At 37.9% G+C, this 274,360-nt stretch overlaps 40 protein-coding genes and 2 long non-coding RNA genes across 82 annotated transcripts in view; 18 read left to right on the plus strand and 24 right to left on the minus strand.

The window, feature by feature from the left end:
- The first annotated feature begins 12,368 nt into the window (after window positions 1-12,368).
- On the plus strand, window positions 12,369-20,543 carry Exu (maternal protein exuperantia). 5 transcript variants are annotated; one of them, XM_078178610.1, is made up of 6 exons: window positions 12,369-13,036; window positions 18,255-18,559; window positions 18,640-18,927; window positions 19,072-19,264; window positions 19,356-19,498; window positions 19,589-20,543. In XM_078178610.1, exons 2-6 carry the CDS (start codon window positions 18,272-18,274, stop codon window positions 19,898-19,900), a joined length of 1,224 nt encoding a protein of 407 aa, XP_078034736.1. In that variant the 5' UTR covers window positions 12,369-13,036; window positions 18,255-18,271; the 3' UTR covers window positions 19,901-20,543. The 5 variants fall into 5 exon arrangements, with proteins under 5 accessions (XP_078034736.1, XP_078034737.1, XP_078034739.1 ...); XM_078178611.1 differs by lacking the exon at window positions 12,369-13,036 and adding an exon at window positions 16,926-17,071; XM_078178613.1 differs by lacking the exon at window positions 12,369-13,036 and adding an exon at window positions 16,934-17,151.
- On the minus strand, window positions 13,417-16,753 carry LOC144468850 (uncharacterized). Its single transcript, XR_013493879.1, has 3 exons — window positions 16,646-16,753; window positions 15,662-15,861; window positions 13,417-15,582 (listed from the first exon to the last, which is right to left on the minus strand). It is a non-coding gene; the product is annotated as an uncharacterized LOC144468850 (long non-coding RNA).
- A 4,621-nt stretch (window positions 20,544-25,164) lies between the features above and the next one.
- On the plus strand, window positions 25,165-34,455 carry LOC144468873 (uncharacterized). The gene is given in 7 exon segments (XM_078178654.1): window positions 25,165-25,334; window positions 25,336-25,459; window positions 30,507-30,764; window positions 32,005-32,141; window positions 32,426-32,876; window positions 33,280-33,457; window positions 33,917-34,455. Coding segments are annotated over 7 exon segments (1,560 nt in total). The 3' UTR covers window positions 34,159-34,455.
- A 623-nt stretch (window positions 34,456-35,078) lies between these two features.
- On the minus strand, window positions 35,079-40,229 carry Pect (phosphoethanolamine cytidylyltransferase). 2 transcript variants are annotated; one of them, XM_078178657.1, is made up of 6 exons: window positions 40,081-40,229; window positions 39,513-39,650; window positions 39,169-39,348; window positions 38,647-39,073; window positions 38,337-38,557; window positions 35,079-37,197 (listed from the first exon to the last, which is right to left on the minus strand). In XM_078178657.1, the coding sequence occupies exons 1-6, from the start codon at window positions 40,122-40,124 to the stop codon at window positions 37,101-37,103; spliced, it is 1,107 nt and encodes a 368-aa protein (XP_078034783.1). In that variant the 5' UTR covers window positions 40,125-40,229; the 3' UTR covers window positions 35,079-37,100. The 2 variants fall into 2 exon arrangements, with proteins under 2 accessions (XP_078034783.1, XP_078034782.1); XM_078178656.1 differs by having other exon boundaries at window positions 35,079-37,210; window positions 40,081-40,226.
- A 505-nt stretch (window positions 40,230-40,734) lies between these two features.
- On the minus strand, window positions 40,735-47,678 carry LOC144468771 (putative ATP-dependent RNA helicase DDX5). 2 transcript variants are annotated; one of them, XM_078178474.1, is made up of 6 exons: window positions 47,548-47,678; window positions 45,865-47,066; window positions 45,721-45,780; window positions 42,965-43,195; window positions 42,698-42,877; window positions 40,735-42,610 (listed from the first exon to the last, which is right to left on the minus strand). In XM_078178474.1, coding segments are annotated over exons 1-6 (1,845 nt in total). In that variant the 5' UTR covers window positions 47,550-47,678; the 3' UTR covers window positions 40,735-42,440. The 2 variants fall into 2 exon arrangements, with proteins under 2 accessions (XP_078034600.1, XP_078034601.1); XM_078178475.1 differs by lacking the exons at window positions 40,735-42,610; window positions 42,698-42,877; window positions 42,965-43,195 and adding an exon at window positions 43,580-44,188.
- A 479-nt stretch (window positions 47,679-48,157) lies between these two features.
- Window positions 48,158-53,072, minus strand: LOC144469285 (uncharacterized). Its single transcript, XM_078179356.1, has 8 exons — window positions 53,022-53,072; window positions 52,792-52,958; window positions 51,972-52,229; window positions 51,665-51,902; window positions 51,217-51,497; window positions 50,662-51,155; window positions 49,243-49,485; window positions 48,158-49,178 (listed from the first exon to the last, which is right to left on the minus strand). Coding segments are annotated over exons 2-8 (1,833 nt in total). The 5' UTR covers window positions 52,794-52,958; window positions 53,022-53,072; the 3' UTR covers window positions 48,158-48,861.
- Window positions 53,073-53,486: 414 nt separating this feature from the next.
- On the plus strand, window positions 53,487-55,583 carry LOC144469286 (RNA-binding region-containing protein 3). The gene is made up of 6 exons (XM_078179357.1): window positions 53,487-53,591; window positions 53,806-54,285; window positions 54,344-54,485; window positions 54,554-54,997; window positions 55,076-55,226; window positions 55,298-55,583. The coding sequence occupies exons 1-6, from the start codon at window positions 53,571-53,573 to the stop codon at window positions 55,455-55,457; spliced, it is 1,398 nt and encodes a 465-aa protein (XP_078035483.1). The 5' UTR covers window positions 53,487-53,570; the 3' UTR covers window positions 55,458-55,583.
- A 353-nt stretch (window positions 55,584-55,936) lies between these two features.
- LOC144469287 (uncharacterized) lies at window positions 55,937-59,792 on the plus strand. Of its 2 annotated transcripts, none has more exons than XM_078179358.1 (5): window positions 55,937-56,324; window positions 56,647-56,923; window positions 56,998-57,287; window positions 57,365-57,599; window positions 57,690-59,792. In XM_078179358.1, the coding sequence occupies exons 1-5, from the start codon at window positions 56,115-56,117 to the stop codon at window positions 57,749-57,751; spliced, it is 1,074 nt and encodes a 357-aa protein (XP_078035484.1). In that variant the 5' UTR covers window positions 55,937-56,114; the 3' UTR covers window positions 57,752-59,792. The 2 variants fall into 2 exon arrangements, with proteins under 2 accessions (XP_078035484.1, XP_078035485.1); XM_078179359.1 differs by having other exon boundaries at window positions 55,941-56,306.
- Window positions 59,793-64,782: 4,990 nt separating this feature from the next.
- On the minus strand, window positions 64,783-66,824 carry LOC144469288 (uncharacterized). Its single transcript, XM_078179361.1, has 3 exons — window positions 66,665-66,824; window positions 66,363-66,584; window positions 64,783-66,259 (listed from the first exon to the last, which is right to left on the minus strand). The coding sequence occupies exons 1-3, from the start codon at window positions 66,809-66,811 to the stop codon at window positions 65,777-65,779; spliced, it is 852 nt and encodes a 283-aa protein (XP_078035487.1). The 5' UTR covers window positions 66,812-66,824; the 3' UTR covers window positions 64,783-65,776.
- Window positions 66,825-66,928: 104 nt separating this feature from the next.
- LOC144469284 (uncharacterized) lies at window positions 66,929-74,046 on the minus strand. 2 transcript variants are annotated; one of them, XM_078179355.1, is made up of 12 exons: window positions 73,871-74,046; window positions 73,663-73,721; window positions 73,269-73,338; window positions 71,806-72,082; window positions 70,379-70,571; window positions 69,937-70,163; window positions 69,367-69,656; window positions 68,526-69,296; window positions 67,778-67,870; window positions 67,607-67,708; window positions 67,179-67,488; window positions 66,929-67,068 (listed from the first exon to the last, which is right to left on the minus strand). In XM_078179355.1, exons 2-12 carry the CDS (start codon window positions 73,718-73,720, stop codon window positions 66,994-66,996), a joined length of 2,466 nt encoding a protein of 821 aa, XP_078035481.1. In that variant the 5' UTR covers window position 73,721; window positions 73,871-74,046; the 3' UTR covers window positions 66,929-66,993. The 2 variants fall into 2 exon arrangements, with proteins under 2 accessions (XP_078035481.1, XP_078035480.1); XM_078179354.1 differs by having other exon boundaries at window positions 73,832-74,045.
- A 666-nt stretch (window positions 74,047-74,712) lies between these two features.
- LOC144468297 (diphthine methyltransferase) lies at window positions 74,713-78,650 on the minus strand. The gene is made up of 4 exons (XM_078177664.1): window positions 78,492-78,650; window positions 76,228-76,837; window positions 76,031-76,166; window positions 74,713-75,957 (listed from the first exon to the last, which is right to left on the minus strand). Exons 2-4 carry the CDS (start codon window positions 76,820-76,822, stop codon window positions 75,594-75,596), a joined length of 1,095 nt encoding a protein of 364 aa, XP_078033790.1. The 5' UTR covers window positions 76,823-76,837; window positions 78,492-78,650; the 3' UTR covers window positions 74,713-75,593.
- On the minus strand, window positions 76,869-83,854 carry LOC144468463 (uncharacterized). The gene is made up of 3 exons (XM_078177938.1): window positions 83,021-83,854; window positions 78,334-78,361; window positions 76,869-78,229 (listed from the first exon to the last, which is right to left on the minus strand). Exons 1-3 carry the CDS (start codon window positions 83,551-83,553, stop codon window positions 77,948-77,950), a joined length of 843 nt encoding a protein of 280 aa, XP_078034064.1. The 5' UTR covers window positions 83,554-83,854; the 3' UTR covers window positions 76,869-77,947.
- LOC144468296 (uncharacterized) lies at window positions 78,787-81,586 on the minus strand. Of its 2 annotated transcripts, none has more exons than XM_078177663.1 (3): window positions 81,182-81,394; window positions 80,861-80,976; window positions 78,787-80,750 (listed from the first exon to the last, which is right to left on the minus strand). In XM_078177663.1, the coding sequence occupies exons 2-3, from the start codon at window positions 80,918-80,920 to the stop codon at window positions 79,494-79,496; spliced, it is 1,317 nt and encodes a 438-aa protein (XP_078033789.1). In that variant the 5' UTR covers window positions 80,921-80,976; window positions 81,182-81,394; the 3' UTR covers window positions 78,787-79,493. The 2 variants fall into 2 exon arrangements, with proteins under 2 accessions (XP_078033789.1, XP_078033788.1); XM_078177662.1 differs by lacking the exon at window positions 81,182-81,394 and adding an exon at window positions 81,446-81,586 and having other exon boundaries at window positions 78,825-80,750.
- Window positions 81,917-82,699, plus strand: LOC144468298 (uncharacterized). Its single transcript, XR_013493794.1, has 2 exons — window positions 81,917-82,088; window positions 82,452-82,699. It is a non-coding gene; the product is annotated as an uncharacterized LOC144468298 (long non-coding RNA).
- A 367-nt stretch (window positions 83,855-84,221) lies between the features above and the next one.
- On the minus strand, window positions 84,222-88,484 carry Clc-b (chloride channel protein 7). Of its 2 annotated transcripts, XR_013493793.1 has the most exons (13): window positions 88,147-88,484; window positions 87,780-87,908; window positions 87,390-87,588; window positions 87,057-87,310; window positions 86,801-86,978; window positions 86,214-86,738; window positions 85,977-86,146; window positions 85,664-85,843; window positions 85,368-85,577; window positions 85,040-85,285; window positions 84,888-84,968; window positions 84,486-84,818; window positions 84,222-84,410 (listed from the first exon to the last, which is right to left on the minus strand). XR_013493793.1 is itself a non-coding variant. In XM_078177660.1 (12 exons), the coding sequence occupies exons 1-12, from the start codon at window positions 88,306-88,308 to the stop codon at window positions 84,717-84,719; spliced, it is 2,436 nt and encodes an 811-aa protein (XP_078033786.1). In that variant the 5' UTR covers window positions 88,309-88,484; the 3' UTR covers window positions 84,222-84,716. The 2 variants fall into 2 exon arrangements, 1 of the variants encoding a protein (XP_078033786.1); XM_078177660.1 differs by having other exon boundaries at window positions 84,222-84,818.
- A 239-nt stretch (window positions 88,485-88,723) lies between these two features.
- Ift46 (intraflagellar transport 46) lies at window positions 88,724-90,549 on the minus strand. Its single transcript, XM_078179289.1, has 3 exons — window positions 90,246-90,549; window positions 89,993-90,184; window positions 88,724-89,928 (listed from the first exon to the last, which is right to left on the minus strand). Exons 1-3 carry the CDS (start codon window positions 90,452-90,454, stop codon window positions 89,352-89,354), a joined length of 978 nt encoding a protein of 325 aa, XP_078035415.1. The 5' UTR covers window positions 90,455-90,549; the 3' UTR covers window positions 88,724-89,351.
- Window positions 90,550-91,539: 990 nt separating this feature from the next.
- LOC144469122 (uncharacterized) lies at window positions 91,540-92,451 on the minus strand. The gene is made up of 3 exons (XM_078179053.1): window positions 92,338-92,451; window positions 92,033-92,244; window positions 91,540-91,888 (listed from the first exon to the last, which is right to left on the minus strand). Exons 1-3 carry the CDS (start codon window positions 92,407-92,409, stop codon window positions 91,540-91,542), a joined length of 633 nt encoding a protein of 210 aa, XP_078035179.1. The 5' UTR covers window positions 92,410-92,451.
- A 1,490-nt stretch (window positions 92,452-93,941) lies between these two features.
- LOC144468881 (sodium-dependent nutrient amino acid transporter 1) lies at window positions 93,942-96,954 on the plus strand. Its single transcript, XM_078178672.1, has 9 exons — window positions 93,942-94,371; window positions 94,440-94,571; window positions 94,639-94,879; window positions 94,934-95,159; window positions 95,233-95,607; window positions 95,662-96,028; window positions 96,108-96,384; window positions 96,457-96,551; window positions 96,640-96,954. The coding sequence occupies exons 1-9, from the start codon at window positions 94,345-94,347 to the stop codon at window positions 96,775-96,777; spliced, it is 1,878 nt and encodes a 625-aa protein (XP_078034798.1). The 5' UTR covers window positions 93,942-94,344; the 3' UTR covers window positions 96,778-96,954.
- Window positions 96,955-97,410: 456 nt separating this feature from the next.
- Window positions 97,411-100,987, plus strand: LOC144468880 (sodium-dependent nutrient amino acid transporter 1). Of its 2 annotated transcripts, none has more exons than XM_078178671.1 (10): window positions 97,411-97,657; window positions 98,404-98,490; window positions 98,562-98,865; window positions 98,944-99,139; window positions 99,235-99,606; window positions 99,700-100,066; window positions 100,262-100,361; window positions 100,435-100,611; window positions 100,678-100,772; window positions 100,840-100,987. In XM_078178671.1, the coding sequence occupies exons 1-10, from the start codon at window positions 97,643-97,645 to the stop codon at window positions 100,984-100,986; spliced, it is 1,860 nt and encodes a 619-aa protein (XP_078034797.1). In that variant the 5' UTR covers window positions 97,411-97,642; the 3' UTR covers window position 100,987. The 2 variants fall into 2 exon arrangements, with proteins under 2 accessions (XP_078034797.1, XP_078034796.1); XM_078178670.1 differs by having other exon boundaries at window positions 97,415-97,657; window positions 98,926-99,139.
- A 225-nt stretch (window positions 100,988-101,212) lies between these two features.
- LOC144468879 (sodium-dependent nutrient amino acid transporter 1) lies at window positions 101,213-104,765 on the minus strand. 2 transcript variants are annotated; one of them, XM_078178669.1, is made up of 9 exons: window positions 104,671-104,765; window positions 103,841-104,210; window positions 103,180-103,435; window positions 102,744-103,118; window positions 102,485-102,674; window positions 102,194-102,370; window positions 101,780-101,879; window positions 101,451-101,722; window positions 101,213-101,382 (listed from the first exon to the last, which is right to left on the minus strand). In XM_078178669.1, exons 1-9 carry the CDS (start codon window positions 104,671-104,673, stop codon window positions 101,215-101,217), a joined length of 1,911 nt encoding a protein of 636 aa, XP_078034795.1. In that variant the 5' UTR covers window positions 104,674-104,765; the 3' UTR covers window positions 101,213-101,214. The 2 variants fall into 2 exon arrangements, with proteins under 2 accessions (XP_078034795.1, XP_078034794.1); XM_078178668.1 differs by having other exon boundaries at window positions 104,662-104,752.
- A 527-nt stretch (window positions 104,766-105,292) lies between these two features.
- LOC144468464 (uncharacterized) lies at window positions 105,293-106,403 on the plus strand. The gene is made up of 3 exons (XM_078177939.1): window positions 105,293-105,462; window positions 105,562-105,817; window positions 106,146-106,403. Exons 1-3 carry the CDS (start codon window positions 105,293-105,295, stop codon window positions 106,401-106,403), a joined length of 684 nt encoding a protein of 227 aa, XP_078034065.1.
- Window positions 106,404-106,406: 3 nt separating this feature from the next.
- LOC144469013 (sodium-dependent nutrient amino acid transporter 1) lies at window positions 106,407-112,444 on the minus strand. The gene is made up of 11 exons (XM_078178860.1): window positions 112,251-112,444; window positions 110,048-110,137; window positions 109,893-109,982; window positions 109,297-109,546; window positions 108,957-109,194; window positions 108,504-108,878; window positions 108,155-108,344; window positions 107,704-107,880; window positions 107,271-107,547; window positions 107,005-107,099; window positions 106,407-106,895 (listed from the first exon to the last, which is right to left on the minus strand). The coding sequence occupies exons 1-11, from the start codon at window positions 112,257-112,259 to the stop codon at window positions 106,722-106,724; spliced, it is 1,965 nt and encodes a 654-aa protein (XP_078034986.1). The 5' UTR covers window positions 112,260-112,444; the 3' UTR covers window positions 106,407-106,721.
- Window positions 112,445-114,717: 2,273 nt separating this feature from the next.
- On the minus strand, window positions 114,718-117,389 carry Sqor (Sulfide quinone oxidoreductase). The gene is made up of 9 exons (XM_078178163.1): window positions 117,130-117,389; window positions 116,781-116,894; window positions 116,604-116,712; window positions 116,280-116,504; window positions 116,006-116,206; window positions 115,724-115,933; window positions 115,458-115,644; window positions 115,119-115,365; window positions 114,718-115,048 (listed from the first exon to the last, which is right to left on the minus strand). The coding sequence occupies exons 2-9, from the start codon at window positions 116,891-116,893 to the stop codon at window positions 114,973-114,975; spliced, it is 1,368 nt and encodes a 455-aa protein (XP_078034289.1). The 5' UTR covers window position 116,894; window positions 117,130-117,389; the 3' UTR covers window positions 114,718-114,972.
- A 1,473-nt stretch (window positions 117,390-118,862) lies between these two features.
- Window positions 118,863-141,776, minus strand: LOC144469103 (uncharacterized). 5 transcript variants are annotated; one of them, XM_078179026.1, is made up of 8 exons: window positions 140,008-141,124; window positions 137,604-137,814; window positions 137,401-137,524; window positions 137,203-137,248; window positions 135,663-135,753; window positions 135,370-135,567; window positions 132,321-135,263; window positions 118,863-123,804 (listed from the first exon to the last, which is right to left on the minus strand). In XM_078179026.1, the coding sequence occupies exons 1-8, from the start codon at window positions 140,151-140,153 to the stop codon at window positions 123,733-123,735; spliced, it is 3,831 nt and encodes a 1,276-aa protein (XP_078035152.1). In that variant the 5' UTR covers window positions 140,154-141,124; the 3' UTR covers window positions 118,863-123,732. The 5 variants fall into 5 exon arrangements, with proteins under 5 accessions (XP_078035152.1, XP_078035150.1, XP_078035151.1 ...); XM_078179024.1 differs by lacking the exon at window positions 118,863-123,804 and adding an exon at window positions 141,732-141,776 and having other exon boundaries at window positions 125,555-135,263; window positions 140,008-140,988; XM_078179025.1 differs by lacking the exon at window positions 118,863-123,804 and adding an exon at window positions 141,732-141,766 and having other exon boundaries at window positions 125,555-135,263; window positions 140,008-140,571.
- Window positions 141,391-144,659, plus strand: Dgt1 (KAT8 regulatory NSL complex subunit dim gamma-tubulin 1). Of its 5 annotated transcripts, none has more exons than XM_078179033.1 (9): window positions 141,391-141,530; window positions 141,788-141,871; window positions 142,360-142,608; window positions 142,688-142,869; window positions 142,941-143,109; window positions 143,339-143,654; window positions 143,732-143,854; window positions 143,924-144,064; window positions 144,133-144,659. In XM_078179033.1, the coding sequence occupies exons 3-9, from the start codon at window positions 142,367-142,369 to the stop codon at window positions 144,379-144,381; spliced, it is 1,422 nt and encodes a 473-aa protein (XP_078035159.1). In that variant the 5' UTR covers window positions 141,391-141,530; window positions 141,788-141,871; window positions 142,360-142,366; the 3' UTR covers window positions 144,382-144,659. The 5 variants fall into 5 exon arrangements, with proteins under 5 accessions (XP_078035159.1, XP_078035157.1, XP_078035158.1 ...); XM_078179031.1 differs by having other exon boundaries at window positions 141,788-141,858; XM_078179032.1 differs by lacking the exon at window positions 141,391-141,530 and adding an exon at window positions 141,575-141,693.
- A 199-nt stretch (window positions 144,660-144,858) lies between these two features.
- On the minus strand, window positions 144,859-152,811 carry LOC144469105 (zinc transporter foi). 5 transcript variants are annotated; one of them, XR_013493913.1, is made up of 13 exons: window positions 152,614-152,811; window positions 150,008-150,748; window positions 149,419-149,483; window positions 149,069-149,309; window positions 148,828-148,997; window positions 148,538-148,735; window positions 148,349-148,478; window positions 147,961-148,230; window positions 147,702-147,878; window positions 147,434-147,621; window positions 147,075-147,249; window positions 146,620-146,936; window positions 144,859-146,293 (listed from the first exon to the last, which is right to left on the minus strand). XR_013493913.1 is itself a non-coding variant. In XM_078179029.1 (12 exons), exons 2-11 carry the CDS (start codon window positions 150,729-150,731, stop codon window positions 147,103-147,105), a joined length of 2,310 nt encoding a protein of 769 aa, XP_078035155.1. In that variant the 5' UTR covers window positions 150,732-150,748; window positions 152,614-152,811; the 3' UTR covers window positions 144,859-146,936; window positions 147,075-147,102. The 5 variants fall into 5 exon arrangements, 1 of the variants encoding a protein (XP_078035155.1); XR_013493915.1 differs by having other exon boundaries at window positions 152,600-152,811; XR_013493917.1 differs by lacking the exon at window positions 152,614-152,811 and adding an exon at window positions 152,490-152,508.
- A 1,057-nt stretch (window positions 152,812-153,868) lies between these two features.
- Mon2 (Mon2 homolog, regulator of endosome-to-Golgi trafficking) lies at window positions 153,869-162,645 on the plus strand. Of its 2 annotated transcripts, none has more exons than XM_078179809.1 (25): window positions 153,869-154,349; window positions 154,547-154,678; window positions 154,768-154,950; window positions 155,026-155,262; window positions 155,328-155,453; window positions 155,513-155,710; window positions 155,798-156,050; window positions 156,119-156,272; window positions 156,342-156,584; window positions 156,668-156,954; window positions 157,034-157,404; window positions 157,476-157,688; window positions 157,788-157,963; window positions 158,040-158,202; window positions 158,609-158,756; window positions 158,839-159,092; window positions 159,230-159,364; window positions 159,436-159,686; window positions 159,767-159,929; window positions 160,000-160,146; window positions 160,219-160,532; window positions 160,602-160,786; window positions 160,868-161,111; window positions 161,246-161,328; window positions 161,593-162,645. In XM_078179809.1, exons 1-25 carry the CDS (start codon window positions 154,230-154,232, stop codon window positions 161,760-161,762), a joined length of 4,950 nt encoding a protein of 1,649 aa, XP_078035935.1. In that variant the 5' UTR covers window positions 153,869-154,229; the 3' UTR covers window positions 161,763-162,645. The 2 variants fall into 2 exon arrangements, with proteins under 2 accessions (XP_078035935.1, XP_078035936.1); XM_078179810.1 differs by having other exon boundaries at window positions 161,252-161,328.
- Window positions 162,646-162,848: 203 nt separating this feature from the next.
- LOC144469473 (uncharacterized) lies at window positions 162,849-170,284 on the plus strand. 4 transcript variants are annotated; one of them, XM_078179811.1, is made up of 8 exons: window positions 162,849-163,545; window positions 164,781-165,015; window positions 165,332-165,472; window positions 165,563-165,809; window positions 165,885-166,441; window positions 166,549-166,905; window positions 166,972-167,067; window positions 167,143-170,284. In XM_078179811.1, exons 2-8 carry the CDS (start codon window positions 164,803-164,805, stop codon window positions 167,206-167,208), a joined length of 1,677 nt encoding a protein of 558 aa, XP_078035937.1. In that variant the 5' UTR covers window positions 162,849-163,545; window positions 164,781-164,802; the 3' UTR covers window positions 167,209-170,284. The 4 variants fall into 4 exon arrangements, with proteins under 4 accessions (XP_078035937.1, XP_078035941.1, XP_078035940.1 ...); XM_078179815.1 differs by lacking the exon at window positions 162,849-163,545 and adding an exon at window positions 165,133-165,240 and having other exon boundaries at window positions 164,880-165,015; window positions 165,316-165,472; XM_078179814.1 differs by lacking the exon at window positions 162,849-163,545 and adding an exon at window positions 165,133-165,240 and having other exon boundaries at window positions 164,880-165,015.
- Window positions 169,834-173,113, minus strand: LOC144469474 (metaxin-2). Of its 3 annotated transcripts, XM_078179818.1 has the most exons (4): window positions 172,953-173,112; window positions 172,090-172,669; window positions 171,348-171,548; window positions 169,834-170,564 (listed from the first exon to the last, which is right to left on the minus strand). In XM_078179818.1, exons 1-3 carry the CDS (start codon window positions 172,996-172,998, stop codon window positions 171,386-171,388), a joined length of 789 nt encoding a protein of 262 aa, XP_078035944.1. In that variant the 5' UTR covers window positions 172,999-173,112; the 3' UTR covers window positions 169,834-170,564; window positions 171,348-171,385. The 3 variants fall into 3 exon arrangements, with proteins under 3 accessions (XP_078035944.1, XP_078035943.1, XP_078035942.1); XM_078179817.1 differs by having other exon boundaries at window positions 169,834-171,548; XM_078179816.1 differs by lacking the exons at window positions 169,834-170,564; window positions 171,348-171,548 and adding an exon at window positions 171,555-171,966 and having other exon boundaries at window positions 172,953-173,113.
- Window positions 173,114-173,431: 318 nt separating this feature from the next.
- Rpl23 (ribosomal protein L23) lies at window positions 173,432-174,703 on the plus strand. The gene is made up of 4 exons (XM_078179819.1): window positions 173,432-173,528; window positions 173,763-173,846; window positions 174,193-174,321; window positions 174,450-174,703. Exons 1-4 carry the CDS (start codon window positions 173,516-173,518, stop codon window positions 174,644-174,646), a joined length of 423 nt encoding a protein of 140 aa, XP_078035945.1. The 5' UTR covers window positions 173,432-173,515; the 3' UTR covers window positions 174,647-174,703.
- A 21,501-nt stretch (window positions 174,704-196,204) lies between these two features.
- Arms (Ankyrin repeat-rich membrane spanning) lies at window positions 196,205-213,575 on the plus strand. 3 transcript variants are annotated; one of them, XR_013493960.1, is made up of 21 exons: window positions 196,206-199,864; window positions 203,848-203,979; window positions 204,093-204,191; window positions 204,261-204,359; window positions 204,514-204,711; window positions 205,009-205,107; window positions 205,217-205,513; window positions 205,954-206,329; window positions 206,437-206,601; window positions 206,661-206,868; window positions 206,943-207,365; window positions 207,440-207,662; window positions 207,746-207,925; window positions 208,054-208,513; window positions 208,719-208,884; window positions 208,956-209,424; window positions 209,500-209,673; window positions 209,741-209,888; window positions 209,978-210,099; window positions 210,330-210,882; window positions 210,969-211,442. XR_013493960.1 is itself a non-coding variant. In XM_078179509.1 (21 exons), the coding sequence occupies exons 1-21, from the start codon at window positions 197,243-197,245 to the stop codon at window positions 212,451-212,453; spliced, it is 7,539 nt and encodes a 2,512-aa protein (XP_078035635.1). In that variant the 5' UTR covers window positions 196,206-197,242; the 3' UTR covers window positions 212,454-213,575. The 3 variants fall into 3 exon arrangements, 2 of the variants coding, with proteins under 2 accessions (XP_078035636.1, XP_078035635.1); XM_078179509.1 differs by lacking the exon at window positions 210,969-211,442 and adding an exon at window positions 211,690-213,575 and having other exon boundaries at window positions 210,330-210,444; XM_078179510.1 differs by lacking the exons at window positions 210,330-210,882; window positions 210,969-211,442 and adding an exon at window positions 211,690-211,867 and having other exon boundaries at window positions 196,205-199,864.
- Window positions 213,576-213,700: 125 nt separating this feature from the next.
- Window positions 213,701-218,996, minus strand: Yrt (erythrocyte membrane protein band 4.1-like yurt). Of its 3 annotated transcripts, XM_078179512.1 has the most exons (8): window positions 218,832-218,996; window positions 218,572-218,719; window positions 218,306-218,482; window positions 217,532-218,230; window positions 216,988-217,421; window positions 216,254-216,679; window positions 215,724-215,902; window positions 213,701-213,782 (listed from the first exon to the last, which is right to left on the minus strand). In XM_078179512.1, the coding sequence occupies exons 1-7, from the start codon at window positions 218,994-218,996 to the stop codon at window positions 215,771-215,773; spliced, it is 2,181 nt and encodes a 726-aa protein (XP_078035638.1). In that variant the 3' UTR covers window positions 213,701-213,782; window positions 215,724-215,770. The 3 variants fall into 3 exon arrangements, with proteins under 3 accessions (XP_078035638.1, XP_078035637.1, XP_078035639.1); XM_078179511.1 differs by lacking the exon at window positions 213,701-213,782 and having other exon boundaries at window positions 214,268-215,902; XM_078179513.1 differs by lacking the exons at window positions 213,701-213,782; window positions 216,254-216,679 and having other exon boundaries at window positions 214,268-215,902.
- A 200-nt stretch (window positions 218,997-219,196) lies between these two features.
- On the plus strand, window positions 219,197-221,224 carry Zetacop (COPI coat complex subunit zeta). 2 transcript variants are annotated; one of them, XM_078179515.1, is made up of 7 exons: window positions 219,197-219,294; window positions 219,664-219,733; window positions 219,819-219,939; window positions 220,161-220,406; window positions 220,490-220,623; window positions 220,696-220,786; window positions 221,015-221,224. In XM_078179515.1, the coding sequence occupies exons 3-7, from the start codon at window positions 219,853-219,855 to the stop codon at window positions 221,060-221,062; spliced, it is 606 nt and encodes a 201-aa protein (XP_078035641.1). In that variant the 5' UTR covers window positions 219,197-219,294; window positions 219,664-219,733; window positions 219,819-219,852; the 3' UTR covers window positions 221,063-221,224. The 2 variants fall into 2 exon arrangements, with proteins under 2 accessions (XP_078035641.1, XP_078035640.1); XM_078179514.1 differs by lacking the exon at window positions 219,197-219,294 and having other exon boundaries at window positions 219,539-219,733.
- Window positions 221,225-221,451: 227 nt separating this feature from the next.
- On the plus strand, window positions 221,452-223,240 carry LOC144469581 (tRNA (guanine-N(7)-)-methyltransferase). The gene is made up of 6 exons (XM_078180019.1): window positions 221,452-221,590; window positions 221,682-221,824; window positions 221,903-222,087; window positions 222,163-222,276; window positions 222,373-222,474; window positions 222,564-223,240. The coding sequence occupies exons 1-6, from the start codon at window positions 221,505-221,507 to the stop codon at window positions 222,693-222,695; spliced, it is 762 nt and encodes a 253-aa protein (XP_078036145.1). The 5' UTR covers window positions 221,452-221,504; the 3' UTR covers window positions 222,696-223,240.
- Window positions 222,731-228,578, minus strand: LOC144468465 (cilia- and flagella-associated protein 65). The gene is made up of 19 exons (XM_078177940.1): window positions 228,457-228,578; window positions 228,118-228,337; window positions 227,497-227,762; window positions 227,152-227,431; window positions 226,886-227,074; window positions 226,582-226,786; window positions 226,092-226,337; window positions 225,789-226,017; window positions 225,344-225,700; window positions 225,168-225,256; window positions 224,847-225,114; window positions 224,558-224,773; window positions 224,306-224,494; window positions 223,981-224,234; window positions 223,651-223,903; window positions 223,357-223,583; window positions 223,097-223,265; window positions 222,894-223,017; window positions 222,731-222,810 (listed from the first exon to the last, which is right to left on the minus strand). Exons 1-19 carry the CDS (start codon window positions 228,562-228,564, stop codon window positions 222,731-222,733), a joined length of 3,969 nt encoding a protein of 1,322 aa, XP_078034066.1. The 5' UTR covers window positions 228,565-228,578.
- Window positions 228,579-228,908: 330 nt separating this feature from the next.
- On the plus strand, window positions 228,909-230,921 carry LOC144469580 (uncharacterized). Its single transcript, XM_078180018.1, has 5 exons — window positions 228,909-229,043; window positions 229,123-229,352; window positions 229,485-229,743; window positions 229,853-230,326; window positions 230,609-230,921. Exons 1-4 carry the CDS (start codon window positions 228,941-228,943, stop codon window positions 230,311-230,313), a joined length of 1,053 nt encoding a protein of 350 aa, XP_078036144.1. The 5' UTR covers window positions 228,909-228,940; the 3' UTR covers window positions 230,314-230,326; window positions 230,609-230,921.
- Window positions 230,128-235,042, minus strand: LOC144469578 (acylamino-acid-releasing enzyme). 5 transcript variants are annotated; one of them, XM_078180014.1, is made up of 16 exons: window positions 234,881-235,042; window positions 234,462-234,530; window positions 234,132-234,349; window positions 233,898-234,061; window positions 233,669-233,817; window positions 233,317-233,581; window positions 233,092-233,240; window positions 232,861-233,029; window positions 232,528-232,782; window positions 232,318-232,455; window positions 232,033-232,253; window positions 231,889-231,968; window positions 231,777-231,824; window positions 231,408-231,629; window positions 231,141-231,303; window positions 230,128-230,276 (listed from the first exon to the last, which is right to left on the minus strand). In XM_078180014.1, the coding sequence occupies exons 2-15, from the start codon at window positions 234,474-234,476 to the stop codon at window positions 231,171-231,173; spliced, it is 2,226 nt and encodes a 741-aa protein (XP_078036140.1). In that variant the 5' UTR covers window positions 234,477-234,530; window positions 234,881-235,042; the 3' UTR covers window positions 230,128-230,276; window positions 231,141-231,170. The 5 variants fall into 5 exon arrangements, with proteins under 5 accessions (XP_078036140.1, XP_078036139.1, XP_078036142.1 ...); XM_078180013.1 differs by lacking the exon at window positions 230,128-230,276 and having other exon boundaries at window positions 231,053-231,303; XM_078180016.1 differs by lacking the exon at window positions 230,128-230,276 and having other exon boundaries at window positions 231,053-231,303; window positions 234,890-235,038.
- Window positions 235,043-235,152: 110 nt separating this feature from the next.
- On the minus strand, window positions 235,153-255,171 carry Swip-1 (EF-hand domain-containing protein D2 homolog Swip-1). The gene is made up of 4 exons (XM_078180020.1): window positions 254,764-255,171; window positions 241,276-241,423; window positions 238,613-238,747; window positions 235,153-237,618 (listed from the first exon to the last, which is right to left on the minus strand). Exons 1-4 carry the CDS (start codon window positions 254,931-254,933, stop codon window positions 237,484-237,486), a joined length of 588 nt encoding a protein of 195 aa, XP_078036146.1. The 5' UTR covers window positions 254,934-255,171; the 3' UTR covers window positions 235,153-237,483.
- Window positions 255,172-256,507: 1,336 nt separating this feature from the next.
- Window positions 256,508-258,224, plus strand: LOC144469052 (uncharacterized). The gene is made up of 3 exons (XM_078178940.1): window positions 256,508-257,081; window positions 257,187-257,426; window positions 257,509-258,224. The coding sequence occupies exons 1-3, from the start codon at window positions 256,508-256,510 to the stop codon at window positions 257,943-257,945; spliced, it is 1,251 nt and encodes a 416-aa protein (XP_078035066.1). The 3' UTR covers window positions 257,946-258,224.
- Window positions 258,225-258,505: 281 nt separating this feature from the next.
- On the plus strand, window positions 258,506-261,049 carry Park (E3 ubiquitin-protein ligase parkin). The gene is made up of 8 exons (XM_078179147.1): window positions 258,506-258,990; window positions 259,138-259,339; window positions 259,453-259,813; window positions 259,882-260,083; window positions 260,163-260,318; window positions 260,416-260,541; window positions 260,615-260,699; window positions 260,775-261,049. The coding sequence occupies exons 1-8, from the start codon at window positions 258,733-258,735 to the stop codon at window positions 260,882-260,884; spliced, it is 1,500 nt and encodes a 499-aa protein (XP_078035273.1). The 5' UTR covers window positions 258,506-258,732; the 3' UTR covers window positions 260,885-261,049.
- Window positions 261,050-261,071: 22 nt separating this feature from the next.
- On the minus strand, window positions 261,072-266,350 carry Byn (T-domain transcriptional activator brachyenteron). The gene is made up of 6 exons (XM_078179146.1): window positions 265,211-266,350; window positions 263,627-263,722; window positions 263,076-263,319; window positions 262,860-263,013; window positions 262,582-262,779; window positions 261,072-262,519 (listed from the first exon to the last, which is right to left on the minus strand). Exons 1-6 carry the CDS (start codon window positions 265,510-265,512, stop codon window positions 261,696-261,698), a joined length of 1,818 nt encoding a protein of 605 aa, XP_078035272.1. The 5' UTR covers window positions 265,513-266,350; the 3' UTR covers window positions 261,072-261,695.
- Window positions 266,351-271,271: 4,921 nt separating this feature from the next.
- Window positions 271,272-274,360, minus strand: part of LOC144469015 (uncharacterized) — a 13,338-nt gene continuing 10,249 nt past the window's right edge. For both annotated transcript variants that reach the window (XM_078178862.1, XM_078178861.1), the window contains one exon: window positions 271,272-274,360. This exon is cut by the window's right edge and continues 2,826 nt beyond it. The gene's annotated coding sequence lies outside the window, so the exon portion shown is untranslated.

The raw sequence follows: 274,360 nt of genomic DNA on the forward strand, positions 1-274,360 counted from the left end.
GCTGGGAAACTTGCCCACTTGATCGACATTATTTATAACGAAGCCGTAAGATAACGAACCCACCCGGACATTATGTCACAGAAATGAAATTCTTTCGAGAAACGTGGAAACTGAAACGCGGCGACCATGACTATAACCACGTTGACGCAGCGATACCGATGCGAACGATATTTTCGCATTTCAACGAATTTCCGTCCCGTCGAGAGCTTCGGTTTTTGTTAATAGCACGCCACGGCTTAACGAACTTTCGTAAAAATTGGTCAATATTAATCGGTGTTTTATAATCTCTCGCCTCTAGCGTGTCGTTATTTTGCACTCGTGTCGCATAGCTGCGAGCGCGTCGCATTTTCCAGCGGCGCGTCATTATTTCGAAATTGCACGATTAAGCTAATTTTATGACGCTCTAATGAACTCTTATGATACGGAAGAAAATACGACCGTAATAAAACATCGGCAGGCGTGAAATAATATCGATAATTATCAATTAATGCGACACGTTAAGAGATTAAACGTAACAGGAGTGAACGGCGATAACGAGTGCTTTTACAACGAAAATAACGAACATGTTTTGCAGAGACGAATATTACGGTGGAAGGTAACTAAAAATTCTCCTTTCGGCATGACACCGCGGCATTTCGATTCATCGATTCGACAATTGTTTACCGCGTTCGTTTAAACGATTATCGGGATACGTGCAATTGTAAATAATGTAGAAAATTCCTTTCATTCGTAGAGGATGCTAACGCGATTATAATTCGCATCGCGTCCTGTTTCGTTCGTGTAAATTTCACTTCTATAAAACGCTCGAAATGATTGCGCGATGATCAAAGGTACGGTGATGTCACCGGTGAGAATATCTATGATACCATCGCTGCAGAATAATTGTAGAATAAATCATTCCGCGTTCGCTATGGTAATGACGTTTAGCCTGTTATTTCCATGTAACATTTAATAACGAGAATAGACACGATGCGATTAACCTTATTCATTAATAGATCAGTAAACAATGCGTACATAAATTACCATTTCTTAAGCACGGTTATTCAGCGTTTTCTCCATGGAGATAACATTTACGACCTATTAATTATCTCGTGCATTTGGAATTTTAGGCGAGCGATTTTTAAAAATGAAAAAATGTAAAAACATAGAAATACAAAAATATAGAAACATAGAAATATAGCAAATATAAAAATATAAAAATATTACAAACAATATACGTGACGGAAGTTTCCATGTTTGAAGTTTGCAATAAAAGTCGGAAAACAAAAATTTGTCAAACTACTCTCGTGAACATTTCACGCTCCTACAATGTTACAAAGTCTTCCTTACGAAATCTTCGTCACAAAATCGCCGGCGAACAGAATTCCAACCGGTTATTATGCAATTTAATATTCGTCACAAATCTGCATTAAGTAACGGCACGAACATCAAAGTAGCATTCCTATTTTCGCCCTCCTACTTAATTAAATTTCTCCGTTCTATTCCTGTTCGATCGCTTTGAACCTATCGCCCGACACTTAAGAACCGGCGCGCGACGTCGGGGAATCATGAATTTTCTCGGACATAAATTGTTCTTCGCGCGCCGTTCCATTTCCTTATACATTTCAGTTCCACGTCCATAATATTCATACATCATAATTGCGATAGTTGAACGGGATGTTCCGGGTGAACGAGGATACCTAATGCCCCATTTCTTCTCGCTGTACGAAAAATCATTCAAGCGCGAAAACTTCGAACTTAATAATCGAACTTAATACGTTCCACAACGTATATATATATATATAAACAATAAAACATCGAAATATAGTACCTGAAGAAAATGAATACCATGAAATGAATAAAATAAAATTAACTCTGATCTAAGGTAAATCAAATTTAATTCAAAGTCGATGTTCCAATGAAACGAAATTCAATGAAAGTTCCGATGTTCTAAAAATTCGGTGCAAAAGCGCATTCGTCGGACTTTATGTTTCATTTAACGTCAGCATCGAGAATGCGCGACACGCGTTAATTAATTGATTAAAATAATAATATCTCTCTTCGTTCCACCTGCGAGTTTCGAAGAACAAATAGGTTGCAGTGGGTGTATTCCCGAGGCTAAGATTTCTCTCGATCGAGAAAACTGCCGATTTTCAGCGGAATGTATGAGAGGCCATTTCTGTTGTCGATCGATTCGACCGGAAAATGTCAAGCTCGCGGCAGCTAATGAGACTCGTTTTTTCTCTCTGCTTCTCTCTCTCTCTCTCTCTCTCTCTCTCGTTCTGTCTCTCTCCTCCCCCCCTCTCTTTACTCCGCTCGCGAGTCCACGAAACCGAGCAAACCATGTCGACGATGTCTGAGCTTCATCGAGTCATTTGCTTCGACGAGGCGCAAACGAAGAACAACTGGCGCGTTAGATAAAAGACGGCGCGCGGCGGAGAAGTGGCTTTGCACACGCGATAATATGTGCGCGGCGCGCGAGAGCGCGGTTTCTTTTGTTGTAAATCGGATCGGTTGAACTTGGCCGCTGAAACGGACCGCGTCGAAACGGGTCGCCTTGAAAATCATGTCGACCGTTTCCACTGAATCGAACTCCCTTGAAAGTTCCTCTCGATTAAATGTTCGCTACGCTTCTTCGCATTGCCGAGTAATCCATTAATTCCGTAATATGACGACTGTATAAAATAACAACGGACACCGTCGTATCGTATCTGCCGCGGAAGACACGGTTTAAAGAACGAACACCGCCTCGTCGCAATTCTCGTCCCTGTTGCGATGGTTGGAATACGGCGGGACTGCCGTGAATGGGACACTTTGTTTAAGACAAAGATAGCAAAAAGGCGAGTTGTCTAATTCTATTTATTTTAAAGGACATTTTAGTACTGTTAGCCTTTCAATAAACAGATACCGAGAAAAGAAATCTCAATTGAAAAATTAAAGACTCAGAAATATGTTTAAAAGTAAGACTATATCAACGATGCCTTTTTTTATAATCAAAAAAATAATTCAATCATCGACTAAATGCAATGCCAAACAAACGAAACAGATTTCATCAGCGAAGCATCGAAACGGGAACGGCGCGCGGGAACGTCGATTATAACCTCTGGCCAAAAAATCAAATTAAGTTATCAACGCGGCAAGACGGACGCTCGCCGGGGGTCTAAAAATCTACGGGTATCGTTCTATTTTCAAGGTATCGATATTCGATGGCGGAATGCCGAAGGTTATCCGCCCACGAGAAGTTTACCGGAGCATTCCCCCGGTCTGGTTTCCAGTAGAAAAGCATTAGGCACGCGTGGGTCTTTGGGAGAACCGAAAGGATAACTGTACCCGGTAAACTTGGTGCCTGCTATCGGTCGAATGATTACGAACGGTACCGGGAACACAATAGCGACGGCGGCGGCGGTACGAAAGCGGAAACGGCTGGGGGGGTGGGGGTGGGGGGTGGGAGGGGAGGAAAAAAAATGTGCAGAGTCAATTATGCGGACAAGTGGTCGCCCCGGACCTAACGATCGGCCACCGCCGGTAATCGCAGATTTCTGGCGCGCGGTAATCGCGCGAGCAAAGTCACATAAAATCCACGTGCCGGCAACCGGCGAGCGAATTAACGGCATGTAGACAATGCGCGCGGGCACAGGCTGCCGAGATGGCCGGCCTGCGTGGAGGAGACCGGTCGCTGTTCGAAATCGGCCGCAAAGTTAACCGAGAGGATCACGCCGCTTCCTAGTTATTGGAATACATGCAGCGCAAACAAGTGCGGAGTAGTCCGTAAAACTATTCGCACGCCTCTTAAAACAATTTAACTTCTCTCACAATCGATTAAATCGTTTGAAGCGTTTTTAGATGACAGAGGGACTGGCCTATTAAACAATCGATAAAACGCTCCGTTTTAACTTGTTAAAAAGGAGCTATTACTTGTAACGAGAAAAGAGATTAAGAAAACTGACATATTGATCTGATAAATGATAATATAATAATTTGATCTGTGTGATATAATTGTCACAACTTGCTTGTGTATTTAAATATAATTTCATCGACAGTATTTACGCGTGTAATTAAACGGTAAATTTTGGAAAACAGAGCACCCTCAAATAATTATGTAGCCTGCTACGGTATCTCTGTTCCCATTATACGTAATAGACACTTTAATTTCATGGTGACAAGACGCCAAGTATCGTATCCTAGATGGTTGTCCGGCGCAACCGCCGGGTCAAAATGAACCAATATCGGCGCGCAAGGGGTTAAATATCCGGGAGCGGTGCCTATAAAACGAGCTCGGCTGCGGGGCTAGTTGCCTAATCAGAGATTTGAGGCTTCCGCGTGCCGGTATCACGCAGTTCCCGCAGTCGAGGATTTCGTGTGTAAACCTGTCCTTTTATCAGGTCGCCAATTAAAATCTCTAGTGGGTGACCATTGATCCGGAACCTGAACAGGGTCCGCTTTAACAATTAAACACCGCGCGGCGCGCAACGGTATCGGCGGCCTGTTATTCAATCCCTTCGTGAAGCTGCACCGCGCTGGCGAAACGTTGGCATAATTTTTGCGAAAGAACGCGCTCACGCTCGAAAACCTCGTCCACGGAACAATAACGCACGGGATGTTTAAACATTGAGCGGCTCGTCGTGTTTATTCGAAACAACGAAACTGCGTTAAAATAATATTTCGTGAAGCGCGCCAATATGCTTTATTTAATAGCTTGACAAATTTGCCGTTCGTTTCTATCGTTTGTTATTCCGATGCATTTATTCGAAAAGCTAGCGGTGGCGATCTCAAAAGTAGCGGAATTTAAATAGTCAAAAGTGCTATTTTTGATTAAGTTATTAAAGGAGTTGCTATTATTAAAGAAATTCCTAAATGGCTCCTTTTATTGCAACAGTGAAAATTATTAAGAAAATTCTCGAAAAATTAGATTCTTTAAATCTCGCTCTACGAGATTTTTATCTGTGAAACTGTATAGTATTCGACGAGTTTCTAGATAAAAAATATATTGCGGCAACTGAAAAAAAGGCACCGATAGCCGCGAAACCAGTAGCAAATGAAGCATAAAGCGATTTCTTGTTTTATCGTCGAATAAATTCTTTTTTTAGATAACTTAAATCCGTCCGAAACACGTGCGCGGCCCGGCTATACACGAAGCACCGAAAGCATCTGTCCGGTCAATTACAATATTATCTGTCACGTCCATCGCGGATCGTTATCTAGCCCCCGTCGTTTTGAATATTTCTGTGGGCAAGCGAAATCTATAGAGATTTTCGCGAATTTTCAGCTGCGAGTTTCCCATTCCGATCTCTTTCAATGAAATTCGATACAATCTTCGTACATCGAAAAATGTAACAGGGAAACGAAACAAAAGGGACAGCCGTCATAATAGAAAACGCGCGCTGTATTCCCAGGCAGATCAATATTTCGAGATCGACAAAAAATCAAATTCCAGCACAACGAATTGCCGAACATCCTACAATAACCGTAAATAACATTTCTATCGTTCCCACCTCTTTTTTTTTTTGTACAAATTTCACAAACATGGAGACGTTTCCCTCATGCATTCCTCAAAATGAAAAATCGCCCATTTTTTTTCTTTTTATTCTTGCGTTTTGGACGCCGCGGAACGCCATTTGTCGATTTTACAATTCTGTTCGCAGAATTGATTCGAAATATTTTTTTCCGATACGATTTTAGTCGAAGAATACATTTTATAAATATTTTTCGAATACAATTCTATTCGCAGAATTGATTCGAAATACAGTTCTCGAATGAAATCGTAATTGGAGAAATAATTTAAGATATTCATAATTCGAAACAAAATTAAAGATATATTTATTATACAGTCGCTGTCCTATAACCCTTCCACCATCTAGAAAAGATTCAAGTCATCCGGCTCAGAAAAAGTTGCAAGCGCATGCCTCTCTTGTTTTGCAGAGTGTATTAGGAGAGCGTCATCCGTAGGATCTATGGCCTTTCTATGCGACGTATCTTTCAGGTTTCGCAAAGGGCATACGTTGCGTTTAATGAAATAGCATCCGGGCAGCTCTGCGGAGCCTGTTAGCGAAACAAACGGTGAACGTGGAACGTGTGAAATAATTTCTCAGGAAACGGTGGCAGTGCTTAGAGGGCGCGATACGAGCGAGTTACCGAAACGAGTAATTACGCGTTCAAAGGAAATTTACGAGCAACCGGACGGTCTACTCAAAAAATTAACAAAGCCGCCGGCCGTATTAGCATGCGAAAAGTAAGATGAGAGAGCCGGGGAGTGGTGGACGTGGTAACATTTCCACCTGGCACGATATTGCCCGGTCGCAATGTTCGCCCCGCGCGCCGGTACACACGCCGCGATGCACACCATCCCTCCGAGCTGGAAAATGTACAGCACCGCGTGCTAATTATACCGTAACGAGATACACGTTGCATCTCTTGTACAAGTCGATAATACAAGCGCGTTTTGTCTTCGCGCGATTAAGAAGAGACCCAACCAATTTCCGGCTGTTACACGGCGAAACGCTGCCAAACGTTGCAACCCGGCCAACACACCAACGCACGCTCGGGCTGATAACCCGTTTTACCCTGTCAAAAGTGAAATTGAATTCATCAAGTTTCGCATTTCGACCAAGTTCTTTGTCCACATCAATGTACCAATGAATCAATTTCTTTAAGTACTAAACTTATGAAATTGTTATTGATCTACCAGCATTCAGTCGCAGAAGAAAAACTCGTTAAAAACTAAAGCTAGAACAATATAAAGAAAGCCACGAAATTTTATACGAATTAAATGTTTACTTTTTATCCTGCTGTCGCTTTGAAGCACGATAAATCTTCGAACGCGTCGTAGTAGATAATTTCAATACATCGCGTAGAGGGAAGTCCGTGGACGAAAATGATTCTCTCGGCTATAATGGCATTTAGATCACTGCGCGACGCCGAGAGGAAGGTGTAAGTGACGAAACGGAACTTTTCCCGTGGATTGATCAAAGATCGCAACTTTCTTTCCGTGTCCACGTAGTCGCGAAGTGATTAAAGTTTCTGTTTGAATTGACTCAAGCGTTCCCGGTAACGACTTTTAATTAAACCAGTGGCAAATGCTCCGACCGTCGCGCCGAGCGAACGAAAGAATAGTTTTTGCTGTTGCAGATTGATCGCATTTAAATGCAGAGCCGACGGCCGCCACTCGCCTCCGGATAGTCGACAAATAAATAGTGATTAAAGGACTTTCATAGGACCCGTGTTACCACTGTCTCTGCGGGCGAAGCACGCTCGTAAAATGTGACGAAAAACCGACGAAAAACTGGCGAGAAGCCACATTTCCGATTCGAGAAATAAATCGTGGAAAGTAATTGTCTGCCGCGAGACGGTTAATTTCTGGTCTTGACTGAAAATTGTGATTGTTAATGTCGGACACTTTGCTAATTAACGTTCCGTTTGCTTCTGAAGTGCGAGATCGATTGTTCGGCGTTTTTCATAACATATACGATAATTATCGAGATTATTTCAGATATGGCACAATTACTGTTATTATGTTTGATAAATAGAGTGTCGAGCTTGTCGAATGAATTGTTCAATAGAATTGATTTGATTTATTAGAATTGTTTAGTTTGATTGCTAGAGCACACATGTGTCACTACTATTTAACCGATATACGTAAATAAATAATTTAATTTCAATAGAGATTCATGAACGAACATCGGATAGGATGTCTAAACGTAACATACGACGCGAATAACAAGTATCCGCGGTTAACACTGTGTAAAGTATAGCGAACGATGACAACGTTGTTGACGCAGAGAAAATAGATAAATGTCCATGCATGCGTGTAAGCAAACACACATTTTCTTATCACTGGACGGGGAATTTACTGCAATTGCAGGAAATTGCAGAAGTCTTACCAAGATTTACTTGTTGGTGTATCAGCAGTTCTTTGAATATTTATATCAGTCAATTTATTCGAAATAAGTTACTAAATTTATTTAAAAAGGAAATATATTTATATTTAATTTCTCTGTCATCAACGCAGACAATTTTGATTGTGAATATTAACCCACGGTCAAGTCATTAATGTTACGTTCATTGATAGATTTTAATATTTTATTTTTATTAAATATCGCGTGTTTTATACTTGAATACCTTTAATACCTTTAATACTTTCGCTGGAACGGAAACCTTCGCGGAACGATGGGGTGAAATTTATTTCGTCATTCTCAACAGGGCACAATAATTCACATTGTAAATTGCGCGGCGTTTCTTCGGCGCAAACGTAAATTTATATATCTGTGTGTCATTACTATGCAAGCCCGGGCACATGAAATATATCAAGTATACAATTAATGGGACCATTTTAATGTCGCTAAAAGCACCAATTTGTATCCGGAATTAGGATGCATTTACAAAGGAAACGCGATTCAACGTTATTTACCTCGTAGCTGCGTTATACAATGCGCCTTGGAATCGTGTTACGGTATCGTCTTGTAACTACAGTTGCTTGTTTCTACGATTTCGACGATCATTTTACAGACGCGATTTACATTTTTTAATTGCGTTTAATCGCGCGACGACTCTAATCTACGCGAACACTAATCAACGCAGCGTTATTATTAACACCTCCGGACATTGTCATCAGACACGTGAATTATTCTGCAAGGAAAATCACTAATAACGTAATAATATTATCGTATAGTTAGCGCATTAATCGTTTTCTTTGATAATCGTTAATTAATAACAAGGTTACATATATCGTAGCGTGTACTTTGCACGTCTATCTATATTTATGTTGACGACGAGCCATGTGAATAATATTTATGCGAAGCTTAGAAAATCCACTTGCTGTCGACGTGTTAATGAACGTGCGGCGATGATAAATCAATGAATATGTACTATCCCTAATTGCGTTCAGCCGAACTGTCATCAATCATTGTTGAACCGCAATTTGGGTACAAGCGTACTTGTTTCTACAACTTTACTATTCAATTCCACGAATCTTTCTAACAAGAAATTACGTTCTTCCCACGTGTACAACTAATTGCACGCTGGCGAACGCGCGCGATAAAACAATAGCTCATTCGGCAAAGACCCTAACGCAAGATGGAGATACGACCGCAGGAAACATGAATAAGTTCGCGTAATTTGTTTTATTATCGTATGGAGCGTATACATAAATAGTCGAGATTTATCATTCGTAATTGCGAAACACCGACTCATTATGCAAACATTATTATCGCGCGGCTTTGATAAATTGCCGGCGATGAGTAGGAATTAGAATAGAAAACGGGATTACGAATCTAGACAGCCGCCTGACGTGCGAGCAATTTTATGACACGAGCCCCGATTTCTCGACGTCCCGCGAGAGAAACATTTATTTTCGCGGCGCAGGTCGAAGTGTAACCGACCCTTATCGCCAACGGAGCTCCGACAAATCATGCTCTTATCGAACCTACACACCAGAAATGCACACGTGATTCGGCCCTGCGACTGCATACTGTGTCGCAGAAATTAATAGAGGCTCGTTAACCGGGCGCTTTGATAGCCGATCGGAGATGTAAGACTAGTTTTCCGGAGAACGAGTATACGAACGTCTTTTTTATTTGCATTTATATTCACCTAGAAAGATTAACTTTTTTGTTTAGTAATTACCAGACTGTGGATTTTTATGCAGAATGAAAATTGTCTGCATCGATTGCAAGAAATAGTTACTTCACTCTTAAATCATTCTAAAAGATCGACGATAATTTGTTGGCGTTTCTTGTTTTTTTTAATAGTTTTATTCTATCTCAAATTGCAACTACACGCAAGTTTAGTTCGTTAGGTTCGTTAGTTCTAATCAGAGTTGAACAATTCGCATTCGGATGACCGATTAAAGATAAAGACCGACGAATACAATTTGATTCGAAACTATAAAAATTTAGAGATTCGTACAAAAAGTAATTGAATTAATTAAACACGATATAAAATATTGTGTTCCATAGTTTGTCGATTTATTGCTTCCATAATACTTTCTCGAATTATTCGAACGAACAATTTCGACAGACCTCTTCATAATCAATTTAAATATCAATTTTGCTCCGACCGAAATATTAATTCACTAAGTATTTATAGTTGCACATTTTCCTCGATCGAAGAATATCACAAATAATTTTGGTATATCAAAACGATTCTAAGGAACCGGCAGCATCAAACAGAAAGCGAATTCTTACGTCACTACAGGTGCTCAAAGTGGTGCATTTATTTGCATAACGTAGCGTTGCACTCTTTGAAGTGCTGAAGCCTTCTTATGAAATAAGAATCTTTGCCTCCGCTCACTTGATGAAGCCTTTGACGACGGCGAACGCGAAGTAATTGTACCGTTTATTTCGTAGTATTCCGAAAACAGTGGTAAACTATACGTCTATAGATCGTTTATGGGCCGAAAAAGTTTGATTATTTAACATTACATTTAATCTGAATGAAATTTCGTTCCAACGAATTTTATCCAATATCACAGAGATATTTTCTAATGCATAGTTCTAACACCAATGGAATTCATTCGGAAGCTCGTTATTTCTAGATAATAACAAGGTAAATCCTTGGACGTTTCTGGTTTATTTATATGCGTCGTTATCACGTTACCAATTCGAGCAACGTGTTACTTCATACTTCGTATCGAGAAGATAAATGTTTGACGAATTAGGTTTCGGTAAACTCTACACAATAATAGTGAGGGATAAGCTTTATCTTTCCGGTTTCAATTAAAAACGCGAGCAACAATCGCAGTCCCTGAATCACCTTTCTAGCGAAATCCTAGTTGACTCATTGCACGTTGCAGTTTAACAATAAATAATTCTATTGATTCGAGATCACTTCAATCCGCGATAAATACTATTCGAAAATGACTCTACAATCTCCGAGAGAGAACAATTGATTAAAAATATTTATTTTCTTCGAACACAGCGGTCTCGTATCTATTGTTATAACTCTGTTGTCGCACGAGTATACATATAGACTTTCATCGCGCATTCAGAACTCGAGAATTCCCCCTTGATCGACACGAGTGTTTTCTATGGTGCTACGAGATCGGATGAATAAAAAAAAAAAAGAATATATCGAAGTCCTATATGCCGGAAAAAGGGAAAACAACGATACTGCACATTCTTTTATTCATCGGTCCCGCTTTATCCGCGGCACAATGCGACCTTGCATATATTAAAAAATGTGCAGTGAAAAGCAGCCTCGTTGCATGTAATCCGAAGAGAAAGCATCGCGGGCCCGTGAACAGAACTATCGGGATCCGTAATTTTCGTTAGTAGAAAATTCCGCCGATACCCTACAATCCCCCCCCCCCCCCCCCCTCCCCTCGGTGGTTACATGTGAACTTCGGAATCGATACGTTCACAATCTTGCCGTATCATTGATAATTTTTACCAGCAAAACTCAATGAATTGCGTGGCGCGCATGCAAATGCCGTAGCACGATCCGCGTTATTGGACACGATAATAGAATTTGTGAACGATTTCATGTATTGTGTGATAAGCGCGCGACTTCCAGAATTGCAATGAAGCGATAAGATCGCGTCGCTGCCACGCCGCGTGTATTTTTCGATTCGCAATACACCGTGTAAATTCTGTCACGATATTATGTATCGGCAGGCTTTATAATATTCTGCGCGCGTATTTTTTTTTTTGTTTTGGAAACGTTGATACCGAAAACTACGATGAATAGTTAACATGCTTTCTTCGCTGGTTAGTAGACAATTGCGGCAAAAATCATTCATTTAATGAACGTTTGCGGCAAAAATGGATAACAGTAACGCGGAACAATGACAGTCGTTGCAAAGAATTTCAAAGCATTTTTACATTGTTTTCAGTTCACCGAAACCATTGAAAGAAGAAATACATTTTTATTTTATTCTAGTTTCATGCAAAACGACGCGAATGGTTGTACTTTAGATCGGAGGATACTGAACATTCATCTTTCACGAATGCGGCTATTCTCCGTCCTTGGTGCGCAAATAATAAAAAGAAACATACAACTGCACGTATGTTAATGTCTACATCATCAATCTTTCATGAATGCCTTCATTCGTTGTAAGTAATCTATTAACCATAACAAGTGTTTCTCGGAACAGAAATAGAAATTGTATAATACAAATAGTTCGAAACCCTTACGATGACGAACCATTTAATTTATAACCATCTCGTAGGTCGCGTTTAATACGTCTCAGTTAATAAATCTTACAATGTTTTAATCACAGAATAGCCGCTAACAACCTACAACGCTATTATGGATTTTAATTAAAGACACACAAAAGGAAGCAGGAAAAGAATAAAACCATCGACAGTATCTAATCTAATCGGAAAAATCGCAGCGACTATTGAGAAAAACCCCCTCATTTCGCAATTACGCGTAATCGTAACATGATCGGAGATCCTATGGAGACGGCAGATATCGTCGGAACACGGAGCGTTCGTTATCTCTGTTTTCGACGTGTCTTCGTGGAAAGCCCAGAAAGACCGGATTCGTCGAATAATTAGGGAGCGAAGTGTCGCGGCGCGAGAAGCGTATCGCGCGCGCGGCCACCAGACGATGCAACATTATCTCGCCGCGCTGCATATCGCTCGAGTATCAGACACGTTGCGTGTACGTGCGAATCTCGCGGTATCTGGGTGCATTGTTATCAGTGGGGTGCGTCCGATCTGAACGTGGTTGAGGTTGAAGTCGATCGCAGCTGACAACGAGAGGGCCACCATCGAAAAGAGGCAGGTCGAGGTACAGGCGAACGCGACGAGAAAGAACAAAAGCGAATCGTGGGATTCGAGCGGGAAGGAGATGAAGATAATGCGTGACGATCGGTAGAGGACCGGAAACGAACGGAAAACAATAGACTGCCGAATATCCGTGACAAAGTCGCTAGGCCACGTTACACGGGGCATCCACGACAGTTGCGAGTGTAAAGTAATCAAGACTACGAGTGCGGAATCTTTGGCTCGTGCTGCTAAGATTTTCGGACATTCTGTTGTAAATGATCTTGAAGATCCAAGGCGAAGAAAGTGATCGAACGGTTTCTGTGAAACGATCCCGGCGTTGTTACGTATTTAGCGTGAGTATCTTCTATTCCTCTAGCTTCTGATTACCGCCATTGCGCAATTCTTTGGTGGAAATTGTTTATTCTCGTAACAGTTCCTGAAACATTTCACAGTTACAATAGATTATCGAGAGACTTACATATTTGGATTGTTTAATAATTTAGAAGAAATTATTTCGAAATGACAAATAAGTGATTCTTTAATGGCATATGTTTTTCAATATTTTCGTACATTTTATTAATTTGTACACTTTGCATCGCGAGTCTGTTTAGAAATGTTACATTAATGAAAATCTCTTTACAAATGTCTCGTGCGTGAATAATTTTATTTTAATTTGAAAACTAAAAGTATAGAAATAACACTTGAGAATTGATAAGAAAGTGCGAAATATGAATATTAGAGAATCACTTTTTAATTTTAATATATATAAATACATATAATTCTGTTAAAGTACAACTTGAGTTTTGGAAAGTTGAGTTTTGAACAGTTTTGGCTAAAGTATCAATAAATCAATCCCATATCTCTCATAATTATCAATCTCTGGAAGCAAACTTGTGTTTCACAATTTATTTAGTATTTTTTGCCACTTGAAATCAAAAATGCTACACCAAAGATATCGAGCGATTTCATCATACTTATCGCAGTTAGCGAACATTTAAGGTCTGTTCGTTATTTTCGCACACTCATGCGCCTTTCTCTTCACCGTAATAGAATTTGACATTTAACAGTTTGCAAACAGGGAACGAAACAACCGTGCAACATCAATTATACCGCGCCTCGACCCCGCCAAATGCATTTGTTTCAATAGAATTTCTTTGCGTCAACATTTCCTATCAGAATACAGATATGAAACTGTTGGACACGTGGGCAAATAGCAAAACCAAGCCTGAATATTAACCAAGCGGTGAACGCGGAATGTTGCAAACGGATTTTAATATTTTTTTCATCACGAGATTTCTGGTTTTCTGGCTAGTCCGAAAAAAAAACGGATGTTACAACAGAAAATAACTTCCAACATATTCGTAGCTTCAGATTATTATTGTTATATCGCAAGCACATTTACATGCTTCGCAATTTTTATCGATGATCCATGTATCGTTATCCGGCGATTATTTAACAATTCTTCAGAATCTATGCTCCACAACTAAAGATATCTGAATAAATTTGTCAGTAACAATAATAATTTTAATAACGTAATTTAATCATTTCTATTCAAACAATTAATTAAAAGAAGATATTTATGTTCGCTTTTGATATATCACAGTAATTAAGATATCAACATAATTACGTTCCATTTAAAGAATCACTAATCTTCTCGTACTTACAAGCATTGGTACAATTATCGAGTGATAAACAGACACTATATAAAGTGAAACTCTTCTAATTGTTGAAAGTTCTGTATTAATTTATCATAAGACAACGAATACCATGCGAGCAATTTTATGAAGCGTGACATTCTTCGCTTAGAGTATCAGAATTTATAAATGGGAATGCTTTCAATCGAAATAAAGTTTTTCGATGTTACACTTCATCTTCGTGCCGCAACAGTATCTTGAGAACGTCTAAAAAAAGATGGTATTTATTATATATGCAACAGAGTATGAAGTTAATAACGGCAATTACAGCTCTACACGCGGAAACGCGCATCGTAACGTTTCAACCAGAGACAGAAAAAGACCGTTCACTACGCTGAACGGTCGACTGCACAGTTGATTTTTCAATTTTCTTCTTGTTTAAAACTACGGGAGAGTCCGATAAATTCGGGACCACTTTTGCGGCGGGAATGCCGTCTAAACGGCAAGACAAAAAAGAGTTATGACGAACGTATGACCCAGTTGAAACAATTTATCAGTACTACAAAGCGTGTGCCGCGTTCTAAAAAAGGATAAACAACAGATAACGGGAGATAAGCGGCGCGGGCCAATTTATCACTACCGTCAACAATTTTGCACATTGCAACGTGCAAATGGAACTTCGCGCAGACAGCCGAAATAATACCTGACTAGGGAACATCGGTAAAATTCGGATTCTTTATGTTGACCATTATATTACGGCACTTTCGTGATAGTACTGCATATGGAGTAGATATAAACCGTTTCCTCTCGCTTCTAGAGTGCAAAGAGCAAAAACGCACCTTAACCATGTGTGAGGTACGATAAACTTATAAAAATTTAGATAAGCGATAGTTAATACTCGAACGGCGGACTTTTTCGACAGAAACATGACTTGGGTATGCTTACTATTATTCATAATTTCACCTATTAAGTGCTCTTCCTAGACACGCTAATATTTCTATAGACGTTAATAAACGTGTGAAAACCCATAGACACACGAAGGTCGTTCTACTAGATCGTTGAATTCGTCTTTACCTTGGTAACATACTATTACCTATACAAACTTCTATCGATTTCTGCCAAAACTTCGTTCTTTCACATAGAATTATTTTTTCCTTGGACATTTTCCTGTTAATATAAAAATATATTTTCCTATATATAAAAAATTGTCCAAGGTTCTTTGTACTTCGAAAATTTAGTTAATATAACTAATAAGTTATTGTAACCTGAAAAAAAGTATTTAATAATCTCATTAGGTATTAAAAACCTTGATTTTTGTTGGTAAAGTATTCGAGTTGCACTTACCAAATTTCAATGGTTGCGAAACTTGAATTTGTAGAATCTTTCCTCTGATCCCTCAGGAACCACTGATTTCATATAAATATTTCCTTGAGATGTTGTACAACCTCACAATCACTACACAATACGTGGGAATGATACACAGGTGATTCAATGGATAGTTGGTGCCTCAATGTTGAACGTGTGCAAAGAAACTGAAAAATAAACTATTATCGCTCATTTCAAACAAACTTACTCATTTCTTTCAACATATGTCGGCTAACTTCGCGATATATCGAACACCATAAACCAAGCAGCTCTAAACAGATTCAACAAGTTCTGATGTTTTGTTTTTTGGTGCAGGTGGCACTAATTAAAAACACGTAAAAACGTGTTAACCTGCATTACCGACAGCACTGCGGGCAACGGCGATAATTACAAACATTTTGTTCCTAATCAGTGATACAATCTACTAGAAACTAATTAATCATTTTCATAATTTACAAAAAGTTCGTAACATAGTCACAAAGTGACGAAATGCTTCCTGTATTTGCTTTCCTTCGTCCTATTCACCAAAAGCGACGCCTAATTTGAAATGATACAAGCAAATTAAAACGAAATAGATCCAGAAGCGATTCAATCTAGTCGCAACTGCATCAGCAAATATACTGTCTACTAAACCGACAATCATAAAACTACGTTCACACAGTTGCTGGTGATGAACCGGTGATCGTCAATTTTTGTAATAAATAATGACATCGAAAATTCCACGCATATATCGTGACGTTTTCATCGCCGCCATTAATTAAGAATTTCAACGTAAGAACCAAACTTTCTTTACTAATAATCTACATCTTCAATTGGTCTGTTTCTATACTTTAGTCGCGACTTACATTCCTCAATGTATAAGCATCAGAACATTCGTTACCACATTCTGTACCACTTCAATTAGATATTGGTAACGAGATTCGATAACAAATGTAGACACCTTGAAAAAGCTCTTTTGCTTACCATTGTCATCTTCGTTGTCTTTCATATTCATTAAGTTACGAAGAATCGGGATAAAGGAGTGTAGTAACGTGCACCAGATTCACATAGATCCTGCCATGATCACCTCGCAGAAACTAGATGATATTTTGCGTTTCTGCCTCCAATTGTACATACGGTAGCGCAGTCTTCCGGTTGTTTGTGGACACCGCTTTAGCGCCTTTCCTTCATTCTGTAGTGACATTCAAGCCACGTGACCAAAGAATCAAGAACGCACGCGCAGGTTCGCGAGCGGGCGATTTACTGGCAATCTTGCACGTGCGTTCAAATGACTCTAGTCGCGTTCCAGTGATTTCCAGTATCTGGTAAGGATTGTTAGTGTTGTCGGTTCGTGACGAGTGTCATAGGAAGAAATCTGTAGAGAAACAAGTCAGCGACGAACACAAAGCGGTGAGTAATCGTTGCCAATGCCGCGAGTCAATCGAAGCGCTGAAATCGAAGCAACGCGAATGGCGAACGACCCACGTGCGGTGAGAATATCTGCTTTACATACATACGTGACACTATTCAAGAAGCACGTCGTCTTACAACAACCGCGTCGTGTGAACGTTACGGAATCGAAAGGCATCGTACGGATTAGATATACTTATTAAATAGTCGTGTACGGTTGATGAAAAAACAACAGGGTGCGTGTTCCAGTTGTTAAGCGAATTGACTTTTTTCTTATCGTTAGTGCTGTACGATTTTTCCTCTCTCTCGCGCGCGCGTTCTCGAGGACTTTTTCATTCCTACGGCTGATGTTGATTGCCTCCAAACAACGTGGGTCTGATTGGTATTTCCTCGTTTCCGGTAAATATTTTTATCACTTTATCCTCGTCACCGTTTTAAATAGGTCTACAATGTGCATCTCCTAGATACTGGCGTAGAATCTCGACGATACTCGCGAATGTGTGTGCAACCATGAATTGTTGCTATTGCTTTTGGCGAACGATAATTTTCTTAATTATGCGCGATGAGAGAGTCGATATTATTAGATGTATCTTTAGCTATCAGTTTCTTTGTTCAAGAGTATTTGTGTACTGTATCGTATTTCAAGGTCAAGTTTGCTCTGCCTGTGTTTGTGATCTTCTGTTCTACGCACGTACCAAAATATCTTGCCCTTGTGCAAAAACCACGTGGAAGTTCAAAATATTTTCCTACGGCAAATTCAAATTAGAAACGTATGATTTAATATCGGAATTCCGGAATCATGTCTTCATCGCATTACGTGTGCATTTAGTTCAAGAACATGCGCGTTCGAACATTTGTTTCATCGGGAAATATAAAATCTATAATTTTGCATTTCCTGTACACGCTATTACATTTCATAACATTTGCTTTTTATTTATGATGATAAATATTAAAATTTTCTTGCTGAAATATTATTAATTATCATAAACTGTTTGTTTTTGGCATTTTACCAATTACATATGTTTGTTAATGATTTAATTTCGGTGATTGTTTTAAACATTCTTTTTTATCATTTCACTATCTAAATATCTTCTACTAAAATTAATATAAAACAAACTTAATAATTTTTGCAGATACAAGCGATATAAATAATTTTCATAATTTAATTATGTTTTATTTACAGATTAGTAACTGTACAAAATGGTGTCGACAACAGTAATGGAAAATGGAAAATCCAGTCCTACTAGGAAGTCCTGCACAGTTGGTATCAATCCAGGAAAATACCAAATAGTTGGATGGGACATGGATACTACAGGCAAAAAAGTTATAGACGAAATATGCCAAATAGCTTGTTATGCTCCTCGTGACTCTTACTCTCAGTATGTAATGCCATATAAAAACCTTGACCCTCCTGCTACGAAAAGGCACAACATGAAAGTTGTGACCATTGGAAAGTTCCGTGTTCTCAGAAATACCAAAACTAATAAAGTAACTATAAAATTGTAGAATGAACTTTAAAATTATTACGTGTATATTTCATAATATTGAGCTGAATATTACTTTTACAGGTAGTAAAAGCTAAAAGTGAGATATCTGCATTGACAGAATTTCTAACTTGGTTGGAATCTATTACTAAAATAGGCTCTAAAACAGATGGAGTGATATTAGTTTATCACGAACCGCGTAAAGTTATTCCTGCTATGTTGCTTGAATCCTTGAAAAGGTATAATCTTCTGGAAAGATTTAAAAAGTCAGTTAAAGGATTTGCAAATGGCTATGATATTGCTGCAGCAAAGTATACAAGCACGGTCCGCGCACATACTCTTAGAGCGTTATCAAAAACCTTGTTTAATCAAGTAAGATATTTTAGTTTTGTACACTTTAAAATTATAATTTGTTAAATTTAATGTATTTTAAATTGATGAATTAAATGCTCTTCGTGGAACCTAAAATGCATATCGTATTAAAAGATAACTTTAACATTATCTTTTTTGTTCAAGGAAAGAGAATTAGATAATGCAAAAGATAGAGCTTGTTTAGCTCTTCAAATAGTACAGCATTTAAGTTCTCTAGAACATAAAAGTGAAAATGAAACAAATGGTAACAGTAATGTTGACAGTACTGTAGATCAAACTGTAGAATTTGTTAGGGAATTTGTTCAACCAATAGAAATTGAAGAACAAGAGTATGCAGGTATACATATAAATTAGATTCTATAAAATATATAAATGAAAATATGTAATCACACGGAACTTGTATGCATAACGCGATGGCCTTGTTTCAGAACAGAAAATAGTGTTTGAACGTCAAAATACTCTAAAACCTATTTTTGGAGTTTTGTTCCGCATGAATCGTCGTGAACGACAACATGCTAGTCCCTTGCGGAGACTACTCGCCGAAGCGGGAATCGACTATGCCCAGCTAGAAGTTAGTATAGTATCTGAACAAATTAATTATTAATTAAAGTGATGAAAATAGTAATCCAAAATTGATCAATTCTTCAATCTCCTTTTACAGACAGCTTGGAATAGCGGAAAGAAAGAAGGCTTGGAGAAGTTAATTAAGGAAAGACGAACAACGACCGACGAGAAGAAGATAGAAGATTTATTGATCATTCTTGAAAGTCATTTCGATCCCGATAAGGAACCTAGGACAAGAGTTTCCCAAGAGCAGCCAAGAATCAAGACGAAAAATTCGAAAAGTTATGACGACCGAGAAAACAATAATAAAGTTCATTCTGGCTATGAAAGTCCGGACACTACCACTCCCAATTCACCGCTTCAATTAAAAGTGGAATCCGGGAATGGAGCATTTATACCTGAAGAATAATAACTTAGCAATTCGGTAGTTATTCTTATCATATTTTTATATAATTATAAGATGAAAATATTGTTTTTTCAGTAACAGAGGTTAAAGAAATCATTCCGTTTATTCGTATGATAACGTTATTCGAGCGTGATAAATATGTGAGTGTTACTTGTTGCAGTATTGTATTTAAGTTTTATTTTCGTTAGATCGAAGTATACACATATCGTATCCGGATCGGATATAAAAACGCTTTACTTATTTAACGAAAACAAGTATGTACAAATAACACATGTTAATTATTTTTTAGTTTTGTGATAGGAATATTATATTCGTTTTGTTTAACGTTTCATTTTATGATTACCGTTTATTTTTTGGTTTAATCAGACTAACGAGTGATGTTTAGAGACCGCTCGACGTAATGAAACAAATTCTAATACTGACAAAACTTTTCTTTTCTTCTTAATTCTGAGATTAGTCTACAATGTTATTTTCTACTATTCGAATAGTAGCATGTTCGTGTACAAAGGACATTATTATATTGAAGAATGTATATTTTTGTACTATGAGATTTATTGAAAACTAATAAGCGCGCATATGTTGCATTTACACAGTAAATTTCGTCGTACTGAGTAACCACAATAAATAAAAAGACTTGGAACTGCAACCGGGGCTTTAATATCTCTCGTACGAATCGTTCCCGCCTAATTCCGTTTCACAAAATTACTTGATTTAATTCGCGAACAGTTAAATCAATCCCGTAACTCGAATCCTTTTTTTATGGAAACCATGATAACTGCACGCAATAAAGGGAAAAAAGAATAACAAGAGAAGACTTCAGCGTGATTTCTTTGTGTAATAAAACGCATCTGGAATAAGCGCAGCCATCGAGATAAAGCCAGAAATGAATTAAATATATGAATGCCTATGCAGTGGACCGTTGTATCCGCTTATATGGGCTTCCATAAAGCATGCCAAACGCCGCAGAGCGTAAACAGGATAGTGCACCGCGTTAGAAGATTAAAGAAGTATTTACTGTTTAAGGAGACTATTGACATAGGACGCTTTTAAAATTAGGCGAGACTTAAACATTAAATCGAACTAGAATCAGCAGAAACAGTGTTGCTAATAATTTAATAATGAACTACTGAGTCTGTATTCTCAGTCATTATTTGAAATATTGATAGAATTTATTTGTTTTACGATCACGAATATCGTTATTGTTTATTAAGCGTCAGAAAAGTTATTGTATAAGAATATTTGTTTCAATCTATACTTTTGCATTAAAATTTTTGATGTTTTTACAGATATTTAATCTCTACTGTTACACTGTTCACTATTTTTTTTAAATACAACAGTATATACATGTAACGAAAAGAGAAACTAGTTAGCTTTTATCATTATACTTTTCTTGTTAGAAAAACTATTTTATTACACATAAATTCAGCGATAAATAAATCTTCGCGATCGTGTTTGTAATAAAAATTGTACAAGACGAAACGATAGAATTCGGCCAATAGTTTCGCACGAATATTTGAATTTTATACGCGAGAAATGCAACGTTGTAAACTATATAATGTTAAACAATCCGTGGATCTTTCTTCGGAGAAGAGTGATTCCGTGAAGCGATTCGCATGAACAATGCGACGCGGTTGGAGGTGTTCACGGACAAGCACGGTGGCGTAATAGAAGCAAAAATAAACCGCGTTTCTGCAATTTTATTACACGCGTTATCCGTCACATTTCGCAGGTCTCGGATTTCTGCGTCCGTGGAATTCTTCACGACTTCCGAATACCTATCACCCGTTCAGCATAAGTTCAGGATTGATGAACGCGAACGTTCCCCGGACGACTACATAGTGTACCGGAAGCTATGTACGTGCCACTGAAAATATTTACTGCCACCACGTAAATTCACTTATCGTTAGTGTCCACTGGTTTCTTACAAGCGAAGATAAATTCCCCTCGGAGCTCGAATTCTTTTCGGATTTTAACTACTCATTCCATCATAATGTATACTCGCATCTACCGTGAAGAAGTAATTCAACATATTAGATTCGTATACTTATGTGCATTCATTTCGTACAAGATGGGTCATAAATTAGTTGTTCAAGTTAGTTCTGAGTACTTTCAGAGAATTTATAAAGACAACAATAAGATGAGAAACTGTTTATCCATTCTGATTTAAAAAAAAAGGATCATCTTTTTAACATCGTTATACAGACATTGTATTTGTATTACAACGTATGTATGTGTATTTCAATGCCTTAAAATGAAAAGTGTTAGAAAATTCGCAGAAAAGATCCGCTCGTCACGAATTGTTCAACCACGAAGTAGTAGACAGACGATAAATCTAAATCTACTTCGTCTCACAGGGCGATTATTAAAGGCAAATTAGTTCCAGCCACTGTAACCGTGAAGATGATCCGGCGGGGGGTTAATGACGATCCCTCCTGTAAGAATCGGCACGGCCGTGTAGTTTCGCGGCCACGGTGCGCGCGGTTTCAGTTTTTATCTCGAACACTTTCGTGATATGCATGTAACGGATACGTTTTCCGTCTTGGAGCGTAACAAACGATAACGGTCAACGATTATTGCTAAAGTCTCCTTCCCCCGCTCTGCATCTTAGCGGATCGACGCAGCAAACGTAATTGCAGACGGGGGCCCCGCACACGTGCCATAATTGAAACGGTTCCCTCGTTAAGGGATACGCGGCGCGTTACGTTGCACGGCGGCCGAAACGATTCGATTTAGTTAAAAAGCAATCGTTTTCCGTGACCGGTTCCACGACCGTGTGCCGGCGGCGGCCGTTGCCGGTCGAGACAGAATCGTTCGCCGCGCTGATAGATACCGGCTAACGGAAGCGCAATTTCGCACCGGGGTGAAATCTCTCTCGGTACGTTCGAACGCGTGACATCGCACTACGCTCTATTAGTCACCCGGTCCCGCGACGGCTACAATAAACCGTCGCCGAGAATATGGCCACGTGGACGCGACTCGTCATTCTCACTTTTTACACGAAGCATCTGACGGCAGCCGCGGTGCCGGCTAATGAAAGCGGGCACTCGCCGAGCCGAGCCGAGCCGCGAAAAATAAAGCGCAACGAGACCGAAACTTCGTTGTTCCATCCGCGGCAGCGCGGTTCAAGTTCGCGGGGATAAAAGGGGAGTAGGGATCGGAGTTATTCAGAGCATTAAACGATCGAACCATCGTGCCCGCTACCGGGCACGCCATGAACGACCGAGACGATAGAGAGAGAGAAAAAAAAAGAAGAAGAAGAGCCCATATTCGCCTCCGCGTTGCAAGAGGAAGAATGCTATTACGGGAAACACGCACGCGAAAACTTCACGGGGATCCGACGCCGCTGAAACGGGGGTGTCGAAAATAAAGGATCCGCCGGAGATTCTAATCGTGTGCCATTAATTCGTCCGGTCACGCGCCGTGATGGTAAAACTGTTATGCCGGGGAATTTCTGGACAGGCCTGGAGTATTTTCTATCGTCGGTTTAGGATCTCGCGAAGAACGAATTAATGGAAATAGCGTGATACTTGCGACTATGTCTACGATTTTTTTCACACGACCATGCTGTATGATTGATAGCGATTGATAGATCGTTCATAGAAACGTTCGTGTGACGATTTCCGCGTAAACTCGATAAACGTAAAAGGTGTTGCAAGAAGAGAACAAATATGTTATATAATATATTGTATAATGTATTAGAAATTCGATCTACTAATAATAAACTTGTCCATAATGCTAGAGAAATAGAATGACGAATTCCACATGCTTTGCTTCTTAATTATTACTTTTTTGAAACAACAATTTTGAAACCTCTCAATAAATACAGTTTATACAGACAGCTAGAATAAGAATTGATTTATATCCGCTTCCAAGTTGTCAATCTTAATACATGTTCTTCTATATAATTAAAAAAAGTATTCATTCTTTTACAATACGTCATCAGTGATGATGTAACACATTTTTCAAACGGTTATAATTAAAACCAATGTTCGATTAATCTAGACTGTGAATGCTAAGCGATTGTGATATTGCAGCTATTGTAATATTCCTGTTTGATCGGAACGCCGACATTGACCCAAAATCAGCGCACCGGCAAAAGTCAGCAACCGGCTAAGCAATTCGCCGTTTATGCATGTCTGAATCACGTAATGTTTCGCGATTCCGCCAGTTCACTGACGCTCCTCGAGCGGAAATGCCTCGCGGTGTAAAAGAAACCGAAATGAAATTTTATTTCGCGGTGAAAATGTTTCACGGATAAACGTTTTCTTTCTTTCATTCTTTCTTTATGCGAACTATTGGATTCTCTTTAGCAGAATTAAATAACGAAAATACGTCGATTTAGAGTTCGCATTGACATCACACTACAATATTACGTTCTGCTTTGTCGTCCGCAGGTCATGCTTTCAACTTGTTAATGGAAAACGTAATACGATATGAAATTAGCAATGTATGAATAATGAATATTCATATCTAATTCGCTGTAATATTTAAATCACCAACAGGAGCGTATTAACTAGTAATCTGCTATTTTAATTCAATGAAATGGTAATGTGGCTTAAACTGAAAGCGTCTTCCTATCCTCGGCCTTAAAAGTGGCAGACTGTATTGAAGAACGGCCGTGAATAATACAGGAGCATCGCAGTCTCTCAATTTCCTGGAAATCAATGATTAAACTGAATAGCGCATTAATCTCGTTCGCACAATTGTCAAACTTTAAATTTCAGATAACAATATTCTCATCAATACCTTAATAAAAATCTAAAGAAACGTTCCTTTCTCGCGTCAACTCTACCTTCACCATAAATAATTAATAACTTGTTAGAAGTGCTCGAAATCGAATTTTCTATTTCCGTAAATTCCTAGAATTCTTGGAGAATTAGCTAAAAATTGTATCATATTAATAGGTGAAACTACAAAAGACAGATAAAACGACGAGACACCGAATTTCTACACGTGCCACTATTCACACCAAAGAAAAATCAATGATTTAAAGTCGATTCGTTCTTTTACAATTGATCAGTCTGTATCGTTTTTGACGAATTGTTCGCCGTCGTATATTTTCGGACAGAGAAGTCACCGGGCTAAACATTTCGCCCAAGCACCGAAACGGAAGGAACGGGTTGAAGAAACTCGATAGACGCGATCTCGGCGAAGAACCGAGAGAAAGAGGACGTGGTGTCCGCTCGAGGCCGTCGCTGCTCGCGAAGAGGACTCCGGTAAGGATGGTTGTTAGCAGAGGCAGCAAGCATGCATTAACAGTACTCTGGATGGGCCGGTGGTTCTCTGGTTCCTTGATTTCCGTTCCTCCCCTCCAGGAGACAGTGCCCGTTGAAGGAACAATCTACCACAGAAGGGAGAATTCTTCCGTGGTACACGCGCCGCAGTTCATCGGGAATCTTCGTCAAAATTGCATCCCTCATCGTGCAGTCCTCGCAGATAGGTAGTGTGGTTATTTCATTTTTCCTACACGTGTTGCCGGTCACCGAACGAGCCGAATACAAGGATAGAAGAAGAGCGAACGGGAAGATCATGTTGACGGTTCTGATCGCCGGATTCTGCACGGTAGGTCGTCTTTTTGAAATTCTTCTTGACCGATAGAATTTTTTCGAAATTTCACGATCGGCTGCGTCGAGAAGACGTTTATGTTTCATCAGCGTGCTTCGTCGATAAACTGCGGATTTGTAAAGTAAAATTGACAGAGTTTATTGCAAGAGATTTAAGTTTGATAAAATTGCTCCTCTTCTTTTAGTAATTTTAATATGTTGCACATGATAAAAAGATATCGTCGAATTCTTGCAGTTTTGTATTAAATCTAATTGTTTTTTCTGACGAACGTGTGCGTGCGCATCTTTATCGTATTTTATTTGAAACAGTCCATCGTTAAAACAAGACCGATATTTGCATCGACCAATTATTTTTCTGAATAATCTCGTACAAATTCGAAAACAATATATACGCAATAATTTGCTCAGTTTTAATAAATATTACATCGCTCCTTAAAAAAATACGAATCGTTTATTTCACTATAGATTGTTCATTAGCCTAACACCGTTTGTTCAAACGCCGGTCAACCCCCTAATGCTCACGTTTGCGATGTAGCACCCTAACGAAAGCTCTGCATTTCCGAACTCTGTGAAAATAATTATCGCTTTATAAATAAAAGCAGCACTTTATAGGAATTCTAAAAATCCTCGCTTCTCATGATTCGACGATTGATATTAAATGAATGATGATATCGTGATATAGGAAGAACATTCTATCGGGCATCAAGGTTATTAGAAAAATGATATATAGGTAATAAAAAATTGATTCGACATTCGGGGAATAGAAGTCGGGGAAACAGCGTGCGCTGACGCCTGTGGGTACATTAACATTACAGAGTAGTGTGGATAGAGGCGATTCGACGTCATTCCGTCGAATGGGGAAAAAAAAGAGCAGAATTTATGGCGCCGTAAAGGCACAGTTGCGGTTCTCTCGTACAAAACGGAAAAAAAAAATATATATATATATACGTGTGTGTGTTCAGTATATAGTTATCTAGAAGGCAATCGGGAGAGAGAGGATTCGTGCTGGGAGGACCGTTTTACGTAACAGATTTCGGTTGTTTCTCTCTTCCCGTTAAATTCCCGGGCATCAATCGAATCGGCCCGCGCGTGTGCCACTTTACGTACACCTTCACGTGTGCACACATCATTAAAATGTGTCGACGTTTGCGCGTTCCAACGTGCGTACGGGAAAGATCCACGAGATCTCTCGTGCAGTCCTGTTCTTTTTTTTATCCTGAATAACCGCCGAACATTTTAACGACACTATTTGCTACCCTTATCTACACTTGACACAAATCGCGTCTCCCGAAGTAATCGCGTTGGCCCGCATTGCTCCCTTTATATCATTTCGAAGCTTATTTATTATATAATCAAACTATCCTCAACGCGATTTTTATATTCGTGAAAATACTAAGAAGCGAAATAAATGCCTAGTCTACGGATCAATTAACATTTCCGGATCTAATTTAACATAATTTATTCCTCATTATACTGTCCCGATACTTTTATTGTATTCGTCATTCTCTTTTTCGTAGAAATACGGGATAGTTCGCTGTGGATTGTAAAAATAATTGCCGTCGACCATATGTCGATGACACTGTCATTATCCCGTGAAAAACAGCTCGATAATAGCGAATTTTAAAACGACACTATTACACGTTTCTAATAATCTTTTAAAAGACAATAGAAACTACTTTGAAGCTATTCTAGAACAAAATATCGCACAGCGGTTCGTTTAAATAATACGCGATACGTAGTAAATGTTAAATGGTGTTCCGATACGTATTCGCTGTTGCTTGATCGAATTTTCCATTATTATCACGGGCATAATTATTTCCATTACTATTCGCTGCTCCAATTGAATTTCCTCGTTTCGCCGGGCTTCTCGTGCACCGAACCAATCAGTGTTGCCTAGTCGATCGAAAAAGCGCTTCGATAAAGACCCGTACGAAATCGTGGCTGTTCCCGAAGTCGTGGCTCGGCATTTTATTCGAAACTGAGACTTGGCTAAATCTTTATTAATGCCACGGATTAAATTGTTTAATTACGATGACCACGAAGTCAAATACAATCCTATTTGTCTTTCTTTATCCGAGAACGAGGCCGACTTCGAATTTGTTTATTATAATACACGCAATTTTGATGTATATAAGTTACTTGTTGGACCTTTGGTAATACCACCAACTATACTTTCATAGCTTTAAATTCTAATTCGACTGGCGTTCATAAATATAAATAAAAGGAAGGTGTATAAAATTGTACAGTATCTAAAATATCGAATAAATGAATTTTTGAAGCATTAGAATTCTAAGGAAATCCGTGAAACGTGAACATAATCATAGTCCAATGTAAAAGTTCACGCTGTAAAATAGGAGAACGGTGAATTTCTTTGCGAGAAGCGCGAGCATGTAATAATAAGTCTCGGCACCTAACGTATCATTACAGCAATTCGGTCTTCATTTCGCCCGAAATAGTATATTCAATTTACCGCGCGATTAAACGGGAAATAATAAATCTGATATTTCAACGATTATAATATAGCACGGATGATTGCACGATTGATCGATCGATCGATTGTATCGATAAGTCTTTTATTTCGTAAACTGTATCGAGCGGCGTCGCCTTTTCTAAAATGCATCGCGAATCGGTTTATCGGGTCTATCATCTCCTGCGCGAGTCGATCATGATACTTGTCAGTATCCCGGAGCAGAACACTTTGATATTGACCTACCTTGAGGAAATAACCATGACCTATACCACTATTACCCGTCTGGCTGACCGTACGATGGGCAACCTGTATGGTAACGCATAACGAATATCTTAGGTGGGCATCAGAGCGTTTCTTTACACCGTTATTCGAATTGAAGTCTGCTTTCCACGCGTGTTGGTCACCTTGTTTCATATCGAAGGCAACGCCACAGTAGGCACCGTGATAAACGCGGAACAAGCGCCTGCCCTCGCCGGCGTACCCAGGAAGAACGTTCGAGTGACTTGCGTTAATTAAGACCATTGCGGTTCTGATGTCGCGGGGTTAATCAAGATATTACCTTGATATTCCGCAAAGGATTTGTGATCGAACCGACTCGGCCCCCGGTGGCAGACCATTATTTCACTCGTCTTTTACTCGATAACAATAGAATATTCTGCCTGGCTTTTTTTACCAGGAATTATAAAGCATAAGATGCATTTTTCAGCCCGAAATACTTAAAATTCTACCTCGAAATTGAAAATAAAGCAACTTTGCCATTAGCATTAACGGAGGAATAAAATATCAAATCTTAAAAGAATTATGGCACTGAAATTCGTCTTCTTATACTAGCACACCTTTTTCCGTAAAGAATTTAGAAAACGTGAAGATCTATTTACAATTTTAATCCAGAAGATAACGACACACCTGCTGAAGATTTGCCGAAAGCTTGAAGTCAGTCGATGAATTAGAGCTTGAGATATCGCGCGCTTGTTACACAAAAGCTGGACAAATATTGACGGACACATGTTTCCTTTACCAGAGAAATAAGAACGTAAACTCGTTTGTTTCGTTGATTGTCGGTCGCGTTCACCTTAAACGCTAAAATATGCGGTCCGCCCGTGATTGCGGTCGTCCCGACCGAGTAACAATTTACTCGAGTATGCGATTAAGTCGCGGACAATGTGCGCCCGGGACATGTCAAGAAAATAACTGCCGTAATCCGACATGCGGGGCTCGAAGAAAAAAGAGACGGAAGAAAAAATATTGTACGAGCTGTTTTGACCCCGTGCACGGGCAGTTCGGGGTTTAAGAAACCGTTTCCTTGAAATTGGAACGTCACTTATTTTCGGTGTAAAAAAGTCAAGCCCCGGCACGATGTGGGGCAACGTGCACGGTTACTGCCGAAACCGAATCGCTTCAAATTGCCGTGAAAATAGGAAGGAGCATCTTCGCGACGATCACGAGGGGGACACGTTTTAAAAACAATGAAGATTTTTCGAGACACGGAAAGCGAATTAATGATGCATGCGTAACGACGAATAATAACGATAAGTAACGGTTTCGATTCGGGTTGCAGAACAAACGTAGGAAATTATTTTTCCACAAACGTAAAAGTGTCGTTGTTACGTTTCCATACAAAATGCGCCATTGTATCATTAAAATAACTACGTAACGCGTGATTCCTTGGTAAATAACTTCTAACTACATTTACGTAATAATACGTAAATTCGTAATAATAATCAAATTAGAACCCTTAAATTGTAAAGCTAATTGTTAGCTCAGTGGCACCACTGATTAGAATTATTGTCTACCTGTTTTCCAAAGTCTGCTTATTTGGTTCTAAAAAAGGTTTTGGAATTTCGATTTTGTCTACGATTAATCTGTAAAATTGAATGTAATTATTCAATTTAGAAACGTTGATATATTATCTCGAAATCGTCTTCAGCATAAGCACCCCGTAATAAAACTAATCTAGATCGATTAATTATTCAAGTGGAAACGTCAACGTCTCCGCGAGAAATGGCGCGGAGCACAAGCACATTGTAGTAAAACTAATCTTCATGAATCAAGCTAATATTTGACGTGCCAATCTACAGACGCATCCTATTGTGCCGCGATATTTTATGTGACAGCGCGCAGACATACCGATTCCCCATCCTGCAGAAAAATAACGAAATCGATCATTTCGTTTGCTATAGAGTCTATCTCACCATGTTTCTCTAACTAAACTAAAAACGAACATTTTATTTCACTGTGCTTCCATTTACACTAATCTACAAAATAAACAATTTGTAATCCAACCCAAACGTTACGTTCGGAACGCATCGTTTCCAACTTGGAAAAATCGCCGCGAATCAACCCCGATTGGTATCAGCAATCTGGACGAAATTAAAAGCTCGTAGCTCTTTTATCGATCGTGTCGCCCGATTAGTCGAAGGTCGCGAGCGCGTGATCCATTGTCCCAGAAAGCGTCGCCGAAATGGGGGCTAAAACAAATCGCGGATGAGAACGAGAAGAATTGCGCGCGGAAACGTCGGGGGGGAATGTTGCCCGGGCAAAACCGTGTAGATGAATGACGGCGGTATTGTTTCAGGTTGCCGCCACCGTTGCCCAGGATTACGAGGTCTCTGACATTCAGTGCAGCGGCGCAGGATCAGCCGCTGATTTGCTGACAGCAAAGATCAAAAGGCCAGTCGGCTTCAGAGGGGCGCCGCTTTTTGCCGACGACAGATCCGCCAATCCGCTCACCGACATTCACTGCCAGATCAGGCCAGATCCCAATGATCCCCAGGAAGATAACTATTTCCTGAAGGTTACTGACTTCTCAAGATGCGGTGTCCTGAAGAGAAACGTGAGTCGCCCTTCGAGCGTTCGTTTCGCGAACCGATTAAATTCCTCGACCCCGTGCGAACTGTTACGGACACCGTAACATTCGCGTGGCTACGGTTTCCGAAGATGCCCAATTATCGATCTTTTCGATTCACACAATTTTTTGCGATAACATTAAGCTCACAATTTTTAACGCTCTCGTTTCTGCAGCTTCGCCTGTCCTTTGACATCAGATCGACGCGTCGCTTGAAAATTAACTGGTTTAATTATTAAATTTGATCGGTTCTGGTATTAAATACCGCGGCCTGCACTTCATCGATCGAAATTAAAAACGATCTAAAACAGCATCGTGCCCGTGAGTTGATCAATCGAAAATGGAACAGCGCGATCGAATTAGATTTTCAGTAAATCGAGGAGGAGAATTTGATAGTTTACACGGTTATTGACCAAATACTCTACAAATTGTTCCATTGATTTTCATTTTGTCGTAGTGATTTTATTCTCAATTTTATACTCATTATTTTAGTATATATCGTTCTACTGTATTAATAAAACGGTCGAGATGCATCCAAGTTCTCCTGAAAGCTAGAGGGTTCGACCGTGACCCAAGAAGCGAACACTCGAGAGACATACAGATATTCAACGTCGCTTCAAGAAACAGGAGAACCTCCTCCATTGATGTATCGTATCTCAAAGCAATTATTCTAAAGAGGATCACCTTGAACGTTGAAAAAATAACGTAAAAAGTGTTAAAACAACTCTAAACACTGTAAATACAATATTTAAGTAGAGAAGACGGACGAACTCCTTCACAATCAGCTGATTAAATGAAACCCTCTCTGTCGTTCCAGCAAAGTGGATTATTTCGATCATCGTACTATATATTAATATTTCGTATTATATAATACCAATGTGTAATTTGTTATGCAATACCTGTCTCCTATCGCGTCAAAGAAACGTCCAAGACACATAAATGTCAATGCAGCATTGACCCAATTCAAAATGATGCTGTTTCATGAATGATAATTTCAATGAATATGCAATGCGTCTGCGAGCTCTAGGTCTGTTTTGATCGTCGCGCTTCTATTACAATAAACAAACAGTTTAACTATTTGCGATTCTTTTTTGCCGCAACAAAAATATACAATAGTTCAAATAACAGGCGATGCTCGAGACAAGGATCTTTATAATTGTCGCGTAAAGTTCCCATGAGAAAATAATAATTTCCTTTATTAAATGGTCGCTCTTGGCATTGTCGACAGGGATTTATTCACCTAAGAATATGGTTCCCCGCATTTTCCGGCGTCGTAATGCTGGCCGATCAAGAACTGATCCTCATGTGTCGACCACCGGAGCCCACACTACTTCGACATAAGGCCGCCGGTTTTGCGGGCACATTGTAAGTAACAACTATACTTTTATCAAATCGCATATCACTATCTGTAATTTGAGAGTTGTATAAAAATCCCAGTCCGCATGAGAATTTCGAAAAAAGTTGCAAATCCAATATGCACATGAGAATTAAACGAAAGATGCATTATCCAGTCCGCGGACGTTAACGAAAAATTTCGTTATCCAATTCACGAAGACTAAACGTCGCAATGTTGCAAATCCAGTGTATATGAATATAATTTTGACGAGTATGAAAGATCGAAGGATGGTGAAATTAAAAATGCCTTTCAGTCCGCACGGAGCGAGGGTGTCAGGGGTGGTCGAAGAAACCCCGGGTCGTTTGGAGTACGAGGTAGCTCTTTATCGGGAAGCTACGGGAAATGTGTCGGACGCGTCCGGATCTCAAACCGTCGATCAAGCAGTCCCTATCGGCACAAAGCTTCAGCTGAGAGCACGAATCAGCTCGGACAGCGCGTGGGGATACATTAAACTCTTGGAGGTGACTGTCAGCCCTGATCCTGATCAGCCTCACGCACCAGGAAGTGTCGTCCTCGTGAAAGACGGCTGCAGAAATCGGGACTTCGCTTCGATAATTCCTCATCAGCCGGCACGGTATCGGGAAAGGAAAAATGAGGTTTTCCTCGACTTCGAAGCGTTCCTCTTGAGCTCGATGAGAGAACGGTCCACTTTGTGGATACACTCGCAGATTAAAGCCTGCATGGAGCCGCAGGACTGTCAACCGGTAAGGACACGGTTCGAGGGTTGCTGGAGGGTCGCTCATTTCACACAATTCTCATTCTGCAGTCTATGTACACAGTTCTCGACATTTTCATAAATTTTCACCCTTGGATCGACCTTAAATGCGTCCATAGTTAACTGTAAAAACAGACGGCATTTTGAAAAAAGATATTCAAAAGCTTTAGTTTCAATAGAATTTGTTAAATAGAAGAATGAGAAATTTTGTGTAACGAGGATAGATGTTTTCTTTGTATATAGGAATATTTGTTCGTACCATTAATTTAAAAAATAAGGTATTCATATTTCTTATAAAAATGGAACGATGTAAAAAGTATACATATTTATGTTAAATCGTTTTTTATTTCTATATCGAGTCCTCGAATTTAATGTTACATATGTGGTTATAGGATTTCTGTCTGGACCTGTTCGAGCCGTCGGGTCATGGGAAAAGAAGAAAAAGATTTTTAACAGAGGAATCACCTATATTTCTTTCCAAAGACAGGCGTTCGATAAAAGAATACAATGATTCGACGCCATCCACAAAATTCAAAGAAAATATCGAGTACACAGTAACGATGCCCGATGGTGAGTTATAATATTAAATATTGAAGATAATTTTTGAGAATTACAAATTTAAAGTAGTCATTATTATACATTGCATCAGCATGACAAAAAGCATTATCGAAGATGGTCGTGTATAATTACAAACGTATGCGACCACTGCCGTTTACTAACACAGATATTTAGGCAAAAATGCAAACGAAAATGCATAGAATTTCCGAACATTTGAAACAGAAAAATGCCTTAGATCTTTAAAACAGTGAAATACCTTAAATATTTAAAATTATAAGATTGGACTAAATAATCATAGTAAAATATTCATTAGCTACCAATGATAGTCTTTTTTAACGAAGAATAGGTTAATGAAACCTTGAAGGTGAACAAAGTTACATTATAACAGTATCATAGAAATGAATGGAACTATATTACAACTAACAAAACGATGAGCGCAGATGAATGAAACGAATTTTTATACTCTTCCAGATTTATATCAAAAAGTTACCGCCGGATTTGAGAACAGTTGCGGTAGCTTTCTTTACGTTGCTACCGGGTTGGGCGCACTTCTCGCCTTATCAGCCTTTATCATGTGTTATCTAGCTTCTCGTTTACACAGTTTGTCGTCGACTATACCGCAAAATAAATCAATTGATGAACTTATCCGAGATCGGGCGAGAAAATATTCGGAGACAACTCAAGGCTACACCGGTCGATCAACGGTGCAATAGCAAAGTGTTGCACACAAATGTATCATACTTGATCGAACTCGTTACAGAAATCTTGTATGCAAACTTATTATAAAAAGAAATATAAATGTTGTCTTTTTTTTATAAAGATCATTACAAGAAATTATTAGAAACACTATACTATATATAAAACGTATAGTTTATGTAAATAATACGTATACAAGGTGAATCATTTATTTCAAATAACTTTTTCACGTGTAAGCATAGTTTGTCACGACTAGAATTCTCCAATATGTTCGAAGTGTGAATGATTAGGCGCGTTGTTATCTACAATGTCGTGTAGACAAAAATTGTTGACAGCTGCTGTAGTTTATATATGAGCGTGTCTACAAATGCATGTGATAACAGGATGATAACACTTTAAATCATTGATCTTGTTTTCGCAACGACACCATTCTGCATTCAGAATATTGTGCTACATTTCTGAATGGATCAATATGTTCCAAGAAAGGACACTTTAAAGCATACTCGTAACGCTTTTAACATTTTTTGGAATGTCACGACGTGAAGAAGTTGTCTGAGATATTGCACATGTGTATTATTTAATGTTGGAAAATATAATAGAATTTAATAGATTTATAGTAGGAGTATTTTTACTGATATACTGACAATGCGAAGCTTCCAAGAACATATGGCTCTTAATTTAGAAATGTTTACGGAAGTTGGACTTCTTCGCTGTTGCTATCTCAATCAATGATTCACCTTGCACGTTCTTTACAGACAGGTGCACAGAAAATTTATTACCTTTCAATTTTCGCACTCGATATTTACGACATTTTCACTCACTTTAAAGTAATATTTACCGGTAAATTTATCGAGACGTACCAGTGCTATTACGTGACCTGAAAGAATCATCATTTATAATAATAATTTGAAACTCAATGTAGAATAATTTAGATTCGTGTTTCATAAAGTGACTTTATAATTCCGACACAATGTATATACATACACATGGTAAAGTATTTATGTTTATAAATAGCAATTGAATGTCCAAGGACGTTTACCAAGATATCCTTTGGCAATCAATTAATTAATGTATTTGCAAAAAAATGAATACAATAATATAATATCTAATTGTGTACATGACCGCGTGATCCAATTATTTATTATAGAATAAGCTATGATTTTGTACTCGTGCATGCGATCATAACATTCGATATACCGAATTCATTGTAACAAATTTTAATCGATTATTTGATTTTGTTTCTCATGGTTTTATAACATATTGTACTGTACTATACTTTTATAAATATATAGTGCAACGTTTAATAACAGGGTGCGAAAGCACAACAATCTATGTGTCCGGATAAATGACAATTAATAATAGTTGACAGTAGTGGAACGCATCGAGAATTTCTACAATAAACTAAGCAGTCGAATGCACGCATACGAAAGACGCACGTATTTACTAAAATGCGTGGAACTGTTTTACAAGCTAACTTTATGTGTACGTTCAGAACCGCTCTTTGGTTAATGTTTCTAGTTTAGAATAAAAATAATGTAACGTTCCGTTACAAAGTGTGGCACTTATTATTTATTTTGTATTCTTTAACATTTACCTATAAATATATATTTTTTTCTCCTTGTATAATGCATCATTCATTCACATTAATTATACATATCTATTTAACAGGAACGATTACAATTATACTTTGTCTGTATAATAAATACACATAAATACCTCTCAATAAGCTTTACTTACACATAAAAATCAAAAAAACAAAATATATGTAAATTAGACATTTCGATACATCTAATTATTGTAAAATTAACATTGATTGATAAATATTCAACAATTACATGACAAGTAATACGATGAAATGTTCACATAAACGATTTATGTCGTGATATACGCAATTATTTTAAATCTCAAGTAACTGTAAAAGGGGATTACAATTTTATTCATTATAATATCATATTGTGAAATTTATCTATAAATGTTCTGTGTGTATTATGTTCAGACTAAAAAATCGTAATATCCTTATCAGTCACTTAAGATTTAATCGTGTTTAAATAACAAAATACAATTCGTGTCTTTGTAGATAAAAACTCTAATTACAAATTAAATACAATGAAATGTGTAGAAACTTAATAAACACATTTTCTTTCTAATTATGTCATATACATATATTAATAGATAAGCTATATAGACGTCAAGTAAATTAGTAAAATTATTTTGGGATTTTATAATAATAAAACCATTGTAAAAAAATAAATTGTGTAAAATTCACGGATAAATAGATTTGTGGAAATGCAAGTCACGTATTAGACTTGTGAAAGCATTCTAAGGATTAGGTCGTTCTTTTTTCCTGTCTTTATACATACTTACGCTTCTACATATGTAATGCTGACTGTGTAAAAATTAAACATATTTACACTTTCTTAATAGTATGTTAATATCAAATAGATGTATAATGTTTATATACAATAACTAGACTGTGAATATTTAAGCGGATTGATCATTTTTTGCAATAATTTATAGAAGCTATAATTGAGCGAATTAACTCTTCTTTTTTTTAAAGACTACTACAGATCAAAATTAAAATAAAATGTTTACTAAATATCATTAAAACTTTCATATAATTGTATATTGACGGATAATAGTATAAATGCAGAAAGCGTGTAGTCTAATGGTAACACAGAATACTTTACTCTATGTTCCTCTTTTTAATTCAAGATTTATAGGTATGCACGATTATTTATGCACTTTTGTCGTTGTATCTCTTATTCCTTTTTCGTTGAATTCCGTAAAATGCTAAGTAACACTTTATGCGGTAATACTTTAACTATCTATGGCAATCATAAATAATTAACCCACATATATGTTTCAACATAAGCAAATAAATTAAATATCAGTGTGATATCGTATTTACAAGTATTTCCATAGAATATGATTATCACACGCTCCGAATATCCAGAGTAAGTTAGTTAGTCCTCCCTTCTTTTTTAGACTTTTCTAATGCCGCAATTATTGCTAACTCTTTCTTCTCCTTCTTTATATTCCTGCCCTCATATTCCAATCTGTAATTAAACGCTTTATCAAACACGTGATAAGTCTGTTTAATTTACTTGGGATATGCAAACATCTTCAAATGTTATCAACATATTGAGTTAATTGTATTAAAAATATCTTGATTTAAATGAAGCGAATCTGATGAGGTCTTTATAAGCATTAAATTGTGCATATCCCATTAGAAAAGCGTGAACAAATGAATGGTAAAGCAACAAATTTCAAAATAATATTAAAACAAACATAATCAGTGAAAGCTGAGTGGTGGATGACGAAATGCAAATTGGTAAGATTAAACAAGACAGTGGTTGATCAGACTGTTAATTACTGTATGTAGCTCTTTTGATATTGTAAGATGAAATTGTACATGCAGTAATTCTTTTATGAAATAGTAAATTTTTACGTTTCATTAAGTAAGTAGCAAAATATTAATACTATACTTTTAATTTCATAGTATTATTAATCCCATTAATACATTGTTTATTGCATAAATGAAGTGTTCATACACCAGTAATATTTTCGTGAGAAAATTCTTCAAAAATAATTCAAAAAATTCTAAAAATAACAGCGAGGATATTGTTAACTACCTAGTAAATATATTCTTGTCCAAAAATATAATCTAATATGAAACCATTCTTCAAGTAGATTCCATTCTCCAAACACGATTAAACAATCGCTATTCTCTACAGAATTCATAAAAAATTGAAACTAGTACGAATGTTGAATTTACTTACTATTCTATGTATAACTTGCTTTTACATCGATTTTGCGTCGGTAAAATTAAATGAATATCATTGATCCCGTAATAATATAGATCAAATGAAGAATTAAAACATAATTCTTAAAAGAATTCAGATTACTTTGTTTGTCATTACTAAAGTATTCTTTCATGTCAGATTTGTAAATACACAAAGTTTTTTCCATGGAAAAATACTGGTGTACAAATTATTATTTATCTATAGGTATAAACACATTTAAAAAGCTATGAAACATCCTAATACCTCAAAAAATTTGAAACTAACAGTTTAATGGATGATATATTTTCACACAGCATGTAGCTTCAATTTTGAACTGAAGAAAACATATACTGATATTGATTGGTGAAATATTTTCAATCATGCACAAGATGGAATACATAAAACTGATCTACCTGTGAAGTATAATGCGTTCAACTATTTTTTCTGTTGTGATATCATTACCACTATCCAACAATTTAAATTTATTTTGCTGTTTAGGCTCAGCATATGGATCTGTACCATCTTCACAAGGCATTATAGGAGTCTGACCATGGCAAACAACAGAAACATCAAAATGTTCCATAAGATCTTTTGTAACTTCATATGGTGCACCAATTACTACTTCATTAACATACTATGAATTGAGAAAATAATAAACATTAAATACACTTGGACCCAATTAGCTTTTGATCAAACTTTCCAAGTGACATTTCATTTCTTTACCTTGCACGCTAGGACACTAAGTACTCTTTCATGGAGATTCATAATTGGATGATTACCACCTTTATATCGATTAACTACTGGATCTGTATGTAATCCAACTATGAGATAATCACCTTCTTTCTTAGCAACTTCTAAGAAATCTAATTGACCAACGTGAAAGAGATCAAATGCTCCTGCTACATAAACAATTTTGTCTCCAGGTTGTGGACTCTTTCCATCACTAAATTGAATAATCTTCTGTGTAGTAGGTAAAAATTGTGAACAGCCTGTCCATGGACATCTAGCTGATCGATCTTGTCCCATTCTTTTACTAGGCTCTCTATCAACACTATATTCACTATCTCCTTGCTTAAAATGCTGTCGTGTCATTAACAGCATACGTCCTACTAGATCAGTTGTTGAAACACCAGCAGTTCTTTGAACTTCTCTATAATAATGATGTGAAATTTTACAAATTACATTCCATAGTTTATTACTACATACTACAAGTAACTTTACAATAATTTATCATCTAATATGTACCTGTAACGACCTGCTGCTTTGACCAAATGATACGTATCTACACCATCTGCTGTCATAGTAATGTCATCTCCATGTACACAAAAATCACAATTATATTTATCTAATGTCTCCAATGTTGTTACATAAGGTGCACCTTCTACAACTTCATCTACCCATTTAATACCGCGAACCATTTTATACCTGACACAAAAACATTATATTACAAGGTAAATGGAAACTTCCATAAAACACTATAAAAACATTCAATGATCGATTTGTAATACTGTTTGCAACAAGTGTGAAACAATTGAAAAAAGAGGATTCTGACATTCAAATTCAAAATTGTCTCTTTAATAGAAGCATACCTTTCCTCTTCCATAAATACTGGTGGTCCCTTATGCTTAGCAATTTCTTCATCAGTATGTATGCCCACAACTAAATAATCACCTAATGCCTTTGCTTGTCGCAAAGAATTTGCGTGGCCGAAGTGTACCATGTCATAACTGTGTTAGAAAAGCAATACTTCTAAAACTTCATAGCAGACATTATTCTCACGATTGACACCAATTTGCGCCGGCAATTACTCCGTTATATACAGTTACAATGAGATAAGATTCGCTTGTGTTGATAGCTCATGATAGCAAAATATCACCAAATACATTTTTAAACTCGCAATCATACAAAACCAGATTAAATAAAAATGTAGACGTAAAGAAAATGTCTCGAAGTCAATGAAAGTGTACAATCATAGTTACGTGGAAATCAAAGTTACCATTGGAATAGTTCCGCGCATTAATTTATACGTATAAGCATAGCGTATACCGTGTAATTCCTAATTTATTGTCAAGAATTGACACAGTCATCCAACAATTTTGAAAATCACGCGATTGTTTCAAGTAATTAGACAACGAAATTAACTTGATGGAAACTTACCATCCGTCACACCATACTCTCACTTCTTTGCGTTTTTCTGTCATGATGAAAGAATTGGTGATATTATACAATAGATAAAAAAACTGTCGTTTTGTGAAGAATAGCGTATAACCAAGAAGTACACTACGCCCACCGGAGTGCTTGAAACGAACTGCGCGCGTCGATTCGCGCGTCACGCAATTTTGATCAACCCACATCCCCCTCCACTTCCATTTTTTACGTTCACATTTTAATAAAGGGTGTCCAAAACATAACGCGAGCTGTTGATTTCTGAAACGGTTTAAGGTAATTGTTTCCTTAACGTAATTGTTCTCAGTGGTTTTATTAACAAGTTATTAGAAAGCAAGTACCGCCTACGAATAGCAGCACGACGATGCGCTACTTCTAGCGTAGTGTTAGCAATAAATAAAAAATTAATAATAAAATCGTCTATTTAATTAGAAGTTCACTTACTACTCCAAAATGTGTATCATTTAGTTGATGCATCGATTTTGGACAATAGAGAACATTTTCGCTAAGGAAAATTATTTAAAATTTCCTAACGAATCTGCTATGGAAGACTAAAGATTTTTGGGACACCCTGTAGATGGACATGCGTTTAACACTGAAACGGTTTTTCATACGGACTTTGAACATTTTTAAAGCTGTATAGAATATGAGAAAAATAATGTTTTATTTGAGAAAATGTTTTTGTAGATTAAACAAATTGATTGCAAAGACAAGAATTTCTAAATACACGCCAATTATTCACAGACTTCTCTTTATTCATCAAATACAAATTTTAATCGATTATACTACACACATACATTCAATTTCACAAATGCATGCTATCTAATAAGCAATATTACGTAATAGTACAATGCGATATTAGTACAATTAAAAGTGGAATACTTTATTATTCATTGACCATTGTACAATATAAAAATATTATGATAATTTCGACTCTACAACGTTTATTGTATCAATGAGACAATAATACTTTGTTCCTACATTTTGACTTAATAGATTCGATTTATTCAATTAATGTCGATATACCTATTCACGTGGATACTACAGTCACTGAAAAATATACACATTATTGCATTATACGTTGAATATTGTAATGAATGACAATAGATATTATGGTGCGAATTTCGCTGTTTCAAAAACAATTTGATTGACATATATGATTACTAGTTATGAAAACTCTAATAATATCGCAGAAATGTAGTTATATAGAACGGCTATATATTGGAATGAATCAATAACACTGACCTAATCGCACGACTTCTGAAGAATGCTGCACACAAAATAAATAAGGTACTTTTCCGTGAAGCACGGCATTGATTATTTGTTTCGGCATTATGACAAATTACTTATATTACGTAAACAGTATTGTATTATGTATCACCGATAATAACAAAAGTGTAATATTTAAAGCAATTGTATAAGAAAAATATTTCTGTTACATTATCTTATTTATCTTATCTATTATATTCTTACTTAAATGTACTAGGTTTTATGAAATTTACGTATATAAATTACGTAATTTAGAACATATTGTGTTAAAGCGACGTACATGTTTTTACGTGCGTTAGAAATTTGATAAACGTGTTTAGCTTCCATAAGAGAAAACTAAAATATTGTAATGAAATTGTTTATTTCTCATATTCGTGTATTATTTTATTAAATTTCTAATACTATGGTGCACTGAGATTTTATACGCTTTTAAATTAACTACAATATAGTGCATTGTACGCTTTTAAGTAATACAGCTAATCCATGCATCATCAAATCGTAATTTATCACTTGAATAATCTTCCTTGTTAGTTAAATTTTACGAGGATAGCCACGAAATAAGCTACCAAAAGTCATGTATTTGTTTTCTTGCAAAAGTTAAATTTCCTTACTTACGGGAAATTATAAATTATAAAAATAAAAAATATTTATTTCAGGAAATAAATACTGCTGCAACTTGCATTTAGATTTCACAAACTTCTTTCTTGTTTCAATGTATATTCAAACTCATAAGGAATAGACTTGTACGTAGTATTGCAAAGAAACTAGTAAACGTAACTGACGTCATAAATTGAAGGTTACCAAAGCTTTACCTTCTATTATTACACTTACATTTATTTTTATTTAAAAAAAGAAGAGAATGTTAGGTGCCCTTGACTCGACACAACTGGGACGTCCTCATGTGAAACGTCCTGGTTTTCAACGGCAACACTACCGCATTTATTCTAATTTGCATTGTGTCCAGTCCAAGTAAGAAGCACGTTAGTCGGAAACCATATTCTCGTTCGAATAAAATCATTTTCCCTTCTTTTCTTATTTTTACTATATTACATAAAACTCTTTTAGAGTTCATTATTTTGAAGTTAATAACCATTTTGTTGTCTGTAGTTGCTCCCACCACCACCACCTCCTCCTCCACTTCCGCCGTATCCACCACTGCCGTTTTGATAACTGCTAGATCCACCGCCAGAAATTCCACCATAACTGTTTTGAGAAAATGGTTTGTTACCATAATTGCCACCTCCCATACCGCCTGAAAAGAGATAAAGCAATATTTCTCATTATTTCTAATTTACAAAATTAATAATTTTTATGAAAATGTTATTATGTAAAATCTTACTGCTAGTATTTCCATTCCATTTTCCTCTATCTCCGCCACTACCTCCGCCACCACTGGAACGATCAAATCTGCCTCCCCTGTCTCCTCCGTCACGACCGCCACGAGATCCTCGAGGACCACCACCACGGCCTCCAGAACCACGTCCACCGCCACCTCCACTACGTCCACCATAACGACCTCCTGCGAAAGGAAATATTACAACATAAGCAAGTTATATCCAAATGAAAAATACGTACTTCATTAAATGCAATTTATTTAAGGACGTACTTTTATAAATTCCTGGGTTTCTTGAAAGCTCGTAAAGCTTTGGGTTTACGACTTGTTTTGCTTCTTCTAAAACTTGAATTAAGTCACCAGCCTTGTGCGCATTACCAGGTGTGAAAAACGCGTACGCGGTTCCCGTACGCTGTGAACGTCCCGTACGGCCAATACGGTGTACATAGTCCTCAGAATTTGACGGGTAGTCCAAATTTATCACAAACTTAACATCTTCCACATCTGTACAATATTAGAAATTATAATCATGGTAATAAGAAACTCCTTGTGTCTTTGTGGTTCAATTAACTTACAAAGCGAAATTGTTAAAGCGTTAGGAATTCTAGCATGTGTGTAACATAGGTGGAATGAAAAAGCACAGTGTAACTACAATTACAAAAAAATTCGCAGAAAATAACTTCAAAAATATTTTACATGTTCACTGAAACTTTCAATTCCATCTACAATCTCCACATGAAGTGTACAAATGGATTGACCACAAAGAGCAAGTTTTTATATTATTTACCTGTTATTGCCAAAAGCTGGAAACGTAAATACATTTTTGGAAATGTAGAGGAATCAGAGCTCAGATGGTTCTCATGGAATTCTCGCATTATGCGTTAGCGAGCTGTATAATTACTCATAGTAACTTCACACCCTTCTCTCCCGCACCAAAGTATGGATCTGTGCTGGTCTTTCAAAATTTGGTCCTTGCGCATTGCTTCGATGAGGTTGGAACATTGGACGAGCACCATGTGCACTTTCCGATCAACCCCACATGCATTCCAGTGCACGACTAACATCAACATTTGTTTTGCAATGTTGAAAGTTTATAATATTTAAGAAATTCTAACAATTAATTGGAACGCCTTGTAGTAAATATTTGTTGGAGGTGAAAGAGCTTTTTAAAGATTTACTTAAAAAATTAATTTCATAACCACTGCAAAACAATGCGATGCCATCCCTAGCCTTTTAATCTAAGAGAAGCGGTAAAATATCTATCCTGTTCGGTAGTCCTCGTATGCTAGATGCCCTAACACTATGCTTCCATACTTTGGACCGTCGCAGGTACAGAGTGAGAGTGTGTTTTTCAAGTGGCACGGTGGGCCGAGGCACAGCGTTACGTTAGCTTGTTGCACGGGGACAGAGACCAGCAGTCACGCCCCATTCAATTATTTATTCCAAAGCAAGCTCTCCAGAGTTCTTATCATTGATAAAACTCCGTCGCATGTGCCTCTGAAAACACATAGAACAGCACGTTAATACCAGACTGACAAGACTTTTTTCAATCAGAGCAAAATTTAAAAAGGTGAACTTCCTATCATCTTACCTGTTTACCTAATCTAATCATACTGCTGAAATATTTTGACTTACTTTTGGATTTCGCAATAATACAAATCTAATCCTAAAATACTAATCTTCTGTAGATGTTGTGACTAGTAATTGACATTTCAACTATATAATTTGTACAAGCAACTTTTCATCTTACTATGAAAAACTAAAATTAATTTACTTCTTATTTAATTTGTTATGTGTATTATTGATAATAAATATGTGTATATATATAAAATATACTAATAAAATAAATAACACCTCGTATTTTGTTAAAAAATAAAATGAGAAGCAAAATAATTGATGTAGCAAAGATTAGTATTCTAGAGTTGATAATCTGATCTATGATCCTAGAGTAATAATCAAAATCTCCTCAATGCACAATTCACAGTTCAAATTAATTGTACAATAGTGAAAAAGTATGTCAAAATCCACCTAAGCTCTGATGGAACTCAACAAATCACGAAATATCCTTTTAATATTAACACTGCTGAAAAGTTGAGAATAGTAATATTAATTTCTTGATATGCTCTATCATTTAATTCCATGGGTACTGATTTAATGAAAATGAATTAAAATATTATATAGTCTATCATAGTTATTTTAGAATCGTTTCAATTTCATAAGGGATTGAAAATATAAAAGAATTGTTCCTACTACGTAAATAGATTGAAAACAAATTATATAATGTATACAGCTTTTCTATATATACTAAGAAGGAAAATCTTTTCCTAACTAAAATAATTGACATAGTACTTGCTGAGTTTTTAAAATGTTATTGTAAAAAAAGTATAGCATATAGTAAATAAAAAAAAAAGTATAGCACTCAGTTTGAAAAAAGGTAATTAATGTACGAATTTTGTATTGTTCTGCTTGAAAAAAAAAGCGGCATATTATAGCACATACAGGGAAGTCTCTCTAGTTGTCCTTCAGCTTGTAAATAAAGAAGGACAATTTGGGAAGAGCATCGCGGCTCGTTTTTATAGTTGTTGATAACTGACGACTATAAAAACGAGCTGCGTAACTCGAATAATTATATCTCCTCTTCCTAAATTGTTCATTTCTGTTTCTAAGCTAAGAGACAATTTGAGAGAACTTGCTGTAATACCTAATAGAACAAAACACTTTTGTAAACGCAATTTTTTCATATTTTCAAATCCTTATGAAATAGTTATCAATACTGAAATAACTTGGACATACTATACATTATTCATTGATCATAAATTACTAATTTTGTCAATTAATCGTCCTAAATCCTTTGCCTATTATTCTTTTTTAATAATTTCCATTCACACCAAAAGAAGACTAATGTCAATCAGTCTGGCACATGCCGTTATCCGTTGCCACATCACTATATTACAACTCTCACAAACGTGAAATAACCATCGCAGCCTGACCCTTACATCATACCCACTCATGTGTAAATAAATTCTTACCTAATCCTCTTGCTGCAACATCTGTAGCTACTAGTATGGCAGATCTGCTAACCCGGAATTCTGAAATAAGTTATCTAGTATTGAGCAGGGTATGTCATATATATATATCAGATAATATTTAGTTATTAAACTCCAGTTACTTACGATTTAATACACAATCTCTTTCTTGTTGACTCTTATCTCCATGGATGCCAATTGCATGCCACCCAGATCTATTAATTGCACGTGTTATATCATCCACTTTCCTTTTAGTTTCAACAAATATAATTGTTTTGTTTTCTGGCTCATTTGAGATTTCATCTAATAATTTCATAAGTTTAGCTTCCTTTTCATATTCCTCACATACATCAACAATTTGAAGGATGTTGTGATTAGCTGCCAATTGAAGGGAGCCAATATTAATTTGTATATAATCAGTTAAGAATTCTTCCGCAAGATTGCGAACTTCCTTTGGCCATGTTGCAGACCACATTAAAGTTTGTCGATCAGGTCGGATCTGTTCAACAATTTTTCTAATTTGTGGCTCAAAGCCCATGTCAAGCATCCTATCAGCTTCATCTAGCACTAAGTATGTACATCTACGCAAATTTGTTGTACCACGTTCTAGAAAATCAATAAGACGACCAGGTGTTGCTATACAGATCTCAACACCGCGTTCAAGGTCACGAGCTTGGGGACCTTTCGGAGCTCCGCCAAAAATACAAGTATTTCTTACTTGTGATGAAACTCCAAAATCTGATGCAACTTGCTGAATCTGTTGTGCAAGTTCTCTTGTTGGTGCTAGAATGAGAGCTATAGGCCCATCATTTCGATTCAATCTAGGCTGATGATTTATGTGCACAATAGCTGGTAAAATATATGCTAATGTTTTTCCTGATCCTGTCTGTGCTATTCCAACCATATCACGACCAGACAAAGCAATGGGCCAACCTTGTGCCTGTATCGCAGTTGGTTCCCCAAATCCTTGTCTACGAATTTCATTTAAAACATAATCTGGGAATCCCCCTTCTTCAAAAAATATGTTTGGCCCTGGTACATTTGTACCTTTTACAGTAATCTCTTTATCTGAACGATAACCCTCGACAACATGTGGATTTCGGGTTGTAACATTTGGATGAGGTTGATAAAAATCTTTCCTAAATGGTTGTAATGTAGCCATATCCCACCTTGGCTTACGAAGTCGTTCACCAGGTTGTCGATTTTTGAAGTTGTTGCCAAAATTACCGCCATCTCTGTTTGAACTGCTACCAAATCTACCTCCCCCGCCACTTCCATCTCGACCAAAACGACCTCCTCCACGAGCTCCACCTCCTCTTCTATCACCACGTTCACGATCACGATAAGCCCTGTATAAAAATATTTATACAATTAAAAATTAAATGAACAAACATTTAACAAATTCCAAATAAGCTGCAAGATAATAAACGATAGAAAACTAGCACTTATGCTAGCATAAAATAATATATTTTAAAATATATTAATAATATAATATTAATAAATAATACTAAATATTGTGCTCATTGTATAAATCAAATGTTAAAGATATATGTAAAACATGTTGAAATTATTTTTAATATTACATTTATATACATAATAAATTTATAATAAAAATTTCAAATACATTTTTAAAATGCTACTGCATCAAATATATTCAATTAACTTCGAGGAGTTATAAGAATTTCGCCTGTAACGGACGTAGAAAATTTCGCTAATATAAAAGCAATATGGAGTAACGCATACTCAATCATAGATACTAAATGTCAATAAGAAATCCTCAGAAAATTAACAGTTAAACGTAATATTAATAGAAATTTGGTATTAACTTACATTTTTATATGAAATTCACTGTTTTCACTTGGAAATATGATATATTTTCTAGTAAAACTGGGGCTTTAATGTCCAGAATGAATGAAAAGTGCGCGACACTCGTCACACGATCCGAAGGGGATCTGTGAAACAAATGTCATGGCGTCGCGATTGTACCAGGAAATAGTTCCCTTCACTATAATTTATATCTTATTCCTTTGTATTTATTATGATTCTTGTGTTTAACTTATAATTTAATAAAATAAAAAAATTATGGACTTTATCTAAATACTAAAATTTATGAAGAATCATAAATATGTTTAGCAAACGTATTTGCGTATTTTCCGGAAATAGAGGTATATACAGGAGTGGGAGTATATACATACACGGAAATACATAAAGTATTAGATGTACATAAGTATAACAACGAAAAATTACATTTTTTGAGCACTCAAGACGTTTACGTAAAGCCACATATTTCTGAAGTAGTTTATAACAATAAAAATGGAACAAACATCGATCTTATCTCTTGATTATTTCAAGGTATACAGAAAAAATAAAAATTCGATTATTGGATTGTATTATTTTATATATTTTTTGTTGTTAAGACGAGGGAAAAGAAAATACTAACTTCGAAAAAGAAAACAATTTTATTGATATAATTCACAACACAAAAATTTAACAAATACATTTAGTTATATGTTTTAATATCATTTCTATTGCTTATAAAATTTATTTTTTATTATATAGAATATTTATGTACTAAAGACTTTAATACAAATTAAATTGCACCTGGCTTGTTTATTCAAAACAATAATAATATAGTCTTTTTGAATTTATACAATAAATGTAACGTTAATTATATCTATACATGTTTACCATAGGTGATCTTTTTACCCTTCAAGAATTATGTAATGTTTTCATTTAACAAAGTAAACACTACTTTGAGCAACATATGTAAAGTAATATTTCATACTTTATAACAAGAATAAATAATTAAAACAGTAATAAGTTATGCTATACAAATGGTTCTTAACTAATTTTAAACATTTTTTTAGCATTTTCTATTTCTTCAATCCTATTTCGCAATCATAATTGCAGTCTCTTTTAAATAATACATGTACATTTAACCAATCTTATTCTGACTGTTATTATTGACTGGTATATTTTTATCACACACATGAAATATGCAACATCTTTTTTTTGGTATCTAGTTCTTCTTTGTGCATTTTTAATTGCTTTATTATTTTTTCATTCTAACAAAACTCGAATTAAATATGATACTATTAACACTGTTTAATAAAAATTCATTTGTTTAATGCTATGATTACCATTTTAATATGTTACGCTTCTATACTGATAAGTACTTCCATAATTGTCTCCTCCTCCATAACTTGGTGCTAAATTATTTTGCCCGTATGATCTTTGTGTACTGTATCCATATCCTGAATTTTGATTAACTGAATTACTTTGCTTCATATTATTATAGTTGCCATAGTCTGAACCAGAGTAACTGCTTGAAACAGATTGATAAGTATTTCCGCCACGACTGCTACTACCACCTCTTCCTCTCGAAGGACCTCCTCTTCCTCTGTTATCACTATTTCCTCTTCTACTATTATTTCTATCACTTCCCATAAATCGTTTACCACCTTATATATTAGAAGTATACATTAGAAATCTTTAAATACTATGTAAAGGAAACGCGAAACATACTTCTGCTTCCATAATTTCCCGATTTTGCCAATTCTGCCATTTCAGTAAGTCGAGGATTTATATTTTGTCCTGCTTCCTTTAGTACTTCTATTAAATCTCCAGCATGTTTCATATTATGGCTTGTGAAGAATGCATAAGCAGTTCCAGTCTGCCTTCTTCGACCAGTACGACCAATTCTGTGTATATAATCTTCTGATGACGATGGATAATCAAAATTTATTACATATTTGACATCATCCACATCTATGACAAAATAATTGTATTTATAAGGGCAAATATGTATGTAATTATTGTTAATGTATTTGTTTTTCTCAGCGAACTCATAGAATGATCTTCAAACTTGGGAATAAATTTTGAATACATTGGATCTTTACATTGTATGAAGTACTGAACAGCTTACACAATTTGTAACGGTTCAAGATGGAACCCTTAGATTTTTACTTAAAAAATAATATTGATTTGTAAATCAGGTTTGAAAACCACCCACCTTTCGTTTAGAATTTCCATTGTAAAATCAGCAAGAACAGCCCCATTTACTTTAAAAGTAGGGCTATTCGGTTGGTTTCATATGAAAATGTATTGATGGCCTAGAGATTAGACAGACACAGCGGTAGTGTCTGGTTTGGGATAAAGGCAGCATTTTAGGGTTTAAGCCTGAATGCATTAATCTTGTTAAGTATTGAACAACAATTTCAATAATTAGAGGCACTGAAAAATACTTTGAATTTTAATTAAAATAAATAATTAAATTAGTCTATCATGGGGGTTGAAAGTTTAACATATAAGGCACGACATTATAAGAATACCTCTTAAATAATAATGATACATGCAATTTTTCTAGCTTAAATTTTTCTAAAAAATAACTGTTATCACAAATTTTTAAAGTCTTGTAACTAGATATTATTTGTAATACCAATAATACATTTGGAAACATATTTTTTAAGAAATAGATATGTATTACAAATTGAATTAAATAATGAATAACGTATAAGCAAAGAAAAATATAATATTCACTGTGTCTGCCCAATACCGGCAGTACACCGCATTCACTTAGGATACTCTGTGCCTCTGAAAAAGAAAAGCAGACAGTCTTACTGGTAGCTGGTGTGCATTTTTATAGAACCCTTTTTATAAATCTGATTATCATAATTCATTATTGTTACTTACATATTTAATTAATAATACAAAAATACAAACCTGTTACAGTATGTATTATAAAGAAATATAGAAAATAGGTCGAAAAATCTAGTCTAATATTTTCAGGGCTCTACTACACATTTCCAATGTATCGCACACTGCTACATACACTGCTGTCCACTGGTCTTACTAATAACGCATCACTGGCTAATCCGATAAGTGTTGCCAATTCCCAGATTCATTTGATATTGAAATATTATAAATAACAAAATTAATACCTACCTAAACCTCTAGCAGCTACATCTGTTGCAACTAAAATAGGAGCTCTTCCACTTTTAAATTCTTGTAGTACATGATCCCTTTCTTGTTGATTTTTGTCACCATGGATACTCAAAGCTTGCCATCCATCTCGTCTGATATTCCTTGTAATATCATCTACTTTCCGTTTTGTTTCGACAAAAATGATTGTCTTGTTCTCTTTTTCATTTCCAATTTCTTGAAGCAATCTATACAGTTTCGAGTCTTTTTCGAACTCCTGACAAACATCAATTATTTGAATAATATTATGATTAGCTGACAAGGTCAAAGAACCAATATTAAGATGCGTGTAATCAGTCAAAAAGTCCTCTGCTAAAGCCCGAACCTCTTTAGGCCACGTGGCTGACCACATTAAAACCTGTCTGTCAGGTCGTATTTGTTCAATTATTTTTTTAATTTGTGGCTCAAAACCCATATCCAACATTCTATCAGCTTCATCTAGTACTAAGTATGTACATCTAAAAAACATATATATTCAATGTCACAAGTAGAATAATTTATATCAAAGTTATAATATACCTGCGCAAATTTGTTGTTCCTCTTTCCAAAAAATCAATGAGTCTGCCTGGTGTAGCAATACATATTTCAACACCCCGTTCTAAATCATGAGCCTGCGGCCCTTTAGGTGCACCACCGAAGATGCAAGTGTTTCTTACACCTGCTGACTCACCAAAAGAATTAGCCACTTCTTGAATTTGTTGTGCTAATTCTCTTGTGGGAGCTAAGATCAAAGCAATTGGACCATCCCCAGGACTAAGTCGTGGTTGATGTATAATATGCACAATTGCCGGTAATATATACTAAAATAAAAATATATCTTGTCATTTTTCATTTTAACATGTAGATGTACTACATATTGTACTAAGGTTTAGAGATATTATTGGGCATATACTAAATAATATTTAATTGGGAAAAAATCGTGTGTACATTTTATGAATTATAAATTTATATTTGAAAACTGGCTCACTCCAAGAGTTTTTCCAGAACCAGTTTGAGCAATAGCAACTAGATCTTTGCCACTAAGTGCAATAGGCCATCCTTGTGCTTGAATTGGTGTAGGCTGAGAGTAACCCTGTTTACGTATTACTTCTAATACGTAAGGTGGGAAGTTTCCTTCTTCAAAATACTGAATAGGATTAGGAACATCATCACCTTTCACAGTTATTTCAGCATTTTCACGAAATTTACATACTTCTTCTTTGGATCTGATAAAAGACAAATTAGTAGAATTTCATTTTTTTTTTTTAGAATACAAAAGATTCCAAAATTTTTACCTATTTCTAACCGAAGGGTGTTCGACATAGAAATCTTTACGCAGAGGTTCTAAAGTCCTTATGTCCCAAGTGATTTTTCTAAGTGCTCCTCCAGGTTGTTTGCCTTTTATTCCACCACGAATACTATTATTAACTCCTCTACCACGTCCACCAAATCTATTCATGTTACTTCCACGAATGTTATCACCACCTCCTCTACTACTTCCACGGCTACTAATACCACGACGTCCTCTACCTTGTTCTCTGTCTCGATTAAACCTAAAGACAATATATGTCATAGCATATATCTAAATATATGTCACAGTATAATATCTAATTATATGTTATACATTAGATATAATATGTATACTTGTATAAATTAAAACAAATAAAATACTTCCGACAGTGAATTTTATACTTATAATGAATATAAAGATCCTTTCAATAATACATAAAATTATTCACTTAAAAAATTAATAAAATGTATTCAAATACAAGAGAAGTGAATAGTTGAGGGAAAAATCTGTTTAATACAATTTCACAAAGACATTTGCAAGTTCATTATAATTTCATTTAACAGCCTTTAATTTACTATGGATATTTAATAAAATAAATAAACATATATCTAATGTGTGTTAGAAATTATCACAGTCTTTTTTTATTACAAATTTCGATTATTGATTGTTGATACCATTGCCTCCTATACGATTCGGCGCTGCATGGCAAGTTGTATAAACTAGGTATTTCAGAGGAAACGTCTTTACATTGAATAATATATGCGAAAAGTTAAACTTAAGCTACTATTTTGCGATGATAAATTAAATTGTCATGCCATACTTACATTTAGAAATCGAAATATCCTCGAACACAATGAGCAACAGATTATTCCCTCTTGCGGTCAGTTCGACGAAGGCCAATCGATAATTTAGAAGAAGCAAATAATAGAATAATCGCTTATCCTGTTGTATCACTGTATTCCATGTAACAAAATATTTTAAATCTACAAGTCTAGAAAAATTAAATAAATTAAATACCGCAACTAAAATACAGTAGTCGTATCTTTAAACTTGCCGGTAAATCCGACAGATCAAATTGACAAGTGAACTTCCGAAAGTAGTTCCGTGTAAACTGTTTCCATGACAGCATCGGCGTAGTAATACATACGTACAGTAATAGGTCCTACTCCTGCACAACTCTAGGACTCAGCACGATCCGTAAACGAGTATTGCTACAGAAATTTTCCTTGCTCTGATTGGTTGACAATTTACTCATGAGATAATGCTGCCATCACAGTCAAAGAAAAAGAGGCAAAACAGCGACGAGCAAACTAAAAAAAATCGCAAATACCACATTGCAAAGGATTGCAGCTACAGTCAATAAATTCCAAGCAAAGAAGATATATCTTTTCTAAAATAATCATGCTCGAGGTGAGTCGACCAGAAGATTTTAACCCAGCTTTAAAGTTGGGTTCAGAATCACTTAGTTTATGAACGCAACCATCAACACTTTCGATAGCGATTTCGCCTCTAGTCAAACATTCATGTTCGTGATATAATCACAAAGCTAATAAAGATTGTTGACGTTTAATAATGTTGAAATTACTGCGAATGTTATTTTAGAATGTCAACTGAAATGGCACACGTAATTTTTTGTTTTTAAGTATTCATAGTTAAGAGATTATAATAAAGAATAAGACATTTCTTATGTTTTATTGTAAATTATATTTTAGACTGCTAACCTCTGATGATTTATATTGTATTTAGTATAGTTTTGTACTTCCTTCATAATGTCAAAAACAAATTTAGTAATTTAAAAACGACACATTTCACATTTCTGGTATTTTATTTTATTTTAGATATCTGATACCCTTAGGATTCTTCATTTACCACAAGAACTTTCTGATGACCGACGAAATGAATTATTTAAGAAATATGGTGCTATTAAAACACGTACATTAAGGCCTTCCAAGAAGTATACTGTAACATTTGCAAAGTTCCCATCTCAACAAGCAGCAAAAGAAGCATTATTACGTTTGCATCAATTAAACGTCAAAGGACAGTATTTAACAGTTGAATATGCGAAAAAGTCTATAGCAATAGAAAGTACAGAAAATGAAATTCCAAATGATACAATTACAAAAGAGGAAAACAAAAAAGATTTGTCAAACAAATCTAGTTTTCAAGCTTTTGTGCAAAAATTGAATAGTTGGACAATGAATCATGTTTTCACACAACCACCTCCACCAAATATATATTATAAGTATACAGCACCAACACGGAATACATTAATAAGGATAGCTATACAGTTGTTAAAAGAACCAGCTTTTTACACACAGGTAAATTAAATGAATTAATGTTGAATGTAACAAATTTAAAAAAAAAATGTTTGCGTAGGTTCTGCATTTAATGAACAGAATGAATTTGCCACCTCCTTTCGAAGAACTGGAGGCAGAGTTTCCATTACTGAAAGAAGCATATAACATGAAAAAATATAAGGATATCTTTAGCAGTGACACTTTGTTTGACAAGGAAAATGGTACTAAAATTACTTTAATTTTTTAACAATTTGATTATAAAATTCACAGTTTATGTTTATTAAAATAGGTTCTGACAATGATGAGGAGGAAGAATCTGAAATAGAATCAAATGAAGAAGATAATGCAATGCCACCTTTGGAAATCGTTCCTATAAAGAGGAAACATGCACAGAGTACAAAACGCCTAAAAATTCCCAAATTTGTTAACCCAGCTAAACAAATTCAAGCTACAAGTTCTACACAAAAGATTGTTAAACCAGAAGATATGTTTGAACCAATACAACGTACAGAGACAAAAAATCTTAAAATAGAGTTAAAAACGGTAGATGCGTTTCTGGATACTTTAAATAAAGAAGAGAATATTACTACTAACATTGGTGCAGATAGTGGGTTTGGTTTAATGTTTCCATCTTCTAAAAATCCAGAAAATGTTGAAGATGAAAACATTGAAGATATTCAGCAAGATGTAATTACGTCCAAAGAACTGACAGATAATAAAATTTCAGTTAATGGTAAAAATATATTTCTTCCAGCAATCATACAATTATACTGTAAAAAATAGGTTACAAAATTTGCTTTTTATATTACAGATCAAAGACTGCTTCCAGTTTTTAAAAATTATCATCCTGGAAAACCATCAAACCGTTTATATATAAAGAACCTCGCGAAACATGTTGAAGAAAAGGATCTTAATTTTATTTATCAAAAATTTGTGGTACCTGATTTAAAAACAGAATTTCAGTAAGTATAGATTAATATGTTATAGTTGCGTATATTTTCAAACGACTATCTAGTAATATCTACTATTTTAGATATGATATTCGACTTATGCAAGAAGGAAGAATGAAAGGACAAGCATTTATCACATTACAAAATATAGAACAAGCACAATTAGCTCTTGATCAAACGAATGGATACATTTTAAAAGATAAACCAATGGTTGTGCAATTCGCTAAAGCCGTAAAAAGCTAGCGAAAATAACATATCGATCAGTTATGCTTTTATTTATAAAACACACGACTCGAACAATAATAATTTTAATAAACCAACACATTTTCATGATCTTTTATAAAAACTTTATTTATACATCCCGCATCCATCACAGTAAAATAAAATAATGTTCTCTTAAAGCATAACATAATGTAAATAATCTGAGTAATATAAGTTTATGATTCATTTTTTACTATATTGTGTTTCAAATATTGCCGCGTGTTTCAACGTTTTCCATTTTTTTTCACGAAGTCTTTGTCTTTCATCGTGTGGTCTAGAGAAACATATAGATGAAAATATGAATTTAAAGAAGTAGGGTACATCCATGTGTATGTGTCTATGTACTTCGTGGCAAACGTACAAAATGGAATGTCGCTTGATTCATTTAGTGGCATGTCATAGCCGCGTCAGCGGAGATCAGCGCCCGCCTGGCAGCCAGTAATTCGTGGACCTCCCGCTAGAGCGCAATGTTTTGAGTTCCAAAGATCTGTAACAAATCCTTACCTTACCGTGTGCGTTGTGCGTCCGGTTCTCCGATCATCGTCGAGTTGTAACCGTATATGCTGTCGCCGTCACTCTATTGCCGTCCCTCATTTCCGTCGTCGGTCTCACACACGTCAACACGTCCCTTGCATTGCCATGGATGTCAACCTGCTGCTGTTCCAGCACTGGCAATATGCGTTACCTATGGGTGTTGTGCTCGTAGGCGCGATCCTCGTTTTCGTCTTCGGTTTCAAAAAGGCTGAACAACCACCTTTCGCACAACTCTCGGTGGGTTCCGACGTGGACCGGAAATTTGCCAACAAGAAACGCAGCAAGATCAAAGAAAAGGTTAGCAGAACGAACGAAGTGAGCAGTTCAAACAGTAATGCTTTTTTTTTCAATTAACTATCAATGTAAATGCGACAGTTGTATACCTATCGTCTACCCTCCATATGGTTGCTTATTCGTGGCGAGTGGTGCACACGCACACGTTGTTGGTAATCAGCTGGTTTCCTTAGATGAAGAGCACAACCTTCCCCTGATGTATAAAACATGTGTGAATTAATCGTGTACGAACCGTTAAAAACGAATTTCTTTCTTCGACACATTCCTGTGAATTTCCGTGTTTCTGGGTTATGAAACGTAAGTATTAGCGAAAAAGTGTTAAATTCAATTATGTCTATTTCAGAGGTCTGCAAATGGCCAGGTATCGACGGAAAAAGCAAGTCCTGTTAAAAAATCTGCATTTACAAAATCGGAAAACACAAAGAAATCTTCTTCTAAAGTTGATGATATTGATGGAAAGTTGAAAGAACAGAAACAAGATGATAATAAAACTACATCCAACAAGAAGGACAAGGATCAAATTGTAGCAAAGGCTGGAAAAGAAAACAAGATTGAACAAGCAAAGAATAAGAAAAATTTGAAGAACTTGTTCTTAGAGAAACCAGTGGACTTTGATGAAGGTAATGTTTCATTAAATTCGATTTTGAATTTTAGTATTACAAAGATAACTTACTCTTTATACTCTAATACATAGGAGATTGGGAGCAGGCTTATTCAAGGAAGGATAAAAAGAATAAGAAGAAAGAAGAAGAATCTCCTTCAAAGAAAAATAAGAAAAATGCAAAGAAGGCTGCTGATTTGATCAATGAGGTGGTAGCTAAACAAAAAGAAACTGAAAAAATTGAAATTAAAGACAAAGTTGCCAAAGAAACTGAGAATAATGAATTGAAAGAAAAGGAGAAGGAAGATGTAGTTCTTATTCCAATCTCCAATGAAGAAATTGCAAAGGAGGCTGAAGATCAAAAGAAGGAGGAACAGCCTAAGGTATTTTATATATTATTATATTTTGTGTGTGTATATGCGCGTGTATTATAATAATTTATTTTAATCTCTGTTTTAAGATTGAAAAGGTAGAAAAAGAAGAGAAAAAAAATGTGAAATCCAAGAAAGGTAAAAAAGTTTCTGAAAGTGAAAGTGCACCTGTAGCTATTCCAAAAGTAGACAATACACTTCAGGAACAAAAGACACAAAAGAACGAAGAAAATACAGAAAAAGTTTCCGACAATGTTGAAGAAAAAAGTTCTAATGTCACGGAAACACAGGAGAAAAGTGGTCCTGTATTTGATGAGCTAGGAGGTAATTTCTTCTCTTTAATGTAAAAATTATGGTGCCTGAATTTTTTAGATGAATACCTATAAATGTTTTCTCTTTTTGTATATATTTCAGATATTTGGACAGAAGCTAAGCCACAAAAGAAAAGTAAAAAGAAAGCTCGTAAAGATAACTGAGGGTATTTAAATGTAATGAGAATTATATTCCTTGTGAAGAGGAATAATGTGAGAGTCCTGCTTAGTCCAAACGACATTTGTCATTTCGGACTTATCAGGTGCGTTTTAAGTGACTTACGAATCAACCACCTGACCAAATTGTTCCTTTCCCTTGTACATAACGCCAATTGGACTAGGTTGTTTGATGGATTATGTTTGATAGACTTCATGACTGTAGATGCATAAGTGAGTGTATGAAGAAAAAATCTTTGTATTGATTTTTTCAACATACCAATGGTTTGCTTTTCAAAAAGCTGCCTTGCATTTAACGAAAGAGGCATAAGTCACAATTTTCTCTATAAAATAATTATTGTACACATGTTACTCTTTCAAAAATCTCCATATGACCATAATTGATGGATTAGTATTGTATGATTTACAGCTGCATCTATATTACATATTTATAAGGTTTTCATATTAAACTTACATTGTTAACGAGATGGTACTTATGTCTTTTACGTTTTATTCAGAAATCTTAAACAGTGTTTTTGTTAGGCTAGTTATAATTTTCTACCCTAACGAATACCACGTTCTCTTTGTCTTATTCGTTACATATACATATATGTATACGTACATATATATGTTATATGACGGACGGTTGGAAGCTAAAACGTAGAAAGTATGAGATATATCCCAAAATAGAAAAATGCAGGACAATCTCTACATGAGGAAAAGTTTGCATTACTGATGTACATGTCTTTTTCAAAGTATAAAGAAAGATATTTTCTTATATCCGATAGTGAGTAATTTACTTCAGCATATAGATCCGAAGTTATATGCTTTGTAACTATGAACCATAGGTAATATTTTATTATGGTAAGTACATCAGTAATGAATTTTAAGGGTCGATATAATGTATTTATAAGAATATGAAAATCTGACAGAATTTGTGCCAAGTTGTGAAGCAAAATAAAACGAGGTGCGACGAAAGTCATTAATTATACACATAATACAGATAATTTATATTCAATCCAAAGAATATGTTAATATAATTTACAAAATACTAGAGCTTTTAATTCCTTGTATATATGAAATGCTGAAAAAGATCTTATAAATAATCAATTATGCACAGTGTTCTTGTACCGAATCAATTATTTTATTTACAGTGTACCACAGGTAATGATAATTTGTGAATTGACTTTCGAAGTACCTAGTTATATACAGGGTGAAGCACTTGAAATTTCCAGCTTAGTTCTTATCAATATTATTTCTTAAATGAAATGTGATAGATACAACTTATATTTTTTCGAAGAAGTACAAATATGTTGTTAAGCGCGGAAATTTGAAAGATATCTATGTTTTTATTTTCTTCGTTTAATATCACATGTTTAAGGAGGAAAGCGCGTCATTAAAGATTAAATATTTGTCATTCCACAAATAATGAGTTTTGCCTATATAAAATATATTTTACCTGCTAATACAGTGTGAAACAATTGATATCGATTTCACAAATCAAGACTGATGGAAGGGGCGGTAATATTACACAGGGTGTTCCAGGTATGCGTTAAAGCAATTTCAAGGGTGATTAAAAGAGCTCAAGTAGAACAAAAAATGGCCTATGGACAGCACGGTCTGTTTGCCTCCGTTTTACGGCAATGTCGCCTTGAAGTTTTGAAAAATTTTTACCTGTTCATGCTACAGTAATTCTTCTTCCAATATTCTTAATCAAATCTATGAACTCTTACATATTTACTTTTTTACCGTTTTTACTTTTACACAACTTCCTGAAACAAGTTTGTTTTTGCTCTTCCTTTTGTTATCTGAATTTCTTCGAAATATATGGCATTTCTTCCATATATTTAATCATACAGTTTGGGATTCGTAATTTGATCATAGTTCGTAAAAAGGAGTGGACATTAGCCTGTGATCATCTATTGTCATATGAGAATTTTATATTAAACTTATAAAGATGAAATTAATGATTTCTGTAGCAGATATTTGTATGTCCTGTATTTTGTCTTCTAAAACGTAATAAAGTGATCATGTGTATTTTGAAAGTTCATCAGAGACTCGCTACGAGAAGGTAGATGTTTCCCGAACTTTCGAGAGATTTCAGTTTCTTCCACATTTTATTTTAGTATCGAACTGAAACATTAAGATCGTTCATTTTCAAGCGTAATTACATTAACATTCATTTATAATGTATAATAATTCTTTTATGGATAATATTTGTACGAATTAAAGTAAGAATTTCAAGAGCTTTATTCTGTGAATTAGAAAGGACGCTGAGTCTTGTCAGTGTTAACAATTGATTTTTAAAAATGATTTCGATCAAGCTTAAAAGTACTTGGGGGTGAAAATATGGGCCAGACCATGTACACGATTCTACTATTCACCGATTATTTGTAAAAAATGAAAACGATCCGAATCGATCGTTCACATTTTGCGTTATGCATAGATTTATAGTAAAAAGTTAAAAGCTGTCTCTCAAATTGTAATAACGTATATATTGTAATATTACGTACGGAGATAAGAAAGTTGTAAGTTTTCGACAGTATTGTCTTAAAGGAGGAATTAGATTTCGAAGATTCTGCCAATGGCTATTCAAAATTGAATGTTATATCCCGAGCCTCTGTTTCTAAAAGACGTTAAAAGAAAATAGATTAGCAGAAAAGCAAGAAATCTGTTGAGGCGTCACGGCGTCGTCACTAATAGCGACGAATTGCGACGTTATGTATGTGTGGACTGTATAAAATGTAGGACCGGAGTTTAGCGGCGAAAAACTTATATAATTAGCCTCGTACTATATTACACCTTTGCTTGGGAGGTCTAAGGTCCTCGAATTCTATTCCAACTCTAACATGTTCTAAAATGTTCCTTTTAGAGGTAAACTATTGTCCCCTATCACGCATTTCTAATACTCGCTGATTGGTTTTCCTTGATTTTAACAATAACTAATCAACGAGTCTAGCAATGTCATCAATTATGTCGAAGTTAATATTGGTCAGGGTCACCAGGAATGACACCGCCTGCTTCTTCAGCTGTCACTATTAGGCCGGTAGCACTCGTACAGGATGCCACTACATCATTGATCAAAGATCTTCTTGTATCCTAGGAGGCAGCCTCCCCAGGATTCTCGAAAGGTTCCTACGAGCATTGTCACGGTCCTCCAGTGTTCTTTTGTCCTTTACATACTCTCATCCCATCAGCTCACCATACACTCTTGCCAAGTGTCTGTCTGAGTCCCGCGTCCCTGTCGAGGACATCCAAAATCAATATGAAAAATGATGATAGTTCGTAGTTGCGTTCATTGCGCGTACCATGTGTCGTTGTAACAGTTGATATAGAGAATTTGCTACAGTTGTTCTTTCAGGACGATTCTATTTAAGTAGCGCTCCATGTTAGTATATAAAAATTAATAGTACGTATATTTAATGAGGAAAACGAGAAGGACGATTACGTGGTGTATACGGCGAACGGAGTATTGTGATAAGTAAACTTGATATCCGTAACCGCGGAATACGTACATCATTTAAAATAGTATTGTTAAATGATACTAACATTTATATAGCTTATACCGATTACGAAACGGGGATGAAACGATGTCTGCTTAAATAGCTATTAAATATTTTGTACTTTCATCCTGCATCTATTTTTCACTGTTGTTCGCGACATTGCTCGTTCTCTCTTATATTGTTTAAATGACGTTCAGAATGCTATTTCTTTACACAAGTGCGAATTTCGAACGAGCTTCGATCCTATAAATAGCGCGAAACGACGAACCCGTTGTTACGTGAAGTTAAATGAAGCACAGTTTTCCTCGCATTCAATGTGTTCCATTCTCGTGCCAAAAGCTATATCTTGCTGCCCGCCGCAGGTAAACCTCGTACGATAATTATTTTTGGCGCGGAACAATCGCGAGCTTTCATCTTTCGGCTATTTATAATTGCATCGTGTATAATGTTTGTTTAATTGAATGATCAAGAAGACAATTCTAAAGGGGGAATACTATGTGCACGAAATCGTAATGCATGATCAATCATTGTCTGGTTTTAATTAGTCTGTGAACTTGTGTTACGAAACAGTTCATTTAAAAATCTTATGTTGAGATAACGGTTTGCTTTGCTCGCGAGCCACGAATTATGCTTTTGCTCGTGAAGACTATGTTTCAATATCTCATATTTCCTTTTATTGAATAGACATTGTTTAGACATCGTGTAAGGTGGTAACAATTAACATAACTGAGTATAATTGCTGCTTAATAGGGATGTCTGGTTTGCTGAGCAGAGTTTAGAGTAAATCCGCTGTTCAACAGGGCTGAATTTGACTTTCCTTCCGCATGTGTTTTGCTGGGACATGCATTTCCCGAATTGTTCTCTCGTGTACCACGTGGCTGTCCCAGTAATCTGAGCCAACACACTTAAATCTTCTTTGTAGGTACCAAACATAGAGTGATAGCAAATCTGACTGGCTTGTTCCTGAGTCATGCTGCCATTCATTGTCCATTTGAAGTTGCACATTTTCTTGTAGAATAAAAACGCTCCCTTTCCAAGATTCAACCCTTCTCGGACAAGATACAGCAAACTATAAAAGCTTTTAGACTTTCGGAAGAGTGTTTGGTGTTCGTTGTATTTCGTCTGTTCTAAGTTAATGCTGTTTATAGCTTGGATCCCCGTTGTGAGCCTAAGTGGTACAATATATGGTAAAGGAAGTTTCGTAAGTTCCGAAGCTTACGTTTAGCAGTGATCTACAGCTTGCGTTAGACAGTACTGACTTAATCTGTATGATAGGCACTAAGCGATTCGGATGACACAACTGTAACTTTGTGTTCTCCACGTGCATATGGCAGCCTTAGTTAATTTTCGGTAGTGAACGGTGTCTGGGTCTGTTTGGAGATCAACGAGTGTTTCCTCTAAAATCAAATTCTTCGATCGAGTGTTTTCAAACAGTCTCAGACATTTCCCCGCGTGGGATTAACGATCATAGTTGTTGTAGATTCACAGTTAATAAAACGCAGTACACACACGTATTTGGTAAAATAACGATTTAATTTGAGAAACAAATATAAAATCAGAAGTACACAATATAATACGGAAAGGAAAACGTGCTTTGTCCGATGTCGAAAACGAAACGAAACCGAAAACAAAAACTCATAGGGAACGCGACGCGCGGTAGCCTTCAAATGTTTTTCGGCATGACATTATTCCCGACAATTGAAACGCCGCTAAAACAGACAAAGATAGATTGTATATATCGTTGCCTTTCAACAATAGTTCGCGCGTTCACTTGATGCGGAACAGTAGGTAAACTAATATCGAATTGTTTAAGTTTAAGTTACACTGAGCAACAGATAAGAATATTTTCTTTACATGACCTTTTGTCTGAATCAATTTTGTCTGGATTTGTGTGTCACGTGTATTACACATTTCTGTAACGTGTGCATGTGCATGTGCGTGTGGGCGTGTTCTTTTTTTGCCGAAAAATATTAAATAAACATTGACGAAGGTATCATCTAATTCGTCAAAACAAGACCACGGTGGAAAAAGAGATGCAAATAAATATCGCGACTGATGAAGAGAAAGTAAAATCATCTGCGAATCGAAGCAACGTTTACGGCGTTAAGTTGCTACGCGATAATATTTTTCTTGGCAAGATTTTTTGGCATCTCTTGAGGATTTCTTAGTGGTACGATTAAACATGTCAGTTAATTGTAACAAACGTTTCTATAGATTGGAGGATTCTTGGGGTACTTAAATTTAATAATCTGGACTATTTGAGCAGCTGCTGAATAATGCGATCTAAGTGTATTTAATGTTATCATATTTTTGTATGTAATATTCTTCTAACTCGCGCTAACGATAGATGTATAAAAGGAAAGTTATTCCCAATTGTACGTTTGGGAATTTTGGAGGTTTTTCAGGATGCGTTTATCGAACGATATTATATTTTGAATAAAACTTATATCCAATTAATTTATTGCCTAACATGTAACTGAATATTCGCGTGAATTATCGCGGATCTATTGTTCTCGTGAAATTCTAAAGTCGAATCAAAATTTAGTCAGCTGTCCAAGGCCGTTCTTTTGACTCGGAATGATGCGAAATAATTATTAATAATTTGTTTCTGTTCAACACAAATCGAAGTATGACGAAGGCTACGAAACAGTTGGACACCCATATTATCGTCTCTAAATTATTATAAAAATTACTTTAGACATTTTTTAAGATATGTAAGGGACCTCAAAAAATTGTGGTAAGAAAACTCCATTGCACTGATCAAAGTCGAGGGAACCTATTGTCGCTATTATATGTATGTATATATATATGTGTGTATGTTAACCAGCAATGTCCTAACTAAATATGTGTGTGCAATTTCATTGTGTACCGTGGTGGTAGTAATTCGAACATAAAGGAAGAGAATCCGTGAATAACATTGAATTTATTGATAAAATAAGGATACTTCAATATGGCGATCGGTGTCCTATAAAATGATAAACAGCGATGTCTTTTAAGTTACGTTCTCGCCGTACCATGATTTTTTTCGCGGCTTTTATTCGGTTTTAAAAGTCCACGTACGTTTGTCAGCGAGGGATAAAATCACGACACCAATTTAGATTTTAGAGGCCTAACGCATGCAATACTAACGAAACAATAATAATCGCGACATTCAAGAGTCAAGAAATTCGCAATATTGTTCCGCGAAACGAAAACGTCATGGTTCTGTGCGATCTACTTTATTCATTTGCAAGTGTCTTCGCACTATCGTATTAATTAGCGTTAATGTTGCGGTATCCTGTATAAACATGTTTGTGTAAAATGCGTGTATCTCGGTTAGCTCTAATCCTAGCGCTAAGGTACGGTTTAATGTTAACGTTAAGAAGCGTCGGGGGTGCGAGAGAGGAAACAAGAGAAAAGCGAAATTAATATAAGGGCAATTTTCTCCGGAGGTTCGTGGGAAGTATGCTATAATAATCGAAGAGAGAAATATTCTGTTTGTGCAGGTCGCATATGATACATGATAAACATTTCGGAATTTATTTTTCGAGTGAACTGAAACGTGATTAGAAGCTGTACATGAAAATCAAAGTTGACGGTCGATGAACAATGGCTTTTAACAACAGAACGTTTCTCCTTTCGCGAACGTCTTTCGTTGCGATCATTTTAGTAAATGGATACAAAATAAGTGGGTTGGATCACAAGGTAAACGGAGATTGAGAGTGAGAGAAAGCAAGACAGGTAAATGAATAAAAATTATATTTTTCCAGCATTCAGTTGCAAACCATTCAATGTGCCCGCCCATTATTGTCGTTACACCGTTTTTGTACACACTGAATTGTCACTGCTGATTCGAACTATTGTACAGAGAGAAAGCTATGGTTTATTCTCCGTGCTAACGATTTTCAAAGTAGAATATGTTGTTTCATGGGACCACGAATATAGACAAATAAAACATTCACGACTCCGGTTTATTCATTTTACTTTATCATCGATTGCTCCTTCATCGTTTTTTTTTTTTTTTTTTTTTTTTTCTCTCACTGTAGAGAAATCGATTATATGCAGTTTTGATTTTATTTCGAATCTCATCAGGTAATAATGAGAATCCTTTCGAATACTGTTTATTCGATATAGAAACTGCAGCAAAATTCATGGTACGAATTTTTATTGAAATCAACGTTTAATCTTATATCTTTGTTACATAGAGAAATGTGAATAGAATTCTTAGACACGTTGGATAAATATTTCCAAGACATTCCTTAAAAGAATCCAATGTATAAAGAAACGATTTGTAAACCTCAACTTTCACTTCAAAAATTCTTAGCGACGCATACCATTATTTGACGTGTTCATACATATTTATTTTACACAGCATACATGCGATTACCATAATTTATTCGTAGAATTCTATCGTTTTGACTACTTAAATATTCGTTACCAAGTTTCATAAATTCGTGTTGGTTTTACAAAACTGTAATCTAACGTTTCGCGAAAAAGTATCGATGTTCTTTTTTATGATAAATATTATACATTATCGAACGGTATGCTACCATTACTTCCGCAATCCCTTTTTAGTATACTTGCTACACTTTCTTTTAAACGGCTTAATCGTTTTCGATTCCCGTGCGTTTCTATCTACTTGATCGGTGCTACTCCTCCTATCTAATTCGTTACTTATAGATTTCTTTCCTTTACTTCGAACCAACAGTCTGGCGGTCTTCCTAGACGTTCTGCCTTTGCTCTTGGTTCGTTTCTTCTTCTTGCGCTTCTTCTTGCGATCCATGTTCGCTATTATCGCCTCGGTGTCGGCGGACACTTTCACTTTCGGCTGCTGGATCGTGACGGTGACCCTTATAAACGAGTCGTAGAGTACATCCCCGCAGAACTCGCCGAAGCAAAATTCCTCTCCACATTCCGAACAAATTTTTACGCTACTCTCTATTATGCCAGCGCGATTCTTGCTTCGTCTAATGGGACTTGTGGTCGATCGCCGCTCCCTGGCGATCGTCTTTGCTTCCAGTTTACCCATTTCCACCTGGGAACAGAATAACGCAGATAAACTTGGTGGTACAGGTTATTTTTCTTTTGAAAAACCTATAATTGCGTCTCAAAATTCATAAAGAGAATAACGTGAATACCAATCTTGAAAACATCTCTTCGTCCTGACGTTGCTTCGGCCTGAGGGGCGTCAACATCCTCCAGTCAATGGCAACCTGCTGCAATTCTCCAAGATTCAAACCTCTCATATCCGGTGGTATTGGATTTCCATAATTCCACTCTTTTCCAAATGCTTTTATCTCTTTTTTAGTTGGCCTCCAGGAAAAATCCTTGTCGCGCACCTTTGCGTCATCTTTCTTCACCTGTGTTCAAAATTTTTAGATTCCACAGAATCGTGTACATCTTTAATTTAAGTTAATTTCGTGTAATGTTAACTTCGAACCTTTTCCGGCTTGATTTTGAACTCGGGACAGTTCTCGAGCAATCGTCGGAACTCCTCTGGAGACTGACAGGTTGCTTTACTCAGGTCAGGCAATAAATTTGCGTCCTTCTTATCCTCCTTTAGGAGATCCTCGAGCTCAAACGCCATTACTTACATCTGCAATCCAAGAAAAATGTTCAGCTGTGATTCCTCGAGACACAAATCTCGAATCCTGGCTCATCTCATGCTCTCTCTCTCTCTCTCTTTCTCTGCACAATCGTACATTCTACAATAACGAAACAAAACAAAACGATAGGTGTGCGAAACGGCGCGGTTTTTTTTTATTATCGTTAAAAGATTTCGGACGCTGCGGGAGAAACCAAGCATCTCTCGGTATTCCATTCGATTTGTTTCATCAAGAGTCCCTGAAAAGAAATTTCCATTTCAAACGGTACTATTATCATCGTCGCCACAGTTTAAACATAAACTGCGTATAAAATATAAGAATGTATTAGTTCAAATACACGATAAATACGTTTTTCAAAGTGGACAACTTCGACAGAATTTCTTGTCCGCACCAGACATTGGAATTCTCATTGTCCGATTGTCTGGTATTATCAGTCTCGTTAACGCGATCGTTTATCGAGCAAACTTTATCGTTTCGCTCTAATCTATTGTCCTCGATAGTTATCCGTCCATTCTTATCGGTTCGTAGAGGTATGATAGAGTTCAAACTATCCATCGAAAGATCCGCGTCGTAGCTGTCCGGCTTCACTTTTTGCCTGTTTAGAGATCGTGTTTTCGATTTCACGTTTATTAATTTCCTTCTGTCCGGAGACGGTGACCTGTTAGAAATAGTATCCTTTAGTACTCGGTAAATAACAAATATATTAGGTCGGCCCATAAGTCGTGCCGTTTTGTCAGGAAACTTCTTTATCGAAACAGTGAAAATCATAGAAGTACCTAGATCTCTCATCGCTCGATTCAACTTGGCGCCTCCTCATCCGTAATCGTCGTTGATAATGGGGATCCTTTTCGCTTTGAGTACGATATCGAGTTCCTGGTCTATGAAACACTATTTATTATATTTTCTCGCAATAATTAAATCACTTCGACTAAAATCTAGATTATTACCTATTTGCATTCCATTGCGGCCTAGAGTTAATAGAAGTTCTAGGCTGAGATTTTGATCGAGAATGATTTTTAACGGGACCTTCGTTTGTGGACCTTTAAAATTATAAAGAAATATACAATGATGTCCAAAAAACGCTGCGTGAGAGAACTGCTGATATTCATAGCAGATAACAAAATAGGACAATTAGTAGTAATCAGGCTGCTTTGTTTTTCGCAGATGTTAAACGCTATTAAGAGTTTTGTCCCATTGTGAACACTTTGTGGGTTTGTAAAGCAGCCTAATGAATGAAGCACATTGTTCTAAAAACTGCTTCAGAAAATATTTGTTCAAAAACTCGATAGTTAGCCATTCAATTATCTACACCTTATTTTTAGCTACTTTACAAAATTACGAAGTTTCAATGATTGAACAAAATTCAAATATGTGAGACTATGTATAAGGACGAGTCATAAGTAATTTCCATTTTTTATCGGGTAAATAATATTAATATACTGTAAGGAAAGTTGTCTCTGACTCGACCTACAACAACGAATATTTATAACAATAAACGGTGTACGTGCTAATAATTAGAAAATTGTGGCCGAAAAAAGTGCGCGCGTAACCTCTGAACAAAGGTGCACAGAAAAATCGAAAAATTAGCAAAAACGAAATGAAAAAATAATTACCACTATTCGCAAGACAGAAGAATAATATCCTCTACGATTCCTCAAGTTTTGAAGCGATTCAATGCATCATATTACGACTCACTTTTCAATGTCCCTTTTACTAGCATTCGTCGCGTCCTTGCGGTCCTTCATAGTAACATTCTTCATAGTCATTTCGTGCAGGTCCTCGCGAGAATCTTGAAGATCGGTTTCAACGTCGGTCTGCGTGCCAAAATCTCGGCCATTCGTCATTCTGTATTTGCTAGGGGTCAGCAGTCTATTCTCTACGATCGTCGACGGAATCCTGGAGGTTCCAATATTGTGCACGAAACTGTTCAAGCCCATCAGCAGACTGTTGGAGCTGTTCTCTAGTTTTCTGGGGGACGGAGTCAACACCAGATTCACTAATTGCAGATTGGCCTTGTTCAATAGTTCCGAGTCCTCTAGTCTACCACTCAACACTATCGCCACTTCTTTGCTAATAGGAACTTGAACCGATTTGACATCGTTTGTGCTCGAAGTATTTTCTGAAACATCCCGCGGGTTTTGATCGTCGTTGCTCCCCGCCGTATCTTTCTCGCTCGACGTGTCCCTGTCCTTCTTCGTATCTTGAGCATCGCTGCTAGGACTCGAATTCTGGCGACTTCTTTCGCTCAGACAATCTTGATCCAACTGACTCGCGTTCGAGCTATTCGAGTCGAAGTTTCTGGAAGAACTAATGGCAGTGTCTTCGTCTGTTTGGTCGCGTTTGCGACGATTTTTCTTTTGCTCCTTGGCTAGACGTTCCGCAGCCTCTAGCACCTCGCGCATCGCTTCCGCTTGTCTGAATTTCGCGGCTTCCTTCTCTTTCAACTTCCTCTGCTCTTCCTCGAATCTGATACAGATACAAATGGTTAGTTAATGTATTCCATCTCAGTTTGTTTTTAAAATACAATGGGAAATACCTTTTCTGCTCTTTTTCTCTTTCGAGCCTGATTCGCTCCTCTTCCAAACGTTCTTCTCTCAGTCGCTTCTCTTTCTCCTCTTTTCTCTGCCGATCCTTCTCTTCGAGCTGCTTTTTAATCGCGTTCTGCAACTCCAAAGCCTTCTGTCTCTTCGCTTCCCTTTCCTGGAGAATGGCTGCGTCCACAGGGATGTTTTGACCACGAAGATAGGTTTTGCTAGTCTCAGAACCAGTCGTGCCTACCGTCGAACTATCCGAACTGCTGGCGCTTTCATGATTGATCACCAATACCTAGATGAACATTAATATAATTTTAGATCAGTATTAAATCAATACTAGACTGCGGATTTTCTGCATTCATGATAAAATTGAAGAATGTCCTTATATTGTTTCCAATTTGATAAAATCATTAGCACGAAAAAATAAAATATTTTGGTAAAGAATGTGTTCATGTTTTTAATTGAACAAAATGATTTATGTTATCTTCGTTTAGTAAAAGATCGCGTGTCGCCGATACTGACTAATTGATCGACTAGAGCACAAACTAGGCATAACGGTTGAACGTTCGTACTTGACTCGAGTGTCCTAATCTTGAAAGCCAAGAAGGCGGGGGTGGATCTCCTCGTGTGGTTTCCTGACCCCAGACACTGCCCCACCTTGGCCTGTTAAGTTCGCCAATTCTACCATCAGATAATCTCCGCGATGGTGGCAACGAACTCTCGGGTGTAGTGCAATAAGGATTCTGCCAAGTTTTCTCGATCATGTCTCCACCAGGTCGCTTGCAGTCCGGTAACAATGCTAATGTCAAACAAAAAAATCACATTTATCAGCATGTATAACAATCCGATAGCCAATTAATTAAAAATTAAGCAAGGACATCTTTTCTCAAACTGTTTTTCATGTCGTTATACAAAAATTCATGAATCGGTTCATTTAAATAATTATTGAACTGTTAAGAGTATACATTAAAATTGTGTATAATTTTTCGTTTTAGTAATGTCGCGTTCTCTTACTTCCGGTAGTCGATACCGGTACGTCGACGGAGTCACTGGCGTAACCGGATGTCTCTCCCTCGCGGTCCTCGCTTTGCAAGCCGCAATGAGTTTTTTCGGAATTCCCGTAACGATCGTAAACCCGATGGTCGTGTTGTTGAAGCTTTCCTGACCGATAACGCAATCCACCGCTGCCGAAGTCCCGCTGTTGATTCTACGAAAATAACGAAGAAAAACCTGATGTATTCTTGGAGGTAAGGTTGGCTCGCGTGACCCAACAGCCATTTTGTGCTTTTCATCAATCTTCAAATCCTGCTTCCTCTACCGTGAAAGTATGCCGTATATACACCGCGTATGATTGCTGTGCCAGTTCGAGACAGGGGCGACAAACCGTGACAGGGTTTTGTATCGACTTCCAAGATTCAGCATTCATGCCTTCTAATTTTAGTATTTATAGAATCGTTTATCGACGTGACTACTGTAAGATGGTATCGCGACACAGAAGTTCGGATCTTATTTAATGCGAGACATTCGACGTTGCGATTTCATTTTACCGCGAAACATTTCCTAAACATTTCCAACCTTCATTTTATTATATTTTATTTTTCTCCATGTAGATTGCCATGTTATAAGATAAAATGTTTTAATAGATAAAAATTTCATTAATGGGGTGCTTCGTGACAAGTAGCTTTAATTCATGAAACAGATGATCTTTTTAATGGAGCCCGCGATTGATTTAAACATTGATATAGATTAAAAGTTTCTACTTTTCCCGGGAAAGTTGGTCATTGAAACTTTCGTATACTCGGATTATGTATGTATACCCGTTAGACAAGGGGTGACTGAACTCTACGATAAGAATCGATTTGCCAGACTGCCTTACTTTTGCTTTCCCCCTTACGAATGAGAAGTGGTCACGTATAGCTTTCAGCGTAGTCCTTGTATGGCAATTAAAAATTGTTCTCATTTGTTATTCCACCATCATAAGAAATAATTCAACAGTAAATTATACGCTGCTAAGTATATTTGTTCTACATGCCAAGTTACCATTTATACCTGACCCGTCATTTCTTATCATGCTACGTTAGATTCGTTCCTAAATGCGGTATATAGATTATTCTTTAAATCACATATTTTTTAGACCTCTAACTAAAAAGTTTGATTGTCTTAGTTAATAAGGTCCTCGAAGTTGGCAATTTCCATTTAACCCTTTGAGGAAGGGGATAGACTTTGAATCAAACCCTTATGTAAATACATGATCGAATCGCATGCTTGTAACTTCCGGGATAAGATGTGTACTCCTGATGTCGTCAATATGTCGACATTCGTCGTGAATAGTTAAATCCCGGACACTCTGAGTAGCTTCAGGAAAATAGTAAATCCTCCCTACGGTTAACATTCTATTCCCCTAACGGAGACTAGGGTTCGAGCGTTTCGTGCGGACAGACCTGAGAGAGATATTGTTGCTGGTCCTTGCTGTAAATTGGCGGTAGGCTCGGGCTTCGGTGCCTGATTTGCGACGCGTCCGGTTCCTCGTGGAGATTTATCAAGCTACCACCATTGCAGTCGAGACACTTTAGGCTCGTGATAGCGTTTCCGGTACTCTCGATCGCGAGACTCTTCAAGCTGGCGGTGCTTCCGTAATGGCCGCTGGCACGGAAAGGTTTCGAGGACGATTGCCTGTCCTTCGCTTCCGCCAAGGACATTCTTGCGCCGGCCGGATAGCTGTTGCGTTACGCGTTTTATTATGAACTGTACGGAGGGTCGAGGTGCTTGATTTATCTAACGGGTCGATACGTCTCGCGTACTGCTTTTAAATACGCTCATTAAACGTTTCTGGTCGGCCAGATTGCACGTGGACACGGCATCGCTAATTGATATTCAAACATCGGTTCCTCGAACTCTAAGAATACTTCCAGACACTCGACTGTTCATTAATTGTTCCAAAAAACGCGCTAGCTACTGAAAATTTTCATTGCGAAAAGTAAAAATTAGTTTTGTTTAATTCTGTGCAATTTCCGAGTTACACATCTATTAGATTTTTTATTTAAAAGCAGAACGTACAAAGTTCACGGATGTATCGTACAAATTATTTGGTACGATTCATTGTATTTTATTACTTTTAAAATTATTTTCTTATTTATTATTTAGGACGATTTCTATTATATGCACGTTCGATTGAAGAAGTTCATGGGAAACTATGACAAACATGAAGTTTCTATTCCAAATGTATAGTGGCATGTGGTAATAAACAAAATGTTTACACGCAAGGCTATGTTCCCGAGAATTTGGATGTAAAGAATTTATGGAGTTGCACGAGCAATTGATCATACGCCTGAGTAATGCACTTGCCCAGCGCGTCTGACTATGACACACTGGTTCTACTTATTTCAACGACTCCATATGTAACTGCATCATTCTGAGATTTGTCCTGAATAATACTTTAATTTAAAATAATATTTATTGTTCATGTCTATGCGAATTAATGTATAATTGATAATATTATTATTTTCATCTACGATTGTAAATGATACTATAATATTTTCAAATTCTTCCAATTGTCCTACTAATTTAAATTGCAGCTATTTACTTTTAATATGAATACATTAAATTCGTAGTCTATTGGTAATTTACTATTACGAATAACATATGTACTATTAAATTAAGGTGCCCCGTAATGTTGCGCGTAGACTGCGGATTTTTACGCGAAATAAAAATCTGTCTAATTTAGTTGTAAGAAATATAAGTTATAGAAAAATGCCTTTTCTCTCTTAAAAATTGCAACCAGTTGAAAACAATGTAACAATATTCTTAAGCTCTTCTAATGTCTCTATAGTTTTACATTTGACCTGTCAAAAATGTATAAAATCCGCAGTCTACTCATGTGTTATCTTTCCTAATAAATACTCACCGAACGTTGGTGCGGATATTCCCGTTACTTTTCAAAAATCCCCAACTCCCGCTGAGTCGCGCCATTTCTTCTACAGTATTCGCATAAATTATTAACGGTGCCATGCACAATGTCAGTCGATCTAATTCTAATAAATCCTTCACATACATCAAACCGATTCAAGTACGACAGGCATGTCATATTAACTCTCATCGATAACTTATTCGCGTATTCGTAACACGACCTCTAACATCAGAATGGTTTACAATTCTCTAAAGACTTCGCGTCTCGAGACTCGAATCAAAGACACGAATTCCATCTGATCCCGGTTTCAAATATAAACGATTCAACAGATTGCTACGGCTGCTATCTAAACACCGACTACACGAAACGATTCGGAAATTCCGAAACTTACCTCTTTCTTTCGCCCATTGTATCCTCTTTTGTTCCACTAACGACGTTCGTCCGATCATTCTTTGCGCGCGCCGCGATTGTGCACGAAAAGAAAACGAAATATCACTGGGTCAATAACGACATGGTGGAACGAAAAATATATATGGCGAAAACGAAAATAAATAGCCTACATCATCCAGCCTCCGGTGGGCTCGTCTAGTTTTACCTACATGCTGTCCTAGCCCCGATCAGCAGCGAGCGTTCGATCTTCCGGAGCGTAACCGACTTCCGGCGCGAACTTTCGGCTGGTGTTCGAGACACCGGGACATCAGAGGACGATGCCTGGGTTCATCGTGGGTCGTGTCAATATTTGAGACTGCGGTAGACTTGCTACACGGTACAAGGTTTGCCCCGGTACCTACACACATATGTCCCGTATCAAAGGAAAGGTACGCGCGGCCGCGATTCGATCGCGACTTACGTTTCTATGGGAACAATCGTGAATCAACCACGGAACTCTTGCACTGGCTGTCAGGGTCGATAATATTGACCAGACGGACAAGATAAGGGATAATGACCTCCAGCCATCTGTTTGACGGTCAGAGATTGCATCTTCGTGGATGGAATGCGAACGCGCGATTGCGATCACAGGGACAAAATCATCATGTTTCAGATTTTATGATCCGAGCGTGCTACGAAATCCGGATAATTCGAGCTCCGCGGTTTTTACGCGCCCTAACACTAAACCTACCGAACCCTTGAAGTGACTAACGCGTGTTGCATCATAACGATTAGATGACTGTATCTATTTAGACTTCTCGAAATTTCCATTGTAACAAAACAGCCTGTATATTAGTGCATACTTTATTCTATAATTTTACTAGTAAAATATATGTATTTCATATTTAACGATCTAATGATTTTAGTAACTTTAAAACAAAAAATGTGGGACCGGTCATTTTGTCCAGTTTGGTGGGTTTAATATTAACATGATTGCTTTTATATTGACTTGTGAGTACTAATTATAATTGTAACGCGCATTAACTCTTTATTTTAAAATGTTATGGAAAATACTTAGAGTATGAATAATTGTATAATGTTATGAAATATCTTATTAATTATTTTTTAGAAGCTGGTATCACAGACGAGGTATAGGAGTAGACATGACAGTCAATGTATTATTTTGTCATACAAAAATGGGGTTTCAAGAGCATTAGCATTCCTGTGTAGCGCCCATCATTACCGACATTTAAGAAATTTATGCTTCCTAGCGGGAATCGAGTATTCTGCATACCTCATTTGTGTTATGAGTTTTGCGAATGCTCGATGGTTTCATTGTAAATTATTATAAACATTAAATAATTGGAAATATTCAAAATTATCGATCGCCATTGATTACAGCGATCAACATACATCAAAGTCAGTGGTGGGGTGACTTTTGATTACCTGTTCGACTCAACACTATTCTTCAGTCAGTTGCAGCGTGGTGACTGGAGGAAGCAGTCGGGTTTCACGGATCCTCTTGTAAAAGTACTGTGACCCGGGATGGACTTCCAAAATGACCACTATTGACCTTTGATTCACTCCTGTGATCAGTAGTGGTCATCCTAGTGGTCACTTCTGGCGGTTTTACCAAATATATGTTCCCCTTTTACTTAAAATTTTTTTTTATATTTTCAATATCTAGAATTGCACGTTGACTTTCGTCTAAAACTAAATTTTATTTTCACATGAACATACTTTCTACTGGAACCAAATTTCAATTCCATGTCAATCTAAATTTATTCTACTATCTCTCTATTTAATAAAATTTAGTCCTCTTCAATGTCAACATGAATTTACCTCTTCGAAATAGAAATTAATATTTTTGTTTGTAATTTTAAATCAGACCTGATGTAATTGGGTTGTAGATACTTCTGCAATTTCTACAGCTTTTCTACTATTTATATTCGTTTAATTTTCTTGCAAGTACACCGTGGATAGTTTCAAGAGGTGATCGTAAAAGGAACAGGTACCAACCAAACAGACATCCCTTGTTTCCGTTGTAGGTATTTGCTCTGCGACCTCTACACTGGTCAAAAAGGACCAATCGCATCCGTATGCCAAGCTCTCATGCTCATTGTATTCGCCAATGACGAGAGGCGATTCCGTGTTCTCGCAATTGACTATTCGAAACCCACCATACATGCACGCTGCAAGCAAGTATTTTCGCGCGAAAGGGTCCCATTTCAAACGCCATATGCCACCGCCGAGGTCGATCTTCGAAATGCAGCTCTTCAAATTTCTTGTGTCCCATAATCTCAACGATTCGTCATAACTGGAAACAGGTAAGTGTACAATTAAATGTCTATTCTGTGTCTTTCAACTATTTTTCGATTTCTATACGTCACCTTCCAGATGCTAATAAAAATTCTTTCGTGGCATTACTATGCAAACTTGTAACGCCGGCATCGTGAGCTTTACTTATCGCTACAGGATAACTTCCTATTCTAATATCGAATTTTTGAAATTTGCAATCGTCACCACCTTAAATATAATTATAATTATTACAAAATGTTTAAGTACTTTTATTGAAAATCGTTCGTACCGCTATATATCACATTTGTGTCCCAGTAATCGAAAGCTGTAATCCAAGCTTCGAATTTATGCGCAGACCAGGAATTAATACATATAAGTTCGTCTTTACTCAAGTCGAACAACGTTATAGAACCTTTCGAATCGCTGACTACTATGCTTAAATTTGATTCGTTATCATGCGACCATCTTCCGCTGCACCAGTCTAAAGATAAAGCGAGAATTTCTTTATCATCTGCAACTTTTTTTTCTGTTAATAACTCTAAATGTTCCTTCTCTTTGTTATTTTTCATTTGATATATTTGCAAGTATCCCAAAGAATTTACAACTCCGAGTAAAATTCTATTTTGGTATACATGTGCCCATTTCATGTCTAAGACAGCAGGTACGTCTAACTTTTGTAACAACGTTAGACGTCCGTTACAATTAACTTTGAACATATATATTCGTCCTAAACGTGTTGATTTTACTGCATCTGCTGCTAGTTCCTCATTTTTTATTAGTTCGTATGTTCCACATACAAACACATTTTTGTGAAAATTCGATGGGCACCACTCGACAGAGTCTGCAGAAAATTCTGTATCGAAACTATCCAAATTATGGAACATATTCGACGATTTGATCTGAAACATAGAATCATCTTAATTGTACTTCTGGGTAACGATTTAATTTCCTAGATCATATAAAATGTGAGGGCAACAATTTTATGAAAAGCAATATGAGACTTACACTCATTTACACTCATAATTTTTTTATTTATTACATAAATATTACATTTGGTATAATTTATATAAATATGACATACAATTTTTAAATTCTTACAAGTTGATATAATGGACAAACATGTTTAAAATTGTTATTGTAATAACTTTTTGTAAATGCTTGCTGAATTCACACTGGAAATATAGCATTTGTAAATTGTAGAGTCATATAGAAAAGGTACATCTTGTTCAAAAGTATATAATATCTTTGAAGTTATACTACATCTTAAATGGCAGTACACTTTTATTAGTTAAGTTTTCCTTAAAAGTAATAAATTCTTATAATTCTGAGCAATGATGATTTAAGTATCATAGGAACTTTGTTTCTTTTACTCTCACAGTATCAAAGATTGTACAATCTGTTCTCATTTAAACACACGCTATAATATAGTCATATATAAATTACTAGAAATATACAATATACTGGTTAAATTAATACCATGCTTCTTTGTCATTAAATATCTGCTGCTTTGATACTTGGTAAAATATTTGTACTATCAAGTATTTCATCTATCTTTATAGTTGCATTTAAGCCTTATGGAATGTATCATTAGATACATATTAGAATAAATAATTTCAATTACAACTTTATATTTATGTATACTATAGCTTATATAAGATCAATCATACTGAATAGTTTTTATAAATTATGCCACACGTAGATTTATCATAATCTTTGGCAGTATAGGAATTAATAAATACTTTTGTGTAGTATAAAATGCATAAATGGCCGTTGTACTAATACATTTATAAAAATATAGAGACAATAATATCTCTTTTCACGTTTTGCTATTATGTTTTCCTAAATTTGAGGTAGGCAAAATTGGTATCTTTGTTCTTCCATTGGTAAAATTCTAATACATTTTCCTCTAACACCTTTGTGCATTTCGTCATTACTTATAGTCCAATGTGATTAATATATTTAATCCAATTGAGTCGATAAATATGTGTATTACTGTAAAAAATTTAGTTTCATTGACGTGCACTTCTTTCTGTTTCGACTAAACATTCTCTGACTAGAATACGGGCATGAACAATTCCACGCTTAATTTTTTCTGCTGAAGTACGACTTCCAGCATACGTAGGTCGAACTTCATGACCAAGTTCTTCTATGACATTAAGTAGCTGTATATATTTTGATTGGCCAGGTACCGTAGGAACTGTTTGCTGAAGTGCTCTCGGATTTGGTACACTTAGTACTGGCTCTGTGATTTTTGTTGGGACTTCTATACTTCCTCGTTCTTCTTCCATCTTCTACCTTTTTTTAAATAAATATCCTAACAAATAATTTACGAAGAAAGTCTAAATTAGAAAGAACTAAATACAACGATATAACTCATACAATTTGACTAACATACCAATTTCGTTTGTATAAATAACAGTAAACTATAGATTTAAAAAGAAACAGCACTTTTTAAAATATGAATTAATATATAATCTTCGTGAAATATTCGTAAAAAGTAATTATAACCTCGAACGAAAGTTTTAATATTTTTTGATACATTGCAGAACTTACCTTCAATGATATATGTATTAATATAATACCGGAACGTGTACTTCGCAAAAAGAATAAATAAGTACAAAAAGAAGTGTAGTTTAATATATTTTAAATAAATTTATAAAATTAACGCCACTTCTACCTCTACCATGGCACACGTTAGTTTACTAACATGAATTCAAAACGTGCACCCAAAACGAGAGGACCAAAGCGTAACTAACGCCGTGTTATTTTTACGCGCTATTTTTGAATTGATCGATGACTTCGGGTAGCTGAGGATGAGACATGAAAAAATTAATAGACGTTATTGTAGAAAATTGTTTTCTTTTTATTTAGATATACCTTGTAATCAGTTATACTCAATGATTATACTTTCCATAGGTACGTTCTGTTTGATCAATTCTTCTTTATGTATACTGTAGGTAATTACTATGCAGGTAGGTACCCATAGTTGTAACAAAAGAATGCGATACACTTTTTATAGAAAATATAAACGAAGACTCTGCTGTGTACAAATTGTTCCTGTTCAATGTCAATGTTCCTATTACTAAATTAGAACATATAGTGAAGGAAACTGTCCCCCAAGATTTGTGTTTATGCATAAAAACTGGTGACCATTAAGTTCTTTCTAATAGAAAATAAGAATACAAAACAAAAAAGAAGAAAGTCTCTTTTTTCATTTATTTCATTTATATCCAATATTATGCACTATTAATTGATTAATTTTTTTTAGGCATCCACAAAAGTGTACATCCTTTCTAAAAAGTCTGTTTAGTTATTATTGAAAGTGACAGTAAGTTTTAAATAACTATTATTTTCTCAGCCTCTTACACTTTCTTTTATTAAACTTACAATTGTTAAATTCGTATAAAATATGAAATATTAGGAATTAGACGTTTATGCACATTTTTGTGGATGCTAAGACACTCCCTTTAAAATATACTGCTGTACTCCATACAATGTACATAGCATTATCTAAAATAATCTGCTAAAAATCTAATCGCTATGTGTATTGGCAGATCATTGCCGTGCATTATGCTCTGTTTCCAGTAAACATTCTCGTACAAGAATTCTTGCATGTTGAATACCCATCTTGAGGCGTTCAGCCGCGCTGCGACTTCCAGCATATGAAAGACGAATGTCTCTCCCAAGTTCCTCGATTATAACAAGTAACTGAGCATATTTACCCTGTCCGGGTACAGTAGGGAAATTTATTGTACTGGATGGGCTAGCTTGTGCTACTTGTACAGTTTGAACATTTTGTAGATTTCTTGGGTTTGGCACGGTGATCACAGGTTCAGGAATTCGAGGAATTTCTGGTACTTTCGGTGGAGGAGGATCGTTTAATTTTGTTATTGTTATCTCATTTAATTTAGCCAACTCTGTTAGCTTTGCCATTTCAGCCATTTTAGAATACTCTGGCATCTTTGTGATGTCGTTTTGTATATTTGCCATTTTAATCATTTCATTCATTTTTGTTTTCTCATTCATCTTGGCAATTTCTTTTGCCATCTCATTGATTTGTGCAATTTCATTCAATTTACTTCTGTCATTATTATACTTAGCCATTTCTGTCATTTTTACCATTTCATTTAGTTTAGCTATTTCGTTCATTCTCTGAACTTCATTTATTTTTGCCATTTGAGACATTTTCATCATTTCGTTCATTTTCGCAATTTCATTAATTTTTGTGATATCATTGTATTTAGCCATTTCTGAGAGTTTTACCATTTCGTTCATTTTAGCGATTTCAGACATTTTTGCAATTTCTTGCATTTTCATGTATTCTGTTGTCTTGGCGTATTCTGCCATCTTTTCCATTTCATATCTTTTTGCCATGTCCTGAGACATTTTATTTAATTCAGTCATTTTGCTAAACTCTGCAAGTTGAGCCATTTGAACTATATGTTCTGGTACTTTCCCCCTTTCCATCATTTGTTTGAGCTCTGCAGAAATTTTATTCATATTCATTTCCGACATTTGTGCTATAGTTGCTGCATCAGGCATCTTGGAAAGTTCAGCAATTTTAGATATTTCTCTTGCTAAATTTTCGTCCAAACAACGCTTCTTTTTAGCACGATGCCTAGCCATCCGTTGAGCCTCCTGCATTCTTCTTATTGCTGCTTGCTCCTCTGTTTCCTTTGCTCTAGCGTTCTTCATTCTTTCAGCAGCAGTATACAATCTAATAGCACGTTCCTCTATTGTCTCTGACCTTAGCTTTTCTCGTCTATATTCACGCATTTCCCTTACCTTCTTAAGGTAAGATTTCTTTTTAACCTTAGGCATAACATATAATTATGCATGGCATATATACGATCATCTATGTAGACTGTCATTTTTGTAAGATTTAAATATCAAACTATCCACAAAATATATTTTATGCATACGTTTTGGTACGCAGTTGAGTTCCCCTTGCTTCTATTCTTTGATATTGACCAAACGTTCATACGTATACTTTTATGTATTTGATGATATTTAGATTATTTTCTTTGCATCACATTATCTGCAACATAGGAAAATAATGTTAATGTAAACATTATATAATTTCTTCTCCATAAGCTAGTATAACTTGTATGTATGTTCATGTACATAGTTAAAAATCTAATGATTAGTTATAAAATCTACGAAGTTTGACAGCTTCTCAATTGTCATTAAACAGAAAAACGGCGATCGAACAAAATCACGGACAGCAGTAATCGTAAAATTACTTTATTTTTGGGGGAACAGAAGAACATCAACTGTACGATCTTCTCCGAAATACTCCGTTAACCACTTTCATCGTCACAATAAGTTAAAAAATAGTAGATAATAATTCAATTTTCAATGTCTAAAAAGACGCGGGCAACGAGCTCAAAAAAAAATTGTATGGCACGTGCGCAAAAATCAAGCAGTGAACACTGTTTTCGAAATGCATATGTATGTATAGGTGTGTGCGCGCTCGCGCTAATGCGTGTGCATGTATATGCGGCTACCTGTGTCACGTTCCTTTGTGTGTGCGTGTCTCCCAAAATTCGAAAGAAGAGCGTCGTCAAGTAGTATGTCGGGCGCATGCGCGCCAATCTAAGAACGCCGTCTTCTCTGGAACGTTCACCAATCACAACAATGGCGGACGCAATTCGGTCAGTTCACTGAAACGCACGATTAACCCGCCGCGAAGCTAAACCACGCCGTAGACCGCATTCATTTTACATTCGCATCTTCCTTGAGGTGACACCGGCCTGTTGATGGCGTTCCTATCGAAATCAATCCAGTTTTTCTCAAGATATCCTGCAGACAAACGCACAAAAGCAATATCGGCCGACATGTAAGATTTTCGTTCGGAGCCACTTTAAGGGGCCAAGCGGGGTCGCCGATAGGCTGCGTGTGACGTGGTTGCGTTTATTGACCATAACCCCTTCCTACTCCCGTCTGCAACTTCACGACGGACAGGTGTACGACCCAAGAGACCGCAAAACAATTGACCGAGCCAACCGCGTCTTAAAATACACGACGACATTGTCAAACAACCGTGAACACTCTCGGAATGTTCAGCCGCCTTGTCCTCTTCTTTGCTGGTGGTGATCCTATACTTTTTTTCTTGCTATAACATGTTTCCGTGGAAATATTCGGTGCATGGTAAATTTTCTTAACGGGTTAGGATACTGGAAAAATCAACAAAATTACAAGAATGTTTGTTGTTAGTTTGAAATCTGAACTTCTAATGCAAATTAATTTTTGAAATACAGTAGTAGAAGCATATGCATACACCATAAGTGTATACATATTGCCTTCAAAATATACAAGATTTCTCCAGTTCTCTTTATCTTATTGTTTTAAGAATTGGGCGTGTATATACAATTGTTTATAATTTCAGTTTTGAAGATTACCTACTCTTTTTGATTTTTAATAGTATCCTAATCCCGTAATGTTTTAAACAAAGTATCGTTTCTTAAAGGAATGGAAAATTATTGACGGATTGTCTATCTACCGTTCTTCCAGAGGAAAAGACGAAACTTATTCATGAACTCGCTAAGGGGATCCGCTTTTTTGAAGGATTATCGAGTTACACTTTGGCGCAATTAAATTCGGAATAATTATTTATTATACTTATCACTACTTTACATGACGCTTTTTTCGAACTAATATGTTCGGAATCCATTAGTGTCTTCAAGGTAATCGAAAAATAATATGTATACAGAAATTGCTTGCAAACCGATTAATTTATTAAATTCAAATTGTCATTCGGATGTGTAGACGATTTTTTATACGATCCTGAAATTTTAATTGATTGTTTTTGTATGGAGCATTATTGTTATTATATCAATGAACTCTTTCTATTGTTACTATTTTTATGGTTTGCACTCATGTTCTATTCAGATATTAACCTAACTTTAAGATATGTTAAAACAAAGCTTTAGAATATATCTGTCTTGTAACATTTATTCATTTGGAGACTAATATTTCTGGAGAATTTGTATATTTTTCTATATTACAATAGCTTTAAGAGTTATATAATTTGTATCCTAGATGGGATGTGTAAGAGATCTACTGATTCGTAGATAAATCACTGCCATAAACTCATTTCTGTCTCCAGTAAACACTCTTTGATTAATATTTTTGCCTGTGTAATGCCTGCTTTCAGTCTTTCTGCTGAGGTTTTACTACCAGCGTACGCTAGTTTAATATCTTTGCCCATGTCCTCGATAATTTCTAATAATTTAGAGTACCTACTTTGTTCACAAGCAATGTGTACAATAGTGGATGATTTTTGTGTAGGCAAAAATGTTTGAACATTTCCAATATTTGTTACATCGACAATAGACTTATTAGTTTCAAAAGTAATGTTTCTTTTTTTCAGTTCTGCAATCAAAGAAGGTTCATTAAATTTTACTGTCTCGAGCACTTTTGCTTCCTCCAAAGTCTTTCTTCTTCTGGCTCTAAATCTTGCCATTCTTTGTGCATCATGAAATCTGCGAGTTGTAGCTTCTTCTTCGGTTTCATGAGGTTTTATTACAAGTCTATGCATTGTCTTTCTCCTCTCTTTACTTGAATTTCTTCTAGTTTTTAAGGCATTATTTCCTGCACTCCATTTACCATTCATTTTGTTTAATAAAATTTGTTGCACAAAAAATTATTTAAAGTGCCCACTTTTTCCGTGTTGCGCACGCATGCGCAATGTACGCTCGATTCAAACGCAAATCGCAAGAATGGCAGACCTTTTTATTCAATGCCGTTGAACTTTTGAATCACGTGCGTTTCGACGAAAAAATATTTGTTATCACAAACCACCAAGGAAAGAGGAAAATCATCGTACTTGCACGAAACGCTTTAATGTGTATCCTTTTTCACCAATGCAGTTTCAGAAAAAATTTTGAAGTCTCAATTAATCGTGAATTAGAATTAACTGCCTTCGTTCTTGTATATATTATTACTGTCTCAAGGTGATACGTTCCCAAAATAGGGAACTGCAGTTAATTGACGACATTTCTTCTGTCGGTGTCCATAATCGATGACGCTGTTTGTTCGCGGGAATTTAGTTTTCCAGATGTTCGAGCGTAACGTTATTTATTAATTATTGAGATCGTGCGTAAAAACAAATCTTTAATAGATCATTTTACAGAAATGTATATTTTCAATACTTATTCAGTAATAACAAACATATTAACTTGTCGAGATGTATAAAATTTTACATTTAAATTTGTTAATTTCACGGGACATGATACTATTCGATGTATGTCCAAATTGTGAAAATAAACGTTAAAAACAAAATACTGATAACATTCTTTCATTTCTTTTTATTTTCTTAATAAATGTATACATAAGAAATAGGTAATAATAAATGTATTATATAGTTTACAATAAAATATTCTTTCATGTTCCAGGTTGTACGTAAAAGTTGCATTATTTTATTACACCTTATGCTAGAGGTGTTAAAGACAGAGGGTACCGGTTCTAAAACTTAAATAGACGAACATGTATATACCATCGTATGAATATTATTTTTTGTTATTGTTAGTGCTTCTTCCTATATACCTTTTCTTTAAGCTATGGTCATGGTTGGGTTGGCAATTATTTGTAAATAATTAATACTAAATTTTTTGTCTGCGATCTTTGTTTTTTCCTTTTTTTCTCACTTTTAATATTTTAAGATGATTTTTTTAAATGTAATTTGAGCCTCTTTGCGGTTTAGAAATCTTTTTTTCTTTATACAAATAAATATTTTCTTCGAAATGGTACATTTTTTCTGTTTGTAAAGAACTTTAATTAAAGTCTGTTTGTCATTAAAAGTTTATCTAATCCCATTCTTCCTCTATGTTTCCATATTCTATACCTAGCAATATCTTTTCGTGTGATAATTCCAATTACCTAAAAAAAAGATTAGCTAGTAATATTCCTTTATAGACAAATTATATTAAAAAATAAAATTGTTATTACTTCATTTGTATCATTTAAGACTGGTAAATGACGAAGACCTAAACCTCTGAAGAGTCTAAATGCTCGTGGTAATGTTGCAGACTGAAAAGTAGATTAGTGTAAATAGCTGAAGTAATTTTAATTAGAAATAGAGTAGGTAACAAGTTACTAACATGTTGTAGCGTGTAAGGGGAAGGATTCATAAAACGTCTCAGGTCTATTGTATAAGTTTTTTCTTCGTCGGTTAGTGAGATTTTTTCGATTGTTGGGTACCTAGGATATTCTTTCCTGAATAATTTAATGTTGTAATTGTTGCTTAAATATTCTGGATCTTCATTGAAAACTTTATTCTTTAATAATACTATCAACTGAGAACGTAAGATCAGACCTCGAAATCGTCCATACGAACGTATTTCACTCTGAAATAGAAGATGTCAAAATATTAATTTAAAGTAGATCCAATAATCCTTAGCATATAATGATGTAATGGATAATAGTAACCTCATCACTGCTAGGAGGGTCAACTACAGGAAATCCATTAAATGTTACACATTTAAGTAATTCGACTATATGCCCGACGTTCTCCACAGTTTTTAATGTCACTACAGGGTGGCTCATAATTTCGCTAGGACATATATTGTTTGACAAAGGTGGAGCTTCCCATGGTAAAATAGGTACACCACTCATTTGTATATGAATCTCATAGATTCCCTAAAAAATAAATGATAGAACCTTTTTTTATTCATCTTCAGTTGCTTTTCCATAGATAAACGATAATGGTTAATTGATTTATGTGCCTCATTGAAAAAGTCTCCGACCCATTTAGCCATGATTAAAACTATTATAAGAGGTAAACCAAATGATATTCCTTGAGTGGCTTCTATAAGTATGGCAGTTAAACTGATTGTCATTCTGACTACTCCACCTAACTGTGCAGCTGCTCCTAATAAAGCATATTTTCCAGGAATTAACACAACCTGAAATACATAGTATTTTATATTAGTATTTTATATACTTATTGTTAAGAAAAAAATCAATAGAAAACTATTATCTAAAATAACTCATTTTACATTTTGTTATAGTTGAGTATTATTTGCAATGCTATCTTACACTATTAGGAAACACTTTCGAAAGACCTGATCCGATTAATCTACCCCATGCAGAGCCTATAAGAAGGGATGGAATGAATAGTCCACTAGACATAGAGAGACCAAAAGTAAACACTGCCAGGATGAAATAAAGTACAACAAAAATAGCTAGTGTTATGTCATTATGGGAACCTAAAAGTAGATGACTGATTAAGTGTAAGGTTTACCATATTTTCTACACATTATCATAGTAACATACCTTTAGGATCATGAAATAATGATCGCACACTACTTTCCGGTGTTTGAAACCATAAAGCTGCAACCGCATTATATTCACCTTCACGGCAAAACATTTGAATGGGAAATTTAGTAGGATCCTGACCCAATGGTTTACAATCATTTATAAAATAAATCGTTATAAAGCCCATTGTCGCGCTCAGCACACCAATTAAAAGCGCTTCTAATACTTTCAACGATTTTCTCTTTATGTACCTCAGACGGAAACAAGTAATTTTGTAGTTTATGTGGTTCCAAAGAGCGCCCAACATTCCACCTATTGTTCCCACGATCATGAAGATAGGAATTTCGTAAATTTTATAAGGTATTGTATCGAATTCTCCAAGGTTTAGTAAACCCGGATAAGAAAGATCACCAGGCCGTCCATGATATGTACTCAACATAATATTTAAGGTGAATGTTGTAATCATACAAGCAAAAAACGTTCTCCATGTAAGGCTTTGGTTAAAAAAACTAGCCCCTTCTTCGATGCTAAACAATACTCCTCCTAAATTATTTTTGGAAAATTAGAACTTTTTTGTACATATTATTGCATCTCTCATAATTTACCAATTGGTGCTCCGAATGCTGCTGACACGCCGGATGCTGCACCTCCGGATACAAAGTCCCGTTTTTCATGGTCTTCCCGAAAATATTGAAATATTTTAAAATCCTTTTTGAACGTGGTACTCTTTCCTTGAGATATTCCTGCTGCTACCACAGCGCCAGAATGTATCATAGGTCCTTCCTCCAATTATTAATGCACATATGTTATTGTTTTTCTTGGTGGTATATAATTTAATAAATAACGACAAACGATATTTACCTTTCCACCAGCTAGACCTCCAACAACTGTACAGATTACTCCAACGATCTTCACAACCAATGTTTTAATACGTACAACTCGTGGTATTTTAACACCATTTAAATAACATTTCACCTGAGGAATACCACTGCCTGCGGCAACAGGTTCTACATATGATACCAAAAGGGCACCTATTAACACTGGTATTAAATTTAAAGTTAACCACAACAGATACGGTAACCATAAACAATTTTCTACCACGCACTGATCCATATCTGTAATAATTCATTGTAAGGAAAGAAAGATTATTGTTTTATTCAGTTCATATATTTATGTATTGATAACAAAGGATACGAGTCTTAAGGTGGCCATATTTCAAATGCGTTAATTCTTCTATAGATATATTCACGAAAGAGGCTATAAGGGCTGTGCAGATGCCTATCAATAAAAAAATAAACCATCTGGCAAAATTCTTTTTAACTACAAACTTATACCCTTTCTTCCTTTCTTCGTCTTGTAAAAGCTGGTTCTCGCATAGATCATAATCTAAACTCTAAGAAAAAAAAAGCGGATTCTCTAAATAAAACGTACTCAAAGATAAGATATAGCACTTCCAATGGTTAGCATATAGAATTCATTGAAGAGAAAAAAAATAAAAAGAACTACAAGATAAAAGTTGAAATTGGTAGCATTGAAAGATAAAGTATATAATACTTTTATTAAAGTGATTGCAGGACAAATTACCTCATAGTTGGTAGATAAGAAATTTGTTGCCCCAGGAGTGATTTCATCTGAAATTTGTCTCCTTGGATTCCGTTCAACCGTATCCATAATATTTTGCGTGGACAGGCTGCCATGGTCGGAGATAGTATTCTATTAAACGAATAAAATGATAAAATATTGAAAATGAACGTAGAAGTCGTATATTGTATATATAATTGTGCATTGTTCCGAACAATCTTTGAAGTAATTAGCAACAGGTTTGACGTGCTGTTGGATTCAATGCGTAAGATAACGGACTCACTAGGTTATGCCATTTATCAAACGAGGACTATAGATCTCATAGTTAAACTAATGCAGTGTCGTTGTTAAATTAAACTTTTTTACATACCCTAAATCTAACGTGATCATCATTTGTATACGATGCAAAATTATCTCTTGGCCTCAGAAGTTGTTCCGTGTCTTCATTCATACAACTATTTAAACTGTCTTCGACTTCGATAGTGCTGTTTATCCTCACATTAGCGTTTGTTGGGATATCTGTGTCAGTCATCTTTTAAAAAATTATCGCTTCTATCACGTCTTACAGAAATTTCATAGGCGAGGCTATCGAAATTATCGTGCCAGCGAAACGTACAAAAACATTTCTAAAACTTAAAACTGCTAAACATGCACACAAAAGGCAAGTGTCATCCATTGGGAGCATTGCTATCAGCCACGTGATTCATACATACGTATCGGAGACCATATCTCAATTGTATCTGTTACTATGATTCATGCTCGATACAAACGAACTCGATCCATCGTATTCGTGAATCGATCTAATGTTTTCTCGATTAATCAAATCTTGTCTCTCGTCGAATGCGAAGTAACAAGAAACGGTTTTGCAGCAATGTACACGAACCACTTTAAAAAAGTTAGTAGTAAAACACTATAAAGGTGATCAAAGATTAACGTTATTTTCCTCTTTTCTCTTTATTTTTCAAATCGTATTATGTTACAGACATTGTTGTAATCGCAATACTGTAGTCTTTCCGTTTCAGATTGCTCATTGAAAATTATACAGAATAAAGGCAAAATATTTGCTGTTCTAGCAAAATGAAAACAGTCAGGAGCTTCTGTCTTCACTAATTCGGATAGGTTGAAAATAATATATCGATACTCATACATTTTTTTATCTTTTAACTTTTTCAAACTACAATTACACACTTTTAATGACGAATACATGAAATCCGTAGTTTAGTAATGACACAAGAAAAGGAAGTTTACAATTCTATCCTCTACGGTCCTGACGTCATCAGTATACGGAGTATCTGCCACAAATACAGTTACGTATACCTAATTATTTTACAAAATTTCACTGACCAGCGTACAGAAAAAGAGTATTGAAAATTCGTTGATCAACTTGATAGTTTAATAACCAATATTTTTACAAGATTTCATCGTCTTGGTCATTCGTCGTTGTGTGCTCAGACTCGCAGTTTTCCTCCTTGAAAGGAAGAAGTCCATTTACATAAATATTTACAGAAGATTAGCATCGTTTTCGTCATGGTATGCGGTTGAAAATCGTATGCACGTGGACGTATCCGGCGGAAGTCAATACTTTTGCGCTCGAGCATTTCGGACCTCGAGGAAAAGCGTGAAAAGCGTATGAAGCGCTTCCAGTCTGGAGTCTTCCTCGACGGGGATGTCGAGAAGGTTGCAGATTATATCGGCCAGACGAGGCAGATCGCAATCAAGCTGAGTGAAGTCCAGCTCGGTCTCGTTCAGCCTCTCCTCGACCTCTACCGGCCACTGTTGTAGTAGAGAGTCGATGTCCGGCATCGGTTTGGTAAGATGCACGGCTGGTGGGTGTTTGCTCCTGTGCAGCTGATTGATGTCGTCGATCCACTTGTCGATCGACTTTGTGTTCTTCTCAGCGTCCTCGATTCTCTTGACAACCGTTTGTCTGGCTGCACCCGCACTTCTCATATGACTGCGTAATTGCAGGTGTAGCACAGCAGGGTCTGATTGGTTAGTGCAAGGCTCATCCAGCACTGTCAATCCTACTTTGTCGTCCACCCCGTCGGGCCTAGGAATCTTAATGAACGCATCTATGTCGCCAACCGCTGGAATATAGTCGGGGATGAACGGTATCAGCTTGTAGTTGAGCTCTATCCTCTGTGGAGTATACCTGTCGTACGAGGCACTTGCATTTCAAGTTGTTCAGGCGGAAAATAATGGAGCAATAGGGATACCTCATGATATTTTGAAACAACTCCGTCACTTCCGCCGACGCTTTCAGATTCTCAAAGTCCTTAGGGTTGTAGATCTCAACCTGCTGCGCAGTACTGCCTCCCTGGATATCATCGTCGTCGGTTTCTTCGCTGTCCGAGGGATCGCTGCCGATCTCTAGCGACTTCCCGAAGCTGGTTTCTACCTTGTTATACCTTAAATCGAAAACCACCCTCGACGATCTACGTGTTTCTTGATAGAGATCAGAACGTTTACCTTTCGAACTTATTCCGGATCGTATTCATCTCCGTAGAGCTTGAAGTACCCTGCTTCGCAGATTGCCTAGGTCTTCTGGAGCTAGAAGGTCTGTGACGCCCGGGGCTCTGGATCTCCTCGGCGTTTCGGACCTCGATGCTTTCGTCGAATTTCGTGAATGCTAAAATATTGTGCGCTTCCTCTTCGTCGCTACTGTCCTTGATGTCCATCGCGTCACTTAATTCTGTTTGCCCATGGAAAACGCGGCGAACACTGTTACCACATCGTACATACTTACAGCCCGACAAACGATTGTTTTGATTCCCGCGTGGTCGCCGTTTCTATGGTTTCGAGCGGGTCGATGGACGTAGCGTTCCGAGTTCCAAGGGATATAGATCTGAGCGTTCCTTGATCGTTTCTATAATTTTACATTACCATGCGAAAACTCAGCAGGCAGAATTTTCATCTGATATACTTACGTAGAGGTTTCGACACATCGTTCGTTAAGTTTAGTATTTATTACGTGATTTACGATAGATCGGTAAACCGAGGATTTATATATTATCGATCGACAAATCTTTCGCAAGAAGGAATTGTCTGACGCGCAATAAAACCGGAGCAGTCTTTGCAACGGAGAATCCGATGGTCGTAATAAGTTTACGACTTTCCCGAGATAAAACGCGTCCGGGTTTTTCGATCGAGTTATTTATTTATCGATAACGAATCATCATCGGAGTTTACCTTGGCGAAATTCATCGACGCGTTAATGCTCGTTACCATGCGTTTTATTTGTTCGGGACATAAAAATATTAACAAAGACGACCTTACAAAAAGGAATAGAATTTCGTGGTGATAAAAGATCGCAATAAAAGTCGGCAAAAGTGTCTCGAATAAAAATATACGATATACAAATGTTTACCCTCGATCGATGAAAAGTAACACTGACAAAAAATAAAAGCGATATAAAACGCTGAAGTAAATGACTCGAAAATATAATTACGCGCATCGTGATCTGACCGGATTCGGTTAATACGTTAATTAACTAACAGCCAGTTGCGGGGATAGGCGCAAGTGTATAATTCATTCTGACAGCTTCACTCGCAAATCGATTCGGAACGAATTCTGTTTGTGAGAGAAATTTGTCGCAAGTCGCGAACATCCGATAACGCTTCGCTAATTAGCACGGAATGTTAAACAACCGTGAGTTACGCGTGCAACGATAGGAACGCTGTTAAACGATGACCCACCGATTTTCCAACGTTCCTTTCAGCGTTTTCAAAAAGACGTTGTTGCACGAAATCTATGGCGTAGTCAACTATTCGAACATGTATTTCCCATAAACCAAACCGCTCCTTGTTCGTCTGACAAACCATTTTTGGTTCGGTTTAGAAACTAGCTTATGCGTTTGGGTGCTCTGCGAGTTGTGCAGCTGCGTCCCAGTCAAACCGAAGATCGACTTCTTCAAGATGCAGCGGGACTTTCTCCTGTTGCACCTATGCATTCGGGAAAAGCTCTCATGCGAAAAGTTCCTTTCAGGGATTCTGCCACGAGGAAACATCGAATGCTCGCATGCTTCGAATCGGACGGAACTTGTGTTCGACACGCGGCACAGGCTTCCTTCGCGGTCCACGGGCACTCTATCGGGAACGAGGTCGCTGATAATCCTAAATTTTATTCCCGTTCTTTCTTATTACCGTCTTTTTAATATCTTAACGCGTTGAACGCAGCTTTGCGTCATTGTACATTCGTTTATGTTTTCAGGCATTCAACGCGCTAATGTTCTCGAACCACGAACGGAAGGAGCTCACGTCTCAATCCCAGCGAAAGCATAGGAACTCGGTTTTTCGACCTTCTCGCATTTCGACGTCAGAGTCACGAGAACGAAGAGCACGATGCAGATGACGGCGAAGGCTACGAGATCCGCGGTGATGTTTCTGAAGGAGAGACCCTGCAGCTTCGAATCGGAGGAATCGAAGTCTTCGTCGTCGCCTGTCAGCCAGAATTTATACCGGATCAGATCCTAAGGATCGATAGTTTTGTTTATTCGGGTCTCGGGTCGTTTGAATCGAAATCGATCGGTCATTATGAGGATAGGTTAATCGCGCGATCCTACCCGTAAGTAGACAAATACTTGGTGGACGATCAGCTGCACGAGATAATAGAAGTTGCTTAGATTCTCCATCATCGCGTTTTTGGATGATCGTTCGTCGAATTAGTTATCAGCAGATACGCTGGTTAATTTGTTAGGCCATCCTGTCGGAAAACGTCTCACATCGCACTGCCAAATAGCCGGAATTTGACAAAAGCTGCGCCGACTCGCGTTTGTTTTGTCGAATCGAAAATTCCCGCGCGTGAGGAATGCATTCAAGATTGGCGACAGGATGTTACGCGATTAAAAATTCATGGTATTTCGTGCGAAAGTTCTCCAACCGACTGACGCTAATTCATGAAAACTTTAATCAGGACTGGTGTTTGCAAAGTGACGTAAGGGAGCTGTGATTAAGGCGCAATTCTATGCAGTCTGCAGACTGTAGTTCCTCCGTATCGCAGTATTCACGGTGCGGTTTTGCAACGCACTTGCACGGCTGATCGGGGGCCTTGAACGCTGCCGACCGGTGCTGACAATTACAGCTAATATATATATATATATATACATATTTATGAGGGACCCATTATAAGGGACCCAGCAATGCAATGCGATACAAAAAGAATAGCGTACATTTCGCACATATAATTTCCCCGGACCCTGTGATCGACACATTGCTCGTTCGCAAACGTTGCTCGTTTGTAACCACGCGACCCAGAAAACGTTGAAACCTATCGCAGGGAAGAAACAACGCGATTGATTAATCAGTCGTCACGTTATTATCCGGCGCTGTTACTGCCGCGTCGTCGGTTGTCTAAATATGATAGATTATTTAATAACGCGCGTAAGAACAAAAGATCTTGAACGCGGTATCCGTTCGCTCCATTTCTTCGCTAATCCGTGGAATCGATTGGTGATTACTGCCTCTCGGAAATATATGATAACTACAATATATAATGTATCTGCCATTCAGCCTCCAAAGTGACGCGCCGTTTGATTTTCAAGAACGAAAGTACAAGTACCTGTTCTTCAAATCCAGTTTTCCTAGACATTTCTTTATATCTTTACGATCTCGACCTATTCTCCACGAACGGTGTCTGAGAGAAGGACGCGGGATTACGATCCCTTATCAGACTCTTTCTTCGCAGCCGGGTAATAACCGCTGGATCACGCCATCTTTATTGCTCTAACTTCAATAGAATTTATATCCAGGGCATACTCGTGTCTTGTCGAGACGATCTTAATTAAACCAGAAGTTTTATACTTCTTATCGATTCCATGAAAACTAAAGTTTTCCACGCGTGGCATCTGGTGTCGAACTTCTGCCAAATGTTTGTCAAAGTTTTGCTTATCGATTGTTAGTTAAGCATAAGAGAACTGTGAGTTCCAATTGCAAGCTCTTGATCTACGGAATACGGCGATAAAAAACGACAGCAATTCATCTTTTAGCAAATCGTCCTAAACTATCGTCTGCCTGGGAAATGTTATTGTTTCGTGTATGCATGGCTGGCAATTATCGGCACGTGCTGCAGCCTCGAGCGTACCTGTATGTGGAGCCGAGCGGGTCGCAGTCTGTAGAACCAGAGATGAAATTCGAAGAACGCGGGAGAACGTTCAAGCTGCGTGTCGTATCTAATCAGCGCACAACGCTAAAGCCTTTATTTTGCGGATCTCGGCGCTCGTGACAGCTCGTTGGTCAGACTTTCTCGGACAAGAGGAAGGTCCATTCATCGGCTCCAGTTTTCCGGAGTACAAACGGCTCTCCATTCATTAAATTCACCATTTTTCTCTTCGAACACATCTCTCGCGTTCTCCCAATGATCGTCTCGTGTCGGTGACAGTCATTTATTCCGTCCATTGGATACCACCGAAGAAGCTGCTAATGGGACACTGTCCTGTGATGACTGCCTTGTTTCTCGGCCGCATCCTTTCCGTGAAAGGGATATTCTTCTCAAAGCTCACCAACCAGACGGAATAATCTAGTGGGTACCAACTGTCAGAAGATCATCGGTGTATCACGATCGTGTATTAAACATGGCGAAGCTGGAAAATGGAGTTTATGTGAGACGCTTATGATGTTCGAGCATGTTGTTGATTGCTGATCGAATTAACGACCAAAATACTTGCAGACGCAGAACGGATATGCGAACGAAGCTTTCGAGATGGAGAGTGTCAACGTTGGTCAGAACGGGAACAACTCCGTGGCTACAGAGAAGTCAAAAGAATCGATGGAATCGGAACAGAGCGACACTGTGGAAACCGTAAGTTTAAATCTTTTGAGTCCATTGCCGCGTCAACGAACACTGATCAATCCTTTTCTCTCTACAGAGAGCAGAATGGGGAGGCGGACTAGAATTCCTAATGGCATGCATCTCCACTTCCGTCGGCCTCGGGAATGTTTGGAGGTTTCCGTTCACCGCGTATGAAAACGGCGGCGGCGCGTTCCTGATACCTTATATCATCATCTTGATATTTGTCGGGAAACCATTCTATTTTTTGGAGGCCCTTCTAGGCCAGTTCACGAACAAGTCCTGCGCGAAAACATGGGCCATGTCCCCAGCGATGAAAGGTTAGTCGCAGCGAAGAGTCGCTTGATTTTCTTCTGACTCTGACATCGTTCCAGGACTGGGATACGGACAGGCGTTCGCAGCAACCTGTGTGGTCTCGTACTACTGCTCTCTAATGGCGCTCACGTTGTTTTACCTGGTGACCAGTTTCCAAGCCGAACTGCCTTGGTCCTATTGCCGGGAAGAATGGGGGGACAACTGCGTAGACGCGGTGTCGGACAATGGGAACATAAACTCGTCTGGCAACAGGACCTTACACAGCGCCGCAGAGTTGTACTTCCGGTTGGTTGTACCTTCAGTTTGTTGTACGTCCAGCTTATTCGTTTTCCTCAGCTAAAACAAATATTCTCTGCAGGAAAATCGTTCTCAACGAATACGACTCGATCGAGAACGGTATCGGTGTTCCTTCCTGGCAGCTGGTCGTTGGCCTGTTTTTCAGCTGGGCCGCAATCTTCTTCGTGCTCTTCAAGGGAGTCAAGAGCACGGGCAAGGCGGCTTATTTCTTAGCGTTGTTCCCATACGTGGTGATGATCGCTCTGCTGATTAGAGCAGTAACCTTGGAGGGTGCTCTTGATGGCATTCTCTTCCTAGTCATTCCCAAATGGGAGAAACTCTGGCAGCCAAACGTTTGGTACGCCGCCATCACTCAGTGCTTCTTCTCGTTGTCGGTCTGTTTCGGCCCCATCCTCACCTTCTCGTCTTACAATAATTTCCGGCATAGTCTCGGCAGGTAAACTCTTTCGTCACTATCTGAGTTTCAGCAGTAACAAGAATTTTGTTTCAGAGACGTGATGATTGTGACCACTCTGGACACGTTCACGAGTTTGATGGCTGGTTGCACCATTTTCGGGATTCTCGGAAATCTGGCTCACGAGATGGGCACCTCGGACGTGTCCACGGTGGTTCGCGGTGGCACCGGTCTCGCGTTTATTTCGTACCCGGACGCTTTGGCAAGATTCAAAGTAGTTCCGCAGCTGTTCTCTGTCCTCTTCTTCGTGATGTTGTTTGTCCTGGGGGTCGGTAGCGCTGTGGCACTCTGCGGAGCCGTCTTCAGCATCCTCTGCGATTATTTCCCAAAAGTAGCTCACTGGAAGCTCGTGCTCATAGTTTCAGTGATTGGATTCGGCATTAGTATCGTTTATGTCACTCCCGTGAGTATCATAAAACATTTTTAAAACTGATAGAGTGTCCCAAATCCTCGATGTAATTGAAACAATTTTGTTGTGGAAGGGTGGCCAATGGTTCGTCACGTTAGTCGATTACTACGGCGGCACCTTCGTCGCCATAATCGTCGGGGTGTTAGAAATGATCACCGTCTTCTGGGTCTACGGTATATCGAGGTTCGTGACCGACGTCGAGTTCATGCTGGGCCAAAGACCATCGTGGTACTGGAGGATCTGCTGGACTATCATCACACCGATTCTCATGATCGTTATCCTAATTTACACCATCGTTACTTACACGCCACCCACCTACGACGGCACGGCGTTTCCTGATTATGCTTACGGTTGATACCTTAAATCAAAGTAAATGAAATCGATACGTGGGCCAATTTCTACGAAAATTGATTTGCTTGTAGGTATTGGTTGGTCCCTGCTAGCTGTGGGAATCCTTTTGATCGTAGGATTCATGTCTCAGAAACTGTTAGAAAACCGGTCGTCGTCAATTATCGAAGTGAGTCATTTTCGCAAACGATCTCCCTCTCGATTCGACGTGTGACGAACTTTTATTAATTTACATTGGGTTTGTCTTTGTTTCGTAGACCATAAAAGCGGCGTTTCAACCATCCGAGGAAAAGTGGGGGCCTAGAGATCCGAAAAACCGCTTGGAATGGAAAGAATTCGTGGCCGACAAAAATTTCAGGTGTCGGGGTGGCTTTGTTGAGACTTTCTTTAAATGAAATTAAACAGATTGAGCTATGGTCGAATTAAATGTAGAACGGTAGAAACGTTCGTCACCCTCCTTGTTCTCCTTGTCGACGTATACATACTTTGTGGAAACGATCGACCTCAACTTAATGCATAGAAAGTTGCTCTTAATCGCCGTCACAGGGGTTACGCATGAAAGCATTCGTGCGTCAGGTATTCGGAAAAAACGCGTCCGCAAGGAAAACGAGTGAGCGCATTCTTCCGAGATGTACTGGAAGAAGTGTACCAGTGAGAAATAATTCGTCGGAACCCGTTGACCATGCAAGCCCGTTTTGTTTTACCAGAGACGGATCACTTCGCGCGATTGGTTTACAGAACAAATTTACAATTTACAAAACAACCGATATATGCTACCAGCGATTCCTCTTAAAACTATATTCTCACTTAAAATCGCAGAAAATAGTTTTCATGATGCAGCGATAAATTTCGTAAGCTTTCCTCATTGAACCGTTCCTGTTACAAAAACTTCCGAAATTGTTTCAAATTGGAACATTGCGATACAAACTGATGAGATTTCGCCATCGCGGTTTGGCGTCGTCGCCGAATTTTGCATGTCGAACGCAAACGGGATTGCACGTGCGGAACGTTTGTTTTTAGATAAGGGATAACACTAAGAAGGCGGATCGCGAAAGAAATTTGATAAGTGTAATCCGTTAATGCGAAAATGAAAATATATAGCAGCAGTGTTCACTCGTTCCCATCATTTCTCATGACGTACGGTTTATGCAGCAGAATAAAAGTCGGCAATCAGTCTTCCAAAGGCTGTTGCCTCGAAAAGACCACGGCGCAAGCCACTGAATTAGAAACGGAGGTGCGATCGTATGTGTGCAAGTGATTATGAACTGTTGCAAGGTTCGTATCGTTCCCGTGTACGCGTGCAGTTATGCAATCTGCCGACAATTAAATAAATTCATAAAAAAAAGAACGAGGCAGTGATATAAGTTATGTTAATCGACGAAACAATTAATTGACAATCTACGAACCTTCGCGAAGATTGGAACGATAGCGAACTCGTATCTAGGTCAACGGCGAACGAGAACGAGAAATATTCTTCGAATTCATTCGCATGATTTTGATTTTCCCAATCTTCGTTCTCTGTCGCTAGGAGCGTGCAATGTCGGCAAACAGAAGTAGCTAGAAAGCATAAATCATTTGTTGCTATAAATGTCGAACATCTTTTCCACGAGGCTAATCTAAATAGCAGCTGTAAACGCGTAGCTTTCTGGCATTTGCCGACAATGTTGTTTCATATCAAAACGATTCGGCATTGGTGACACTCGAGGCACGCGTGTTACCAGTAACATACACATATGTATAAATAATGTTTCCAGTGTACATTGTCTTATTTTTTCGCGAACAGATTCGAAACAGACTCAATATCTCGTGGTAATCACACTTTAATTGCAGCCTGTTCGTGTCGCTTCGCAAATCAAGAGAAAATATTCGTTGACTCTATGAAAGAACAATGCTTACGTAAATACCGTAATGATTACGGAAATCGCGTCGCGCGGAATTGTCGGATAATAAGCGAAGATAATCGGAGCTGGGCAAACAAATATGAATAACAGACTAGTGAAATTGTTGATTTCTCTTTGCAGAAGAAGTCCGCGTGCGACGATGATGTGCCGGGTTCTTACAGGCTCTCGGTAATATCAAGGAATGGGAAACAGCAGGACATTCAAGTGGTACGTGCTTATTGCATGGTAATTGCAGTTAAGTAATTGATAAGATCTATAGAATTGCTATATTTGTTTAGCCAACGCCAGAAGCGGCCGCAGGGACTGCGGATCTAGGAACCCCGGCCGCGGTACCAGGCGAACGTGTTCAATGGGATAGCAAAACCGAATTCCTGATGTCCTGCGTGGCGTTCTCTGTCGGCTTGGGTAACGTCTGGAGATTTCCAAACACCGCCTACGAGAACGGAGGCGGCGCGTTTCTTGTGCCCTATATCATCGTGCTGATCCTGATCGGCAAGCCGATCTACTACATGGAGATGATCCTGGGACAGTTCTCAAGCAGATCCTGCGTCGAAATTTGGTCTCTGTCGCCTGCCTTCAAAGGTGAGTATTGTTTCTGATGATCTAAAAATTGGTTCCATCATCGTTTTCTACTGATTTCAGGGATCGGCTACGGAGCAGCCATTTCCGTGTTCTCGGTGGTTACCTACTACTGTTCCCTGATGTCGTTGACGATGTACTACCTTCTGGCCAGCTTCCAGGCGGTTCTTCCGTGGGCTTTCTGCAGAGAGGAATGGGGCGACGAGTGTTACGATAGCAACACGGCCACCGGCTCTGCAAACAGTAACCAGAGCAGCTCGGCTGAACTATACTTCCGGTAGGTACTGTTCATGAAAAGGCGTCTGTAGGACGCTGTAGTTGCGAAACTCGAGAGAGACACCGTCTATAACGAATGAACGATTTATTCTTCAGGAGGATCGTTCTGGACGAAGTAGGAACCAAAGAGGAACTCGGCCAGCCGTCCTGGCAACTGGTCCTCGCCTTGTTGTTTAGCTGGTCTTGCATATTTGTGGTCCTCCGAAACGGCGTGAAGAGCAGCGGCAAAATCGCCTACTTTCTTGCGATTTTTCCATACGTGATCTTGATAGCGCTCCTGATCAGAGCGGTCACTCTCGAAGGAGCTGCGACTGGCATAATATTCTTGTTCAAGCCTACCTGGAGCAAGATCCTCGATCCTGCGGTCTGGTATGCCGCTGTCACTCAGTCGTTCTTCTCGCTAGGCGTATGCTTTGGCGCCGTAACCATGTACTCTTCCTACAATCGTTTCGACCATAACGTGTCTAGGTAATTTCTCAATTACCGTTGTAAATTTTTGTTGTCAATTCCTATCGCCAATTTTCAAAGATAGATGTTTAAACTTTGCTATGTTGCCCGTAGAGATTGTACGGTGGTGACGACAATGGATCTAGCCACGAGTCTCATAGCAGGGACAACGATATTTGGGATTTTGGGAAATTTAGCTCACGAGCTGGGCCAAGTCGACGTGAGCACCGTGGTGCGTGCTGGAACAGGTCTCGCTTTCATCTCCTATCCAGAAGCTCTCGCCAAGTTCAGTGTGCTCCCGCAATTGTGTGCTGTGCTATTCTTCTTGATGTTGTTCGTCTTGGGAGTCGGCACCGCGGTAGCATTTACCAGCGTCATCTGCAGCGTCATCATGGACAAGTTTCCCAAGTGGCAGAATTGGAAGGTCACCGCGGGCGTTTCCATTTCCGGCTTCTTGATTGGCATCGTTTATTGCACCAGAGTCAGTCCTACCTCTTGATGCACACTCGGTAGAAATGTCTGCGTGCACCTTTTAACACTAAACCTACTGTATAGTTCGGAATATATACGCAGACTTTTTCTACTGACTGTGGCACACGAATAGAACCAAGAAAGCAGATGTCTTTCTAGGTCGTTTGGTGACCGTGTGCTCTTTAACTTACGATTCAACTTACAGGGAGGACAGTCTATCCTGAATCTGGTGGACTATTTCGGCGGGACGTTCATCATCGTGTTTCTCGCCTCGTTCGAATTGATTGCGATTTCTTGGATATACGGTAAATCATTGATGTTTCGTACTGTCTTCTGCTCGCTGCCGAGTATTTTTTATAAATCATTCTCGTTGTTCAGGTGTCGACAATTTCTTGGACGATGTGGAGTTCATGACAGGCAGACGGCCGCCATTCTATTGGAGACTCACCTGGGGTTTCATTACTCCGGTGTCGCTCTTCGCAATCCTAATCTATTTTCTCTGCGAACTAACGCCACTCAAATACAACGGCGAATACTACCTGACTTCCGCTTACGGTAGATAACTCAAACGAAATTATAGTTATGCGACGAAAGATTACCACGGTTACTCGACTGTTGCAGTGGTTGGATGGTTGCTATTGGGATTGGGAGTGGTGCAGCTTCCCCTATGGGTCGTGATTATCAACATTCAGAACAAGGGAAAATCTTGCCTGGACGTAAGCGATAGAAATAATAAAACAACAGCGAAGTGGTTTTTATGTATTTCAACTCGCATGCTTTTAGATCCTGAAGCCGAGCCCCGATTGGGGCCCCAAAGACCCCATCAAACACAAACAATGGATAGAGTTTAAGATTGCGAAGAGGATGTCGCGGATGGAATTGAGTAAAAAAAGATCGAGAGTTCTAAGTACGTTATTCGGCGTAGACTAGAAGAACGGTTTTCGTCGTGTTCTGTATCGGAGTAGATTCCAAAATAAACGTATCGCACTGTTTTGCTTTGTCAAAGTAGGAATCTACGTTTTCGTTATCGTGATTATTATCGACCGTATCCGAGACGATCGTACTTGTCTTTCGACCCCAATCCAGTTACTTCAGGTTACGTAGATACTATGCATCAGACTTATCAATTACAATTATAGACTACTTAACGATTACTATTTACTTCGGTTTAACGCGAAACAGAATATAAATCAACTGAAGCCATCTAGGCTGCGTCCTGAGGCTCCTCTCCTTCTCTTTCGTTTCTTTATTCGCGAGCCAGGCTTTCTTGTGCTCGAGCCTTCTTGGTCCCCATTCCGACGTCGCTCCGAAAGACGTTTTCAAATTCTGAAACGATATAGGAGATTCAATTTGGGCACTATCATAATAAGGACTCTCACTAAGACTTAAGGTACCTGGATGAATGGCAAACGCCTGTTCTTCACAAGCTGCACCAAGATCCAAATCGGTATTTGTGAGACGCTGAAGCACAGTAAGACCGCGCCAGCCACGTGAGCTGATTTTGGGAACTCTTTATCGCTATAGGTGAGCGGCTGCAAAGTAGCAACGGTGTAGAAAAAGATCACTATTAGAATCAATGGTGTCACGAGGAACCAGCAGATCCTCCAATACCAGCTAGTCTCTTTGTTGAGCATGAAGTTAAGGTCGTTTATGAAGTTCTCTATACCTGTTATAAAATCTTGGATTATAATAACTAATTGAATGTTGCAGAGACTATACGAACCGTAAATCCACATAATCCCGGTGATCTCGAAGGAAGCCAGGACGAACACGACGAACGAGGTACCATAGTAATCGACCAACGTCAACAAGAATTGTCCACCCTGCAACAAGATCAGCTCGTTGATTATTACTAAGATTATCGATACCTAATCAATTTGTTTCCGCTCAAATGGTACACGTAACCGAGGCGAAAAGTTACGTTATTCGCGGTCTGTCAGTATCGCTGCAACTAATTATACTGATAGCAGAAAGCGGATTAGCAGAAATGATTAATTACATTTCAGTGATACTGTCGGAACTTGACGACAAAGCGTCGATCACGAAGATCGAGATCTCTTCTAATCAATCGGGCCCGGACATCTAGTCAATAAAATGATTCAGCAATCACGAAAAAAGGGGGAGCTCGTTTGTTTACCGGAGTCACGTAAACCGTGCTGACTGCAAATCCCATCAGACAGAGCGGAAGGACGATTTTCCAGATCTGGACGTTCGGTAGTTTTTCGCTGAGATTGATCACCATACCGGAAACCATTCCTACGATACTACCGATGCCCAACACGAACATCATCAAGAAGAACAGAACCGAGAACACCTGCGAAAAATTGTGACATATGTACTACGTATGTACTCTCATTGCACAGTGTGGTACTTTTTCCCAAGAAGTTGGCTACAATTCATAACTGTGTACAATTGTTATAAAAGTTACCTGCGGCACAACGGTGAATTTTGCGATAGCATCAGGATAGGAGACAAACGCCAGACTAGCACCGGATTTCACCACTTTCTCGATATTCGGCAGGTTCATCTCGTAGGCTAGGTTCCCCAAAATTCCGAAGATCGTGCAACCCGCTATGAAACTCGTGATTGTGTCGAGAGTGGTCACGATCATCGCGTCCCTGGTGAACGCATGTCCATAATAATTAATGTCCCGAATGTTTCAGGCTATTGATCCTTACGCTGCTTACCTGTATATGTTATGCCTGAAGTCGTTGTGCGAGGAGTATGTGATGATGCTTCCGAAGCAGACAGAGAGCGAGAAGAAGCACTGAGTAACAGCGGCGTACCAAACGGTAGGTTCCAATAGTTTCGACCATTTCGGTGTGACGAAGTACAAGATTCCCGTTAACGCTCCCTCGAGGGTCACTGCTCTGATTAGAAGACTGATCAGAATGATGTACGGGAAAATTGCGAGAAAATAGGAGGCTTTCCCAGAGCTCTTGACACCCTGAAAGGTGATCAGGATCACCGAGAGCCAGCTACCGAGCAGACAAAGGGTCAGCTTCCAATCAGGCAAACCTATTCCATCGTCGATATTGTCCTTCTCTTGGAGAACGACATTTCTGAAACGGAGAGACGCGTTGATCAGGGAACGGAGACTCTCACGTTAGAACGGTGACTTACAGGAAGTAGTATTCGGCCGAACTTCTGTACTGCTCGTCATTTGCCAACAGGTCGAAAGTGTTGGTTTCGGAGGTGGTGGTTTCGTCAACCGGTTTCTTGCCAGAGTTTACGCAGTATTCGCCCCATTCCTCCCTACATTTCGACCAGGGCAGCTCCGCGGAGAAGGACGCGATCAGAAAATATAGCGTCAGAGACATCAACGAGCTGTAGTACGTTGACAAGGCGACGGTCGAACAGAATTGGGCCCAGCCGACGCCTGCAACAATAGATTTTGAGGTCGAGAAGAACGAAAAGCGATAAACGAAGGAAATGTAATGAACATATTGCAGTTTTTATACATTTATGGCAAGAATGAATATATCGCGGTAAAATCAAAGTTTCTACTATTAAGTTTTTTTTTCTAAGCTTTGATTATTTTCAGTTGTCTGGCATTTCACGAGCAATTAGAAAAATGACTATTTTTAGTCATCCAATATTTCACGAGTAGTCAAGAAAATGACTATTTTTAGCCATTCGAACGGTAATATGTTAAGAAATTGAAAATGCGTATAAATAAAAATAAAATGTATCATCTTTATAACCGCTAGATCCTGTAACATGTAATTAACAGAAACAATTTGTATTTCCCATAAAAATCTGCAGTTTAGTAATGTATGCGTACCGACGAGAGCGGGGCACATGTTCCACACCCTGATGGACGAGGACGTAGAGAATTGTCCAATGATCATCTCCAGATAGTAGAACGGTTTCCCGACGAGGAACAGAACGATGATGTATGGTATGAGGAAGACACCGCCGCCGTTCTCATACGCAGTGAATGGAAACCTCCAGATGTTGCCGAACCCGATGGACATGGCGATGCAGGACATCAGGAACTCGATGCTGTTGTTCCAGCCTCTTGCGACTTCCTCCTCCGGCGCCGCGTCGGAACATTGCGAGACCGACTCCCTTTGTTTCCCGTTGGCCGCCTCATTGTCCATCTGGTCCCCGACGAACGCTGGGTTTTCGGATCCATGATGAACTTGACCGCTCTATGACCGTTAAACAACGCGTGTTTCCGATCATCCATTTTTCAAAAACGAGCAATCGCGTCACGGTGTACCGACGCTCGCTATTAAACGTCGAAGCATTAGCCTTAATCTCTTTATGTCCCCTGTACCGATTCTTATCGCGTGAGTAAAATGCCGCTATCGCAGGTGTTCTCGTGGCAAAAATACAATCAGGTTCATTTATTGCTTCCGGCAATGCCTGTGATCCTATTAATTAGATCCTGTTTCAAGTTCGAATCGCTTCACCTGGATGTCGAATAGCGCGGGTCCCCTACCGAGTTGTTGTTCTTTCTTGATTTACGCGCTTCCGGTTACAATCGAAACGGAGCGCCAAATGATCGATGATTCTTTTAGATGTTCACTAAACATTGTTACAGAGCATCACGCCGCGATAGAATTATTACCATAGAAACATAAAGAATGGGTAGCTTACATTACTCACCATGTCCGACGCGTTTCGAGGCTCGAGCAGACAATGAACCGTCGACGAGAGGAAACGGAGGACCCCTAGCGATTCGTCAAATCATCGGCGAATCGATTGACATCGCACGAGTCGGCTCTTTATATGCAGAGACACTTGTCGATACCGTGCCCACTCAGCGCGAGAAGTTGGAAAAACGTCGCCGATAAGACGACTCGGATCCCAACATTTAGATTATACTGCAATGTTGTGCACTCGATCTGATAAGAAACTCATCTAGTTCCTACACTGATATCGTCGATGTAATGAACATCATTTTGAACAGTCCGACCAAATTGCTTTTCCAACAATTTTCTAAGAATTTTTCAGAATTTTCCTACTACGCCCCTCCATCAGAATTAGACTTATGGACTAAGCAATAATAGTTTTCTGCTATAATAATAGATACGCGGTCTCAACAATAGAGGAATTATTACAAAGTACGATATTACAAAGCACGATATTACAAGTGTTATCAGCGCTGTGTAAAGATATAGATTAACTAAAAATCAAGATAAATCATACATATGCGACGAAACGCGGCGAAGTTCATGTTGTAACACGAGTGCAACAGCACGAGGTCCCGAACCGATTAACCTTCATCATGGAACCGGAAGAAAAGATCGGAAAAACTTTAACTGATTGCGAATCAGTAAAAAATTATAGAGTCGGCGAAGCGGAACGAGAAATTGAAAAATTTCTGCGGGATAGATCGATGAGCGAAAGTCTGATCTCTACCTTCTTAAAAGTCGGTTTTGCAGACGAGTTTGGCAGGTGACGAAAAACTCGGGTAGTTTGATACACGCATATAATCGTATAAATAATATAGATATTTATAAAATATTAACTACTACATATTCGATTCTCGTTCAGGTTTCTGAAGACTATGGGCATTACCGAAGAGGATATCGTGGAACTCGAACGGCTGTGGGCCATAGAAGCGAAAAACCGTGGCGAAGTCGACTCGATCGGATCTCTCGATTCGTCTTCCAGTGGTTGCCTATCTCCGGATGGAACTTATCTACGTAATTCCTTGAGCAAACCGTTGTCCCGCGCTCTTCGTGAAATCGTGGCGACGAAACCCTTCGATCCGATCGAATACCTCGCTCATTGGCTGTTGAACTACAAGGTCGTATTTCGCGGTATCGTTCACGATTATCCGCGTTGCGCGCTCAGACGGATTTATGATATTAAAACGATATCATCACACATTAAGATTTCTGTAATTTTGCATTATTTACTGATTACCGTTCATCCTTTAATTTCAATATGATTTTGTATTTCACAAGCGCATTAATTTCTATCGCTGAATTATTGAACAAAGATAAATCACAGAATGTTATTGTAAACTTTATTCGAATTCTGTCGAAGCGAGCATTGTGGATGATATTCTGTAAAATATATATTCCAATGGAATTTTAATATAAAACATTAAGAAATATAAACTTTGATTTCAGGTTTGCCAGGAGCGAGAAATAAGACGAAGAGAACTGGATCTTGAGTTAATGATCGAACGGGAAAGACGCAGATCGAAAGTTCGTATTTTTCGTCGAATCAAACGCTCGCCAAGATTCTGTAATATGGTCGTTTCAGGAAAAGGAATGCGAGGAGGAATTATACGGGGAAGAATACGAAGAGGGAGAGGAGGAATACGCAGGCGATTCGGACGTCATAGATCCCGAATGATTCGAAATAAGGAAAGAGACATGATATAATAAATAAATGAGTGAGTTTATTTGCTTAAATACGATCATGTAGTGTCGATTGCTGGAACTAGACTCTCGTACAACTACCAACGCTATCATTATAAAAATATCAATTAATACTGTGATCTACGACGCTCGTTGAACAGCTCCTCCCACGTGTATCGAACGGTAGCGTTCATTGATTCGCCGTTCTTCTCCGGGTACCTCTTTACGATCCAACGATAAGGATAGAAACTAGTTTGTGAAAAAACAAAGGCGAGAAGTTGAAAGTCTCTACTGGACAAGTGGTAGACAAGTGATCCTGGCGAGATACAGAGATATATATCATCACGCGAGTTTATCCTCCATGCAGAGTATCGTGTAAACGAACTGCTTGAACGACGAGCTCTGTCGTTTCTCTCGAATTTTCCGCTTGGTTTCCTTGAACTCGCGCCACGAGGCCAGTTCTTTGGCGTTCTTGGGTCCCCAGTCGGAGGACGGTACGAAAGCCGAACGGATCATCTGTATGGAAAAAGTTTTGATCGTTAGGATACGCTGCAATTAACATTAAGTTACTTGACACAATGGCGAATTTATTTGACAAATGATAATTTATGCTTTGGATGCGTACCTCGATCGGTTTCAAATTCTTCTTGGACAGCACGACGTAGGCAAGCCAGAAAGGTACTTGCAGAGCTCCGAAGGCGCAAAGAGTCCATCCGGCAGCTATGTTTCGATTGAGAGACACGGCGTAATTAATTGAAAGATACCATTTGGAACAAAGATTATGATTTAGAAAAGTTATAAGATTTGAGACAAATTTTGATCAGTACGGTAGGTACAGTTAATATCGAATACGCGGGAAACGAATGTCTATAATTCGAAAGCTAGACGTACCGTGCGCGCTCTGAGGATAGGGGATACCGCTGTACGTAACAGGTGTCAGAGTGATCAACGTGTAAAATAAGATCACAGCCAGCAAAACTGGAGTGATCACAGCCCAACAGATTCTCCAGTACGCGGACGGTCTTCTCTTCAGCATGTACTCGACGTCGTCCACGAAGTTCTCCAAGCCGTAGACCCAGAATATTCCAGTAATTTCCAAAGTGGCTAGGATGAATACGATGAACGAGCCGCCGTAGTAATCAACCAGCTCCAGGACGAATTGTCCACCCTTTCCAAGGCAAATGCAAACTTACGATTTATTGTCAGCGACTACTGTAGTTGATATGTAACATCTTTAATGTGTCAAGCTAAAGTTTCCATAAAATTTATCTGTAGTTATGAATTTTAGTTATCCATCTTAATATTAATTGTGAGTGCTACTTACAGGCGTGCAATAAATGGTCCCGACGGAGAACCCGAAGACAACCGTAGCGAGCATTATGTAAAAGTACTTCCAGTGTGGGAATTGATCGCTGATGATAGTGATGATGGCTCCCGCGATGGCAATGGCGCTCCCGATGCCGAGGACGAACAGCATCAGGAAGAACAACACCGAGAACAACTGCGAACAAGACCAACAGACTAACCTCGATAGCTGGTTTGTTCCGACAAGTCCCGGATCTGGATTACCTTGCCGTGACACACCCGTCACAGCGACAAATTCTTTAACGTATCTCGTCCACCTGAACGCCTTGAATTACTTTGCAACTAAAGACTGTTAATAAAACTTTATATCTTTCGATCATGATACATTTTATCGTTCGTTTTTTAGGCGATCTTTCGAAGTTGTCCTGAAATGGATTCGACTGCACGACAAAATAGAGTTTGCGTCTCACCTGAGGTAGAACAGTGAATTTTGCGATGGCGTCCGGATAGGAAACGAAGGCTAGACCGGTCCCACCGCGAACCACGTTGGCGATGTCGTCTGTGCCGAGTTCGTGGGCCAAGTTGCCTAGTATGCCGAAGATAGTGAAGCCTGCGATCAAGCTGGTGAACGTGTCCAAAGTAGTCACCACTATTACGTCCCTGCAAAGATTTTCAGTAACGCATAGTTCCGGTGAATAGCTAGCTATAACTAAAAAGCTAATATAAGCTAACTATAAAACATTGCAATATCTAAAAATTTCATTCATGTTCTCTACTAGGCAATAATGTATCTAGAGATCGGAATTGGATTCGAACAACCTGTATATGTTGTGCCTGAAGTCGTTGTAAGAGGAGTACATAACGACACCCCCGAAGCAGACGGACAACGAGAAGAAACACTGCGTGACAGCAGCGTACCAGACGTTCGCTTCAAATAGCTTCGACCAATTCGGCTTGATGAAGAAAATGATACCCTCCATGGCTCCTTCGAGGGTCACGGCTTTGATCAGCAAGCTGATCATGATCACGTACGGGAAGATGGCGAGGAAGTAGGCCGCTTTTCCGGAGCTGTGCACACCCCGCGCCAAAACACCGAATATACAAAGCCACGACATCAGCAGGCAGATCGTCAGCTTCCAGTCTGGCAGCCCGATGCCATCGTTGATGGTCGACTTCTCTCTCAGTACTGTTTTCCTGATAATACAAGTTTCTGTATTGCGAGCGATTCTCCTTTACGGGCCCCCCAGGCGGTAAACTTGATTGTTTTCTCACCGAAAGTAAAGCTCCGCCGAGCTGATCATGCCTGTACCGTTCGGTTTCGTTGAATTGGAGGTTCCCGCGGAGTCAACGCAAGAATCTCCCCACTGTTCGAGGCATGTGGACCAAGGAAGCACCGATTCGAAGCTCGAGAACAAATACAGGAGAGTGACGGACATCAAGGAGCAGTAGTAGGTGCCTACGATCAGCATGGAGAACATCTGGGCCCAGCCAACACCGCGAAATCCTGGTACTGCGAATCGATCGAAACGATTCTTGTCCGATTTATTACGTCTATATTATCGTTCGAAACGGTTTCCAGCGACACTGGAGTAAAAGCAAATTCGTATCGTACCTGCTGCCCACATTTTCACCGAAGACCTACTGCAGAACTGGCCCATTATCATCTCCAGATAGTAAAACGGTTTACCGACCACGAACAGGACAATGATGTACGGGATCAGGAAGACTCCGCCACCGTTCTCATAAGCGGTGAATGGAAATCTCCATACGTTGCCCAGGCCAATCGACATGGCGATGCAGGACATCAGAAACTCTATTCCGTTGTCCCAAGTTGCTCTCTCCTTCTCGTTCTCCGCGAAAGTCTTCATCAATTAGGGTAGATGTGTCAGTTACTGTGACCATTGTTAACTTTAAATTCTATTTTATGTATTATGCAGTATACTTTCTTTAAGAAAATATGCGATACATTAGCTCACGGGCACAGTAACTGAGACATTTATTCTACGTATTGTTAACCCCTTGCACTATGATACGTGTAGTATTGACTATCTCCATTTAAGAATGAAAGTAAATGAAGACGTACAAAAAAGACATTTCATTCTATCAGAAAAATGTTTAAGAAAGAACAAATGTTAATCGTCGCGGTTGTTCGGAAAAGTCTAGTGCAAGGGATGAATTCGTATTATCTCGCGATTAGAGGGAACCTACCATTTCCTCCGGAACCGACAACGAGAGGGGCAACTTGCGACCGTCCTCCACCCCGTATTGAAAATCGAAAGCATCGCCGTTCCCATGGATCTGAGCAACACCGATAAAGTACTTTGTAATCGGGGATAGTCGTCGACGGACGAATCGCGGCTTACCTTTTCCGTGAGGACGGCTGCGTTCGGCTTCTGCGAGTTCGTAGTCGCGAGGCCATCGTCTCCCACGAACGCCGCGTTTTCTCTACCGTTCTGAAAGAAACCGATTTCGTAGGCCGTGATGCGCTTCCACAGACTGGACGCGAGCCGGGACAGATGAAGCAACGTGTACTTTTACTCGCGCAACATGAAACGTGAAACGCTCAGACTTCGGAAAGTGGCCTTGGATGCAGTAATAAGAACGGTAGTGCGGATAGATTAGTTGTTTCGCGTCACGGTTCGTTCACGGCATATAATTAAGCGTCAAAGAAACAGTCGCCGGCGGACAACGTGACGCGGATACGAGGAAAATACTCTTTTTCGTTTTTTTCATCGATTATCGATCGACCACGAAGACCAACGATCGTCGGAGCATTGTCTCGCGTCTCGTGTTTTGGCATACTTCGATCGTTCTCGTGCACTCGTTACCGTACGCACGCGACATTCCTAACATTTCCGTGGAAACGCGATCCAACGTTGCGATCAGGCTATATCGAATTATCGAAAAGTTCGTGAGCCCGTTCCGTTACGACATGTTCCGTCTATCCGATTTCTAAGCGTTGCATCAGTCGACGAATGGGTCGGCCTTCGCGAATCGCCGGTGCAATTGCTTCGCAATTAGCCGATGAAATTGGTGATCGGTTGGCAAACTCGTTGTTTCAGTTTCGGTTTGCCGCGATGCGTTGGGAATGCGACAAGATCCTTGAACAAGCTCTACAAGGATTAGACCGCGACAGCTTCTAACGCGCTACCGCGATTATTGCTTTTTCGTTACGCAAAGAAAGCCGGTTCGACCACTCTTCAGCGATCTCGCGCTTGCGATACATCGTGCATGGATGGATAGTCGATAGCGGTGGTCCCCGGGGACTCCGGACGATCGGGAGGCCCTTAACAACTTCCGGTTATTATCGTTTACCGAACGATCATTTTTCTTTTTGTCGCGAGCCGTAAACGCTGCTCCGTTTTCCTCCTCGTCCCGCGAATCCTGGACCCGACTACTCCGAAACGCGAAGAAAACCACGTGGAATTCGTTCGGCAACAATGAAACTTTCACGACTCGATTATACAGATTTTTCTACTGGCGAGCCCGATTGCCTCACAACGAAAGCGACTGTTCCGTGTGCTCGCTTTCTCGATTATCAACGGCAACCACCTCCGGCACCAACTTCTCCGGCCGTTTGAAATTTCGTGCGTCTGTGCTAGGACACTGATTTCGCAACGATACTGAAAAATCGAAAGATCCGGTCGCGGTCTCGTATAATTATCATGAATCCGATCACGCGAGAATGGTTGCCGCAAGTCCATTGAGTACACCCTCTTCCAAAAGTATTGAGACACTTGCAGAGAATTAAATAAATATGGAAATCTGATATAAAATTGTTATATCGAGTGTGTGACATATTACTTTCCTTAATCACTTCTTGGACTAATTACAGTCTCCGTTTTATAAGTTTTTCCATTATTTCTGATAGTCTTTAGTTCCATTAAAATCTTTGGAACATTACAATTTATAATAAATAATCAGATGGCCTAGTATTTTTTGAGGGTGACGTATATAATTGAGAGAAGCTGGTAAAAGCTCTGAAAGCTAAGTGGATCGAATTTGATTCAGGAGGAAACAATCACGACGGTCGAATACGGAAAACTGGTTCCATATTCGTCTAGTTCTGGTTGAAATCGATGAGGTATGGTACGTAGAAACTGATAAATATGCGAATGCCAACGATAATAGCCGCTGCTGCGGTACGATCAAGGAAAGTTGGCATTGACGGCATGGCATAGTCACGCGTTCAAATCACCTCGGGATGCTGACTTCCCTCACGCGAACTTATGAAACGCATTCCCACGATTTTTCTATTCTTGTATCATTACAGACCAGTTGCCGGTAAAACCGTGCCTAACTCGAACTCCGTGAATTGTAGCTCCTGTACCATGGTCACCCATTAAACGATAACGATAATGCGTTATCTCCGACAAGGCCGTCAATAAAAACGAAATGGTTTGTCGAAGTAAAGTCGTGTTTGTTTTTTTACAATCTAGGGCAACGCGCTTCTAAGAACAATCCCGTGAGATCTCCTAAAACGATCGTTATCTCTAATCGTGAATAAACGAACCGTTCATCTCGCAGGTGCTCGCGGCGAGCGTTCTTGAATGACAACTGTTATACCTTTCGCATCTCGATCGAGCGAACGAAGTCCGAAGACGTGAAGATCGGGTATCCGATCGGGAGGAAGCGTTTCGTCGATGTGGGACACGCAGAGAGTCTCGATCTTCGAACCGTGCAACATCTATGGCACCTGTCGCAACGCCCGGTGGTACCCTTGCGAGGACCGAACAACCACTGCGAACGCGATCGTGATCGCTGCCCGTTCGTCCGCTTCTCGGCTTGTCACCAAAGCGATCGAAGGTAGGGATCGCCCGCCACGAGACCTAGTAAACTTGATCGAGTAGGGGGGCCGTGATCTCCCCCCGTGTATCTGCAGCTTCAACGTCGAAATTACGACACCAGTTCGCCCCCGTTAGCGGTGCGACAGCACTCGAGTCCCGGCCGTGTTACGTCGAATCGTTTCCCCGTATCGCTGCCAAAACGCGCATTCCCGTTTTCCTTTGTTGGCGGTTCGGTTCGGGGAATTTTATCGACATTCGGGATCGCGGGACGCGTGACCGCGCGACATTATCGCGCCGGTAACACGGTTTTTAAGTGTGACGCGTGCCAACCGGTTGTATCATCGAGTAATTATTCGATTGTACACATAGATCGTAGATGCGTTTTATTTCGTTGTGTCCGAGGACATCTGCTTATCTACCTTGACACGAGCAGAATCGATTGTTTTGCTGCAGGACTTACGCGATTACACTGTAAATCCTTATGGAAATTCTCATTTGTATACATTACTTTACAAGAATCCAAGAAAAATTTTCTTCATCAACTAAAAGCTTATTAATATTGATATAAGTTTTCCTGCGTTTTAAACATCTGTGCACGCTATATCTGCAATCATCAATATCTACAGTCTATTTATGGTCACTGAAATTACATGTGAAAATTGTAGCGGGATCCAGTATTACGATATTTGTCAGCTACGCGGTTTGTGGATCAGAAAAGATCGTGATAGTGTTCTGGATATAGGAGTACGGATTGGCGGGATCCCCTATTGCATCAGGGAAATTACGTATGTCTTACGAATGCTCGATCTTTCCAACATAAATCTACTGAACGAGCAAGCGGTCAAGGATTCCCCGTGAAGAACTGGTCGAATTAGTTTCAGCGCAGACCCTCCTAGGCCTTTCCCAGTAAACGTGTTTCTTCCGTCCGTGAATCAGCTGCTTCTATTTTTATTACTCACATTCGAGTTTATAAGTTGATCAAATACGATATAATCTATAAAAAGAATTTATAAAATCTTCAGCTTCAGCTTATCTCTCACTCTATATGTTTACTCTTGTCGTACCCTCGCTGTGCGATATTTACTTTGTTCCCACACTATACGAAACTGTCTTCGGTCTTCTTCACTCACCTATGTACTCCTTATTGTTATCTACAAGACCTCTCGAATTACCACTTACATTCCGAACGCGGTATTTAAAAAGATTGATATGGAAAAGATTTGAATTTCGGCGCTAATTCCGAGCGTAGAGTATGCGATAGTGACGCCATCTACGGTGGCGGGTTCGTGAACTAATTTGGCCTATCTTCGCCATGTGTTAGACAAGGAAAGAGATAGTGTGCGACAAGGACAGTAGATGCGCCGCTGGTGCCACCAACTTTTTCGACGGACTTCGAATTCCCTGGTAGGGATTAGTGAAGCATGATGTGCATGGAGGTATCCGACAAGGACAGACTTATGCGTTTTACGTAGTGAGAGAAGGACAGACATCGAGTCTCTTTCCAACATAATAAATCGAAGGAAGATTTGTTAATTGCTCATTTCTCGTTAATAAGTTATAAACATTTGCGGTTGAATAATGTAAAATGGATCTTCCGCTACTTTCACATATAGTTTTTGTTAGTATCTTGTGGGTTGTTAAACAGTTATTAATTTGTTTTTCAAACTGTGCACCGGAATAACCTCGAAATATAAAACGCGGTCATATCAATAATTAATTTTCTGACTTCTCAGACACTATTTATGATTCTTTATAGTTGCAGAAACTAGAGTGGACCTCTAGCAACATTCTAATAATAAATGTAAGCGTATTTGCTTCGTAATTAATAACTTATTAACGATTTTTACACAAGTGTATTTTCGTAACCTATTTCTGTAGTGTGTAAGATAAAGAAAAGTGCGTCAAGGAGCATATATCTGTCTTTGTCGCGCAATTTTCTCCGCCTAAAATCTCCATTTCATAATCTCCAATCGCAATTATTCATAACTTATTAGCGAGAAACGAGTAGTTAACGAATCTTCTGTCGATTTATTAGGTCAAAAAGAAACTCTCGTTGTCTGTCCTTCTCCCACTTCACAAAATGCATAAGTCTGTCCTTGTTGGATATCTTCATCTTCTTTATGTTTTACCAATACTTACCAGGGTATTCGAAATCGGGCGAAAAAGTTGGGCACAAGAAAGATGGCACCACAATCGTAATGTTCCGAGTATTATGGGCGGGAAAGACAATATTTCATTCTCCAATCTATAGATACTTTTAATTAATTTTGTAACAGAATTTTGTAAATTTTAGTAATAAGAATCTTAAACATTTTTGGATGAAGTATAGACACACTTTAATTATATTATTCTAAATTAAATTAATACAAATTTCGTGTGCATTACAAATTATTGTATAAAATTAATTTGATTGCGAAAGCCGTAACAAAGGTGTCTACTATTGCTTGATACTATTATATACAATAATGACCTGCTGACATGTTACAAGAAAAACAACTGTTTTAACTTTTAGTCGTTTCCTTCTTTTTTATCAGCTTTGAATATTTTCGGAAAAATTCTGGTCCATCCCACTGGCCGCTATAAACAATAACAGCAATTATAACACATTTACATCAAGACTTTAAAAACGTAAAAATTGTAATTTTACCGTAACATTAGATGCCAGTAGAGCAATGGGAAAACATATGTCTTGAGAAGAAACATAAAGAAATATTCTCGTCCCTGATTGACTGGAAATGTTTCCAATGGTTGTAAATTATAATCGAATTCAGCTAAAATACATTTAGAGTAGCCAGTAACTAAGGGGCAAGACGAATACCCATTGTAAGCCATAGACATTGGTTTATTAGCTAAATCGTCGCAAATGTTTTTATATAATACTTTTCCCTGGGCCGCTGAAAATTAGAATGTATGTAAGTAAAGAATATCGTAAATAATATTAGTATAATAAAATAGATTAATATATCAAAATGAAATATTATAACACCTATAGCAGCCATCGTTTTTGAATTAGGAGAATTTGTACAGTCTCCTATTCCAAATATGTTCGGATAACTCGTATGCCTTAAAGTTTTCGGATCGACAGAGAGAAATCCCATCTCGTTCGTTAATGCAGTATGTTTTTTTAAAACTTCCGGCGAACCCATCGGTGGACACACGTGAAGTAACGAGTACTAAAACAAAAAAGAACATATACATTTTGTATAATGAATGTATACATTTTGCATAAGAATGTATAATATATAAAAATACCTTTTCAACAATTATCTCATCTGGTTTATCTAATTTCTGAAATACAGCTTCCTGGGAAGCTGGTCTGATTTCCACGAGACTTGTTTGAACGTTTACTGTAATATTTTTTCTTTTACAAACCCCCCAAAGCGCATCAGCGTATTTCTTCACGCCAAATATAACTGGTAAAGACGTATTGTATACAACTTTTACTTTGTCACGTACATTCTCCTAAAATAAAAAGAAAGTAATTGTAAAACATTAACATGCAAGTAGACACAATAATTCGAACATCAGTCTTACTTTGCAAAAATATTCTTCTGCAATATATGCAATTTTTTGTGGTGCTCCAGGACATTTAACTGGACTATTTGGATAAGTAAAAATTGCTGTGCCTTCAGTAGTTCTTTTTAGTTTAGTGTAAACATTCGAAACGGTATCTGGTCCATAAATTGAGCAAACTTGCGAGGTATAGTCTTTCAGACCTTCTGCCAAACCTGGTATCTGGGATATATGTTAATTACAATTAATTTCCATCCTTTCATTCAATGATATATGATAAATTTTCCAACCTCACTTTTTCCCAATGCAGTTGCATGCCCATTGCAACGATCATGATCTCGTATTGCACAGTATCACCATTGCTCATAGTGACTTGATTCTGTTCTGGTTCAAAACTCATTACATTTTCATGGAGCCACTTTGCATTTGGTGGTAGAACCTGTTTCATTGGTCTTTTAGTCTCCTCAAAGGACCTTATACCACCACCAACTAAAGTGAACATTGGTTGATAGTAGTGTACCTATAAAGTACAATTTTAATTAACACAATTTAAATAATAATTAACACAATCAAGTTGTTTAAAATTAGGAGTATTGTATATAACAAAAAATTAACTTGCATCATTCGGTTCTATAACAATAACTTTGTTTGGATCCTTAAATTTATTAGCAAATTTTGCAGCCATCGAGCAGCCTCCAGTTCCACCTCCAACTACCAATACTTTACACCTGAAACATTTTTCCATTATGAATACTGTTATTTGATCTTCAGTATTTAATATATGCAAAAAACTCACGAATGATGAAGATGTCTGTTCCCATTTTTTAGCACCATAGTTTTTGTAAATGACTCAAAATTGCAGGTCAGTAGACAGGACATCGGATAACGTAAACACTTAATATGACTCATTCTGAAATTTATTGATACAAGATTAACACTGACAGCAGCCTATATACTTCTATTCTTGAAGTTGCAAAAATATGTACTATTCAATGAAACTGAAATAATCATTAAAGTTTGATCAAGAAAGTTGGGATTGTTTACAAACTTGTTATAAATAATTGATGTAGAAATCAATTGTTTTACGTTTTCTATCACTATGTAAAAATGATAATCTATCAAAGTATAAAAAGTATGTATCATACCTGTCCCAATATCACGCAATAACGTAGGGTGTGTAACCGTGTAATATACGATGATCTTAACACTGTGAACTGTTCACTGACAGTCCCGGCAGTAAATACTAAATAAAACGTGGAATGCAAAAGATTTGAGATATATGCCGATTCGATCACGTGTAAATGTTACGTTGCCGAAATGTGGCAGTTGGCAACCGAATTCGGCGAAAACTGACTGCATACTACAAAGTAGCAGTACACCGCGATTGATATCTACATAGATTATTTTAACCTTAAAGCAGTGCGCAATCGCGAATTATGTAATGGTATAAACCCGACTTTAATTATTTAGTAAGGCACAAATATGTTTTAATTCTCTTATCGCTTTTATCGCAACGATAAAAACTGGAGTGTCAGATTCAAAATCATATCATGTAACATATATGACACTAATTTAATACATGTATTTGCAGACACTTGTTAAATCAAGGTGTCATTTCTCAATTAAGACTTCTCAGTTAAAATATACTTGATTTTATTCCATATTTAATGAAATTATTGTTCAAAATTTATCTATTTATTTCTTACATGTATTTGAATAGCAAATTTTGTGCCGGCCTACGGCTGACTTATTCTACTGAAATGGTTTCACCTTTCTTTTGGTTAATAGCAATCATTAGTAAATTTGTATGCCTTAATAATAAATTTTTCTAATGTAATTATCAATGTATGAAACATATTTATATTTCTTTTTATCTAAAATGGATGTTTACATCTTTTTATTCTCAGAATATCTTTTCTGATCAGAAATATATTTTCGGAGGCAAAGATAACAAGGAATAAATTGAGGTCGGTTGCAATAAGGAAGATTGAATTCAAGAATGAGACAATAGCTTGTTTTAGTCATTCTTTTGCTTCTCTCTTTATTGAGGATAACTTTTTTTTAAACGCCGCCTGAAACTAGGCAAGCCCAACTCAATCCGAAAGATCGTCAGTCGTGGGAAATCGATGAAATATTTTGCTACATCTCTTCTACATGATTTTCTGCATTTTTTTTAAACATCTCTCTAGGAACCTCTAAATATACGCGCCGTAAGTGTGTCTTCATTACAGTACAACAATTACATTCACAATCAAGAAGACATGCAAATAACCAGCCGGCAAATCATTTGAGTAACAGAAATTTGAAACATTTGATTTTTATGCGAAACCAATTCCCGAAAAATAAGATATTCTACCACTTAAAATTACTCTAACCATCATGATCTTATTCGTCGATCGTAGGGCAATACGATCGACAACAGTTTTGAGAAAGTAAAAAAGAAAAAAAGAAAAATTTCTATCGTTGCGCTGATTCTTTCTCGCAGAGTTTCTACGAAATGGCGTTGCTCACGCTAAAAATTTAAAACAAGGGTGATTTTCCCGCGACTGAGGACTTCCGGAGCGAGCCTGTATCCACGATACGTGGCCGGATGTGGCCTACGCGTGAAATACAAATGCATGATTTGCAAACGATAATAATAATAATAATAATTAATAATAATAATAATAATTAATAATAATAATAAGTATACACTCTTCACGAATCGTCACTTCTGTTTTAAGTCCTTAAGAATAAATTTATTTACATCGCGGACACGATTTGTTAAACTTTTTGTTCGCTTCGTTAGAAAAAAAAAGAAAAATAAAAACATTTATACTCTCGTCCATTTTTTTTGTATCTGGCTCGAGCTGCTGCATAATTTTTCTTTTCGCCGACATTTTTCGAAGAAGGAAACGGAAGAGAATCTCTCTTCGGACATTTTGCTGCTTTGTTTTCCCTTTCCTTTTTGTTTTTTTTTCGGCCTTTTTCTAGAAATGGCAAATTGATTCTCGAACGTGTCCGTTTCGATCTTCGAAAATGGAAAAATTCGCGACCATGAAACACCGTCGCATTTCGTTACAATCTAACAATAAATTCCTGTCGAACGGTGAAACGGTTTCATCACGCAATTTATCCGCTGACTGGGAAAAACAATTAGCAATAAACGTCGCTTGTACCGCACAGCCAAGAGAATGTCTAAAGAAAACGTCGCTCTACTATTATTCCTTTTTCTCTCATTTTCTCGCCCCGATCTCGCCTTTTTGTTATTTTTTTTCGTTTTGTTCTATTACTCTAAATGAAAAACACAAACAGCTTAGCAGCCTCCCAAGAAGGATCAGCTCTTTCAATTACTCTCATCCACGGGACATACGAAAATACATATGGTCGGCGCGATAAAATAGACTCGTCGGTTCCCTTCCTCATCCGTTTTCTAATAAGAATGAAAAATAGCCGTCGCATTATCGTCACCGACGAGCAAAATTGTGGTATTTTATCGGGCCGAGTTGTCGCGCCCCACATTTATTGCTAACGGTACCATTTTTTTTCGTTGAACGAACGCATCGAAGGCATTTTTGACATCGATTACACGATCCGCTGGCAAGGGCTGTTAGCCAATCAACCCCCCTCTAATGTAATTTCAACCCAAAAACAATATCTCATGAATTTTCTAACGGACATTATTCGTTTTTAGGGATGAAAATGTCACTCGAAGTAGATTTTGCAAACCAGACTTGTTCATTCTAGGGCCTACGATATTAAATTAATAATTCCGAATCATCTATAGTCTAGAGCCTGCAACGAGAAATTCAATGTTGTAATTTATCTAGAACTTGTAACGTGAAAGTTCTAATTCACGAGAGATCACAAGTTTGTCTAATCTTAAGATAAACCAACACTTACGCAAGAAATTTGCAAAAAGATCTTATTCTTCAATATATTTTGTACAAAAGAATTGTTTAAAAATGTATTTACATGGATGAATACGACACTAAAGTGCACACGTCCTACAATTAATACTTTCCGAGATAAACGACTGGATTTGCATCACTTGTATTCTGGGCGATTTTCAACCCTTAGATACCAACAATGTCTGCTAAAAAAATAAATATTGAACATTTCTTTCGGCTCTACAATCTATATCAGTTCACCTCCCGAGCAAAGTGGATTCTCTTTTACATTTTTCAAAGCGTGAAATACGAACTTGAAATATCATAACTATTAGCTTTTTATATATTTTATATAATCTATAGAACGATATAAAAATCTAATGTTTTCGCTTCACACTCGAAAAATATGAAATTCGCATTGCTCGTGAGATTGTACATAAATACTCTAAAAGGCGGAGAAGATCGCTTGGCTAGCATCTCTTGCAAGTTAACAATTCAATCTGACAAATCGCAGAATAAATACACATAATTGTATCCGCAAGTATCCTCCGCAATCATTTGTTTCCCTCGTGCATGTCCCTGTACCTTCTCATTTCTGCCCCGCTATCGAGAAATAATTAGCAGGAGAAGGGGATCGACGCGATCCTCAATATGCACAGAAAGAATTAATGAATTAATTACGACAACGTTGGCGAAGAAGAAGAAGTAGAAGAAGAAGAAGAATGATGGCTATGGGGGTGGCTGGCGGTGAGGTTCGCTCGAACATCCTTGAACGATCTTTATGGGGTCGATTTTACACCGTTTCGCGTTCTTATCGTTATCATTATCGTTACATGTAATTGGTATGTACATATGTATGTGCGCGCGCGTGTATCTCCATGTGTGTCGTTGGTGGGTCGGTCTGCGTCGGTGTTATTATAATAATCGTGATTAATGGTTTATCAATACTTTAATAGTAATTATTATTAATAATAGAACGGGTTAAGGGGACACGCATGCTCCGCTGTTCTCGGTTCTTCTTTTCGTCGACGCGACAACGGAAATCGCTCTCGGATTACGAAGTATAATGGTGCCTCGTTATGGAAAACCGATGGTAACGAAACACCTTGCTTCCGGTACAATACGCACGAAGGTTTAAGGGATGGCGTGTTCTTCGATTCCCTTTTTTTCTTTCTTTCCCTTAAAAAATAATCGACCTACGGTGAACGGAACTGCGAGTATTAAACCGTGGTTCGCTAACTATGCGCATGCTTCGTTAAGATATCGTGTGTTGTCTCGTCCGATGCCGCGAACTGTAACTTGTACCACGTTTCTTTTCGCGTGTGTTGAAGGTAACGACATGAGTACAGCGACTTGAATCCAGCGGAACCATCAGCGGATCCTCATTTGCGTTTTTAAATATTTTCCCGGTTCTTCTTAAAAACTGACTTTCGTGTTTCATAAATGCATTTATGATTGATTTCTTTCTAATTAATCTTTTCAAAGCAGTAACAATCTCATGGGAGACTAACGAAACATCCGGAGCAACGTAACTCAACTATTATGTAGAAAAAGATTTTCAAGCTCCTTTTGTTTGAAGTAGTCTAAGGAAGAGACTGAATTAGGAAGAATATGCTTCGTATAGCATTCTTCCTTTACAATAATTAGGTTCCACTTGTGGTCCTGCCAAGTCGCTTCACCGTATACTGAAATGAATACTTGCAGGTAAGAATGTGAGGTAGCAAACTCAGCGTGTTCATTTATTGAACCTCTACTGTCTTGAACAGTTAAACGAAAGACGTACTAACAATGTTCCACGAAACAACCGTTTAAGTTATATGTTGACTTTTCAAGTCGAAAACCACTTCACAATCCTAAATGGTTGTCCTAAGTCGTGTATAATTAAGAATACACTTTGCTACCCCATTATACTCTCAAGTAAACATTTATAAGTAAAGACACAGCTGTTCAGTTAACCCAGTGGGACCACAAACACGTTCTTTGTGGGCTCAGGACTGTCTACAGTGTTAAGAGATTTCAATATTGGTCTAAAGGAGGAACTGTCTTCGAAACTTCTTGCACTCGGTCCTGCTGGGTGAACTAACCACCTGCAATCGTTACCAGTAAGTATATGATTACACGCTTCCGCATGTGTTTCCCTATTCCACAGTCTTCATTCTGTGTTTTTGTGTGTGTACATGTATCATCATAACGTGTATTGTAACGCGAGACTGTGTGACCGTTGTGTGTCGAGTCATTTCATTTGGTTTATTTTGGCATACAAAATAATTTTATTTACAGTCTGACAATAATATTAATTATTTTATCTATAGTCCTTTATACTAAATGGCGATAGTATAATTCGAATTACTTACTATTATATTATGCAATTTGTCCGGCTATTTACATAACAAAACGGCACGAATAAATATCATTGGACAATGGACCAAGGGGTGTTTTTTCCCCCGTCTTCTATCGTTCTGTGTCCGTCTGTCTGTCTGTCCTGTGTGTACACGCTCTCATCAAGAACAATTCGCTCTTTAGGTACACGTCGAGGCGCTATGGGGACTCAGCAATAACGAGACAGGTGCGTGTCTGCTTCCATCGAGATCAACAGATTCCCGGAAAGAATTTCGGATTCTCGGTTGCAGAAAAGAGAGAGACAGAGAGAGAAAGAGAGAGAGAGAGTGAGTGAGTGAGAGAGAGAGAGAACGTGGTATAAAAAGGATTAAATGCACAATGAATGCGAGAAAACGGAAAAATTCAGCTAAAGATCACGATGAAAACGAACGATCCCTGTCCGCGTGCTTAGTCGGGCCGGATGCAAAAATCATTTCTAACCGTTCGCAGTGTACGTCCCTGCTTGACGAATCGATCGACGATCAATTTACTAGCCGTGAGAATGGCGGCGCATCGTCCCTTATTCATTCGATGCAAATAAACGTGGCAGTTGAACAGGTTAACAAATGCAAAATGGGGGGGGGGGTCGTAGCTGCCCTCGGGATCGAAGCCCGGAAGGTCTAAAATTCGATTTTCAATTCAAACTATACGTTTTTTTATCCTAAAGTTGCGCTCTAACCGGTACTTTCTCGAAAATGTTCGCACATTTTCGACTAAAGTCGCGCGACGTTACGAAGGAAATACGAAGACTAAAAATAAAATGGAAAAAAGATCGGCGATTGACGGACCAAAATGGAGTCCTCTACTCCCCGCACGGCTTTGGGGGATGTAGCCACTTTTTTGGTACGGTGTTTCTCTTCCCAACTTGCTATACAACTAATTTCACAACTAACAATAAACGGACCACTGTAAATGGTAGCGATCCCGAGGTGTACGTGAAAACGTTCGCGTGAAGTTATGTTACATACATTGAATACGCACGAGTAGGAAACGGAGCTTGGATCGGGCGCGTAATCCAGCGATCGAGGACGAAGTGAAGTTTTCTTTACTCTTAGCTTATCGTGTACCTATTTTTTTTTCTCCTGAGTATAAGAATCTTTCCCGTTTTGCGTGCCCTCCCCTTTTGTTCTAGTCGGAAGCAGTCAATCGCTGATCGATTCGCGTTAAGCTTCGGCTAATCTAAGTGCGCTAAGCATCGTTCCTCGTTCGAGCGGTACCAAAAGTGGCGCTCGAACAGTCTGTCGTCGTTGGCCTCGGGAGAGATCTTCCATCGGGTGTGTCCTGTTTTCTTTCTTCTTTCTCTTTGAAAGCCATTTAACAACGAAAGTCCAGCTTTTTTCGAGGGTCTCCATGCGAATCCGATGCGTGCGACGAAGGGCAAGCAAAGATGGAGGCTTCCGGTTGGACGTCGATCCGATCGCTGTCGCAGCTCGCAGACATTTCGCTTGCAGTATTTTTTTTTGTCTTTTACCGACATCCTCTTCGACCGGGGTCCGAATACTACGTTGCGTGGGACTGCTGCGACTGCGACATCTTGCTGGAGCTTTTATGGTGGCTAGACGAATGCTTCTCCTGAAAATACAAACAGAAATGTGGTACTTTGCTCCGTGACTGAATGGCGGAAGGGTATTTACGCACTGTCGGCTGATGTCGATGCTTTGAAAGAACTAAGTGACTGTTAAAGTAATATGTCCCTGCAAACCTCTTTAGAAAATGCTCTTCCATTACTTTTATTTACAACCGTGCGAGGACCATTTTCTTTTCTTATCCCATTTGCATCATTAAAAGTTCCAAAGCGTCTGTTTATCATATAAAAGAAAAGAAAATAATTGTGAAGTATCGGCGGTGTGCACTGGCCACTTCAAGTAATTCTGTGCAAACTAATTGGTTTGATCGTTAGATTTTATTCTTTTTGATGATGTAAACGGGTTAAAAATAAATGATTTGTCTCTGAAATTGTAAACCTTGCTCAATTGAAGACAGAATTAGGAACTTGAACCGATAGAACGTGAACAAAAAAAGATAACATCGAATCGTAACAGGTGTAGTACGATTATGGCAACGGAGGTTCCTCCATTTTGGACTAATTACTGCGGTTTCCGGTGGTATCGGCCATCTTCATCACAGCGGTGCCGCGATGACCACCGCGAGGATGCTTTCATTCGTCTGTTCCACTATTTATTTCATGATTAACAGACTGCGGATCTTTGAGCAAATTGTTATTTTTTTACATTGCTTGTGCTTTCGCAAATGCACGAAGATTCCAGTCAACTTAGAAAAAACGAGAAAATCGATGATCGCTTGTCCTCGAGGGGACGACGATCCTTTAGACGGACGTCTGAATGGATTTCGAGCCGGTGGAGCTAATTACGTAATTAATGAACGGGAACGATCGCCTAAACAGGAATCAGGTGAATAGGGGTATAATGAATTTTTAGTTGCAACTGTTCAAGCACCCGGATGATAACGAACCCCGTAGAGTACCCAATGTGTCGCGTGTGTTAACCGTGTCATCCTGATTCCCATTGGCAACGTGAGCCACCGTAAAAGGAGGTCGAATAAGAGACGCATGTCGAAAGCGTGATCTTAAAAACTGTATACGCATGCACGCAACACAAATGAAAGCTTGCTATCGCGGCGCATGCCCATGCAAATTCACACCCACGCACATACGTGACAAACGTCAACAACAACAATAATAATACTAATAATAATAACAACAACGCCAACATCAACAACAACAACAGAGGTAACAACAACAATAGCGCCGATGATAGAATAATAACAATGGCGAGAACGATCATCGCAGGTACCCTCCACCAAGCAAATTCGAGACATAACGAAAACGACTTAATTTACCGCCATCCTAATCGGCGGGGACCGGTATATGATGTGTGTCAATGGGCCGACTCGTACGCATGATCATCATAAATTACATACTGATAGCGTGTGATATATAATGTTAGTACACAAAAAGATGCGGCGAGTAATGATGTGCGATATATATATTATATATATGTATAAATATATATATACATATATATATGTTATATATATGTATAAATATATATATATACATATATATAAAAGTAAAAATTATACATATACCGTATAAATATATATATATAGTTTTATACCTAGTTATAATATATGTACGGATACGTGTGCGCCGTATGTACATACATATATCTGGATAAGTATATATTTATATATATATGTATACGTAAATATATATATAATTATATATAAATATGTTTATATATATATATATAATATATATATGGTGTTGTGTTAAGAAAGAGACAAAATAATCACTAAGGTACTTTTCGTTTCCACAGAACGTTTATTTGCGATGCTTATTTTTTTTTTCTTGGTCGAACACGTGACGCGTACGGTCCCTGTAATGGATAATTAACGGTCTACAAACAGTCGGAATTCACGGTAACCATCTGCCTTTCCACGGTGTATAATAATATCGCGGTGTCGTACCACACTTGCGAACGCCATTTTTCTGCCACTTGCGAACGCGTTCCGTTCCCGCGGCGAGAATGACGCGGACTTGTCCACGTTCGGGGAGACAAGTGGGTCACCGGTGGCCCATGATCGCGTCCCTTTCTCTAACCGCGAAACGGAAAACAGCTCGATCACCTGTGGACCAACTGTGACCCACGTGGGATCCCGTGAACGGCGTAAATCGTTTGCGAGATTGGTCGACGAGAATCGTTTCACGCCAGGAGAATAATCACATTTAATATGCAAATTACGTATAGGCTACGCTGATTATCGCTCGAACTTGCGATCTGCAATCGCGGAGACAACTGTCGTTCGTCATTGCTCCAATCACCGTCTTATCGTTGCTAAGAATCTTTGCGAACAGATCCGATCTTTCGATCGTTCGATCTATCTAAATTCCAGTCTTTTTGAAACAATCTTCGTCGGTAGAAAACTCAAAAGCATTGAAACCCTCGTTTATAAAAATTGATTAACGATTTATCAGCGAGATAATTGCGACTTCGTGCACTGGCCGCGAATGATGCTGTAAAAAACGATCGATGAGACGAAGTCATTGTATTTCATTTTTCTCAGCGATGCGAATGCGATGGTAAATGGTCGAATGTTACAAGAAATGGCTAGGCAGATGATGTGGAGCTTACCGATATGGTAACAATATCATTTTCTATCACAACGAAACGATAAGACGGTGCTCGCGATGATCGACGATTGCTTTCCGTGTTTTCGCGTGTTTGATTATCCTGTGAAAAGCGCGAGCGACTTCGCGTTTCTACACCGTGGAACGCAGATGTATCATCATAGAAGAGAAAAAATAGAAAGAAACAGGCAACGTACGCGACAAGTGGTTGATTATACATTGTGTACAGTATTGAATGCAGTGTTTCGCAATTTGTTACACATCGTTCTTTGCCGCGTTCCTCTTCCGTAGCTCAACGTCCGTAAAACTGTGTTTAGTCGTTTATCACTCGTATCGATCGCTGGTCACATACGTGGGCTCGTGTTAATCGTTAATTAATTATATTTTAATAATATATATATGTATCTATATATGTATATATATATAGTATTTATAACTCTTTCTTTCAAATCCTTTTTTTTCGTTTTTAATCCCACCATCGGAGAGTACAAAACCTACATAATTTACCTTAGCAATTATTTTGTCTTCGTACGACTGCCACAATTGCACAAAATGTTTTTATCTTTTTTTTCTTTGTTTCTGTCATTAGGCCGATCCCGTTCGATCTATCGAGCCTTTCGATTCATTGATCACACTGCTGCTGCACATTTTCTGGACACTCATACACACACGCACATTCACTCACTCTCTCCCTTTCTCTCGCTCGCGCGCGCGCGCGTTCTTGATTACAACGCCGTCACTATCTAAGGCCAGGATAAAGGTCCTTAAACACCTAAAAGGTTATTCGTTGCTTTTGCCATCCAGGAAGAACGCGGGATTTGTTTAAAACAACGTCGATCCTGACGAGCAATCGAGAACGATTTTCCTACGTGCACGTTCAGCCAACAACATGGTTCAATAACAAAAGAAAGAAGAACCGATATATCTGCACGCGGATAAATTCTTGATCTCTCGGAGCACGATCATTCCCAGCGGTTCTTCCTGAATCATTCGGACTGTTCTCACCGGTTGCTTTGAACAACCCTGTTAAGTGGATCGATTATACAATGAACGAACGAATACTCCGCGCTGGACCCAGATCTGTCGCGAAAAAGATCTATTCGACGCCGAGAAGCATACAAGTTTTTCCTCACCCTCCCGCGCGCAAAAATTACCATAGTGATTTTCGACGCGTTCGTATATAGGCTCTGTTTTGCCGCTGGGAAAGGCCTGGGGGAAACGAGGCGACCGATCATATAGCAATCACACAGTACACATGTAAATGATCTACGTCGAGAGTAGTAGGTACTAACCGTGACAATAATTATAACAATCAACAACAATGACATCGAGACGCTATTTAACACTAGCGGGCACGATTTAAAGAATATCTTTCTCTTTTCCTCTCTCGCTCTCTCTCTCTCTCTCTCTTCTTTTCATTTCTTCGTCACCTCTCTTCGATTTGTCCGTCACAAAAAAATGGCAACCACAAATGACACGCGCCGTTCATTCATGTTTTATATATAAACGCATTCTAAATAGATTCGTATATATATATACTTACATATATTTATACATAGATATATGTATATATTTATATATAAATATATCTATATATGTACATATATGCATGTATATTTATTTATATATATATTAATGTCACACTGTCTCTGGTTCACACATTCACTTTCTTTCTCTCTTTCTGTTTCAACGCGTTCCTGAGATAATATCCTTTCTATAGAAACGATTTAATTCCTACTTTTGTTTCCCATTTTTTTTCCGTATATATTGTCGAAAATGTGAATATATATATGCATATATATTTGTGTTTTTGTGTGTGTGTGGTCGTGTGTAATTACGTGTACGTCTATTGATAAGAATAAAAAAAGGTCCCATGCGCGCCGCAATACTCCAAATAAATATATAAAAACGAACTACATACACTCACGAGACACGCACGGTGATCATCAAACCAGAAGCACTGTATTATACAGAAGTGTAAAAAAAAAAGTAAATCTTGAATGAAGAACTCCTAACTAATTGCACGATGAATGGACTGTTTTTTTCTTTTTCGTTTCTCCGGTGGTCGATCGTGCTTGGCCTCCGTGCTCGGTCGAACGCGAGAAACTTGATTGTTAAGGTACGCTACGGTCCGGTTTTGTTGATCATTTAAACTGTTTCGACACCGACGATGATCATATCGAATGATTCCAATACGTTTTGGAGTTCGCGGGAGACATAAAAAAATTACAGACTACTCTTTCGTTTCTATCTTTTCATCAAATCGCGTCAAATCGAGTACATGTATCATTATATACGTAACAATCAATTAGTATAATTATATACGTAACAATCAATTAGTATAATTATATACGTAACAATCAATTAGTATCATTATATACGTAACAATCAATTAGTAGCTGTATTGCACATTTTCGTAGAACATAAAATAATTTTCATTCCAGCCAATCGAATGTTTCGCAACTAATTTCGTTCCAAGATGCGTAGCAATATAATTTTAAGAAACCAACAGCCATAAAGAGGCATCCTTCATAAGCTTTCTACAAACGTATTACGAAAAACAAAATAAACGTTCCAACGCATAAAAAAACGTGGTTTTGAAATCAACAATTAAATCTTGAATTTGACAAAGTGATCTCCGAGGTATCGTTCCTAATCATTCTAAGCTGACCGTAATTAAATGCAACAGTGTAAAAATGATATAATTGGCTCACGTTGGCGTCACATTTAGACCCAGCCCCACCCCAATGATTCGCGTCAACTAACTCGCGAAATTCATTAGATGAACCGGCTTTCGAAAACTAGAAAAATTGCTGGCCATCTAAATGGATCTCGAATGTCTACAGAAACCTACCATCCTCTTTCCGTCGCTAAGTGTTAACATTCTGGGTAACCTGATTAATTACCGAACTAACCGTAACTCACGAGTTTCTCGACACCGGAGGCAAAGCGGAACCGACCAGAAAACTATTCAACTGGTAGATTTACCGGGACTATTGCGCGTTCGCCAGAAGAAGGCACAGATTGTTTAGAATGCCGATTCTGCTGCAGTTTACTGTCACTCCTATTATTACACCTATTGGCTGAAGACAGAAGCGGTAATGCAAACACGCTGCACCTTCTTTTCGCGAACACACAGTACTTGTAAACTAGCATATAAACTTCTCTACCCGTCTACGCTGCTCCCATTCGATCGGAAAAGTATGCAGAAACGACCCATCGGTCACAAATACAAAGAAAAGATGAGAAGAATCGGTTAAAATCGTGCAGAAGTGGCATCGTTCGAACATGTCGATCATGTCTTGCAACGATGCCGGAACTCTGGATCTCTCGCGAATGATTCGTCATGAAAGGAACCATTCTAAACACTCTGTGATCGCGAAGCAACCCTCGTGGATCACCTAAAACTGGCGCGTATCAACGTGTTCACAAACATAATTTTACAAACGCGTAAACAATTCCGAGCACACACCGAGTTAATACACTTATGATCACGTATACTATTTACTCTATTTCGTGTATACAGATTTCGCACGACCGTGTATCTGTGTGTATATGATATAATTTTTTTTTTAAGTAACTTTGTGTAAGTTTATCATTTTTTCTTCTCGTCTTTTCGTTTTTTTCTTCTCTCGCTCGCTCGCTCTCTTTATTTTAAACGCGACTCTCTCTATCTGTCGATAACCCTTTGCCAGCAAAGGAATTTTACCACCCTGAAACTCGATATCGTTGATATTACAAAGAAACGGGGAGGGGGTGGCACAATAGTAAGGAAAGAAACAGAAGAATTGAAAATAAGGGCCTATCTCTCGCGATTGAGCACGTCGTTAGGATCTACCGGCACGTTTAACCGTGACCGGAAGTCAGCTACCCCCCCCCCCCCCCCTCTGTTTTGTCTGGCAGTGCTTCGTTCTCAACAAAACCGTCGTTAACTTTCGCTGCGAACTTCCTCCCCCGGACATTCACGCAATCCACGATTTAAGTAATCTTCGCGAATACGTTTCCCTAGAAGTATCCCCATCGATACACCGGCAGCACTTCGTTCGGCCCTAATTTATCGAAAGAACCGAATCCGGATACCGATATCGACTCTTCAACGGAAATCACGACACACTGTCTCGACGGTCGTCTTCGTGTGGCCGTGGCTCTCTCTCTCCTTCCACAAGGTCCTAAAATCCCGAGGATCCTCGGCCTTCCGCGTTCGTTCTTCGACGAAGACACTCCCACACTCATTTCGAATACTACACTAAGGAGATGCGCTACAGGTACAAAGGTGGAAAGATCGAAATATGGTATATCCGTTACACTAGGGGATAGAGATCGTACGGCATGCTGCTACTTCTACCATTCACAAAAAAAATGGAAAGGGGGAAGAAGGGGGGATAGAGGCTAGGTGAGAGGGTCCAGCCACTTCTCCTCTTCGCTTCTGTTCGTTTGATCTCGTTTGCAACTCGTTGAGAAGATTTTCAGTTTTCTTTTTTTTTTCAAACCTTTCCAAGTTCAATGCTGGAACCACCGGATCGGTCGTGACCTATTTTATCTTATTTTATGGTTATTCGAGCTGCAAGGATGACTTTGTAGAAAATTATTAAATGAATGGATCAACGTAAGCGTCAATTTTCAGGATTTTGTTACCCTTTGCATAGTATTTTAGGAACTTCGCTTTTAGCAATCGGTGGTTCTAGCGTCGAATAGCTGTTTACTTTCCTCGATTTTCTGTTCACTGACGTTGTTGCAAAGTGCTCATCTAATTTATAGTGTTCCTTGCAACAATGTGACTTTAATCAGTAGTTTTCTATATCTTTCATGGAGCAGCAATATATTTTGGGGGGGTCAAAAATAATCCTCAAACGTAATTTCCGTTTCTATGTATAAATTACATTTCTGACAAACTATTCAACTATTATCCTCTTTTATTTGCATTTTTTTTTATGTCTTGTTTTACTTTATCACATCTTTGCAATCAAAGTCCTTTCAACCCCTTTGCATGTTATATACATTTCGCACAGACTTAAAAAATAGAGGGTTGATGCTGAATTCGCCCATGTAAACAAATTTCCAGGGAATTCATCTGATTAACAAGTGTGCACTAAGCGGTCCAAATGTGAGAATCAATTTCATCCCTTAAACATGAATAATAATCATTAAAATGTTCTCCATTGTAACACTGTGCTCCAATAATAGCAAAAACTGATAGAATATGTATCAGCTCGATGGATAACCCGAAGCAGTTCGTGGACAATGAACGCCTGTTATCGAACTGTCGTAGACGTTCCAAAGGGCTATCCAGCGAGCCTACTTATCAAAGAGATAGAACCGTAGAACGAAAAATCGAGAAGTGGCTGGGTGAGCAAACGCTACGTTGGAAACTACCTCAGAAAGTCCACTACAAGACAGGATTTCCGTACGAACGTTATTCCGGTGGCGGGGGTGGCGGGGGCGAGGAACTAGGGGGTGGTCCGCTCGGCAACGGTGGCGGTGTCTTGGGTTCCTGCCGAGCAGACGGGACAGGGATCATGCTCTGACCTTGTCGCATGTTTTGCGGTAGGGATGGCGGCGGTACAGACGTGTCGATGGCGCCGTCGGGCGTCATGATCACGTTCCCCGTCGGATACATCGGGTACTGTTGCTGGTACTGATAGTACATGACGGGTTCGTAGATGTATCCGGCGGGGTTGTACATCGGGGGTGGTGGATAATTAGCGAAGAAAAAGGAGTCTGGTTGAGACTGGTTCACAGGGCCACCCCTCGAGTAGCCTGGATCGCCGCGGCCGGACGACGGATGGGAATGATGGGGATTACGAGCATTGTTACTATTGTAGGTGTCTTGCTGATAGTAGCCGTCGCGCTGGCCGGGAGCACCGTAATGGCCCGCCGATCCTGCTGGTGGTGGACCACGCCCGATATACTGGCGGCCGCCTCTACCGCCTCCACGTACCTTGTTATTGCTGCCCGAACTATAGTGCCTGCCGTTCTGCCGTTCGCCCGGCCGGTGCTGGCCGTATCCCGCCGAGGACATCTGCGATTGCTTCTTCGACGGTGGCAGGCTGGTCATCGGACTTTCCTTCGTGTCGGCCCGCTCCCGTTTCCGATTCTCGTTCGCGAACTCCGGCACCAAGCTGCTCGAGCTGTTCGTCGTCGATGACGCGCCTGTCGAGCTGCGCGACATTCCGTCCGTCCTGATCTTGATCTTCAACGGGCCCTGTACCATGGCTGGCGCCGGCGAGCTTGATACGTTCTCCGCGCCCTTCAGCCGCTCCTTCGGTATAATGATCTTGATGCTCGTGCTCTGCGGCGACTTGTTCTTGTCGATCGACACCTGATTCCCGCCGACACCACTGCCAGTTGACTCTGTGCTCAGGTTTAGCTTGTCCTTCGGTATCGTGATCTTGATCGGCACTGCCGACACAGCTTCCTCTCCGCCCTTCTCTTTGTCTTTTTCTCGATGCTTTTCTTTGTCCTTGTCCTTGTGTTTGTGCTTGTGCTTCTCCTTGGTCTTTTCCTTGTCTTTGTGCTTAAGCTTCTTCTCCTTTTTCTTTTTCTCACTCTTGTGGTGGTGCGACTTCTTCTCCTCGACTGGCGCCGGGACTGTTAAAGTCGTCGTTGACGTCGGCACAGAGATGATCGACTCTGTACTACTCTGTACCGGTCCGGAGATCGCACTTATGTCCACGGTTGAGGCAATCACCGGCTCGCTGACCGTCGGCAGAGACAAGCATTGGGCCTGAACAGGGATCTGATGCTCTGTTAACAGCATCGAATGAGACATAGATTGCTGTTGCTGAGCTTGCTGTTGTTGCTGCTGCTGTTGTGATTGCTGTTGTTGCGGAGGTGGTTGTTGTTGTTGCTGCTGTTGCTGCATGTGCTGCGGCTGGAATATTTCGTGGGGCATTTGTTGCGGAGCGATCGTCTGGTTAAACTGCTGAATGTTCTGAAGGAGGGACGGCATTGGCGCTAATGGCTCCTGGAGCAGAGCGCTTATACTCTGCGCGGACTTCATCGGCGACAGATAGTCTGTCTTGGTCTGCTGCTCGATCTTCTTCACGTCCGCCTTATACGAGTCTTTCTTTATTTGGAAATCCTGAGACTCTTGTTTCATTGTGTCCAGACCGTTAGTCATTCCCTGTTGATTAGACAACGCTTGTTGGTGTTGCGCTGCGTTGAACCGTAGCATCGTTGGTTCGGCGTCAAATGGCTTGATCAGCTCGGGCATTTTAACGTCGTTCACGATCTGGCTGGCCCTGCCGTTTGATGGATTATCCCTAATCGGCTGGATCAATTCCGGCACCTTACCAAGCATCTTGGCTGCCTCGAAGCTGGACGCGTCCTCCGTCCTCACCTTGACCGGTTGGCCAGCCTCGCTCGCACTGCCAGAACGATGCCTCTTGTGCGACGATGCCAAGACCTCGCTCGATGAACGCTTTCCTATAAGAGTCTCTGGTTGAGGCAAACCCGGCGGACTCGCAAACGGCGATACTAAATTAAAACCTATCGACGTGTCCGACACGCGTTCTTGCTTAGGAACTTTAGCCGCCGAGGGCGGCGTCTTCTGCTTAGACTTAGGCCTCTGCGAGTGCGACTCCCGCGGCGTCGGCACCTTCTCCGGGCTGAACAGAGACTTATGCTTGGTCGGCGGCGTCTGCAACACGCCCTGCTGCAACTCGGGCAAGTTTTTGTCATGCTCCTCGTGTCGTGGCCTTTTCTCCGTTTTCGGATCGTCGAGATTATTCAAAGATACCAGACTCGACGCCTGAGAGCTACCGTTTTTGATCGTATCCTTCAGTATCTGTGACACACCGTGAGCCGTATGCTGATTAGATGCAGTCTTCGAAGACAGAGGCTTCTGGGTGAGCAACGAACTGGAACCTGTCGGGGATTTCTCTTGCGTGAAGGAGCCTTGGGGAACCATCAACTTCCCATCGACGGACACTGCGTTGACTTGCAGCTTCTCCTGTTGATTGTATTTAGTATGGTGTGTCGGTTTCTGCGCATTGGGAGCGTAGGATGAGTCCAATGTCGGCTTTGGAAGAGATAAAGGTTTCTCGATAATCTTCCTCACCTCCTCGCACCTCTGCTCCAAGGAATCAGATTTTCTCTGCCGGTCCACCCTTGACGGGTCCGTGTATTTGTAAGACTTCTGGTCGCTGTCTTTTCGATGCTCCACCGGCTTATGCCTCGGGTCATACATCCTTTTGTCGTGACCCTGATGCTTACTCTCTACGCCACTTAATCTATGCACACTATGGTTATTATTACTAAGTTTCTCCTGCATGGCTCCATGAGATACTGGTTCCTGCAACGAGCCGACCTCCGATCGGTGTGTCGACGAATCCGTTAATGAGTTATCCCCGCTCGGCTCCTTCGGCACTGCGTGGCTATGTGAATGAAGAGTACTACTGCTGCTACTGCTACTCATACCGCCCGACGAATTGTACTCCCGCTGTACCCTCTGCCTATTAGGGTCGCGATTTGGTTCCCTAGCTTGACTACCACTCGAATGTCTCTGCGGTACCGGCTGGCCGACCTTTACCTCTGGTCGGTGATGATGATTGTGATGAAGCGCCTTCTGTCCAGGCGGCAACGGATGCTTATTCAACACGTTTGTACTAGATACAGGTTTGTGATGATGTGAATGATGAATGTTGATGTCTGAACCATGGGTCATTGTGGCTGTTGTCGGAACTGACACCTTCTCCCTGCTTAAGCGTTCTCGTTCTTTCTTCTCGCGATACTCCCGATAATCGACCGGTGGTCTTGTCGGAGCAGAACCGAGCTGCTTCTTATCTTCTTGCTTATCCGTGTGATGAGGTCGACTCGTATGGAATGTTGGCCCACCATCGGCTGTTGTCGCGGGAGACTGCACTTTACGGGGCTCCGCATCCTGCAAACGAAACTTAGTGGAACCATTTTCTTTCACAAAGAAGATTGTCTGTATATTATACAGTTAGAGGTAAATGAAGTGTAAATGACTAGAAGAAGATACTCACAAAAGGTGAATTTGGTAAACTAGGATGATTGATGCTTGGACTTTGATTGGCGGATATGCTCATGATTTTCCTCTTTAATCTCGAGGGACATTTATCAAATATATGGAGGAATTCTGCAGTAAGCTCTTGAAGAAGTTCAGAGGTGACGCTCCTGTCGACATACCAGAACCAATGCTTTCCTTCCGTACTCTGTGGTATCTGCGTGGAAATCATTTCATCGTTTCAGTATAAATTGTTTTTACTATTTTCTAAAAGCTTAATAGTGTGTTGAGTAGCAGTTATTAATGGTTTACCTCCCAGTTGGACCATTTGCAGGCGAGATGAATGCAGAAACAGGCGACTACCGTTGGCTTATACTGCAGACACATCGTCGTCAAATGTAAACTGTAAAAAAAAATGATTTCATAAGTTTTATAGAGAACTTCGAAATCTCGTGTACCAGCGACTGTTCCATGTAATATAACCCAAGGCATAAAAAGAACTGTACTATAAAAGGTGAAGTACAAGTTCCATTAAACATGGGTAATATCGGGATAAAACCAGGACGAATTTCTTACGATTCGTTCAAAATGATTAACATTATTTCCAATTAGAAGTTTTTTCAGTCTGTGAGTACGATCTTTTTTAATTCCAAAGAGTACGTTTCCAAACCAGTGAGAAAAGAACACATGCTAATGCAAAGACACTCCATTTTCGTGATTAGCTGTACAAAAATATTTATATGAAATTTTTGTTTAAATACGTAATTGTCAGTATATGTCCTACGACACTCTGTTGTATCGTAACAAATTTTACCGAAGTTTGCCCCAACATAATCCCATGATAGAGTGAACAATAGTACCATATTCCGTTATATATATAAAAAAACCAAAAAGCTAAAATTATCAAAATTTTCATTTGATATTTCCATATACTCGAGAGAACGTATTGTTTCAAGTAAAAAGATTTGCAAGAGCTTTCCACATTTTCAATTACTTCGTCTTTTTTAACAGAAATAGATTAAGGCTTGATCCAAACTAATTATGCAATCATTTGTTCAAGTATTATTTAATGATCGTTCGTACTTATCATTAAATAATACTTGAATGAACTGGGACCAGATTGTGATTCAACCTACTTATCCCATTACATGAAAAGTTGTAGCATAGATAAATTCTAATTAACGCATCTATTTTTCCTCCGATTTTCTTTAATTATTACATATCTCTATGCATTCATTCATCGCATCACTGCTCCCACATTCATTTCATTCATTCTTTCAAATTTGTTTTGTGCATCTACAGCTTAAAAATAAGTGTATGTAAATATAAAAATAAAAACTTGACAATATACCGTAATTTAAGAGAAAACGATCAGTCCTTAAGAATATTTCATTTACCTTCGATTAAGCAATCCTCATCGTGAACTTAGTTTACGAAATAAACTTCGTTTCGCTTTGGCATACGTTCTCTTTAGAATCAGACATTACCGCGACTGCAACGCAACATTCCTCCCCAAAAGTTACTGTTGACAATTTAAACATTCGCATTAGAACTGAGAAAATGCATGAAATCAAAGTAAACTTTATCGTGCTATCATGGTATATTGCAAGATCTTCAAATGTCTCTCCAATTCGTTCTTGTTACAGCATTGTTTATATTTAGCGAACGAGTTAAAAAATTCTATGTAATTTCATTTCACGTTTACTTTGCTTTCTCACGTCAAAACAGGTCAGAATGTTGCGCCAGTGGCTATTTGCCTGACAGTCTTAGCTTGGAAATATGCTCCAGCTGGCATCTATTTGACCAGAAGACTGCTAAGAGTAAGAGATACTAGGAAATAATGTGTAGCCACCTGTTAGATGCCATGAAGTATGAAGTCTGGGCTAAGTCCTTGCTCGCTGTAAAAAAACGTGTACAACTTTAATAGAATTTTATAATTTCAGACACCTATAAAATAAAAACTTGTCTTGAAATTTAAATGTAGTACAATAACTTTAAACGATAAAAAGAAAAGTAACAATATCACAAAATAAGCTATTGGTGTATGTACCTTTAACCAGTTGACAACACCTAACAACATGTGTGTGGGGATGATCAATGGCGACGTCAAACCCCAATGTTTGGAGTAGGACATTTTCATTGAAAACCAGGTCCTGAGCTTGTTCAAGATATTGCTATAAATGAATATGTATTTAGATAATGATATTGATAACGATTTAACTTTAGCTTCTGTACTGATTGTGTAAATCTTACCTCGGACCTGATATCAGGTGGGGGCTGATCTCTGTGGAGACACATGTGTGCCATTTTGATAACATGTTCTAACTTGCGCGGCTGTTCTTCTACTTTTGCTGCTAAAAATAGTGCTGCAGCTGCTATTGCATTCCTGTGGAATTGTGACAGCGAGTGGAATACGTAGAACCTGTGCATGTACACTATTGCTGTGTTGATACATAATTGCGATCTGTTGTAGACCGGTTAAGGAAAATATTGAACAATAAATTGCCTGTTATATTTTATGTTTTAATATAATAGTGATTGTACACTTTGTGGTTCACATTAGAAGGAAGATTTGTGCTATTCAACACTTGTTTTTAATTCTGAAAATTAGTTATAGCAAAAATTACTGTTTCTTAGTTTATTAGTGAGATCACTGAATAATCTAGTAAACAAAAACATAAATAAAATATTGGATACTGAATTGTTCATTGAAATGTTATGACATAGTATATGTACGAAGCTTTCAATGCACGTTTTGAAATATAAATAAAAATATATGGAACTCTTCTCAAATAAACATGTTTCATATGATAGAATATACATTTAGAAATATATTAGGTTGATCAAATAAAATAAAAAAAGATGAAAAAAAATATGCAAGTAATAAACTACATTCAGATATGAGAAGATTATTACATTAAATGGTAAGATTAGAAAATAGAGGGAACAATAGATTATACTTAAAAAATTTTATTTAAATTGTAAATTACATTAATATAAAAAACTTGACTAAATCACAATGTTGTTCTGTATTCTTGCCTTTTATCGAAAGATCTTCTGAGCTCATTTTTTTAATTATTTGTATTATACTATGGCTATATGTACTATCAACATTTTTTTGTTTTATATTATTTATTATCAGGAATATATATAAATTAAAACTTCAAAATAACTTACAATAGAAAGAAAAGATAATAGTACAAAAGAGATCAGCACTCTACATATTCATTAAATGTTGAGTATATAAAATTAATACAAGAATACTATTATATTATAGAACAGAAGAAGGAGTACTAAAATTATAATTCTTTAAATAAATTTCATCTGAACCCATAATCCCAAGAATAGCTTTTTAATTCAAAATGATATGAAGAATCTGTTGAAGTTCTCACAACCAGTATGGCAATTAACAATTTTATGACAAACATGTATCTGAAACATAAAAATGTTATAGAGAGCATAAATGGTTACTATATCCCATAATTAGGGAACGTCTATGAAACATTTCAAATTCTAATAATTAATCTTATAAATATAAATTTAAAATGTATTATTCAAAGTTAAACAGGATGTTTGGCAACAGGTTAAAGATTTGTTATGTGATCTTACAGAAAGATCAAAGATAAAAAATCAAAAATAAAAGAACTGTGATTTTATTTGTTTTTAGACTATTAACAATTAAATATCTCTCTGATCTAACAATAGAAACACAGAACTATTGTGCCTCTGTCAGTTGACTTCGACTGTTAATAACTTATAGATCAAACTAGTACTACAACTCTTTTATTCTAACTCTATACTATCCTGAAAAATCATTCTTTGAATTTTCTCTTACCTGACGCAGAGTGGCCTGCATACAATAAGTTATTATGCGAAGAAGTCATAAATATTCTTCACTAATAGATAATAACAAAGTGTTGTCGAAATTCCATTATAATAATAGTTTGATCGAGGTATGATCAAATAAGAAAGAATTCAACTAATCTATCGATCACAGAACAATGTCAATGATAAGAACCATACAGAGCTGATTAGTCATTGAATGCTTTTCACATAGACATATGATAACATTGTCGCTGGTAAGCTAGATTGACTCTTGACGCATCACAATGATGCGTAAACAAAGATAAACTGAAAATAGAAGAAAAATGTACTTGCGTAAGGAATATTAGCAGAAACCGTGCCTTTGGTTGGTACTACTGTCAAACTTGGCTTGGCAAACAATGCAGCCTTTCCATGACCCTATTCCCCGTCCTCCTTTCAGCTAACAAAACTTTTTCCGATGTTTCCGCACACCAAAGACATTCTTTACTAACCGCGACCGGGTTGAATAGCACAAAAATCCCGAAATTTCTAACGCACTGTGGACACAACGCGAGGAACTCCAATATGGAGAATGATAATCGTGACGCGTGACCTCCTCTTTCGCACGTCACTCATGTTTACAACACGTTACGTATTTCGCATTTACTCGAAATTCCGGAACGATCGAGGGATCGTTACGTAAGGAAAAAGGATCGCGGCGGTGCACGACCGTTTAAGGAAACATTTACAATCAGTAGAAATCATAGAATAAACGTGCGAACGTTTGATAGGGACAAGGGGAAAGGGAGCTTGAGAAACACGCAACCGAACATGCACTCGTTAAAAAGGATACACTACGAGCCGCTGTCCCATATCCTGAATGAAATTCGCCGCCTGCTGCCGGTAGCTCAGTTCCTTATCCGCGTCGATGCCGCATCTTCTGCTCGGCGTGTTTATAAGCTGTTCTTTCGTAAAGTACCATTTTTCGTCAGTCGCCATTTATATGTACACACAACTCGGTACTAACGATGCGCACTTCACGGCGGTCGCGATGGCGGCAGCGGTGGCAAGCACAAGCACACGATCGCGACACGTTGGAAACTTCACGTCACTATGCCAACCGGAAAGTCCACTCCGAGGTCATAGCAGCGGAACTTTTCACAGTGAATCATAATCGCACGTTACTCGAAAAGGGAATACGTTTTCTCTTTGTTTGATTTTCCTCCTAAACTATCGGAGAATATTTTGTTACTCTTCGTCTACAATACAGTCACCGGCTTTTCGTCGATTTTTAATACATAGTTAAGTAACTCGGATGTTCGCGTTGACAAGCCATTTTTAAATTCCGGAAGTGGTAATAGTTCTCTTTCTCGGCGACGACGGATTATTCCTGTTCGCGACGAACTTCACCGCACTGCTTCGGAATCGTGCAGGAAATGAAAAAATCAACTTCGGAAATGCTTCAAAGGCTTCAATACTCTTTTATATTTATGTGATAATAGATTGTCGTAGTTTACAGAGGTTCGAACGGAACTTCCTGACACCGTTACGATATTGGTTTTCTATTCCTTCTTTTAAGGACGTTTTATTTACTCGAGCAGAGTCGTTTTACAAAACAGGATTTTCTGTATAATTGTAATAAGTTAATAAAATCGTCTATTTGATAGTGCATCACAGTAACAGGATTTATTTATACTTTAAAATTTCATTTATAGGGGCCGTTGCATTTCTGTCTTTTCTTTTTACGTGTAGTTTATTCCTCGCAACTTTCTCGGAACATTCACGCATTTAAAACACGGTCTTAGAATGGGTTGTGATTTAGAACTCGATATATCTATAATATGTTAGGTACACAAGGTAATCAACGTTGTAAGGCGTCTATTATTGCACGGAAATATCCTCCGCACGCATCATTTATTCGTGTATATTACCGTGTTAAGCAACTTCCGTTTAAATTGTTTTCCCGGCAGGCTATGAGGTTGGTTACAGAAGAAAAAGGTTATTATACTCAAATTCTGAACAAGTTTAAATACTTTCTACCGTTTCTCGACGATATCGAATTTTTTGTCCCACCTCTTATGTAACAATATATAGAGGATACTTAGCATGCGACGGTTTTACGCAATCTCGTGAAATTTACCCCATCTTGTCTGAGAACCATAAAGTGCTAGTTGTTCTGTTGCACAAAAAGATGCAATTACGTCGTCACGGTTAGTGCGACGAACGCGTGTGCTTGTACAAGAGGAATTCTTTCGATCGTGGGCACGTTGCGGTTTGGTTAGCAGTAAATACGCGTGCGTAACGTAAAACCAACTCGGCTAACACTTTACAACCAACGTCATAACCTACCTGAACTGTTTTTCAGTCTACCGACAGGTATGAATCACGTAGTTTATCAATTAGAACTTTTGAGCTTTAAACTCCCGGAAGTGACGCAACCTTCGTTCAGCTAGTAGTATGTGCACGCAGCCAATGTTATCCCTGTAGTAGCGTTCCCGTTATCTCAGTCCTACCGAAGGACCCCAGTGCTCTCTATCAAGTATTTATTATTTTTTGATTCGCATCTTTTTGACTTACGGCACGATCGCCACTACTTTACGTTTCACTTGTATTATCTTTTTCCCCCTCTGAAGTTTCCAGAACAACGTTGACGGTGACAAGCGTGAATCGGTTGGCACTGTCTTTCCGTTCCGAAGGATTTGATGTAAGTGATCACGGTGAGTTTCTAAAAAGATTTATGTCTCGCGGCTTTCTCAAGTCCCGCTGATTTCCCTTTTTACCGATTTTTCACAAAAACCAATCACATGTCCGCCTCATTCTTTCGAAATCCGTACATACATCAATGAAACTTCATTCAACATCCCACGTACAAAATGGCGGCCAACTACCACTTGTTACAAATATCGTTTTCTTTAGACTTGTATTTTAAAAAATTAATGCAGATATATATATTTATGATAATTTATATTTCATGTTTTTTATTTTATATACTGGGTGATGGTACATTTGGGGAATGTTGACGAACAACGAAATTAATGTATTTGTTTTGATTTCCGATATGAGTAGTGGCGGCAAATTAGAATTTATAGAAAGTGTTTGTAGTATGTTATAATAATATAAATAATATTAATTTCGAAATTTTTTAAATATGAATTTTTGAGATGTTTAATTTTAATTGATTTTTTTTTTTAATTTTTTTACATAGGCAAGGTATGTTTCGTATCCCAAAAACAATGCCTGTGACTACAACGGCCACAAAGAAGTCAAAGCAAATGCAAGTTTGTTTATATACATCTTATGAGTGCACACAGCCTTGTCTAGAGGGATACAATTATTGTGCTAAGCATATCTTGGAAGATACAAATGCTCCTTACAAACAATGTGGTTTTATATATAATACTAATGGCAGAAAATGCCAGAACCCAGCACCAAAGTTGGACAGAAGGGATATTTCGTATGTAGAATGGCTACATTTATAAAAATTATTTTATATAATGTTCTTTGCACTTTATTAAACTGTTCATTTCTTACAGATATTGTTCTGAGCACACTAGAAAGGCTCAGATAGCACGTATTAAGTCAACATCAAGACATGCATTGCCACAGACGCCTGAAATGCTTTTACTCAATTTAAGTCATTACGTTAAGCCAACTGATTCTAGTACAGAAGATACTGAAGATGAGGAAGGAAAAGTCAAAGCATTAGATCCTTTCAGTAAGTATTAAATTAAAATTTGTATTATGACCTTTGGAATTGTGAACATTAGTTTTGTATTTTGATTTCAGCTGAGGTAGATGCAACTAAGGTAAATGCAAGTGGATGTGATATTTTGGATTATGCAAGTTCTTCGGACAGTGATGTTGAACCTACTGTAGTAAGCGATACATTAAGAGGGAGTTATCTAGATGATAGTGATAATGAAAGTTTGTACAGTGCACAAGAAGATCCCTTAAAGTAAGGATAAAATTATGCTGCAGATATAACAGTGTTTAATGCATTTAAAAAATACGACTGCTTGTAGAATATCAGCTAGCATGCTTTAGCTTGAGCAAATCTTTCTAAAACTTTTGATCTTTGATTGTTTAATTTGCACAATTAAAATTCTAAATTCTCAATACTACTTACTCAACTGTTGTAGATGCTTAATGCAAAGATAAGGAACTTATTTCTATCAAATAAATAGTATTAATTTTTTAAGGCATGCAGGAATTTTTACTGCTGAGGAGGTGATATATATTGCAAGAGAAAAATTGATACGATTACAGTCACTTTATATAGATCAATACAGAAGACTGCAGTACACGTTGAAAGAAAAGAGACGAAAATATTTACATGGCCTTAAAAAGGAAAAGGAAACCTTGTGTGCCATACATGATCAACCAAAGGAAACTGCAAAAGAAAAGAAAATGTATGAGAAATTAAAAGCTTTAAATCGATATCACAGACGGAGTGGAGTTGAGGCTATTCTGTATAGAAAATCATTGGAGCGCAGAGCGCAGGTAATGCGCAAGTAAACTGATTTTATTTCACTAAAATTTTTTTCGATTGTAAAATAAAAATAATATTTTGGTTATAGGCAACTGAAGGTCCTGCACAAAAAATTCCTAGTGTATCAAAATGTATATTCACAGAAGGAGGAGTAAAATGCGGAGAAAGAACTCTTCCTGCTGCAAAACATTGTCGTAAACACATCCTTAAAGTAAGATTTCTGATTTACTACGATAATACTATTCCAAATAGTAGTATAAAAATCATATTACTTTCACAGGATCAACATCAAGTTTTATTTAAAGCTTGTGGTGCTGTTAGAGCAGATATAGAATGCCATGAGCCAGTACCTGTGATTTTTGATACAAATTGTGTTTTCCATATGAATTTACCATCTGAATGTAAACTAGAATCTATGAAGGTAAATGTTAAAATTACTCTTATCATAATCACGAGTAAAGCCAATATAAACATAATGATCTAAACCAGTTTAAGGAAATAAAACCGGAAGTGCCAGAGATGTCAATAACAGATAGTCAGTCTATGGAGATCGACGTAGTGGGTGAAATGCAAGAAATTGATCCAGACGACGATATGGCTGGGTTAATGAGAGAAATGAGCGATGCTGCTCACATAAAACCAGTATTTAATGAAAGCTTAAATAGCGAAGCTAGCACAGACACTGCGTTTAGTTTATCAGCACAGATGAGTGATAAAGATGACCTTGTTTCTGTATGACATAACATTTTTCTATGATCTCTAACAGTTCACAATTGATATCTGTTGTTAGATAATTTTCGTAAACTTACTTGGATATCGTCGTATTACTTAACAATATTGAAAAACGTAACGTTTTATTATAATTATTTATTGATTACTTAAATGCTGAAAAAATATTTTTAATAGGTAATACATATTATATAACAACAGAAACCATTCGTGTATGTCATATTTGTTGTTAAATATTTCATTTGTAAATATGTCACTAAAATCCTTTTACTAATCAATTTTAAAAAATAAAAAGGATAATTGTTCGTAAACTTTTTTTGAAGTCTTTATGCTATACTTTTTTTCCCTAAACTTTTCATAAACACTTTTAAAAAAAATAGATAAAACATTCTTAATATGAAATTATTAAGCAACATGCTTTATGCAAGGAAAATTAAAATTACTTAGGAAGTGTAATAACGTTTAAACACGTAATAATATGTGAAAACTAATTCTTTTATACTCAGCGTTTCAATTTTTACAAAAAAAGCGCAAATCATTCGATTAATTACATCAGTATTAATATAAGATGCAATTTAAGAAAAAATGTGCGCTTACAAGAATACAATGCTTTTTTTCAATTTTTACATTTTCTGTAAAAAAATACATTGCTATCGATTGTAGCATTAATATTAACATACAAAAAATAATTGTCATAAGTAACTTACAATAAGTACATGAGGTTTTTTCCGCGATTTGGTTGTTTAAATGGTACATTAATTTTTTTAAGTAATAGAGAAGGTGCATAATACATAACTGCGGCTATAAGGAAAAACCCCGTAAGTCGCAATTTAAAAAAAGTAAGTTAATACATTAATTGAATTGTACGATATAGAATTTACGTACTTATTAGAAACAACGACATCGAAACAAATTCTATAGATTCAAAAGATTCTGTAATTTGAAATACTACTAGTACGAAGCATTAGTTGATCAAAATTTCAGGCGACAATATCCCAGAGATAAAAACATGTAACTTGCAGCGTTCTTCCTTGCAGCCAGAGATATTTGCACGGACATTCTATTTTCTTGCGGTAGTTGCCACGATAAATGCATTACAGATTAGAAATTATTACATACGACAATGAGAAAATAAGTTTCATTTGAAACATAATTTTTGAAAATTTAAATCTTCAATTAAATTTTTTCCATTACAGTCATGAATAAAGTTATAATTAATTTACATAAGTACAGCTAAAAATATTTAGATTTATAGCTACAATTATTTGAATTTGAAGTTTCAATTGTATATTATGGCGTGAGATGCAGATATGTACATAGAATGATAAGTAATTACCTATCAAACAATATTGGTAATTACATATTACAATAGGAGAATATTTGAGAAGTGTGAATAATATCCGATCATTCCGAATGGGGTAGTATTTTTTGTACCATTTTTGTTCATTTAAGTCAATATGACAAAATTATTTGATGTGCGAGAGTATCAGATATTAAGTAAAATTAGAATGCGCTATAGCAGTTGTTGGAACATCTTATTTCACAAAGTGTGCTTGCTGAATAAAAGGCCGTATATGCACCTTTCTGATAGCATTGTAATTGAAAAATCTGTGTATAATACATTTAAGATAATTACAATAAAACACCGTAATTGGATGAGAGCACCAAAATTTTAAGAAACAAACGCGTCTGTAAACTTAAAATGCAAGTATGATCAATGAATATATCTGATATTCTATAATTTGATGTTGTTTTAATATCATTATCTTTTCTTAGCATTATTATAAGTTTTATGTCTCAACTAACGCATATCTACTTGACTTTAAAATGATCTTAAAAGATATAGAGCACTTTGTTAATTTCAATAATACATCTGACGACAGCATTATTTGCGACATCGATTCAATAAAGGCGTATTTATCTGAAATATTATCTAAATTATAGTACCAAAATAAAGATTACAATCATTAAATATAACAGAGATAACTCCGAGCGCTAATAGTTATGAAGTATATATAAATTGCGTAAACGCCAAGCAATTGATGATTAAAAGAAAAATGCACACATTAATGTGTGTACTTTATAATTATTGTTTAGAATAATAATATTATAGATTTTTCGAGAGGTTTGCTTTCTAATACAATTCTATTATAACTAATCGACAACTGCATGACATTTCTACAAATTTATGCGATCTTCGTAATGAATATATCAAACAATTATGCAATAATAATTAACTATATTTACCTATCTTCATAATGTTCTGCCCAATAAATTTCAAAGTATTTAAACCTTATTCTCGATCCTTTTCCTTTTAACGTTACTTTCAGAGAACATAATATCTCACGTACGATTTCTAATAAGTATACTTCGAATATTGTCGTTGTATTTGAATTATCTAAGTTTCTTCGAATTGCCTATTTCATTCGTACTTGTGCATTGAATACTCTTTACGTTATAAATGTTATAAAACATTTAGCATTTATTACCATTTAGTACCGTATTAAGTTTTTCTTTTCTTTTTAACAACAATAAGTATGTTGTTGTCAACAGAAAATCTTATGCTAGGCATACAAAGAAGGAAAAAAATAAATTAGTCTTATAATGAAAGTGTTGTTTCGGTAAGAACTCACAACTAAAGTTTTATTGACTCAGGTAGTGACCTATAACACATAGGTCTGTAGGCAGTATTGCAAGCTTACCATTAAAAAGTTGTCAGTCTTTGAAAATTTAATCACTGAACATAGTCTTAAGATCGTGTTCATAGAGTGCTATAATTAACATTATTCCAAGGCCGCACGATAGCCCTAGCCCTTGTAGAATACATTGCCACTGTGAACTACGTTCCGCAGAATGACTTGAAGATAGTTCTGGAATCTAAATTACACATACATTATTTCATCAATATTAATTAAAACCAAATTAAAAAAGAAGGTTCAATTAAGTGAGATTATCTTCTTAAATTATTAATACTGTCTTCATCAAGACATTATTCCTTATTATTATGAAACGTGTTAATGATTCAATCTTCTTTTTACAATAGAAACTAGATATTACTTACCATGTCTACTAATGCTATGTAAATAAACATTCCTGCAGCAGCTGCAAACATCCAGCTACTCACAGCCGGAGTGCTACCCAATAACACGCCAAATACCATTCCAAATAAGCAGAGTACGGAAGATAACAGATTATAAAAGACAGCTTGTTTAGCGCTCATTCCGGCTTTTAATAAAACCGCAAAGTCTCCTATTTGGGCAAATAAATTAAAATCAAATCTTCGATCGTCTCTAACACAAGTTAATATAATCAAAATTTAAGTTCAGTACCTATTTCATGAGGTAATTCATGGCAAAACACAGCTATAGCCGTTGAGAAACCACCAGCTATGTTCGCTGAAAAAGCAGCACCTATGGCCATACCATCTGTGAAGTTATGTAAGCCATCACCCATAACTACCATCCAAGCAACGCTTGATAAAGATTCTGGTGCAGAATGTACATGGCCTAATAAAAACATTTAACCACTTAATTGAGATACTTAACATATATGAAAGTAATGAAGTTAGATTAAGCAATTAAATCATACCGTGGGAATGGGTGTGACCATGATGCTTTGTTTCATGCTCACGTATAATAACAGTGTAACTTTCAGATTTATTTAGCGGTATATCAGCACCATCTGTGTTTTTCTTTGTATTTACAATTGATTCATCTAATCTCCAATCTTCGTTTGATTTCTTTTCTCCGTCGTTCGTCATTATTTTAGAAACTGAATTGCAATTTGATGTTAGTGGTTTCTCCTCATCGATAACAGGAGGCTTTTCATGATTATTGTGTTGACGATTATGATGATTATCTAAACAATAAATAGATTGAACATAACACTTAATAATATCTCAAAGATGTAGTAAAACATATTAACATTAGCGACGATAACGTAATCAAGTCTGTAAAAAGTGAATACAATACTATACCTTGGGCATCAGTATTAATCTCTCCATAACAATAAGGATACGATGAATATTTGTGTTTGCAAAGTTTCTCGCCAACAACGTTACTGTTTGGTCCGTCCGTCTCACGCATTACTCTAACTCGCGAAGGGAGCTACAATGGATTCTATATTTACATTTCCTGTTTTCTCAATTTTTAATTATAACGTTTACCTTATTACGACGTTGCCGAAGCTTTCTCCATTCTGCAACTAATGTCAAAGCTTTTTCTGTAAAAAAAAATAGTACAAGACCCGCCATTGCCACTACTCCTTTCCACATATTTATATTGTGTTGTTCCTTATGATCTAGCTCAGCATGATCATTATCATCATAACCATGATGATCATGTGTGTGATGCGGCATCATCGCCTACAGCAAACAATATAATTTTTTAATTTATTAATTTATTTATTATTAATTTATAATGATCGTTAAAGACTATTTGTCACACGAAAACTTACATGGGGTAACAAATGAATAAGAGCATCGCCGCATAATGTTCCTACAGCAAGAGCAACTAGGAACTGCAATAATTGGTGATAGTAAATTTTACCCATGAAAGGTATAACAGCTACACCAAATAAACCACAGAGACTAATTATTAGAATACTGATTATAGAATAGGCCCACACTAAAACAAAAAAGAACTTTATTTAACACTTCGCGATGATTTCAGCGATTAGGATGCGTTATATTTTTTACCTTGAACCATATTACGTGATACGTCCTCTCCAAGGTATTTAGTAACTATTACTGGTTTATAATTCTCTGGTACAAGAATGCATCCATTTCTTTCCGAACTCGATTCACCTGCTAATTGGTAAACAAGAGCTGGACACACACGTTCAAAAAGCCAACTTGGTAATGTTGTATTATTATTAGTGATGGAATTGTAGGGCATATCTCTTGCAACAGTACTTAATAATTCTTTGCTATTTAAGCACTGAAATTTGGGGACAATTACGTGTGAGAAATCTTTGATATATTAGGAAAAGAAGTGTGTTCCATTCTTCTATAATCAAATGGAATTTGGTAATGAAAATTTATCTTACCCGTTCTTTTCTGATTCCGTTTTCATACTCTGATAGGCCACTATTTTGCATATTCTTTGATTTTTCTACAACAAAAAGTTTTCTTTTTAGAAACCACTGTGTATATGATAATAGAATAGTAACAAACACTACTTATCTTGTACAAGATAAGATTACATAAGAAGGCCTATGTATTTAATTATATCTTATCTAAACATAAATAGTATTGCATTTTATTTGTATTATCAGAACTGAAAAACTAATGGGCTTTTCTATTCTTTTTCTTACAGTAAATTACTGTGAACAGGTTTCAATAAAGAACCAGAATAATTCAATGAAATCAATAAGTATCTTAATAGGTCCATTGAACAGAAATTTGAACCCTCAAATTAAGCTAAATTATTATTATTAAAATGGTTCTTATATAGAATCAATTCAGAAGGTATGCTTAAAGCAGATGTATGTAGATACATTAGGGGAGATTTATTATGATTGATAGGCTGTTAATTGATAATTAAAAGTAATATATTGATATTTTCCATGTATCACACACTGAAACATGTTTTGTCTTTCACACACACAATTATCACAATGATGAAAATAAACTTACCTAATGGATTTTCATGACTAGTAATAGCATTAAGATCCTCTAATTTAGATACATCTGTTAGTAACCTCAGTAATCCTAACTTTCTCAATAACTTCTCAAAACCTTCTATAGTCACGCTAGTACCATCTCCATAAGTCTCAAAAATTTTTTTCATGAAGTACTTCTCATCTATAACATCTACATTTCTTTTTCTTCTACTCATGGTGACCAAATTGGGATTTTTTGTAGATCTTGAAGACTTTAATCCTCTATTGTAACTTATCTCAGTCTGTCCTAGTCTCTCCATTACTTCTAAATCCTTTAAAGTATAATTTTCTTCTGTCTCTGGAACATTAGCATCTTCAACTTTTTTGTCTACTTTCATGTCCTGTAGAGTGGATTTTCTTTTTGTGTGAACTTCATCATTGGTGGATGGCACTAACAATGTAGGTATTTCGTTAACATTACTATTGTTTAATTCACTATTAGAAAATTTAACAGCACCACTTTTATAAGTGCCTAAATTGTTTAAATTGAATTTCTTATTATCCTTCTCTTGCGATTTTTTAAATTTCATTAGCAACCATGATGGCTGCAGCTGTTCATTAAGTTTTGGTAAATTCTCAGAATTCGCAGTATTACGAACTCTCTGTCCTGCAGTTGATATTTCAGTGTGTGCTGAGCAAGGATTATGTGCTGCGCACAAAACGCACACTACGCAAACTGTGACAAAATGGTGTGACATATTGAATTACCTGTAAACTAAACAGAGAAATTATATCTTAGACATTTGTATATCTTGCATTTTTTAATTCACAGATCCTATTTATATATCAGTACATAACTTACATATGACTATTCATTATTTCATTTAACTAATTTTATATTGCTCATTATACAGCATTGCAAAATACTTGGAAATCAATGAAATAGAGGATGAGTAACTGAATATGATGCCAAATAGGAAGTAACTATCTGTGTAAGAATCCTTGTGATAATGAATCCATTTATAGCTATGAATGTTATCGAATTGCTTACTCATAAAATTATCAATCATATCCATAGATCATTATGGAGCATGATCTCTGTGTACAAATAACATCTTTCTAGTACCAATAAAATTAGCTTCATTTTATTTAACTTGATTGTAAATACATTTTTTAACATACTTTACATCTCCCTTGAAATCAATTTACTAATTTCCAAAATGTAGTTTATACATTTAAAATAGATTGATATAATTGGGAATAACAAACATACTAAAGGAAATGTAATGTAAATAATATGAAAAAAATATAGGTAGAGATAAAAGAAAAATAATTACAAATTACAACAATATAGAAAAATATAAGAAAAGAAAATACTACTACAGCTAAACTGTAGACTTATTTGGTTTCTTATTTAATAATATCTTACTAAGTATTTAGAAAAATATGGATAGAAATAAAATTATTATTATACTTGATACATTTTATAAAAATAACTTCACATAAGTATAAGAAAATATATCTACTCTTTCCAATAGTAAAACTTTTCATACAAGATAATTCTAAAAATATTACAGATTTCTATTTATAACAAGAATAAAAAGAATCAATATAGATATCAATTACATAGATAAGAGCCACACAAGATGATTATGATCTGACCAATTGATCTAAATTTAAATAGTGATTTATTCTATTTTCAGAAATGAGTCTGTTTTTGTAATAGTAAATATAATACGAACTAAAATTATCCTTTCCTCTAAGACTAATGTGTCTGTGATTTTATCATAATACTTTTTCAACTCTAAAAGCAAATTAACAGAAATTTATGTTAAATTATACAAAATAGAATTTGCAAATTCTATTATCAATTATTACTAACAAGTGCCCTATTAATCTGTAACATTCCTAAACGTACTCAAATATATAATGTTATTTTAGTCTACATATCAATAAAAATTTACTTAGTTGACGTTAACGAATGGTTAAAAAGAATATACATAAAAATATGTCTACACTGCGTGAGGCTATTCTACAAGTAATAATGTCATGAAGGCAAGAAATTACGATGTGATATCCTTATTGAAACCACATGCATATTAAATTCATCGTTATTCAAGTACTACCATATAAGTGCAAAGCAGAAGAATCGCGGGTAAACAACAAGCACGTTCACTGGTTACGGAGATTAACGCAAGCAACACAGACATAATTAATCGTGGATCGCAAATAGACGTGTAATTCGGCAGTAAACGACGAGATACATATTTCCAGCGTAGAATGCTGCGTAAACGATTTAAAACGTGTCTACGGGTTTTATCGTAGCCGAAATAGTCAAGATGCTCGATCTCGCGAACGCTTCGTCAAAAACCGTATTTTTAGCTGTCAAAAAGGGAAGGAGACCCTGCGCTTGTCGCCCTCCTCACCATACCCCGCGGATTACAGTCCATGACAGAATTTGGAATTTAGGTTAGAAAGGCGGCCTTTTACTTTTATAGAAAAAAGAAAAAACGTACTGTCAAGTTTTGGCTCAGGAATGACTCCGTTTTTATTGGCATAGGAAATCCAACCGAGGACCACTTGATTATTGAAATGTATATCTATATACCTATATATGCATACGTACTGTCATGTAATTACCTTTATTCGATCAGTGAAACAAAATTCCCGCTAGGAAGTAGCATATGCTAATTGATCGGGACGCGCTCCACCAGCTTGCGGAAAGCTCGCGAAGTCCGACGAAAACGTGAGAGGAGGAACCCTTGGACAACCGTCACTGTCCTCTTTCTTCCCTCCTCGACCAACCGCCAAACTAACTTAGCCGCGTGTGAGCAACAAGTATACTATGAACATTGCTGATCGTACAACAGAATGACAAACCCTTCAATTATAACTCACTTCACTCGTGGGTTACGCAATCTCTGAAGTTACGCACTGATGTTGTCCACAGACCATTTTTGTAGATGCTCAACTACAGCGTTTCTCAGTGGCCAATAGCAAATGCGCATGCGTGCACAAGTTAATGTATGTTCTAATTGTCTTGACTAACATTTCTGGTGTTTTAAGAAATGAAATTCCTTTTTTTTTATTAATAATAAATTAACTTATTCGGGTCAAGTAATTTTCGGAGATTAATCTGAAATGCACAATAAAATTGCCAAGGGGGGTGCTGATGACACTGCGATTGGAAATTGCCAGTGTACTCCAATGGCATTATCCAATCCCAATTTATGTAATCTCCCCTCCACTATTCTGCAGCATATTTCAGACTTTTCTCCGTTGCGAACTCGTTAATTCCGAATTCTGTTCTAAATTAATAAAATAAATCTTGAGTAAATGAAAACAAATGATTGAAATTACCGTTGAAACTGTATGAAATACAATACAATAGATAGTTTAACTTTACTTAATAGGTAAACAATATGTGATGTCCCAAATATTTAAAAATATTGTAAAAAGTAGTAAATTAATTAATAAAACATTTTAACTAGGGACGGCAGTAATATTTTGTTCGTAAAATTATGTATATTTGTCGGACACAGTTTGCTACTATGTTACAGTAAAAATATCGTTCAACTTTTTCAGCATTGCAAAAATGGTTCGAATTATCTGTATACATATGTGCATACATATGTATGCATGTATAGCAATCTCTCAATTTAAGAACCATATCCAGGGGCCACGTAAGGCTCTTGAATTAAGAATAGAATGTTACATTTTAAGAAAATTTTGTCACTTTACAATAATTGTACGTTCCATAATACACGTATTGTTAAATACAACACTCATTTCCACTCTAAATATAGAGTGACCGAAGGTTGAAGTTATAAGCACTCCCACGAATTCGACATCTACGAACGCACACACACATACGTACATCGTATGAGTTATCAGCGCCATTGCATGCCACGGTTTATTATTTACTTGATCGTGTTGCAATTAAGATGCAAATAATTGTTTACCGAAGTAAATCACGATTGTCAAAGAATTTGAAACAAACCATTCGAAATACCATTAAATAATTGTTCGAAGAGATGTCTTAAAAGTGACGTAAGTTTGAAAATGTTTAAGGACAAGTTCGATAGATTGTCACCTGTCCGTTGTCATTTGTGATAATCGGCATGGGACGTGCCAACTCACCTATTATCAGTTAGATACTATTTGTATTACGACGGCATGTGTTTATTAAAGGATTGCTTATAGCTTACAATGAAATAGATTTTTATAGTAAGTCTGTAAAAGAGAATCGCGTTACGATGGCGAACGCAGCTGTCGGGACAAACCCGGAAAATATTTCCAAATTTTTGGAGTCACTGCAAACTGATTTGAAAGCCCTCGCTTCTGAAACGAAGAAGAAGTATCCTCACATCAAAGAAGTATGTACTTATTCAGGTTTTATTGAATAGTTAAATGTTTATTTTAACGTAACGTTTAATGAGAAAGTGAGGTTAGTTCGCAAAACTCTTAAGAAGCATTCTAAAAAATGACTATGGATGTAATAGACCTTATTATCATAATATTTACATAAATTATAATACTACCATGATATTTATTTATATGTACTTTATTTTAGTCATGTGAAGAGGGAATAACAAAAATAAGAACTACGTCAAATGCCTCTGGTACTCCTATTTATTACATTGTAAATCAAATCTTATATCCTTTGGTTCAAGGCTGTGAAAGCAAAGATGTGAAGATTATTAAGGTATATTTCTAAGGATGAGATGTTTTTATCCTCATTTAATTTCTATCATATTAAATTATTTCAAACTATATTCTTTCATATTGTTTTAGTTTTGTTTAACTATAATGCAAAGGTTAATTACACAACAAGCTGTTGATCAAAAAGGTGCACGCTACATTACAGACACATTATGGATGTTGATGGAGTCTGGTACAGAAGAAGTCAAAGTATTACAGACTGTAACTTTGTTACTCACAAGTAACACCATTGTGCATGGTGAAACACTTGCAAGGGTAATAATCTGCAATGGGCTTTAAATTAAAATTTGTGCCTTAAAGGATAAGTATACCATGTGGTTTAATTTTCAGAATCTAGTTCTTTGCTTTCGTTTACATTTTACAAAAGATAGTACAACAATCAACACAGCAGGAGCTACTGTAAGACAGCTAGTGTCATTGGTGTTTGAACGTGTTGTTGTAGAAGATGAACAAAGTCCAGATAATGAAGACTCAGATGACATTAATTTAGAAGAACTGAAAATCCCTACTAATCAAGCACCTAAAGGTTTAGGTCCATGTGCTGCTGATGCATATTTAATGTTTCAGGTAGGCACACTGAGATTCTTTATTAGATTACATTATAAAATTAATTTTTTAATATTTTTTCATAGGATTTAGTTCAATTGGTAAATGCAGATCAACCCTACTGGTTAATTGGTATTACTGAGATGACACGTACATTTGGATTGGAATTATTAGAGTCTGTTTTAACAAACTTCTCCTCAGTTTTTTTCAAGGTAGTTATATCTGACAATTAAATCGAATATCATTGATAAATCAGTGATGATTTTTACAGCATCCAGAATTTAGTTTCCTCTTGAAAGAAAGGGTTTGCGCACTCGTTATTAAACTTTTTTCACCAAATATCAAATATCGTAATTCTGTTCCGGCATCTCTACAACAAGCTACACCTTTGGATAAGCCTTATTTCCCTATTAGTATGAGACTTCTTAGGGTCGTGTCCATATTAATACAGAAATATCATTCCCTTTTGGTAAGTAAAATATTTTAAGTTACAGTTATCAAATATTTTTCGTATATCATTATGTGAAATATTTATTGTGAAATTTGATATTTTCAGGTAACAGAATGTGAAATATTTTTATCCTTGATTGTGAAATTTTTGGATCCAGACAAACCAACTTGGCAGAGAGCTTTAGCACTGGAGGTTTTACATAAGATGACAGTGCAAGCCGATCTTCTTACAAACTTCTGTGAATGTTATGACTTAAAACCTCATGCAACTAATATCTTCCAAGATATTGTAAATAGTTTGGGCGCCTATGTGCATAGTCTTTTCGTTAATCCTCAAATGATGAATCAGAGTAATATGGGTAATTTTAAATTTATTAATAATTTTTATATTTTTAAACCAAATGATATTGATAGTTCCATAATACAGCGGCAGGTACAACAATGCCACAAAATACTGCGTCTCCGTTATTCACGGGAATGCCAATTGGTCCAGGTGTGTCACCACAGCCTGGTTTTTATTCCCGTGGCATTTGGTTGCCGGTAGTCGCAACCTTCACAAGTGGTCAAGCGAAATCTACTTAGTAAGTAGATTTATGACCTCACATTTCTGTATTTCTAAAAATAATACTTTCACCAAAAATAATTTTCAGTTTGGATATGCTCGATAAAGGTGAACCACCACAAATACCAATAGGCTATGGAATCAGTATAGCTTATGCATGTTTATTGGACATTATACGATCCATTGCTCTTGCTATTAATGGCTCCGGCGAAGCTATGACAGGAAATCAATCATACAAACCGATCGAGTCTGAACGAAAACTTCATGCTCAGCTCATCAATTCGAGTTGGTGCGGTTTATTAGCCGCATTAAGCCCTTTGATTGATGCTAGGTACATAAATATTATTTCCCATGGCATAAAACTGCTCTAAAACATTTATATAACCAATTTGTATTTGATTCTAATTACACCAGTACCGACGAATCTGCGACAGAAAATGTACTGAAAGCTATCCAAATCTTCGCATCTTTATGTGGACAATTGGAATTGCAAACTCCTCGTGATGCGTTCATCACAGCAATATGTAAAGCCTCATTGCCACCCCATTATGCGTTGACAGTTCTGTACAATGCTCCACAAGGCATACCAAGTGCAAGACAACAGGAGTCTGCTCAGTATAATTTGACTATGGGAGAACCAGACTACCGACAACAGGTTGTAGCTGTTGGTACTCCTCTACCTACTGCATCTTTGCCTGTTGGTATGTAAAAATAACAAAAGCCTAAATAGCTGTGTCTAATATATAGCAGACTTTATTAAATTATATTATGATTAAATAGGTGCACACCAGGGCCCTGTGATGCTAACAGCAAAGAACTTACAATGCATGCGCGCATTATTATCACTTGCCCATTGCCATGGCAGTATACTTGGTGGTGCATGGCATCTGGTACTTACAACATTGCAGCATCTTGTCTGGATACTCGGTTTAAAACCTTCTACAGGAGGATCCTTGAAAGCTGGTAGGACTGCTGCAGATCCAAATGCAGTACTTACAAATGCAGTAATGGCGGATCTACCTGTCCTCAGCGCCATGCTTAGTAGATTATTTGAAAGTAGTCAGCATTTAGACGACGTAGCTCTTCATCATTTAATAGATGCTCTTTGCAAACTGAGCCATGAAGCCATGGAACTAGCTTATTCTAATCGGGTAAGTAATAACATGTTTATAATATATACTTCTTTCAAGTTGTACAAATATATGATAAATGTCTATATTAGGAACCATCGTTGTTCGCTGTTGCCAAACTGTTGGAAACTGGATTGGTGAATTTGCCTAGAGTGGAGGTTTTATGGAGACCATTAACGAATCACTTGCTGGAAGTTTGTCAACATCCGCACATTCGTATGAGGGAGTGGGGAGTGGAAGCTATTACATACCTTGTTAAAATGGCACTTCAACATAAATATCCTCAGCCTTTGCGTGATAATCAAGTACATATGTTTATTCGTGACAACGTATTCAAGTTCATTCAATTATATCAACTTCTATTAGAATAAAGCATTCAAATTTGGTTCATACTTTTTACATAGAAGTTGCAGACGTTACTATTAGGACCACTGTCCGAGTTGTCATCGGTGCGCCATGGTGACGTGAGGCAACGTCAATTGGAATGTGTTCTACAAGTTCTACATGGTGCTGGAGAGACATTATATCATGGTTGGCCCTTGGTACTTGGTATCATCGGAGCAGTGTCTGATCACCATGGGTATATCTTGCATATTACTTAAATGAATCTAGACCTGACATTATTAAATAACATTCCTCATTGTGACGTTTTACAGGGAGGCTTTAGTTAGAATAGCTTTTCAGTGTTTACAATTGGTAGTAACTGATTTTCTGCCAGTGATGCCTTGGCGGTGTCTTCCACTTTGCGTCGACACGGCTGCCAAATTTGGTTCACAAACTCAAGAATTAAATATTTCACTGACTGCTGTTGGATTGATGGTAAGAACGAATTTCTTACGACAGCATCCAATATTTGAACTATGTAACTGCATGTGTGTTAATCATGGTATTGCTTGTGCATTTCTTTTCAATCGTACAAGAGATGAGAAGTGAAGTTAAAAGTTTCAAGCCATGGAATTCCATTGGAATATATCAGATCAAGAAAACATGATCAAAAGACGCGCTCATCCAATTGTAGAAGAATTACAAGTGCCTAACGTTGTTAAAGTCCGAGCAAAAATATCTTGAACGACTGAAATTACAATCAAGGCAGTTAAATAAAATAAACAGTTTTTATCGTTTATAGCATTCACAGATTAAAGTAGATAAACGAATCTATAGACCATGTACATTTAACTTGTTCATAGAAAGTCCAATTTATTAATTTCTTTGTGTGTCTCTACAGTGGAATATAAGCGATTATTTTTATCAAAATCAAGAGAAACTTTGCGTTTCTTTGAAAGGAGATTCTTCGTCTGTATTTCCGGATTTTCCTGGAACAACAAATATGCCGGCGTTTGATAAGCTTTGGATGTGCCTATACACAAGATTAGGTAATGAGTAATATCTGAGTAAAGCAATGTTGGAATTACAATAAAAAATGGACAGTATAAAAAATACTGTTCTGTTTTCAAGGTGATTTATGCGTGGATCCACGACCAGCAGTACGCAAGTCAGCCAGTCAAACTTTATTTTCAACAATATCCGCACATGGTAGTCTGTTGCACCAGCCAACATGGCAGGCTGTGCTCTGGCAAGTTCTTTTTCCATTATTGGATAAAGTTAGGAGTTTATCTAATTCTGCTAGCAGTGAAAAGGTTGACACTAGTGGAAACATACTTATTCATCATAGTCGAAACACAGCACAAAAGCAATGGGCTGAAACACAGGTAATAATATATATTGGATACTAATTGTTTGTATTATAACAGTGGATTTTTTCTTTTGAGATATCATTGTAAGATAATTAGATAGTTTAAATCTATTTTTAAAAGTATTCTGTTAGTGAATAGAATTAATTTTATAGGTACTGACGTTGAGTGGCGTTGGGAGAGTATTTAATACAAAACGCCAGCTTTTACAAATGTTGGGCGATTTTCCTAGAGCTTGGTCGCTTTTGCTAGAGTTTATAGAAAATTCTGCACTTAGTAAAAATAACGAGGTACAGTACTAACATTGATTTTTCTTGCAAAAGGAAATAGCGATACTTAAACTTGAAATGTAAATCTATAGGTATCGTTGGCAGCTTTGAAATCGTTTCAAGAGATTTTATACCTTCAAAAAGGTAGTGATAGCAATGAGGTAATACAATCGAATGATTCTGAAGCATTATGGGTTGTCGCATGGCGTGTGTGGCTTAATATTGGAATGGAAAGTACAACCCCACCGCAAGAAGGCGAAACGGAACCCTACATACCGTCGCAAGCGTTTTTAACAGCATTAGTTCACATATTTCCAGCTGTTTTTCAACACATCAGAAACAAGTACATTTTTATACAATATATTAGCGCTTATCCACGATTATTTAATAATCTTTTTAAATCTCATTATCTTTCCTTCTCAGATTCACTGGACCGGATTTGCAAAAGCTTTGCATAGTACTGAAAAATGCTGTGGCAGTTCCGGTGCATGGTGAGTCAACGCCATTCATTTTACCTACAATGCCAGATGTCGTCCTTACTCATTTACAGGACGGTGTGCTCCATTCTATGGAGCTTCTACAAAAAGTTTGTAATTTCTTCTTCTCTCCTGATTTATTTACTTCTACGTATAACTAATTCGAATATTGTTTTATAGGAAGCGTTAAATGGACCCGACAATCTGCGAACAATGATTGTTCTAATCTTTCTGCAGCTTCTCAGCTTTTCCAAATTGGCTTGCGAAGCACCCACGTATGGTAAAATACCAACGAAACATATTTCTCAAGTTAGAGGTTTCTCAGTAGTACGTGTCTGCGCTTCAAGTATTTTATTATCTTGCTGAACGAATATTAATTAAAATATCTTATTAATTTAGACTGACTGGGTCACCATGAATTATGTTCCTTTCGGAGAGAAAGCTCTGTCGATGGTCGTGACGCTTTATCAAAAGACGGCGCATGAGGCAGCAGTAATAGAAGGGCAAGTTTTGAAGCACATTATAGAAGCGTTACACGTGCCTTTATCGATGAAATATGCTTGTCCGTCACCGACTACTTGGAAACTAGCTGTTACTAGTCTACTTGCTGTTTTACATACTGGTCTGCCACTGGCCAGAAAATGTCCAGAACAATTTCAGAGTATGTGGCCAGAACTTGCGAGTACCTTAGATGATTTTTTATTCCCCAAAAGGTAACATTAACAAATTTTTGAAACAACAGTTTAATTGAACAGAAATTATAACGTGTTTTCTTATCACAGTGTATTGAATGTGGAACGCGGTGTAGAAGAGATTCAAGCAGACGAAGCTGTAGATTGTCAAGTGATGGAACTTTTGCGTGATGAAGTTTTGCCACATTCACAATATATACCTCATCAGTTTATCTTACGTGTGGTAATGCTCTTAAATAAAGGCTCTATACATTCAGCAACCACAGCAAACATTGGTATGTAGTGTTGATATTTAAATATCGGAATACTTCAAACAATATATTCTGTTTCTAATACTGTTTTTATTTTTTAAATAGAAAATAATGGCGAAACAAAATTGAGGGAAGAGTTCGCGAAAACTTGCTTCGAAACATTGCTACAATTTTCTCTTCTGGATGGTCTAAATACTGAATCGGAGCACGATTCATCAAAAAATACTGAAAACGACGAAGGAGGAGTAGCTGGAAGATTGGCAGTCACTGCTCTTCTTCATAGGTTCCAAGAAGTATTGCGGCGGTATATAGAAAATGAAAGGCGTAGTGGAAAATGTCCATTACCCAGGTAATGGTTTCGTTATTTTTTTCACGCCTTCTCTTTTTTATATTTAGTGATATTACACAGTTGTGTTATCACCTCTGTCAAATGTGATGATTTTTTATTTATTTTTAAGTACTTATTATATGAACCTTTTCTAGGTACAGATTGTCAGAAATATCATTTGTTTTGAAAGCAGTGGCGACGCTTGTTGTGTCATTAAAAAAGGCACCTCCAAATAAAGGTAATTCGAATTTAAAATCGAAACGAAAATATGATTCTACTAATAAGACGACTTAATTACCTATTCATGTTTGATGTTTCATTCTTAACTTCACATGTAGTGTAGAACTAGGCTCTTCAATTGTTAAAAATAACTCATATTATTAAAAGCTAGTTTCGACAAATCAAATAAAAGTTAAAAAGTAATTTGATGCAAAGGATTATATTTTAATAGTTTCCTAGAAAATTTGGTATTACTCTAAAAAAATTTAATTTAATTTTTCAGTTGAAAAATCCGTTTGGGAGCAACTGATTGGATTATATCCCTGTTTAGTAGAATGTACAATTGCTACTGCATCTGGTCAAGTTTCAAGATCTTTACGCGAAGCTTTGCTGCAATACCATGATCTGTTGAGGCCACCAATTCAAAATTCCACAACGTCCAATGGTGTTTGACCACTACATTCTTTACTTCTATCTCGAAATAGTGATGTTTGCTACAGCGCCCAGTAGTGAACTTGTCGTAACTATGGTTACATGTATAATAAAATTCGATACAAAGTTTTTACTTCCACGTACGCTTAAGACGAAGTGTGCAGTACCAAGGTGAAGTAACGCTAGCAATATTTTCATCTATACGTGCTAAAAAATTTTTCTCTTCATATATTTCTCATCGCTGTTTTAACAAGTGAAGAAACACAATGCCATTTTTTGTTTATAAGATAAAAAATTATTTTGATTTTATAAATTGCAGTAGTTTTTTTATAGATACATGGTTGCTATTACTAGACTAGCTATAAAGTACAAAAAGAAACAACTTCAGTTATTTATATTAAATTTCCAAAATGTCTGTTGTTTTATGTAATTATGATCATAGAAAGAGGCCTTTCCTTCGTCGGGAAGGAAAGTTTCGACATAACGGAACAATACTACACCACATGTGACATTTAAGGATAATGAAAGCTGCATATAATTTCTTTTGCATTTGACATTATCATCTATAAACAGCAAAAGCTTACGTAATATTATGTGGTCTTATATGTGAGTGAAATAGCACATTAGGAAGTCGAAGCAAGTATACAGAAGATTGTATTAAATAGCTAATTCGTAAGTGCAAAGTAATTAATAACTACAATTTATACACATGCCATTCTGCTGTACATAGTTGATGTACAAGTTGGCTTTTTCTAATACACATTGTAAATATCAAACTAATCATGATTAGTATACAGTATAAGACGATTTTATAAATAATATAAAATTATTATTCGCTATTCTTACAATGATATATAATATCGAAAAAAAGATTTATGATATAATAATGTAAATAGCTACACAAAAATTCAATAAAAGTCTGAAATATTTATTGCTATTTTTGTATAGAATTCGCGTTATCGTATTTTTTTGAGCTTCGTTTTTTTTTATATATTTTCATGATTCGTCGACATGTAAATAACAATAGTTTTATTATATACTAACATCTAAATATAAATATTATTTCAACAAATTTTGTAACACATTTATATTATGTTAGCCACAGTGATGAGCAAAAACAAACATACACCTTTCAAAATCGATTACTTTTTCTTAAATTCTATCAAGTGACGAATTTTTTGATATACTACAAGAACTAATTTAATCAATCGGTCTATTGATCGAATTTTAAAAAAGTTATCCTGTTTTAAAAGGTACTGACTCAGTTTTGTTCTTTACTGCATACAATGGCATAGTCGTGATTAATGTAGCTGTAGCATATAATAACACTACATAAAATTTATTTTGATCTACATAAAATATTGTAAATAGCATAGTTCTGCGAGTGGTATGTACTTGGTTTGATTTCTTTTAATGGGCAAGCGCCGTTGTAAAAATTAGAAGGAAGCCTCTTCAAAAGGTAGATGTCGCCTTGGTAACCGGAAAACTTCTAGAAGTAAATCAAGTTTCAGTAAAACCGTGTCGCAAAATAATAATTCTACTTCTTCAACATAAATTTTTCTGTCGTATAATAAATAAATACAATAAATTTTCTTGTCGTGCCAACATCTTGAAATACATCGAATAGGAAGAAGTATCTCCTTTGATTCATGATGTATTTTCGAGCGACGCCGCAGCCATGATTGTTTAGTTTCGGGGGGATGAAAAGTGAACGCGAGCGAGGGATTTGAATGAAACGCGTACGAACATAACGTGCCGACTTATTTCTGTGTTTAACGAGCGTGCCGGTTACTTCAGAGATATGGTAAGCGATAGCATTACTTCGTGTATCGGTTAAGTGTCCATCCCGGACGAATAGTTTTCGCGCGAATTTTCAGGTGTTACGATTGTTGTTGGGTGCCGCCGCTACCGCGGCGCAACATTGCACTTTCAAACTTTCGATCGATTTGTACCCGATGTTGGGACTGTAAAGTAAAATACCTATCGAATATGGGCGACTTTTCCCGCGACTTTCTTTCGATTTCTCGACGATCAATTGGTCTCTTGTATGAATTGACTGTCGTTTTTCCATAAACGTTCGAAAACGTAACCGGGTATTACACCGCATATAAATCGATATATACTTATAAGTGTATGCTGTATGTGTGCGTGCATAGGCGCGTTTGTCTGTGTTTTGCTTGGTGTGACGCTCGAACGTTTGTATGTATACATGCATCTATACAGGTACTACAAGGAATCGTGGTTCAGGAACGCCCCTTTTTACGATACGATCGAATTTCTTTCCCGCGCAATTTCTGAGATATAATAAAATATTAATTATTCGGAATTTTCAATTATATGTAATCGTTTCGATTGATATGTAGCTCGATTTTAACACGACTGTATAATTATTCTTGCTTGAGCGATGATTTATGTCATCGTAACAAGACTTTTAATTTATGTTAATTGCGATGCTTTTCAGAAAATGTATGACATATCTAATGGATATGAATAATTAATGATTGGGGAAAATAGAAGATTTTTAAATGCGTCTATCACATATACGTATATATATACGACTGCTTTATATTGGCAAAGATATTATTCCACTTTTATAATGCAATTTCGATTTTGATGTTGATGGGTGTGTTAGTTAAATATATGTTTAATATAGCTTTTTTAATCAAATGGAAACATTTGAAATAGTAGATTGTTGAATACTACATAGGAAGCATTTCATTTAAGCTTATAAATGTTTCCTGCGTTTAATGTTTGCTAAAGATAGCATATTACTAAATCAGTTATCACACTTAGTAGTAGGAGAATATTTTTAGTCAAAGCCTGATGTGCTCTTATGTAAAATATGTATCAGAAAGAGGTGAATGAATATATGAATCATGTTACTATATTAATAAAGATACAAATAAAACACAAGACATCTTTAATATTTCATATTTTCTACTTTGCTCTATTTTCACTTGAACAAAAAGAAATAAAACACATATAACACTTGTTATTATGTTCTTTGTTATGTCTTACAAGTATAATAATTTGTTTTAGGAAATTTAGACATTTCTTTGAAATGTGGTTACGAAGTGAACATGTTAGCAGAAGACTGCGTGGTCGTTTAAACATAAGCAGTATATCCAGATCAAAAATTTCAAATCATCGAATACAGTTCAGCAGTCTAAGGAAACTTCCATCAATTGGTAATAATAGTCATCGTATTAATAAACCAAATAAATGCAGCAGATTAACACGCTGGAGACGTAGATGCACACATTTCCTGAAAGAAGTAAGCATCAACAAGTTACTTAAGTTAGAAACTTGAATTATCTTCCGTGTACATGACACATTCATCTTTCGTATGATCATGGTACTGTTATTCGCTTATTATAAATGATCTTTGCAGGTCATTTATTAAAACAAAACTTGACTGTTTCTTAAAAAAGAAATACTTTCTAACTAATCAGCGATTAATGGTTAAAAAGAGTGACTGACTAACTCACAAGGATGTTATGTAATTAGATTTGTTAGACCTACAATCGAAGCCATTTGGTTACTATAAGGAAGCCAATTCAGTTTTGTTAAAAAGATTGTTATCTTCGTAGGCTTGTAAAGAAAATGTTTTACATTTTGCGAAGTCTACACCTATTAGACGAGAGAGAGGACCTCGTAGAAGAAAATGCATAAAGCGGTCAATGGTTACTTCAACTCCGTTACATCGATCAGCTCAAAAAGATGCAGTTGCTGTAAGTTATTAAAAATCATAAATAATCTAATTAGATTACGACGCATTTTTTTTTACGCGATGAAACTTGTATGATTTACAATCCTTTCAGCCATCAAAATGCACAACAGTATCAAAAGTTTCTGAAGAATCTAAAGAAAACTGGAATACAACTATTCTATCCCTGTATTCATCGATTTTAAACACAGATGCCTGCTGTTCCTCAATATCCACTATACATGATTTCAAGCCTTCCATTCCAAGTGTATCATCACTGACAAATCTAATGCCTCCAGCATCTATAGGATCACACACAGACCTTTCATGTGCATTAGATGATGAAGAAAACAAGAATAATGGTACACAAATTCATTGTGACACTATGAATCAGTTTATTTGAAATATGAATTAAATACTATTTCGTTTGATTACAGATTCCAGTTCAGTTTATTACACTGCTCCTTGTTTGGAAACAGACACACCTGATGAATACTATAATTTAATACATTCTACATCTATGTATGGAACTCGTACTTTCCCAGCAGACAAGTATTTTCCAAATGGAAAATACGCACTTAGCAACAATAATGAGAATAGCAGTAATTTATCGAAAAATCAATATTCACTCGACAGTCATTCACCGAAATATGAGTCAGGGTTTAATACTACGAAGTATAATGCATCAACCATGTACAGTATAAATCATCATCATTCATCTGACACAAATGGGAACGTTACGGAAAAATATGATTCCGATGATATCGATAGCGATTACCATGATGGCGAATATATGGAGGTCGGAAGCGAGGAAATAGTAGAAAGTTGCGATGTAGAGAATATGGTTACTCATGTTCAGGAAGACTGGGAGCCATTCGACCCTTATGTCTTCATCAAGCATTTACCACCCTTAACCCCGGCAATGAGAGCTAGATGTCCTGCTCTTCCACTTAAAACACGCAGCAGTCCAGAATTTAGTCTAGTATTAGATTTGGTACGTTTACTTTCGAGCCGAATTTTAACTTATAAAAATTTTGAATGGCCTTTTGAACTAAAAAAATTAAGAATTTTTGAGTAGAGATATATATTTTTGTTATATAGGATGAAACGTTGGTTCACTGCAGTTTACAAGAACTTTCGGATGCAGCGTTTCGTTTTCCAGTTGTCTTTCAAGATGTAACATACACCGTGTTTGTCAGAACACGACCATACTTTCGTGAATTTTTAGAACATGTTTCATCATTATACGAAGTCATTCTTTTTACCGCGAGTAAGCGTGTTTACGCAAACAAGTTAATGAATCTGTTAGATCCAACAAGGAAATTGATAAAGTATCGTCTGTTCAGAGAACACTGTGTTTGTGTTAACGGAAATTATATCAAAGATCTGTCTATATTGGGTAGAGATTTATCCAAAACTGTTATTATTGATAATAGTCCTCAAGCATTTGGATATCAGGTAAATATGAATTGGTAAAAAATATTTGGAATTTTTTCTTATTCTTAACAAATATTTCTATTACAGTTGGAAAATGGTATCCCTATAGAGAGCTGGTTCGCTGACCGTTCGGATAATGAGCTAATGAAGTTGTTACCTTTTTTAGAGAACTTAGTAAGCTGGGTGAGTATTCGTATTTAATAATTAACTTGTTTCTGTGCAATACCGTTATTAATGTACAAAATATTAATTTTGTAGGGAGGAGATGTTAGACCACGCATTAGAGAACAGTTTCGACTTTTTAGTTTTTTACCACCAGATTAATTTAGGTACTAAGCACAATATTAATGTGGAAGAATCAGCCTACATAGGTATTTATACGTATGTACATCATAAAAATGCGTGCAATAATACACGTCAAAAAATTATATAATTTGCAATAATAATCATATTTATAAGTACGTCCAGTGAAAAAGATGTTTAACAGAAGAAATAATTGCTTTTGCAAGGATATTTATATTGATTTATTCATGATGAATTTGATTGTATTATATCGTCCAAATATGGATGATACTTCTCAAAGAAGTATTTCCCCCATAATTTCGTCTAAATTAATCTTATAACATTAATGTGAGACATTTGAAAATTAACATTTTAATACTTTGAAATTGCGTTGTTAAGAATCATCAATCAACAACATAGTAAATATTAGAAACTATATCTATTAAACTTTGGGCAGGTACCAATCAATTAAAATGATAGATAACGAAACTTTATAGCTCACAGACCAATCAAGATTTAATAACATTGACTGCTAGAGCTTATTTATACCTTTCATACTGTATATCATTTTTAGTATTTTCCGTAAAAATTTTGAAGAAAACTAGGTTCATTTATTCATTATTAAAAGAGCTCTAGTAGTAAAAATTTGAATAAATACAGGCATCCCTCAATTTACATGTACCTTTGTAGGAACCTAATAATAGAAATGTAAATTATATCATTATGTACATAGTGTGAAATTGAGAGATGCCTAAAGCATATTTTCATCAAAAACTCACAATTATTTCATTTAACGATTATCAATACAAAAGTATTAAAATAAAATTCAGAAAATGTGCTGAATACTTTTTACAAAAGACACACGATTATGTATTCACAACTGTTTGTTTTTAATTTAAGACGTGAAACTTATCAAACTTAGTTTTAGACAGACGAATATTATAGTTGAATTGTAAAGTTAATTGCATCCGTTACATACAAAAGTATGCGAAGCACCTAATATACATTTATCTAATCACGAAACTAGCTTAAAAAGCTAACACTCACAAGATAAGATCATTGCAATAGCTATAAAAAAAAAATAGTAAAATTCATTGGTTAGAAAGAAAATATAGTTGTAGTATACAGATAAAAAAATGAATATAGAGCAAACTTCCAGTTATAAACACAAGTATCTTCCGTTTCTCACAATATTTTTACTTATATGTATATATGTATACATGTGTATAGCGTGCATATGTTTGTGTATACATACATATATATATATATACATAGCGAAAAAGAAAATCATAGCCATGTAACAGGAAATCCATGAATGGAAATACTGAGCTCGTACCTTCAGTACAAAAAAATGATTGTATTCATTGTATTTATAGTTGACTAATTCAACTTGACTGTGTTTTTAGCAAACCTGTCTGCACAAATAACGTCAGCTATATCTGTTGGAATAACGTCTTAAAACAAATTCATATTATAGTTTGTCACTATTAACCTTTTTTATTATATATTTGTTTACTGTATCGTAGTGGAAGCTACAACGTCTTCGATTCAAGCATAGTCATTATAGCAAATATGATCTCAAACGGATTACCTTCAACCCTTTCGTTCGTAAAAGTGACTATAGTAACTCTTAAAAATTGTTGATAACTCTAGTTGATTTTATATTATCAAAATTTAATTATATTTTCACGCAGTTATTGTTGCTTTGTCATATATTACATAGAAATAATTGAATAAAATTCCAGTGATTCATGTAATACAAAAATGCTATAGAAGTGAGTCTACTGGAACGAAAGGGTTGATCAGTGTATTCAAACTATAAGTGTTGAAGCTTTAGTTGAGCACTACAAGTATAAATCAATATAGATCGCAGGTTATTTGAATGCATATGTATTTATATTCGTAATTCTATGATGATTATGAATACACAATATGTATGTATCTGTATGCGCGTGAGTGTGACAACTATATTATTATAACTACACTTAATAAAATTATAGAGTTGCGTGTAATCCATAGACGGAGACCTATATCAAAACAAAACATCCATGCAAAATAATTTAGCAGAACGAGAAGAATGTGAGAATTTATATCTTGTAGTCCTTGCTATACTTCAAGATCACACGATATGTTTCGCATTACAAATTCACAGATGTGTAAGATCGATCCTGTTACGAAGAAATTGTAGAACTGCTTGAATTCTTGTTTAAATTGAACATTCTTTGTTGATAGATCTTTTAATAGACCCGATAAGAAAAAGTATTATTATCATACTGTAGAACGAGGCTTATTGAAATGAGTCATTTTTTTAAGTTCTGTATATTCATGTTGCATAAAAGTGGAATCGGTGTTCCATTACTACAATTTGTTCTGTACAGTCTTCATTTCATACAATGACTTCTATGCTTACTTTCATTTGATAATCAATCATAAATCACTTACACCTCTGTTTAAATACTAAATCTACATTTCTGTGTAAGTTGTAATAGTATAATCTCAATCATATTTGTCAACCACGGATATGATCGTGAACTAAAAATAAAAGTAGGAAGATTATACAAGAAAAATACATGCTTGTTATGTATGTGCGAAAGAAACGTTTGTATTATTATTCTTTTTATTAATCATTTAACATTGGATATGGTAAGGTTTAAGTTATATTGAAACTGCGATCATCTCTTTTTATTTAGTAACATGCCAGCACATCAAAATACATTTACAAAGGAGGACACCTCAATAAGTTAGATATCTCTTTACAATTGATTTAGTACATAAATGTTTTAATAATGTCGATATTTCATTAAAATATAAAATTACAATCGGTATTTGCTGTATAACCGAACGCTGGAGACAAGAAGTATGTAACAGATTTAGCTTAATTATTAGAAATACAGACATAATAGTGATGTAAAATCGCATAAATATTAAATATTTATTTACAGAACCAGTTTCGTATGATATAAAATCACTTGAACATTGTATCAATGACTTATACTTAGATTGGGTAGTATTTTATAATATAAAAGTAAGTCGTTTTAAATACAATTTTTAAAAATACAATCATATAAGCAATATTTATAACGGAAACATCACTTGCCGTTATTTAATGGCTTTTAGTGGCGCTTAATGAAAAAATTATATATAACATGAATGCTGATAACAGGTACATTAAAATAATCCTTGGAAACAAAATTGACAATAATTATTGAATAAATATTTATTATTATTTCCGACAAATCTTTCTGTAATGCATTTAGCTTAGAAACCTTTCGTCGGTTATATACTCTTGCAGTATACCAAGAACATACATTTGGAAATATCCAAAGTCGCGTTTACTTACTTCACGCCTCCAACGTTTTGTTACTCTATTTGATCCCTATTGTTTGAGGAGAAAAACGCTGAAAAATGTCACGTGCAGTATTACATATTTAAGATAATACATTTTATGTTCAATATTAATATACTTTCTCTAAATAACAGTTATAACAAGTTAACTAACAATACTTTCTTATTATCTACACAATTTTACTATCCCACCATGCTCGAACTTCAGACACATTGAAACACATTTATTACTGCCACTGTAATAATTATTTATTCTCAGGTATTTTTGCATTTGTATCAATGTATGGTATAGTACAATAGAGACTCCCTTATCCGAACATTTATTTTTACAATATTTCAGTATCCAAACGTTCTATTATTTAAACATTACATTAATTAGGTACATTATCGCCTAGTAAAAGATTACAATGAAATTTTTAGATAATAGAATGTTTTGGTAGCAGCATATTACAAAAATAAACCTCTAGATAAGAGAGTTTCTACTGTGTATGTATTACATTTTTATTGTAATTTTTCAAGATATTTCAGCTTCATGGATTCACCTACATCTCTGACTTATTTAATAGTGTATAAAAAATCTCTTGTTACACATATCCTTTGAAATAGTTAAACTTTGTTTTGGATAGTGTTTTCATAACAACAACAAATAAAACAGATAATTAGGTAATCCCATTTAACTAAGAAATTCTGTAGTTTACTGTATCACACACTGTACCAGTTTCATAAAATCATTTCTCTGAATTTATTGAATGCTGCATAGTGTCGGCGTCACATTCTCATCTTTGCGAATGTCACGAGCGAAGCATAGGAACTTAATGTCAACGCAATCGGTATACCTGAGCTCGATGTATCCGAAGTTCGAGTTTAATTCTATCTAGTTCGCTGGACGCCGGAAATAGCATATCTCAATGCGTTTGGAGTGCTCCACGAGCAGCGTATATTTCCGCATAATATTCGCCAGTTTGTTATCAGGTAGATGTGTCGTCAGTATAGAAAAAACATGTCCAAAGACTAAGGCGTCTAATTCGTTTGGTGTCCTAAATGTAATTAAATAACAAAGTTGATCAATCCTGAACTGATTAACTAAACGAATAAATAATCGAGAGATATATAAACATATATATTTCATGTACTATGGTAAACTTCGTAACAAAATAATAACAAATCAGTCTTTGGAAAAATCAAAGTTCAAAAGAGTCTTCTGAAAGCGGTGGTAGAGATTCAAGGGATTCAGAATTCCAGAAAGTATCTTTGGATGGGTTACTAAGAATTTCAAATTCTTCAGTGGTTTCATTAAAAGCTTGTTCAAAATAATTATCTTCTATTCTCTTTGCATGATTAACAAGCCTGGGAAATTGCTTTATAAGTGTAGCAATATTTTGTACACAAGGACTAGAGTGGGACTTGAGTAGAGCCTGGATATGACCAAATACCAGTGCATCTAATTCTGTGGGCCTTTTAAATTAAAAAGAATACAAATACTGTCAAAATAAATATTAGATGAAAATTAAAATAATGATCACTTATATCATATTTAAAATAAAACTAATAGCATTTAAATACATAATTTATACTTACTTTCCTCCAGAAAAGTATTCATTGCCATTCAGTCTCTCGGATAAAGCTTTACAGCAATTTTCAACTTCAGTACATACTTCCTGTATGCTCTTACTGTACCAGCCAAGTACATTCAGTTTCTTTATGACCTCGTTTCTTTTCTGCCAGTTTAAAAAGTGATTTAAAGGCCATGGATATACACTTCCATGTCTTTCTTTAGTGACTTTGTTTAAAGTTTCTTCGTCAACCCAACAAATGTACAATTCCGCGTTTACGAGTACATTATTTACTAGAGACATGTAAGCTCTCATATCTGCCTTAGAAGTTGCAGAGAGATCATTTGATAAACTTTTACCTTTACTTTCTATGAAAGATACAATTCTATCGAATTCAGATTGTACAAGTGATCCACATTTAATGAATGGTACTCGTCCAGTGGGAGACATGTATTCAGCATTGCATCTTGATATTATTTCAACTGAAAAGTCACACATTTTAAGAAAAGCTTCTACAGCCAAACAATTTGCACAATCAGGTAATAGTATCTGCTCAACCGTAAATGGTTGATACAATGGTATCACATCAGGCAATGCCTCCTTAGCTAAACAGAAAAAAAGAGCGATTTATAAGTTTCATAGACTGCAGAGCCGATTTTATTGATATACAATCAATACTTTGTAATAAAATTAAGTACTAATAATATAAAAAAATAAAGCTTATTATCCATGAGTATCATATCTGAAAACATTTAATTGTTATGAACGGATACATAAAAACTGCAGTACTTAAGCACTATTACTCAATAGATTACTCAATAAATAGGTTAAGTATCGCACAAAACAGACATGATACAAAATATCTGTAGGAATCGAATTAAAAATTACCTTCTAATTCCATATTAATAGTATCTTCTAATAGATCACTAGGCATTTTGTTTTTATATAATGTCTTAACAACAATTCAAAATTTTAATCTTTTTCTTTACTCTTCAACTTCGTCAAATGACAGGACAGACGAGTGTCGGTAGTGTCAAACTTCTGCTTTGATTTTTCTGATGATCAACAATATTTTATAAAATTAACGTTTTGATACTAAGTAATGTTGCAATTCAAGATCAATTGTAAATACAAATATAACTATTATTTAACCAAATTAATTATTAATCAATTAACTACATAAATTAAACACTTTCATAACTAAATTCTACTGTATAGGCAGACAAATCAATTTTTTTTATAATCATATTTTTTAATATTTATTTAATTCTTACTTTATTCACTTATGTTTTGTTAAATGCATAAATATATGTGACGCGATTATGTATGGGATAGCGGATTTAATTATTTGAATACTGTAGCCATTCCCGCGCCGGAAGCGATTCAACACAGGCTGCGCAACGACTAGTGCGCTGTAAACAGCAAATTCTTTCTCTTTGAAGCACGCCAAGATGTCGAAGAGAGGTAAGTCGGTTTTCGTGACTGAAAAGAATCCAGAGAAATCCACCGGAAAATAAATAATCAGTTTGAAATTATTTCTGAAAACGATATAATAATGTTGACGACGTGTAATGGCGAAAATAAATTTTCGTTAATATTGGTGGAATTGAGAAAAATCGATGTTTATGTTGGGAGTAAATGCCGCGTTAGACGTGTCCATCGATATCAACAATTAACGTGAAATTCTTATTCTTCAAGGACGTGGTGGTTCTGCAGGAGCGAAGTTTAGGATATCACTGGGTTTACCAGTGGGAGCAGTCATTAATTGTGCTGATAATACTGGTGAGTATTTTCAAAAAAATTACAGAACTTACATATAACCTTAAAAACTGAACATGTTATGGCTGAGAATAACACATGGTGGATTGTCATTTACAGTTATTAACACATTGTACACAAAATATTTTTACTAAATTCAGAAGGGAGCTATTTGTTAATAGTTAATTTATGTAATGAGAGTTTTTTGAGAAGCTATCATGAAAAAAACTGAATTTCATGAAGAATCAGTTATTAATAGTCAGTTATCTCTAGTACAGTTAGTTTTCTATGAATTCATTTAATATTGGAGAGATAAAGTGCATATTAGTTTTATCAATACGAGTATCTAACATCAATTTTTTTTTTACAGGTGCAAAAAATTTATATGTCATTGCAGTTCAAGGAATTAAAGGCAGATTAAATCGCCTTCCAGCTGCAGGATCAGGTGATATGATTGTTGCCACGGTGAAAAAGGGAAAGCCTGAACTCAGAAAAAAGGGTAAATTTTGATTGAAAGAAAACTATATTATTTTTGCTATGGATTTCAGTTTAGTGCATGTTGTAGTTCAACCTCGATGTAATGTGTTACATTTTAAATATCGTATTTACAAGTTATCTTTATTATAGTGATGCCTGCAGTGGTAATAAGGCAACGGAAACCATTTCGGAGGAAGGATGGGGTGTTTATATACTTTGAGGACAATGCAGGTGTTATAGTAAATAATAAAGGTGAAATGAAAGGATCAGCTATTACAGGACCTGTTGCAAAAGAATGTGCAGATTTATGGCCCAGGATTGCTTCCAATGCTAGCAGTATCGCTTAAAACATACTGTATAAATTTATTGTCCTTAATAAAATATATTTGAGCAATTGCTCAACACTTCTTTTGTATTTATTTTTTATAGTTATAGTATTTTTTATATTTATTGTTTATATTTTATTTTTGTCAAGTAAATTGAATTTACCTAGCAGTATAAAATCATAATTAGATTAAATATAAGAAACAAATACTAACTTGAAATGTGAAATCATAGAAGATAGTAGGGATTTTGGAAAGAGCAGAAACCGTACAAAAAAAGCAAGGAATATAATTTACAGATTTTGATTATTGACAGCCTTTAAAATTTCGTTTGTAAATAATAGGAAAACGGAATAACGGTGAGGATATCAAACAAGAAGTGTATATGCCGTAGATAATCTGCACACTTTGTTGGCTTGATCATGAGATCCTGTTCGGTTTCAAGTATTTTCGATGGTCACGTAACATCTTATTGAAGGTATTAATAAAAAATGGAAAAGAAGGTTAAAAACTGTGTTTACAAACAAATAGTAATAAATTGTTGAATTTAGTCTACAATTTTGTTTAATCTATTCCTAAAAAAAATGAACTGCGTAAATATGAAATATGAAATAATACAATTGTAGTCTGTTATTATTACAGTTTCTTGAAAGAAGAAGATACAATCTCCATCCTATTTGTATAATCCATTATGTGCTAAGAGTAGTATAGACAGTTATTACGATCATTGATAAACTTAATCTCTCTCTTTGAAGAATTGGTCACAATTACATTAAACATTGCCTCAATTTAAGAGGCAACGTTTATAGATTGATACGAGAAGCAAATAGAATCAGATTGTAGTCTTTAACGAGAAATCTTGGTTTTCAGATGCTGGCATATAGCGCACGTGCATGAGAAATCAGCTGTTCTCAATCGTAGCGCCAACTGGTGGATGACGCTTCAGACATCAGGCAAACGAAAGCGAGGTAGATTTTTGTGTTACGATTTTATCAAGTGATTGCCTGTATTTGTTAAACGGCCAGCTACAGACAATGCGATTCGCTATTGAACATAAAATGGTGCTTTTAATTCGCGTGCGTGCATCTCGCGTTGTTGAGTAACGGGTCCAGAGATCTTCGAAATAATCGCACTCTCTCTCTCACTCTCAGGTGAGGTTAGAATTCTCAAGACAAAAAGCTTCCCTTGAATTCTATATAATCGAAGATCGTTACAAAGGAATAATATCATTTCAAACGAAGTCATTGTGTTTACTTGCAGAACATTACGCGTAAACAGGAAAATTCAATGTTTAATTCAGTTTTGTTGAGCATGCCATACTATTCGAGAATTGCAAAAACATTACTTTGATTCATTTCCGGCATAGGTAAAGAGTTGACTGTCTTTCCTTTGTTTCGAGTATCTAGCAAGGGAATGTTCGTTATTTTTCAGATTTATTTAAAAAATAATACAGTATATAGTCATTAATCGTTGTAAAAGTTGTATTACATAAATCGGTTATTCTGAATTCATTATTTTAATGAGTGGACTTGCTCGTAATGACCAATTTTCTCATTATTCAGTTTTAGGAAGAGGAACAACGGTTTTATCATAGATGACTACATCAGACTTGCGAAGACATCGATCTTTTATTTAATTGGTAAGTACGATTGTTAGATCAAAGCAATTGTCTGATTTGTTGATAATCGTTGACTACCAACACAAGTACAGTCGCGCGCTGTAGCGTAACTGCATTCTTTTATCTGCAGTTGTCACGACATTCAAATCTACTTTGCATTATCCGATCGCGTATCCTATGTGTTAACCTCTAAACCTACGATTGGATAACTTTAGGTCATATTGAGTATTAAGATCGAATTTCAGATAAGGGGAAACTAATCTAATTAAATGTTGTTTTATTGAAGCGAATTGATCAGCAATCTGTATAGTAAATGAAGATACAAAGTATTATTAAGTTAATGTAAAAAGCGCGATTCAATTAAATTACTATCCGATTAATTACGCGATTCTCATAATCTGTTTCCAACACACACAGTTATGCGTATTCTATAAACATTAGTTACCACAAATTTTTGGGATATTTACAATAATGAAAGTTTGATGATTAATTTGAAAAACCATAAAGAAGTCGATCGTTATTGTTATGAAATCTACGTGTTTGTAAATCGATGCTGGAACATATTAGATCAAGGACTGCGGAATTGGGTCATAACGTAAATTTTGAAAAGCGAAACGCATGTATGGAAGACGCGGTCTATTGAGAACAGTTGGCGCCTAATTTACTGTAATAGATCGATTAAGTCTCGAGTTCGTGAACAGAGGTATTGAAGGATCGAATCGACCGCTTCCTCGTGTAAACATAACCAGAGGCAATTGTCTCTGCCAGTAACAGACGAAACTTTCGTACGTCAAGTTCAAGTAACCGCGAAAGGAAACGTGTGTAGTAAATTTGCGCGGGTAAATGCATTTCGTTTACATTGTTACTTGTCCATCATGAACTTATGGCTACCGGACCCGAGGATGTGGTTGACGTTCGATTCGGACTCGAATTGGGTAAATAATATTTGCAAACAATTACAATTAAAGTAACAGCAATAATCATGACGATCTTTTGTACTATTTATGCGCTGTTATCGACCATTATTTAATACAATTTCATTGTTTATACAATAAGCGATTTCGAAGATTTTCGACTGATTACAAACCGATTACTAATTTTAAAAGCAAGCTGCATCAGATTGATCACCGAACACACTACATAGTTCCTGAATCAAAATCGGTGGCTTAACCTCAATAGGCTAATGCACTGTTAGCATATTTGAAAAATGGCGCCATGCCTATGTTTGAATCGCTAAAAGTTACTCATTCCATTTACAAAAGCATCTCATATTTTTTTTTTGTTAATTTTATAGTATCGTAAGCCGTCAATAAATAGGCACGTGTTGCAGACGGAGTGAGTATTCTAATTTCGTGATTGTTCGATTCAGAAAATCGTGACTTGGCACCGGATTCCGTAGTGCGAATACCGAGCTCGATTCATCTGTTGTTATCTGGAAAGGCGGGCTGCCCTACTTATTTATATTTATGTATTGGAGACCGCGACCAAACGGGACACGATACGATTTGTCGTGAACGTGGCCGAGTTTCGCGCTGGGAATTCAACACGACCACGTAATTTCGTTACTTTCATTCAATTCCGTCGTTTACCGTATCAACGTCACTTGAACGCCGCTAGATCTAATTACGAATCCATTGAACACGTTTGTAAACTTATTTACAAAGTGTTGCCTGCCTTATTGGTTTGTTTGCTGGAATCTCACATACTTTCTTATTGATGTATAAACATCCAACGTAGGTTTTTCGATTCATCCGAATGTTGAATTCAGCACCATATTATTTTCTACCGAATTTAGAAAACTACCAAAGAGATGAAAATAATTTGGAAATACACAATTACGGCGAATTAGTTATGTCATTCTGCGCAGATAAACTAATAAGCGGAAGATAAAGCGACAGCTATTTGTAACAGAAGAAAGAGACGGCATTTAAAATTCTCTTATCGATTGATCCGACAGGTTCACAGATAACCGATACTACGGAACCTTGCTTGAAGTATCTGCTCACTCGTTATCTGCAGTTCCTCCGGATCGATAAAGCACGAAATCGCGCAAAAACGGACGCTTTTCCGCTATTAGCCTAACGACGATACCGAGAAACGATTAATTGATTCAGTCGTCATACCGATCGCAGTTAAGTTATCCGATTGCGTGCGCCAGGAACGCGTTACGTAAAGCTCCTCTTCTTGCGGTAAGCAACAATGGTAACGGCCGGGCAATTGTTTAAGAAAGATTCGATAGAACGCGTGGGCAGCTCTCTGTAGTCTCGCCCTATTTACCCCCCTAACAATATTGGAAACCGGAAAGGATATCGGGTAAATAGAAGTACATACACGGGGAGAAACATCCTCTGTTGTCCGCTTTTCGAGGTAGTCGCCCGACGATATTAGATTCTGCCGTTGCCGACAATGCATCGGCGGATCACACCTTTTAAATCTGAAAAGGTGAGAAATAAACTTTTTAGAGAGAGAGATGTAATGTTATCTCATATCTGAGGCATTAGTATTACTATTTTGTGGACTTTTCAACTGTACTTCGTTTTTCTTGGCCCGATGGACAATTTTCTAGACTATTTCTTAATTATTTTTCTTGAATACCAGGGACAATTTTCTAAACTACCTTTTAAGTATATAAAAATGAAAAAACATTAGTATTTGATCTTGGACTAGCAATTTTCACGGCTCTATATTTAGGTAATTAACACAATCTACCGAGACGAAGTTGCGAGGAATCGTCCTCGCTCTCAGCCGATGCGACAACCGTATAATTCTCAGAGGCTACCAGTTGCCATTTACGTCCATGGGGATTCCCGGAGACCTCAGAATATCTGATCACGTAACTTTCTACACCTTTGACTCACGTCAGAGAGATTACCGTTAATGAACGGTGAACGCGAAAACAACGGGAGAAAGAAATAACCGAACCCATTTTCGGGGAAATGAAACGAATTTTCACGAACCGAAGAGGTGTGAAATTATTGACTTTTCAGTTTCAATACACCCACGCCTTGTTTTTTACCTTTACGCAGAAGAACAGAGAATTAAATGTCAGGGAGTTGCGCTAAGTTTTCAACGCTGCATCGTTGTCTTATTAACTTCGCTCTGTACATTTGTCCCGTGGGATTTATACGATAGCCAGGTTTTTCGAGTAAAGAATTGCCAACGTATGGAGACGTGCAGAAATTATTCTATTAAACTACTCTTTGCATATAACGTGAGAAAAAATAAATAGGTTTTCAGGAAAATTATAATCTAGTGATATCCATATGTATAATTCTATATGTACAATTTTAATTAATAACAGATCACGACAGACCCGAATAAGAGGCGCAAAAATACGTTGATCTAATTCTAGATAAACAATTCATCGATATTTTATTCTTAACTGGTATATAAAATACTAACAACATGGAAAGTTAATCTTCTATCACAAAATGAAATGGAAATGCAATGTTAAGGTTACTCATGATCCCAGAATAACCAGCGAATTCAAAAATTCCAAAAAATCGAAGTAATTCATCGAATGTAATAAATAGTACAAAACTAAGATTCTCGACAATTATTATCCTTTTAGAAAATGTTTTTACAAGTCATCTTAACAATATCCTAATAGTTTGATGGAGTTATAGGAAAGCTATTTCACGTGAGAAGGTAACCATGAATATTCGTTCACGACTGAGTACATATACCTTTATACATATAACGTGAAGGGTTAACTTTCCACCGCTGTTCTGATAAAAATTCATAACATTACCTGTTGGTTCTGGCCTTTATCACGTCCGGCCACCTCGATAAGGATCACTACGCTAAAATCCTTTTTTCCCTGCGCGACTCCTAAGCTCGCCTCCCACCTCGGAGCAGGCGAACGACGGCGCGTCCCTATTCGTTGTTTTCTCCACCACCTGACGAGAGGTAGGACGACCGTCCACGTGGACGGGTCGCCCACATGCGTCAGGTATCGTTACCGCAGCCAATTGTTCCCGACGGCAGTGCGCGAAGGATGTTGGCCCGATCAACAGATCTCTGTGTCAGCGTTCCGTTTCTCGATAGAAAAAAAGAGAGAGAGAGAGAGAAAGAGATCCGCTTACTTTCATCGCGACGTGCCTCTCCGCCGTGACCCGCGCCGGAAAAACAGCGAAAACGAATTCTCTAGCGCGGCACAGCATCGGTTGTTCCACTTTGCTGACTCTTTTGTCCCGCGGACGACAGCCTAATAAATCGCGGCCCAACGGAGACCAATTTAGTGTGCGGTCGACTCTCGGTCGCGGTTCATTTGAACCGCAGGTGCGCGGATCTTGTCGACCCCTAAACTACACCTACCGTACGATTGTTGTCGGTTTGTGCTAAGTGAAGTGCGGTCCCGTGTTCATCTTAATCCCTGTGCAGATGTCGGAAGGGTTAACACGGCAGATGTATTCCCCGGGTCTCCGGAGGTAGTTTAGGCCTTAAACTTTTGGGGATGCTCTTGGGCTCGTTGCAGCAATTCCTGCGGTTTTTGTTCTCGTTACCAAGAGCAAATTTGTACATTGTCATCTAGCTGTACAGGTTTGAGAGATTGAATGTGCAAAGTTTATTTAATGTTTCGTTACAGTCAAATTTTCGAATTCACGAATATATTTTAGTTCTCACTAAAATTGCATTTTTAAACAAAAATTTATACGATATCTCCCCCTACACTCATTAAAAAGTAGCTACGTAGTGTCCCAGGGTCACTCGTGACCGCTAATAATCTGATACATGGATTATCGATAACAGAAATAAAAACGTTATCTCTAACATTGAAAATTTCTTTTGGAACAGCATGGTCGTCCACAACAAGCGATAGCTTATTAATCTATCGTTCTGCATTATTCGCTGCACTCATTTTCCCTGATCGATCACTCAGAATTGATTAGACACTGTATACACCAAGCAATGAAATTTATCCGATTCCGTCGCAATATAAATTACAGAAACACGCCTGTTGACTTTAAAACGCGTTCGTTCGAATTCACTTTCATTGTAGGTCGCGTTCAAACGAATCGATGCGTCCAATAAATACCCGGAGAGCAATTCGCAGCTTCGGCAACTGCGGAACCAAGAATTCCAAAACGGGTCAATTTAAACAAAATCGAAACACGTCAAAAACATCGGGACGATTCTCGTCGTGCAATAAAATGAAAAAACTTGCGCCAGCTGCGATCGCGCAGCATCGGGAAATCAATTCTCTTAGTCGATTTGAAAATTCCGCGCGAAGAAACCGCGACGTCGTACGTGCTCGATTTACTGTAATACGCACGTGCACGACGCGCATTAACGAATCCACACGTGCGGCGGCCGCCTCGGAAGAAAAACATTCAGGTTTCCTCTCGCAATTAGTATTCGGATCGAATCATGCTCGTTCCCTGTTTCAATGACTGTTCCACGTCGCGTTCTCGGTACCGCGGTGCCTCTTGCTAGGCTTTGTCATTGAATTAGCGATAATCGAATTCAAAGTCACAGATCACTAAGTGCGGCTAATTGTCCTTGGGACACGGTCCGCGTTACTCGAACAGGATTATCGGATTCGCTATCGGCCGTTGCTGTCACACGCCACGCGCCGCGTTCTTCGCCGTGCTGCACAGGTGTGAAAGTTATCTGACCGGTCGGCTACGGTGCATTCGATCCGGAAGATCGGTTCCCGAGATACCCGCAATCGAGCACGTGGCCGCAGATCGATGTGCGTGATTTTCTCAAATCGGAAGCCGATACACAACCGATCTAGAATCCGATCCGTCGATATAAATAATTTATATATTTTTTGAAAGATTAGTGCCTAGAGAGTAGGATAGCAGCTTACGGTCCTTTAACATGTTCCGTCTACTTATGTAATTCGTATTGTATCGTTTGGCTCTTTCGGTGCACCAAGAACACTAAGTGTTCCAATATATGAAAATAGTGTTACAATCGTCGGGTTTTTAATTCGAATGAGTCACTGCATCGGTTCCAATACGAGCCTTGCCAAATAGTAGATCGTCTCAGGCGCTCAGAAATTATTAAGCCAGAACTATATAAATAGGTCTCGTGAAGCTCCATTGAAGAATTCTGTTGAATGCGACTCGAACGCGTTTCAAGAATTTCATATTCGACGTATAGATAGTGTTCCTAGTAAACGGTCGATATAAGCTATAATGTCAAACGTAAATAGCTGACAATTTTCTGCAGATAATTACATTCTTGACCGCAGTTTTCACTCGCCCAGTTCCTGGAATCCATACGCTTTCGGGTACGCGTAATTTATGCCGCGAAAAAACGGTTGTTACATAATCCATCTCGGGATCTTGTAACTCTTGGGTTAGCGATTATGACATGATACTCTCTGTTGGATAAGATACGTGCAACTGAAAGAACGTGAGGTTTTCAATCGGTCGTTCGCGTGATCATAGATCGAAGTCGATTTATTTTAACACTTTCTCCGTCGACAGTTCTCCAATGATCTTTATGAGATCGTTCATAATTTTTTGAAAGTATCGTTTGTATCCATAGTCCAACAAATTATTATAACTGTTTTGGATATTAATATCTAGAAAAGAATGGTCGAACTACTCTTAAAAACAGCTTAGTCATTAAAAAGCCCATTAACAGGCTCCCGGTAAATAAATTGTTAAAAAAGCTTCTTTCCGATATACTAAACTCGTCATTCAATTTTCTAGATACTAAAATAGCTCCGAGAATATCCTCCAGCGAGATTTCATGTGTTAAATACGAGGGTAAAGATTTTTAGCAGCTGTTATTAGCGCCTACAGACGCTTCAAATTTATAGATTTAAAAAATTTACAATCTAGGTAGCTTTACATTGTTGAAAGGTCGCCGATGCAGTCGGCTGAAATGTTAAAGTTGTTGTGAGGTCGCCGTGGCAGAGGGCTCGAATGTTAACGTTTAAACGTTATCTTGTTTTATCGGCCACTCGAGCGAGGAGTGTCATAATCGCTCGATAATTGCAGCGTCGGCTGATAGCGGCGGGTCGATTATCGACGAAAATTTCATATCCCGTCGTTTGCACTTCCTTTCTCCGGGACGGTAACGAATATCCTAGTGAAAGTTCAGGCGGTTGCGTTCTCGATCATCTAACCAAGCCGATTGATTTCATACGAATCATTGAGTTCACCGCGATGTCGTAATCCCGGCGAGTTTCTGAAACGATTCGGAAAAAAAAGAGAGGCAAGAAAATGGAGAGACACGAATCTTGTCGATTTTTATCGCGAAATTGTGTTGGTAAGATACAGGTAAATCTCACTAGCCTAATTGGTCTTGGTTAGATAACGAGACAATTATGTGCTTCACGCGGACCGGCTTTTTGACCTAATTGTTGCCCGCTTGGGAAATTCTGCTGACTACAGGGAACAACTACACGAGATTCTCCACAGTCATTTCGTTACAAGAACGAGACCAAAATTTACGTAATAAAAGTAGATTGTTAATGCTCGTTGATATTTTCTTCCGCAGAGCAATGATTTCAGTATCCTTCAATTTTTATCGTAGGATTTATTTTATTGCCGTTTACGTAATCGTATTTTAGCGTTAGGTTACGTGCCGTTGATTTCTGTATCTGGGGATTTGTTTCTTACTTTACCAATTTTTATAGTTCTATACAGATATAGTTGTATGAAAATATCAAAAAGATCACGATAATATAACCGAACAAGCAACTTGAACCAAAATATCACAGTGACTTAACGAAATCATTACTATAGAATATTTATCATTGTTTTATCTATTTTATCGATTATTTTCTCCATCGATTCCCGTAGTATTAAATTCTTGTTTGAACAAAATCTTATTCAGGATTTTGTATTGAGATAAAGTTATATTCGATTGAATATTTATTCGACGTTGACGAATAAAATTTCATTCGCTAGTCTTTATCTCTTATACGACATCCGAATAAAATTTTGCCCAATTCCGAACGCAATCAATCTTTACAGTGTCGCGCAATTACGACGAACTTGTCGATTACACAATTAATTGTGCGCGAGCGCCAAAATAGTAAACTCGTGTGTCGCAAAGCCCGATCGTCTTTTCGCGAGACGAATAATCAATTAATCCCAATTGATCGAGAACTGTGTACGATCGGGGACGGGTCACGTGTCGATCCACGGACTGCGAATGGGAACGAAGAAGTTCCGACGGTTATTCGTCTTAATAATTATTTTGTGAACGCGTGTGCCTGTGCCGTTCGTACCTGAAGGATTTTCGATCGACGTGCTCGCCGCAACAATAGGTGAAGCTTCTTTATCTCGGCTATCAGTTTCGCGCGATTATGCGAGCCGCGAAGCCATCCGAATTGTCTGAGTGTTGTCACCGTCATCGAGGAATCTCGATCGAGTCGTCGCAGCCGTCTCGTTCTGTTTCGTGACGAATAAACTCGGCGATCATGTCGCATCTGAAATCGAAGAGCGGATCGTCCGACGAGTCCTCGAAGAGGGTGTCGAAGCAGGGCGAGTACCGGAGGATTCAGTTCACCTTACTGAAAGGACACCTGGAGCAACGACTTCACGAGGTAACGAGATCGTTCGGGCGGCTTTGCCGCTCGCGTTTATGCTACTATCCTACGATCACTTATCTAGAACAATGCCGGAACGGTATCACAACTACGAGGTTCTTTTCACCGTAGAACTGCGGAGTCTTTTTCTGTGAAACTTTCTGACACAGTTTCGTTTATGCTGCAACGTGATACACAAATTTCTAGAACCTGAAAGTTAAAACTTAGTTATTCGAGATTTTTTAGAAACGTAAGAATATTTAGTTGTTAAGCATTAGGATTGTTTTAAAAACGATGTCTTTAAAACCATTTTGATTAAGTATAAGTATGACTACAGTCGGTGCTATAGTGTACGAAAATAGAAAATTGTAATAGATCATGGCATTTCAGAGATTTAGTGGCCATTTTGTTGCTTTCCCTTTTGTCTTCGTTAATCTTGAATTAAGCCGTCGCATAACTATTTTTTTCATACGAAGCACGACGGATATATGAATAAATAATTTAATTCTCATAAATAATAGCACATTCAGCAGTAGAATGACATTTTTTTTATGTAAATCAGCGTACATCTGATCACACGGCAGCCATTTTCTGAGACCACTTTTTGAATATCGTGTTTTACTATAAAATTGATAAATTCGTTTAGAGAAAAACTGAGACGCATGTTTGAACAAATGGCCTGTCACAGTGCAGATAGTTCAATGTAGAATAACCGCGTAACATTTCAAATTTAACGGTGCAGCAGTTTCTGAGCTGTGTTTGATACATTTGTCGGCGGTGATCTACGAGAATAATAAGGAAATGGGCTATAGTGACAAGAGAATCATAATTATTTAAGACTCCTGAAATAGCCGTGTTCACCATGACAAAACGAGACACACCGGCATTTTTTTCAGACAGGCGACGCCGCCAGAAATACATTTGGCCACACCGCCTGCATCCTCCCTTTTCGCGTCGCGATTTCCGCCGGATAATTAATTTCGGAATCAGCGGATCTTTTGATCTGGCCCCTGATTTACGGTCTCGCCGCCGTACAATGTTATTCCGGAACTTTGTCGTCCCTTTTTAGAAAACTGCGGTATATCGGTCGTTCATATGCCACCGGAAGTTGCGACTTCTCTCACGAATTGAAATGCCGATTTGCAAACAGGAGCTGCTGAGTAATCGACCATTTCTATTCTCTCGCAAAAATTGCAATACCTTCATTTCTACGTCTTTTATCTCATTAACGTACATTTTTAATATTATTAAAATGTTAAGCTAAAATGTTAGAAAAGCGTGTCTATAAATTCACTCAATATCAAATGATCTTAACAGTAAATTTGTTCAGCAAACAATACAGATGTCAGTGAACGATAATACTTTTCACAATTAGAAATGTAAAAACGATAATTGTTAAAAAATTATATTGACATTGGTTTTACCGTGATTCGCGCAGATTTTACATATTTTTTTATTGAATAATCTGCCTGGTTATGAAAAAGCAGAAGAGCCTCGTTGCGTATAAATAGCAAGAGAATACGCATATTATTCATAAAAATAGCAAATAATCGGTATCCCGATAATTACTGCGAACGCGGCGATCTTGTTAAAAGGAATTTAGACGATGCAGCAAAACTTCGGGACACGGTCGGTGACGTACAATTGCGTCACCTGAGGTCCAAAAGTGGTAACGGGTGACGTATCGCTGCGACGCACTTAAATCTAAATGTGGGAGAAGGATGACGTGGCGTTTGTGTCTTCGTGGTTCTAGCAATTAATAGCTGGGGACGCTAATTACCCGACCGTGGAACCGGCCGCGTTTATACGGCGCGAAAAAAAAGCTTTTAAGAAGCCGTGCAACTTGTTGAGGCGGAAACATAATTTCGCTCGATTTCCGTCTCCGTTAGCTTCGCGAAAATACGAGTAGCCTCTGTTCCATTGTTTAAAAGGGAGCGTATCTCGAAGTCAAGGCTGGCGTTCTTTATATCTAGAAGGTTGAGCTTTCATTGATGTGGGAAATTATTACGGGCAACTGGCTTTATCGATTTAACAAACTTCCTATTGAATGGGAATCGATTGGCTTTGCCCATGGTCTTACACTTTCTACTTTAGTGGCCACGAAAGTCGGATGAACTCTCCCGATTGTGCATCCTGGAAACTATCTTTATTTTCTCGATCAGACTTTTAACATCTTTCTTGCCGCTAAAGCTTTAATGTCGCGCGAATTGCCACTTTTAGAGGCGAACACGACGAAATTCGGATGAAAAATCGGGCGATAAAGTAATCCGCTTAATATTTGACGATTGGAACTCGATAGTTATTATAACTAATTTATAAATGATCTATTAAAATAATTAAAAATATTCAATTAGACTACTTAAATATTTATAGTTACTCTATTATGTACAAAATTATATTTTCATTAACTCTTTCGTTTACGAAATCGTTGAAATCTTGTATTTAATTTGACCGCGGGCGCCTTTCGATTTCGACTGAACGTCGCCGTCCAGATCGCACGGGATCTCGGTTTTCTGCGGATCCGCGGGCCAAGCGTCGTAGATTTATAGCGACGCCTCGAGTTACACGTTTTCTGATCGAGAGATCGCGGCCAGATCCACGCGATGCAGCGTCGATCTTATCCCCGGCATATTCGTGTGCAGTTTCTGATGCAGCCGAGCGTGCACTATTTTCGTTTACCTTCGACGGTGCGTGCCAACGCGCGCCTAACCGGCTAACACCGGGGTGCGACGCTGATTTATCCGTCTCCATTCGCTCGGGGAGCCCGTAGATCTGTTTCTCAGTGCCAGAACGCTCGTCACAGGAGGTAAAGTTCACTTCTCGCAGGCATCAGCGTCCGTGCCAGAAAGAGGAATTCACGGTCGATCGTCGCTAGCAACGGGAATCGCGATGCCCGGCATCGCGCACGTCCCGAGGATCTCATGGATCTCGCCCATGTAATTCCCATTTTCACGAGACAATCCTGACCCCGTAACACAATTCCGTGTTTCGGGGATCGTTCGATAAGTACTGGAACACCTCGACGCGTGCTCGACTTAGTTTTAGAACGGACAGATGAAAATAGAGTGCGGAGGGTGCGATTTGTTATCTTTCCGGGGACCCTGGTGCATTATTTCTAATTTTCTACAGATGGGCCGACCTGAGGTCCAATCTTTTTCTATTATATACTGCAAATGGTTCTTTGAAACAGTATTTCATGCATCCAGAAATTAAAGTCCAGAATGAGATAAATAATTTTCTGTTTTATTGAATCGTTCAACATTATTTTGAACTTTTTAAGTACAGAAAGATCTCTCGTCACTTGTTCGTTAAAGTTATCAGAATAGTTGGAGGAAGTTGAACCTAAGAATTTCTGGGATTCTACCGTAACGTTCGCGTAATCGTTCGATGATCATGCCGAACGTGAATCGTGAACAGTAATCATTAATGGCAGAGGGTCTATCATCGCATAGCAGCGCGATGCCAAAAATGCTTTTAGGAGATTGTTAGCGTTATTGGATGCCAGAGTAATCGGTCTTACACGGAGAGTAATTTCTTCTACGTAAGCAGAACGTTTACTTGCCTCCGAAAGTATAGCGAAATGAAACTATAGCAGTGTTTAGCGCGGCTCGATTGTAAAATCGGTATAGAACGGACGAAACGAACGGTTTTGTTACCTATTGTATTGATCGAGCTACGTGCGACACTCGACGATTTATCATTACGATTAGAGGCCGCCGCTATTCTTTCGCGATACCGTATCGTTACACGCAACACCGTCGTTGTCTTATCGCGCCATTATCCGACCGAAGCGATGATCGACGATACGATCCGATTTTTCCAATTACTTCGGTAACCAGTTGCCGATCGAACGCGACGAATGATGTGTTTCGCATCGTGATCAGCCGTGTCACACTCTCATATATCATGTCACGAACGTCTCAAGCCGAGGTACGCGGATATTTTCTTACCATAATCGAGTTAAAAATCCCCGATTGTGCATCACTTTTCTCGGCGCTGTTGTCTTCGTTTACGAGGACGGGAAGATCTCGAGGTACACCGTTGATCGGTTCGAATGGATTTTTAATCGTTCAATAAATTTCTAAAAACAAAGTTCTGGTTTCGAAAAATATTCAAGAATTTTATAATACTGCTGTTAAAATTGCAAAAAATTTTTAAGAGTCGTTTCTTCGTCAGGATTGATAGTGTCTTTGTCGTAACGTGGAAATTGCATCAAGTTTTATCGTGAGCTCTATTTTTAGTTAACGAGAAGTCGAATTCATGATCTTTTTTTTAACAAAACCATTTTACCGCAGCGCATTCATTTTCGCGAATTCTGCAAAAGCTTCAATGTTTACGATCAATACCATCGTTTTATGGTCATCGGTGAACCTCAGATCGCTCGTTCCCCACCAAAACGAACTATAACGATGATCACGCACCGCCCGGAGCGACGAAATCCGCTGTGTCTGATAAAAGACTTATCAGATTACGCTCGTTGTTTCGATTCGTGTAATCTGTGCTCGAGGGGAAATGTTCCGTTCGTATTTTTTCTTTCGTATAAAAATCGTTTTAACAAACGATATTGCAAGAGAAATACGTTAACGTTTTTTTTTAGAAAACGTTTCGGTCGGCGAAAGGAAACGATACTGTTCCTGGATTACGCAACAGTGATAAACAATGGTGATTAATAGCACGCTCTTAGGATAAATTGTTTCTGTTTCACTGTGTTTTGTCATAGTTTTCGCTATCCGGATCTTATCGCGATAATTAGAGGCCAGTTTTAAACGATTCAGTTTAAATACACGGTCTTCGACGAATCGTTTTATTTTGTCCATGAATCGTTAATTGTTCATTAAATTTAAATTTTTACTACGAATCTATTGAAATTTAAATTCTGATTAAAAATCGATTACGCTACGAACAATCTATTTAAATTTCTATAAAAATATTGTACATTCTTTTTATTTTCTCTCTGACATTTATCCATTCTCGTTCTTTTCTTTTCTTCCAATTTCCATTTCTATTTGGTCGAGTAATGATGCACCGAAATACCTTCGTATCCTGCGATGTCGCGAGATCCCAAGTTGTAATTAGTATCAATGATCCCGAGTCAGTCGCAAAACGATCTACGAGCCGGGGGATCTGCGTGAACTCTCTCCCCTTCGTGTATCTTCTACTTTATTTCGTCTGTTTGCTTCCCCGAACGCTTTCCTTTGATAATAAACTGTGACGCCGAGGGAAATGCACTTCGTTCATGGACGTTTATTATTAGACCGTGCATTTTTTACGGGAAATCCAATCTACCCGGTCTGCAATTATTGAATCACTACACACGAAGCAACAGTAAATTTCATTTTCGTCTAGCAACACTCCGGTGAAATTCATTTCATCTCCGATAACTAAGTCACGCGAAAACATCGAATATGAAATTCTATTCGAAACATCGTCGCTGCAAAATGCATCTCGCATCGCTTGTAAAATCTGCTCTTTTCGTTTTGAATGATTCGAAACTGTTAATTACGAATTTAATTACGAATTCCAATAATAGTCTTCGCTAAGCACGTTTTTTAACGAAAAGAAAAAAATGACGAGCGTTCTTCCATCTGTAAAAAAATTGTAAATACGAGAAATTATATGGGTGACACCGGTTCGATAAAAAAACGTACCATTGGGTGACCGTGACAATTTAAGGCTAATAGGATAATAAGAAAATTGTCACGATTTGTTTTCGTTGTGCTTCCTGCGACGTTCCATCGATAAGATCGACTGGCTTGGATCGGTGTAACTTAGATAAACGTGGAAAAGACAGTTTATCGCGCCGGTTTGTTTTTATTTCGTTCACCGATACACCCGAATCTTCGCTGATAAGCCGCAGTCTTCGCGCGTGTACCGTGAAGAATGTAACGCCGGATCGTTTGGTCGTGTAAACACGAGACAGTTTATTGTTTGTGCTACTGGAAGTTGAACTAATTTCAACAAAGCTGTGTAACGCTTGGATCTAGTGACATTCTCGAATGCTGCAAGAATTGATTAAGCTATCACAGCGAACAGTGACCATCGATTTTCAATTCTGCTTTCAATTATTTTCTGCAAATAGTGTGACCTGTGTGTTAGGGCATATAGTTTTGTTGCAAACGAGTTTTACAGTTTACAATTACGACTCGGAAAATTTACTTCGAGGATTTAATAATTTCATAAGGCTTTACACGTATCAAGTTTTGTTCATATCGAATATAAAATGGTCTTCAGTGAAACTTTATTGCTTTGAAAGTCAACAAAATAATTCCACTATCTACATTCCATTGCATCAATCTTTCAACTTTCGTTTCCAGACAACAAACATTCCTCTTTCTTTTTAATTTAGTAAATGATACAATCGTTCCTCCAATTCGATAAACAACACAAGCGTTGCTTAAATTGTCATTTCCGTAGTCTGCAAAAATGTTTCCAAGAATCTCTGATCCTCGAGAGCATTAAAGCCTGAGTACTCTCTGCCGCAACTTAGCATACACGACGAATCTGTTCGATCTCGTTGATTCCGTGTTCGCGGCATCGTTGGTGGCCCCCCGTAGGCGATTCATTCGCGATTAGAACGACCGTGCGCGCTCTGGCAACGAGAGACAACCGTACGAGGCAAACAGTGAAGCATTGGCGCGTAAAGAGCAATAAATCACGGATGTTGTGTAAACCGCGACACGTGCGAAACGTTTTGCAAATATGTGTTTAAAGGAGCACGGTGCATTGTAACCCGGATGCCAAGAGACCGGAGAAGCCTCGAGTCACGAGGCTGTTTAGATCGTACGGAGACACATCGGCGCGAAATTAGAAACATGTTTCTCGCCTCTGTGCGCTCGGTCTTCGTTAATCGGGATCTGCTTATCGTTAGCGGACTGGTTGTACAGCTTGGAACCGAAACAACGAACGGAAAGAACATTTCATTCCCGAGATGCGTGCTCGAAGGTCTCTCAGAATCGATTACACGAAACGAAAGCGAGCAGCCGTTTTCACGGCACGCAGAATTTGTTGCAACCGGTGGCGATTTCGAAACGGGATCTACGTGGAAACACGATTTGATATTGTATTCATCATTTTTCGCAGCTCGCGTCGCTCTGCGAATAATTCATTTCAACGGTCGATTGATCAGAGTGCTGTCGTTGGAGGCGTGTCTGATCATCGTTCACCTATTCTACTTCTAAACGTGATCACTAGATTGCCGATTTTATGCACTGTTACGAGAAAAATAAGAAAACATGAAAAATATTATTATGTTATTTTCAACCTAAATTGAATTTATTAAAGAAACGAGTTTCTGGTTTGTTATCTTATCGTAATTGGAGTTTTTGCTGCGTGAAAATCTACGGTCTAGTAATTATGCTTGTTATACAGCAAACGTTTTGCTGCTTTAGAAAAATTACTTCTTCAAACAAGGAAGAAAACTTTGGAATTTATTTAAACACTTTGAAGATCTTGCACTAGCACAATCGTTTACAATACTTTAATAACTCGAAGTAATTCGAATTATGCCACCGGTTGCAAGACATGTACAGGGTGTCCAAAATGATTACACGAAACATTGTTACTAATTTCTGGGAGTAAAAGTAAGAGGATATGATCTTGTTTATATTTTAGTAAAAATGGTTACAATCGAAAGCTTGCAAAAAAAAAAGGTGACTGGATTTTCCTTTCGGTACACAAGACACGAGCTAATTGCCGGTGTTTTTCTAATCGTTTCACGCAATGTGTGTTAACTAATTGAGGTCAGCGCAAAGCAGCGTTTAGCAGCTACAAAGGAAAAAGTTTGCTTGGCAAATATTAGTACCTTGAATTCGCAATGCATTCGCTGGGACGAGAGGGAAGCAGCAAGAACCCCGCCGTGGAATATTCATAAGAACTAGAAATGGAGCTATGGTAAACGCTGCCAATTTCTTCTCGTCCTTGAACGAAAAACCTGTTCGGTGCTGTATTAACGTATCTCCGACACGTTTCACTCTTTATGAGCGACCGTAAAATATCCTATTATTTCGTCGTCACTCAATATCTTTTTGTACAATGTCGAGACAAACATTTATTACTTGACGACTTCAGTATTGACAATGTTAAAATTCCACGCTCGCGACATGCCTAAATATTTGGAAAGCTGCCTTTTTAACCCCTTGCCTTACGATTTGATTTCCAACTGTGCGGGCCCAAAGTCTTGTTTATGTTTGGTCCGGTAGACTTACCACGTCTTTGAGACGTTTTGTTTATGTTTGGCCCCGAAAAACTATCACGTCTCTCATACGTCATTGTAAGCTAAGGGGTTAAAGAATAACATAATTTTATTACCGGAAAAATTAATTTTTACACAAGTATTGCTTCCATTAATAATTTCAATAAATTAAGGAGGACGTAAGTCTTTCCACCATCTTGACTGTTTGGTATTTCACTTAATCAATATTGCGACAATAGTACATGGACCATAGTAAAGTAAAAATGTCGAAGAGCAATCGATAGCTTGCGTTAGATACGATCTCTTACTTTTATTCGTGCCTTCTGGCACCGTTCACGGGGAAAAATCGAAAAATCCGAGGACATCCTGTACAGCGTCGCAAGGATTACGCGCGCGACCTTGGTCGGTCTTATTAGCCGAGAGACAAAAGGAAACGAAAATGGGTCGGTGCTTTAACGAAACGTTCTTGCCAAACCTAGTGCCAACTGATACTGCTGGAATATGAGAGTGTGTCCTGATATCGACCTGGTTTCCATGGAATACATGAATGAGAGGAGTAGCTTACGGTCTTCTGATCAGGGAAGCTCCGCTTCCTCGTCGTCGTTGATCCCACAGGGATTTGGGCGCAGTTATGGATCGTTTTCCTCGTGTCAGCAGGCGATACAGTCATTTTGGAGCAGAAGCAAACAGGTACTCGATAAACGTACATTGAAAATCCCGTCGGCCGTGAACTGTTCCAATATACAGCGTTCGTGAGAAAAATAAATTCTAAGAGATACGGTGACCTCGGAAAAGAATAACTTGGGAAAAAGGATAGCAGAGGACTCGCTCTTTCAAACGAGCCTAGAAAGTAAAAGTTTTGCCCTTTAGAACAAGCTCAATTAGATCTCTGTACCAATTCTTATAGCAAAATTACAACACCTCGAACACCAAAGAGACTTTTTGTCTCGTGATTGAGCGATCGCTTAATTATGACCGCGGTTGTAGCAAATTGCCGGGTTGGTTCGCCGCGTATCGTTTCTGTCGCAGCCATAAACGTCCACCACAGGTGGACCAGAACTGAATGAGCAGTTCTGTCGTTCAGGTAGAATGTGCCAAGATTTTTCGACGTGCTACGAAAGACAAACGACGTCGGCATCAGTGTCGTCGGGACATTTGTTGCGCGGATTACGCTCGATTACCACGGCTGTCCGGCCACTCGATGACGGATTTAGCGCTGCTAATTACAAGATAAGTTTACAAGGCTGAAAGCTTGTAAAGAGGCGGCGCTCTAATTAAATCAGCCGCGCGGAAGTTTCGGAAGCCTCGGTGATTAAGTCGGGACGCCTTCGAAGCTCGACGTTGACGTTCACTTTTACGTGTTGCTCTCGGTGATTTCCTGTGACTGAAAACATACCTCGGCGTCGAGAATATTTATGCGCTCGCGTGGGTCATACCGGTTGCCTCTCGCAACTGTCTTGCATCGTTCCATCTCGCTGGAATTCTGTTATTAACATTAGACCGGCCGAGCGCTAAAGATGTCTCTGCCACGTGCTTCTTTATACGAGTTACAAGAGTGAATTTATTTCGACATCTCGTTATTTAAATTGCGTGTGTGCTAAGGAATTTGTTAAATCGTTTCTACAATTTTAAATTTAGCTTTAATATGAGTAATCGCGCCGTTATGCGCGATTTATTGCAGGAAAAATAAGTTAACTTTTAACACGTCTACTTGCCAACCTTGACACATCTCATAGTCTGTCGACACGTGTGTTAAACGTTCATTACTAACAAAAAGGCGTCATAAAAAGGATTTATTTATTACTTTTTACTTATTACTATTGATTTGTTTAGTTTTTAAAATTTCGTCGTCTACGACAGATTTCTCCAAAATAGACTTGGCAGTCGACGTGTTAACGTTTCAAAGAAATTGTTGTTTATGTCGCAACAAACGTAGCAGCTTTCTTAATAAAGATCTCATTGTAAATGAACTATTTCTATTTGAGTGCCCACAAGCTCCGAATGGACCGCGAGCATAAGGAAGAGGCAGTCGCAATTGCAGCCGCCTGTTTTCCTACGCGCAGTTGTTCCTTTTTATGGGCGTCGGTAAACGATGACACTCGCACACAATTGATTAGCGAGCGGAGAAACTTAATTGGCCCAAGTGCCGCGACCAGCGCAAGGACGACACACGCGTTTAGAACCGCGCTCGCTGAGAAAATATTTTTCTAACCGGAGCGTCGCTTTTTAGATAGCCGCCGCGTACTACGCATCCTTTCAGCTAATTTTTATCGGGACCGATTTCGCGGGCTCCGTATATACCAGTTTGAGCTGCACTTATCGGCGAACGTAAACGCGCGAACTGAATTAGGTGCGAATTTATGGTTCGTCGTCGCGGCTCCAACAGTTTCTGTATAGCACAAAAAGTAACATTTCATTCGCAAGCAAGAGATAATATATACAATACTAATCGCATTTGTAATTTGTTATTTGCTACTGAAAATAAAATTTTTCTAATTCTGATTGTCGAAAAATCACAGACGGCTTTATCGCTGTCGATCCCTACTATTTTCCAAAATTTCTGAATGAAAAATGCTACATCGCAACTTGTCTTTAATAAACAAACTGCAAATGGTCGCGCTTAAAAATCTCGTCTACTTCTTCCACAAAAAAATCACAGAGACGATCTTGAAACGACTGTAGAAAAATTCTCAATTCACGATTTGTCAAGTCTATTCATATTTTTCACGCAATTATGGTTCCGTGGATCTTGTTAGGTATGCGGAAGCTGCGTACCCGACTTCGTCACCTTCTTGTGACCTCATTCCTTTAATTGTTTTTGTCGAAATCGCACCGCTGCCGGAACAAATATTTAACTTCTCCGTCTGGGTCGGTTCCTCGGCGCGGAGTGTCATAGATCGTCCCCGCGTTCCTTGGATCGTTCGATCTACGATCCACGCGCGCGCCGCTCGCGATCTTATCAGCGAGATCCTGTGCAACTCAGCGCGCCAGTTTGGAGATCCCAACACGGGATATATAAGCGTGACACGAGCGAGTCGCTAGACAATGTTTCTCGCGCGGTCTCGCACGCGTCTCATCGATCTCGCGGCTGCGATCCACGATCCAGTACGTTGCTGGATCTGCTGAGAGAGGACCACCGCGAACCGGAAGAAAGGAAATTTGGATCGATGACCGGACGAAACCTGGAGAAAATGCTCAGGCTCACCACTTTGTCGAGGGTCCGTCTTTTTCACGGTATTGATCTGTAGATCGCGGATTCGTTTAGGATCCGGTATACAATCTCGAACTTCAAATAGTCCAATCGTCGCGTGATAATGTGTACAATGATTGCGGAACGTCGTCAAATTTTGAATGGCTTCCTACAATCGTAGATACGAGATTATTCTCTCAATATTTAGGACAAGATTATTTTCACAATATTTATAAATAGGTCAACGAAGATATTCAATTGAAACTTTGTGGGTTCGTTTAGCATTGTTTGGACAACAGGCGAGAATTTTATCTTGCATGGATTTCGGCTTTGACCGAAGTGGCAGCGATGTTTCAGATGCACCTGAGAACGATTTTTACGTCGAGCGTACAATCGTTGATTGTTGTTTCATAAAGCAAGAAGTTCCAAAAGATCTTTTACCTGCATGCTTCCGACTGTATTGTCCTCTTTGGTTAATTTGTCTCAACTAACATTTCTGATCATTCAGAATAGTATAGAGAAAGGTATGTGATGTTCCAAATATTTTAAAATGTCCTGAAAGGTAGCAAAATTTCTAGATAAGACTTAATAACGAAGGATGACAGAGTATAGTTTAAACTATATTGAATCAGGATTGACTAACAACCGATAGAAAAATTATTGTCTCGGATAAGATTTCTTGTCTTCGTAGCGAAGGAAGTGGTTACATCGAAGATCCGGTAAACAGTGTCATCGGTATCTCAAATAATGTCGTAAATCTTAATGAAACATTTCAGTGACAAATGGTGCCAACAGTAGGAACCAATGTACCACACCCACTCACGACAACAATTCAATTCGTCTTAAAACGTACAGCAGCAAAGAGACAACAGTTGTAATATCGATGTTCGCTCTCCAACTGCACACACTTTTTCCGGAAGAGGAAGCTGGATTTTACAAAGCTAGGAGCCACGATTTTTCCGTCGGAAGAAGAACGAGAACGAAGAAACAGTGTTCGACCATTGCGTCACTGTGTCCCATCGACATGTTGGATCATCGAGTAACGAAGGTTCCCACCATACTCGATCGCGGCTATTGACGATCATTCTGGATCACGGTCGCAATCTGACCGAAGAAAGAATGCGATGCGGAAGGCTAAAGACGATCGGATCAAGATCACGACGCATCATTTCCGAATCAGCATTGAAGAGGAGGAAGAAGACGAAGAGAGCAAGAAGAAACAACCAGCTGAAGAGTCGGTTGAAGCATCGACGGGCAGGAGGGTGTCGATCAAGATCGAAGCTGAGCCTGGAACGTCTCTAATTGTTGATCCTACGAGTCGCGATCATCCTGATGCAGTTCAATCGATCGGAGACCATGCGCGGATCGATCCTCCGCAGATTTTCGAAATTGAGACGGTACTCGGAGACCAAGATGATAAATCTGACGGTAGATCAAGGACTGAAGAATCTGCAGAGTCTAGAAGTTTCGAGGACCCAGGAGACAAGGATATTACGGAGCTTGCAGATGCAAATGAGCCAAAGAAACTCGAGACACCGAGTTGCCAAGAGAAACAGAGTGAACCTTTAGCTGCCAAAGGCTCGACGACTGATCGAGTCTCGGATGCTGGAATCGGGGACTCTGCAGCGTCGATGACGATCTTGAACCGGAATTTGGCCGGGTTCCACGCGGTCGATCTTTCTTCCTCGGGGAAATCCACGGTCGCCGCAACCTTGTACCAAAATGTTGATTCGCAAAAGAGTCTTATTCGCGGACCAAGCTCGGTCCCGCATCATTCTGCCAGGCTCCCCGACTGTACCGCAATTATGCTCAGAGATCAGGAGCAGATCTCTGAGTTCAGCGAGGCACCTGGATCGAGCCTGATCGACGCGAATGAATCGAGGAAGAGGCAGACTTCTGTCAAAGCGGAGCCATTGTCAGGGTCTGAACAGGTAGCTGGAGATGATGTTGGCGAAGTTCCAATCAAGGGCGAGGCGAAAGAAACGTTCCGGACCGAGACGAGGGAGCAGAAAGTATCGCAGAGTCCTTGGGAACAGGAGTCTCCAGGGTCGAGAATGTTTGAACAAGTGGTTGGCAGTGGCGATGGTAGATATAGTCCATTAAAAGATCACCCGAGCTTGGAATCCTCTAGTACAATGGAGAAACGCGTTCCTGAAGCTGGATACTCTTCGTTGGAAGCTCAAGATAGCACTGAAGAGGTGTCTCTAAGTGATCGGCTGAGATCCTGGAATCGGACGGAGAGGAGAGGCTCTCAAAAAAGCGTTGCTTCCACTAGATCCTTTAAATCCTCGGACTCTCCAAGATCGCCCGGACCCTTGGCTGGAGTTGCTAGAAGCGTTTCGTTCGAAGATCAAATAAAATCGAAACCCTGGTCTCCTATAAAACGAAGAGAATCTCAACGAAGCAATTCTTCAGCTAGATCCTTCAAAGACAAGTCTTCGGAATCCTCGAGATCGTTCGACTACCCAATCAGCCCCGAAGCTCCTCTCAGAAGAGTTTCGGTAGACCATCAGCAAAAATCTTGTAGTCTATTGGAACGAAGGGAATCACAGGGAAGCGTCTCTTCGGCAATGTCCTTCAAATCGAAGCCTCCAGGATTACCAGAAGAATTAGTAGCCAGCAGCGAAGGGAGCCCTAAAAATGTCCCTTACATTTTGACAAACATAAACGAAGTTGAGAAAAGAGCTTACACACCGTCAGCTTCCTCAGGTCAGGTGTCCAGCCCTGCAGTGATCAGCGCCTTGGAAAAATCGATCTTGTTAGCCTCCCAGAAGAGTCCATCCATCCAAGCCAGTCCTTTATTGATCAGAAGGTGTCTCAAAGCTGAAGCAGCAGCCAGGTCCAGTCTAGATAACTCTTCTTTGAAAATCCAAGACCCGGAAGAGGTGGACGAAGTGTATCTGAAAAGGAGATTGACGTTGCCAGCAATAAGTTTCGGCAAGCACAGTGCAACTGTCGAACCTAGCCCCCTGTGGATTAGAAGAAGCCTGAAAAAGGCTGAAGCTGCAGCCAACCCATCACCAAAAAATGAAGACACGGAAGAAGCTAATCTACTGAAAAGGAGATTAACCATGCCGATGGTTGGGTCCAAAAAAGACAGCACAACGATTCGAGTTAGCCCCTTGCTGCTCAGAAGGTGGCTTAAAGCGGAAACTGCTGCAAACAATTCTGCAACGAACGATTCTGCTACAAAGAATTCCGCAACAACAAAGACTCAGAACCAAAAAGACGAAACCGAAACGACTGCAGGTGCCCAGGCACCGTCGAAAAGAAGACTGACAATGCCGATGGTGGGGTACGATCAGGATTCACCGAAGACTCCCACCCACGCGGATGCTTTATCTGGAACCAGCGTGAACCCGATTAGGCGATCGAGCATAGCAAGTGCTGCGATCTGCTCGAGCCTCGTTCCCAGCTTGGTAGGCGCCTTTCCAGGTATCCCGAACTGTTTGCTACCAAGCGCCGAGGACAATGGTTCGCTGCCAGTACCAGCAACATCCGAGGCTTCTGGTAGAAGCGGACTCAGGTTAAAACTGCCGTTCCTGCGGCTTCATATACCGGAGCACCAGCCGGCCACCACTTGGCAGGAACAAGACGATCCAGAGTCCCACCAGCATCATCATCATCATCATCATCACCACCACGTTTTCCCCTATTTCCACGTGCCTACGATTACGTTCACCGCACAGGCTGATGGCGAGTCCGGGCGCAAGTTCAACTTCGGCATTCGCAGACACTCGCAGACGGTTAGTCGCCGCGTGGATGTCGACCAGAACTGGCTTCTCATTAACGGCTGGTTCATACTATTGTTGATTGTTGTTGTTGAGTTTGTTGACGAGTTTGTTTATTTCGATGTGTTTTCTAACGATTTCTTAACATCGTCGTGTTATCGCCGAGTGGAGGATCGATGATGGATCGGTGAGCCCATTTATGGACGCTGTGTCGCTAATCCGGAGTGCTGGCGTTTATGCCGATTTGGGATTTGCCGTCGGTGATTTTGCAGATACGCGTGTTTATCGTGCTCGTAAAAGTTTATGCGAATTGTTCGGTTCGAGGATCGCTGTGAATGCGTTAGACGTTTACGGTTTATTGATCCTTGCGCTTAGAATTTTGCATTTGGAGTGCTTATTTTTCGAGAATCGATGGAATAGAAACGCCGTGTTATTAATCACTGAGCTTTTCTTTACTCGTTTGATTTTGATATGAGATTTTGATACGTACTTACGTAAACGAATAATCTTTTTGATTTAATACCATTGTTTTTTTGCAGAAAAGTCGTGATGCTTTTGAAGGTAACAAACAAAGTTTTGTGAAGATTTCGCCACGATTTTTGAATGCCTTTGCTTTTAAAGGGATTAACGCCATTTTTATCGATTTTTCGCGCATGTTTATTTTTACGAAATCAGTTTTATCAGTGGTTAAAGATAGAATAAATCATAAATCGCTCTTTTAAATATTGTCTTTCGACCGGGTGAACGAAAACTTCTAAAAGGTGTTTTCAAACGTATTCGCTAAAAATATTAATAAAACGTGAACTAACTATTTAAAATTCGATCTCTTTACCATATTATTGTATTCTTTTAATACAATATCAAATATTATATATAAATCTTGTTCTTTATAATTCTATGTGTCATTATTTTAATTATCGTAAAATAAAAGTGACGGTATGCCGGACAACTTCTCTAATTAGGGTGTTTTTTTTATACATTCGAATTATAAATCAGAAAGTCTTACAAGGGGATCAATCTAAGTCAAGTATGACCCATATAAAAATGCAAAATATTTAATTTGTCATTAGCTTGCAACCAGCGTACGTCCATTCCCATACTTGGGCTCACAGTCGCGGAAACATGACGGTCGCAAACCGCACAGTTTTCTGTCGATGACTAATGCTAGACTGTAAGCATTATCGTGATCGACGTTATCGCAAGTTCAATAAAGATATTTCTGATCAATTCGCGCGTGAAGTCGAACCTCGAAGGATTTTATGAACACATTTTTGGCCGGCGGTCGTTGTCAACTAAATCAGACATAGCGCAAACTATTTACACAAAAATCTATGACAGCGGTTTCATTGCAGATGAGCTGAGATTAATGAGTAAACACTAGTAAATCCTTGCAGTGACCGTGCCACGGAGTCATTTAATTTATACAGCAGTCGCGTTCCGCGAATCGTGGGCACAATGTCACGGACAATAATCATTAATCATCGGCATAGTGATTCGGACGTGGCTTTCAATGATCAACTACTTTGTTCGATCGTGAGATCTCTATTGATTCAATCCTTTCCGATCTATTCACCGTGAACCGAGTGACGCGATTTTCCTTTAGCATCCTCTCACAGGAAGCAATTTGCTTCAGTCGAAAACCAAAGTATTCAAAGATTGAAAGGATAGGAGAATTCTAAGAGATCCAATACTTCCTGCGTTGCCAAAATAACTTAATCAAATTCAAAATTGTTTTCTAAATTTGCAGGAAGTGTTAATCAAATAACGTTACATTTTAAAATCGATAATTTGTCTTGTTTTTTCGTAAGTCAGCACGCACGTGCTCGCTGCGGATAAAACTGAAGCTAGTCGCTGCCATAAAACGATTATTCACAGATTATCGCATTGATCCTGAAAATACTCGCGATAAACTCCTGGATAGATAAGCCTGACGTTAAAAATGAACGATGACGATTCTAAAAATTATTTTCGAAAGTTAATTTTACTTTGAGCAGCTTAAACATTTCATTATCGTTAATCTGCTTGTCGCAGGATTAAGGCTATATTGCGGACGTAAGCAGGCTTTAGGCTGCGAGAAGCAGAAATTCTATCGTGAGCGATAGAGACAGAAATCCTATCGTTTGATTGTCCGACGATGATATCGCGATAACGAACGCCAACAGTCTGAGAATTTGTCGGAAATGTGATTTAAAGGCTAGACTGCCGATTTCGCGTGGCTCCATTGACACCGGAGCCCACCAATCCGCGTTTGATAGCCAAGAGTCAACGTCGCTATCGAGACGACTATAACATGCTCCGCACAAGCTGATCGGAGTCTGTTGTAGACCGCATGTAATGTTCCGCGCGTCTTCGTGTTCGGTAACGCATCTTTACCAGACGTCTTTAAATATTCATGGAGCAAGACGTACGTCTTGGTCATTTCTCCTTGGACAGTAAGTAGAAACGGTTCGCCTAATTCTGATACCGGGTATGCGAGTGCCTCGTGAATAACATATCTTGCTTATGCATGAAAGCGACATCGATTTTATACGTCGACTTTTGATGGCTTACTTTTCACGGACTGAATCGTGGTGTGAACTGGAAATGTTGCATCCCGTTGAATGGGAATGCAGGAAACTGGGAACGGAGTTATCAAGTTGGAAAAGTTGCGCCGGTAGCAGGAAATGAATGCACTTTTGCGATGCACTAATGAAATGATTAACAACTGTTTGCGATTGGATTGTCGTGTCGCTAAAGAGCAGAAGCTTCGTGTTCAGCAACGTTAAACAATTTCTGCATTTCTGCATTTTCTTCACCATTGACATTATCGTTACGTGGAAAGCGATCCGCGTTTAAGTGCCATAAGGTGCAAATTATGGTGGCGTTATGCGCAAGTTTCGCCACCATTCGCTCTCGTGCTGTTCGAGTTGCTCGGATTTATTATTCTTCTCGTACAACATTTACGAGTACAAATATCACAGTTTCAATTTATGCGGAAAGCTGTTCGCGAAACGATCGAAGTTTCGTGACGTGAATGTTAAAGGTTCGACGGTACAGAACTGTCCAAGCTGCGTCGGTGGTGTACTTCGATACCCTACAGTCGACGTCTACCTTTCATTCAACGCTTCCTCGACTCTGATTAGTACCTTATCGTCGCCCTACATTCTATTCTACTCCATTAAATCTGGACGTCCTTCCCGGCACGGAGTTGGCTATATTTACAGAGGCAATGCGGAGATTAAAACGTTCAGTGGACAATTACGAGAATCCCTTTTATGTACAGAATGTCCCAAAATCTGCAACTCGAGCCAAGAACAACGATATTTTACTAGGAAACCAATAAAAAATATCTAATTAAGAAATCTTCCGTTGTGGTCGAAATTCCGCTTGAATGTTAAACATACGCACACCTGTTGATTGAAGGCACGTGCACTTAGAAAATCTTCAAAGACCTCTCGCAAAAATTCGTTCTTCTGATTATATCTAATTTTTTTGCACAAGCATCTGCAATATGGCTGGATTGCAAGTTGCAGAACACCCCGTAGATTAAAATGTCAGACGGGGTTGAGAAGCAATTTGCCACAACCTTTCAAATAAAACTGTTCTCTCCGTTCTTAATAAATTGCAATTCAACGTTATTGTTCCCATTATTAGATGGGAATTGAAACTCGCTTTCAATTGTGTCCCTTCACCGTTCGAGTTCCAATTGAGAGCCAGAAGAACTCCGAACGACCGGGTTTGTTAATTAGTTATTCGAAACCGTTTCCAGTCGGCAAGCAATTCCCAGAGAAAATTACTCGTCTTGGATTTAGAACGAAAGGATATTCTTATCGCGCGCTCGCAAACTATGCTTAAAGATAATGCCACGGACAGCCGAGCCTCCTGGTTTCCGCAAGCTACGCATCTACCAGCTCGGCGATTAATTTGCTTTCGCAGTTTTTTTGATCGGATAGGATCCCGATTCACAGTGCGAGATCCATGTTCGACGAGTTTGACTGTCTATCTTCTTTTTTTCACAGACCTTGCACCGGACTGACTCGATGGTATCGCTCTGTTACCGATCTCTCGCCAGCTATATCACGGATGATAATCTCGCGGGACTACAGAACTTCCTCGAGAACAAACGGGTGCAGGTCGACGATCGAGATGAGGTACCAAAGTTGTTGTTAGAAAGTTCATCGTGACACCAAATCAGATTTTTTAAAATTATTATTTAAGCTATAAAAAATTGTCAATTGACCTCAATCGTGGTTTTTTTCAACAGAATGGCAGCACAGCTCTCATCCTTGCAGCGAGTAAGGGGAAGATACACTTTGTGCGGGAACTCGTCAATCATGGTGCAGATGTTAACGCCGAAGATGGGGTCAGTATCATGTTGGATCTGGTCTGAAGGCTGTCTGACTACCCATTGTACAACGAAATTGATTTTCAGGATAATTGGACGGCGTTGCTTTGCGCCGCTAAGGAGGGTCACACCGATGTCTGCCTTGAGTTACTCGAGCATGGAGCCGATTTGGAGCACAGAGACATGGTAGGCTACTCTTTAATTCACTCTGTCCTTTAATCTTGAAGAATGTCTTATTTCCTGCGTTTGCCTTTTCAATTCAAGAAAGTAGTATTTACCAAGCAGTCGGAAATCACATGGGTACATCGGAAATACACACCAAGAAATATTCTATTTTTAGGGAGGGTGGACAGCGCTCATGTGGGCGACTTACAAGGGTAGGTCACCGACGGTGACGATGCTGCTAGCCCGTGGAGCTGACGTCAATGCACATGGAAATTTTCATATATCATCCTTGTTATGGGCCGCGGGCAGAGGTTACCCTGATATTGTTAAAGATCTCATCGCTCATGGTGCTAAAGTTAATGTTGGCGATAAGGTAAACCACCGTTGCTCACCTATAACTATACACCGTTCATGAGAGAGTACACTAAGATGCACTCGATACAGAATAATGCATTTCTAAATGAGTACCTTAAGGCGTGAGTCACGGATGACCCATGGTATTTAAATGTAATCCTGAAATATATACATCTAGACTAACTATGTGCTTGATCAACATGATTCTTACTGTATGGCTCACTGATGACCTATGGTATTTTATTGTACAATATATATATAAATATACATCACTGAACGCAACAAGTGTTCTCTAAACAACATTTTTCATTTGCAGTATGGTACTACAGCGTTGGTGTGGGCGTCACGTAAAGGAAATGTAGAAATAGTAGATACTCTGTTGAAATCTGGTGCTAACGTCGACACTGCTGGCATGGTGAGACTCACTACTGATTTATTAGGTTGTTAACCTTGTAGCTTGAAATATTTAGAGTGTTCTGGTTTTGGACTTGAATTTGAGTTTAGTAATTCAATTTTCTTTGCAGTACTCATGGACTGCTCTTCTGGTTGCAACCCTTGGCAATCACGTGGACGTGGTGTTACTTCTTTTGGAGCACAAGCCAAACGTGAACGCCTTGGACAAGGACGGTTGCACTGCTCTAGCAATAGCTTGCCGGGAAGGTCACCATGAAATAGCAAATGCGCTTCTAAACGCTGGTGCCTATGTTAATATCCAGGACAGAGCCGGAGACACAAACTTGATTCACGCTGTGAAGGGCGGTCACAGAGGAGTGGTTGAATCTCTTTTAAAGAAATACGCAGACGTGGACATCGCTGGAAAGGTGACCAAATTGCTGTCAATCTATCATCCCAGACAGAAGACAGGATATATCCGATTAATACCTTGACCAATTGGCTTTTAAATAGCGACGAAATTGGATCCTAAAAATAGGATATTAGATCCTAACGTTGTCCCTGTTTTGGACGAGATATTGTACACGGTGATTCTTCTTCACTATCACGCAGCGGATCGATTTTGACTTACCAAGAACTTGTTAGATCCATTTTGTTCGTTTTTTCGAGCGTAGAGATATTTTTGTAAATCTTCTGCAGCCCGCTTAGAATCACCCTGTATCTCCGGTCAGTCTGCTTTTGAGAGTCTCTCTTGTAGTTCCCTATTTTTTTGCGTTAATTTGAAGCTTGGATTATGCGCTAATTATGTCGCATAGACGACGAATAAAGAATCTAGCTAACCGTGCAAATTTTATTGACATCATTCTAGGATAAGAAAACCGCCACTTACATAGCAGTAGAAAAAGGCAATATACCGATATTAAAATTGTTACTAAACGCTAACCCAGACTTGGAGATCGCGACGAAAGACGGCGACACGCCATTACTGCGGGCAGTTAGATCGCGGAACGCTGAAATCGTGCAATTACTGCTGGACAAGAAAGCCAAGGTCTCAGCTACCGATAAAAAAGGCGACACGGTGCTTCATATAGCCATGCGAGCAAGATCAAAAGCTATCGTCGAGATATTACTGAGAAATCCGAAAAACAGTCAGCTACTGTACCGCCCGAATAGACAAGGGGAGACGCCGTACAACATTGACATTAATCACCCCAAGACGATCCTCGGGCAAATATTTGGTGCACGTGAGTTTCTGGTTCATTTCCAACTTATGCCTTCCAATTCATGTATCTCTACTTGTTTTCTAATTTGTCTTCCAATTTTGTATTCCAACCGGTGCCCACTCTTCTAGGACGTTTGAATACTAACGAGGATAATGAAAATATGCTTGGCTATGATCTGTATAGCAGTGCGTTGGCAGACATTCTTAGTGAACCATCTCTTTCAACTCCCATAACTGTTGGCCTTTATGCAAAATGGGGTTCTGGGAAATCGTTTTTATTGAACAAGTTGAGAGGTACTAACTGCAAATCTTATTTAATGTTGCTTAAGCTATAATGGTAATCTTTTTTTCAGAGGAAATGAAGAATTTCGCTCGCCAATGGATAGATCCCGTATTTCAGTTTTCTTTCTTGCTTTTCGTGGTGGTGACTCACATGTCTTTATTAGTGGGCGTCACTATAGGACTTGCCCTACAATCGTGGATAGCCGGTCTTGCCTGTGGTCTAAGTCTTATCGTGATTACTTATGCGTTTTTGATACTTATTTGGTATGCTAACAAGAGGTGAGAGACAATCGTAAAGAATTCTCTCTATACTGTCCAATTTTTTGTATTTCATAACATTGCTAATTTTCTAGATACGATTGGTACTGGCCATATAATTTTACGGTAGCTCTCACCACGAAGTTGAACTCGTTAAAATTATTATTGCAAGTGATCTTCTGCCATCCCCCTGGTGGTCAAGTTAACGATGGTGTTAATGCACAGCCAATCAAATTTTATTTCACCGATCAGACTCGAGTAGGCACATCAGCTGCTGGAGAAAATGCTGTGGTACAAATGGTGGGATCTCTGTACGATTCGATTGAGAATGATTTTGGTTCCCTGTCCACGCGACTCTACAGAGCGTTCAGACCAAAACCTGATAAGTCAACCACCACCTGGAAATGGAGACATCTTTGTTGTCTACCTTACATTGTTATATTCGAGTTCTGCTTTTGCAGTCTACTTGTTGGTATCTCTGTGCTCACCGTCTACCTCATTGACCTCTCTACCGATAAGTGAGTACAGAATTTAACGTTTCTACACCTCTATATATTATGAAAAAGAACTCAATCACGATTATCACTTGCAGGATAACGATAGAAAAGGTCACGGCACACATTATCATGGTAACAGTTGCCTTAATACTAGCTGTCAGTGTAATAGCGAACTTGTACACATGGAATCGAACATTGCAAGCATTAGTTTTCTCCCAAAGACGGCATCTCCAACGTAGCATATCCAAGTTGGAGACCTTGAAAAGTGAAGGCTTCATACAAACTTTGAGAAGCGAAGTTAATTTAATGACAGAAATGGTGCGTGGAACTATTACTATAATCAGAATTTTATTTAACATATTTTGTGTACATTGAATAATAAAATTTTGGGATAAAAATAGGTGAAATGTCTAGATAGTTTCATGGCTCAGCAGAGTAGATTAGTAATAATCGTGGATGGCTTGGACAGTTGCGAACAGGATAAGGTATTGTTAGTTTTGGATGCTATACAGGCACTGTTCAGTGATAATGGTTACCCGTTTGTCGTTATATTAGCTATCGATCCCCATATTATTGCTAAGGTATTGTATTTTCCAGCTTCTCTTAACGTTCTCACATTTCTCCGAAATAGTCGATTCGAGGAACGTGGGAGGGTTAATAAGTAATTATAATGAGAGATCATTTTTAAACGAACAATTACTCTCAACAGGCAGTGGAAGTCAATAGTAGAAGATTATTTACGGAATCGAATATTGGGGGTCACGACTACCTACGCAACATGGTGCATCTTCCATTTTATCTGCAAAATAGCGGTTTAAGGAAGGTGAAAATTGCTCAACAAACTGCCCAGCATAGTAGAAAAACCACGTGGACCGAAGCCGAGGAGAGCGTTAATTATACCACCACTAATACAATGCATCATTCTATGTCAAATAGAAGACTCAGTACGGAGTCTGGCATAATGAACAGCAATGAGAAGCTAAAACCACAAAGCAGAAAAGGCAGCAGGAAATTACGATTAAGTGAATCGATCGCAAGCAGTATTGGCAGCAATTTGAACCGATTAGGTGGTGCACAGGATCTCAATAAGATGCTTCTCACTGATGATTACTTCAGCGACGTGAATCCGCGTAGCATGAGAAGATTAATGAACGTCGTTTATGTCACTGGTAATACTAAGCTGAACAAGCTTGGTACTGATGAAACCGAAAAACTTGAACCTTGAAGGAATACGAACTTTGTTGCTTAAAATATATATTATAGATCAAGTTCTGAAAGGTCCAATTTGTTCAGTTTGTCATCAGCATGGAATGAATACCAAGTATTTATAGAATACATCTTATCTGTATTGACTGAATTCTTTATTTATATTAGGGAGATTGTTGAAAGCATTCCAAATCGATTTTAACTGGTACCACTTAGCCAGTTGGATCAATATTACAGAGCAATGGCCGTTCAGAACGTCTTGGTTGATCCTGCATTACGACATGTATGAGGACAACTTGGACGACGGCATGTCGTTGAAGAGTCTTTACGATAAGTAAGTTTCTCTTGCAATCATGATGCATTGCAAATGTTTCAGCTGTTACTTATTCTAATTAAAATGACTAGGATACGGCCGCAGATACCCGTACTTAAAGAAGTCCAGCCTCTTTTAGAGATGGATAGAGATGAGCGGAAGTTAGACATTTTTCTAACTTTCCATCGATCTAGTTTATTAGTCAGCGACATGAAGATATTCTTGCCATTCACGATTAATCTCGACCCCTACATTAAGAAAAAGATCAAGGAGGAGCAACAAAGCATCGAAGAGGAAGCAGGACTTGGACCATATAAACAGTATACTCCTTGGACCATGCATGGTGGTGGTCAAGAACCATGGAACACGAGTAGAACTGGGATAGCAAATCGAAACATGAAATTAACTAGGACACCAAGTCTACAAGGACCTGGACCGGTTCCATCGACAACGTCCTGGTGCATGCAGCCATCGTATGACTGGCAGACACTACCACCGTGGATGCAAATGCCTCATATGGAACCTGCAATTAAACCACTTTCTGCGATTACGACTCTACCGGTAAAATATACATCCAATGTTCAGTAATTACTCTTACTTAGGAATAAAAATAACAAATTTGTTCTTCTTTTACAGTCCGAAATTTTGGAGATTAGGCTGTCGAGTCTAACTGTAAATGGCATTTGCGACCTTATCGACAGAATAGAGAGTCTGAATCCAAATCAGACATCACAGTACAAAAATGTTATTAAGGATAATAACATTAATGGCAGGGTTTTGCTGCACTGCGACTTACAAGAATTGAAAAAGGCGAGTTTTGCTCATTTAAAAATTTTATGATTACTAAAATCTTACTAAACTTTTATTTTACTTTTAGGTACTTAAAATGGCTTTTGGTGATTGGGAACTGTTTCGCATGGTGATCGTATCACTTAGGGAAGTAGAGTTGTCATCGTTCAGCACATACGAAGAAGGTCCTCGCAGTGTACGATTCACTGTAGGATCAGAACAAATTCAACGAAAAGGTAGGAAAAAATAAATTTTATTTCTGACTGAAATTCTGGCGTGCATAAAGTTATAAATTATTTTTTATTATTTCATTTTATCATTTTAGATCACAATTTACAAAGCACATCGATACGTGTGCCAACACACAACGAGAAAGAAAAAGGCAACTCAAGAACCGATGGTCCACCGAGGCGAGACCAGACCAAACAATCCATCATGGAGAAACAAGTAAGCTATTTTAAAACATTGAACAGGAACGATGTCGCATAATTTTATGTTTTATAAATAATTTATTAACATGAAGTGTGATTTACGCTACAATCGTGCTCCGTTTTAGTATCAGGTAAGCAAAATATATGGTTAATGGCTTCATAGTGAAAGGAATATAAAATATTATCTAAACTAATAACTCGGTATGCATTGAATACAGCAATTTTAATGAGAAATTTCTCTTTCAGGTAACTTTGGAAGAGCAAATGATTTGCGGAGCCCTTCAAACGTTAAACGAAGAAGCTTGCGAGGATGTTCTAGATGTACCATCTCCTGCAGTGGTACCAACAGACTCACTCCCAGGTGAGCCTCCTTCTGTAGTACTTTCACTGCCTCTGGTTATAGTTCAAGAACCACCGCAGCAAGATCAAAACTGTGACATCGTATACGAGTACAGTACAAACCTTTAACGATTCAAATCGAGGGCAGCTATAATTCGATAACATATCATCATTAAGGCATCATCATAGCACTCGAAGATGGTGTATTCCACTGTTAAAAAGCAGGTGCAATTCACCAGGGAAGTTTCGTCAATTCATCTGTTAATTGAATGCTTAAACAGTATTACCAATGTGTTAGGTTTACCTGAACAAAAACAAATAAAAATGTTTTTTTGTACATAAGTACAAACTCTTGAGAGAAGTATTCACATGTTGAGGATGCCATATAGAAAATGTAGCTATTCCAAAATGTGCCAATGCGTCGTGCGAGACTGGATCCTTGTAAATAGATGAAGGATAGGTATAACGTGAATGCCACATGTTAAATAAAACCAAAACAAAATACATCCTTCGACGATACTGATTTGAATGTATGCGTTACCTTAGGTGTGAAATAAAAGCAACGTGCGCTAGTTTAGTACTACTGTTGTGGCAATGCTTGCGGAACGTGCTCAACGTTTCAACCGTATTAAGTCTAATGTTAGTGCATATTACTTCCGTTGTCGCTGTATGATACTCCAAAAAACGCTGTTGTACACGTTGTAGCTTCCGAAACCCGTTACTCTGTAACAACATTTGTAAAACCAGACTGTGATAATTGTTACTATTGTCGGGTGTAGCCGAGGTACGTTTCCTTTTCCGGACGTCACGCTGATAGATCTTGTATTCTTAGAAAGATAAGGCTTCCTCGCGAAGGAGTTTTATATACCAAAGCAATGAAATGAAAAACAAACAAGAGATCTAGGTATATTTTCATTTTTGTCGATGTATTCTTTTGTACTGTGTGTACGATTTACTGTAGACTGTCCGACCATTATATTATACAATGCGAATGGCAATAAAACTTTGTTGGAAATTCAAGGCGACATTATCTTTCTCACAGTCTAGATCTATAAGCTTACCGAGCATGATTTCATTTTATATATGTACTACACTGGTACAGGTCAGTGTAGACAATGATGATCGGTCATATTTCATTCGCAAAATCTCGCGCAATCAACGTTATCACGTTTCTTATTGTTTAATCCTCAAATATTAGCATATTGTACCACGTGATCAACGAAATTCGACCTTAAACAGATAAAAACACATATCGCCTCTGTTTTAGGGTCCACCTCGGCTGCGGCCCAGGACACGGATTACGTGATCCTACAATCCAATCCTATTCTTCATTGGGTACCTGTTAACGACGAGCCCGAAACATCCGACGATAGCTCCCTGGAGTCAACGGTTCACCTTCAACGTACGAATTCGCAACGCAGCATCGCCTCCCAACGCAGTACGAGATCGACTTGTTCATTCGGACGGAGGGACTTTAGAAAAGATGGTGGAAATGCTACCAGCAGCAAGCCATCCTCTTTATTCGTCTCTCCTCCTCCATCTCCAAGACCAGCCTTCAGATCCAAGTCCACGGACGAGAATTACGTGGCAAACAACATACCTTTGAAACCGACACTCCCTACTCCCATGAAGAAACGACGCTCGACGTCCACATTGAACGAGGAAGTAGTTCTTTCAGTACCAGTTCCGAATTCCAGCTTGGAAAAGCTGAGTAAGTTGAAAGACCGTCTCATGGGGACCCTGCCTACTTCGCCAGCCCCAGGAGAGAGTGAAGACGAGTCTACACCGTTGGTTTCTGAATTGTCTACCCCGACACACTCACAATCAGACAGCGTGTTCAAACATGATTACAGCGAGGAAAACAGTAGCTCGATATCTTCCAATAAGAGTCTACCTCGTGACGGAGAACGGTCTGTTGTAGACATTGATTATTCTGATACAGTGAGCTTAATGGTGCGTGAATCTTCGCACGTGCGGTTCCTATCTCGGCAAGATGCTGAGGAATGGGACAACCCTGAGACACCTGTCTGATATCTTCTTTCATTGCTACACCGTTAGCAAAACATTTTGCGCGACATGCGGAACATTGTACAATTTTTAACACTTTTTGGGATCTCTAACAACGACGGGGCGTTGCCGAGGAAGATCCATCAGTAGTGCCGAACTCGTAGTTAGAAATCACATGTTGAACAGTGTTATGTACAATATGTACGATATGCGGTAGCTGTAAGTAAAACAGAAGTATTCGGGGTTTGTGATAACTTTTCAGTAGTAAGATAATGATAATGATTTTAATGGGCGTTGTAAATAGTGATTAGGGGATCAAATCAGCCTCTTTTTTTATGGTGAGAATGGTTTGGACGTGTTCATGTATTATAAGATAAGTAACAATTAGTTTAGATGACGTGAGGGAAGAGAGCATGATTGTGACTTTCGATTTATTTTAGAGTCTTGACATTCCTTGATCATTGTTCAACGCATTTAACGATGCGCGTTTGTCAGTCCTCTTTTGAGGAGAAGCAATGGTGGACGAAATTTTGTTGAAGTTATAAATCGCAGATGAAAGACAGTGTGATGTAATAGGTGGAAATAAGTCAGTATGTTGGGTTGCTAAGTTGGTTTTATTAATATGCCAGGCCTTACTTTTGTGTATGTAGGTATAGAGAAACGAGTACTGCCTCTAGAGGTCAGTGTTAATGTTTCAAAGTGACCTTGGAATTGTTAGGCCTGTTAAAGTATCCTGCAATTTTGCATGCTTCTTATGTAATTTGCAAATTCGTGTGAGAAGTAATAACTATAATTTCGCTATCTGTTTGGCAATAGCAGCACATGAAAATATTAAGAAAGTGCAATGACATTAACTTTAAGTAGCTTTGATGTACTTAAGCAACCATGAATTTACTTTTCATTTATTATCGACCGATTTTGTAACCTAATGTCCAAGAACAATCATTAGTACTTCATTAAAACTTTGTATTACTTGAAATTTGTAGTCCACTAAAACGTTTCATCCATCTCCGAAGAGACTGATGAAGGGCTGAGAATATTTTTTTATTTATTAGTAAGACTTGCAGATCGCGAAATTGGACAATTTGTAAATGCGGTTGACAGTGTAACTTGACACAGATCAATAAATCTTGAAATATTTTAACACTTCGTTTCGTAATTAATAACAGAGTTCTATTGAAAGAAATATAAGGCGAAATCATTTTTTCACGTGTAAGATGATCTTGATTCTAAATGCATTAATTATTCATTTTTCATCAATGATATGAGAAAGTCGACAGATAATTTTATTTCAATTTATATTTGCATTACTAAGATAAAACTCCACAAGCTGCATTACATTCATTATTGCACCTGTAAGATAAAATTACATAATAACTTTTTAGTGAATTTAGGTGCTCGATAAATACCCGTTAAGAAAACATCTTTAATAATAACGAAGATTTAAGTGATCGAAATTATGGGTCCATTTTATAATAAAGCAGGTACTTATCGAGTGATCACTTATTTTGGTAGTTTTCTTTTTTTAAAAAACCGGAAGGATCTATATACTAAAAATTTGATCTGTTTCTCAAATCTTGTAATATTTTATGCTATGTCAACGACAGTTTGAATGTTAAATACGTCGACGCCTAATTTATACAATATACACATAACAGGAACATCTACAACGCAACTTTTTAATAATACTTTTTTATTACAAAGCAAAAAGTATACATAATGTATATAACAGTATATGTATATAACACTTTAGGACGGAATACATTAGGGTATTGGTTAATAATAGCACTGTAAACACAGGTAATAGATATATTAGATCTTCAAATAATAGTATCATATAGTACTTGGCTTATTGCTATTAAATACAATATATTTAAATACATAAAATTAATATAATATAGCGCCGCGTCCTACTTTCGTAAATGCTCGTAAAATGGAATACAATAAGTACTTCAACAGCCTTTTACGTGATTCGTCGTAAAGGACGAGTCTTATTTTATATGATTTCGTGGCTCATAATTCGATGAAATTAACAAAAATTGTTAAGCTGCACTTTAGATGCAGTTTTGTATACCACAATCTAGATAATACAATAAACTTGATCAGACCATTGAATTCCACGCGATTATCGAATTTTTAAAATTTATTGTATTACGCTTATACTCTTTTTTTTACAAAATACTGATACATCAGTTACAAAATACCGTAACCATACAAACAATAAAATTTTATCGTATGATACACTAAATAGCGTAATAGGAATACCGATATAAATTATCAGTTTGTTTTGCCATTAATCATATATATCTGAATATTTCGCAAAAGAGGATTAACAGAAAATAGTTAATCATCTTTTACGAAGTAATCATAATAAACCAATAATAATGTACACAATTTCACACTCTAAAAATCTTTCAACGAACGAATTTTTTGGACACAAGTAAAATGTGAATCAATTGGAATGAATATAAAACTGAAGGATAATAGCTTTCTCCTTCCTTGTTATAATTAAAGGCACTATGGCAAGTATAAAATACTATCTCACAGGAATTGAAATACATCTATTATACTACTTGGGTACCCAAACTTCATTCAGGAATTACATGTAAAGCGCAAAATGTATATAATTCGATATAAAACATACAATTAGGTACAAAATGTGAGAAATATATTTTTATAAAAAAGTATGTTAAAAGTTTGCGTACCCTGGGTTAAATGTCTCTATCGCGTAATAAAAGCACCATACATTACATTTCAATGTATGCATATGATCTAAATACGTGCTAACAGAGTGCAAGGTCACTTAAATCTGTATAACAATCAATCATCTTACTCTACAATAAATGCAGAACACGATTAAAACAACTTGCATGGCAGAGTTCAATAAAAAAATGTTTTGCAATAAAAAATAAAATAACTATTAAAGAAAAGTAACCGCTCTTGCATTTAAATGTTGCTACTATGGTACTAATAAGTACTTTCTTAAACAATATAAATTATGTACAAAGGAAATCTTTGTAATAGAAATAAGCATCTAGTAATTAATCAATTCTTAAAAAATTGCTAGGAATTAAAAATATATAAATCTCTGATATCGATCAGATTCTCGAATAAACTTTTGCACAATATTAAGCGTAAACTAGTCGTCTGCAAAATGTAGTAACATTTGATTGGTCCCGTTTAGACTTCAAAGTGTTTCATTTAACTTTTTCGAACAGGCAGTGCCATACTATTGTCGTACTTACTTGAAGAAAACGAGTATGTAATCCAAGGAAGACGTGATTCAATAAATACCTTGATGATTCAGTACTTCTCACGCGTTCCATTACAGAGATAATACTTCAGAGTTGCGTTGTAATTACAGTCTTCCGGGTAATGATAGTATGCTTAATGGGAGTTTGATCTACAACTGTTGTCTGCGATGGGTCGGCAACTAGCCAGGGACTGATGTCAGAGACAGCAGAATTATCATCCTACAACATAAAAATAATTGTTACACATCAACTTAAAACATAAAAATAACTTATAGTCGTATATTATATTTACAATTTTGTACACAATTTAATTTAAACCAGAGAGGCATTAACAAGTTAACTGCCGAATCACAATCCTGAAACATCTTACAAAATTAAATTAATTTAATGTACAAACTTAAACCCAGATGAACAAGTGTAAGCGGACGGCAGTCAACGTGTTATAAAGTATGCGTACATTTACGAGGGCAGTTCGCATAAACGATAGCATTTTTTCAAATCGGACATTAACAAGTACAATACAGAGAAATCAATTACAACTAAGTCGCAAGCATTTAGAATAAGCCACACCTTATGCATGAGAGTTGTGGTGGTTGTTTGGATCTCTTCAGTCTTCACGACTCGTGCTCCATTTTTCTCGACTTCAGGTTCAACTTTTTTCTCGACAGGAGGTTGCACCTCTTTAAACGGGTTCAGCAGACCCAAGAATGGATTCGAGTCTATGAACGGGTTCGTGTTCGCTTTCTTTTCCTCTTCTGGCTTCACTTCTTCTTCAACACTTTCAGAAACATTGGTAGTAACATCTGTATTATTGTTACTGGTGAACGGATTGAATGGATTCTGGGATTGATTTGAGATCTTGGGGTTCAATTGAGTGGTTTTTTGCTCTATCTGACCCCAACTGTCTAAAGAGAAGTGTGTTACAGTAACATTGTCGTCCAGAGATGGATTCATTGTCGTTGATCCGCTCACAGAAAGAGTTAACTTGTCTCCACCCTAGATAATAATGCAAAAAAAGCAAACAAGTCACAACTAAAGCCTAAAAGCACAGAACATTGGTACAAGTGAATTGTTTAAAGGTACGTATGCGTGTAATGGCACAAGGTATACCCAACAAAAGTATAACATGAACAATATTTCAAACAGGCTTTGAACAAACAACTGCGATTATACTCTACTAAAAAGAATATATTTTTTTAATAATATTCTAATTAAAAGAGCGATCCTCTACAGTGAAAAGTAATCTGGAAAATCGTTTCAATATTTGCCGTGACGATCAATTCAAGAAAATAGTATTTTCTTACCACAGATACAATTGTTGCTGCCTCAGAGTGCTGACTATTCTTAGGAACAACTGCAGGTACATCCGTGGAAGTAATTGAAACTAGATTCGAATTTTTCCCTTGTTCTAGAGATTTTGCTTTCAATATGTTGCATTTTAATGACTCTGGCGGTATGGGAGTGCGAGGTGGCAGCGACGAGGTGCCGCCTACTTGATTATTCGGCACCAGTTGCACTGGATTAGTTATGGTCTCGATGGTTAGACTTGTTTTCACAGGCTCAGACTCTTTCTCTGTGCTAGCAATCGCCGTTTGATTCCTGGCTTCCAAAGGCTGCTGATCTTTGGCAAGTGACTTCAGCAATGAATCTACCAATGGTGATGATGCACCATGCAAGCTGGAATTTGAGGATTTTGTACTGCATTGACTTGGCTGACGTTGTAGGGGCTGCTCCTCAGCTGAAAAGAAGATACATTCTTTCAGACAGTCTATAGAAATTTGATGGCTTTATAACAATGTAGAAATAGTTTCTAGATCTTGTAAGGTATTATTGTACTTTAAAGCTTACCAGCAGGTGGCGAGATTTGTGGCTGTTCCACCTGCTGACGTTGTCTTTCTCTTAAAACATGACTCTGTCTGCGAGCATATCTCTGACTTGGTCGACGCTCAAATTGAACAGTTCTCCGTGCTCGGTTCAATTGAGTCGTCTGGAATTCGGTTTTGCCACTATAACGAAATCTTGAGCCCATTCTAAAGAAATTCTGTCGACCGCTGGCTCCTTTAACTGGGGCTCTCAACCTGAAGAAAGCATGATGTTCCACGGCGCATTTCCATAAATGCTTGCAAGCTTTTTCATTTACTAATCTGAACACAAACGTGTGCTCTTGCTCTCCCCTGCCCTCATCATCTTCCTCTACTACAACTAAGGTCAATTTTTTCTTTTTGAAGTCCAAACGACCAATTTTAGGCCAGAAAAATAAACCTATCTTCTGTGTGCCTTCAAACACTAAAATTCCAGTTGGAGTCAGACCCAAGGAATATTCACAGGCATCTTTGCCAAGGACAGTATGCATGTCCACTCCATACATATCCAGCCATTTAGCTTTGCTCAGATAAGCAGACTCAGCTTGAGCTGGACTTAGGCCAGAACACTTTGCATATTCCTCAAGTATTTCCAGCTCCATCTGTTCTGTTTGACCAGGCACAAAGCGGAACTCTGATACCGTTGCTGCACTGTGTGCAGTAGGATCATAATCACCAAGTTCGGCTAAAAAGGTGGATCATAATGTGATGAAATAAATAGCATAGGCTTACAAACAAATCACTGGCTTAAAATATTTACATTGCAAAGATAGGGCAGCCAACTGAACTGCTACTTGATGAGGACAATGAAGCTTTCCTTCCAACACATCTTGCTTTAGCTGCAGAAAGAACTGATACCTAGTTAATTCTTCACGTAATGTATTAGGCTCTGAGGAATAAAACTTTACTTTCAAGCGTAAAGTATAAGGTGGCCCAACTGTGGAAAATACACATGTTAGTTTCAATACAATATTAGATTCAACGGGCAGGCATTAAATAACTATAATATAAAACTTTGAACCATACTTTTTACTTGTTTTTTTATCGGTTTGGTCGGATCCAACCAATGTTGAACATTATTGCTGTCTGTATACTGAAGTCCAAAATAGTCCTTCTCTATTAAATCCAAACTATAAAATACTTGTTCATATAAGTCACTAGCCAATGCTTTTTTCTGCAATAGAAAAAGACGATCTATTACTTATAATCAGAAATGAACTAAATTAATTTTTTGCATTTTTGGAATCAGTAGTTTGTTGTGACGTTAAATAAAATATCCGACTTACTGATAACTCGATAGGTAGGTCAGTACCATCCAGCAACACGACTCTGCACTGTACAACATTTTTGTTGCTGAGCAGTCGCTGGTTTTTTATTTGCGAGGACGCGGTCTGCCCGCTGACACTGCGCGCTCTTCGCCGTGACAAGAATCGTAGCATTTTATTTGACATAAGTTCGAAGCGCTCGCTATCTCGTTGGATCCGACTCTGTTCTGTACTGCTAATCGCTACATTCCTCGACCCGCGAACATAACTTTTTCGCCGTCCTTATTAACGCCCACCTGTACGCCAGTATGCGAATGCATAAAAACGCGCAAATAACGAAAGTAACCGGATATCACTGATTAAATACACATGCTAACGATAGTTCGTGAGATGCATTGACATCGCGGTTACTTGAGGATTGACTAGCCATAACAAACCGCACGAGATCCACACCTACCCGGAGGACGCATACATTTCGCTTACGGTAAAGCCACGAATATTTTTTCCGTCAGAATCATTTTTCCTATGAAACGGTCGAGACCGATTCTACGGACATCTGGTTCAATTCAATTGAACAGTATCATTGTTTAAGTCTTTCGTGTGGTTGGCAGATGACGGTACTGTTGACTTGGTACAGGTGGTCCCTAGTTCACCGACTTCATCAATTTTGTCGCTATTGTTTTTATTTATTAAAGGAACAATGTTTTAGATCTGGATCTGTGAATGAATTGAAGTCGTATGCCATATAACTCGACATTATAATGACCTAGTTTCTAATTAATTAGCTTTTAACGATTATTCCAGAAAGTAGAAGAAAGGCTCGTATTTTACCTCTGTCATACATTTGTTGTAGGTGGCAGCAGTCATTGAGAATTTGGGAATATTATTGACACGTCAAGTGACACAATACGTGTCAGTTATAGGTAGGTCTATTTACTTTGCATTTTATGTTCTTTTACGCAGATTTAACATCACAGTACGTCTCGTAACAATACATTTTTAATTTAGGTAATCAGTCTTGTTACAATTGTAAATTGCAACCATGAATCGTAGTGGATCAACGAAGACTACGCAGCATAACCTGTCCCCAAAGCATCAGAATGAACAGGATAGCGAATATATGCAACGCGTATGATTTATATTAATTTTAAACTTACTTTTTCCTGTCTGTTCCCATATACTATTTATTTTCCTAACACGTGTGCTAAGTTAAGTTTTCAATTGAAGGAACTATGTATACTTAGTCAAAATTGTGTTGAAAACTTCTAATCAAATATTAAATGGATGAATATATGGGAAAGACAATATTGAAATTTTTGTGTTTTAGTAACATTCCCCGTTTTACTTTAGGAACCAACACTTTACACTGTCAAAGGTATGGCAATCCTCGACAATGACGGCAACAGAATTTTGGCCAAATATTATGACAAAAAAATATTTCCAACAACAAAGGAGCAAAAAGCATTTGAAAAAAACCTTTTCAACAAGACCCATAGAGCAAACGCAGAGATCATTATGCTTGATGGTTTGACTTGTGTTTACAGAAGTAATGTAGACTTGTACTTTTATGTAATGGGTAGCTCTCAGGAGAATGAGGTATATATATTTGTTAAACATCAATCATATTCATTATATATCATGGTTTTATACATAATAATGTTTTTAAAATTTTCTTTCAGCTTATTCTGATGAGTGTCCTAAATTGTTTATATGAGTCAGTTAGTCAAATCTTAAGAAAGAATGTTGAGAAAAGAGCTGTTTTCGACAGCTTGGACATAGTTATGCTGGCAATGGATGAAATCTGTGATGGAGGGTAAATACTGCTCATGAAGTACATAAATCAAATATTACTACTATTTATTAATATGAATTAAAAATGTTTTAGAATTATTTTGGATGCTGATGCATCCAGTGTTGTTCCAAGAGTTGCATTGCGGATAGATGACATTCCATTGGGAGAACAGACAGTTGTACAGGTAACAATTAGTATTAGGTTATAATCTGGATTAATTTAATTTTCTAGTAAAGTTTGTGTCTATTGTTACATAGAAACATTTTCGATTTCTTTATTTTGTGTTCATGCATCTTTCTACATACTTCGCACAGTCTCTGATTGTAAGTTTTTGTGAACCTGAAAGGCAGTGCTGTTAACAATATTTAAGCTACCGTCATATACGTTTGTGAATGCTTTTTCTTTGTTCTAGGTCCTCCAGTCTGCAAAGGAACAACTGAAATGGTCTTTATTAAAATGAGTATTATATACAAAAATTGTATCACACTTATATGTAAAAAATGAATATCTCAAAATGCGAAAATATTAAACTGTTCATTAAATTATATTAAGCCAAAACAATTATTAGTTAAATATAGTCTTTTTTTATTATAAAACAATATAAATAAATTTACAATTGTTTGAAAAAGTTGGTGTATCAAAGTCATTCTATCTTTTTACACTCTAGCGAATCGTTTTCTCCGAAAATTTAAAATCTTTTTTCCTTTAACCTTCTAAAATTAATTTCTTAATAAATCAGGATGATGGAAAAAGTGGTTGCTTATTGAAGCTATTAGCTGTTAGCTAAGCACATACATACTGTGCTGACTGTATAATCAATCAGTCAATTTGGTTGGGTTTTAACCGGGTTAGGTTAAGAAACTTCACTCCATGTGGACTTGTTTTCGTTGAACTCTGAAAACATGTCAGAGCTATTGGCATTGCCGCAAAAAAAATATTACAGGCAACGAGCCCATTCGAATCCCATTGCAGATCACTGTATAGAATAGTATGTGATTAACTTTATAAATAAAATTTCAACTTTATTTTCATGGCCATTGTAATGTCACATTACTACTTATTCAAAATTTAATTTTCAGCCCTGTAAATCCAAATGAAATGGACTGGAGTTGTTTGTATCCACATTATTTCCCAGATGACGAAAGTAAATTAGATGGAAAATGTGGAAATCAGAAACATGTGGAATTTGCTGATGTTGGCTGTGGCTATGGAGGTTTGCTAGGTACGTAGAGGTTTTATTTGATCTATGAAGAAGAATGATTACATATTCATACTAACTGTAGTTAATTTTTTGTAACAGTTACATTATCACCAATGTTTCCTGATAATTTAATTCTTGGTATGGAAATCAGGGTAAAGGTTTCTGACTACGTCACAGATCGTATAGCTGCATTACGATCCCAAAATCCAGGAAAATATCAGAACATAGCTTGTCTGAGAACTAATGCAATGAAATATTTACCAAACTATTTTTATAAAGGGCAGGTACAAATCACTGTATAATTGTGTATAAAAATATTAGATATCACTTGTTTTAATTGCTATTGTATATTATTGCAGCTGAAGAAAATGTTCTTTTTGTACCCAGATCCCCATTTCAAGAAGTCTAAACATAAGTGGAGGATTATAAACAAGACACTCTTGGCAGAGTATGCCTATGTGTTAGCTGTAGGGGTAATATTGTTTTCATCTTATTTAAACACGTTGCAATTAATTCTTTGTTGACTAAACATTATTTTATTCACTAATTATACATATATTAATTTAAAGGCCATTGTGTATACAGTAACAGATGTTCAAGATCTACATGAATGGATAGTACAACATTTTCGTGAACATCCACTGTTCAGTGATGTTTCTGAAAAAGAATACGTAAGTATCTTTGAATATTGACAACAGTCATTACTTGAATGTTAAACAATATACTGTAATAATTACCCATTAATTAATTTCCTACAAAGGCGGAAGATCCTATTGTAGAGAAATTATATGAAAGTACAGAAGAAGGCCAGAAAGTTACAAGGAACAAAGGAGAAAAGTTTTTGGCTGTGTTCAGACGGATTTCAGATCCATGTACAAAGGAAATTAGTTAGTATCAAGTGTAATGTTATACTTAGGTATTTACTATTTAATTTTCCTCTAAAAAGGATACTCTAAATACTCCTTTTGCATGATGATCTATCTCTGGATCAGTATACAAGGGAGCATCTAGAAAATAGCATTTTTACAATTAAAACATGAATATTATTAAAGAACTGATTTTTGAAAACTTGAGATTTCTATGTTGTCACCTTTTTCGTGAGGCTTATGTTTTCTCAATATAGTTTTAATGTAATTATCATGTCTTACATCTTCCTGTGAAATTAAATGAGCCATATCTAAAGAAAATTCTTCATGTAATATGAGAAACAATACCTAAGAGGAAATAGGAATTGGTCGAAATTTCATAAAAACTAGAAAATTTATAAATCAATTTTATTATCATTATGCATACTTCTTCTAATACGGAATTAATAAATGTCATCGGAGGCGGAATAAACGATCTTTTTATTAATCTTCTTCGCTCAGTCAGATTTATCGCAAACTGAGAATAATATAATTTCGTTTTAGGAATTAAACTTTCTTTCATGGTTTTCATAAATCTCCTACCATTGACAATATCCCTAAAAAGTATGAATTTTAATATTTTGTTACAAGGTGTAGCATGTTTAATTTTTATTATTTCACATATTTTAAAATTAAACTAATACTTACCATAGTAAACCTTCCAAAATAAACGTGGCTATATTAAGTTCCTTTTCTTTTCTCGGTATATTGTAATTTTCATTGTCATCGAGAAAAATTGCATCTGATGGTGCACCTTCCAATTCTTCTTTCAAGCTGACTCTTATGCCTTCATCTTCTATGGAGTATATGGTGCAACGAAAACTCAATGTTTTGTGAAATAGATAAGGTTTGTCTAGTATCTTTAGCCATGGTTTCTATGAGAACAATAGTCCCGGTAAGATTATGTATAATATAAAATTTGTTTTAAAATTAATTACTGACTGGAACAGTAAAGCCCTTTTCGGTGATAATAAATTGTCCTTCCAGTTCTTTGCTTAAAAGATCATACTTCAAAACACTCCTTTGATATGCACGTTCCTTACTGGCATTGGTAAATTCGCAAAATATATCAAGGTTGCATCTGCATGGACATCCCCTTGTTAAAAGCTTCAGCTTAAAACTTTTCACGGTGTGAGGACCAATTATTCCTTTAGGAGGAAATACCTCAACATTAAGTATTTCTGATGCATGTTTACTAAATCAGTTTAAACTTTTCAATGAGTTTATAGAAATTAAAAAATAGCTTGATTAATTGTAAGTTTGAAAAGGTACCATTTCCATTCAAAGCCAAGTGCATCATGGTCCAAATTATTTTGTATAAAAATCATTTTAATAATGGCGTTATGCATTGGGAGAGACCACATATCTATGCAATCTATATTGAAATACACAGGAAACTCTAAAATACTGCTGGTACAATAACTCGGTAATGATTTCCCGACAACAGTTGATCTGAGATCACTGGACGACATTCCTTCTAATTTTAGTTTCAGTGTATGATGGCCCAATGTTATGGGAACTATTGCCTTGTGAGGAAAGAACATTCTATATATTATCTTCGTTAATGTTTTAAGTTATGAATTACACATTTTTGTACCTCGAATAAACCAAACATTCTGGGTTGAAATTTGAAAAGCAAAGATACAGCTGATCGTGCTTCTACAATGCCACGCGGCGTTAGACAGGAATATACTTCACAATGATATTGTTCATTGATCTTAGATATATCATCGATGTTCACATCATAAGTTAAATTCTCACTCGTAATATTACGTATCCATTGCGCCTATAATTTTATTTACTTCCACTTCATGCTAATACCAAAGAAATTAATGAAACTAATTTTTACTTTATAGACTGCATCCCTATTTCCAAAATAAACCAGTCCAAATCTTGCGCAAGATTCGTACAGAAAGTTGTATTCCTTCTCCGATTCAGATATACAATCAATTAACATATTTAAAATAATATGACGATTATGTCCAATATTCAAGACCCAAGATAACTCTGATTTCCCGAGAATTGTGTAATAGACATTCATATTGAGTACTGCTTCCGAATACCCCTAAAAAATGTTATATGGTATTAGAAAAACTATTGTTACTACAAACCATATCTAATAAATAAAAGTATAGTACTTTTAATATGCCAGATGGTGGTTTAAGTAAGCAAATTTTCTGATGAAAACATTCGATTTCTTTCTTTTCCAATGCACTCAGTGACTTCTTCAAAACACGTTTGCAGCCACATGGTTGCATTTTAAAGCTCCAAGAAACAGAAAATCTTGAGCAATTCCTTAAAACCAATTTTATACAAACACTTTCATGATTTATAACTACTGGAAAAAATTCTACATTCGATTTCTTTCTTTCCCCCGGCAATATTCTTGCAAGAATTGTATTTAATCTAAAAGAAAAACAATTAGATACGAGTATTTTTTTTCATTTACTTCATCCTACCTATCTATTTCCAAAGCTTTCCACAAAAATGGTTTGCTTACATTCAGTGGAGATTTCTGCTCAATTCCATAAGCGCATACGTTGCATATCTGTTTCATGTAATAAATAATGCTTTAAATCGATAAATTAATATGCGTTTTAAACATTATTTAGCATATAATTAAGAAAAATCTTACTTTTAAAGTGGGCAATATACACATGCAATACACAGTACAGACTCTGATAGGAACTTGATCAGACAAGACAGTATCCACTCTGTAATTCAGTCTGATTAAGTACTGAACAACAAATTGATAATAACCAGGTGTACGTGGTTGAATTGAGATCGTGATTGTTTTGTGATAACCAGAGAAAATAGTTCCTACAGCAGGACGTATCTGAACATCCTGTTCAAGATCTCCAAGTGGCCAATTTAGATAAGTACAGATTAATTTGTAATAAATATTTACTTGACTATGATTATATAAGTTAAATGTCAGTGTATTGGTGGAATTGTATTCCATCTCTTTAAAATTTAATTCGTCAGGATTTGCCTGAAACAGACGGCGAATTTTCAGTTATCATCGTAGAGTTACAAAAAATAATGCATAGAGATTTGATCTTTTTGGAAAGAAATTTTACCACCAAAGATCCCTCTTCGCATCTTCCACGAACTCGAAGAATCACACAATTCTTGACTCCAACAATATTATCATTCTTTAGAACCCATACTAGGCATGTTACATCGACATCGTAATCTACGAATGGTTCTGTCGGTTCGAACGAACATTCTTGTATTAAAATTTCATTCGGTTCAATTTCTCCGCACACTGTTTGCATAGTGATTGTTGGCATTTCATAAAACCTGTATCTATTATATAAATATGTCAATATATGAATAGTGTCAAGTAGTTCAATTTCTCAGACAAGTTCTCATTGATATACTTAATCTTATGTCTCGTGATATTTCGAAATCCGAGTTCCTTAAACTGCTGACATCGCGGAAATGTCACTGCGAAATCTAATACACCGCCGTTCAGGAACATTATATTTGCATACTCTGCGTAGCCCTTGAAGTCGATATAACTTGCATTCTTGGTATTCCCGTTGAAATATATTGTCCATCGCTCTAAATAAATCTGTTCGTCCTCGATTTTCGGCGACATTTCTACCATAAATATTTGAAAATTCCTAAAACGTATAATGAAAATAAAGTGAACAGTTAAAATTGAAATATTGTGTTACACTGCATCAGCGATTTAATTCATGTGCAGGCGGTGTAATGATTATGAGAAATAATGACCGGCCCCTCGGCTAAATCATAGCAGCGTGACAGCGGTCTGACATAATTGATTGAAATCTATACCGTGTTCTGCCGATCCTATCGCAAACAAAGCCTATATTATGAACAAATAATATGATGTAATCATCGTACTCGTGAATCAAGCCGAGCATTGGCTTTACAGTGAAACGACAGTTCGGTGGTGGAACAAATTGAAACATCAGGGGTAAATGACCGAACTTTCTGAGCAGGAACGTCGTGTAGACCGGATGTGGAGGTACACATGGCGGCATTATTACAGTTTGAGGTATTTCGTATTGCGGAATCCATCCGTTCGATGTAGCAGGAAACGAATGACCTACAAATAGTATAAATTACTAGAATATTAAAATAAGACGCCTAATGCAGCGAAATTGTAACTTGGTCTTTAATTAAATTTAATCTGAAATAATCCAACCTATTACTGTAATCATTATGACGGACGGAAATACAATATTCTCCGTGTGTTTTGTGAAAATGGAAGCGACGATCTCGCGTTCAAATAAATTGTTGCTTGCGTTTGGATTGAAAGAAAGTTCAAATAATGCTGAATGGTTCCCTCTCACATACTGTTGTCTTGGCTTCACGTTAAAAACGTTACTATCATCTGTACCAATATTAAATCAAAAACTATCAAAAAGAAGTCAGTAAATTATACTACTCCTGTTATTGAGATATTATCACCTTTCTCCCAAACGATTAATAAATCAGATGAACTGTGATTTGTAAGGCACACTGCTTGTGGAATCTTGTGACTGATACTTTCAGTTTCAAATTCAGTGTAGCCGAAATTAAAGCAATTTTTTGATAAAGACACGGAAGGCAAGTCGCTGATTGTGTCCACGCAATCGTTTATAAATCCTGCAAAGCCATTTGTCTCTCTCGGAGGAAAATTAAAATAACTTAGATCCTCCTTCTTGAAAGACGTACTACGGTATCCGTATAGATCTATGACGATCGGCTCCTGATTTCAAAAAGAATTTGTTATTTACATTAATTAATTCCGGATCTCTGAACTGATTAATTTACCTGATGCAGGATTAAGATAAACAAACGGTAACTATAAATCCCGTCCCCCGACGAAGTGAACGTAATCGTCACGTATTTGTAGGAACGAGGATGGATGCAGCCGTATTTCTTATCCAATTTAAATGGTTTGTAATTATCGTCTATAGCGAACATGAAAAGAGCCGATGCCCTTGAATTATTTATAAGCTTGATCCGCCATTTTGGTTCAGGATTCTTGTCGGTACTTATCAGGACGATTCTCGACGTTGAACAAGTCACGTGCGGGCCTAAAAAAATCGTTTAATATGAAAAACGAAAGGAGATGATTGCATTATTGCACAGGGTGAGCAACAAAAAATTACTGCATACAAGATCATTTGCAGCAGTTTCTAAGAAAATTACTGTTAAATAAATTAAATTAAAACAATGTTAATTACGTATCGTAGATTCGTTGAGTCATTAAATTCATCTCGACAGTGATCAAATTTATAATATGTTATTTAAGAAGAGCAAATGTCCTTCTATCTTGGAATCTCAGCAAATATTTGTTGTAACTATTATAATTTGAAAAATGCTCGTGAATTGAAGTTTTATCGGCCCACCCTGTACACGTAATTAAATTCAATATTCCATTATGCGCACCGATGCAAGACCCACGGGTAATTATTTTTGAGCAAGTTCCGACAGAGTCTGTGATGGTAAAATAATCCACGTTTACCGAGGATACAACGTACGGTTTGTAATGTATTTCACATACAAATTTTTCTTTCGGCGCCAGCACCCAAGTATAATAACGTAAATGAAAAACATGGTCCAGAGGATTCGTGAGTGGATCTCGTTGAGCTTGATAGGTCAATTCATACTGTAATAAATTTTACAAACATGTGTTTCTTAATATTTAAGTAATTTCCGTTTTGAAACTGTTCCTTTATCTGTTTGATCTTAAGTTACCGCTAATGTGAGAACCGGATATTTACTTACGCAGGACTCGTTCCATAAATCTATAGTTTTTACCGCTGTTTTACCGACTTCTATCTCCTCGAAATTTAACCGGATCGTCGTTACGCTATTCCCAGTATTTTCATACATTCTTCAGCGACCTTGTCCACGTTATGAATAAAAATGATTTTCTCGTCTCGCCGTGTATCTATGTATGTATTTTCGTTTTGAAAACGCGGATAGCCACAGGGATCGTCGATCTCAGGAATCGTTCTCTTTCTCTCTCCTTCTCTCGGACACGAGAGACGCATTCGTTTTGTTTTGATACGTGGATGACGTATCCTCGAAGACGGTGAATCGAACCTGAACTATTCCGCGAAAATTACCTACGTCTTCCGATTTTTCACTCAGTCTCTCTACTAGTGCCGCGGCGAATCGCCGAGAAATTAATCACGGTCACAATTATTCGTTAATCAACGGTGACGTTAACCGTATCCTTTATGGCTTTCTGACAGTTCCTGCGAAAATGGCTCGATGGGACGTTTTATATCTTTTATGTTTGTTGCTCCTTGCAAACAATTACGTAAACTACAGCTCGTGCACATATTATGGTGGTCACTACGATAAATGTGAGTTCTTTATATTGAATGGGATTGATCTTTCCCATAAGTTTCGGAATATTTCATGTATAACCTCTTCTACCTTCAGATGGTCTGGAATCAGAAAAAATTTGTCACAAACTCGGCATAAAGTCAACCATAGAGATTGGCGAACTAGCTGCAGTGGTCTTGCCTAAGCACATGTTTGAACGTTGGGAGGTTCTCCATGATGTTCATTGCAAATTTGTTGTTAAGGCATCCAAGGGGAATGGTCTGTTTGGTGTTATACAAAAACTGTCATTCAGAAAGAATGAGACACAGTGCTTAGATTATGTGCAGGTAAGATATTTTTATCTCATTCAGTAGTTTCTATTCAATATTGTTTATGTGTATTATAATAATTGTAACTAAAAACCACTGGTTTAGTTGATATTATTAACCAAAAAAAATGATTGAAATTCAATGTTTTAGTTTAAAAGGAGGGATGACCATCGAACAGAAAGATTCTGTGGCACATTGGATCGTGGTAGAACTAAGTATTACCCTGTTCCTGAACCTGAACATAGCATGTACTCGGCTGAGCCTGCACTGACAGCAAGGACTTTTGCTGAATATGATCCAAGCGGACGCAAGTCTGGAGGAGAACTGGAGACTGAAATATTTATCTCCAAAAACAAGTTACAAGATGAAGAATTTCTTGCACTCAGCATTGTTTATACTCCATATAGAAGTATATTCAATTTGTCTTGATACTTATTGCAATTATAATTAGATTGTTCTATCATTACGTTATACTTTAATAGGCTATGCATTATTTAATTAACATTCATTGTTTGCAGGCTGTAACAACTCAGATCCAGCCAAATACACATCAATTGGTATGAACACCTGTTTGAGAAATGACTTTTTCTGTGATGGGATTTATAATTGTGCACCAAATATATGTTCAGATGAGGACAAGTGTCCGACTAATGCCAATGAATTTATTAGTACTGGTACTGGTACTAAAGTAACCGTGGGTGCAGTGACTACAATGATCTTGTGTTTTATTATATTCATTATGGGTTTATGGATATGCAAGAGATCACAGAAGCTATGTTGGTCTCTGGATTATTCTGATCCAACGGTATGCTCATCGAGACCCGGTCCACTGCCACATGAAACTTTAGGAACTGTAAACCCACCAGTACCCACAGCACCAATGTTGGAAGTCGCTGTGTCGTCGACGGTCGCCGACAAGGATCTGCCGCCAAGTTACGATTCCTTGTTCCCAGAACAAAGTAACACTGTTAGATCATAATAACAACGCAATCGTAAGTTATTAAATATAAGTAATAACTATTGACAGCTTATTATCTAATGTTTTAATTAGATACTGCTGTGCACAGTGCAGTCTTCATATGTATATGGTATGAATGAGTGCCTTTCTGAATGAAAATGATTACAGTTACGTACACAAACATCGATAAGAACAGAACTATTAGAAATTTCATCTTTTTTTTTTTAGTGTTTTATACTTAGAACTTTTCTATATCGTTTCTATTTAAAACTTACTGTTTTTTATCGCCCCAGTAATAAATACTCTTTTGCCATAGATAAGAAAATACACGTATACAATAACGGCTGTACACGTGAGTTAACACGATTGTGATCATTCCATTTACTACAACGAACTAGGTGAAAAAAAAGACTTCTCGATCGCAATTAGTAAGCCTCATTTCTATATGTTAGAAAACGTACAGTATTTAATAAATGTAATATTTATACGAAATTGTTTCGAAAGCGTGTCAAATTACGTGCGACTTCTCATTGTAAGTAACTGAATTAAAACATCATTTAATATTGGTACTCTACATTAGGATAATCTACGCAACTATTATATCCCTATATCGACATGTGTATTTATTATTACGCAAAACGGTAGGACTACGTATTTTACGAACACCGAATAGTTTATACATATGTAAGATATTTATAATGTTTTTATACATGTACGAAGTATAAAAATTTTATAGTATTATACAACCTTTACGAACATGTGAATATCTAAAAAATTTATTTGTTAGGAATCTCTTTATACACGTATACACGGCAAATTTATGTAAATATTAAATTTGTAATAAAAACCTTAAAAAATTATTAATATTCATTCAGCTTCTATTCTTGCGAGTTTACACCATCCGATTTTTCTGGTTTGATATGTTCTTGTAACCATAAACATGCATTGATAATGTTATCAATTTCCACGGGTCCTGTAGCTAGAGGATGATTGTCCTCGTAAAGAAGCATTCTGCAAAGAAATTAAATTCGAAATTATGCATTTCTCGAAATAATATAACAAATTCAGACAGTTTTAAAGACATAAAAAACGTAGCATAAATTCTTAGAGCTCACTTGGTTTTAACGTTATTTGCTTTGAGCCGCTGATACCACAGCTTTCCTTGAGATGGTGGCACTCGTAAATCGTTTGAGCCTATGCACAATAAAGTTGGCGCTTTGACCTTGCCAACATGAATGATTGGAGAACACTTGAACATTTTTACAACCATTTCAACTTGGGCTTCTTCTGGTAACAGCTTGCTTTCGTCGAAATGATAATTTGCCTCTGCAGCACACCTAGAATGATTAATAAAAACAAAATTGTGGATCCTATGCAATAGACATTGTACACGATGTTCCGTATTTTTCCATTAAAGCATCGTTATAGTTATGCGTTAGTCACTCATTGTTTCTTAAAATATCTTGTTCTACATTTGCGCTTACACATCGTGATGGTACTTAATTTTCTCTTCCTTAGTCAAAGCATTGCGACTGCAATATAATTGAGACAATTCAGAGCTATGAACGATCTTTAAAAAATACTTTAATGTTTTACCAGTCTGGGATGTCTGATATCGTAAACATAGCGGCGATGTCGATTACTGGGTTCCTCGCGACGACAACTTTGTACAGGTCCTATAAATATAATTATTACGTTATAAACATTAAACACATTGAGTTGCATAGCGCATTAACTTACTGGATATTGTCCGCTCAAATGCGTGACTAAAAATCCACCGTGTGATCCACCGGTGATTCCTACTTGATCCGGATTCAACCATGGATATCTTTTCAAAGCATCTTTTGTGGCAGTTACGCAATCTTGTACATCAACGTTTCCAACTTTTCCTTGAAGGTACTCGACATTCTTAGAACCCATTCCTCCTGAGCCACGGTAGTTAACTTGCACAACGGCAAAACCTTGAACGTAATCATAATTATTTAATTATCATAAATAAAGAGAAATGTAGTTTGTAGTATTTACCTGACAATACAAACAGGGAATAATCCAGCACGAATTGGTTTGCATAATTCATATGAGGCCCGCCATGCAGTGCAATGATTAATGGCACAGACTTGTTATCCCCACCCTTTGGTCCAAAGTAAATGTAATTGAAGTGTTCTACGATTTTTAAAAAGTTTAGCATAGGTAGATGAATTGGTATACATGAATTGAAGTATTTTAGCTACTCACTAACGTCGTCGTTGTTATCGTAATCATAATCACAGAAGTTGTACATTAAGTTCTCCGAACCAGGAATAGTTGTAGAAGTGGTAATTTTACTTGTTGTAATGTTACCATTACTAAGTGCCTCTGAGTTAAATCTTCCAACTACAAGGGAAGTAGGATCTAAAAGAGATGTTTGCAGAAATGCGATAACGTCGTTCTTCACATCCAAAATAGTTAGGCTGCTTTTATCATTCTGGATCTCGATAACGGCTTTCGCTTCTGCAAATAAAATATTTCTTCATCAGTACTGTATTCAACGAAAATTCGAGATAGATTAAATGAATCTATCTCACTTACTTGTATCAACGATATATGAGCGTATATTATTTTCTTGAGGTGTACTTAAAAATATATATTCTGAATCGTTGCTCCAACATCGGCGTGGTAGCCGACCGTATAAACCATGGAATTGTTTAGAATTTTTAATAGCTATGCTACTAGGTACGACATCTACAAGTATATTGACCTAGACAAAAATAAGTTTGTATAAAAAGAACGCATATATTATAGCAATTAATATACACGAACCTTTTGTTTTTCCGACTCAATGTCTAAATGCATTAGCCTGTGAACATTGTGATGTGCACCACCAGCTTCTCTTTCCAACCAAATTAAATTCTTCCCATTAGGGCTGAGCCTAGGACAACGAACAGCACATCCATCACTAGAAAGTTTTTCTAAAAGATATATGCACATTTATTGTATTTGAAATTAGAAATCTATATATTACATTTATAACAAAATAACTCTTACTAAATTCTCCATTTTTCCACAAAAATATCCAAGACAGTCTATTGGTACATGCAATAAGACCTAAATGCCTTGGTTCATGTTTCCATGCTACTCCAATTATTCCCTGATTATCATTCATCCATAATACTTGACCCGGTGATAGTTCTTCAGGTATATTTGAGAGGGTTGATATTGTGTCTGCTGTAGTATCAAGAACTGCAACCACTGGTTTATGTTTACCTACTAATTGTTCTCCCCAATGAGCTTTATACAAATACTCATTACCCTATTCCAAATATTTGATCATAATTAACATAAAACATTTCAATAATAGATTCACATTATGGAAATTAAAATATCTTAAATATCTTACCATAGATTCTTCGGTTTCCTCTTTCTTATCCTTATCTTCTGAACTAAGTGATTTTTGTTTATAAAATGGTTTTGATTTTGGAAGTTTCTTTTCTGCTATGTACAGAATTTTTGTTTTATCTGGTGACCACTCGAATGAAGAAAATTCAGCTATAGACAAAAAGAACAGATATAATTTCTTGTGTGTTAATTATTAGGAGACTAATGTTAAATATGCAAAATTTAATTACAGTCTGTGTACACATCTCCATGAACATCTAAAACAGCTAAATCATAATTCTTTACAAGCTTGTGTTTATCCCAGACTTCAATGAATTGTTTAGTAGTATTATCAACTGTAGCTTGTCTTAATACTGCTCTACGCTGTTCATCTTCAGTAGATACAGATAAAAGTCTAAAATGAATACACTATGTAAAAAAAAACACATTTTGTGAGCATAGTACATTTTAAAAGCATAACGTACTCTGTTGTAACATCAATAGGAAAACTTTCAGATAGTAGTTGTAATTTTGAATCCAAAATATAATTTTGGCAAAACTTTTGATTCATCCTTCTTTCCAAGTTCCTTTGCGACCATCCACCCAAAATTGATATTTCATTCTCTTTAACTTGAAGAATCCTTGCACTACTTAAGGATGGATTTCGTGCTAATACTCTGTACAAATTAACAATCTTTTCTACCTATAAATATTAATGCTCGTATTAATTATATACCGATAAAATTATTGCAAGATATTGTATAATTTTATCGTAAAAAAAATATTCGTAAAATTTATCTTAACGTATCAATTACCTGAGACGATGCCATTTTGAGGAGAGATGTTTACTCCACGAACTCGGTTATCAAAATGCAATGAATGTGCTGTAAAAATGATTTCGATAAGATCTCGATAAGAGCAGATCATAGATAGGGTGTGCAAATATGTAATAAATAATGTTCAAAATCAGAGTTTGTTACACTGTCATGAACTGCTAATAGTGTTTCAGAAATTCAGAAAACGTCGCAAAAAACTAGCAGGCTTCTATAAAAAGAGGTAAAAAATTGTTTTGAAACTTGAAGGTTACTTTTTGCAGTTACTCTAGGATATTAAAGTCTTCATTTATATTTATTGGAGTGGAGACTTAAATTTCATATCAATTATTTATGAAATAAAATAAAAGTTGTAAATAATAAATTCTGCTTCGGATATATAATTTCCAAGTATAGAATACCAATTTTACAGTCAGTGTTAAAGATGTATCAAAATAATGATGTACAATGCACAATTCTTTTTCTTTTCATCTAAAACTATTGCACTATCTAATTGTAAATTTAACGTTTAACTCTATCTCAATACATTTGTTTGATAGACCATGATAATGACTAAATAAAAAAATGTTCTTTTCAGGATTTGAAATTTGTAATTGTTAGGTTGGTGAACCTAGGTGAGGACATAAATGGCGCCACGTTCGAAAATGTTCTTCTAAATGAAACTAAATCTCTATTGGTTTTCTTCAAAGCAGTTCTTTATTTTACATTAATTTGCAGTATTTTCATATCACAATATCAATACAACACTACGGTGACCTTGCCTTATCTGTGTAACGAAAGCATATTAAGAGAAACTGAATTAAACAAATTTATTTACAGTGTATAATTTTACAAGTATATCCGAGACACATTTGCGGCTCTTTGTATCATGTATATGTACAGTTTACAACATCACACGTGGCTTTACTGACTTCATACGTATAAAAATAATTATAAATTGTTCTTTTATCTCGATTCTTTCAGCTATTTTAAATTAATGCAAATACACGACACTATTGTTATACAGGACTGCTTATTGATAGATAGTGGATGTCTATGCAATTTTCTTAACTCTACACACTGTCTCTTGGAGTAAAAAAAAAACATTGTTTTCAATAATTAGAGAGTAGAAGAACACTAAGAATAAAATCAGAACTTCGTTCATTATATTCGAATTTCTTGTTCCACTGTTTTATAATATTTACACACGTCACAAATACATAAAATCCACTGTCTATATGTTATACGTAATAAGATAATGCTTTACCACGAAAAAAATTTATATAAATATACTTCTTCCCTTTTTTCTTTGATGCACTATTACAGTTTCATTGTAAACGTTTGGTAAGAGCCACAACTCCTCTAACTTTGCTTAAAATCTTAATTATACAAACGTTAACTAAGCTAACACGTTTAAAAAATTATTGTACGTTGTAAAGGCTTCAACTATAATTATTTTCTCAGAATAGAATCATCAAGCGATTCTACTAAAACGATCTCGACCAAACAGGTGTGCTAAACGTTGTTCTTCCTCTAAGTTCAAATTATAAAAAAAAAAGAATATACACACATATACATTAATAATTGTACTCATGAGAACATCAGTCATGTGCTGAAACCTATTTGACAGCTATCGAAAGATCCAGTATCGACCACCTATAACAGTAACAAAACGCCTATCGATTGACCGATTTCTTGTTTAAATATTTAAAATAGTTTCTTTTCGCATTCGTAAATAATACTTTCAGCGATAAAACAATCTCAGAACTTTTTAATATTCTAACACATTCAAGTGGTGTTTCGCTATCGGCCATTTAACTTCAAGTGCTCTCTAATTAACAAACTTTCTAAAGATTTGATATTAGTACCACCTTTCTGCTAAAAACATGACTCTTTGAAAATCCGATAAAATATCATCCAAATTTCGAAACAATTATAAACTTTCTGTTCTCAATCAAACGTCCACGCTTTAACGATGCGCAATCGCAACGGGGATTAGTATACATATGCGACAGCGACTCACAAGTTCATTTACGTGCAATGGAAACAACATTTTGGAGTAAAAATTGTTCTGTAACATCTATTTACTTTCTTTATTATCTCTATCATTCTTCCGTAGTACTTTCTTTTAAATATCGATATTACATTTAATATCTTAGCAGCTTTACAGAGTTTCTGCAACAATTTGGGTGTTGCTTCTCGTAATAAGAAATTCTTGCTCGTTAAATTATCCTAACAATATTGAAAGTATACTAAATTACTCATTGAATTATCAGTAAATAATATTGTGTTGGTCAGAGATCTTTCTATATTTTGTGATTAAAAAAAAAAACAAATTTCATTTCGTTGAATTGAATTCTAGAACTACGGTGCGTTGCCTCTTTTTTTACATCTGCTTGAACAGTTTTTTTATCATCCGTGCAGCTGTTTATTTATGACAATTATTCTACTGTTAGGCAACAGACGTTAAGCGAAAAGCTGTAGGCCGTCTTGCCAACTGTAATAGTAGCCGTAACGCGATAAAAAAAAAGGCTTGCACGACCCGACGTGATACAGTCATTACAGTCATCATTATCGAGGCTTTCACGACTTGGCGTGGTACAGTCATCATTGTTCAGGCTTTCACGATCCGGCGTGTTACAGTCATTACTGGGCTGCGGATTTCGTGCATTATCTAAAATATCTAAAACTCAACGCACTCAGATATTTAATAAAATTCCAACATTTGCATAAAAGATCTAACGATTACCAATGTTCCATGCACTTTTAGAAAGTGCATGTTTAAAGTCAATGAAATTAATTTCGGTTTCAGCTTTTCCAAATTACATGCGAAAAATTCGATTTTCGCATGAACCTCCGCAGTCCGCTTACAATTATTGGAGTCGCGAGTTTGTGAGTCGCTGAAGCAACATTCGAACGATCGTGTCGCGTACAAAACAGGTGAACTGATTATAATCCAAGGCAATCGTTTGTAATTCCATTATGGTAGCCGGCCGATTCGCCACTTTCGACTCAGTTTTCCCTTTCAATTGCCGAACAGCGCAGCTTTCTGCCTGAATTGCGCCCGCCTCGCCGCCTTGTCCTCTTCCTCCCGCTTCCGTTCCTCTTGTTCCATGCGGATTTCGTCTTCGAATTTGCTCGCCTTCCGTAATTGCTCGATCTACGAGAGAAGTAACAAGAATATAATAATATACAGAAACCGTGAATCGTCGCGCGCAGGAAACCATTAATTGGCGTGGATACGCTTTCGCGAGTCCTGCATCCACTACACGCTATTAGAACCAAGTCATTCATAGTTTCACTCGTTCACATTTTCATTAATACGCTCCGAGAGCCACGCGCATCATCGCCGGTGCATCTATTTTCATTTTTTTCTTTTTCACCGGTCGCTGCTTGCGATCAGCTTTTAATTCAACACGCGCATTGATGCATCTCCTTTACACACTCGAATACATGGTTCCTTTTTAAAATTTACACAATTCTTTAAACATTAATTGTTTCCTGTTTTCTTAAATCATTTATTTTCCTTTCCTTCTTTCTCTATCAACTTTCGTTTCTAACGTTTCCTAAAGCGGACATTGTATTTTCAACAACGAGGACAACCAATGAAGAAGTGGTTAATCTATTCTTCTCAGCTATTGTATTTATATGATTCTTTTTAACTTGTTCTGCTCATTCATGCGTATGTAATGAATACATATGAATAAATAAATACATATACAGACGTCACGGTGCCTCTTAGAAAAACATTCATGTACCGATGCAGCTGCTGCTTCTATTATGCAACCGCGGGGTCGTAAAAGCGTAATGACGCATCTGCTTGCGATTGCGCACCCGTTGAAACATAATTTAGGAATTGAAATGCTCTTGTCCGAATCCAGAAGTGATTCGGTCTGAAAAGTACCTCGGTCGCCTCGGAAGAAATTTGTGGGTCACTGTATTTTGGTGTTTCCTCGGCGAAACTCGAACTCTGATAGAGATTAACGACTGTTTTATTCGCCTTTCTAGCCAAAGAAAGTTTCGACTCCGTAAAATACATTTGATTCACGGAAACACTTTAAACTCTTCAGATAACAATAACGATTACTTTTGAAACTCGTCGAGCTCTCCAGCTTCGCCATAAGCAACGCGGGCTAATGAGAACTTTTAAATACCTTGGCCTCGAAGAAGTGTTTAGCACCGGTGACTCCCACCTCGTCCACGTCGACTTCTGTGAGTCGGGCCAGCTGGCCTAATCCAGAATCCTGTTCTAATTCGCCGGCACGTGCCTTACGGTAGATCAACAGAAACTGCAACACAAACCAGAAACCATACATATACCACCGATATAAGTTGAAACGACTCGGTTTTCCCGCACGATTCTCAATGGGAAGGCCGGTCAGCGACCACCGTTCCGCCGCTTCCGGTTTGACGATATCTGATCGCTCGTTCATAGAATTCTCTCGTTTTTCTAGCTTATACACCTCGCTCACGGCTGTGTGCCGCTAATGGCTTCTTGACGACTCGAAAAAAAGGAATTAACCGCGTTCAATCAGCTGTAGCGATTTTACGGAAATCTTAATGTCTTCGAATCCTTTTATGGAAATTTTATGTCTTCCACGAAAAAACGACAGCCCCCCCCCCCCCCCCCATTTCTGGATTTGTTGCGCGTTAGGTCTAAATCACTTTTAGATTAGGTCTAGACCGTCTACGATAGAAGCAAATTAGCAACGACGATTTATGTGAAACTGTTTCCCAATAAAAGTGCAGACTGTCCAGGTCTCGATGGGAGTTTTCATCACGTCTAATGATCGTCTAAAAATCGTTTGCTGACTATGTCCAATCAGCAGTAACGTTTTTGCGGTAATGCGTTTCGCAAGCAAAAATTAGAGTCTGTAGAGTTCTGAATTGAATCTATGATATGAAAATAAAAATGTCTCGTAAAAATGGTAAGAGATTGAAACCAGATAGATATATTATTCCTTCTTTAATCATTTTAATTGACTGTAACTAGCGTATTCATATTTTCTACTTATCTTAACTCTTTCACCGTTTTGAGTTGCACCTTCTCTCTTTTATCATAGATGCATAAAACTTGTGATATAGTGATTAACTATATTTAGAGCGTCTAATGCGAAAGATAATTAGCCGGCTAGTTTCAACGAGCAGCAATGATTCGACGAAAACGTTCCCCGCGGAGGCTGTACAGCTCGGTGACGAAGGACAATCGATCTGCTGCTAGCAAGGCGATCTATATCGCCAGGACGATGACTAATAAAGTAAGAGGAAGGTGAAACACAACGGTGGTCACTGTGTGTACCGGGTTCAGCGTCGTCACGGTGAATCACGTCGCCGATCTACGGAACCGGTGGCCGCGTGGATCGCATGCATGCAGATCGAACGCTTTGTTTTCGAACCACGAAAAGTCACGTAGGAATGCATCGGCCCGTGATGCATTCGCATCGTGGACTTTCCTTCGATGCGCGAGCGTGTCCTTGCATTCGCGATTTATCCGCCGCGTATCCAGCGAAAGTTTCCTAAGGCGCCATGCTCAGCTTCCCCTGATCCTCATTATTTATGCCGCGATTTAATTACCGTGTACACACAACAGATCCTCGTCTGATCCGACGCGCGTTCGATTTTTATTCACGGCCCGCAGCAAACGCGTCAAAGTACAATTAGGGGAAAATCGAACGATAAAGAGAAGCAATTGTTACATTGAGAACATCAAAGAATCTAATTTAAGGAACAGAAAACTGAGTCTTGAGTACCATAGTTCATTTATGATTTTTCCTCAAACGTTTTCTATAGACTATATAAAATAAGAATTGTCTGAGTTAATTTTAAGAAATATAAATTAGTTGAAAATATTTCTTTTCTCTCAGCAATCTTAATAAGCAGATAACAATTTAACAATATTAAATTAAAAGTTATGTATCTGACATTTTATTTTGATCAGAAACGTATAAAACCATCAGTCTATTTATGACTGTGTTTGAGGAAATTCATTTACACGAAGCAGTTGAAGTATTAATACGTCAATTATTAAACATCGAGCCTCTATTAAGAGCTGACATCGAACAAGATGATGCCTGGGGATCTGGAATTCCAGGACGAGCCATATTCGGTGCCCCTTCGAAATGTATTTTAAGGTCAGTTTCGGCTGGTTTGCGGTGCGCTTCGTTAAAATAGAACACCATAGACCCCCACGGACGTGGTGGCACAACGATGTAAACAGTAGCCATGGTCGAACGACGTGCGAGATTCACGCTAAACATCCCATGGGGTGCGCTATTTTTACGAGGGTGCCGTGGCACGTGATCTTGACGCACGAGAATTCGAGAAAGTTAAAAATCTTTAACCCTTCACCAGTCGCTACACGGTCCTAGAAACATAATCGAAAGCATGATTTTCAATATAAACGAAAGGACTTTCTCAAAGTTTTTCAAATAACACGTTTATGGTCATCGACGTCAACGATTTCATCGGTAAAGTGTAATCGCACGATAAGCATCGAGCAGAATGAGGAATAAAACGACGAAACTTCCCAAGAACTGGGTGGTTAATTTGCGGTGACGAAACCGCTAAAACGTTCGGAGAACGAAACGATTTCCGTGGTAGAAAGTGAAATGGAACGGGACGAACCTGCGGCCATTAAACGCTATCCGTCCAGGGGTAGTCATAACGAACGTAGGAAAGTGCTCATTGTGCCAGTGATTTCCGGCGAAATGGAACAGTTACGTAAACAATACACATTCTTTCCTGCTTATTTTGTCTATTATAAGCGAACGGGGGCAGTGTTTCGCGAAAATGAACGGTAATCAGTCGAATGGCGAACCTCGCGGAAGGAAATCCGTCCATCGCCGTCCTCGTCCACTTCCTGTATCATCGATTTCAGGCCGAGATGTGTCTGCGGAGCTCCCAAAACCTCCATCATGCGTTTCAGCTCCGATAGGTCCAGGAATCCATCGTGGCCATCGTCAAACCTGCGAATAAAAATTATAATGTTATTCGATCGTTCAATCAATATTTTAACTAGATTTCTAACTTAGAATATGACGGAAATAGATTCGAGATGAAAACGTTATCGCAGGTGTCTATTCGGGCCACAACGCCGCGCGAGATTTCCGCGTCGGTGGCGGTAATCGGCGGCCAGTCAATCGTGAAGGAATTCCGCGCGGCTCGATCTTATCGGCCGATGCGCGCTATTGGACCGAGAGTCACACCGGTCTAACCATCCTGGAAAACCGTCGGAGGTTATCGGAATCGTATACACGGAAAGTCGATTTCACGCGCTTCCGGCACGCAGACACCGCTTGACACATTCTCTCCGCGACTTTCGAAATCGAGCGAGCCGCCCCGCGTACGCCGCCGATTTCGTTCTCACGTCTCCCCCTTCCCCTACGGTAGTCGTCTTCCGATCTAATTATGTTACGCTCCAATTAAAATAACGAGTTACGTGATTAAATAGCAGCGCGGAACACTTTCGTTGGGGGATCGATTCGAAACCCGACTCGCCCCGCAGGAATCGCGTTTCACGAGGGCCAGGATGGATTTTAACGAAGAGAGAGAGAGAGAGAGAGAGAGAATCGTCCGGTGTACTTCGCGCAACCTGGGTCTGCCATGCTACCGGCAATTGCGAACCGTTCGCAGATTAGATTGCGGAAATCGGTAAACAGTCGTTCGCTCTATCGGAGATATTTGACGTTTCCGATCGTTCCGCCGAGCCGTGGAACGCAACGGCGTTCGATAATCGGGCTACGAATGTTGATCCACTATTTATATTTTCTACGTCCGCACCCGAGGATAGAATAAAAAATCGATCGATCAACGAAAGAGGCTAATGGACCACCGTTGACCTAGTTTTTGAAAATAATTACTCGATAAAACGCAAACTTTGCGAGAGACGAATCGCCGAGCGGCGATAAAGTTCCCGCCGATTTCGATCGATTTTAGTAATATTTAATTAACCGCAGATGTTATCAGAGCGTCGATCAAGATAACTGTTTCACCGCAAAAAAAATCGTAGATCGGGATAAAAGATTTTCGAACTCTTGATTTCTTTAGCAACGACGACACTCGAGGTTGATATAAAATGTCGAACAAAAAATCGGAAGATATCGTGGCGCACGCACGCGTATCATTGTGTAATCTTGATGATAGGTGCCGCAAACACGGAATACACGATGATTAACAGTTCCCTATTTCCCAGAATTTTCCTTCGCAATTTTTCCGATTGCTCCTTTCCCCGCGAACGACGCCCGGCGTGTAATTGTATATGATTATCATTTAATTCGCGCCGGCGAGGATTACACGGGAAAAGAATGGTTTCTGGGGGGACGAAAGCGGCGTTCGAAAGTTGCGGATACCCGGAGAATTGGCGCGGTTTCTTGTATTTAAATAGCGACCACGGAGAGACTTGTTATATCTGCGTTGTCTTCTGGCTCGGCGGACAACAATTTTCGCGCTCGTTATTATGGAATGCAAATTTTATGCATCTCTGACGAAAGCGATCGAGCGCAGAACCTGCGAAGACAGTTGCCGTTGGAAAATCCTCTCACAATCGGCTCATTAAAATTATTAAAGGGGAAGAATGGCTGCGAGTGTTGCACCTGCATGTTGCAACCGTCGCACGCTATTTCTACTTCGCGTAAAAGCCCGCAGCCTGTTTCCGTCCTCGACGTTCGAACGACTTCTATTCGCAAAACTTCTGAAGAGAAATACACGCCCGCGTAGATCTTGCATCTTGCGGTCGATGCAATTTCTATTTTTCGTGACAATCAGCGGTCTATTTCTGCTCTCGATACTCGAACGAATTCTTTTCGCGGATGCAGAATGCAAGAACGCTGATGCGTTCTCAGTCACCGCGCCTTTTCTCGAGGATTTCATTAACCCCTTGCACTATTATAACGAGTCAGACTCGTGATACAGATTTCTATGCAGGATCTAATAAATATTAATATTATCAATTTTCACTATATTAAAATAAAAATAAAAATAAATCCTTCTATTATCAAAGTTATTATAAAGACAATAAAAGGAACAAAAGTTGTCCGATCTTTTTATTAAAAATATTAAGGATAAAGAAGTGCTGATCAACGCAACGTGAAAATAATCGTAGTGCAAGGGGTTAAAAACAAAGTTCGCGATGACTTTTGAACCGTAGGTAGTAGATACATTTGTCGGGCACGGTTTTATCGTCGTCGCTTTCCGCCGCGGGAGAAGTAAGAGGCGGCGACAGCGATAGAAAAGACCGAAAGGTCAAGTCTACGTTAAAGATCAAGCAATGCTGACGGGCCTCGTTTCATCTATCCCGATACTCGTGATCCTGAATTCGGGATTTGCTCGGATGAGTTTCGGTGCTATGAGAATTCTGACTCGTATACTTCATCTCCACTCTCCCCATCTCACTCTCTCCTTCTCTCTCTTTTCCCTGCTCGATAATCCAGCCACGTAGAATCGTGAACAGTGTTTCGGTAGAACGTGTATTCTTGAGTGGGAAGCATAACTTGGAAATTCGTTCTCGGAAGATTGTGAAACACCTTTGACTCAGCTACGAAATAAAAATTCCGATTAGCGGCGAGAATACGTTATACATAAAAATATAACAGAATATAGGAAAATACCAGAACTGTAGAAAAAATAATAGAATTAACCCCTTGCACTACAATAACGAGTCAGAGTCGTGATAAAGATTCCATGTGAGATCTATTAAATATGAACATTATTAATTTCTTCTAAATCGAAATCGAATTGAATTTTTCTATTATCAAAGTCTAGAAACGGAAATAAATGAAGACAATACAGGTAACAAAAATTATCTGGTCTTATTAAAAAATATATTAAGGACAAATAAGTGTTAATCAGTGCAACGTGAAAGGAGTTATAGTGCAAGGGGTTAAAAAAATAGTAGAAGCATAACAAAACATAGCGAAGATATAACGAAAGAAATAACACAAATAGATCATAAAAATAGCAAAAGTATAAAAAAAAAATTGAAAATGCGTAGAAAGATCGGAGAAGTAAAAAAAAAATAGCAGAACCATGGGAAAGGTCGATAAAATACCGACGTTAAAATAAAATCAAGTTTCGAGTGACTGGAGCAGACAACAGCCCGTAATTGCAAGGAAGAATTCAATCAGCCGTATTATGATAATCAAAAGAAAACGTTCTGTGACGAGAGCACGTTCTCTCATCGACTGATTATTCAAACGATCCGTGAAATCGCGGCCGGCTGTCTCACTCTCTCTCTCTGTCTCTCTCTCTCTCGTTCGACAGACACACGGGGGAGATACGAGAGCAGCACCGTGGAAACGCGTACATACATATATCTATAGTCCTCTCCCGCTCTTATTGATCAGCTCCGGGCTTGACCGTGCTCATAAACGTGTAACCTCGACCTTCGAATGATTCTTGCACTCCACGCCGGCGAATCCGTGTCTATGGACGCGCGTGGTAAAATGGAAATCGTTGCCCATGCATTATTTAAACGATCGATTTTCACATTAACCGCTCCGCGGTTGCAATCTTTCAACGTCGCCACGTGTAATTGATTTTTTAAACGCGCATGTTACGGTATTGTTGGGAGCGTAGACACTGTTGAATGCTCGGCGACAATGTTCTGACAGCATATTTTTAGCTATAGACCTGTCCGATTGTTATCTGTGGTATGTAACATTGTAAAATATATATTGCAATTTGCTTTCAATTATGTCGACATCGTTGCGATCTTTGTGATACATTGACGAAAGTGTAGAAAAATCGTTCAATCTTTGATTATAGAACAGAATTTTTTACGAACTCTTTCAACCCTAAAGAGGACTAAGAATCATCTACGTACACCTACTAACCCCTTACACTATAATAACGAGTCAGACTCGTAATAAAGATTTCATATCGAAACCAAAAAAAAAATTTCATTCTTCTTTTATCAAACTATAGAAATGAAAGTAAATAAAGACAATACAAGGAATAGGAATCGTCTAGTCCTATTAAAGAAAGTGTTCAGAATGAATAAATGCTAATTAACACAGCATGAAAGAAATCATAGTGCAAGGGGTTAATGTAGAATATTGTACAAAATTCCGTCCGCACGGCAAAGAAGTTCTAGAAACCAACTGTACTCGAACAGAACTCCGCTATTCCCCGATGCAGTCATAGTTTCGTAACAGTGACTGTTTAAAAAAAAAATGGAGGACTAGTCCGCCAAGTCACGGCTTCCTCAAGGTGGATCCCTCGACGTGACCGGTAACGCGAGTTGACTCTAATCGGGCCAGGTAATTCCGAAGACGTGTCGGGGGAGGTGGCAGAGTCAGGTGTCGTTATCGCAGAATCAATTCTTGCATTATGCGGCCCGCGATATACGTTCACCGTCGTTTTCCAAGACTAGCCTGCGAAAGCAACTGGGTCAAGGTGGATGCCGGGTACTTCTTGGCTGATACCTTTCCTCCCGCCCTTCCACCCATTCTTACCGAGATCGATCCGATGGAGATTCTCCTTTTGTATTCGGGAGCACGTCATCGCCGCTCCGCGGCCCGATTGCGCTGCTCGCCGTCACTTTTCCTGGGCTACCGCGCGACACAAGTCAGCCTTCCGCTTCGGCTATACTTATACCAATTACTTTACTCGAATTTATAACGTTCACTCCAAATTTCACCGAATTATTCCATTTTTTTTTTTTTTGAGATGATAGCCTGATTAATTTTCTGAGCGTCGAGTGACAAAATCTGTTCGAAAAGTGTATCTGATTTGGAATTATTCTAAGATAGAACCTCGATGAAATTATGAAAACAAACGGCGGTGATTTTTTATTTTTATTTCCAATTTGTCCATAAGTTTTTCTTACGTGCATCGAAATACGAGATCACGGTGGAGTTTCGGGAAACGTTCCGTTTGGAATTATTGGAAGATAAAATTATGAAATCGGCGGTGATTTTCTATTTTTATTTTGAATTTTACGACGACTTTTTCCAAGATAAACGCATCGAGATGCGAGGTGGAGTTTCGAGAAACGTTTCATTTCTTTCACTTTCTCTCCACCGCGGAACAACCCGACCATCGATTCGCCGATCTCGTCGAAAGAAATGAGTTCGGCGAGAGAACGCGGCTCCCGGTTCGGGGCGTAGTTTGTCGCATAACGACGCGCGGACCGTTATTTCAGAACTATTCGCGAGGATCACGCGTTCCGAATATATAAGCGGCAGGCAAATTCATTCGATAACTGGTCGACGACGTGAGAATATTTTCTATCGAACCGCCATACAACTCGGATGACTAAGGAGCTTTGTTTCTTTCGCAACATTATTTCCCGCGGGTTCGCAAACTTTGTACAACGAACACGGTATTTTACTAGACGGCTCGTGCATAGCTCTCTGCAAATTATTCCGCGGTTTATTTTGAGTCGATGCTTTGGATAACAGTCGACGGATGAGGAATCTCCGTGAAAATTCGCGCGTCAGAAATAGTCCAAGAATTTGTAATTTTCAGAAACGTTCTTTAAATAGGAATAATTTTCTTAATTTTTCCTCGAAACAATTTTCTTAATCCACGAAATAATTTAATTTCCTAACGAGGTAAGATCCTCTCTAAAACTGCATACTTCCAAGCGAATTCACGAATCGAGAATCGAAACGGAAACTCGACGCTTTGATTTTTAAATACGATCACACAATTAAAATTACAAAAATTAAACAATTTTCTAAGGACTCGAAACAACCAAATTCCTGAAAACGTAGTTACTCCAAAAAAAAAAACGCTGTAATCGCGAAAAATCGGTCGATTAATTATTCCAACGAATCCGGCCTGGAACAAGAGACATTCCCGCAATTATGCAGGTTCACGGTTCAATTGCGCGCGTCAAGAAATTAGGCGCAATCAAAAGCGGCGTCCTCTCAGCATCTGTGTTGCACTTCGATAGATCGGGAGCAATCGGTGGATCCGGGCCGAGCATGATTCAATCGTGCGTTTCTTTTGAGGATCCGTTGAACGAAAACGGTCGTTGCAGCGTGCAACGCGACGAATTCCGCTCGTGAATCACGCGGGCAAGCGGATCGGAGCGGAGAGTGCACGCGTGCGAATCAAAGCGTTGAATCACGAAACGGAGATTGGCGCCACGCGTGCTCCCGCTGACTTCCGGTTTCTCGGAAGGCGCGCGGAAAGGGCCGCACGCGCGCGTATAGGAAATTCGGAAAACCGTGTCCCCCATGAAAAGAACAAAAAAAATCCATGACAGGTTCACACGTGTAACCGTTTGTCAGGGGGGTCTGTAACACTTGCCTCGTTCACGCCGGGAATATATTAACAGCGCCGACTTCTAATTATATGCCCCGGCGAGGCGACTGCCCCTGACTCTCTTTATTTAACAGCGTGCAATATTTTAATCCTGCGCGGTGGTAATGTTGGAGCGTTCCGTTTCCATCGTACGTTGATCTGGATAAAAATATATGCGTTGTACAACGTTCAGTAAAATTTTTATAAAACGTGGGAACTGGATTGCAATAAATATTTGTTCGATTAACGGAGAATTCTTTGAACGTTCTCTTACGCACTTTGGAATTCGTATTTCCGTTCTTAGAATCAATGAAATAAGATCAGAATATTCTACTGCACTTTCGTGAAATTGTTGCACCGAGTGCAGAAAGCTGCATATCTTAACGATTATTCGGGTAGTGAAGAAAGACTTCCATTAAAGTAATTCCAATAAAATAGTAGCCTTCGATTGATATTAAAATTCATAAAGATTACTTAAGTGACTTCTAAAGAAAACAAAGTAAAACAATTATGAAGCCATTAAACTCTTTACTTGTAAAAAAAAGGAACGTTTACTTTATCGGATAGAAGCAGAATAAGAAGTGAAAGCAATTAGAAAGTAATTAGTATTAGATCCACTCAAGTGTATTAAGCAACTCGTATCTAACCCGGAAAGGAAACATTATTCGCTAATCAAAAAAGAGAATAAAATACCTCGTAAAATGGAACGGTTGCTCTGAAGACATTTGGATCGAGTAAAAAATCGATCGTTCTCCAAATTTTTATGAATCGATATCCTCGATCAGAGAAATGATTGGTCCGTAACGAGTCGAATAGAATGGAACCGGGTTTTTCCGGCAACTAAAAGACAGTCTCGCGAAGCCGAGCAGCAAAAAGGCGCAACACACAGCATGCTGTTCACCTCGAGAGGCGTTACATTCGTTTTGGTTTTTCTGCGCGCGCGTAAAAGGCGGCCGCCTTTTAAACAAATTTTTTTCCCGCGGCATAATCTTTTCCTCCTTTCACGGTACGTTCGCGCGAATGGGGGGAAAATCGTGACCGATACCCGGGCACGGTGAACGTGTCGCAATAAATGCTTCTCACGTGTAAAATCTATACATTGGCCATTCTAACGAGCCATTCTACGCGGCGCATACGGTACACGCTATACATGCACACTATACTGTGGCCGCCCGTTAACGCGATCAAGCAATATGGAAGTGTAATAGAAACGATATGCAACAATAGATCGCTTCCGCCATTAAATCTGCTAAATAGGCAGGACGAGTTAAATCGTTGCTAGCTGATTCCGCCGTTTCCTCGATCGGTTAGCTCGACAAATTTTCCCAGGCCATTAAAAAAATTAATTTATGCTAATTTTCTCGTCGGCTATTCGATCCCCGCGACTTTATTTTTAAATAAATTCCTTTATTCCAATTGTTAGCAATTAAATCGACCAAAATGAATAGATGAAAATTAAAAGAATTTAAGTATCGAATTTATAATGGAGATCGTAAATCGAGGAAATTTTTTTCATACAATTCTTGTTCCTTGAAAGCGACGCATGAAATTGTTGGTTTGCAGAAAGATACACAATCACAATTTGGGAAAGTTCATCGAGGTAAGACCTGTGTGCCGAAGCAGGAAGTGACCGACAGATAACCGCAGCCTACGTTGACGCATCCAGTATCAGGCGACAAACTATACGGCCACTATCAAATGTCAGCGAACCTATATCATCTAACCACCATACAAAAGCCAGGCGTATTTATAGTCGTTCGAGCGTGATAAGCGTTTAGTCGGTTATCGGTACATTGATTTTACTGCAGGCTATCGTTTCATGATTAATTATTTCCACCTGAAGCGAGCCAGCGAACCAACATCCGTAATTGTTACGGTCTCGATTTTGCAGGTTGAAGATGCAGATATTTTCGAAACGGTTGACGCGATAACAATATTTTTATCGATATTATTCCTCTACTTCTGTTAACTTCATTTTATTAATAATTTTATAAACACCTGACTTTATATTTCAAAGAAAAGTTTGAAAAGCAATATATATATATTATTACAGTATGTTGTTTTAGTGACGTAAATTGAATCGATTTGTAGAATGGATTTCTAAATCGAGAGATAACGTTCGAATTTTAAATAAAAATTTGAAAAGGCGTCCTTCGTTAAAAATAGCGTTAAATCAAGCTCTCTCGACTCATTACAGAGCAATTAACCGCAGTCGAACAATTGTCGCTTTAAATCTCGTCCTAATTACGCCGCTTAATAGACTGCGGGTGTGAAATATTTACGGCACGTTTTTTTTTTACCGTAGACTTAAATGTTCGTTGCATTTTAACGAGCTGCTTGTTCTAATTGACGGACAACGTATTCGTTAATGCCTCCGACGTTCTCGTTATTTTTCCACCTAGCCTACTAGTCCCGAAACCGATCGCGCAACGTTTTTCCAAAAGTTTCTGCACGAAGTAAGCTCGACTTCGCTGCGAGCATAAGTTTCCCCGTCGTAGCCGTAAACGATGTCTCTCCTTAACAGATAGTGAAACTCTAGCCTCTTCCCGAAGAACACAGCACTCCTAATGCCAGCCGATTGATAACGAGGAGCCGGCTCCGTTCAATTATTTATGCGATCGACGACCAGATAGCGAATAAATCTGGTAGCCAGGAGAGTTTCACCGTGGATACGCCGAGCACGAGCATGTACCGGGCCCCGACCGATGATACCTCAGCCAGAAAGATAAAGTCCGAGGAGCTGTCCTTGTTGTCCGAGAAACTTAGCTACCCACTTTTCCCGGGATTTCAACGTTTCATGCGAGCCCGTCCGCCATCGGACAAGGATATTCATTATACCACGAAAGTTGTACACGGTACACAGATAGTTTCGTCGAGATATTCGGTGTCGCGTGGGTCAACGATGGCCCCGCGATTTATGGGATCCATTGATCATCGACTTCCAGACGCTAACGCGTCGCGAAGACGCATTTGTAATCGATGCTGGGGGGCTGTTATGTGGGACAGTATCGTTAGTACGTTTCCCATAATAAATAGATTCTTGTTCGACGATTTCTGGATCAAATCTCTAATAACACCGGGCGCAGCCGCGGTAGTCTAATTGGACTCGTGCCAAACCCATCGATCGAGGTCTGATTTCAAATGAAATTTCCAACGCCTGTTACATTCGCTACGATTCCCGACATTATTCAGTTATTTAATACCAACCTCGTTTTGAATTCGTTGAAGAAAATTATTATACTACTTGAAGATGGTAAATCTATGTTTCAAATTCCTAAATTGTAAGAATATATTTTAAGGATGAATTTTAATTTTATTCTCAGCAGAGAATATTTTTCCGTTCATTCAAGAAATTTTCCGACTATTTTCGTTTTCGTAGAAGCAAGAAGAAAACGAGATTTAGCACGAGTTCCGCGAAGCAGTTGTAGCATACCAGAGTTGCAACAGTTCAAATTGTCGGAATGACGGTAATCAGCGGTAATAACAGCTGGAGGAGCTGAAAAGAAATCAAAACCGTGCTCGAAAGGGTTCCGATACAAAATGCGACACGTTAAGTACACAATACGTCTTTCAATTCTAGTTCTTCTACGTTCCGCGGACACGCGATCCCCAAGGCGTCCCCCCCGCGCAACGTAAAAGGAAACCGACTTGTGCTCACGTGAAAAACCAGTTTTCCTTATTGTTTCGGCGTTTACAACTACGTAGATGCCCACCGTTCGAACGATCCGCGCGGCTTAAAAGGGAGTCGGACGCCGTACGACAACGATTAATTACTGCGCAACGTCTGTAATCTGCTATTTACGGATCAAAGGACGGTCGCTGACGATTTCAGACGAAATGGAAAATACTGTAGTAATTGCGCCGGGACAATGGTTCTCTCGGGAGATCGCCGGCGAGATTGTTTCAATGTTATGCTACTGGGACAACCACTTTCCGTTTTCAATTACAGCGGTACCACCGATCGCACGAAACGATCTGGGAAATCTGTTCGGATAAGCTGCTTCGACACTGATTTCACCAAAAAATACCTGCGTCAATTTAAATGGAACATTTTTAATACAGAAGACCTCATTGAGTATTTTAATTATCAAAGACTACCTTTAAAGGTTTAATTGGAGATTATTTTCTCAACGGACTTTTCATCTTTTCTTCAAATAATTATGAAACTCGCTTGATAAAAATCATCATTAAATAACAAAGTTTCGACCTAAACTACTTTCTTATTTTAACTATGCTTCTCGTAAATCGAAACAAGAGATTCAAAATTTATGAGTGAAAGAAAAACGATCTCGTTCAATTAGAGAGCGAAGAGATGTTAATCAACGTAACTGCGAAAGAAATCGCACCGCACGGGGGGTTAATACGACTGTTAAGAGGCTCGTCGACCCAGTTGACTATCCGGTCTAAACTTTGGATCAGTCGGCTAGAAAATTCGAATTCGTGGCACGATCGTAGTTGGGGTTCAAAATGGACCGTAGTTCAACCATTCGCGTGCGTCGAACGCCTCGAACTCGGCGTATCCTGCGCGGATCTGCTCGAAACTTCCGAGGACTCTTTTTCGGGATAATGTGGTGAACGTGGAAATCGATTGCTCGATTTTTGGGGTGCTTCCAGACAGCCGTGGCCCATAATTTGCGGCGCAAGGATAAAGCCGCAGGATATGGTTCTCCCGCGCGGGGAATCAGGGACCAGGGCGGACGACCTCGGGGCCCCCGGTCTGTCCTGCTTGTCTCTCTCTCTCTCTTGTTCTTGTTCTTCTTGCATGGTATTTCGGAGTGAGCCGGCCAGGGCACACAGCAGGTTTGACAAGCCAGAGGGCGGGGTGGATTGCCACAGCCACTTGGCCATCCTCGAAAGCCTGTGCTCGCCTACGTGCCGCGCGAAATAACTGCGAGAACCACCGGAGGCTAGACGGAAACACGAACACGTTATTTTCGGTCGAGTCGCGGAAACGGAACCGCGACGAGCACCTCGAGAACAGCTTCTTCATTTTTTTGTTCTTCTTCTTCTTCGTCCTCTCCGCGGAGAGGAATGACCACGAAGACAACGGCGCTCGGTTTCCAGCGTTTTCGTTGTACTCGTTTTGTTTGATACGGTTGGAACACGATCGGCCGCCGAGATTACGAGGACCGATTTCGGTTTCGTTGGCCTAAGGGACCATTCCCGGGTAACGCTTATTGTTCGACGGGTTGTTACAATGATCGTAAGGGACTTGCCGTGAAACGAAGTTCGGAAACCGAAGAAATACACTACCGATTTTATTAACCCCTCGCAGTACTGCTATCTTCGCAGTTACAACGATTAAATAATTTTCGATTCGAATAATTTCTTGGAGGAGAAATCAATATTTTGACTTAAAGAGACGAAGTAACATCCTTACTTAACAGGTTATTGTTAGAATTAATAATGACGAGTCAGACTCGTCAAAGTACGCGAAGGGGTTAACGATAGTTTATATTTGTTTAATTAGCCCGTGAATTTTGAAGGATCTTTATGCAATGGACGCGTATAAAAATCCGTAGTATATTTATACGGCACGTAGATTACGATAAGATAGTAAAGTTGATTCATCGCGCTAGTAACGTTTACTAATGCGTTACTCACTTTTAGTTAGTGGAAACTTCGATCATCAGTCCCCGGTATCGTAAAACTGTATAATCAATGACCTCAGCGGTGGTCATTCATTTTCTCCGTTGGAAATCAATTTTACGGTTACGAAAAATGAAATGTTTCGTAAATAAGGACAACTTTTAGTGCTTTTTAATGCTCCGATTTTCCTCATTCATGAGACAGAATGATTCAGAAAGTTGATACATACAACATTATTTACAGGTACGTTACGTTAGAATTGTATTCGGTACTATATAAAACAATTTGATTAGATATTGTGTTACAAACTGATAATTAGTTTCGCTTATCTTATCTAATATTTTACTCAAACAGTTAGTATTTCATAATTTGATAAAAACACTGTTATGTCTAGATATAAGTAAAAAAACAAATACTTGTCATTAGAGAAAGTTGATGTAAATTTTATTTTTCAATAATTACGCCAAATAATTCTAAGCATGGAAATGTATGTCTCAGTTTTACTCTAAAATTCATTTGTGCGTCAGTTTGAAAGAAACCGATATAATTTCCCGCCATGTACACCGATCCAACAGCGTTCGGAATTGTAATTACCACGAATGCAATACAATACCAAATATATACATAATTATCTGAAAACAACATGATCGTAACAAGATACTACTCCGTTTCGTCATGGTTTAATTTCGCGTGCTCCAATACGCAAAACGAAAACAATCTATTCATGGGAACACGATCTTCTAGCGGGCAGTTAAATAAAGCCGAACGTAAACGTAGGACAAGAAGAAAAATCGTGACTCGTAACCGCAGCCCCGTGATTCACTCTCACTTTTCTCCTCCCCAGTCTCGCTAGTCTTTGTCTTTTTAACGAACAAGCACCTAAAGAAAAATATTTAGAAAACTCACACCCATATTAAAAGGGTATACATTATGTGTTATCAGAATATGTAGTCCAAGTCATTATTTTGAACAACTTGTTCCTAGAAATTTAATAGACCTCCTCTTTTAGTTACTGATACACTCGCAAAAAGTTTCTGCTATTGCTACAACTCGTGCAAAAATGTCACAAAAGTGAAGTGTTTTATTGAATCAAATTAAAATCAAAGAGTGAAGTTTACGCTTCGAACGCGAGAATTGTAATCGCTTCGATTCATTCGAACTAGGAGCACTTTCAGACGAAAACTCGATATAAATTGAAGAAAAGTTGACGACGTTAAAATTAGATCGCGGTGTTTAAAATTCGAACTAGTTCGCGCCCATTGTGTACGACCATAGGAACTGGCGGAACAATGACACTCGGTCTTTTTGTACGCACAAAGGCTCTTTATGGGAACGGTGGCCCTTGCGACAGGAAAAGATAGGCCCTTGGATCTTTTCAGAGTTGCGTGACACCGCCGGACAACAGTTTTCCAGTTGTCGAAAAATCGTGGGCAGGTAAAACGAAGCGGAGAAAAGGAAACGGTCTCACCTGTTGAAGGTCTGCTCGTACTGCTTGATCTCGCGGCGGGACATCTCGTGGAATTCCGTGTAAACGTTCACGAATTTGTACTGCTTTTTCACCTCCTTGCCTTCCTCCAGTTCATCGTTGATCCTTTGCCGCCTGCTAAGCAAATTGCTGAGCTCCGCGTCCGCCGGCATTTTATCACTGGACCAAATTCTGTATTGCGACGTTTCTCAAATAATCTGCACGCGCAGTGAATCTCGACGGTAACACGTTGCCGCGATGTATTTAATGTACGATCGAATGGGAAGGATTCTATGCGATCCAGCCACGAGATATCGAGAGAAGTCTTGGAAAGGATACTGATAACTGTCAAATCGAAGATCGACAGAACGACGCCAATATGAACCGGCCGGCGCCGTGAGCCAGCATGGACTGACGATATGTACCTCCAGCTATCCCCACCACTATGGACACCTTTGCCGACCAGGAGCGTAGTAAAGCGGGGTTTGCGAAAGCGTTCTGGAAATGTTCATTTCACATTAGTTTTATGGATCTGTATATACCTATATTTTCAAAATAAATTTTATCAACATTCTAGAAAAGGTTGAAAAGTCATTTGAGGAAAAGTGATTGAACTTAGAGAATAATTTCCATTTTCTGTTGTATTTTCTGAATCCTTGAGTAAAAACAGTTCAATTAATACTTCAGAAGAATTTAATATGACAAGAGCCCTGTTCTGACTCTTCATCAAAAAACAACTACAAGGTATCCTGCAACTTCCTCATTAATCCTTATCGCTCCAAGAATTTTACAGAATGCTGGACCGCTGACTTAAACTTGGCAGCATTACTGTCAATTGGAGCGATAAGCAATATTATCTAATTTTTTTATTTCCATAAATTCTCAAGTTGAGCGTACTGCGATGTTCCCCGCACAGGGTAGTGATTATAATTGAAAAAAGGACCGTGAGGTAATTGAATAGTTCCTTTGTTCTTGTTAATATATTCTGAAGAATGATGAAATTTGTTTTTAATTTGTCGATGTGGACTAAAACATCCAAGTGATTGCACCAGGATTAAATTGAAGCTATAGATGAAACATTTCATTTTAGCATGTAACGTTTGAATCAAGTCTAACTTCCAGGTGCATTTTTATCAGAACTTCATTTATTTACAAAAAAAAGTTTATTCTTTGCCAAAATCGAATGATATCGATATGAAACATCGGTGGATTAACCTTATTTAAATTTATTTGACAAGCATCTAGTCGGAGTTGGACATTTTCAGGAGCGTGTCATGAAGAGGAGACGGCCTAAACGATTCGCCGTACAGTTGACTTTCATGTAACGTGCCGAAAATATTTGTAGTTACGATATTATATGCATACAACGAAAATCCGTGAAAGCAAACATATATCGACATAATGTGAAGTTTTACAACGCGTTATATATTATCGGGCTATACAGAAGTCCTATTGGAATTTGTCCGGTCAATTCTGTGTTATGTTATTGACGGTATTATAAAAACACTAAATAATTTTGTTCGACTTGCCTCAGTTTATCCAAGGGCGTCAGAGCAGCGTTTATATAGTATGGGTATTTGTAGGTTGAATTTCATAGATTTGTTCAGTCAGTTGCCGACTTTCTTCCGTACATCTTCCAAGTTGGTACAATTCATAAGAAGCGCCTTGAACTCCTCAGCAACCCCTGAAACGGGTTCGTACGTTATTATAATCCAAAGATAGGATTAGATCACCTCCTTCCTAGAAAATGGCACGTAAGAGAATGATCAAGCGGAGGAAAAGCTGCAGCACCCCTAAGAAGTTGGTGTCGGAGGTACCCAGCGTCAGTATTTCTTCGATCACTCCGAATTCTTCTTTGTCCGATGAACGGTTCAGAAGACGGTTTAGAACACAAGTGAATAAGGAAGCTGAGGTCAATCAGAAGAGGAAGAAGAGGGAGCTACATGCGGTACCTAAAAGAAAAGTTAAAAAACGTATGAAACGGAAAATACGCAAAGAGCCTGAGGAATCTGATAGCAGTTGGGAGACGACGTTAGAGATCATAGACGATGAGAAGGAGAATGTACAGCCTCCGAATTCTTCTCCGAAGTCACCCCCATTGTTTCAAAGTCGTCTTTCTCAATCCCTGGAACGGGTTCGCGAAGCTCATTACTTCGACGATCTTCATCTTGATTCACCTATTTTTCGGCATAACAAGAATGCTGCTAGCCCAGTCAAGGCAGGCTTGGAGGATGGCGTGGAATCGTTGTACTTGAAGGACCTCCCGAGTGTTCATCCTCTTGTCTATAGCAGTGATGAAGAAGATGATCTTCTGCTAACGAGTAAGTAGACCGTTTTTAGCCTGGAAATTACAACAACTGTTAATTCGATATACGTCAGACTGAGGTTTATTTGTTAATTTGTTGATAATTGTAGTTAAATTTTAGGAAATCACAACAAACCGCCGAGGACTTATCCAAGCGTAAGACATCGACGGAAACCACAAATCAGTGTTGATAAAAGTAAACGGTGGCTGGTTGATGTAAAATGTCCTACAGTAGCGGCTGACAAGCTCTGGGATGAATATGTTCGTACGCATCCTGAAGAAATGCGCGAATACATTGCCCCACCTACTGATCAGAATGTTACTTCATTGTCGGAAAGTAAAAAGAATAATTATGGTAGAGGTAAGCGTTTGCTTAAGATATATTATGAAAATAATGTAATTGAAGCTCTTTTTTTTTAATGTAAAAGACTTATTGCTAATAGATGAGGCTTACGAAATACATGGTAAAAAATACCGGTTTCCATCAGTGGCTGAGGATGCGTCGAATGATAAGTATTATAGTATAAGTGGACATTATAGCAAGTTTACCAAGAAATGGGTCCAAAAAGAATATCCTGATGCTGAAGATTCGGATTCAGATTTTGGGAGAACTGAAACGGGAGCTCCAAAGTTGACTCTCAATCAGTATCTAGAGAAATGTAGGGCGCAAAAACATTTGGTTTCGCAAATGGCTGGCCCATCATACTCCAAATGCAATAAATTTACAAATGTTACAACTAGAAAACGAAAAATTGTTAATGATGACAATACTCAAGATTTAAGAGTATCCAAAAGTACACCTGTAATCAGGTCTATCGAAACGCTAAAACGTATCAAATACATAAGAAAAGGATTTCAATGGTGTATCGTACGTAAATGATGCTCTTGTACGATTTTTTGGTATAATCTCGGACACAATATTTTGAAGTCGTAAAATCGATTGGATGACAAAACAATCATGCTACAGTACTCGTGACAATGAACTTTGATTGAAGTTTGATTTGGTTATCAGATTTCATTTTGAATGTTCAATCTTCCGACTTCCGAAAAAGATTACATGTCCGGGTCAATTTTAAAATATTATGTCCGCCATTATACTGTGTACCTGACTTTTGTTACATTATACTCTTTTGGTTGCATCGAGTCATTGTTCGATCAGTTGTTACGATATTTAATATTTATAATATTTATGTTATCATTAATCATTATTATCATTGAATATACAATAATTATATATACCCATATATTGTTATACTTTGTATAATTGATGATTTTTTAAATAAATTTCGTATATCCTCCTTTGTATTCTATCTTCAGTATCGGATTCTGTTGGTCATCTTGTTTAAGAGTTTGAACATTTTACCGCTGTACATGTAATAGCGCTGATTGAACCCTTAAACGAAGCGCGGCAAATTTGAGATCTGGTAAAGTCTAACAATGAGTTCGAAGATACGCGACTGCGTTTCTTCTTCGACATATTGCATAACAAATTTCCAACATCTGCATTGTTGAGAATGTGTGTGTGTGTGTGTGTATAATAGATTCATAAATAAATTGTACATATGATTCAAATAAAACGCAACTGTTGATTGATAAGATAGTCTCCATTCGATCTTTGACATTTCTTTATAGGGAGCGAATTGAAGTTGACGGTTGCAGTGTTTAGTATGAGTTTGTTTTTGGATTTTATAAGAAACGTGATTATCAAGATGTTACAGATCATTTGGTTTGGAAAACGAAGGATATCTAACTCTTTGAGCATATACGTTAAAACAAACACTGGAAATACGCTTGCTGTTGATCTGGACCCGAAATGGGATATAAAAAATGTAAAAGAAATAGTAGCCTCACAAATGGGCACCACACCTGAAGACATCAGAATTATTTTTGCGGGAAAAGAGTTGCATAATTCGACAATAATAGAGGTAAACACTTGTACTTTCACTGCTGAAATGATGATAATATGCTTCTACATGACCAGTTGAGGTTATGTATCCTAACCTTGTTCACTAATAGTCATAATAATTGTCCATTGCGTAGTAATAATATAAAGTAACGTGATACTATTGTAGGAATGTGATTTAGGACAACAAAGCATTCTGCATGCCATTAAAACACCTCACCAAAGACTCAACAAAAGCAGAGACACAAGTACCATTGAAGAGTCTTCGGAGATATCTGATTTCAATGACAGTGGTGGCAAACCATTAAATGAAACTCTTACTGATCTGCCTTTGGATGATTCAGACTTACAAGAGAATTCGATCAAGGAAGGTAGAAAAATTGTAGCCTTTTAAAGGGTAAACACATGTGATTAATGTGTACATTTATGAATGTAAATTGTTACGGAGCTCCTAATAATTAATATTATATTGTACTGTTTGCAGAGCATCAAGAGAATCGTGCTCATTTCGTTGTGTTCTGTTCATCACCCTGCAAAGCAGTTACAACTGGCAAATTAAGAGTAAGATGTGCTACCTGTAACAGTGGAGCTGTTACTGTAGATAGAGATCCCGAATGTTGGCCAGATGTACTCCAGCCAAAGAGGATAACAGTTCATTGTGAGAATGACTTGTGCCCTGCACCTGCAACTATTTCTGATGACACTGATACTCAAGTTTTATATGCTCGTTTTTACTTCAAATGTGCAAGACACGCCAGTCTTGGAGAACAAGATGAAGCAGTTCCATTGTATCTTGTCAAACCAAACTTGAGGAAGATCCCTTGTTTAGCATGCACAGATATTAAGTAATTAATATATTCTGTGTAGCATGAATTAAACTATCATATTTTTAGACAGAGTTACATTATTTCAGAGATACAGTACTGGTTTTTCCATGCGAAGCAGGGCATGTAACTTGCTTGGATTGCTTCAAAGAGTATTGTTCGGTTCGCTTACGAGAACGTCAATTTCAATTCGATGATAATAGAGGGTATTACACACTTCCCTGTCCAGCAGGATGTCCCGATTCTCTTATACCTGAAGTGCATCATTTCCATCTTCTCACCCCAGCACAGGTATTTCAACTGCTTGACTTGACTCAAGAATTCAATGAAGCTTCGTTGAATAGTTATCACATGTCTGTATACTGTTTAGTATGAGCAGTATCAGAGGTTTAGTACAGAAGAGTACGTTCTGCGTGCTGGTGGTCTTCTATGTCCAAGACCGGATTGTGGGATGGGAATTATACCGGAGTCTCCAGATGATGGTAGTGATCGCTGCAGAAAAATTCAATGTATCGGTGGCTGCGGAGTAAGCATACATATGTAAAAATATTTCATAAGATGGAGAAGTTTTTAATAGCACTATACAATAAATTTTATTGATGTACTTTCTATATTGGTTGCAGTATGTTTTCTGTAGAAGATGCTTACAAGGTTTCCACGTAGGGGATTGTGAATCATATTTATCGGAATATTCCAACACAGGACTGAAGTCCGATGGATATTTGGTGGACCCGGAAAGAGCTAAAGATGTACTTAAAACGATATTATATAGATTACATTTGCCGTATACATAGAAAAATTATTTTATATGATTTCCTTTAGGCAAAATGGGACGAAGCTAGTAAGAAGACCATACAAATATCGACAAAACCGTGCCCAAAATGTAGGACACCGACTGAAAGAGATGGTATTTAAAATAATATGTAACATTGATGTAATTATATTAATGTACAGTTCAAGATAAATACTATATATTTCTTAGGAGGTTGTATGCATATGATTTGCACAAGAGCTGGTTGCAGTTATCATTGGTGTTGGGTGTGTCAGACGGAATGGACAAGAGACTGTATGGGTAACCATTGGTTTGGTTAATGTACAAACAATATTTAGAAAATTATATATTCTTAAACTGTACAAATGTAAAAAGAATAAAATTTGGATATTTTTGCTTTCTAAAAATTTCGTTGCTACTTAATATAAAATTAATCGTTATATATATGATAATTACAAATTTATGGTCGAATATAAACTGTACTAAATTATTATGAACTAAACGTTAATGTACCTTTATTTTGTTTATAAATAAATAATCTAATATGTTCTACGATAAAATAGTTTATGTTTCAATGACGTTTCTGTGAACTCTGAGGAAGACACCATGTATGCATGTTCAGTATACTTTATTGTAATGATTATATTATCCGATACATACCATTTAGAAGTATTAAGACACGATTTTAGGACGGATTGATTTCTTGGAAAACGTAATTGAATTACTATCAATTTATCGATCGCGAAATACTTAAATTACGCTTTTCAACAGTTTGCCGTATGCAATCTGCAACATGTTCGATTAATCATGATACAAACGTTAATACGTATGTCTTAGCTTATCAATAATTGAGAGGTCCGTAAGGAAAGGCAGTAGAAATTTCGTAGTTTCCATCTAAAATAGCTTTGCAATTTCTTAAAAATGTTAACAAACAATCTGCACTCTCGATTCAGTGTATTCAATATTTTTATCAAGAACCTTTCAATATCTATACTCGTATTGCACCTACTTAGACACGTTTTCTGCGTTAGTCCTTTTCTCTTTTTCTAATCACCTAGCTATCAGAATAACTGTAGAAATGAAGTAGCGACGATGTAGCAGAATTAAATCTAATTGTATCACATACTTAAATCAAATCGCCGTAGTTTGCGGAGCCGGTGGTGGTGTCAATGGTGTCCAAGCGGTAGTTTGATGGTCATTTGCAGCGATATCTGATTCCTGCCGATGATGTCTATCAATCACTGTTGTCAAATATCTGCGATTCTCATCTGGTTGCACATCGTTCATTGTATCTGCATTTTGATCTGCGTAACTGACTGGTATATGATGTTCTTTAGGAGGAGTATCATACTCTACACTGACAGGAGACACTGTCCCTGTCTGTTGGATCGGTTGCAGATGCAACATCTGAGGATGATGATGTTGCTGGTGACGGTCGGGTGTCGTAGATTGAACAGGAGACGCTTGGTAGTCGTGGACATAGTCGTCCACTGAAGGAACTGTGTCGGTACCATTCGGATGCAATGGGTGATGGAGACCGCTGTGAGAAACTGACGCATAAGATGACATTTGATGATGCAGATGCAGGTTTAAGTTTATATAAGGCTGTTGCTGTTGTTGTTGTTGCTCCGACAGGGAGCTGGGATGAATCCAGGCAGAAGTATCAGAGCAATGACCATGTTCTTGGGACACAGAAGGCAGGTTTGATGGCACATATAGGGCGCATCCTGTAGCTGTAGTTGGTGAAGATGTACCGACGACGCTTCTGCTGAATATCGCATGAGAGGACGATGTCGGTGACGGTGACGGTGACGTAGGCCATTCTTGGGTAGGGGGCAAACAAGCTGGACTCAGAGTTTGCAGAGATTCTGGGCTACGTGGTGACCATCCTGATGCTGTCACGTAAGCTGTGGAGTGGAGAAGTTGTACTGGACTGTATGGATCTGCGCGTGGCTCTGTAACGAGGGTTGAATAATCAATTTTTCTTACATAAATTTCCCTCATTTCAGGATCTTACCATCTTGTATATATTTGTGTCTGAGAGAGTAAGGCGTAGATCTGCAACTATTTCTATGACCGGCCGTAGAGACGGTGCAGGCATTAGAGAGATGATTATTGACGGTCACTGATGCTTGATTTTGTGCAGCTGCGATCGCCGAAGCAGTGTTGTACTCGTACCCCATAGTCGGTTGAGGCAGAAACCATGCCCCTGTATCTATACAAATTGAATAACTTATTTTAGAGATGATATTACTTATAAATCTATAAAATGGGGTATCAATTAGCGGAACTTACATTGCGGATAAGTTTGTGGATCAGCAGGACGTTCCTTAGCATCGAGGAATGCCTTCGCAAAGGGATTGTACTTGATCTTTAAGTTCGTTACCTCCTCGTTCTGATACGCTGTCACTGCTATGAACTGCGTTTCGGGATAACGATACGTGAGCACCTAGATGAATGAAATGAATTAGTAAAAATCGTTACATGCACACGGAAGACCAGTATAATTACCGTTCTCTGTTCCACAGCATCTACGCGGACTAAATGAACCCGTGGCTCATACTTGTGCAACGAGTTCAGCATTATCTGCCCACTCCCGTTAGATTTGTTAGTTAACTTCACTTTGGCGAACGATACTGCCTCTTTCATCCAATGAGATCCAAAATTCGGGCTCTCCGGGTGGATGTAGATCGGGTTAGGGGGTGCGACCTCCGCTTTGCCACCTGGTACCCATTCCCCGTTAACGTACTTCCATCTGCGAACATGATTCTACCATGTACACCCTTTTAATTTTCATCCCTTAGCCCTAACAGAAGCGCCCCTTTAATGCTTAAACAGCTATTACGTATTTCTGCAACTTCTGAATTCTAGATCATGCCAGGGTATCCATTTTTTCAACCCTTCTACAATTTTTCATGGTTCCACCAATTGTTAAGAGTCTGTTAGCTAAATTTCTAATTGTATTGGCGAACACTCCAAACCTTCTTTGAGCCAGTCATTTCTTCTACTTACACCTGAATCGACTAATGAAGCGACATTGTTTGTGTTCGACTGCGATTTACCTGTGCGGATCCACCTGGACGAACTCAAGAAGGAGCGTGTACATCGCCTTCGGTTCTAGGCCGCGTGCCACCACCTTGACCACCGGAAACATCCGTCTGGAAGCAGAAGACAAAGGATATTACAGGGATCAGGATAAAGATATTCCAAAGGTTTACTGGCTGCTGTTTCCCGGTGTCTACACGCCCTTATCCTTATCGAAATCACCTGGGTCCGTGGGGTAGCAGCTACCCGGCGGACCGCGTTTTGTAAAATGATAAAGGGAACGAAGCGCGCCGCGGCCTCGAGTGGAACAACATTTTATAAAACACTAATGAAAGTAACACTGAGGAACAGCTCGATCAGCCGAGAAGAATCGAGCCGCCTGCAATAAAACTTTACGATGCCCAGCGATACCCGCGTAAAACATTCTCCCGTCGAGCTGATACCTGCGCGAGCTTCTCGCTCGACAAACCGTAATCGTTTTTAATAATATACGAATCGTAAAACTAGCAGACCGCGGCGCACCGGATGTCTTTTGATCCACCGGCGTTCGCGACCAATTCATTCGCGACAGGTTCATCAGTTTCCGGTTTCTGAAGACATTTATTAGCCGACTTCGGATTTTACACGTTTATAGCGAATTGAACATGTCAAAACTGAACCATTCCGTCGGTATATATACCGGTTTTTACGAATATGTCGATGACCAAACGATCGCGTTTTTTAAAAGCTCTCGACATGCAAAATGAACCGTAAGCCATGCTGGATTAGTACTGTTCAACTTGACTAAACTGATAGCGTGAGAAATATTTACTTTGTTAAATATTATTTGATAAATTTAGATTTAAAATGGCATATAAAAGTATACTAAAGAGTTAATCAATTAATAGTGAAAAGCCATTTGAGTTCGCGATGGCTATGTTGCAAACAAGGAAGACTAGAGTTTCGTGCACGAAACGCAGGCTCGCGTGAATCATCTAAATTCTCGTAACGTTTCGCAATGATCTTTTTCCATTCCGTGTACGGTTTATCTTCTGTCGGGTGGTACATATGAACTATTATTTTTACCTTCTGCCTTGTTCACACCGGTGCTCTAATTAAGTCATTTTTACGTGCGATGCGACAGCGACGGTGAGAGCCATCTTTGCTACGGATCTTACCGACACACCGGTGATCGTTCAACACGTTCACCGACTACGAAGAAAGAAGAAACGTCTACGACGCATCCAAGATATCACGTCAATCGCGGGAGTTAATGATTCCAGGCTAACATGTTACCTGCATGAGCGATGACACGACGTCATGGGACTTTCCTTCGACTTTACGGAAAGTTACGGCTCGAAACAAATCAACGATTTTTCTCATTTTTATTCGACACGTCGCCACCGCGAATATTCTTAACCGAGTAGAACATAAATACTGTTAAACAAATTTATAATTTTACGTGTCCTGTGTTATTAATTCAAGCGATCGATTTTCCAATTTTCAGTCACAGAACGTTAAAGATAGGAACTTGAAAAATCCACGAAAGCAACAAGTTGTGCATCAAGTAACTTTTCAAGAATTGAAGTTTCTCTGTTCACATTTATGTTCGCTTCGCTCACCTGCCGTTCTTAGTGACGATCATCTCATTCGTCAGGCACTGGAACTTGGTCCAAAGATCCCTATCTTCGAGAGACAAAGAAAGAGGCAGTCCCTGGCTTCCGGTGATCGTCATGCCACTGAGATTCTGCCCGGAAACCACAGTCCTCTCTTCGTTCTGCTCCTCGTGATCACCTTCCGGCGATGATCGACTCCTTGTACTGCCACGTTCCCTGTCTCGATCGTCGTGGATCTCTCTGTCTCGCTCTCGTTCGCAACACGACGATCGCGCCGGGGATCCAGGGTTTATTGCTGGCTGCTGCATCTTTTTTATTCTCCGACACTGCCTTCCTCAATCTTCTGTCTCTGCCGATAGCTAACTTTTAGCAGTTTTCTATTCCTTTCTATTCTTGAATCTTTTAGTCTTCTATTATTCTATTTTTCTACTTTTCTCCTTCTGGTTACTTTATTCTTCTATTTTTCTATTCTTCTGAACTTCTGATCTTCAAATCTTCTATTCTTCTGATTTTCTAGTCTTTGTCTCAACGTACTATTCGCAGCGTTTAGCGTCTAGCGTCCGTTCTTCTATTTAGAGATCTCTCACGATAACTAAATCCTTCGCTAATGCGAATTCTTGATATTCAATTTTAAAGATGTCCAAACTTCAAGTCTCTATGATTCTATATTGCTTCCGTATTGAAGCAAATTTAATGAACAACGTTATCGTTCTTCTTCTGCTTACATCCTAGATTGTCAATTAAGTTTCCCAATAAGAACTCTACAACTCCCTATCACCGATCTTTAGTCTCTTAATGCCACAGCACTTCACAAATACAGTTACTTTTCGAAAAGACCAGGATTCTCCGACACTTCCACTAGACGTACTTCAATTTACCTCCGGACACCTGTTTCACCAGGCCCGAATTTCGCAGAAAACAGAGAGAACACTTGAAGGATCTACACGATCCATTGAATCCATGAATATCACTTCATGAAGCTAGCTCATATCCATTATCGGTCTACCCTGGAGAACGTACAGGAGATTCTTCCACTGGACCAATCTATGCACACGACTCGATCCAACTACAAATAAATTCTCAAAACAACAAAGAACGCCCTCGAGAGCCGAATCGATCGCTGGAACCAGCAATCGGTCCGCCGGAGGATAACGATCCTGGCGACCCTAGGTGCGTAGGATCCGTGCGATCCTCATCGGTCGCGGATCGAGTTCACCGATCGAGTTCACCGATGATCGAGTTCACCGATTGTCCGGTTCGCGGCAGAAACTGCGAAACGAACAGAAAGAAAACGAACGTGGGAAAATCGGTGGAAGAAGGACGGCGCGGCGTATTCCTTCCGGAGACTGTTTCGGTCCCGGGTCCTCCGCGTGGTCCTGCTCGTAACACTTGGACGCGATATTTCACACTAGCCGGCGAAGACAAGCCCGACCGATCGCGGACCGACTGCCTCTATAGCGTCGTCTCTGTTCGACGTCTCTATCTGGCCTCTGTTCCGCGATGGTACCCGCCAATCGATGTCTGCACCGGTTGCCCCCGCCGCCGGTTCAGCCAGGTGCTAATTAAAGGTCCGAATTAGGAAGGCACGCGGAGCAGCATGGCGGCAGCCGCTGCGGTCTCCCAGCGAGTCTCGCCGCGATTGGTCGAGGCGATTTCCCTCGGCGAGGCTCGATCCTTTTCTCTTCCGAAGATCGAGGACATCGGTCGCCGCCTATCCGACCTTTCCTCGGCCAATCCTTGCCCGGTACCATTTTACGATCCCGCGTCGGTTGGTCGGTCCCACCAACGTCCATGGACACGCCAGTCCGCCCACGCCGACTCACGGTCTCGGAGCTCGCGCTACCACGATCCAGCTTTCTAGATCCACGATCGGCGCGAACGATCGGCTCTCTCTCTATCGCAGGCGCACCACCCGTTATGATCTGTTTGTTCGCTCGAGGCTCGATGGTTCGCAATCTTCAGCTTTACTGGTCCTCTTAGTGTAATTACTTTTCCGAGTTGCTGCCTTTACGGACTTTTCGTTGATCCCTTGATCGTTCAAGCGGGATCAGTCGCGCCGAGTCCACTGGCTACGCCAGTTTTCTAGACATGTAGTGGTGATACTCGAGGACGAACCTTTCCCGGCGTCGTCGGAGTTTGAAGAATTGTGGTGATGCCGCCGGTGTGCCTTGAGGAAACTCGAAGATGACCGATCCGAGACTTGCGGAGCTACGAATCTGCCGGATGATCGGTAATTAAGTGATTTCTTTTTGATTTTTCCGAGTTATAGTCCGATTTTGTATACATACTCTAATCTTACATCTGTCTTTTTTTGAGAAACGTCGCTATAGCAATGATTTGAGAAGGGGAGATACGATTATTCGAGCCTCGCGGCTTCTTTTTATAGTTGCCAATTGTAAAAAATTATAGAAACAAGGCGCAGGGCTCAAATAGCCGTATCTCCTTCCTTCAAGTTTCGACTTTTGTTTACAAGCTGAAGGACAATTAGGGAGAATTGAATGTATTGTGTTTATAAGGCACGATGTTTACGTGGCGAACAATCTCTCAATGTACGCAGCACACTGTTCGTCTTTCTTGCGATTTTATAAACGTCTCCGGTGAAAGCTGCTCTATTGAAAGTGAAGATAGCGACAATCGTAAAGAAGATTTCACTAGAACTTTCGCTGTAGACGCATCTTCTTGATATAACGTTCTTATTCATGAACAAAGGTCCTAAACAAATCAAAGATGAAGAAAGATCTCAGATAATTCGTTCACCTCGAAGTTTATCTATAAAACTGAGTCTTCATTTTATGTAGTTCTCAATTCCTGTTTCATGAAGTTGATCTATAAAAATGAACAGATTTTCCGCATGTGTGAGAAGAATAGATCCACAGTATTACAAGCAGCATATTCAAAATATTTTCCTGTCGCCTCAATTATCCTCAGTCTCGCAACGAAATTCAAATCTGATTGAACAGTGTTATTCAATTTCCTTTAAATTAACTTAAAACAAACGACGAACCGTGTAAATACTCCGAGGTTAATAATGCCGAATAGGAAAGCCAAGCAACGTGATTATTTCTTCGTTCGCACCGTTTCGCAATAGCTCGCGGACCGCGATGCAAGCAAACATATTCGCCTACGGTCGCATAGCAAAGCAGCCGACGCCGCGACGCGGTTGTTTCGATCGTGATGGGGTTAACGGGTTAAGGTGAAACGGTCCTGGCCACGATGGATCACCGCAGCTGCAGGCGAAAACGGTTAACCGTTCGACGGATAGACCGTACTGACCGTTCCTCGAGTCAAATGACAAAAATCAACAGCAAGTTACGTCCGGCCGGCCGATGTATCGCGAGTAGATATTTGACCAGGAGCGTTTCTTGTTTGCCGGAGCGCGCGAGTTTTGGCTGGCAAAGTAACCATTCAGCCCTGGCCGGTATTTGTCCTAGTAATTTCGTCGGGATGGAAAAAGTTGCGATATCGGTGCCGTGGCGCGACAAGACGCAAAGTCCTCCAAGAAGTTACTTTTTAAAAGAGTGGATTTGCCATCGAGGTCCGATCATTTGTTCAACGCTTGTCCTCTCGGCTATTAACAACCGCCACCATCGCATCATTCCCTCGAATCCCTTAAACAAAATCGAGAAAGATTTACTTCAATACCACAGTATTTACATTGATAACCAGACTATATTGATTTTTATGCAAAATATCAATTTATCACAAGAAATTCGAGGGACTGTTTTCTTTCTTCAATTTATTATCAGATTGAATACTCCTCGATTCTTTTAACTGAAATATACAGCTACTCTGCATAAAATCTCCAGTCCACCACAGACACTGAAAGATGTCTTTTCATTTAAAGATAATAATATGCCTTAAACCCCTTGATATACAGAACAATTACTTAGGTGCAACATCAGATAAAATAAGAGCGAATTCAAATGTCAGCGGTTCGGATAATCGAGATTTTACATTGCTGGCAACATTTGCTGATAATATTAACACCAGAAAAGAGCACGTTATTTTATAGTAAAAGCAAGATTACGTTTACTCAAACATCATACAACTTCTATTAAAATGTTTGAATAGAGAAGTCTATCGGAAACTTTCGCGTGAAAACATTTTTATAATTTCGATGATTGTGAAAGAAACAATCCTCAGCAGTTTTATCGACGCGTACACAGTGGCATTAGAAAGACAAACCGTATCCGACACGTGCTTGTATGTCAAGAGGTCGATGGAAATGATTTTTGTAATATTTACAATAAAATCTTAAACGCTATAAAATCACAGCAATGGTATAATGGTCGTATAATGGAGACGGGAGAAGAGAAATGGTAGTTGCGATCTCAGTATCCCGTGAACGGTGGCAAGGTGCAATAAAAGAAAACCCTGACCCCCGAAAATCCTACAACGCAATGCTGATCGTAAGTCGTTTATGATACGGTTGTCCTACCTGCCGGGTAGGTAGCACGGCAGACGGATTGGGAGGTCCACGACATTTTCGTTTTTATCGCGTTTGAAGAACGCCGCCTTCTGTTGGTTCGTCCACAATAAACATCCACGATTACAATCGCTTTGATAAACCATCACCGCCGAGAACCCGGACCGGCTTTTGTTCCTCTGTTTACAAGTTGCATTCTACCGGTGCATCCTCCGGCAGAACAACGGAAACGATTAATTCGTTTTATTGGAAACCGACCGACGGCCTTCGCAATCTTTTTCTCCTTGGCCTACCGTGGCTATAAAGCCTCTGCCAACAACCAAAATTTCCTTACGACGGTCAAGTACAGCTAATCCTAATGTTTTGACGTTTTTCGAAATTCCACCGCAAATATAAATTGATGGAATATTGTACAACTGACTGGCAATCTTCTTCCTCGTTTTCTGTCCTACTGTTTAAGCTCGAATCACTCTTATGGCCATTACACATGTGATAAATATTTAAATGTAGAAATAATTAATACATCTAATAGTGTAAACCATTAACGAATAATCAATGCTGCATGACATTTCAACAATTTAATATTTGATATATTTTTAGGAGGACCTTCAACTAAATTATTTACAGAAACTAATCTCAAAACATTCTCAATTAAACAAACAATTCTATAAGTCTAACTATTAAGTAACACTTGCAAACATAATATACAAGGTCTGTGCTTTCAATTAATTGTTTACAACTAATTTGTTTACAACTTAATTGTTTACAAATCTAGTCAAATATCTTGATTATCTTTCGTAGGAAGAGTGTTCGAACATTTCGGTGAATCTTTCTCTTCGATCATCAGGCTCATTCGATTATCATTTTCATTTTCGGGATGGTCTTTTCTAGGACTAGCGTTGTTGCTTGATCTTCCGGCGCTGATTACTATGTAGCTTCCGTCGTTTCGCTCGGTACCGTAGCTATCATAATTCTCTCTATGGAGTATAGCTTGCATGCCCGACGGATGCACCACGGGGCCACTTCTGCCGAACCATTCCTTGTCTCTCGCGCGATGCGAGCAATCCAGAAATGCGTTGCAATTCTAGAATTTTTCGAAAATCAAATCAAATCCATCGTTCGAGAAATAATCAAAATCCATATAAAAAATGACAAAAGGTCTAAATATATTGTCTTTTCGTCGTTATAAATCAATATGCTTAAAAAGTAGAGAAGAAACAAAAATTGTTTGGTTCTATTATGGAAATTGTTAAGGACGCAAATGTGTTAATTAATAGTAATAGAAATCGCGGTGTAAGGGGATAAACATCCATTCGAGTGTCGATCATAATTCATCGAAAGCGTGAATAGTACAGAAAATAGTATGAATTCTCAAGACAAGTGATCATTTTAATTTTACCACAAGATTATCCTCGATTCTCGATCCTCCGCATCTCTGCTGACCAGGAAACCAGCAACACTCGTTCGGTACGATTCGCGACACGATTTCCCCGTTCCCGGTGATCCTGTGAATTCTGGAGGCTCCAAGGATACCGCAGGATCTCGTCGAGATGGGAAACAGAACGGGAGGGGTCAGGTACGTCTTCGAATTGAACTGAAGGAAAAGAAAACTGATCAGAACAACGTTTGTTTTTTCGACTGTCGCATAGATATCCGTTTATTTTCTCGTTTACGATTCTTGTTTACGCTCGTTTCACTCGGATGGGACTCACACACACGCATACGCACACACGTGATCCTTGTTCGGACATTTTCTCACCGTCTCGTTCGAGGATGCAATCCTGTGTCCCCTGATTAGGAGACGATCGAGTCTGATCACTCCGATTTTCATTTTTAAGCTCAATAATACACCGGCAATACATTTATCAATGTACACACGACCGCACGAATAAAAACACGGTTCGTTCTGTGTTTTTCTCCGCCTGGCTCCATTTATCCTAACTCCGTCGGTCGTTATGCTACTTTGTTGTCGGAATTCCAGCGTGAATTCAAAGTTCGACATTCGAAATGGGATCAAACTGTTTTAAAGTCAAGGATCACTATCTGATATACAATTCGAGCTGTTTTAATAATTTAAACAGTTTCATTATTTTAGACAATTTAAAAAGTCGGATAAGTTGACGGTTCATCGGGTCTCGAAGGTCGAAACAGCGAATATTCGAACCCTGTTTTCCCGCAGAAACTCGATCACATCCGACGGAGTCGCTTTCGATACATCGTTCGAATTCGATACAATAAAACACGAGCCTTTAGAAGGACTTTTATCTTTTTTTTCTTTTCTTTTTTGTTTTTAACACCGACGTTGGCACTTGCAGAACTAAGAGGATGTACACAAGTATCTGTCGTCTCCTCCATCTCTCCTCATCACCTATCCGGTTTTCTCACCGATCCACCTACCGATTACAGTTAATAAGTCGCTAATAATTAGACAGAAAGTCGTTTACGTGTTTATATACGCATAGGTTCGCCACACTCGCGAACATTCGGCGCCATTTCCGTTTTCTCTATCACAATCTACACATTAACGTCGTTGCCAATAACGGGGCGCCGGGTATCAGGTCCTCGCAGACCCTATCACCGCCGTTTAAAACCCGTGAAACGTCCTGTAGTCCTATGTTACACAGTCTCCGTCATCAAGACAGACCGCAAAAAGTAACAAAATTAGTTAAAATTTTCAAGTAATCAACGCGCCGCTGCTCTCGTCGTAGGATTCGCAACTCCCGGCGGGTTTCTAACGATGAAATGTTCGTTGACGGCGTTGTCCTTGTTTCTGGATCGATGATCACGCGTATCGATCATTATACAAGTGTCTTCTCACAAAGGTATCGAACCAGTGCAAATTCGTTCGCACTTCCAGACAAGATAATAGAATATACGAAGGAAACAAATGTTTTGTAGATACGAATCTCGTTCGTTCTGTTTTAATTTTTTGGTTTACACATGATTCACGAGCCAGAATCGAAGGTAGCCGATGGTCGATCGTTTAATTGCAAACGGTTCTACGATAAAATGCGTTACGCTGTTTTTATCACAACTCGTCATCGACCGACGCGTCACGATAATAATCGTTCCTCTATAACTACATCGTTCAATTTCCTTCTTTCCGTGTTTTCTTTTTGTTGTTGTTTCGTTTAAAACAAATCACAGCATTATACATCATTACATGTTTCCCGGACGTACATTCGTCCAATAGAAGGTAAACGAATGTGCACACCTGTCGAAGGTGTTGCCTACGGACAATAATAATAATTATAAACCTCAACGTTTCATTCTTCCTAAATCGAACAGTGTTCAAGCTGTCTGCTCGACAGAACGTTGCGTCACGCTGAACAACATGATGCTCCTCGGGATCCTCGTGATTCATAGTTTCAATTAACGCGTTCTGTATTGGACACACTACGACGTCAAGAGATTTTCGCTTGTGTCGATGCACATCGATTTGTCGCATTGTACTATGACAATATCTAACACATTTCCAATATGAAGTTAGTCTCTGCATAAAGATCCACCCGGTTATTTACTTTTCGCAGGAAGTTTAGATTGTCAATCTATCCTTAATAGATACATAATTTCTTGAAAGAAAGTTCACATTGATAATCGTCAGAATAATTTTCAGAATTTTTTGAACATTGTTCGAGGAAACGAGGAGGACTGTGCAATTCAGCGTGAATCCTCGCCTCCGATCTGGAGCGATCGAGCGAACAGAACGAGGGAAGAAGAAGTTATGGTGTTCCTTAGAACGCGACAATACGTGTTACGCAAGCGCGACGGTGAACGTGAAATAAAAGCTTCGCTTTTGATTTGGTCCCATGATAGGTACAGGGTTAGCCGGCATGAATTACTCTGTTCAAGTCGATCAACGTGGCTCGCTAACGCCGACACGGGGATTCAGAACTCGATCATAAAAGTATAGTATATATATTCGTCGAAAATTCGTTTGCTCGTCCTCGATTTCGAACGGTGTGTGCTGGGATTAAAAAACGTCTTTTATCAAATCGATAAACGCGTGGAGTCGAACCGGTCACTCTCTTCTTTTTTTTTTGAAACTGTAGTTTGTAAACTCGAGTTTCGAAAGCCCTCGGAGTGTTCAGGAGTTTCGAGTACCTTTTTAAAAACTCTCTTTCTCTCGTTCGCATTTGAGTACCAAAATTGAACGTGCGTCGAATATAATGGAACGGAAGGCCTCCAACTTCCTCAACATCCTTCACACTAGAACTACCAATTAGGTCAAAAACAGAGCAATTGCAGATTTATTGCGATCTTTGAATCTGCGAAGTAAATCGTCCATTAATTTAGATATACAATTGATATTCGTTTGTTTAGATATATTGTGAATGCACGCAGAAATAAATTTTCTAATGAACGAAATGTTTGAGTCACTGAGAAAGTCTTTCTAATAGTAAAATTCTTGACTGCTTGATATTTCTAGTGTTGAAGAACGTAGCATGGATGAACCCCTTGCCTTAATATCAAGTTTATCTCAATGAGAAACTTATTCCGTTTGGCAAACCCATTTTCACTGGTTTCTCGCAAATATGAGAAAAAAGAAAACGGAGATTGTGATAAATAATCGCAGTACGGCGTTCAATAATTTCGGAGAAGGCAACAAGTTGATCCAGATGTTTAAAACGTGAATTATCTGGTGTAAGTAATTCGAAAAGATTCCGAATTTTCTATAAATCTGACAATGAATACACGATAAAACGGGTATATAAAAAATTCAATTAGCT

The sequence above is a fragment of the Augochlora pura genome, chromosome 4 (genome assembly GCF_028453695.1).
Source record: "Augochlora pura isolate Apur16 chromosome 4, APUR_v2.2.1, whole genome shotgun sequence".
NCBI classification, from domain to species: Eukaryota; Metazoa; Arthropoda; class Insecta; order Hymenoptera; family Halictidae; genus Augochlora; species Augochlora pura.

What these genes read in the sequence shown, in the direction of transcription:
- Exu (XM_078178610.1), top strand. Translation starts at nt 18,272, where the DNA reads ATGGTGTCGACAACAGTAATGGAAAATGGAAAATCCAGTCCTACTAGG. An exon ending in TGAAGAACAAGAGTATGCAG is followed by an intron (nt 19,265 to 19,355) that starts GTATACATATAA and finishes GCCTTGTTTCAG; the next exon opens with AACAGAAAATAGTGTTTGAA. An exon ending in TCGACTATGCCCAGCTAGAA is followed by an intron (nt 19,499 to 19,588) that starts GTTAGTATAGTA and finishes CTCCTTTTACAG; the next exon opens with ACAGCTTGGAATAGCGGAAA.
- Pect (XM_078178657.1), bottom strand. Translation starts at nt 40,124, where the DNA reads ATGACAGAAAAACGCAAAGAAGTGAGAGTATGGTGTGACGGATG. An exon ending in GTATTTATGGAAGAGGAAAG is followed by an intron (nt 39,349 to 39,512) that starts GTATGCTTCTAT and finishes TTTTTGTGTCAG; the next exon opens with GTATAAAATGGTTCGCGGTA. An exon ending in AAAGCAGCAGGTCGTTACAG is followed by an intron (nt 39,074 to 39,168) that starts GTACATATTAGA and finishes TCATTATTATAG; the next exon opens with AGAAGTTCAAAGAACTGCTG.
- LOC144468771 (XM_078178474.1), bottom strand. An exon ending in TGTTGCAGCAAGAGGATTAG is followed by an intron (nt 43,196 to 45,720) that starts GTAAGAATTTAT and finishes AATATTGTACAG; the next exon opens with ATGTGGAAGATGTTAAGTTT. An exon ending in AAACCCAGGAATTTATAAAA is followed by an intron (nt 42,878 to 42,964) that starts GTACGTCCTTAA and finishes TTCCTTTCGCAG; the next exon opens with GAGGTCGTTATGGTGGACGT.
- LOC144469285 (XM_078179356.1), bottom strand. An exon ending in GTTCTGGAAAAACTCTTGGA is followed by an intron (nt 51,498 to 51,664) that starts GTGAGCCAGTTT and finishes TTTTTATTTTAG; the next exon opens with TATATATTACCGGCAATTGT. An exon ending in GGAACAACAAATTTGCGCAG is followed by an intron (nt 51,156 to 51,216) that starts GTATATTATAAC and finishes TATGTTTTTTAG; the next exon opens with ATGTACATACTTAGTACTAG.
- LOC144469286 (XM_078179357.1), top strand. Translation starts at nt 53,571, where the DNA reads ATGTCAACTGAAATGGCACAC. An exon ending in AACCAGCTTTTTACACACAG is followed by an intron (nt 54,286 to 54,343) that starts GTAAATTAAATG and finishes ATGTTTGCGTAG; the next exon opens with GTTCTGCATTTAATGAACAG. An exon ending in GATTTAAAAACAGAATTTCA is followed by an intron (nt 55,227 to 55,297) that starts GTAAGTATAGAT and finishes CTACTATTTTAG; the next exon opens with ATATGATATTCGACTTATGC.
- LOC144469287 (XM_078179358.1), top strand. Translation starts at nt 56,115, where the DNA reads ATGGATGTCAACCTGCTGCTGTTCCAGCACTGGCAATATGCGTTACCT. An exon ending in ACCAGTGGACTTTGATGAAG is followed by an intron (nt 56,924 to 56,997) that starts GTAATGTTTCAT and finishes TCTAATACATAG; the next exon opens with GAGATTGGGAGCAGGCTTAT. An exon ending in AGAAGGAGGAACAGCCTAAG is followed by an intron (nt 57,288 to 57,364) that starts GTATTTTATATA and finishes CTCTGTTTTAAG; the next exon opens with ATTGAAAAGGTAGAAAAAGA.
- LOC144469288 (XM_078179361.1), bottom strand. Translation starts at nt 66,811, where the DNA reads ATGGCGTTTGAGCTCGAGGATCTCCTAAAGGAGGATAAGAAGGACGCA. An exon ending in TCAAAATCAAGCCGGAAAAG is followed by an intron (nt 66,585 to 66,664) that starts GTTCGAAGTTAA and finishes TTTTGAACACAG; the next exon opens with GTGAAGAAAGATGACGCAAA. An exon ending in AAGAGATGTTTTCAAGATTG is followed by an intron (nt 66,260 to 66,362) that starts GTATTCACGTTA and finishes TTCTGTTCCCAG; the next exon opens with GTGGAAATGGGTAAACTGGA.
- LOC144469284 (XM_078179354.1), bottom strand. An exon ending in ACCGGTATCGACTACCGGAA is followed by an intron (nt 70,164 to 70,378) that starts GTAAGAGAACGC and finishes GTTTGACATTAG; the next exon opens with CATTGTTACCGGACTGCAAG. An exon ending in CCGCAATGGAATGCAAATAG is followed by an intron (nt 67,709 to 67,777) that starts GTAATAATCTAG and finishes AGTGTTTCATAG; the next exon opens with ACCAGGAACTCGATATCGTA.
- LOC144468297 (XM_078177664.1), bottom strand. Translation starts at nt 76,822, where the DNA reads ATGTTCCATAATTTGGATAGTTTCGATACAGAATTTTCTGCAGACTCT. An exon ending in CACAAATGTGATATATAGCG is followed by an intron (nt 76,167 to 76,227) that starts GTACGAACGATT and finishes ATTATATTTAAG; the next exon opens with GTGGTGACGATTGCAAATTT. An exon ending in TTTTTATTAGCATCTGGAAG is followed by an intron (nt 75,958 to 76,030) that starts GTGACGTATAGA and finishes ACCTGTTTCCAG; the next exon opens with TTATGACGAATCGTTGAGAT.
- LOC144468296 (XM_078177663.1), bottom strand. Translation starts at nt 80,920, where the DNA reads ATGAACGTTTGGTCAATATCAAAGAATAGAAGCAAGGGGAACTCAACT. An exon ending in ACTCAACTGCGTACCAAAAC is followed by an intron (nt 80,751 to 80,860) that starts GTATGCATAAAA and finishes GTTATGCCTAAG; the next exon opens with GTTAAAAAGAAATCTTACCT.
- LOC144468463 (XM_078177938.1), bottom strand. Translation starts at nt 83,553, where the DNA reads ATGAATGGTAAATGGAGTGCAGGAAATAATGCCTTAAAAACTAGAAGA. An exon ending in ACAGAAATGAGTTTATGGCA is followed by an intron (nt 78,362 to 83,020) that starts GTGATTTATCTA and finishes TTAAATCTATAG; the next exon opens with TTTACTGTTATTTATACAAA. An exon ending in TATTTATACAAACGAAATTG is followed by an intron (nt 78,230 to 78,333) that starts GTATGTTAGTCA and finishes AAAAAAAGGTAG; the next exon opens with AAGATGGAAGAAGAACGAGG.
- Clc-b (XM_078177660.1), bottom strand. Translation starts at nt 88,308, where the DNA reads ATGACTGACACAGATATCCCAACAAACGCTAATGTGAGGATAAACAGC. An exon ending in GAGGTCTAGCTGGTGGAAAG is followed by an intron (nt 86,979 to 87,056) that starts GTAAATATCGTT and finishes TAATAATTGGAG; the next exon opens with GAAGGACCTATGATACATTC. An exon ending in AGCATTCGGAGCACCAATTG is followed by an intron (nt 86,739 to 86,800) that starts GTAAATTATGAG and finishes AAAATAATTTAG; the next exon opens with GAGGAGTATTGTTTAGCATC.
- Ift46 (XM_078179289.1), bottom strand. Translation starts at nt 90,454, where the DNA reads ATGGACATCAAGGACAGTAGCGACGAAGAGGAAGCGCACAATATTTTA. An exon ending in ATCCGGAATAAGTTCGAAAG is followed by an intron (nt 90,185 to 90,245) that starts GTAAACGTTCTG and finishes TTTCGATTTAAG; the next exon opens with GTATAACAAGGTAGAAACCA. An exon ending in TTGTTTCAAAATATCATGAG is followed by an intron (nt 89,929 to 89,992) that starts GTATCCCTATTG and finishes CTCGTACGACAG; the next exon opens with GTATACTCCACAGAGGATAG.
- LOC144469122 (XM_078179053.1), bottom strand. Translation starts at nt 92,409, where the DNA reads ATGATGGAGAATCTAAGCAACTTCTATTATCTCGTGCAGCTGATCGTC. An exon ending in AAGTATTTGTCTACTTACGG is followed by an intron (nt 92,245 to 92,337) that starts GTAGGATCGCGC and finishes ATCGATCCTTAG; the next exon opens with GATCTGATCCGGTATAAATT. An exon ending in GCTTTCGCTGGGATTGAGAC is followed by an intron (nt 91,889 to 92,032) that starts GTGAGCTCCTTC and finishes AATAAAATTTAG; the next exon opens with GATTATCAGCGACCTCGTTC.
- LOC144468881 (XM_078178672.1), top strand. Translation starts at nt 94,345, where the DNA reads ATGGCGAAGCTGGAAAATGGAGTTTAT. An exon ending in AGCTGGAAAATGGAGTTTAT is followed by an intron (nt 94,372 to 94,439) that starts GTGAGACGCTTA and finishes AAATACTTGCAG; the next exon opens with ACGCAGAACGGATATGCGAA. An exon ending in TTCCGGCATAGTCTCGGCAG is followed by an intron (nt 95,608 to 95,661) that starts GTAAACTCTTTC and finishes ATTTTGTTTCAG; the next exon opens with AGACGTGATGATTGTGACCA.
- LOC144468880 (XM_078178670.1), top strand. An exon ending in TCTGTCGCCTGCCTTCAAAG is followed by an intron (nt 98,866 to 98,925) that starts GTGAGTATTGTT and finishes TACTGATTTCAG; the next exon opens with GGATCGGCTACGGAGCAGCC. An exon ending in CTACCTGACTTCCGCTTACG is followed by an intron (nt 100,612 to 100,677) that starts GTAGATAACTCA and finishes CGACTGTTGCAG; the next exon opens with TGGTTGGATGGTTGCTATTG.
- LOC144468879 (XM_078178668.1), bottom strand. An exon ending in TCGGCCGAATACTACTTCCT is followed by an intron (nt 103,119 to 103,179) that starts GTAAGTCACCGT and finishes TCTCCGTTTCAG; the next exon opens with AAATGTCGTTCTCCAAGAGA. An exon ending in TTCAGGCATAACATATACAG is followed by an intron (nt 102,675 to 102,743) that starts GTAAGCAGCGTA and finishes TGCGTTCACCAG; the next exon opens with GGACGCGATGATCGTGACCA.
- LOC144468464 (XM_078177939.1), top strand. Translation starts at nt 105,293, where the DNA reads ATGGAACCGGAAGAAAAGATCGGAAAAACTTTAACTGATTGCGAATCA. An exon ending in TTTGCAGACGAGTTTGGCAG is followed by an intron (nt 105,463 to 105,561) that starts GTGACGAAAAAC and finishes ATTCTCGTTCAG; the next exon opens with GTTTCTGAAGACTATGGGCA. An exon ending in ATTGGCTGTTGAACTACAAG is followed by an intron (nt 105,818 to 106,145) that starts GTCGTATTTCGC and finishes CTTTGATTTCAG; the next exon opens with GTTTGCCAGGAGCGAGAAAT.
- LOC144469013 (XM_078178860.1), bottom strand. An exon ending in CAGCCGTCCTCACGGAAAAG is followed by an intron (nt 109,983 to 110,047) that starts GTAAGCCGCGAT and finishes GGTGTTGCTCAG; the next exon opens with ATCCATGGGAACGGCGATGC. An exon ending in CTATCCTCAGAGCGCGCACG is followed by an intron (nt 107,100 to 107,270) that starts GTACGTCTAGCT and finishes ATCGAAACATAG; the next exon opens with CTGCCGGATGGACTCTTTGC.
- Sqor (XM_078178163.1), bottom strand. Translation starts at nt 116,893, where the DNA reads ATGAGTCATATTAAGTGTTTACGTTATCCGATGTCCTGTCTACTGACC. An exon ending in TTGTTATAGAACCGAATGAT is followed by an intron (nt 116,505 to 116,603) that starts GCAAGTTAATTT and finishes TGTACTTTATAG; the next exon opens with GTACACTACTATCAACCAAT. An exon ending in TGCAACTGCATTGGGAAAAA is followed by an intron (nt 116,207 to 116,279) that starts GTGAGGTTGGAA and finishes CATATATCCCAG; the next exon opens with ATACCAGGTTTGGCAGAAGG.
- LOC144469103 (XM_078179024.1), bottom strand. Translation starts at nt 140,153, where the DNA reads ATGGCGACTGACGAAAAATGGTACTTTACGAAAGAACAGCTTATAAAC. An exon ending in ATGGGACAGCGGCTCGTAGT is followed by an intron (nt 137,815 to 140,007) that starts GTATCCTTTTTA and finishes GGTCTACAACAG; the next exon opens with ATCGCAATTATGTATCAACA. An exon ending in GCAAATGGTCCAACTGGGAG is followed by an intron (nt 135,568 to 135,662) that starts GTAAACCATTAA and finishes ATTTCCACGCAG; the next exon opens with ATACCACAGAGTACGGAAGG.
- Dgt1 (XM_078179031.1), top strand. An exon ending in CATTGGAGCGCAGAGCGCAG is followed by an intron (nt 143,655 to 143,731) that starts GTAATGCGCAAG and finishes TTTTGGTTATAG; the next exon opens with GCAACTGAAGGTCCTGCACA. An exon ending in GTAAACTAGAATCTATGAAG is followed by an intron (nt 144,065 to 144,132) that starts GTAAATGTTAAA and finishes GATCTAAACCAG; the next exon opens with TTTAAGGAAATAAAACCGGA.
- LOC144469105 (XM_078179029.1), bottom strand. Translation starts at nt 150,731, where the DNA reads ATGTCACACCATTTTGTCACAGTTTGCGTAGTGTGCGTTTTGTGCGCA. An exon ending in GATTAATACTGATGCCCAAG is followed by an intron (nt 148,231 to 148,348) that starts GTATAGTATTGT and finishes TTTATTGTTTAG; the next exon opens with ATAATCATCATAATCGTCAA. An exon ending in ACATAGCATTAGTAGACATG is followed by an intron (nt 147,250 to 147,433) that starts GTAAGTAATATC and finishes TGTGTAATTTAG; the next exon opens with ATTCCAGAACTATCTTCAAG.
- Mon2 (XM_078179809.1), top strand. Translation starts at nt 154,230, where the DNA reads ATGGCGAACGCAGCTGTCGGGACAAACCCGGAAAATATTTCCAAATTT. An exon ending in AGCCCTTTGATTGATGCTAG is followed by an intron (nt 156,585 to 156,667) that starts GTACATAAATAT and finishes TAATTACACCAG; the next exon opens with TACCGACGAATCTGCGACAG. An exon ending in AGCAACCACAGCAAACATTG is followed by an intron (nt 160,787 to 160,867) that starts GTATGTAGTGTT and finishes TTTTTTAAATAG; the next exon opens with AAAATAATGGCGAAACAAAA.
- LOC144469473 (XM_078179811.1), top strand. Translation starts at nt 164,803, where the DNA reads ATGTGGTTACGAAGTGAACATGTTAGCAGAAGACTGCGTGGTCGTTTA. An exon ending in GCACACATTTCCTGAAAGAA is followed by an intron (nt 165,016 to 165,331) that starts GTAAGCATCAAC and finishes TTATCTTCGTAG; the next exon opens with GCTTGTAAAGAAAATGTTTT. An exon ending in CTCAAAAAGATGCAGTTGCT is followed by an intron (nt 165,473 to 165,562) that starts GTAAGTTATTAA and finishes CAATCCTTTCAG; the next exon opens with CCATCAAAATGCACAACAGT.
- LOC144469474 (XM_078179816.1), bottom strand. Translation starts at nt 172,998, where the DNA reads ATGCCTAGTGATCTATTAGAAGATACTATTAATATGGAATTAGAAG. An exon ending in TATTAATATGGAATTAGAAG is followed by an intron (nt 172,670 to 172,952) that starts GTAATTTTTAAT and finishes TTTTCTGTTTAG; the next exon opens with CTAAGGAGGCATTGCCTGAT. An exon ending in GAATACTTTTCTGGAGGAAA is followed by an intron (nt 171,967 to 172,089) that starts GTAAGTATAAAT and finishes TTAATTTAAAAG; the next exon opens with GCCCACAGAATTAGATGCAC.
- Rpl23 (XM_078179819.1), top strand. An exon ending in TAATTGTGCTGATAATACTG is followed by an intron (nt 173,847 to 174,192) that starts GTGAGTATTTTC and finishes TTTTTTTTACAG; the next exon opens with GTGCAAAAAATTTATATGTC. An exon ending in GCCTGAACTCAGAAAAAAGG is followed by an intron (nt 174,322 to 174,449) that starts GTAAATTTTGAT and finishes TCTTTATTATAG; the next exon opens with TGATGCCTGCAGTGGTAATA.
- Arms (XM_078179509.1), top strand. Translation starts at nt 197,243, where the DNA reads ATGCGGAAGGCTAAAGACGATCGGATCAAGATCACGACGCATCATTTC. An exon ending in ATTGACCTCTCTACCGATAA is followed by an intron (nt 207,366 to 207,439) that starts GTGAGTACAGAA and finishes TATCACTTGCAG; the next exon opens with GATAACGATAGAAAAGGTCA. An exon ending in GAACGTCGTTTATGTCACTG is followed by an intron (nt 208,514 to 208,718) that starts GTAATACTAAGC and finishes TATTTATATTAG; the next exon opens with GGAGATTGTTGAAAGCATTC.
- Yrt (XM_078179512.1), bottom strand. Translation starts at nt 218,996, where the DNA reads ATGTCAAATAAAATGCTACGATTCTTGTCACGGCGAAGAGCGCGCAGT. An exon ending in ACAAATCTCGCCACCTGCTG is followed by an intron (nt 217,422 to 217,531) that starts GTAAGCTTTAAA and finishes TCTTCTTTTCAG; the next exon opens with CTGAGGAGCAGCCCCTACAA. An exon ending in CCACAACTCTCATGCATAAG is followed by an intron (nt 215,903 to 216,253) that starts GTGTGGCTTATT and finishes TTTATGTTGTAG; the next exon opens with GATGATAATTCTGCTGTCTC.
- Zetacop (XM_078179515.1), top strand. Translation starts at nt 219,853, where the DNA reads ATGAATCGTAGTGGATCAACGAAGACTACGCAGCATAACCTGTCCCCA. An exon ending in ATAGCGAATATATGCAACGC is followed by an intron (nt 219,940 to 220,160) that starts GTATGATTTATA and finishes GTTTTACTTTAG; the next exon opens with GAACCAACACTTTACACTGT. An exon ending in GTAGCTCTCAGGAGAATGAG is followed by an intron (nt 220,407 to 220,489) that starts GTATATATATTT and finishes ATTTTCTTTCAG; the next exon opens with CTTATTCTGATGAGTGTCCT.
- LOC144469581 (XM_078180019.1), top strand. Translation starts at nt 221,505, where the DNA reads ATGTCAGAGCTATTGGCATTGCCGCAAAAAAAATATTACAGGCAACGA. An exon ending in ACTATTTTTATAAAGGGCAG is followed by an intron (nt 222,088 to 222,162) that starts GTACAAATCACT and finishes ATATTATTGCAG; the next exon opens with CTGAAGAAAATGTTCTTTTT. An exon ending in ATGTTTCTGAAAAAGAATAC is followed by an intron (nt 222,475 to 222,563) that starts GTAAGTATCTTT and finishes TTTCCTACAAAG; the next exon opens with GCGGAAGATCCTATTGTAGA.
- LOC144468465 (XM_078177940.1), bottom strand. Translation starts at nt 228,564, where the DNA reads ATGTATGAAAATACTGGGAATAGCGTAACGACGATCCGGTTAAATTTC. An exon ending in CATAATGATTACAGTAATAG is followed by an intron (nt 226,787 to 226,885) that starts GTTGGATTATTT and finishes TACTATTTGTAG; the next exon opens with GTCATTCGTTTCCTGCTACA. An exon ending in TTAATTCCGTATTAGAAGAA is followed by an intron (nt 223,018 to 223,096) that starts GTATGCATAATG and finishes ATTTCCTCTTAG; the next exon opens with GTATTGTTTCTCATATTACA.
- LOC144469580 (XM_078180018.1), top strand. Translation starts at nt 228,941, where the DNA reads ATGGCTCGATGGGACGTTTTATATCTTTTATGTTTGTTGCTCCTTGCA. An exon ending in TGGTGGTCACTACGATAAAT is followed by an intron (nt 229,044 to 229,122) that starts GTGAGTTCTTTA and finishes TTCTACCTTCAG; the next exon opens with ATGGTCTGGAATCAGAAAAA. An exon ending in AGTGCTTAGATTATGTGCAG is followed by an intron (nt 229,353 to 229,484) that starts GTAAGATATTTT and finishes TCAATGTTTTAG; the next exon opens with TTTAAAAGGAGGGATGACCA.
- LOC144469578 (XM_078180014.1), bottom strand. An exon ending in TGGAGATGTGTACACAGACT is followed by an intron (nt 233,818 to 233,897) that starts GTAATTAAATTT and finishes TTTTGTCTATAG; the next exon opens with CTGAATTTTCTTCATTCGAG. An exon ending in AGGAAACCGAAGAATCTATG is followed by an intron (nt 233,582 to 233,668) that starts GTAAGATATTTA and finishes TATTTGGAATAG; the next exon opens with GGTAATGAGTATTTGTATAA.
- Swip-1 (XM_078180020.1), bottom strand. Translation starts at nt 254,933, where the DNA reads ATGCCGGCGGACGCGGAGCTCAGCAATTTGCTTAGCAGGCGGCAAAGG. An exon ending in TACGAGCAGACCTTCAACAG is followed by an intron (nt 241,424 to 254,763) that starts GTGAGACCGTTT and finishes TTTTATTCGCAG; the next exon opens with GTTTGACGATGGCCACGATG. An exon ending in GACGGATTTCCTTCCGCGAG is followed by an intron (nt 238,748 to 241,275) that starts GTTCGCCATTCG and finishes TTTGTGTTGCAG; the next exon opens with TTTCTGTTGATCTACCGTAA.
- LOC144469052 (XM_078178940.1), top strand. Translation starts at nt 256,508, where the DNA reads ATGGCACGTAAGAGAATGATCAAGCGGAGGAAAAGCTGCAGCACCCCT. An exon ending in AGATGATCTTCTGCTAACGA is followed by an intron (nt 257,082 to 257,186) that starts GTAAGTAGACCG and finishes GTTAAATTTTAG; the next exon opens with GAAATCACAACAAACCGCCG. An exon ending in AAAGAATAATTATGGTAGAG is followed by an intron (nt 257,427 to 257,508) that starts GTAAGCGTTTGC and finishes TATTGCTAATAG; the next exon opens with ATGAGGCTTACGAAATACAT.
- Park (XM_078179147.1), top strand. Translation starts at nt 258,733, where the DNA reads ATGAGTTTGTTTTTGGATTTTATAAGAAACGTGATTATCAAGATGTTA. An exon ending in ATAATTCGACAATAATAGAG is followed by an intron (nt 258,991 to 259,137) that starts GTAAACACTTGT and finishes ATACTATTGTAG; the next exon opens with GAATGTGATTTAGGACAACA. An exon ending in AGAGAATTCGATCAAGGAAG is followed by an intron (nt 259,340 to 259,452) that starts GTAGAAAAATTG and finishes TACTGTTTGCAG; the next exon opens with AGCATCAAGAGAATCGTGCT.
- Byn (XM_078179146.1), bottom strand. Translation starts at nt 265,512, where the DNA reads ATGCAGCAGCCAGCAATAAACCCTGGATCCCCGGCGCGATCGTCGTGT. An exon ending in GTCCAGGTGGATCCGCACAG is followed by an intron (nt 263,320 to 263,626) that starts GTAAATCGCAGT and finishes TCATGTTCGCAG; the next exon opens with ATGGAAGTACGTTAACGGGG. An exon ending in ATGCTGTGGAACAGAGAACG is followed by an intron (nt 263,014 to 263,075) that starts GTAATTATACTG and finishes TCATTCATCTAG; the next exon opens with GTGCTCACGTATCGTTATCC.